The sequence below is a fragment of the Heloderma suspectum genome, chromosome 17 (assembly GCF_057233095.1).
Source record: "Heloderma suspectum isolate Gila_16-S chromosome 17, 16-S_ref, whole genome shotgun sequence".
Lineage (NCBI taxonomy): Eukaryota > Metazoa > Chordata > Lepidosauria > Squamata > Helodermatidae > Heloderma > Heloderma suspectum.
In genome coordinates this window covers 10,547,599-10,806,972 of record NC_139474.1, presented here as the reverse complement: position 1 = coordinate 10,806,972, position 259,374 = coordinate 10,547,599, and the positions used below count along the sequence as shown (strand labels likewise).

The following is a 259,374-nucleotide window of genomic DNA, read 5'->3' as shown; positions in this document are numbered from 1 at the left end:
GTGCATCGCGTTCCGTTGACACAATCTGTGCAGGAACTCCAGCCCTGCTCCCCAGCAAGACATGCTTTATTTCTGCCTCTCTCTCAACACTTCCTACCATCTGTGCTCAAAGAACTGCGACAGCACAGAATCCTTCAGGACATCTTGAATGTGTGATCAAAGGCATATGGCCCATAAAATTGCTCCAGGCAACCTGCGTAGTGGCACACAGAACTGAGATTCTTAGAACTGTGTCCTCTTTTAACATGTGAAAATGTGAGGTGGTAGAGTCCTGAGATGGTAGCAGGGACTGTACCACTTCAGACTGTAGAAGGATGTGTGTGCAATTTTTGAATCCTCCACCAAGTTTTTTGTGTTTTTTTAAAAACCAGCTCCCTGCAACTAAATAATTAGCATACCAAGGAGGCAGATTCTTGTTCAGCCTTTTCTTTCATCCTCAAGTTTTCTACTTGAAGGGAGTTTGGTGTTTTTTGTGTGTTTTTTTACACAGGGAAGAGCACTGAAAATATGAAAACATACACCCCTGCAGTCTGAAATAGTACTGTCCATTCTCCTATGCCAGACTTCCATCACCTCATTGATGCATAGACCAGATTAGAATGAGGTAGGAATGAAATGGTAGAATGGACTGTACTATTTCAGACTGTAGGTGGGGTATGTTAGTCATTTTTTCAGTGCTCCCTTTTGTAAAAACAAAACCTCCCTGCACATAGAAAACTACCTTCTAAGCAAACATGTATAGGATTGTGCTGAAGGTTTGCATTCATGGCTTATTACCTTAGCCTCCTTTATTACCCTTCCCTCCCACATACACTGTTGAAACTTAGGGCAACGCAGGGGTGGAATTCTGGGTGGGTCCAGTCACTTAGTTATTTTCAAGAGTACTCCCACCCTACATAGTTATTATTGCATGGGAGGATTATAGTTTTTAACTTTTTACTTGTGTTAGATTAACAGAAAACAATAGATTTTTTTTTAAAAATACATCTCATTAGGATACCCCATCTGCAAAATGGGTACATTTTTCTAGCCTAAAGAGAGGCTAGGAAAAAAATCACCTCTTTTTTACAAATGCTTAATTCCTTGATGATATGCTACATATATGCACGCTATATGTTTTGTGACTTGACGCGTAGTCTGAAAATGAGATCATGCGGCTAAATTATTTATTGGCTTTGCACATATTTTCTTGTTCTTGTTTTCTGTTCATGGCCCTTTGTACTAGACTGGATTATGGTTGATAGATAACAGTGGCCTTATATCATTCCATGGGCAAAGGTTGTCTGTAGGAGATTTTTTGTTTATTTCTGTTTGTTTGGGTGGATGTTACCTATAAAAATGTACATTTATGGTGCCATGTAACAGCCTTCTCCAGATGTTTGGACCACAACTCTCACCACCCCCGACTATTGGCCATGCTGATGGGAAATGTAGTCCAAAACATCTGGAAGGCACCATGTTTGGGAAAGCTGCCATATAATAGTAGTTATTACAATAATACTTTGCCTGCCTACAACCTCACCCCAAGCAACATATAATTCCACCGCACATTATTGCAAAATTATCCAGTTATTATAATAAGCAAGCCGATATTAACATTTTCGTCCAACATGGATGTGAGCCTTCCTTAAGGCTTCATGACAATTTTGCAACTCAATGCTGCCATGTACTGATTAGCACTGGAAATGCAAGTCTTAAACAACACCCACACCGGAAGGTACCTGCTAAACCAGCTTTCCCTGGCATGCTACTCTCCAGATATTTTGGACTACAACTCCCAGCATTCCTGACCATTGGCCACGCTGGCTGGAGCTGATGGGAGCTGAACTCCAAAAGATCTGTAGGGCACCAGGTCGAGGAAGGCTGCAGCATACTTTTCACTATTCTGCAGCAATTCACTCTCAATTAATAATATCCCTACGTTTTTGTAACACCTCGGGAGGGGGGGAGTGTGGCCTCCAGACTTTGTTGGACTGCAACTCCCATCGCCGATGGTGAGGGATGATGGGAGCGGAAGTCCAAAAGATCTGGGGACCCATCCCTGTCTAACAGGGAATCTGAGGCCACTTCTATTCAGCAGGTTTGAGTGAGAAATGACATCTGCGGAATATCCCTCTTCTACACCCCTATGCAGGGCCCTGCCTTCTTTTTCACCTGGCCACCAGGGCTGAGATCAGGTCTTCCGAAAGGCTTTGTCCCAAGCTGTTCCGGCTCCAGGCTTCTGAGGGCCCTTGGGCGAGCACTGCCAATGGGCCCCCTCCCGCAGAGGGTCCCCCTGCTCACCACCACGGTCACCAGCGGCTTTTGCTCTTGCTCTTCCTCCTCTTCCTCATCACCGCTCCCGCTTTGCGTGCTTGGCAGGCCGAGAGCCAGGGAGCAAGCGGGCCGCGGCATCTCCGCTCCTCCTCCTCCCCGCCACCGTTGCCTGGGCTGGAGTGAGAGGCAGGTAAAGAAGCTGGATGCCATGGGGAAGAGGAGGCACAAGTCCAGGGGACTCTTGCCATTGGGCCCCTGCTGGGGGGTGGGCCCTCGGCAGCTGCCCGACCAGGCCTGCCTCGACAGCTCTTGGCCAAGTGGCAACGAGAACCCTGGTCTCCTGAATCCTGGTCCAACACTCTAACCACCACACCGCACCGTCTCTCATTTGTATATGTAGAGTGCAGTAGATGACCTACTCAGCCCCATAAGTCACCGTTCAGCATCTGGGTCCAGTTGGTGGCCCTCAGGGTTCTATTAAAACCAAGTCGATCAGCCTTCCGCCAACCTGGGGTGCCCTCCAGAGGTCTTGGGACTACAGCTCCCATCGGCCAACATGGCCAACAGCCCGGGATTGTGGGAGTCGTAGTCCAAAACATCTGGAGTGTCCAGGAAAGCTGATCCCAGTTCGTCCTTTTGTTTTTGCTGCAAGGGACTAACCCGGTGACCCCTCAGGAAGCCAGAAGAGATGAGCAGGATAAAACGCAATGAAGCCTGCAATACACACCAGCCTCCCTCAGCCTGGTGCCCTCCAGATATTTTGGAGGACAGCTCCCGTCATCTCTGACCACTGGCCATGCTGGCTGAGGTCGATGGGAGCTGGAGTCCAGCAACGTAGGGAGGGACCCAGGTTCGGGGAGGCTGCTAGTCACACTAATGTGGGAGTAAGACCCATTGCCCTCTACGGGGCTTCCTTCTCAGTAGGCATGGCTGTCATCGTAGGGCGATAAGGAGCCACAGTGTACAAAACACGTAAGACCGGTGGCAATGAGCATGAGCCGATCCGTCGGACGTGTTGCCAAAGGCTTGGGAGAACAGGGCAGTTTGGAGCTTGCCACCTCAAGGCCGGCACAAACATGTGGCATTCTTGGGCATCTGGGAGGGCCCCAGGCCTGTGATGGCTGCTGATGCCCATTTCGGTGGAGCTGTGAATCCACATTCTGGATTTCAATCAGCGCCAGCCAGAATTCCAAAGGAGCTATCCAAGGTGCTGAGCCCCACCACCAAAATAGCTGCAGCGCCTTGGAGAGCCGCTTTGGCGTTCTGGCTGGTTCGGACTGAAACCTAGAATGGATGTCGAAATCGGAGCCACCGGCCGCCACTGGTTGAAACGTGTTCTGTACTATCCGTGATGACCGATTCACACACACACACGAACCGTCCGCCATGCATACGAAGTGACACGGGGCAATAGGGGAACCCTTTCCTCCAAATCCCCGAACCGGCCCCCGGGCGCGCAGGCCAGATCCCCCGACGCCGCAGCGAAGCGGGGAGGGACGACACACGTGGGAAGCGGCCCCTTCGGCGCCTGGTCGCGGCGCCCCGAAGTGAGCGGGAGACGCGGCGGCGGGGGAGCGGGGCGCCCGCTCGGGGCCGCGGCGGGGGGCTCCCTGCGCCGGGGCGGAGGCCGTCTGTGGCGCCCGGCTCGGGCCTCCCCGAGCGGGGGCGCCCAGCGCCGAGAAGGCGGCCGAGCGTCCTGCGGGCTCCTTTCCAGCCGCTCGGAGAGGGCGGAGCCGGCGCCGAGCGCGCGGCGGAGAGGCGAGCCGCCGGTCCGGGGAGGTGCGCGCCAGGCAGGCACGGCGGCCGCCCCCATGCCCCAGCCCGGCCACGGGCGGAGCCGCCACGGCTCCAGCCGCGGGGCCGCGGCGCCGCCCGCCCGCCCCTGACATGCGGCCGGGGCGCCTGCTGGCGGCGCCACGCGTGGACCATGCCCGGCGCGGGGGAAGACGGCGACGGGGCGCAGCAGCCGGGGGCGGGGGAGCTGCCCACGCTCACCCCTGCGGGGGGGCCCCCCCGCGAGGAGGTAAGGCCGGGCCCGCCCGGGGGGCCGGGGGGCGGCGAGGCCGCGAGCCGACCTCGCCTTCGCGCTGCGCCCTGGGCGCGCCGCGTGGAGACGTGCCCCCTCCACGCTCCTGAGAAAGCGGGGGGCGGGGTGGGTCGGGGCTCGGGGGGCTCGGGGGGCGGGCGCCCCTCTCCCCCGCCTCACCCCCACCCGCTCTCCGTTGGCGAGCGAGGCGGGGGAGCGGGGAAGGAGGAGGGGAGGCACCGCTGATTTTGCTGCAGGGAACACGTGCCGCTTTGTGCATTATTAATAGCTCGACGAGGGTTAAAAATAAACCTGGATCTTTGGGGGGGAGGGGGAGATGAGGAGAGGAAGAGAATGGGGCTTCTTCTGCCCCCCCCTTAGGGCCCGTTTTCTAACCCCACCCCCACACGGCAGTATCAGCTTTGTGTTTTGGAGTTAATTGTACGCGCCGCGGAGGTGCGTAAAATATGGGATTCCCGGGTTGGGAAGCCGGGGGGGGGGGAGATCTGCGGGGGGGCGCTTTTGTGGATCCGCAGGAAAAGTGTGCGCGCGGTGTGTGCTTTGCGACCGGCGCGAGGCCGGGGGGGCGGTCAGGGGGCATCCGCGCGAAGTTCTGCATTGCACCAATACCAGGAGAACGTCCTTCTCTCTCTCCGCCTTGCCGCTTTTGCGACTCCTGATGGAGGGGCTTTGGCGAGGCTGCTGGTGGCGGTGGAGGGATGGTCTTCGAAGAAAGGGGAGGCGAAGTGGTGGCGGGGGAGACAAAGCCAGCAGGCCGGCGAGGACAGGGAGAAGGCGGGGGGAGAGGGGGGAGACAATTCTACCACTGGCTGGCATTGTCTCCTTTTCTCCCCCCCCCGCCCCGCCTGCCCGCTTCACCAAGTCTGGCAGGTGGAATTTTTAAAAAGAGGCTGTGTTTTGGAGTCGATGACTGCACACCAGCTCACCATTTCTTTTCCCTGCAGGAAAAGCGGTATTAGGTTTGTCTGGGGGAGGACAGAGAAGCCGAACAGAGGACAATTTCCCCCTTATCTACCTGGTGGCGGAGAAGATGTATCTACAGGGGACAAATGCGCCCCGGGCGCTCCCTCCCTCCCATCTCTGCACATCATCCAAAGGGAGGGAGGTGGGGATCGAAATGGGCTAGCCACCCATTTTTGGTGGGGCTTACGAAGGATTTAACTTCGTAAGGATTAACCATTCATTCATTCACACACACACACACACACACTGCCCCCCACCCCACCCCCTGCACATCAGTGGGTCCTGTCCAGGGCAGGTGCTGGCCAGTTCTCCTCCCTGTGCCCAGGGTTGTGTTTGTTGGTGCCAACAGAATACAAGGCAAAGAAACATCTCCCTAGATTAGCCCAATGGTTCCCTTCCATCTGCTATCCCAGAGGAGGAGACCAGGCGTTTGTTCTGCCTGGGAGGAAACCCTTCAGTGGGTTGAGTTTTCTCTCTGCACCGGTGGGTTAGGCTGTGCCATCGCCTAGTCTTCCCTGTGCCTAGAAATTTGATGTTGACATCCTTTAAATTTAAAGTACCTTAAAAAAAATAATTGAAATCTTTCCTTGGGGCTGGCTCCTGATGAGATTGGGCTGTCAAAATAAGAACATAGAAAACTGCCTTATACTGAGTTAGACCCTCAGTCTATCTAGCCCAGTATCATCAACACGGATTGGCAGCAGTTCACCAGGGTTTCACACAGGATTCCTTCTTAGCCCTACCTGAAGATGCCGGGGATCAAACCGGGAACCTTCTGCAGGCAAAGCAGGGACTCTACCACTGAGCTACAGTTGCTTCCCCCAAATGTTAACCTTGCATGTCGTCATTTCAAGCATCTTCCTAATATTCTTCCCATGATGCCTTGCTGATTTCCCATAGTTCCCTATGCCCTGTACCCACAAACCCACATACACATCCTATCTCCTCTTCTCCCTCTGCTGGCCAGGAGAAGTAGCACACATGAGTCCCATGTTGTGTCTGGTCCCATCTCCTTGTTTTTCCCGTCTCCTAAGGTTGAACAGGAAGGTTTGACAAGGGAATGCCAGCCATTTTATCAACCTCTTTGGAGGGTGAGGGAGATGCAGGACCCTGTTCTGGGCTCGCTTCCCTTGTGGGATTCGTTGGCCAATGCCAAGTGGATTGTTGGTTTTGCTGCTTTTGTTTTCATTTGGCCATTCTCGTTTATACAGTCGGCAGAATCAAGTGGCAAAGCTATTCCTTGTGTACTACATCAGGCTGCAGTGAGGGGCAGGGAAGTGCTGTGTGGTTAAATGCACTTCCGTTAAACCAACCACAATCCATTAAAGCAGCCACAACCCTACATCTAGAAATCTAGCGTGTCAGGGAGAAGAGCTAAACTGAATACCTTCCACTGGTACTCTAGCTTTCTATGTGCAGGGAATTGGTGGTTTTTTTTTAAGTCATCCTATTTCTTGAGAGGCTGCCAAAGATGCTGTTCCTTTCTGGCACGGTGCAGGGAGTGAAACGGCCGGTGCAGAGGGACAGAGGAGGGTCAGTGGCAAGAAGGGGGGATCCTGAATTCTGCAAGCCAGCCTCCTGCTGTGTTGGACTACAACTCCCATAATCCCAGCCAGCATGCTGGTTGGGGGTGATGGGGTTGGTAGTCCAACACAGGGAGGGTGGGGTGGATTAGGGAAGGGTGGCTTGCAGAATTCAGACACACTCCTGGGTCAATTTTATTTCTGTGTTGTCAATTCTAGGAGTGGGGTTGCCGTTTCTGGGGTGGGGGAATAGCTGGACCCTGGACCAATCCACAGCTCAAAGGAGATGATTATTTGGAATAAAGGGGCAACAAAGTAGGATTTGAATCCCTTGCCTGGTATAGGAAAGGAAGGGGGGAAATTTGAGGGTTGGTTTTGGCAGGGTGGGTCGAGAGTCCAGTTTCCTCAAAGAGATGTAAAACTGACCTCTAAGCTAAATTATCCATCTGCCTTGGCAACCCTGCCTTGAGCACCCTAAGGCCGGGGAGGGGAACCTCTTTCAGCCTGAGGGCCGAATTCCATTTCCAAGAAGCTCTTGGGGGCCTCATTCCAGTGGTGGGTGGGGCAGAAGGCAAAGGGGCAGGGCCAAAACTGCCAGCCTATTTTGCCTTAAAGCTCTTCCTGTCAGTAACTCAGCCCTAGGACAGGCATTTCAACCTTTTAGAATAGGGAAGAAACTGCACAAAAGCCAGGAACCGTTGGCATCTGGGGGGAGAGGACAGGGCCACTGGGAATCACGGAGGGCTGGATTGGGACCCAGGGGGCGCATTTGTCCCCCTGGCCTGAGACATTCCCCTCCCTTGTCCAGGGACAAGCTGCGTTTGAGGCATTTTTAAATACCGCTTCAACTTATTTGGGGAGGTTTCCAGTCCCAGTCAGGGAGAGGGGCCTAATGGTTAGAGCAAATGGGTCTGGAAACCAGAGCTCCTGTCTCCCCAAAAGGAAGGGGAGATATAACTTAGAAATCTGGAGTGGGGTGGGTCTCAGGGGCCATCTTTCTTTCTCCTCCTAGCTCATCCCCAGTGCTTGGAGGAGAGTGGGAAATAGCAGTTGGAGCATTCTCCACCCCAAACTCATCAAGCATTTTCCTTTCCTTCTTCTGTTTTATAACCCCCCACCCCCTGCAATGAATGGATTGCAAATGGATGGATGGGCTGCTCTATTCCACCCCTTCTTGCTCCTTGTGGGATTCTCCTAAAAGCCATTTGCTCTTGGCAGCTTTCCCAGGGACTTTTGCCCAACCTTTCTAGCTGGAGATAGGGAAATGGAGGCAGAGGAGTGGGCAGAGGCGGTCCAAGGTGGGGAAAGCGGCACATCCCCACCCTGGCTGCTTCCCACAACAGCCGGCCCAGCACAAGCCTCATTGAAATGATCTCGGACCATCTGTTCACCACGAGGGCGGCTGGGCCTGGACTGGAACACTGACGTAAGAACATCAGAAGAGCCCTGCTGGATCAGGCCCAGGGTCCACCTAGTCCAGCGTTCTGTTCACACAGTGGCCAGCCGGCTATCAACCGGGAACCCACAAGCAGGGCATGAGTGCAGCAGCACCCTCTCACCCCAGTTTCCCAACCTCAGGCAGTGTGGCTGCATGCAGGGCCGCCAAGAGTTTCTACTCTAGAGTAAGGTGGCAGGCCTGCAGTGGCGGCTGTGGCTAAATAGAAACTCCAGGTTAACGTACCTCTGATGCGGGGGTTACAGACCGGGATGGGAGGTCTGTTGCCTTCGTGCCCTACTTGGAGGCTTCCTGAGAGCTTCTAGCTGACCACTGTTGGAAACAGGATGGTAGGCTAGGAGGGCCCATTTGATCTGATCCAGCAGCAGGAGAACTTCCTCTTACATTCTTAATTGATCGCTTCTTCATGTTGACTAAGCAGCCGAAATTCAAGTCGTGTGATCTGAAAGCTATTTAGGGCGCAATCCTATGCGTGTTTGGCAGAAAAAAGTCCTGAAGCTCCTACATGCTGGCTAGAGAATGAGAGCTGTAGCACTTCTGTCTCAACATGCACAGGGTTGCGACCCTAATGTATTATATATATCGTGCCAAGTGTTTGTCAGTTGTCACGGTAGTGCTGTTGCACTTACTAGCCAGGACACCGGAAGGCAGGAGGTGCTGCACTTTTTAAGCCAGCCTTCCCCGAGGTTTTGGAGTATGGCTCCCATAATCCCTGACCACTGGCCATGCCGGCTGGGGCTGACGGGAGCTGCAGTTCAAAACATCCTGAGGGCGCCAGGTCGGGAACAGCTGTCTTAAGCAATCGTTTAGAATCCCGCTTGTGTGGTTTCTCCTAATGTCTTTGTCAGCAAAGACTTGGGATGTCCCACCTATATGGTTTCTCCTAATGCCTTTGTAAGCAAGAGGACTAGAAACTTAGGATGCCCCACCCCTGTGGTTTGTTGTAATGTCTTTATAAGCAAGAGGACTGGAGACTTGGGATGTCCCACCTATATGGTTTCTCCTAATGCCTTTGTAAGCAAGAGGACTAGAAACTTGGGATGTCCCACCCCTGTGGTTTCTTGCAATGTCTTTATAAGCAAGAGGACTGGAGACTTGGGATGTCCTGCCTGTGTGGTTTCTCCTAATGTCTTGGTAAGCAAGAGGACTAGAAACTTGGGGTATGTGGGCATGTGTTTGATGAACACTGAAAATCCAGGGAAGGGGGTCTGCAGTGTTCCTGACGGACCTTAACCTGTCGTCTTCCTTCCTCCCTCCCTCCCGTGCGGCAAGCAGCAGCGCCCCCTCAAGCAGTCGCTGAGCAGCTCCCTGTGCCGCGAGTCCCACTGGAAGTGCTTGGCGCTGACGCTGCTGATGCTCGGCTGCTTCGGGGTCGTGGGCTGGTGCCGCCTCTCGAGGGTGACCCGCCTGAGCTATGACGGGCCCTACCAGGGCGCCTCCCTGGTCTACCACGACAGCCCCTGCTCCAACGGCTACATCTACATCCCGCTGGCTTTCCTGGGGATGCTCTACGTGGTCTACCTGGCGGAATGCTGGCACCGCTTCGCCAAGGGGCAGGCGCAGCACCGGGTGGGCACCGCCAGCGTCTACGAGAAGGTGCAGCGCATGCAGCAGGCCACGCCCTGCATCTGGTGGAAGGCCATCAGCTACCACTACGTCCGCCGCACCCGCCAGGTCACCCGCTACCGCAACGGCGACGCCTACACCACCACCCAGGTCTACCACGAGCGGGTCAACACCCACGTGGCCGAGGCGGAGTTCGACTACTCGGGCCACGGGGTGAAGGACGTCTCCAAGGAGCTGCTGGGCCTCTCGGACTACCCCGTCACCCGGCTGCGCTCCACCAAGTGCTTCAGCTTCGCCACTGGGGAGGCGGAGGCGGCCTACCTCACCCAGCGGGCCCGCTTCTTCGGCGAGAACGAGGGCCTGGACGACTACATGGAGGCCCGCGAGGGGATGCACCTCAAGAACGTGGACTTCACGGAGCACATGCTGGTCTTCCCCGACCCCGGGCGCCCGCCCTGGTACGCCCGCCGGGGGGTCTTCTGGCTGGCCTCCTTCCTCCTGCTCTCTTGGCCGCTGCGGGTGCTGGCTGAGTACCGCACGGCCAACGTCCACTACCACGTGGAGAAGCTCTTCGGGGCGGACGAGGGGCCCAGCCCGCTGGACGCTGCTGGGGGCTGCGGGCGCCGCGTCTCCCGGGTCAACACGGTCGACATGACCGAGCTGGAGTGGCACATCCGGTCCAACCAGCAGCTGGTGCCCAGCTACTCGGAGGCGATGCTGATGGACGCCACCGTGGTGGCCGGCGCCGCCTACCTCCGCAGCTGCCAGCGCTGCCGCCGGACCGTCAGCAGCAACTCGCTGCCCTCCCGGGGCACCCGGGCCCTCTACGCCCGCCTGCCCTTCAGCTGCAGCCGCTTCTCGCTGGGGGCCGCGCGGCGGTGCGGGGGCGTCCTTCGCAGCCTGAGTGGCGGCCACGTGGGCAGCAGCCTCGAGACGGAGCCGCTGGAGAGCCCCCCCTGCTACCAGGATGCATTGTACTTCCCCGTGCTCATCGTCCACGGCGGAGAGGGCTGCCACCGGAACGGGCCCCGGCCGGGCCCTGCCGGGAGGGCCTCAGACACCCCGCTATGATCCGAGGGCAGGGAGGGTGGTTGAAGCTCCGCCCCTCGGGAGGGAAGCGGCCGGCGAGCGTGCCCCAGCCGCGTTCCCATTAACCCCCGGCCACCCCCGTTAACCAGGCTTTAGGTACCTTCGGCCAACTTCCTGCCCGTCTCCAAAATTAGCCTCGAGGAAAAGGGAAGCCCCACCCCACCCCCACTTTGAGGGGTGTGCGCAGATGGAGCCAGGCGTCAAACGTCGGCTTCCTTCTTTCGTGCAACTGCTTGCTCCCAAAACACCCAGGTTTTCAAAAGAATGTGAGCAAGTACTCATGAGAACGGAAGGAGAAAAATGGGGAGGGCATCTGGATTGGGGTTGGACAGTTTGCGGGACCGAGGAATCGTCTGAGTGGGGGAGGGGTAAGGAGCAACCTGGGGACCAAAGGCCACGTTCTTGAGCGCTGAGAGCCCTGACAGCTTTCCTGCTTCTCAGGTTTCCACTCCGCACTGCTCAACCCTCCGCAGTCATGAGGGCTAGAATCCCACTCGGAATGTTGGATTCTGCACCAGATGCTGGAGCTTGGGCTTGCATTGTGGTTGTGGGAGACTTGCCCCTTTCAGGCCCATTGGTGCTTTGCGGAGGGGGGCTCCGCCCCTGAAGTTTGTGAGGGGACAGATGGGTTCGCATATTTTTAACAGAATAAGGATCTGACCTTCATGACAGGCAGAGATAATAAGAATAATTTTAAAAACTGAGGCCATTCCCACCCCGGATTTCTGTCTGCCCTAAAATTTATTATTTATGTATTTGTTACATTGATATCCCACCTTTTTTCCTCCAAGGAGCCCAAGGCAGCTTAGTCCTTTCCATTTTGTCCTTGCAACAACCCTGTGAGGTAGGCTAGGCTGAGAGTCAGCGACTGGCCCAAAGCCACCCAGCGAGCTTCATGCCAGAGTGGGGCCTTGAACCTGGGCCTCCCGAGTCCTAGTCCAACACTCTCACCATCAGACCACACAGCTTCTCCTGGCCACCTTGGCTTGCAGACTCATAGAGGAAACTTCCATATTTAGGAGCAGTATGCCTCTGAACGCCAGGTGCTGGAGATAGGCCATAGCGGAGGGCTGTTCTCTTTCACGTCCCGCTAGTGGACTTCCCTGGTTGGCCCCTGCAAGAAAGGGGATGCTGGCCTGGCTGGACCTTTCAACTGCATATCCAGCAAAGAACGCAGGACTGGCGTGGGCCAAAAGCTATTAGGGAAGGTGGAACTGGATAGCATCAAGAATACTGGAACAAGACCAGGTCTTGGGGCCAGCCCTACCCTTAGGCGGAGTGAGCCAGCTGCTTCAGGCGGCAGATGCTGTGGGGTGGCCATGGCAGCAGCCTCTCCCCATTCCCTGCTGAGCACCCCGGCAGGGCCCACCCTCCTGATTTGCCGCCTCGTGGCGATGCGCGCTTCTCGCTGTCTCGCCCAGTTGACTGTGATCAGAGCCGTTGGGAAAGGCCCCTGGGCCCTGCAGCGCTGTGGGCATCGCAGCTCTGCCGCTCTGCACACGCGTTGCGTGCCGCTGCACGGCAGCATCCGTTTGAGCAGGTGCCGGTGTTGAAGGGCAGAGCTCTGCTGGCCCGGTTACCTGCCCTGCGCCCCCCTCGGTTAGCCTGAAGACAGAGTCTGGTCCCAGGACGTGGTCCGCAGACACCTGAGGCAGCCGCCTTGCTGAAGCTGAGCAGGCCTGGGCCTGGTCAGTGCTTGGAGGGGGGACCCCCTGGGAACCACGTGGAGCCGCCCTGCGTTCCACAGTGGAAGAAAGGTGGGGTATAAATGTAATAATGTGATAAAATAAAAAGCCTGCCGCCCTCGGGTGTGGTGGAGGACACTGTCCTGTTGCCAGCGTTGAAGGAAGAGTCAACAGCCAGACCTGTTGGCTTCTCTGCATGGGATGGCAGGGGAGCAAGGGCGCACCTTGATTTCAGGCATCGTCTCCTTCATTTTGGGCCGGCTCTACCAGGTCTTGGTGGCACAGTTGTCCTCTCTAGTTAAGGGCCATTGGCAGAGCTGGGATGAATCCAGCCTGGTCTTGACAGGTTTCTGCTATGCTGAGATCCCTTGGGATTGGGGGTGGGCTGCAGTCGGGCCCTGGAGACACATTCCCCTTCGTGCCTGATGCCGGCGGCCGTGTAGGCCGGGAGACCAACTGATTTAAGCTGGCTTGATAGTCCTTCTCTTCCCAGGGCACCATGGGAGTTGTGGTATTCTGGACAGGGCTTAGGGACACTCAGTGCTTGGCGCTCCTGCCAAACCGCAGCCTCTGGGTCACAGCCACAGCACTGGAAGGGGCATCAAAGCAGTATAAGCCTGTAGTGTAAACACGCCATGAGAGGATCCGTTTGCATTCCTGCCCCTCCGACGGGCCAGATTCTGACAGTTGCCCTGGCCTGCCGTTACTAAGGTCTTTGGTGGACTGGCGATCCGTCTCCACCCGGGTCCCTCCAGATGTCTCCCGCGGGTGGGGCATCTCCCACTTTCAACGGGAAGGGTGGGGCTTCTCCACACACCAGCCACCGCCTTCTCTTTAGACTGCACCATGCACTGGCTACCATCCCTCCCACCTGGTGGAAAACACATGGGCGCAAAGAAACCGGAACTGATGGGGCAAATGTGGGGTTGCATCCAGGTCCCATTCATTTTCATGGTATACTCTAAGTAGGACCAACCCTGGATACAACCCTTTGTTATTCGCCGCTCCGCCATCCCATTATGGTTGGGCGGAGGGGGGCATGTTCCAAGTGGGCCTTGTATCTCCATGCTGTCCAACTTCAGTGTGGTTTTGGATCCAGATCCTGTTTTCTTTCTGCTTCCTGGGGAAGGAGGGAAAATATCAGAATGCCAAACCTGCTCTCCTTGCATCCCACTTTCTCTCCCGATCCACTCAGGCACAATCGGGAAGAGACTGTGTGACATGAACGTGGAGAAGGAAAAATGGAATGAACAGAGGGGCGTGGGTGGTGACGTTGGGAGCGGACCTGTTGATGTTGAAATGAAATGAAATAATTCCAAGTCCCCTGCTCATGGGGCAATAAAAATCTTTTGAGGTGTGTGCGGGTGCCGCTGTTTGTGTCCTTGCAGAGCGGGTGGTTGTGGGAAGGTGGCGAACAAAGATGCAGTCAAAAGTGTGAGATCCAGTGTTTTACAGAGAGCAACAGAGAAGTCAAAGGCCCGAGCAGAGGTCTCCCCCGAGCCATTTCATGCCAAGGATTAAACCTGGATGGAGCTCGCCACGTTTACAGGCCGCAGATACTTTCCCAGCCCTGATCCGCTGATCAGAAACTCTATGCGCACAAAGCTTACCAATGCTCAACCAGGAAGGGTGCAATCCTATCTGTCAAGTTCATCCTGCCCTTCTACAAATCTATGGTGTGACCACACTTAGAATACTGTGCGCAGTTCTGGTCACTGTGCCTAAAAAAAAGATACTGTAGAGCTGGAAAAAGGGCAGAAAGGGCAACTAAAATTGTCGTGCACTGGGGTGATTGGCATACGCTTCAGCCTAGCAAGCTGCTTTATACCAAGTCAGACTGTCGGTCCATCTAGTTTAGTGTTGTCCTCAGCCTTCCTTGAACCTGCACCTCCCAGATGTTATGGACTACAGTGCCCATCAGCCTCATGGGGCAGCCTCAGCCAGCATGGTTGGAGATGATGGTTCCTGTAGTCTGCAACATCTGAAGGGCGCTGGGTCAGGAAAGGCTGGTCTATGCTGACTGGCGAAGGCAGGGTTTCGGACAGGGTTCATTCCCAGACTTACCTGGAGATACCGGGAACTGAACCATCAGCATTCAAAGCAGGGGCTCTACCACTGAACTCCACAAAATCTTTCAACTTCCACAATCTTTTATAAATGAGAAAACATCAGGGAAAACCATGAATTAGAGGAATGTAAATTCAAAATTTTGCAAGCCGCTTTTGAGTTAGAATTCTTCCAGTACATACACCAGAAAAGAATACCCTTAAATATATCTGGATTGCGTATCCTTCACCAAACCATCAGAACCATCGGCCACATCTATCTCTTTTTCAGTCTCTCTCCATCCTGATCTTTACGAAGCATAGGTTTGTTTTATTTAGTCTTCGCCTTTTTAGGTTTGTTCATATTCATGGTTTATTTCTCTGTGCTGTAGTTTTAGTTGTTGGTTGTTGTTTTATTTTTTATTGTTTTTACTGCTTTGTTTTGCTGCTTTGGGCAGTTTGGAGTAGGGGAACAGAATACCTACCTACCTACCTACCTACTTACAGAGTTAGATAGGCAAGAATAGACAGATCTCTGCACCTAAGGAGCTTACATTGTGACATAGACAATGAGTCCTGGCGTTCACCTTTTGCAATGAGACCTCCAAAAATTATGAGGCAAAACATGGGAGGTTGGGTAAGACTAGGGCCGTTGGTCATACTCGCTGGGGACACACACATCTGGAAAGCTGCTCTAGAAGCTGGTAGAAAGAATATCTGATTAGCACGAAGGACTTTCCTGTCCAATAGAGATGGGCTGGCAAGACTCCCTTACCCCCAATTCCCATTTATTGATCCTTGCTCATTTTTAAATGATGGATGAAGAACAGATGCAGAGCTACAGAACTGCGCAGGACTGTGGCTGTGCGGGCACGCAGTCGCGTTATGTCCACGTCCTGGTTCTGTAGCAGCCCCTGCGGCAGCCAAAGGAGATGCTGCCATGGCATTCAGCAGATGGAGTCAATTGTCTGGAAGTAAGTCGCTTCTCCTCAGGTGGTGGCTGCAAGGCAGGCCGCTGTCCAATCCACACATCCATGCACGCCTTGGAGCATCCACGTTCTTCCAGCGTCACCATGGAGACGGTTGCAGAGTGACAGGGAGGCTGAGGCAGTTGGCAGAGCCAGAGGAGGGTGTCTTCCTGCCCTCCCCATCAACCTGCCCTCTTTTCATGCCCCCCGCCCGCATTTATTTCCCACCATGCGGATCGGGTTCTCTTTTCCCCGCTCCCTGTTTGAAGCAACTGCATCTTGGCATTCCATTGACTCAAGGGGGGCCAAGCTGGTTTCGGAGGCGGGGTGAACACTCGGACCGGTGATGCGCAAAAGCGGTAGATGAACATCCAGGGCTGTTTAGCTTAGAAAAGAGGCGAAGGAGGGTAGACGTGATCGAGGTGTAGAAAATGATGCATAGTGTGGGGAAAGTGGATAGAGAGGCATTTTTCTCCCACTCTCATAATACCAAGACCCAAAGGGGACACCCCATGAAGCTGATTGGTGGGAGATTCAGGGCAATTAAAAGGAAGGACTTCTTCACATGGCACAAACTGTGGAACTCACTTCCACAAGACATAATGACGGCCACCAATTTGGATGATTTTAAAAGGGGATTGGCCAAATTCATGGAGGAAAAGGCCATCAATGGCTACTGGTCCTGATGGCTCTATGCTACCCCCAGTATCAGAGGCAGTGTGCCTATGTGCTGGGGGTGCTGGGGCACATGGGCCGGAGGGTGCTGTTGCACTCCTGTCCTGCTTGTGGGCTTCCCGTGGGCAGCTGGTTGGGTAATACTGGGACTCGTAGGACTATTTTTCTGTAGGATTGTACCCTAAATGCAGCGCAACCCACGCCGTTATTGTCTGCTTATATTCGATTGCCAACCATTACAGGAAGCAGAGCTGTGCTCTCTTGGGAGGCCCGGAGACAGACCAACTATCACTGCCTCCAGTAAGTGGCTCTCAAAACAAATGTGTTGTCAAAGGTACCAACCTTTAAAAAAAAAAATTAACGAACACAGCGTGTTTTGGAATGAAGAGCTTTTGTGTCGGAGGCAATCTTCCAAACCCAAATTCTAAGAGCGGGCAGAGGCAGCTTCCCAAGATGGTGACTGTCCCCCTTCCACCAGATCATAGAATCATAGAATAGTAGGGTTGGAAGGGGCCTACAAGGCCATCGAGTCCAACCCCCTGCTCAATGCAGGAATCCAAGTCAGAGCATCCCTGACAAATGGCTGTCCAGCCTCGTCTTGAAGGCCTCCAGTGTGGGAGAGCCCACCACCTCCCCAGGTAATTGGTTCCATTGCCGTATTGCTCTGACACTCAGGAAGTTTTTCCTGATGTTCAGTCGGAATCTGGCTTCCTGTAACTTGAGCCCATTATTCCGTGTCCTGCACTCTGGGATGATCAAGAAGAGATCCTGGCCTTCTTCTCTGTGACAACCTTTCAAGTACTTGAAGAGCGCTATCATATCTCCCCTCAGTCTTCTCTTCTCAAGGCTAAACATGCCCAGTTCTTTCAGTCTCTCTTCATAGGGCTTTGTTTCCAGTCCCCTGATCATCTTTGTTGCCCTCCTTTGAACCCTCTCCAGCTTGTCTGCATCCTTCTTAAAGTGTGGTGCCCAGAACTGGACACAGTACTCCAGATGAGGCCTAACCAGTGCTGAGTAGAGGGGAACTAGTACTTCCCGGGATTTGGAAGCGATGCTCCTATGAATGCAGCCCAAAATAGCATTTGCCTTTTTTGCAGCCACATCACATTGTTGGCTCATATTCAGCTTGTGATCGATGACAATTCCAAGATCCTTCTCGCTCGTAGTGTGGTTGAGCCACGTATCCCCCATCTTGTAACTGTGCATTTGGTTTCTTTTTCCTAGGTGCAGAACTTGGCATTTGTCCCTATTAAATGCCATTCTGTTGTTTTCTGCCCAGCACTCCAGTCTATCCAGATCACTTTGAATTTTGTTTCTGTCTTCCAAAGTATTAGCTATCCCTTCCAATTTTGTGTCATCTGCAAATTTGATCAGCATTCCCTGCACCTCCTCCTCCAAGTCATTAATAAAAATATTGAAGAGCACTGGGCCCAGGACTGAGCCCTGCGGTACCCCACTCGTTACCTCTCCCCAGCTTGAGAAGGTCCCATTGATAAGCACTCTTTGAGTCCGATTCTGTAGCCAACTGTGGATCCACATGATCGTTGTTTCATCTAGCCCACTTCAAGCTAGTTTGCTCATCAGGATATCATGGGGCACTTTGTCGAAAGCTTTGCTGAAGTCGAGGTATATGATGTCTACAGCATTCCCACGGTCTACAAGGGAGGTGACTTGATCAAAAAATGAGATCAGATTTGTCTGGCAGGACTTGTTTTTGACAAATCCATGTTGGCTTCGAGTAATCACGGCATTGTTGTCAAGGTGCTCCCAGATGGATTGCTTTATGATCTGCTCCAGAATTTTCCCAGGGATTGATGTCAGACTGACTGGTCTGTAGTTCCCAGGTTCCTCCTTTTTTTTAATGGTTTTAAGCGACACATTGGCCCCAGAGAATCGAGAATACGAAATAACACCGTTTATTAAAACAGCACTGCGGTTTAGTAGGGCTGTAAATTCCAGAACAGAACTACTTCTTTGGTACAGCGCCATAAATAATACACAATGGCTTATACAGGGTAACATAAATAAAATCAAAAGGCAGGTCTCTGCCCCCAAAGAGCTTAGAATCTAAATTTCGACAGGTATGTACGTTTTGTTTCAGCGGAGGGATGATGAGTCAAAAGCTTCATGGACATGGTGGTTTCACCCCAATCTATCGGATGGCTGTAAGGTCCCTGGATTCACTGGTCCCCTATTCGGAGGGGAATGGCTGGTTGCTTTTCCTCCCTTTTCTCCAAAAGGTGATTGGTGCTCTAAGTGTCATCATGTCTATAATAATCTGACACTAAGAGGTTCAAAACAGGATCATCAAGCCTTTTAGGTACATCATCTCTTGCACATAATTTAAAAGGCGAACAATTGTACCATAATGGTAATCACGATCAATCTTGCCCTCCACTCCCTGATACAGTTCCCCCAGGCATCTAAATTTATCCCTGACTTTTCTTATCCTCCAAGCACCCCTATATATTTTCCCCGACCCCACCCCTGCTCTTAATCATTCTTATTAACGGCCACGTTGACACTGAAATGCCCCAAATCTATTCCCCACCACCACAACCCTGGCATTTCACCTTCCTGCCCCTCTGCCTGTCTCCATAACATTCCATCCTGGCCACCTTGCTAAACAGGGAGCCCGTCCATCTGCGTAGCTTACCAACCTGATGCGGTGTGATAAGAGTTTTCTAGAAACCACAGAGGCGCCTGGAGGAGTGAATAGTCAAGCAGGGCGTTTAGTTTTGCCCTGGATGTATTAGAGGAGTGAGGAACCTCAGACCCAGAGGTGAAATCTAGCTCTCCTGGTCCTCTGGAGTTCCCCAGATGACCCCCCTTCACCACCCCCAACCACTGATCGTGTGGTGGTTTCCCAGCTCTTGCACGTTTTTTTTCATCCCATGCTAAAAAGTTGAAATCCCTCCCCTAAGTCTTAGTTACTGGGCAACAAGAGCTTTAAGCTAAAACAGGTGGCCGCTTTTGGTCACGCCCCTTTTGCCTTAAGCCCCACCCACCACTGGAATGTGGCCCTCAAAAGCTTAGAATGCGGCCCTTGGGTTGAAAGAGGTTCTCCACTCCTGTTGTATTAGATGCTGCAAAAAAAAAGCAGTCTGGGCGAAGCAACCCAGCACATCCCAGAGCCTTGCTGGATTCTGGGGCTTGCACTAATCAAGTTGGGGTCCTTCTCGTGATACAAATAAACGTCTTTTTGAAAGCTGACCACAAGACTCCAGGACTGTTTCCTCCGAAGGATGGCAACCCACCCCACCCTGCTCAGGGAAAGGTAAGTGGAATGCAGAGAAAACCAGCAAAGAATCCGCTCCATTCCCTAAATTTCTGCCACACACCCTTTCTGCACCTGGCTTTCCTTAAACCTATTTCCCATCCCGTTCTCTAAGGTAACAGGGCTCATGAGGCCTGTCTCCTATATCTGTTGCTCACTCCCCACACCGCCCACTCCCCATCCAGTCAGTTTTGTTACAAAGAGGACCTCTCGGTGGCTCAGTCTTCCCAGCTCTTCACTGCTCCTTGGCTGGTCTCGTCATCACTGGTGTGTGCGGTGGGATCCCTCTGATCACTGGCTGTACTGCTGTCTTCCAGCGGGAAGGGGGTGCTGTTTAGGCTCTCACTTCTAGAAGAGCAGATAGAGTCTCTAAGCTGGGTCAATGGCTCCTTTTGCAGCCTAGCAAGGAACGGAGAGGGGAAGAACTAAAAAAGCGAGGTTGATGAAAAGAAGAAGAGAGCAAGCATCGTAGCTAGAGCTCCTATGATTATTGGAGAATACAGTGAATTTTTCTAATCTTTGAGATTGCTGCTTAGATATACGTAAAGGTGACCATAAAATTTTACTGCTGTTTTATTTGTTTGTTTCTTTGTTTGTTTATTTATTTATTTCTATTTATTACTACATTTATATCCTGCCTTTTTTCCTCTGGCAAAGCGCCCTTCCTCTCCATTTTATCCTCACAACAACAACCCTGTGAGGATAGATTAGGCCAAGAGTCAGTGACTGGCCCAAAGTCACCCAGTGAGCTTCATGGCCCAGTGGGGACCAGAACCTGGATCTCCTGAGTCCCAGTCCAACACTCTACCCAGTACATCACACTGGCTAGTAGAGGCAGCACTGCAGGCTGGGGAATGCTGGGAGTTGTAGGACTTATTTCTGTCTAAAATATGCATAGGATTGCACCCTAAAGCTTCTGGAGGAATTGCTGTGTTAGTCAGTTGCATCGTGGGACTCTGTATCTGACCTCCAGCCCATGAAAGCTTATGCCAAAATAAATGTGTTAGTCTCCAGGGAGCTACAAAACCCTTTGCTGTATGCTAGTTTTAAACACACACACACATGCAAGCCCCGTTTCTGCTCCCGTAGAAAAGAGGTACAATGATGGCGACAAGGAACTGTGAGTAGTTTCCCATGCCGAGACTTCCCTGCAAAAGAGAAATGGACCGCCGGGACCGGCACACCCTGAACCAACAGTGTTGAACCTCAGGGCTAGGGACCTGTGGTACCAATCTGACCCAAAACACTGTTTGCCAACCCTGGTTTTTTTTATAGAATAAAAAAGAAAAGAAAAAAAGAGGGCGCAATCCTATGGACGCTAGTCAGTGGCTGGACGGCCATAGGATACGTCAGTTGCCAGGAACTGACCTCGGATCCCGCGCCATGGTCGGTTCCCTGAGAACTGACCTTTCCCCCTTCCCACACTGCCTTGTAGGCAGCATGGAACAGCCCCGCACTCCACGCTCAGAAGAGGAGTGCGGAGCGGCAAAACTGGGGCATTCTTGGGGGTGTTCCAGGCTGGGGAAGGCGGAAATACCAGTATGAAACATCCAACGTGTCATCTGGCAGCCGCTTCCCCCACTCTGCCTTCCTGCAGCTAGACAGCCGAAATTTACTTAATCTAGTTTAAGTTAATTTACATTAATTTACGTTACATTCACTTAGGTTTGTATAGGTTAGGTGAGTTAGTTTTAGTTTTTCTTTAAAAAGAAAAAGAATCACTCCAAGCATGTGAAGCGTCATGTTTAAAGTCACAGCCCCATCATGACTACAGGAATAAAATGGGGCTCGCTTCTGCTGTCCTGACACCCTCATCACTTGCTGTTCCCTGAGTGGTCATTTGGGCCATCCCTGACTTTTGGGGGCCCTGGACTTCAGCGCTGGGTGAGAATTGCGCTTCTGTTTGTTTCAATAAGAGAAAATATGCACATTCCTTCATCGACAGGACAGAAAGAACTTGAGCTGCATCTGCCTTGGAAGGCCGGATGTTTTTGCCTCACCTCGAACCCTGTCCAGACGTCTCTCACCTGTGCTTGGCCGATGCCGCCCGGTCCCTCTGCCGGCGGTTTTTGAACCAGTTCCCCACCTGGGTGGGAGTGAGCCCTGTGGCTTGGGCAAGATGCCGCTTGCGGGAAGGGTTAGGGTACGGGTCCTGGAGGTACCATTCCCGTAGCAGGTTCCGTGTCCTTTCCTGGGAGGAATGGAGAAAGGGGGTTAGTGCAGAAAGAGGGGGAGCCTGAAAAGCAACCCCCCCACACACACCAAAGAAGCATATCCACCCTCTTGCCGGTTTTTAACAAGGCAAGGACAGCGATCCTGGCATCTCAGCTCTGGAACTCCCTTTCTTGTGAGGTGCATTTGGCCTCTTCTGTTTCTTTTTCACATTTGCTCTTCTTTATTGCAGGGTCTTTGTTCTGGCCTACAACACCCATCATCCCTCACCATCGACCAAGCTGGCTTGGGCTGATGGGAGTTGTAGGCCAAAAAATCTGGAGGGCCACAAATTGCCCACCTGTGTGGTATTGCTTCTAATGAAAACGAATATTATCGCCTCCCCACCCCTCTGATTTTATGGTTTCTCCTGTAAGTTTCACCAGTATGAAATGAAATTCACAACAGACAACTGCAGCCCCGATCTAATCCACTAAAACATCATCAGGAGAAGGCCAGAGTAAAGTAGTATGCTTTTAGGGCAATGATGGGGCCTGGCAGATCGCCGATGGCAACTTATTCCAGAGGTGTGGGGCCACTGCAGAAAAGGCCCTGTCTTGTCTACCCACCCAGGTACCTGCCCTCACAGGTGGACAAATGAGAAGGGCCTCTCTTGGTGATCTTAGCATGCAAGCGTGCTGAGATGGGTGAAGGTGTTCCTTCAAGTAACTTGTTAGCAGCTGCTCTTGCTCTTGCTCTTCCTCTTTCTCATCATTGCTACCGCTTGCTTGCTTGCTTGAGAGGCAGAGAGCCAGGGAGAGGGCAGGCCATGGCATCTCCTGTTCGTCCTTCTCACCACCACTGTTGCCTCAGCCAGAACAAGACGCAGGTGAACAAGCAGTTCTATTTCTTTATTTACAATATTTATATCCCGCTCCATATCCAAAACAGATTTCAGAGCGGTGAACACAAAAGATAAAACAGTAAAAGAATAGGAATATTAAAACACCACCCGTTAAAATCACGCTTAAGAAACAGCATGCTGCCGATAGAAACTGTGACTGGTCAATTAAGGCATGCCTCCTGGAAGAGAGCTGTTTTCAGGAGGCGCCGGAAATGACACAGTGTTGGCGCCTGACTGACCTCCAGGGGCAGGGAGTTCCAAAGAAAGGGGGCTGCCATGCTGAAGGCTCTTCTCCTGGTGGACTCCAATCGGGCCATAGGCCCATGTGGAACCACCAGGATGCCTCGGTGACTGGGCAGGCTGGTAAGGGAGAAGGTGCTCTCTCAGATATTCTGGTCCCAAGTTGTTTAGGGCTTTGTACACTAGTACTAAAACCTGAAACCTGGCCCGGTAGCGAATAGGCAGCCAGTGCGGTTCCCTCAGCAAAGGAGTTGCATGCTGGAAAGGGGCAGCTCCCGACAACAGCCGAGCTGCTGCGTTCTGCACTAACTCCAGCTTCCGGAGCAGCCTCAAGGGCAGCCCCACGTAGTGTGCATCGCAGCAATCCAGTCTTGAGGTTACTAGCGCCTGTACCACTGTTGCAATGGTGAAGAGGAGGAGCAACTCCAGGGGGCTCTTGTCACTGGAGTGTGGGCCCTCGGCAGGTGCCCGACCAGGCCTATCCCTGACGCCGTCCCTGCTGCTCACCTTGAAGCCGTCGGCTTTCTGTTCCCCCTCTTGAGCAGAATCCCTTGGCAGACCTGGTAGTTTCTTCCAGGCAGGCGAGCAGTCTGGTAGGTGCCCCAGAAACCTGTCTCTGGGCCGGAGCACACCAAAAGGTTCCAGGTGGTCGGCAGCGGCCCGGTAGCAAGAGGGCGCCAGCCAAGCAGCAGAGGGGAGCGGCCTGCTTAGCCAGTCCAAGTCATGGCAGTTGGCGTGGGAGCAGCTGGGGCCTTCAGGGTGCAGGAGGGCAAGAGGCGGCGGCAGAGACCACAAGAGACGGGCGAGGCGCTCGAACTCCCCGCTCTCCTGCAGGGCTCCACAGGCGCGGGCCACCTGGCTTGGGGAAAAGAGGGAGATGCTTGGTGGGGGCAAGGCCATTTGGGGCGGGCAAGGGTACAAGGAAGGGAATGCTCTAAAGGCAGGCCGGCGGGACGAGGAAGAACAAGGTGGCCGAACCAGGGACAGGGGAAACAACAGCCAAGCACCTGGAAGGTCGTGAGTGGAGGGGTGAGGAAGGGAGAAAAGTTTGGGAGAGAAGGGAAAATAGTACAAAATAATACAGAAGCAGATCATACAGTGGAGATCATATTACTGGCATTACAATAATAACGGGTGCGGAGTTGCAAACCTCTCTCCACCCCCCCCATCCCGTTTTCTTCCAGAAAGCCCTGGAGGGCTTTTCACATGTTGAATAACAATGACTTTATTATTTATTGAGGGTGCAATCCTACACATGTTTAGACAGAACAAAAGTCCTACAATTCCCAGCATTCCCCAGCCAGCATGGGAGTTGTAGGACTTTCTTAACGTGCATAGGATTGCACCTTAAGTTGTTAATGAAATGTAATACCACCTTTTCATTATAAAACTATCATATTTGGAGTCAAGAAAGACTTACACACCCACCCTGATTACATGTATTTATTTTGTTAAAACTATTGATCTTTCCACAGTACGTTCTACAGGTCAGCTGACATAATTATATTAAATGCAATTAAGATTTTTTAAAAATACTCACAATGTATCTAGGCCTTTGCTTTCGTTTAATTTTGGTAGCTGGTGTTTGTTCATGGATGTATGTTATTGTTTGGATGCCTTGTTTTATTATTTAATTAACTGTAATTTATTTACTGTAATTAACTTTAATTAACTGTAATTTATTATTACAGTTGTACGTTTTAGGTTGTTTACTTATTTGTAAACTTGTTTGTTTGTAAACTTTACTTGTTTACTTATTTATATGTCCTTCATCTTTGTACCACTGGATCATGGAGAAACCAAGAGAATTCCAGAAAAACGTCTATTTCTGCTTCATTGACTACGCTAAAGCCTTTGATTGTGTGGATCACAACAAACTGTGGCAAATTCTTAAAGAGATGGGAGTACCAGACCACCTTACCTGTCTCCTCAGAAACCTGTACGAGGGTCAAGAAGCAACAGTAAGAACCGGACATGGAGGAGTACGACAAAGCTGAATATTGTCGCCCTGCTTATTTAACTTATATGCCGAGTACATCATGAAAAACGCCGGGTGGATGAATCACAGGTCAGAATTAAGATTGCCGGGAGAATTATCAACAACCTCCGATATGCAGACGATACCACGCTAGTGGCAGAAAGCAAAGAGGATCTCAAGAGCCTCTTGTTGAGGGTGAAAGAGGAGAGTGCAAAAGCTGGTTTGAAACTCAACATTAAGAAAACTAAGATCATGGCATCTGGCCCCATCACTTCCTGGCATATGGAAGGGGAAGAAATGGAAGCAGTGACAGATTATTTTCTTGGGCTCCAAGATCACCGCAGACGGTGGACATAGGCAACAGGGGGCCTGTGCCGCTCCTCCTTCTCACCCCCACTGCTGTGGTCTGGGCCTGAGAGAGGCTGGTAAACAAGCAGGTTGGAATGGGGAAGCAACTCTGGGGGCTCTTGTCAGTGGGCCCCTGCTGGCCTGTGGGCCCTTGGCAGGTGCCCAGCAATACCTACTCTTGACGCCAGCCCTGCTTTGCATCCTAGGACAGCTGCCTGGGGCCCAGAAGGGCCAGCCTAGTGCCGACTCCTGCCCCTCCGTATCTGGCCGTTACATCTGCACGCCTCCATTTTGATTTCCCTAATGTCCTGGGGAAATCAAATAGTGTCAATGTCCTGACACTATGTCAGGCACAGAGGCATTGTGGGAAATTAAAATGGCAGCTCCTAGCTATGCTTGGAGTGCTGCTGGTAAGCCCGGGTGGTGGTGGGATCTATGTATAAAGCCCCCTTTGCCTATGTCCACCTCAAATCCGGAGCCGGTCCTGGGTGGAGTACTTCCCCGGAAGGAGCTCACTGGAAGCTTCTTGCCACCTTGTAATATTTGCACTTATTTACATATGTTCCAGGTGGTTCGGCGTGGAACTATGACCTGATTGGAGTCCACCCAGAGAAAGGCCTTCAGTGTGGTGGCCCCCTTTCTGTGGAACTCCCTGCCTCTGGAGGCCAGGCAGGCGGCAATACTGTGATGTTTGCAGCACCTCCAGAAAACAGCTTTATTCCAGAAAGCCTTCCTTGACTGACCAGCCACATTTGTTTTAATCAGTATTTTTTTAATAAGTTTGTTTATAATGGTGTTTTGTTTCTTGTCCCTTTTTATCATTTTATCTTTTATTGTTCATCACTCCAGAATCTGTTTAGAAGTGAAGCGTTATATAAATGCTGTAATGAAGTAAATAAGTAAGTAAATAAATAAATGTACAGATTGAGCAACTGGGCACACCTTGAATGCCTCAACAGCCAGCCAAAGCATGTTCCTTACGAGGTCTCTAGGATGGCGGCTGGCACCCCAGAAACCTGTTACCTTAAACAAGGGTGGGGAACCTCTTTCATCCCAAGAGCAGAACTGAATGTCAGAGAAGCAGATTTAAAGGGGCAGCCAATTGTTAGCTGTTCGGTTTGTTAAGATTGTATTTTTACTGCTAGAGGTGAGGAAAGGTGCTTGTGGGATTTTCTGCCTCATGTGCCCAAATAATGTGCCTGGCTTTGCGTCCTATGCACCTTGACTGCATGGTGTGAGGGGCACCATTTCCTGCTGTGCCTCAGGCAGAAAAATGGCTTGGGCCAGCCCTGAGCAGCAATGGACAACGTCAATAAAATTGTATCCCGCATTGTGACTGTAAACGCCTTGGGAGCGGAGACCTTTGCCCTCCAACCCCGGCTGTTACCGTTTGGGGGTATGAAACCCTTTGCTCTGAAAAGGCGTATGAAACCCTTTGTACATTGAGGGGCCTGTATAAATCTTAATTCACTCATTTATAACACAGATTGCTGGATTCTGTTTTCTCTGGGTGCAGAGAATTTGGGGTCCCGTGGGACAGGAGCACGTGGGGTTAGCCCTGGAAAAAGTTATGGCAGAAGCCTGGCCTGCTGAATTTCCGTCAGTCAAAGGCACAGGAGCGGGAATCATTTTAAAAGGTGACAACCCGAACAGTTCTCTATGTGAAGGGCCATCAGCCCTCTCTTTGAAGGCATCCTCTGTTTGAAGGCTGCCCGGTCCAGATCTGATGTAAAGATAAAGGACCCTAAGAAGAGAGCAGAGCGGGGCCTCAAAGTTGCCCTTCCACAGTGCCCAAGGACATAATCTTCCTCTTCCCTGTTCTGGTGAGATGTATTTCTATTTAAACTCTAGTCCTTGTTTCTAAATGTGGATCAATAGACACAGCGGCGCCCTCTTTTCTCCTCTCTTTGGCTTATGTGTTCCTCTTTTTTGGTGAAGGGTAAGACCCCCCTCCCCTGCTATCCACCAAAACCTGCCAAAGGGATTCCAGTGCTGCTGTAAGGTGAAGTTCTCTTCCACACTGAGCTTCGAGACATCCGAGCCTGGCCAGACATCATCTTCTAGCCGCAGGAAAATTCCAACAGCAGTAAGCTCTTGGTGTTTTTGGGAACTAACCCAACAGTGGAAAAATAGGCATGGGGACCATTTAGGCAGGGGGGCAGTGCGAGGGGAGACACATGCTCCTTGCCCTCTGGCTCCAGATCACAGGTAATTTATTCCGTAGCAGCAACAATATCTCTGGTTCTTAGGCAATACAAAAAAGTAAGCACAACAAATTCTCTTAAAATTCCTTCTTTCCTTCCCATTTTGCCATTCCAACAGCATTCCAACTTGCTATGACTCATACCCCTCCACAACCTCTTTGCTCCTCCACTTCCACTCTAGAGTTGCCAACTTGTAACCCAGCCCCTGTGCTTGTGCTATACCGGTGGCTCGATTTCCAGGAATGAGCCGGTGAGGGCGTTGAACTCTCTGTGCAGTGTAAAACATCAGCTTCCTGATAGCCACAGATGAAGCTCCATTTAAAGCTCAGGAGCAGGTCAGGATTTTTTTTTCTGGACAGTTGGCAACCCCCACCTTCCACTGAAATCTGAAATGGCACCTCTGTAAAATCTTTGTTTTAACGTTCAAGTGGTTCTGCTGATCTCAAAAACTTTAGTTTTTAGGGCTTTCTTGTTGGTTTGTTTTTTAAAGCAGCTATTCTAATACAAATGCTGTTTACCTTGTTATCCTCAGAATGTCTTTCTTGCAGTTACAGAGCCAGAGAAGAGTTGGGAACGTCAGGACGGAGAACCTGGAGGTGTGGACGCATCCTGAAAGGCCCCAGCACCCTGTGTGCGAGCAGCTGCTGGCTCCTAGCAGCTGCTTCCTTTCTGCATCTAGAGCTGCCTCTGAGATGCTGGGATGAAGCCTTGATACTTTGGTGTGCCGATTACTGGTTGATAATCACCCCATTCAAGAGGGTTTTAAACAGCTCAGGGAGGCAGTGTGCCGTGTGCTCCAGGCTCTGACTTCTTATGTGTCAAAGGGTGGGTAGGTTGTGTGTTGAAGGTTGCCAGCCACATAGGCTCTTTCTGGATCTGCCAACAAGAAGGAAAGAGGAGCCAGATGGGTGGGTGGGATTCGGAGACCTCAGTTCCCCGAAGTGAATCTAGGATCTCCTGCTGATTCCACTGGGCTCAGCCCTAGATTTTGACCCCGGTTTCCCCGGGAGTGGCCATGGTGTGGCTTAATCCATTGCTTAAACATCCGCATCTCTTTTGTGTGCACAGATATTTTCAGGCAAAATCTTCCTTGAAAGTTGAATCTGTTCCTCTGTGAATGGCCCTAGGTCTTAAGATCAGCTTCGGAGGGCCTGATCCTTGCCCCATTGTTGTTTACGGTCATGGTTGGCAGGCAAAAGAAACAGGGGCTTTTTGGTGGTGGCACATACCATCCCTGGGGAAATCCATTTGGCTCTTAATGGTGCACATCGCTATGTGTTTTTGTGTCTGGCTCCTTCTGGCGCGTCCCCTGGGTTTATCCTGATGTCGTTACAGTTCTCGTTCTCAGTTTTTATATTTGCCTTGGGTTCTGTTTGTACCACTTAAAAGTTTGGTTTTACCATCAGCCCCTTTGAAGAGGCTCATGTAGGGAAGCAGGATAGAAATCTATTAAATGACTGGGACCTGCAACACAGTGTTGCAGTGTGTCCTCCATTCCTGATCAGGGTTCCAGCCAGCCAGCGAAATGTGCCATCTGTTGGTATACTCCATTCCATTTTCCTCAGCCCAGTTTTCTGCTTTTCTTTTCTAACTGATACTCAACATTCCATGGCTACTGAACATGCTCAGTTCTCATTGGGCAGTTTGGTCGGGTTGGTGTGCGCGCGCGCATGCGTATGCGTGTAGGTTTCCATTTAGGCTTTCTTTGAATATATAAATAGCACTTCTGCAAATCTCAGAGTTTCCCTGAGCAGGCTGATATCCCTCCCTCTTGTTTCTCAGTGGCCCTATTTTGACTTCAATCCTCCCCATCTATTTGGAGTGAATAATAATAATAATAATGCTATATTATTAGTATATATATAGAGAGGGGGCCGCGGTGGCTTAGTGGTTAAGACGCTGAACTGCAGACTGGAAGGTCGGCAGGTCAGCAGTTCGAGACCCGAGGGCCGCGTGACGGAGTGAGCTCCCGTCTTCAGTCCCAGCTCCTGCCAACCTAGCAGTTCGAAAGCAAGAAATTGCAAGTAGATAAATAGGTACCGCCTCGGCGGGGAAGGTGACAGCGTTCCGCGCGCCTCGGTGTTCAGTCATGCCGGCCACATGGCCACGGAAGCGTCTTTGGACAGCGCTGGCTCTTCGGCTTAGAAACGGGGATGAGCACCGCACCCTAGAGTCGGACACGACTGGCTGGGGACACCTTTACCTTTTTATTAGTATATATTATTATAATATAATATAAATATACTGTATATAATATAATAATGATAGGAGCAGATATAGGGAACATCAGGGCCTACTCCACAGAAACCGCCTGCTGCCAGATTTTTTCCTCTAATTTTTTCTTCTTCCCTCCTCATCCCTTTTTCCTTGTGTGTCATGTCTTCCTTTTCTTTTCTTTTTTAAGGATGTACGCCTGTGGGCAGGGACTGTCTTGTCCACTGTTTGACTGTAGGTTGCTCCAGGAAGCTTTTTTGGCTGAGGAGTGAGCTGAAAATACTTTAAATGAATGAATAAGAACAGCAGCGGCAACAATCACTCAGTCAAGTAAGGAATCGGACTGACAATTTAGATTGAAGTCATCCGCCATGTGCATTCTCTTTCTCTCACTCTTGAAGGATCGAAGGAAGGGCAGTGCAAGACATATCGCCCCTCCGCCTAATGCGGCAATCGCACTCACAGCCCGTGTGCTTGGAGGGCAGCAAAATGCGGAGGGTTTATCCACCCTCTCAACGCTTCCTTACGCGTGAAGTGGGGATATTAAATGGCATTAAGGTGAAGGCAGGCAAAAGAGTTTAAGCGCAGTCACGGTGGGTTCTTCGCCCCCAGCGTGAGCCCGTCTTCGCAGCTTGCATTAGAGCTGTATCTTCCGGCAAGTGGAATGATGGATCCGCCGTCATTTTGGCCCATCTGCTCTGCAGGAGGATGGTACATATAATGCTTATCCATATATACATCCATTCCGTCCTGAAGCTTTCGAAAAACAAATCGCAAAACAGCTTGGAGCAATGCGGACTTCGTTCCAAGAGGGTGAACACAAAGCCCTCCACCCACTGGGTCAAAGGTGTTGCTCGGGGGGGGGGGGGGTTGCATTCCACCGGTGGGCGGGGCCAAGGCAAAAAGGGCGGGGCCAAAATTAGCATATATTTCAGCTCAGAGCTCTGGCTGCTGGCCACTATAAGCTTTAAGAGAGGTGTTTTAACCTTTTTGAATATGTGTGTGTGTGGGAGGGGGCTGCACAAAACCAGGAAACCAGCCAATGAGCAGTGGTTAGGGAAAATGGCACAAGCTGGGGAAGGGGGCATGGCGATCCAGTGCACTCTGGTGATCCAGGTTTAGTTCCTGGGCTTAAAGTTCTGCACTCTGGTTTTAAACATACTTTAACAGCCCTTTGTTGTTTCACTCTGGGTTTGACTGTTGCACTGGTCTTCTAAACCGTGGCTGTATTTAGTTTTGGGACTGGATTGTTCTATATGTATTTTTGAAAGAGGCAGTGTGGTGTAGTGGTTGGAGTGCTGGACCGGGAATCCAGAGACTCAGGTTCTAGTCCCCAGTCGGCCATGAAGCTCACTGGGTGGCTTTGGGCCATTCGCTGACTCTCTGCCTAACCTACCTCATCGGGTTGTTGTTGTGAGGATAAAACAGGGAGGAGGGGTAACATGTAAGCCCCCTTGGGTTCCCTGCAAGAGGAAAAAAGGCAGGATATAAATGTAATAAGGAATAAATATCATTTCCATTCTCTTCGTAGGCCGCCTTGGCAGGGCTTTTCCTTGAGAGGTGCCGCATACAGTTCTTAAGTAACTAAATAAAATGGCTTTGCTGCTTTGGGCAGCCTTTGGACTGAAAAGCAGTATGCAGACAGACCATCATTGTCATCTCCAGAGACCTCAAAGAGCAGGCTGAGAAAAGAATGCTTGAGATCCTAAAGAAGACTTCTCCAACCTGGTCCCCTCTAGATGGGTTGGACTACTGCGCTCATCATCCACAGCCAGCATGCTCAATAAGGCCGCTTCCTTTGAGCAAGGAAGTTGATCCCTGGGGCTAATTCGTTGGTGTGTTCAGTTCCTGCAGAGGAATCAAGCAAGGCTACAGAGAAAGGTTGCTGGGGGGGAGGCAGGGTTCTGCTCTGCCCCACCATTAGGCAAAGTGAGGCGGCTGCCTCGGGCAGCAGGCGCTGAGGGGCGGCGAGGTGCTGGAGGGCAGAGCAGAGTGTGCCACAGGGCCTGCCGCACATCCCCTATGCCGCCCTCTGGCACAGAGCGGGACGCTGTCCAGTTGCCAGTGCGGAAGCAAGCCTATTTATTTACGTCTCCTCTTCCCTCCCCATTTCTTTTTCCTTGTGCGTCGTGCCTTTTTAGACTAAGCCTGCAGGCAGGGACGGTTCTGCTTTGCTGATTATAGGTAAACTGTTCCAAGAGCCTTTTCGGCTGAGAAGAGGGATACAAAAATACTTCCAATCAATCAATCAATCAATCAATCAAACAAACAAACAAACAAAGAAGATTCAGCGGCCGGTCCGGCCGGCTCCTGTGTGTTGGACGGGGTGGGATGGGGCTGACAGCTCGTCCCTCTGCCTCTGGCCCAAAGGGTCTTGAATGTGGCCTGGGGGAGGGGGCCAAGGCAGGAAGAGGGGGTGATTTAAGCAGCCGAGGGCCGGTGGCAACAAAGCGGATTGGAGGCACCCAGGGCCAAGTGGCAGCTGTGTTAAACAGCCTTTCCCAGGATCAGATCAGCAAGCCGCTTCCACCCAAGTACGAATTGATGAGCCTTAAGGGATTAGGGTGACAACAGCCACACTTAGCATTCCTGCGCTGGGTGAAAGAACACCTGTTTGAACCCGACCCTTTCCTAAGCTGCCAGGGAGGCCCCTCCTTCCCAGGGGCCGGGGGCTCCAGAGCGGTGGAGAATTCGTAGGAGACGATGCAGGACCGCCTGCAACCCCCCCCCGCCCCGTCCCCATCCCCAGCCAGAGCCACAAAAATGTCTGCGAATCAGCATGACTTATTTCCTCAGAACACGTTTTTCCTTTCGTCACCTACAGTAACATCAATTTGAGGTTTGCATTCCATGCATCTGATGAAGCGGACTGGGTCCACGAATAAAGGCCAGAATAAAATGTTTAGTCTGTAAGGTGCCACAAGACTCTTTGTTATCCATGAACAGTGTGGTATTAGAGTGGCAAGAGTGCAGGACTGGGACAAGGGAGAGCCGGGTTCGAGTCCCCACTCAACCATGAAGCTCACTGGGTGACTTTGGGCTAATCACTGACTCCGCCTGACCTACCTCACAGGGTTGTTGTGAGGATAAAATGGAGAGGAATTGGAGGACCATATAAGCCTTGGGTTCCTTGGAAGAGGAAGAAAGGCAGGATATAAATGTAATAAAGGAATGAATAAATAAATAAGTTCTCCAAGCCACTCTGCCCCTTCCATGCAAGGGTCTTTTCAGTGTGATGAACTTACCTGATATCAAAGGCAATCCTTCTTTCACTACACAACAGATCGTTGTTATGGGCCTCTCCCTCCGTTGCCTGCTTATTGCGGATTGTTTCTTGTCAAAAGTTTTGTGTTTGCTTTCCAGTGTATCCACACAAGGGCTAATAGCAGTTTTTTTTTAAAGCAAAGCTCCCCCACCCCACCCCACCCCAAAGAAAACCCCATGTGTGTGCATTAGAGGGGAACCCGCGTTAAACTGAGTGAGCATTCCACTATAGTTTTTCATATTTACGTTCATTTTATATGTTTATATTTTATGGCAGCCTTCCCTAACCCAGTGCTCTCCAGAGGTTTTGGACTACAACCCCCATCACTCTCAGCCAACATCGGCCAAGCTGTCTGGGAATGATGGGAGGTTGTAGTCCAGTGGCCTTGTAGGCCCCTTCCAACCCTACTATTCTATGATTCTATGAACTCCTCTGGAGCACATCAGGTTGGAGGTTTTATTTTATTTTTTTCTGGACACTGACCAGAGAACCTATTGTAAATGGGCAGCATATGAATGCTGTTAATAAGGCAAACAAATTAAATAAAGCCTTGAAAAGGTGGGGGGGGGGTAGGAAAGGGATGTGTCTGGGGTTTTTTCCTAGGCCGTCAACCCGTATCAGACACCTCTATAGTTTGGTGCTCTTTTAGGCACAGATTGCTCCTGTAATTCTATGTTAGCTTTTGTATCACACCTATTCTGCAGTTCCTTGCAAGATGGGATGCTTCCGTGCCTTGCCCCAATCAGGGAAAATTTACTTGCCTTGCAGAAATTCCATTCATTTGCCTCAAAGTGCTTTGGATGTTTCCTCACGGCATCTGAATTCACGTCAAAACTTGGCTTTAGACAGAATTTGGTGGCAGCCGTTGAACGGCAATCAAGGTTTGCATTGACGTGCTGCTTTCACTCCTAGGCCCTGCAGCCACCGTTCTTGTTGCAGTTTCCCCTTGTATTTCCCACACACTCTCACACAATTTGCTAAAAAAAAGGGGGGGGGGAAGAAAAATTGAAGTAACTATCTCATAACGTGGCTCTGTTTGTCCTGGCTTCAGGAGAACCTCATGCTGTCATGTTCTAAATTGTCCCGTACAGATTCCACGTATTTTCAATACAGAACTGGCTGCTGCGTGGCTCATATTCTGTACTGTACTCGATGCTGTCCAGGCTAATGGCCCAAACAATAAATCAGAACTTGAACAGGACAGTCCAAGCGCTCCACCCAAACTTTTATCTCAATTCAACCTCGGACGGCCGTATTCGAGCCACGTCACCCATCCGGCAGCTGTACGTCACTGCAGAGGTCGCGTGCTGAACCCCAGAGGTGTTTCCATGTTAGTGTCGGGTGATGTGAGATGTGAAATCGACCTCCTCCCGACGCATACTTCTTCTTTTTTTTGACACTGAAAAGACTTTTAAAGAGTGTGCCCCGGTAAACGGATTTGCAAGGGAGGTGATGGTGAGCTGGAGGAACTGTTTTTCTGTGGACACCTGAGCTGCTGAGAAAGCGGCTTGAGCTAATTGGGTTCCCAGCTGGCACTAGATAATTGCGGGGAAGGAATTGTGGGTCGATCCGCAAAGGGGAACAGGCTGCTTCGACAGGATTGAGGGAGGGAGGGAGGGAGGCAGAAGCTGGGGTCTGGGCATGCTCCAGTGGGCTACAAATCATGCAGTGTCTCACCATCACCTTCCACACTCCACCCATGAAAAATAGAGACACAATGCTTGTAACGTTATTATCCTCATAGCAAGCATAATTTTATGAGTCTCTCCCCTTCCTCAGTTCCACATTACTAAAGAGTAAAGCCTGCTGTCTGCTGCATTCTTTTGCTCGGCATTCCCCTTTCCTCCCTTTGTAGACACTTACATGTATGCATTTATTTATTTACAATAATTTTAAGCAGGCTGTAAGGATAATACCCATTACTGCCAAATCATTTGACCGATATTCATTCCAACCTCATCATGATTATGTTTTACATACCGCTTACCATATATTAAAAATATCTCTAAGCAATTTTTACCGGTTGTACACATTTTTGCAAGCAATTTCCCCCTGATTAAGGCATTTTTATATGTCATTTTGACTAATACACACATTTGCGGGCAAACTTCCCCCTAATATATGCATCTTTCGAGTGAAGACCTGCACCACAAAATTTGCAGAAATTCGAATTTTAAAGGCTAGCGGTGTTTTGGTTTGTATATTCATTTGAAAGGATGAAATTAGGTACATTCTCATGAAAATGTGAGCTGAACTAATTTCTGCCTTATCCCTGGATGCTGTAATATGAACACTTGCATCCTGTCACTTGGATAAATTAAGCAAATTGAGAAGACCCAGGTTTATTTATTTATTATTACATTGATCTCCCGCCTTTTTTCCTCTTGTAAGGAACCCAAAGAGGCTTGGGTGGTCCTCCTGAAATCCAATCTATCCTCTCAACAACCCTGTGAGGTAGGCTAGGGTTTTTTCTGTCTAAACATGTGTAGGATCGCGCCGTTAGTGCTTTTTTTAGGTCTCTGCACTGCTGCTGGCTTTTATTCTGGCATTACTTCGGTTTTATTCGGTATTAAGCTTAAATTTTTTATAGAACGTTTTAACTACTTCATCGTATTTTACGCTTTTCAAGTTTTGTTTTGTGAACCGCCGAGAGAGCTTTGGCTGAAGGGCAGTAGAGAAAGGTTATAAATAAATTGCCCAGAGCAAACAAGGGAAATACCGGACCGCCCTCTGTCCTGAACTGTGCCACGGCATAATTCTGGGGAGCTCATCACCGTAAAGAAGGCTCTTTTCAAGGCCCAGCATCAGAGGTAGGTATGGTTGGGCACCTACCGAGGGCCCAGTTCCCAGCAGGGGCCCACTAAACAGAGCCTCCGGATTTACTCCTCCCATTCACCTGCTTGTTCACCACCCGCTCCCTCTGGCCCAGACAATGGCAGTGGTGAGAAGGAGGCGCAGGAGATGCCACGGCCGACTTCTCACTGGCTCTCTGCCCGCCAAGCAAGCAAAGTGGGGGTAGCGATGAGGAAGAGGATGGAGAGCAAGAGCGGCTGATGGCCATGGTGGTGAGAAGGCGGACTCCCCGAGGGAGCGGCCCACTGAGGATGTCTTCCCCATGGGCCCGCACAAACCTGGAGCCTGCACTGCCCTTTCCCAGAACGGGGGCCTCTTTGGCCCTCCTCCTCCCGCAGGGCTCCAGCCTTGACCAGGCCCCCACTCCTTCGCGTCCATAGCGTGACGGTTAACCCTGCCTGGCTCCAAATGTGCGAAGTCTGCACCGCAGGCCGTCCGCAATGTATCCGTTAGCATTACCCTCCTATTTCCAGCCTCCTGTTACCTTTAATCGCCTTCCCTCGGTAACATCTTGCGTTGGGGTACGACAGGCATCGGAGACTGATTGACTTTGTCACTAAGCTGCCGGGATTGCCCACGGTTCGTGGCTTAGCCGCAGCCTGGGGCCATAAGCTGGATTGTACCTCGCCGGGACTACCTTGAAATAGATTGCTGTCGGGCTCCAGCCAGCCCCATAGCCTGGGTGCAAAATGGCCCATTGGTACGTGCGTGTGCATGGGGGGAGACAGGGAGACGAGCAGCAAGCCAGGTCTTCAGTCAGAGGAGACGGCCAAGGGATGCTTCTGCCACGCCCACCTTCTACGTTTAGCAGGGCCAGCCCAAGGCAGAGAATCGCAGAATAGTAGAATCGTAGGGTTGGAAGGGGTCTACAAGGCCATCAAGTCCAACCCCCAGGTTGATACAAGGCCATCGAGTCCAACCTCAGACACCTCGCTGCCTGAGCGAAGAACAAGATGGCGCCTGCTCTCATTACATGTACAAATGCCAGCTGGACTAGCGGAGGAGTCTTACTTCAATACTGGGGGTGGGACATCTTTCTCCACTGCATCTGAAGGCAGCTGGATAGCTTAGGGGGCACAGGGCAAGCCGTGGGGCCCACAGCTCTGCCCTCCGACACTTTCCTGCCGCCTCCCAGCCTCTGCTGCCTGAAGCGACTGCCTCCCTTTGCCTAATGGTGGGGCCGGCCCTGACGCTTAGGCCGCAGTTTCCAGAAGCAGTAGGTCACGACATGCACCGTGGGCCACATCAATGACCTTTGGCCATAATACGTTAGGGACACTCTGCCGCTGACCGCTGAATGTGGGAGTAAACCAACGGTAAACAAATAATTCTGGATAATTTCCCACCTTCTCGTAGGAAGCAACTAAGCTTTCCAGGGAAAACACACCCAAATAAAAAACCAGTTATGAAGGTAGGAAGCCAGCAAGGGGAGGGGGGGGAAGTATCCAGTGTATTGCACTGAGTGCTGCGTGGACGACTGTCTACCTGCTGGACGGAAGTTGTGGGCGTGCGCTCGGTGTAATGAGCTCCTGGCTCTCAGGGAACAAGCGCGTTCCCTTGAGGCAAGGCTGCCGACATGGAGGAGCTAAGAGAGGCTGAGAGATTGGTGGACGAGACCTTCAGGGACCTTTTAGCTGAGTCCCACTCCCAGGGTGACGACTCCTCTGCTGTCATGGGGAATACTGGTCCCTGTGGGACCCCATGTAGGCAGGGGTAATCCGGTCGGCACTGTTTACTTGTTTACTTGGACTTCCAAAGGGCTTTTGGCAAAGTCCCTCACCAAAGACTCCTGAGCAAACTGAGCAGTCATGGAACAAGAGGAGAGGTCCTCTTATGGATCAGAACCTGGTTAAAGAGCAGAAAGCAGAGAGGAGGAATAAACAGTAAATTCTCCCAATGGAGGGAAGTAAATAGTGGGGTCCCACAGGGATCTGTATTAGGACCGATGCTTTTCAATTTGTTCATAAATGATCTGGAATTAGGAGTGAGCAATGAAGTGGCCACGTTTGCCGATCCAGGGCCACCAAGGTGGATTTCTCTGAAATACTACCTGTTCCACACGCAGGGCCAACTTTTCAACCAGGCTCCCTAGGCGTGCCTTTGCTGGTGTGGTGGGTAGATTAGCACAGGGGTGTTGAACATGAGCCAAATCTGGCCCGCCTGGGGTCCCCCGCCCTGCTCGTTTGACTAGCCTAGTGGAGGCTGGTGGCTCAGATTTCGGTGGGGCTGTGAATCCATTCTGGGTTTCTGTCAGATCCAGCCAGAACTCTAAAGGAGCTCTCCAAAGTGCTGAACCCTATGCCCCAAACAGGTTCAGCACCTCAGAGAGCTCCTTTAGAGTCCTGGCTGGTTCTGACTGAAAACTAGAAGGGATTTACAGCCCCACCGAAACCAGAGACACCAGCCTCCACTGGATTATCCCGCTGAAGCCCTATTTGTAGAGGAGGATCTTCATGTTAGCAGGCCCCAGATCTGGTACAGGACAACTCAAACCTTCCGGAGCCTAAATCAAGACATTCCATCCCCTTGGGGCAGTCCAGTCTCTGAAGGATCCCCCGGGGAGAAGCTGACATAACCGGAGTTCATTCAGCGGGGCCACTCTGGGAGTTGTCTGTGTGCCTATTGAGCTGCCAGCCCAGTTCCTTGCTACTGAGGCAGTCCCCGGGAAGAGGAGCTGACATGCAGGCGCTCAGCGTGACAGTCCCTCGAGCCACGGCCCTCAAGGAGAGGCCCCAAACTGCAGGCAGCTGCATCGATCCAGATTAACAAAGCAGCTCTAGCTGTTTTCATCTCCACCCAAGACCAAATATTTTTGCAGTACAACAGGGGACAATAAATTGCTCCTGGGAAAACTCATTTTACCCCAGCTACTATGAGGATTGCAGCGAAGCTCAGGGTGAACCGGGAAATCTGAGCGGAATGGCGGATGATCTCGGCGTCCCTACTAACCCCGTGTCTCTGCGATGCTTCCCTGCCAGCCCTAGCCTCACTGCAGCACTGATGGTAGGCAGCTGGCAGGACTCACCTTGCACAATGAAACGTCCAGGAGCTAGTTGTGAGGCGACCGGCTGGTGTCACTTGCTGTGGAGGCTGGCGGCTCCGATGTTGGTAGGGGTGTGAATCCACTCTGCGTTTCGGCACCAGCCAGAATGCTAAGGGAGCTATCCAAGAGGGTGAACCTATTTTGGGGAGGGGATCAGGTTCAGCACTTTGGAGAGCCCCTTTAGAGTTCTGGCTGCTTCTGGCTGAAAGCCAGAATGCATTCCCAGCCCCACCGATATCGGAGCCACCAGCTGCCACTGGACTTAGTGAACTCTTCGGTGCGTGTATCAGCCCAAGCGGCCCGCAAATGTAATAGAGAAAGGCCCCTGCAACGCCAGTCGCTGGGAAGCTACAGCAGCAAGCGGGGCACGGTGTTGCCTTTAACCCCCCCTTCATGGTTTTTTTTGAAGGCATGCAGCTGGCCACTGCTGGGAGTGGGAGACTGGTCTTGATGAAGTTCTGGTCTAATCCAGCAGGGCACGGAGGCTCTGAAGGCAATTTAAGACCTGGTAGAGGAGACACACACCTGGTGCACCAAAATCAGTGTTCTTTGTAGCATGAGCCAGATGGTTGTGTAAACTGACCTCTGGAATCTTGAATGGGATCATAGAATCATAGGATAGTAGGGTTGGAAGGGGCCTACAAGACCATCAGGACCAACCCCCTGCTCAACTCAAGAATCCAAGTCAGAGCATCCCTGACAGGTGGCTGCCCAGCCTCATCTTGACTGCCTCCAGGGTGGATCAGCGTGCATCATCCCATGCTGCAACATTTTGTTGAAGTTCCTTCTTGTCTTCTGCACAGCACAAAATCCCATGGGAGATTCCTAGGCGGTCAAAGGAGCAGGGCTGGAAGGCTCGCTGCCTCCCCCTTGTGGTTGCAAACTGACTCTGCACAACAATGAATCCCAAGATAAGCCAAACATTAAGGTTTGGGTTGGTTTGTTTAAAGATAAATAAATCCATTTTTCCACCACATGCAGCCTTTGAGACAGCAATTGGCTTGATTTGAAAGCAATATAAAATGCCGCAGCAAACAAACAAAAGCATGGCCTAGAAAGCTTAGGCAAGCAGCTGCTAAAAATCAAACTAAGCAGAATAACCTTATTTTCTACCAAAGGCCCCCCAGGACAGTTTTAACCTGTTGCGCGATGGGTTAAGCTGGGGCCAGGCAAATGTGTCTGGGGAAGGGGGGGGGGTTCTGCATTAGGGAGGCCACCACGGAGAAATCCCTGTCTATGGTAATTGCTTGAATACCTTTCAAAGGCCCCCAGACACGTGGAAGGCCTGTAGGTCAGCCGCAGCAGAGCACACACTTTGCAGGCAGGAGATCCCAGGTTCAATTCCTGCCCGCTCATAAGAGCCACGCTGGATCAGACCAAGGGTCCATCTAGTTCAGCATTCCGTTCACACAGTTTGTCCAACCCCCTTTTAAAGCCATCCAAACTGCTGGCCATCACCACATCCCATGGAAGCGAATTCCATAGTTTCACTCTGCGCTGTGTGAAGATGTCCTTCCTTTGATCTGTCCTGAATCTCCCACCCATCAGCTTCATGGGATGACCACCACTGGGTTCTAGTATTATGAGAGGGGAGAAAAACGTCTCCCTCTCCACTTTCTCTACACCGGGCATAATTTTGTAGACCTCTGTCATATCTCCCTTTACCCTCCTTTATTCCAAGCTAAACAATCCCAGCTCTTGTAACGTTCCCTCATAGGGGAGTTGCTCCAGTTCTTGGTCATTTTAGTTGCCCTTTTCTGTGTGTTTTCAGGTCTCTGAAGAGGGGGAATGCCCCTGCTACTCTAGATGGGCCAATGGCCTCACTTGATATAGGGTAGCTTCCTATGTTCCTATTTAAACCAGCCCTTTATTCAAAACCATGAGGACCAGCGTCTTACTTTATTTTTAGGGGAATTGTTGTTTGTTTGTTATTTGATTTACATTCACCCTTCCTCACAAACCCTGGAGAACAACCTGTGTAAAAACAATATGGTGCACAAATATCATTCAGATCGTAATTCTAAAACCACTAAACACAATGAAACCATCATAGAATAGTAGGGTTGGAAGGGGCCTACAAGGCCATCGAGTCCAACCCCCCAATACAAACACCAGGAAAAAAACACAGAGCACTTGCCCATAAGACTTGCAAAAGGTTTGCACAAAGAAATATGTCTTTCAGAGGCACGTACATGATAGCAGCGTCGAGGGACAGCTGAATCCTTAACGAAAGGGAGTTTAAAGGCTGGGGTGTCACCACCACTGAGAGGGCTCCGACACATGTGGTAGCCCCATGGGTGGGCCACATTCCTCAAGGAAAGCCTCCCCAGCTGATTTTAAACCTTGGCTGGTACTGGAGAAGGTGCTCTTTCCCATACCTGTGTCCTGAGCCATTTAGGGCCACAGTTCAATGGCAGAGCACATGCTTTGCCTGCAAAAGGCATAAGACAGCTTCCTACCTTCCAGTTTAAATCTGCCCTTTTTTCAGAACCGTAAGGACCAGTGTCTTACTCTAGTTGTAGGGGAAGGACTGCAGCTCAACGGCAATCCCAGCTTCATTCCATGGCATCTCTAGGGAGGGCTGGTGGGGCAGAAAACCTGGGCCTGAAGCCCTGGAGAGCTGTTGCCACTGTCTGTAGAGACGCTACTGAGCTAGGGACACGGGAACATCGGAAGCTGCCTTATATCAAATCAGGTTGTCGACACCAACTGGCAGCAAGGGCTCTCCACGTTTTTAGGCAGGAGTTCTTTTCCTGTCCTACCTGCAGTAGCTGGGACGGAATCTGCGACCTTCTGCATGCAAAGCAGGAGCTCTACCCCTGAACTATGGCCCAGGTGGACCAATGTTTTCATTTGATGCAAGGCTGTTTCCTATTATCCCAGCAGATGTGCAACTTCAGACAGGAGAGGGTGGTCCTTAGATACCTGGTTGGTGGTCCTTCTTAGATACCCTGATCCTGTTTGGTGGATCTTGGCAGGGCTGGTGGAGTGAGGCAGTCACTTCAGACCCTGGGTATCTTGGGGTCTTACTTAAAAAAAAAAGTAGATCTGACAAGCCTGAAGACTTCCCAGTCCCTGATCTAACCATTCTCCCCTCTCCACCACTGACCTTTCTACATTCAGTGTTTCCACTCACTCAGCATCCCACAACTCACCCAGCTGTTTTCCCAACCCCCCCACCCCCGCCAGTCAGTCCCGTGGGGATTTAGCAATCTCTTTGCATCTGTCTCGCCTCCCGTAAAGCCCGGGATGTCCAAAGCATGTCCTGTCCATCAGGAGACAGCCCATCTCTTTCGGTGAACCCGTCTCCCACAGGTGACGTAACTCAGATTTCTCAGACGGGTGCACATCTGGGCATGAATCACTTTGGGAATTGGATGGTTCTGAAGTTGATTAGGACAGGGGGAGATGGGTTTGATGAGAAGGATTTTTTTCTCTCCCTTTCTGCTGATTTCTACAGGAACAACTGATTATATATATATACACACACACACACACACACATGGGGCGGGGGCAGGGGCAGGGGGGTGCAGCAACAAAAGCCAGACTTGGTTTCCACAGCCCTGATCGCCACCCCCTCCGCCCGCAACATTGCTCTTGTGGAAAGTTGGAACTCAGATCTATTTACAGTCCAGATTGCTTCCAGATGTAGCCCTAACCTGTGTCAGCAAAATAGGGAAAAGAAAAGAGGGAGAAGGAGAGAGAGAGAGAGAGTTGAAAACTCGGTTGGTCTGGAAAGTGGAGCATAACAATGGAGAGAAAATGAAAACATGTGCCAGAGCAAAGGAGAAAGACAAAGCGGAATGAGATGGGGAGTCGGAGGATACGATCTGGAAAGCGTGGCAGGGTGCAAAGCTTCGGTTGAGGAAACCAGAGATTTGGAGACAGGAGGGCAAGCTGTGATTTTTGTTTCAATTAGGGGAGTCTTGGGTTCAAAAAGCTGTTCAGGAGGAATGCCGGTACTTGAGGTGGGCAGACCCAAATGGCATCGCTCCTCCCATGAATTCACACAAGGCGCTTCCTGGCCGGAAGGCCTCCTGCGCAACCCACCGTGGAAACACATGTGAGATGCGCAGGAGCGCAGTGCTGCACGACCCCTGAACAAAGAGGTTCCGTTGAGAGGTAACAGTTGACAGACCTCTCCTCCACAGATGTGGCTGGTGCTTTATGGACGTGCGCGTGGGTACATGACCGGGGGGGCGGGAAACCACCTAAGTTAGCGGCTTCCACCACTTCTCAGCCATAGCTCAGTGGTCGGGCGCATGCCCAGGTTCAGTCCCGTCAGGCACAGGGACGGGGAGGCTGTGGCTTTCCAGATGTTGTTGGAGTCCAACTCCCATTAGCCCCAACTGATGGGCAGGGATGATGGGAGTTGGGATCCAACAACATCTGGAGCGCTGCAGGTTCCTCACCCTTGCCTTGGCATCTCCAGTTAATAGGATGATGGGAAAGCCTCAATGTGACCCCCTCCACCCACCTACCCACCCACCCCACACAAAAAAGACCTGGACTGGAAATCTTTGACTCTCCTATATGATTCTTTTTTTACTGAAAGCAGCGAATGGACCCAGCTTCGCACGGGTTGGAACAGGCCTCGGTTTGATACAGTGAAGTCTTCCATCAAATTTATGCAGCTGTCAGTGTTGGATGCATTGTGCCTGCTGCCTCTGAGTGAAGCCACGCCCACCGCCATGGTGCACCCCTATTGCCCTTTAAGGGAGGGGTCTGTCCACTTCATTCCCCTGGGGGGGGCTGCCCCACAGCAGCGGGGAGGGGGCAGGCATAGAACTCTGTCCCTTGGCCAACTAATCTCCCCTGGCTTCGAACAGTAAGGACTGCAAAGCTATGTGCTAGGTAGGGAAGTTGCCACTTACTGGCTGAAGTTGTTACTGCAGGCTTCAACATATGGACACATTTCAATTAATTTAAATTAAGTCATGCTTTTTAGATATTTATTTATTTATTGCATTTATACCCCGCCTTTTTTCCTCTTGCAAGGAACCCAAGGCGGCTTACATTATCCTCCTCTCCATTTTATCCTCACAACAACAACCCTGTGAGGTGGGTTGGGCTGAGAGTCTGTGACTGGCCCAAAGTCACCCAGTGAGCTTCCATGGCCGAGTGGGGACTAGAACCCGGATCTCCCAGCTCCTAGTCCAACACTCTTGCCACTACACCACACTGGCTCCTATTTCCCATCATCCTATTCACCACACTAGATACCAAATAATCTCCGGAGCTGCACACCCTTAGGTCCCTTTAGTACGCATGCCAAGTTTCAAGCATCGAGGTTTCACGGTCTCGGTGCTATGGCGCAGATGCACAGACGGACGCACACACTCTTTTGTTATTATAGATGGGATTTGATCTCCATGTATGGGTCAAAGGATGCTAAACATCCTGCAGAGAGGACCACACATTCCAGAGCCCTGTGCCTATATGTGTTTGTGTGCAGTCCGATGTCTTCCTGACATGTTTATTCTCTCCGTATCCACAATCTGTGAGCCCTTCGAATTGTGCCCTTTCTCTGAGCCTCCCCAAAAGCTCGGTCATCCATCCTATTTAAGAGCCATGTTGCCTGCCAGCACGCATTGTGGTGAGGAGTTCAACAGCCCCGGGGCAGTTGGCTGCGAAAGATGCGCAACGCACGACAGACGCGGAGGTCAGTTTGCGACTCTGTCTGCTTAGCCGAGGGATGCAGAGGAGACTGAGAGTTCGATTGCAGCCTCTTTTCCTCAGTCCAAAAAAGCAACCGGCAATGGAGCCAAGGAAGCAGGGGGGAGCCTCAGATCCAGGGGAAGAGAGAAAATTCTGTGCTAGCCACCTCAAACGTTGCAATCAGTCAAGGCATGGTTTCTGGGAGTGGAATTAATGATGCAAACGTTTGCATGGGTTGATTTATAGTTTCCATGCCCTCTTTTTCTTTTATTGCGGCTTCATCGTAGAGTTGGAAGGGATCTAAGAGGTCAGCTAGTCCAGCCCCCTGCAAATTGCAGGACTGGCAAATGGCTGCCCAGTCTCTACTTAAATCAGAGGTGGAGAACCTCAGCTCCGGGGACACAATTTGGGCCTCCAGGGGTCCCAGTGAGCCCTTTGGGGGTCTCCTAATAGCTGGCCCCACACCCTTTCCCTGAACCAGCGATTGTCTGATGGTTTCCCAGCAACTGTGCAGTTTTTCCCCACATTCTAAAAGGCTGAACTGCCTCTGCTATAGCTTAGTCCCTGGACAGCAAGAGCTTGAAGCTAAAGTAGGCTGGGGTTTTGGCCACGCCCCTTTGGCCTTCCCCACTGCTGGAGCGCGGCCCCCCAAAGCTTCTCCAAAATGGAATTTGGCCCTTGGACTGAAAGAGGTTCTGCACCCCTGACTTAAATGATAGCATGACGTCGAAGCCGCGGAGTCTGCCTGGCGCTGCCATCTTCAGATCAATGGCTACTAGTCCTGATGCCTATATGCTAGCTCCAGCGTCAGAGGCAGCGAGCCTATGTATACCAGTTGCTGGAGAACATGGGCCGGAGGGTGCTGTTGCACTCCTGTCCTGCTTGTGGGTTTCCTGTGGGCAGCTGGGCAGCCGCTGTCTGAACAGAATGCTGGACTAGATGGACCCTTGGCCTGCTCCAGCAGGGCTTTCCTACAAAATAAAATACAACACAATACAATATATCTCACTATAGTGGGGAAGGCTGTGATCCGGCAACCTGTGTGCCTGCTCAGTCAGCTGCTGACGGGCAACTTCAAGGCCTCCGCTGCGCTCCCTTTTGATGCTCTTCATCTTTAATCTGGGCTTGGACAGCTGTTTAAAGAGAAGATGCCTCTGAACGCAGGACTGTCCTCTGTAGAGTAGGACACCTGGCCACCCTTGGTTACACCTAGGAATGTCCCTCAGGCTTCTGGGACAAAGAGGCGTGCGGTGGTTGACTCCCCGCTCCCATCTCTGAAAATATAAAACCCAGCTGTTCCCTGGATCTGCCTCCAGAATTCGCTTACGGGCCCTTAGCCAGCCAGAAGCAGCTGGAACAGCAGAGCCGCCGCCGGCCAGCTGGGGGCGCCGCTTTTCCCCTCCCGAAAAACCAGCAGGAGCATCCACAGCACTGCCTTTTCTGTGGTCTTCCCTCCTGGCACCCCACAGTCTGACCCTTTGGCGTTTCAGCTGCCGCCACTGCCGCCAAACCCTCCCTCCACCAAAAAAGGAGAAAAGAAACCCCCCCAGGTGGGGCGGGGGGTTGGGGGAGGGAGGGATACACATCCGCCAACTATTTCCTGACACAGCTAAAAGACTTTTCTTTCTTTCTTTCTTTCTTTCTTTCTTTCGTTCGTTCGTTCGTTCGTTCGTTTCTTTTTCATTGTCAGCGGCTCCAGGGTCTGGCTCGGACGCTTAGGCCGTCCAAAGCCCCCCATGGGACTTGCAAACGCTGGGGAGAGATATTGGGCGTGGGGAGGGAGGCGATCAGCAGGAACTGGGCGAGAGGAAGCCCCATGCCCCCTCGCCCAGCCTGCCCGCCGCTCGCTCCCTCCTCTTCTTTACGATCTCTTCCCCTCTCAAGGGAGCATTCGGAGGCTACGAGCAAAACCGAGTTATGCTTGGCCTCCTCTCTGACTGCGCTTCTGCTCTTGGCTGGTTTTTGTCTTCTAATATGCTTTCCTACGTTTGCAGAATGCTTTCCTAGGCATCTTTCTTAAAAGGGTGTTGTGCTTTGAAATGCACAGCGATGCTCTTCGTGCCGTTGATTTATACTGCTGTCCGTTCCCTCGTCCCCCGCCTCGTTATTTTATGAGCCGTGTATTTCTTTTTTTGTGGGAAGGCAGCAGATAAATTAAAGTCTAATCTAATTGTAAATCACAAGTCATCTTGGGGCCTTCTCAAATAAAACCTGCCAATTGCCCGCTTCCCCCCCCACACACACACTTCATCTGTACACTAAAATCACATTATGTTAGGCCAAGAATGGGGAATGTGTGGTCCTCCAAATGTTGTCGGACTCCAATTCCCAAACTGGCCAATGGTGAGGGATGATGGGAATTGTAGTTCATCAACATCTGGGGCACCACAGGAGCCCCGCATCAGGCAAGCCTCTATTATGTTCTGAAAAGCCGGCAAAGCCCCAAACAAGACCATTTTGCATCGGAAGGATATTTTGGAAACTTGCTACGCCTGTTTAACCAGTGGTGAACCGCGAGCAGAAGGCCTGCTTTCCAGCCACCCTTTGATTCTCTGGAAAGAAAAAGGGAGATCTTTTCTTGCAGCTGCATGGACCCTCGTCTTGCTTTTGCCTCTTTGGTCAAAGGGGTGTGGCAGGTTTCTACATCATTCCAAAACCCTGCACAATCCCTTTAACCATAGGCGATAATGCTATAAAACAAATACAGAGAACTTCATTGCTATTGAGCAGATTAAATCACACACACACACACACACACACATAAATGTGTTGGCTCTGTGAGAAGCGAGGCCTCTTGCAAACAGCTTTCAACCACCCTCTTTAAAAAACAAAAACAAAACCCACTATTGTCTGCCTCTGGGTTAAACTGGAGAGATGGGCCCAGCGAAGATCTTTTACGATGGACTCAACTCCCGAATCTCTCGGTGCCTGTGGAGTGGGTTGAGAGTCGGAAGAAGTCAGTAGCAACAGCAACATTCTTTATTTTTGGTCAGGATGGCGTGTGGTCAGTCAGCCTTCCTGACCTGGGCCCCGCCAGATGTGTTGGACTATGACTCCCATCATTCACAGCCAGTATGGCCACTGGGGGACTATGGGAATTCTGGCCCAATACATCCAGAGGACATCAGGCTGGGCTGCAGGTCAGGCTGCTTTTTAAAATGGCCATACTGGGTTCTTTGCACCGACAGGTCCCTCTTCCTCTTCCCCTTCAAACAGGGTGTCTGGGTGTCCTACTTTAGAGAGGACAGTCCTCTGTCTGAAGGGCTGCCTGGTCCAACTCTGGTTGCAAGCGAAAAAACCGCAAGAAGGGAGAGCGGAGCAGGGGCCTTGAAGCTGCCCATCCACAGGTAGCAACGCCCGTCGCCTGGACTGAGCAGGCATGTACAGAGGTCACCTGGACGCAGCCTTCCCTGCTCCGCTGAGATGGATTGCGTTTCTGTTTAACTATAGTAACTATTTCCAAAGTTGCATTTCTGCACATCGAGAAGCATACGCACGTGTCTTTACTGTACAGATAAATGAGCATATGTGCGTTTTATGCAAATGGGTGTCCCATCTGTCCTCCATTTTGGCGATGCGCACATGGGCCCCTGGCCTTCGAAGCCCCCTGCCCCTGTTCTCCCACTCTTATCTCCTGATTCATTCCTGCCTCTGAACTTGGCTCCTCTGGTATCTTCAGCCGTCCAAAGGACTCCGTATCTATTTTGTGTGTCTGAAATATGTATACATGGCCTGCTTTCGCTCCCCCGAAACACTGCATCCTTTCCGCCTTACTGCCCTTTCCCCTCATGCCTGGAAACTGCCTTCCAGGGGGGGTCTGTGTGACGCCAATCTCTCCCTTCTTTCAAATCCTCCTGCAACCCCCCACCAACTGCTCCGCAATGCCTTTGGCACAGCCCCACAGTACCAGGGCCGGCATCGCGGGTAGGCCTGGTCGGGCAGCTTCCAAGGGCCCACACCCCAGCAAGACCCCACTGACAAGAGCCCCCTGGAGTTGCTCCTCATCTTCCCCGTGGCAAGCTGCTGGTTCCCCTGCCTCTTGCTCTGGGCCAGGCAACGCTGGTGCTGAGGAGGGGGAGCAGGAGATGCCGCGGCCTGCTTGCCCCCTGGCTCTTGGCCTGCCGAGCAAACAAGCCGGAGCCAGGACGAGAGAGAGGAGGAGGAGCGAGAGGAGCTGGTGACCGTGGCGGGGAGAAGGTAGATTCACTGAGGGAGGGGCCCCACTGAAGGAACATAGCCCCGGGGCCCTCAAAAACCTGGAGCCAGCACTGACCCGCACCCCACTGCAACTCAGCATAAATACTGCCGACTGAAACAAATCCGTATCATTCCTCCACTGTTGGGTATGGTTCTCTTTTCCTTCCCTCTCGGCTGTCGAATGTTCACCTGTAAGGTCTTTGGGGCAGGGACCTGTCCTCATGTGCCTCGCAAAGGATGCGCCGATGGCGGTGCAACCTCAGACGTCACTAATCTAACGGAGACGTTTGATGCCTGCTTCCTGGCTGGAGCAAGATTTTGCTGGTCGGAAGGGTTAAAAGAATGGCTGCCGAGAGCCCCCGTGCAAGACTGTGTCCAGATTCCAGGCATTCCGCGGCTCAACCTCCTTGACCCCTCTCAGTTCCTTGCCTGGTATGCTCTCAAGTGCCAGTCCATACCACCACCCCCATTCCCTTTCACTGAGGCATCTTTGCAGAATAGCAAGTCTTTCTTCCCCTCCCCGGGACTTTTCCTTCTTTAACGGCCTCCCGAACTTGAGGTCAGTCCAGACCTTTGACTCATGTTTGACTTGTTCGCGGGTGGGGATCTTACTGTCTTCACCAGAACACAGGGCCCTTCTGTGGTCTCCCCACAAAAAAGATCCATCTGTCTATGGAGCTCTCCTGTAGAATTCCCCCTCCTTCCCGAGGGACACAAAGGAGCCCTGCAGAAATTTCCGGTGTGTCAGTAAATGAGCCGTTTGGGTGACCTGCTGAGTCACTAGGGACTGGGTCCTTGAGCTGTCCTCCAGCTGGGTTTTTGTCTGCAAGGGTGTCATCGGTGCACTGCAGGCCATGACTTCTGGGAAGTGCTCCTTAATCATGACTCATGATCCCGTAGAGGGATCCCAAGTGGAGATAGTCCCATGTGGGAATCATCGGTCGGGTGAGGCACGACGTGAGCCTGTTTCGTCGGAAGTAACACTTCATTAGCCCCCGTGGGACGTCACGAAGGCCTGGGCAGGCGTTCATGTTCCCCAGAAGACCACACCCCTTCCACTGCCCCCCCTCCCCCCAACCACAATCATTTGGTGGTTTCCCAGCTTTTCTGCAGCCCCCCCCCCCATTTTAAAAGGTTGAAATGCCTGTCCTAAGGCTGAATTCCTGGCATTAATGTTGATCTTCCATAAGCATGTCAGTTATAGACACATAATTATAATTAGTGGATTCTTTTGTTTCGTTAGTGCTCTTGATTTATTGTTATGTATGTTCTTCTTCTTGTTGCCAGTGTTTTGTTAACTTTATTTCGAAATAAAATGAACATTTCATGAAAAGAAGAGCTTGAAGCTACAATATGCTGACACTGGGGGGGGGGGCTCTGCTCCTTTCACCTTTGGCTCTGCCCACTGCTGGAATATGCACCCCTCCCCTGCCCCTGCTTCTCCAAAATGGAATTTGGCCTTTGCCTGAAAGAGGTTCTGCCCCCCGGGGCTAAATGTTTAGTAATTTTATTTTTTTTTAAAGCATGGAGGTGGAGAGAAAAAGATGATTTCAGGACATGATGGGAACTCCCCCCACACACACACACTCACACAATCTTTGCGTATCGCCTCAAAAATTCACAGAAATGGCTCAGCCAACTGACCACATTTTTTACACTCCGGCTGTATCCTGCCTAGCAGCAACTCTCTACAGTTTCAGACAGCTGTCTCCCTCTGCCCTGCACGGAGATGACCAGGATCGAACCTGGGACATCCCGCATGCAAAATATATGCTCTGCCACTGAGCTACAGACCTTCTCCTAAAACAAAAGTAAGCCTCCAGTCCTCATGGGTCTGAAGAAAGGGCTGATTGAATAGGAACATGGGAAACGGACCTCCAGTGGAGGCTGTGAGCTTATTTTATTTTTATTTATTTGTTTAAAACATCTGTATCCCGCCCTGTATCATTAAGATCTCAGGGCAGCCTACAGATAAAATCAATTTAAACAGTAGAAAACAATAAATAATTTAAACAGCTAAAACCATTTTAAACCATTAAACAAGCTAATCGGTGCTGAACCTATTTGGGGGGTTTGGTTCAGCAGCTTGGAGAGCTCCTTTGGTGGTCTAACTGGTTCTGATTGAAACCCGGAGTGGATTCACAGGCCCACTGATATCAGAGCCTCCCGCCTCCACTGCAGACCTCTGCTGAGTCAGACCCTGGTCCATCTCACTCAGCATCGTCTACAGCTCTGGGCTCACTGACTGGCAGCAGTTCGCTGGGGAGTCAGAGAGGGGCCCTGCCTAGTCGTCCCTTGAGATGCCCAGGGTCGAACCTGGGGCCTGAGGCCTGCAGAGCATTTGTTCTGCCACTGAGCTGCAGCCAATCCGGGCTGTGCAACCCCCAAAATGGGAAATTCTGTGCAAGGAACAGCTGAATTCTGTGCCCTGAATCACTCGTGCTAATCAGCCCTATTTGCCTCCTGTCGGCAATATCTACACTTTTGCACAATTCATCCTCACTCTTTGACTAGCTCCATGGGGCATGCAATTTTGCCAGGAATTGCCCAAACGCCTTCGAGGATAACTTCGCAGCCAGGAGGGCTAGAAATCTGATGGGAAAGGGGGAAAAGAGCAGAGATTCTCAGGAGAACCGAATTCTCCAGCCAATGCCACATTCTGCGCCTGGCAGAATCCCAGCAGCCCTGCTTACACCAGATCTCCTCTGTCAATCTGTTGCCTCTTTCACTCAGTTTTGGAACGGTCTCTTTGGGCAGCAGAGCAGTTGCTGAGATTTGGCGCTGTTTGGCCAACAACCTGGGCACAAGAGGGTCGGTGCAGCAAGAATACAGGTCAACCCAGTTCCAACTGGACCGATGGTCATGCGCTGAGGCTGCAACAGACCACAGTGCAAGCTTGCAAACCGACAGGAATTTGGGGCAGTTTCCAAATGGGAAGGAAGGGTTTTGAAAGCATCCGTCCAGCTAAAACGTTTGTGGCTCCTAGATGACCTCGGTAAAGGAAGTGTTGGTTTCTCTAGCATCCAATTTGGCAACTGGCACTCAGTACGGCCAGGCAGCTGCTCCAGTTGGCGCTAAGCATCAGGGTCACCGCCCTCTTTTTTTATGGCAGGGCTCCCCCCCCACGACTGTGTCATGAGCAGCTGCACGACTGACCCACATTTCACAGGCAGAATTTTTCTCATCATCCTCATCGCCATGCTGGGACAGCTGCACCAGTTGAATTTCTGCCTGTTGTGCGGCTTTAAACAATGCAGGTGCCCTGACATAGAAAACAGGGGTGCACAACCCTTCCGCTTGAGGGCCAAATCCCAATCTGGAGAAGATCTTGAGGGCTGTGTTCCAGTGGTGGGCGGGGCAAAAGGAAAAAGAGGCGGGGCAAAAAACAACAACATGCCAGCCAATTTAACATCAAGCTGTTACTGCCAGTAACTAAGCCTTAGGAGAAGCATTGTGACCTTTTAGAACTGGGGGAAAACTGTACAAAAGTTGGGAAATTGCCAAATTATTGGTGGTCGGGGGCAAGGGGCATGGCTATCTCGGTGACCCTGGAGGGAGCTGTGAACCATGGACAGGGAAGCTGGCTTGCCAATTTTCTCCGACTGGCCCTGTTCCTCTGCCTTTCAAAGCAGAGTGACGTGCAGAAATTTAGCAAGTTAAACAAGTCATAGATTGAATTCAATGTTATCACGTCCACCTTGCTCTTAAAGGTGCAGCAGTGGGGCCAGGGAAAAAAGTTGGCAACCCCCAATACCAGCCCTCAATACCCCAATCTGACGTTCTGGAATTTTTCATTGTCATTGTTCATTGCTCGACTTTCTGATTGCAGAGTGTTGACCTTCTGATATGCGGCATTGCTGTTTCCTTGACGCTCTCCTAGCGCACAAGTCGAATGCCCCTTTAATGAAGGAACAGCAGCGCCACTGAACAGAAGACGCTAATTGAACGTAATGCGCTCCTGGTTCAATTGTTTTCCTGCAATTAGTGGGATCTGGTGTAATAAATAGTATGACGCTTTCAGCAGACGGGGGCCGCGTTGCCAGGTTGTGTATGTGGAAGATGGTGTGTGTAGTACGTACGAGAAATCATGCGAACATGTCTCATTTGTGAACATGAAAGTGGGCAGGAGAGCTTGTTCTCTGAAAAATGCTTGCAAATCCCTGAACTTGCATTCATGCTAGAAAAAACATGCACTTTTAAAAGTGCGTATTTTTACACTTTACTTTATGGAGGGTAAGTGCGCGTTTCTGGTGTGCTTTTTAAAAAATGTGCATTTCCCCCATTTTAAATGTGCACTTTTCCTTTTGAACAGAAAGAAAAGACTGCAAGCGAATGCGGGAAACAAGACGAACTGCGCTTCAAGCTAGTGTTCAGAGAATGTGGATGAATGCGAAAATCGCTTGTTCGCCCATCCTATGTGTGTGTCTTTGTAATTATGTAGGACATTATTTTCTGTGGACCGTGTGGTTCCTTTGAAGCTGCTATTCCTGGTTGACTTGGGACAGCCCCTGGTGCTAGCACTTCAAAGGCATTATATCGCTATTCTGTCTTACCCTTAATGTATTTTAGGAAGTAATGTATTTAGGAAGAAACGGTGACAAAACACGAGAGAGTTACCAAGGGAAGACCACTGCGTCCGAGGCCCCCCCCCCCCCAGTTCTGTGCCCAAGGCCAGGCAACTGCAGGATCAAAGCCTCATTTGGAAATCGCTAATGTATGCAAAACATTTGAAAAGCTGTCACTTCCAGCTACAGCTGTGTGGGCTAATGGTTTTTAGTGATGGCTGTTGAGAATAATTCTGGCAATTTTTTTATTTGTGTCTTTATTTTTTAAACTGATAAAGTGCCCTTCATCCACGAGGGACCCCAGGGTGATATACACAATACTTTAAAAAAAGAGAAACAAATCCAATATAAATACCATTCAGTTCAAATTTAAAAAGAGGAGGGGTGAAGGAACCGTGGAAACCTTCAACCAGCAAATGAAACAAAAAATGCAACAATCAATTACATCAAAGAGAAATACATTTAAATTTTTTAAGTGTTAGAAATTCTAAGATGTTGAAACACCCAGGCAAAAAGGGATGTTTTAATTTGATTTAATTCTCCTTCTTCTCCTTCCCTAGCTAGGAGAGCTCGGTGGGCTCTAAAGAAGAAAGTATTTAGAAAGCCATCAGTTCAAATCCCCTCTCTTACAGTGTGTCAAGGGTAGGCCTGGTGGGGCACCTGCCAAGGGCCCACAGCCCAGCAGGGGCCCACTGAGAAGAGCCCCCTGGACTTGCTCCTTCTCTTCACATTGCAGCCTGCTTGTTCCCCTGCCTCTCGCTCTGGCCCAGACACCGGCGGTGGTGAGGAGAAGCAGCAGGAGATTCCGTGGCCTCCTTGCTCCCTGGCTGTCTGCCTGCCAAGCAAGCAAGCAGGAGCCATGATAGGAGAGAGAGGAGGGGGAGTGAGAGCAGCTGGTGATAACAGCTGGGAGAAGGTGGACTCACTGAGGGAAGGGACCCAGGGAGGGAGTCTTGCCCAAGGGCCTTCAAAACCTGGAGCCAGCTCTGAATCCTATGCCCACGCACGTGGGAGTAAGTCCCACTGACCCAAGTGAGGCTGCCTTGAGTAGATGTGCAGAAGATTGCACTGTGAGCTCCGTTTGTGCCTGCCTCTGATACAGACAGTGACATCTCTGTTCAAGCAGTCACAGCTCAATGACAATGCTTCCTCCTGCTTGAAAGGCCAGGGACTCGGAAGACGGTGGTATGGTCCAGTGGTCACAGCGTTCAGCTGCCAACAAATGCAGAAGGAGTGGCCTGTGGTTGGTTTGCCTTCCTGCCGCTCCCCCCACGAGTGACTCGGGACAGACTCCAGAAATTAATTCCTTCAGATGTTTCCACCCTGCTGTTCTTACAATGGATGTATTAAAAGCAATCGCACCCAATTCTTTTAAAAGTAAGCAAAGAAACAAGCAAAGGAAACAATACAATGGGTAAAAGCGTTCAACAGAAGAGATGGAGAAACAGAGGAGTTAAAACAACAACAAGAACCACCCCCAAATCAAATCAAACATACAAGCAGGGCATTGGCCTCCTGGAATTAGGAAGCTGACGAAGCTCATAATTAGTTGGCTCATTGGTTCAAACTCATGCGTTCATAATGCTGATGTAAGACCCTAGGAAGATCCCTGCTGGATCAGACCAAGGTCCACCTAGTCCAGCATTCTGTTCACACGGTGGCCGATCAGCTGCCCATGGAAAACCCACAAGCAGGACAGGAGTGCAGCAGCACCCTCCCGCCCATGTTCCCCAGCAACTGGTGTCCATAGGCAGACTGCCTCTAATGCTGGAGGTAGCATACAGCCATCAGGACTAGTAGCCATTGGTAGCCTTCTCCTACGTGAATTTGTCCAATCCCCTTTTAAAGCCATCCAAAGGGGTGGCCATCACTACATCTTTTGGAAGTGAATCCCATAGTTTAACTATGTGCCGTGTGAAGAAGTCCTTCCTTTCATCTCTCTCCTGAGTCTTCCACTGATCAGTGGGGTGGCCCCTTTGGGTTTTAGTATTATGAGACAAGCTCACCTCTCTATGTCCCCCGAACCCTGCACAGACCTTCCCAGTCCCAGAAACTCCCCTGGGGTGCCACTCAAACCAAAGCTGCCATCCCCAATGGGGAATAAGAACACAAGAACCTAAGAAGAGCCCTGCTGGACCAAGGGTCCATCTAGTACAGCATTCTGTTCACACAGTGGCCGACCAGCTGTCAACCCACAAGCAGGGCATTCCCCAGCAGCTGGTGTACATAGGCAGACTGCCTCTGAGACTGGAGGTAGCACAGAGCCATCAGGACTAGTAGCCACAGATAGCCTTCTCCCCCATGAATTTGTCTGACCACTTTTAAAGCCATCCAATGTGGTGGCCATCACTACATCTTGTGGAAGTGAGTTCCACAGGTTAACTATGTGCTGTGTGCTACACCTTTGTAGTGATTCTAGACTGATGTATTCCAAATTCTCTATTAAGTTTGGAACTGATCATGAGCTTTGGAGCATGCAAGCACTATACAGATTCTCCCACCACCTAAAGTTTTGGTCGCCACTTAGACCCCCTCTCGAAAACGTAGTTGAAGCAGTTTCCTTAGGTGCTTTGCTTGTTGCTGCCGCCACAGCCCCAAGTCCACGAGGCAGAAGAGGAGGACACTGCAGTGCGCATCTTCATGCCTGCAATCAGTGACGGCAAGTAAACATCACATGACATCATCACGCAGGCAGGCCATGTGAAAACAACCCATCAGAAGGGGGCCATGTAACGTGGTGACACATGATGACCACTCCCAAAACACACCTCCATACTGTGCATGCACAAAACCCATCTACAGATAATGAGATTTCCTATGAAAGCAGAACTCTCGTCTGAGCGTACATGGGTGAACTCATCAGCTTAGGCTGATATACCAGCTATGCCCTTATCTGGACAGAGATAGCCTAGCTACACTTATCCATGCTCTGATAACCTCACGTCTGGAGTACTACAATGCGTTATATGTGGGGCTGCCTTTGATAACGGTCCAGAAACTTCAGCTAGTCCAAAATAGGGCAGCAAGATTGTTAACAAGGACTGGCCAACAAGATCACATTACACTGGTACTTTTCCAGCTGCACTGGCTGCCAGTCCATTTCCGGGCCCGATTCAAAGTGGTGGTATTAACATTCAAATACTTTAACGGCTTGGGACCAGATTATCTGACGGATCGCCTCCTCCCATATGTGCCTGCCCGGACCCTAAGATCATCCTCAGCGCTCCTTCTCCAGGAGCCCCTGCCATAGGAAGTGAGGCGGGTGGCTACCAGGAAGAGGGCCTTTTCTGCTGGGGCACCCCGGCTGTGGAATGAGCTCCTGAGAGAGGTTCTCCTGGTACCTACGTTGTACTCCTTCCAGCACCAGGTGAAGACCTTTTTATTCTCCCAGTACTTTAGCATTTTAGCTTCCTAGTTTAGCTTTGGTGTTTTAAATCTGTATTTTAAATCTTTGCATTGCTACTAGGGTTTATTCTGGTTGTACTGTTATATGTGGTTTTAAGCTTTCTTATGTTATATTGTTTTATATTGCTTTGTGGTTTTAATTTTTGTGAACCACCCAGAGAGCTCTGGCTATTGGGCAGTATAGAAACAAACAAACAAACAATACTCTCTGAGGAAATAACAAATTCACTCGGGGTATGTTGGCCCACCGGTAGTTGGAATGTAAAATCAACAAAACGTTTTGAGGAATTGTTGAAATCCTCAGTACGTCCAGGGAGGGCTGGGAAAATCCCTGTCTGAAACCCTGGATTGCCGCTGCCCACCAGTGTAGACAATAATAGGTTAGATGAACTAATAGTCTAACAGTATAAGGCAGCTTCCTAGGTTCCTTTTATCTGGAAAAGCCATTTAGGGTTTCAAGAGTGATGCCACAGGAAGATTTCCCTGTGGCTCAATAGAAGGAGGAGGTGTTGGTCATGGTGGTGACCTTGGTTTGATAGGCCTTGAGCACGTCGCCTGGAGTTTCAATGACAACAGAGTTGGACCAACTCTGTGTGTGTGTGTGCGTGGTTCTGTTTAGGCCTTGTCTAAAACCCACCCTTTCGATTGCCTGGCAGTGATCACACCAGGAATCGTTCCCATTTCTCATCCGAGGCTTGGATCCCTGTGTATGGATTGCCTGGGCTGGATTACGCCAGGAATCCCAAGCCCCTGCAACCCTTGTCCTGGATTTACGCCAGGAATCTTGATTCCCTTCCCGTGTTCAGAGCCACGGAGATGGCAACAGGGGAGCCAAGTTGTGAGGAACTCGGTCACGGCTGCGGTGATGAGCTTTTGACTCTTCTGGAATTACAAAGGGCCTACAGCTAATGACCATCAGCTATAAGTTTTCTGAAGGGTGTAACCATTAAGCTTTGGCCGTGGGGTTTCCCACTATAAAGACATCTCACTGATTTGGCCGTCCTGTATCAGATTGCCAAAGTGTGTGTGCCTGAAGGATCGTGATCACGACAGGTGATGGTTGTACATTCAGATCCCCTTGGTATAGTTAAGTCCTTTTGCCTTGGAAAGGCTTCTTGGAGTTTGTATTTCCAGAACAGGGTTCAGGCTTGTGAGATCTACTTTGACTTTGACAGCTGAAATGGAGAATGATCTGAACATACAACCGGCTGGTCTTACAAGTTTCAGCTGGCCTACTTTTCCCACTAGGCTACGGCCATCCAGCCGAAACCCCTCCTAGAAAAAACGGCCGCTGCGCAAGCTGCCACAAGGCTTTCGCACAAGCCATGGTACAAGCTGTTGCACAAGGTGTTGTGCAAGGCGTTGCGCGAGCTGCTCCACAGACCGTTGTGCAAGGTGTTCTGCAAAGTGTTGCACAAGGTAATGGCACAGGATGGTTTCATTACACTGGATGTTGTTCTGGGTTGTATCCAGCATTGTACTAGTGGAAAAATGACAAGAGCGGGTGGTGTTCTGCTATCAGAACGAGCTCAACCAGTGCAAGCGACACCTGGTTTGATCAAACCGTAATGAGTCGTGCAACACCTTGTGCAACAACACCTTGTGCAACAACGCCTTGTGCAACAACACCTTGTACAGTAGCTCATAAAACAGCTTGTGCAAGCAGAATCAAAGTATTAATTTCATTTATTATATTTGTATGCTGCCCCATAACCGAAGCTCTCTGGGCAGTTCACAAAAATTAAAACCATTAAAATACATCGTACAAAGTTCAAAACAATTTACATACAAACGTATAAACAGATAGCACGCATATATATATATATATATATATATAAAATATATATATATATAAATGATTTTTTAACCATCAACCAAAGACAATCCAGGACCTGATTAAAAACTCAGCGTATGGCCGTATGCTACCAAATGCCTGCGAGATGAGGACAGTTTTAACCTGGCACTAGAAAGATAACAGTACTTTTCCAGCTGCACTGGCTGCCAGTCCATTTCCGGGCCCGATTCAAAGTGCTGGTGTTAACATTCAAAGCCCTTAACGGCTTGGAGCCAGGTTACCTCCTCCCATATGTGCTTGCCCGGACCTTAAGATCATCGTCAGCGGCCCTTCTCTGTGAGCCCCTGCCAAAAGAAGTGAGGCGGGTGGCTACTAGGAGGAGGGCTTTCTCTGCTGTGGCACCCCGGCTCTGGAATGAGCTCCCTAGTGAGGTTTGCCTGGCACCTACATTGTATTCCTTTCGGCGCCAGGTGAAGACCTTTTTATTTTCCCAGGCATTTCAGCATTTTAGCTTTCTAAATTTTTAGCTTTGCTTTTTAAATCTGTATTTTAAACTCCTGCACTGTTGCTAGGTTTTATTGTGGTTGTATTGTTATGTTGTGGTTTTAATGTTCTATATATTTTAAATTGTTTTATTGTGTGTTGTTTGGTTTTAATTTTTGTGAACCGCCCAGAGAGCTTCAGCTATTGGGCAGTATAGAAATGAAATAAATAAATAAAATAAATAAATAAACAATGTTGGTGTTGGGTGGGCCTCGCTGGGGAGATCATTCCAGAATTGGGGGGCCACCACCGAGAAGGCCCTTTCCCTTGTTGCCACCCTCTGAGCCTCCCTTGGAGGAGGCACCTGGAGGAGGGCCTTAGATGCTGAACGTAACATATGGGTCAGTTCATGGCAGGAGAGGCACTCCATCAGATATTGCGGTCCTGAGCCATGTAAGGCTTTATAGGTCAAAACCTGCACCTTGAATCGTATTGAATTTGAATTGGATTTGACACTGGGCTGTAGATCAGTCGTAGACTACTTGCTTTGCATGCAGGAGGTCCCAGGTTTGATCCCCGGGATCTCCAGGTAGGGCTGGAAAGACTCCTGCCGAAAACTCTGGAGAGCCGCTGCTGCCAGTCAGTGTCGACAATACTGGGCTGGATGGACCAAGGGTCTGACTGAATGTAAGGCAGCTTCTGATTTCAGTACAGTTGCACAAGGATAAACACAAGGTTTCGGCAAGCAGGAGAAGCTTTGTGCTAGCAGAGGGACAATGCAGCCCATAATTTCTAGGGCACCCTTCGCTGACCTGGTGACCTCCAGAATGTTTTGGATTTCAACACCCATCATTCCCGACTGTTGGCCATGCTAGCCTCGGGGTGATGGGAACTGGGCTCCAAAACATCTGGGGTGCATCAATTCGGGGTGAGCTGTTCTAAGGACTCCAGGTTCTAACTAAGCCAACAGGTGATTTGAACCTATATTTCTTGCCTCTTATGATTGTCACTTTTTCCCTACTGGCCTACAAAAGCTGCTGCCAAATCAAGCAAGGAGACAAACAAGCAAAACTGCCCAGAAGGTCATTCACTGCCCAGATAAGTGGGGGGTTTAACCCCACAGGAATGTGAAATCACAACTGTGGGATCCTACAGCCAGGAGCCACCCTACAATTACTGCTAAGAGAGGAGACTCCAGAACTCTGTTCTAGGTAGCCCCACTCCAAGAAGCTTTTCCAGGGCAGACAAAAACAACGAAACAGAATGGAACTGGCAGCTTCCTGGTATGCTGGCTTCTGATCTACTTCAACAAGGGCTTTTCTCCCACGAGAGGACGGACACGAGCAGGCATGTCTCTGCAGCGTCCACAGCCGGGGTGCGGAACCTCTTCCAGTCCAAGGGCCAAATTCCATCCAGGAGATGCTTTCGGGGGCTGCATTCCAGTGGTGGGCGGAGACAAAGGCAAAAAGGGGAAGGCTGAAAATACCAAACATACCAGCACATTGTAGCTGAAAGCTGTTACTGCCAGCAACGGAGCCTTAGGGAGAGGCATTTCAGGATGGAGAAGAAACTGCACCAAAACCAGGGAAACCAGCAAACAATTAGTGCTTGGCGGAAAGGGGGTGGTGCCTTCTGGTGGACCCCCTGGTCTACAGCCACTTTCTGCCCTATACCACCTGTGAAGATGGCACCCCTGGAAGAGGCGTTCTGATTCAAAATGGCCTTTCCCAGGAAAAAGCCAGAAAATCATTTTTTAAAAAACTATCAGAATGGAATATCTTGAGTATATCAACTTCCTCCAAGGGACTCCAGGCAGCATCCTGGGTTCTCTTCTCCGAACTCATTTTATCCTCACAACAACCTTGTGAGGTGGGCTAGACAGACATGGTGACTGGCCCAAGGTTACCCAATGAGCTACTTGGCTCTGCGCGGGATTTGAACTAGGGCCTCCCCACTTCTAATCAGACTACATTTTAGGTTGGCCACGGGCTCTGCTTAACAGTCCTCTGAAGGGCTGTCTGTTTAAAGGCTTCCTCTGTTTAAAGAGATGCCAGCTTCAAGTTCAAGTCAAAGATTTAAAAAACCTCTAAGAAGGGAGAACAGAGCAGCAGCTTTGCAAGTTGCCCACCACACCTAGCAAGGTGGATGCAGTCTGAGCAAGGCTCACAGGCCGCCTGGCCACAGTCTTCCCCACTCTAGTGAGATGCGTTGTGTGTCGACTGACATTTTAGTAATTCTTTCTAAACGGGCACCTATACATCAGCACATGCAGTTTTCATGCAAGTCTGCGTCCTCCGTTGTCGACCTTTCGTGCGATGCGTTTCCTCTTCCTTGGCGACGCATGACTTCACGACGGCTGGGTTTCCCTCTCGCCTGACATGCTACCAAGAACAGCGTGTGTGCCAAAGGAAGGAGGAAATGAAATGCACCCTTTTCTACACCTTGCTAGGACTTAGGACCCCCCCCCCCCAAGTTGGGGGAAAGGAGAAAGTTACCCGCTGCAACACAAACAGATGTAGGAATGTTTAGTGTTCAATCTGACCAGCGGTGCACTTTGGCCATATTAGGATCTGGACATAATGGTCTTAAGGTGCAATCCTATGCATGTTTAGACAGAAAATTCCTACAACTCGGACTTCTTTCTGTCTAAACATGCATAGGATTGCACCCTTATTGGAGTGGGTAGTGGTGGAGGAGGGTCTGTAGATGGTAACAGGTATTCCTTCACTTACTTCAAAATGTGGTGAGCCAGCCTTGCCGCTGCGGTTGGGGGTTGGGGCCCCCTCCTGCGGAGCAGGCCCCTGGCTTTCTGCCCCAGAGCCCTACTTTGATGGCACCACTGGATCTGATGCCAGGTGAGGCTGCAGCCGCTACAAAGGCTAACAACAATGACACAAAACTAGAGACCTTTCGCCCTTCAGTAGGAATCACGCTTCAAGCAGTAGGGGAAGGAGCACCCTTAACCGCAGTGCCAGCGAAACACTGGACTACAGTGGAGCGAAGGGAACATCATGCATCCATCACGACGCTGATGTTCCAGTGGAGAGAACAAACAGGCTGTTCTTACAGATCCGTCACCGGATGAGCACTGCAACCACCAAGTCCGACTGCTTTTCTTTCTCTCCTGCATCTCTGGACTCCTAATGGGGTGGGAGGGTTGCTGAGCCCAGCTCTTTCAACAAGAGATTTCATTATACCACTCGGAGGCTCGCTCGGGACAGGATTCGCACTGGGGGCTTTCTAGATTACCTGCCTGTTCACCACCCACGAAGGGGTTCGAAACTCTTCCAGCCAAGGACCAAATTAAGTTTTGGAGGCGCTCTGGGGGGCCGCATCCCAGTGGTGGGCAGAGCCAAAGGCGAAAGGGGTGGGGCCAGAAATACCCCCAAAATGCCAGCATATTGTAGCAAAAAGCGCTTACTGCCAGGAATTCGTTCTTAGGAGGGGCTTTTCGGCCTGGGTGGGGAAACGATGCAAAGGCTGGGAACTCACCAAAGCTCCATTGATTCAGGGAAAGGGATGTGTGGCCATCTGGGGAACCCCAGCGTTAGAGGGGGGGGTTGTCACAGGGGCTGCAAAAAGGCTGCTGTTAATTAACAGCAGCAGCCAGCCCTGGCAAAAGCTTCCCCGCCGCTCCGCCACCCCACCCCTAACCACATCACGCCATTCATTCATTCATTCATTCATTCATTTAAAAACATTTGTATCCCACCCTGTATCATTAAGATCTCAGGGCGGCGTTCAGATAAAATCAATTTAAGCAGTATAAAACAATAAATAATTTAAACAGCTAAAAACACATTAAACCATTAAACAAGCTAATACCAGTTAAAATCTAAAACAGTTAAAACAGTGTGCTACTTTAGGGAACGCATTTAGCCCTCAAAACCTTTGGTAAAAAGCCGTGGTTTTACTTGGCACCAAAATGAAACCAATGTCTGCGTCAGCCAGGTCTCCGAGGGGAGGGCATTCCACAACCAGGGTGCCACAGCAGAGAAGGCCCTCTCCCACATCCCACCACAGTGTATGTCTCACACTGGTGGGATGCAGAGGAGGGCCCCTCCAACAGATCTCAGTCCTCGGGCAGGCATATAGAGGGAGAGGTGCTTCCTCATATGTCCAGGTCCCAAGCTGCTTAAGGCTTTAAGTCATCACCAAAACCTCTTTACCCTTCCCCTTCCAACATTACGCCTCCCACCCCTTTCCTTTTTCCACCACTGCATCGCGACCCCCCACTCCTTACCGTGTCGCACCCCCTCTTACGTTTGGCCGGAGGAAGGAGGAAGAAGGTTTGGAGGAAGAAGCTGGCACAGCCAGGGGTGGCTCAAGACATTTTGCTGCCTGAAGTGAAGGACAAAATGGCGCCCCTTCCCCTTCCATGTACAGAAGCCAACTGGACTGGCAGATGGATCTTCTTTCAACATTGCTGATGGGGCAGCATCCTTCACTGCACCTGAAGGCAGCAGGGTAATTTTGGAAGCACACAGCAGGCCACGTGGCACACAGGTCTTTCCTCCAACACCTTGCTGCTGCCTCCCACCATCTGCCGCCTAAGGCAACAGCTTCATTCTGCCTAATGACAGGGCCGGCTCTTCAGAAAGCCAAACTGCCTGGATCTGAGGAAGGGCCCCTACTACCTGGGATTACTTAGTGCAGGGGTGTTGCCCTAAGCAATCCAGTCCACCTGGGGGTCCCAGTACTGGGAATCTGAGGTTCCACAGGAGGCCATGCCCATTTCCCTGGCCCCACCCCCTTTGACCGACCACTGATTATGTGGTGGTTTCCCAGCTTTTGCACAGGTTTTCCCCTACCCAAAATCAGATCAGGCCGATCAGAGCGAAGACGGAATGGAGGCCTTTCTCATATAAAGAACAAATGGCCGGCAAAAGTAAGAGAGGCTTTTGTCACGTAAAGAAGCATCGTGTCCGGCAGAAGTAAAGTCTTCTATTTGCATCACAGCCTCCGACTGAAATGAGAGCGCTGCTCCCCCCAGTAGCAGGCTGGGCGAACAGTTATATGACTCGCTTCAGTCAGAGTTGGAGTTCAGCCTTCCTGCCAGCACGTGGCATACCCCGGACAGCTGGCACCGTGGATGTCTGTCCCTTTTCAAACTCTTGCTCCCATCAACACCAGGCTGCTGTCGTTTTAATTTCCCACAATTCTGTGATATAGCATCACTCGGCACCAGTCCCTGGCCTCTGAGGGCCAGTCCCTGGCCTCTGTGTCCCAGGAGGGCCGCCTATGCTGACCCCACCTGCCTGCCCATTGGGGCAGCTGTTCGGCACTCTGGGGCGTTGTGGGCAATTAAAATGGCCACCCTTGGAATGCTGTTGCAACTGCCAGGTAAGCCTGAGGGGGCCATCGAGAGGAGAGAGCACTACTAAAAGGCCCTGGAGCAAGCAAAAAGATGTCCAGCTCGAGTTAAAAACACAGAAGGGCCTGCGCCAGGTGATTCTCAGCAGGGAGTGCATTTCACAATCGGGGTGCCACGACAGAAAAGGCCCTTTCTCCAGTCACCTGGCCAGTGCCATTTTCAGGTTTTTGAGGACCCTTGCGCAAGACACCCTCAATGGCCCCCTCTCACAGGGAGTCGACCTTCTCACTGCCATTTTCACCAGCTGCTTTTGCTCCTCCTCCTCTTCCTCCTCACGGCTCCCCCTTGCTAGCTTGGCAGGCAGACAGCCAGGGAGCAGTAGGCCATGGCATCTGCTATGCCTCCTCCTCACCATGTCCATTGTCGGGGCCAGAGCAAGAGTCAGGGGAACAAGCAGGTTTCGTGAAGAGGTGCCGCCAGTCCAGGGGGCCCTCGTTAGTGGGCCCCTGCTGGGGTGTGGGCCCTTGGCAGGTGCCCCACCATGCCTACGCTTGATACCAGCCCAAATTTTGCACCTTAGGTTTGGTATCTGAGATAGATAGATAGATAGATAGATAGATACAAACACACACATATATGAGATACAACACACTCCGTCTGTTGCGTTCTGTCTCTGCGTCAATCTGCAAATGAATATTAAATTAAAAGCACACACATGAAAAATAGCATTTAAATGCTTCAACACCCATGTCTGCATGTATTCTATCCTTGACCCTCAGAAGGCGACAATGAGGGAGAGGGCCTTCTCGGTGGTAGCTCCCCATCAGTGGAACAAGCTCCCCGATGAGGCCCGCCTGGCACCAACATTGTTATCTTTTTGGCGCGAGGTTAAGACCTATCTCTTTTCCCAGGCATTTGGCAACACATGATGAGTTTTAATCAGTCCTGGATGTGCCATTAGTCATGACTGCCTGTTCAAAGTTGTTTTTAGTTATATGTTGTTTGTGCATATTGTCTGTGTGCTTATATACATGCACACCGAGAAATCAGCAAAGGTTTCTGACAGGGCCATAGCCAGGTTTGAGGGAGTCAGTGCTGGCTCCAAGCTTTTTAGGGCCCTTGGGCAAGATACCCTTCACGGTCCCCCTGCCTCAGCGCGTCTGCTTTCTCCCTGCCACTGCCATGCTGCTCTTGCCCCTCTTCCTCATCCTTCCTCCCACTTGTTTGCTCGACAGGCAGAGAGCCAGTGAGCACGTCAGCAGAGGCTTCCTCCTTCTCACCACCTCTGTTGTCTGGGCCGGAGCGAGAGGCAGGTGAACGAGCAGTGGGGAGGACTCCAGGGGGCTCTTGTCAGTGGGGCCCCGCTGAGGTGTGGGCCCGTGGCAGGTGCCTGACCATGCCAACCCCCAACGCCCTGCACCTGACCGCCAGTCTTGCTTCAGAAGTTGGGGTGGGGGACTTGGAGAAGAGCCTCCGAGGACGACCTCAACATCTGGGCAAGTTCACCCAGTTTGTTTTTGTTGCAGGCACCAAATGTCTTGGATCTTTTCTCCAGAGAACTACAGCTGGGGCTCGTGCTTCCATAGAGTGGCCAGAGTACAAGGCTCGGAGCTGGAAAGAGAGAGGGGTGCTGGTGGCTTATGTTTGGAAGCCTTTGAAGTGTTTCTGGGCATCAGAAGGGCGCATTGGCAGGGGGGTTTCTTGCACAATCGCTACAGCATGCGGCACTGCGTTGGACGAGGAGGATGTGGGAAGGGATGATGGATATGGGACTGACCCAGGTTGCACAGCACCCTAATGGGAAAAATTGGGTTTTTCTTCCCCATGTTGTTCTTCTTTTCCTTTCTGTTCCCAGGGCTGGGATCCAGGAGAGAATCCCTTCGTTGCAATCTCCTTCCGAGAAGCTCACATGTACTGTTCTTGGCCGGGCCTTGGGAGACGTCACGGCCACTCCGGGCCACGCAGGCCCTGCGCTGGCGCCAACCCAGGGGTCTGTAAATCTGCCCTGCTGCTGTCAGAGGCTGTGTGAGTGGGGAAGGAGAGAGAAAGACATCAACCATAAATCAGATGACAAAGAAAACATCTGTTAGTGGCCAGAAACATGAAGAGTGGCGACTGCAAAGCAATAAGGGTTCCCTGGTCAGGCAGGGGCCAGGCCCTCCCATGAGTCTACAGATGCAAAAAAGAGAGAGAGAGAGAGAGAGAGAGAGAGAACACCTTTGTTCTCACAGTACAGAATTACGCCTGGCCTTCTTCCTCCCTGCCAATCCGACCCCCACAAAAAGGTCTGTCTGCTGCGTGTGAAACCAATCTCTGTTCATAAGAATACATAAAAGGAGTCTTGAATAAAAAGCTTTCACTGGCCTGGTGCCTTCTGGAGGTTTTGCACTACAACTCCCACCAGCCCCAAGCATTGGCCAAGCTGGCTGGGGCAGAGGGGAGTTGTAGTCCAACAGTTCAGGGGGGGCAGGTTGGTGGAAGACCAGTTGAACAGAAGGTTGGCTGACTCGTAGTGGAACTGCTTTGATTTCTTACATGGAGAAGCTGCAATTTCAAAACACATGCACAAATATTTGCTCTCTGGATAGGCAGATTCAGGGACAGATGGATCATTCTGTTTCCAGTCCATCTCAGTGTCTCATGTGTTCATTCACAACTCCATTGCGTTCTGTCTCTGTGTCAATCTGCAAATTAATATTAAGTTAAAAACACACAGTGAAAAATGGCATTTAAATACTTCAACACCCATGTTTGCATATATTCTATCCTGAACCTGACAACGAGGGAGAGGGCCTTCTCAGTAGTGTCCCCTCATGAGTGGAACAAGCTCCCTGATGGAGCTTGCCCGGCACTAACATTGTTATCTTTTCAGTGCCAGCCTGAGACCCATCTCTTTTCCCAGGCATTTGGCAGCACATAATGAGTTTTAATCAGTCCTGGATGTGTCTCTAGTTACGACTGGCCGACTGACTGTTCAAAGTTGTTTTTAGTTATATGTTGTTTGTGTATATTGTCTGTGCGCTTTTATGCAAATGGCTTTTCAGCTTTATATATTGTATTTTACTGTTTTAACTTCTGTAAACTACCCAGAGAGCTTTGGCTATGGGGCGGTATAGAAATGTAAATAATAATAATATTAATAATAATAATAATAATACATGCACACATTTTGGAAGGTGTTTGGTGCATTTTTTGAGCTGAGAACCGTTTAGAGCCTGGGTGGGGTGGGTGGGGGGTTATATGAAGCTTCTAACCTAGCAATCTGAAACAAATCATTATAAGCAAATGCGTTATGTTGATGAAAACACACACACAAAGAAAACTAAGTAAAAAAGAAAGAAAATTAAAGAAAACCAGCAGTGGCGAGTGTGTGTTTGTGTACATACTGTATATATTTATCACAATGTAATTTAAGCAAAAGCCCAGAGAAAATATATACATGGTGATTTGAATTTGCATAACACATTCAGGTAGCAGAATACAGAATTTCTTGTTGCAGAAATGTGGGAGCAGAAAGCTAGATTTATTGTCTTTTATTTAAAGCATACACAAGTCCTGGCTTCATCCATCCCCAGCGCTGCTTGTTTCTTTCTGCTCCCTTTCACATCCATGTGGTGGTTCCAGATGTTCCTTGCAAGGAAGCCATGTCAAGTCATGTCAGGAATCTTGTCTCTAACCAACTCCAGATGGCTCTTTCCAAATTAAGCCTCAAATCACTGTCATTAAACAGCCCGAGGCTAGCCTGTGGGGGCTCCTGACTGAGGGTCTCCCCAGAGTTGCGCGCCTGCCAGAGAGGTCTGGTGCAATTCTCCCAATTACTTATCCAGAAGAGCAAACCGTTTCAAGACAAAGAACTTGGAGGGTTTAATGTGAGCCCTCAGAACCTCTTTTTGTTGCCTGGGGTGATGTGTGTGTGTGTGGGGGGGCAGCGCAGCAAGTGTGAAGAGTATCTCTGGGTGCACACAGAGTGACTGGCTTAGGTGTGCAATCAGAACGAGACCACAAGCATGGTTGGTGAGGGATTGCAAGCATACAGGGCCGAAGAAACTTTGAGGTAAGTGGTTGGAATGTTATGGGTAGGACTCTGGGGCAGGCGTCAAGAGCCCTGTGCAGCAGGAGGGCCCCCAAATGCAGCAGAGCTGGATTACTACGTTTTGAAGTAAGTTAAGTGCTACACAGGGGGTGGGTTCAGACATCACACTAACCCACCCTGTGAATAAGCCACAGTAGGTTGGTTGTTCGTGGAACTTAGTGGGAACATCTTTCTTGTCTCCCCCTACCTGCTCCAATTGCTACCCCTTTTTATTCCCCGGCTTTTCTATTTTTCAGTGCCTCAAAAATGCACAAATGGGGTCATAATTTTTGTATTATTATTATTATTATTATTTTGTCAGTCCTTCGCAGGTGCGCAGGTGCACACTTATGGCTGTCTGATGTGTGTAGTCTTGCCTGGTCGATTTCCTTGTAAGTTTCAGCTGTCAAAGGGAGCTGCAAAATGGAGTTAGTAACATACAAGGAAACTGATAAGATGAGGTTGCATATAGGCTAATTTGTGCACAGTTGCGAAGGACCGGGGGAGAAATAATAGCAAGAGAAAGGAGGAACCCAGTAGTGCAATTCAGAAGCACGGAAAATGGGGGTGGGGAGGGGGAGCCAAAGGAGTAAGTGCACTGAAAGGGTGGGGGGACAATATGTCTCCCTTGGCAATGTGATCTCCTTGGCTTAAGTGTTGAACTTCTCAGTGTCCTCCATCTTTTCAACACTTCCCCGAGTATCCAGCTACTCCAGAAAAGGGAGATATTAACTCCTTCCCCTCCCTTTTCACAGCTCCTTACTGCTATGGTTACTGTGCTTTCAGCTGATGTGCAGAAATCTCCCTGACAGTAAACGAAGCGGAAATTTGCGCACCTTCAGTGATGCGAAAAATAAGCCACTCTGCGGAAAACGCACCAGGTTCAGATGACATGACAACCAACTATTGCTGGCTGTCCATGGTGGGTTATTGTGTGGTGTGAACCGTCACTGCCATCAAAAGGGATGTGTGTTCATTCTAGAGTTTAAATTGGGACAGGGAACCTGTGACCCTCCAGAAGTTGTTGGACTACAGCTCCCAGCATCCCTGGCCATAAGGAGTGCCTCCAACAACACCAGGGACACCACTTAATGAGATCAGCCTCGGTAGGCCTTCTGTCTGTCCTATCACCCAGGGCAGCTAGGCTGGTGAGGACTAGGGAGAGGGCCTTTTCTGTGGTGGCCCCCACTCTGTGGAATTCCCTCCCTAGTGGCTTCCGCCAGGCCCCCTCTTTTTGATAAGCTTCCGCTGGGCTTTAAAAACCTGGGTGTTCAGACAGGCATTTGGGGTGGGTTAGGGTTTTTTAGAGCAGTGTTGTTTTGTTATGTTGTTTTGTTCAGTTGATTATGTAAATTCGTTGTATTTCGTGTTCTTAGTACGTATTGTACGCTGCCTAGAGTGGCTGGGTAGCCAGCCAGATGCGTGGCTAATAAATCTAATAAATAAATAAATAAATAATAGGAGGACCACCAGTTGCCCACTGCTGATTTACATGATGCACATTTGTATGGTTTTTCCGATCCCGCACACAGCCCTGCCGTGATTTCATCCTGCAATTTTGCTTTCTGGTTTTGCAAAATTTGTTGTTCTGTTCAGAGGGCTAAAGGGCCATCTATGAACAGATTCTATGCGCAGCCCTGCGGCTTCAGCCTCTGCGAATATTACTCAGTAGTTTCTGCATCCCTGATTATTTATTTAGAGCACAACCCTATGCATGTTTAGACAGAAAAAGGCCCACAGCTCCCAGCATGCCCCAGCCAGCATGGCTTTTCTTTCCCCATTTTTCTGTCTAAACACACATAGGACTGCGCCTTTCCTTATTTATTTAGCACCATCGGTGTCCCTGGTGTTTACAAAAGAGGGTAGGTGGTTCTGGATCCACTACACCACTTTTCCACACTCTCCATTTTATCCTCACAGCAACCCTGCAAGGTAGATCAAACAGAGAGATTGGTCCAAGATCATCCCCGTGAGCCTCACAGCTGAGTGGAAATGTTCTTGCACTTTTAAATTAGATTCTTGTGATGTGGGGATTAACAGATGGACAGCAAAGTGGGCTCCAAGAGCCCTTACAGCTGCAAAGAGACTCATCCTTCAAGTTTGGAAGGATAAACACCTACCACTTATCACTCAGTTGACTGAAGATCTAACTGCTCTTGCTGGATTTGAATTAGATCTTACAGTTGTCACTTCCATCTGGATGCTTGGACTGCTTATATTAATGTATATATTTGAAACAGAAGTGTCAAAGCTCCTTTTCTTTTTATTAATGGTGTTGTGAACGGTTATTGTGAATGGGTATGCTTTTGTCATGTTCTTTCTTTCTTTCTTTCTTTCTTTCCGTTGCTGTTTTAGTTTTGCTTTTCCCCCTTTCTCCTTTTTGTTTCTGTTATAATTGCAAATTAAACTTTTTCTTTTTAAATGGTGGAGATGTTACCTTGGGTCTCTCCCCGATCCTAGTCTGGCAGTCTGACCGCTACACCATGCTGCCTCTCCTCAGCCCCCACACTACTTCTTCTTCTTCTTCTTCTTCTCCTCCTTTAACGAGCTCTGGAAGCAGCTTTCAGTTTCTTCTAACAGAGCAGATGGAGAAACGGTTAAGCACTGTGTTAGGGAGGGGAAAAACGCCTGCATTCCTCCCTCCCAAGGTCTGCTCTTGCCAAGCGGGAAATGTTACATCCAAGCTCTTGGAACACAACACTAACCAAGAGCAAAAGGAGAGGGGGAGAGAGAGAGATGGGCCAAACACATTTCAAATCTCCAGTTGTCAGCTTCCTCTCTTGCAGCGGATTTAAGGGTTGCCAGCTTTCTATTTCAACCATTCTAGCACCCTGGACAAAGTGCCCCTGAGCATATGCAGAGTACACATGCCCTGAAGAGAACTGCATTATTATTTTTTAAAGGCAGGACATTTCTGACCCTTTTCCAGTCCCAAGACCTCCTGCAGTTTAAGATGGTTGTGATGGGGGGTTTTGAGTAGTCTCGCAAATTGCCTGAAATTGCCTACATTCCAATGCTTCTGTATTGATTTATACTTCATCCTGGGTTAACCATGGAAGCACACACTGCAGTCTTCCCCACCTAACGCCTTCCAGATGCAGTAGAGTAGAACTCCCGTCACCCAGCCAGCATAGTGGCTATACTGGCTGGGGATGATTGGAACTGTAGTCCAACACACCTTGTATGTGTGTCTCATACATTTTGAGAGACACCATATTGAGACGTTTGTTTAACAGGAGCACAGAATAGAACTATCTGAAGAAAAGAAATACATCCCATTTCAATGAGGATTCTTTCTTCGTGAGGAGGAGGAGGTCGGGAGAGGGGTTTCCCCCCGCTATTTGCTGAGCTACCTGGGCTATATGGAGAGAAGGTACAAATAACAGGAAAAATCTTTGACACTGGCACAGTTTTATGGTCAGTCCTTCCTTCCCACCCCACCCTTAATTTTAGTTAGCGGTAATAAACATCAGTGCAAGACCAAAGAGCCTTTGGAAACTGTTATAACTGAAAGAGTGGCTTTATATCAGGGTTGTTGAACCCCTATAGGCTAAATCTGGCTTGCCTGGGGTCCAAATTTGGCTCTCCAAGTTTCCCCAGATGGCCATACCCCTTCCCCAGACCACGCCCCTTCCCCAGACCACGCCCCTTCCCCCCAACCACCAATCACTTGGCAGTTTCCTGGCTTTTGTGCAGTTTTCCACCATTCTAAAAGGTTGAAATGCCTCTCCTAAGGCTGAGTTCCTGGCAGGAAGAGCTTTAAGTTAAAATACATTGGTATTTTTGCCTCCACCCCTTTTGCCTTCAGCCCTGCTCACTCCTGGAATGTGGCCCCCAACAGCTTCCCTGAAATTAAATTTGGCCCTTGGGTGGAAAGGGGTTCAACATCTCTGCTTTATATTTCGGAATGGGGGAATGAGCAACGTTTGAGCCCACCGTGGTTCTCCGTTCTTCATGCTGATGCTCGTCTCACCTCGTTCTTGCTCCTGAATGCAAGGAACTTTTTTTTCCCAAACAGGAAAAGCGCACATTTTCAAACATGAAAAATGCATACTTTTCCAAGCATGCACGCCTAACTTGCACTCCCCAACCCCAAAGCCTACGGTGTGAAAATGTGATCTGGGGGGGATTGCGCATTTTTTCAAGTGTGCACTTGCATGGGTGTGCACTTTCAAACATGAACGCAAACTCAGGAAACTGAGAAAATTTCCAGAGAATTATGCTCCTCCTTGCTGTTTGTGTTCAGGGTTGCAAACGGGCATGCTTGCACGATTTGCGAACAGGAACGAAATCCTTGTACATCCCTATTTGTCTTGTTGCAAGATCGGGTGATGGACAGGAGAGGGTTACTGGAGCTGAAGACTGTGCTAACTGCCCAAGCAAAGTTTCCAAGACCCTTCCTTCTCTTGTGGAACTTGGCAGATTGCTCACAATAGCTGGACTTCTGAAAGGCTAAAAAAAAAAAGGAGACTTGCTCCCCTCCAACCCCATCTAAGTATGATGTGATTGAGGTGTCTGATCATGAAGAGAGATTGTAGGCTGAAGGCATAGATGAAGAGGCACACAGAGGAAAGCTTCAGGTTGGACAATCTTAGGGTGTGGGCTGAGGTGGAAGCAGTAGATTTTGGCTTCCGTTGGAGCACTTTTAAGCTGTGCCCATGCTTCTCAACCTGTACATTTGTTAGGGATGTATGTATGAGACATCTGTTTCAGTTCAATTTTGATCAAGATTTACCCAGTTCACACCTTCTGGACCAAACACGGACTCAGACACAATCTGCAGTCAAAGTCTGTACATTTCCAAGCTTGCAATACGATTCACGCGTGCTCCCCAAATTGTGTCGGACAGCATGCACACATTTGGAAAATGTGCATGAAAAAATGCATCCTTTTGAAAAATGCGCACAAGTACGCAGTGGTCAATGGGAGAAGGAAGGGTTCATTCCAAAGATGCGCACAACTGATGCATACAGTTGGAAAAATACGTTCAAAAATATGCATGGATTTTCACACGAAAAAAACTAAGCTTGCAATCTGATACGGACTCGAGCCGGAATGAGCTTTGAGATGGAATTCGGAAAACTCTGGTGAGCTCAAGTTTGGCTGATTCGCACATCCCCAATATCTGTAAATGAATGCAAATATTACAAAATGCCAAGAGCCTCCAGAGACCCCCTTTCCGGGGGGAACCAAACATGGGTGAGCATTGCATCCCCCTGCCCATGGGAAGGAGGGCCAGCATCAAGGGTCAGCATGGTTGGGCAGCTGCAGAGGGCCCACCCGCCAGCAGGGGCCCACTGACAACAGCCCCCTGGAGCTGCCCCTCCTCTTCCCCATGGCAGCCTGCTTGTTCGCCTGCCTCTCTCTCTGGCCCAGACAACGGAGGTGGCGAGAAGGGGGAGCAGGAGATGCCTCTGCCCATTTGCTCCCAGGCTCTTGGCCTGACAAGCAAACAGAGCAGGAATAGCCATGAAGAAGAGGATAAAGAGCAAGAGCAGCTGGCAACAATGGTGGTGAGGTGGTCAACTGACTGAGGGAGGAGGCCTGTTGCGGGTGCCTTGCCCAAAGGCCCTCCGAAACCTGGAGCCAGCACTGCCTGGATGTTCTCTCCACTCGGAGAAGTGGAGCGAGCATTAGAACATGATTTTGCAGTGGAGCGTGCATGTCAAAGGGCGGTTTTGTTTGGTTTGGTTTGTCTTCTCTTTCTGCACACGTGGGGGATTGTTTTAATGGACAGCAGCTGCACACATTCGCTCAAGCTCTGATTTTTTTTTGTTTGGTTACAATCTCTGTGATCTGGACAAAGGCACTCTTTAAGGCTGCAATCTGAACCCATGCCTACTTGGGAGTAAGCCCCATAGTGCCATCTGTTGGGCCTCCTCCTGCATCTGTGACTCACTGTCTATTTGAAAGTTTCCTTTATTTGATGGGCTGTCCAGTCCACGTCCAATTCAAAGAGGAAGAACCCTAAGAAAGGAGACCCACAGGGGCCTTGAAGTTATCCTTCCACAGTTAATGGCAGACTGAACAAACAGACAGTGCACCTGGTCTGGTCACCACCTTCCCTGCTATGTTGAGATGTAGTGTATTTCCATGTAAATTATGGTAATCATCTCTAAATTAGCACATGCAAATGTTATGCAGATGTACACCCTCTTTTTTGGTTATGCATTTTTCATCTTTTCAGCAGTGTGTATGTGGCCACCTTAGCTCAGTCCCTGCTCTGCCAGCCTGCCACTTTCCTATATGCAATGCCTGGTCACCTATGGCAACCAGGCAAGTGCTTAAACATGAGGCTGAATAAGCATACTCTCTATAAGCAGTGATCCTGCTTTCAAACAGCCTTCAATTCTCTGGAAGGGGGAGGCGAAAAGCGCCTTTCATCGGCTGAATAAGTTCCCGCAAGTCAAGTTTTGCAAACTAGGGATTTCTTTGCCCTTTCGAAATGGAAAGAAAAATCCAGGCTCCCCCTGCCCCCATATGAGTGGAAGTCTACATTTATGCTTGCAAAGTCATCATTTCTCAGGTCTCCCGCTGCTAATTGATTCAGGCCGTCCGTGTGGCAGAAGGTGGATCTCAGCCATGTCTGCATGTCTGCGCCCAGAACGAGACTGGGAACCGTGCCACTGGAATGCTGGCTCTCCCGCCTGGGTTTCCCTACCGTCACCCCCTGCCCGCCTGAGAGAGAGCTGGCATGCAATGTGCAAAGAAGCCAAAGGCAGCTCTCCATGTGCATCCCCCCGCCCCCTCCCCTGGCGAGCTCAGGATTTAACGTGAGCCCTAGGCCCAGAACCTAATTTCTATGGCAAGATCCAGCCTTGGAATTCACCATGTAGTGGTGAATTTTGCAGTCCAGGCACTCACTGTGCTAGTTGCCGTAGCCCCGCCCCCAAGGAGAATCCCAAAATGCAGGCAGCTGTGTTGGTCCATATCAACAAACCAGTTCTAGGAGTTTTCATCTCCACCAGGAGCCTTTTTCTCCTTCTCTCATTTTACTAGAATCCGGGGTCATCCCATGAAGTGGATTGGTGGGAGATTGAGGACAGATCAAGGGAAGGGCTTCTTCACACAGCGCAGAGTTAAACGCTGGGATTCGCTACAAGACGTAGTGATGGACACCAATTTGGATGCCTTTGAAAAGGGGTTAGACAAATTCATGGAGGAGAAGGCTATCAAAGGCTACCGGTCCTGATGACTATATGCTACCTCCAGGATCAGAGGCAGTCTGCTTATGTACACCAGTTGCTGGGGAACGTGACAGGGAGGGTGCCGTTGCACTCCTGTCCTGCTTCTGGGTTTCCCATTGGGGCAGCTGGTCAGCCACTGTGTGAACAGAATGCTGGACTAGGTGGACCTTGGTCTGATCCAGCAGGGCTCTTCGTATGTTCTTATGTAGCAGGTCTTTTGTAAAGCAAGCAGGTCTTAACTGCCCATTCTGGACCACCTCAAAATGCTTTGCATGACAGCCAGGAACAATATACTGTTACTGGGAAAATTCATTTCTTCCCAGCTACTGTGAGGTTTGCAGCTAAGCTCAAAAGGAACAGGGAAGTCAGAGGGGGGTGGCAGATGACTTCAGCAAAAAGGTAAAGGTGTCCCCAATCACCTTCAGCAACTGTACTAATAAAAAAGTACTGGCGCTGCATCCCTCTGAGCCCTGGCTCCACAACACCACTGCTTGGAACATGCAAAAAGGGCCAAACAAGATAATTCCTTAGAGCATGTGCAGAGAGCCTGTCCTTCACCACCACATTAATTCCAGATTGTAACGGAACGGGTGGAATGACAGAGCTCAGCTTTGTAGAGTAGGTTGTGGGTAAGGATGGCCCCCGGTGTTTACTTTCATTTCTCTAATTTTTCCAACCTTAAGTTTGGTTCGTCCCGAGTTTTGAAAACTCCTATGCATCGTCGTGCACTCTTCTCCTAATATAAGCATTTTTGTATTCAGTCTCGCCTCATGTATACTTCTTCTCTGTTTTGCAAACAATTTTCCTAATGTGATGCATTTGGAACGTTATTTTCATGAATATATGCATTTTTGTGGGTACGTCTCCCTAAAACACATAGTTTTGTATGCATATTTGGATGGGAGGACTCCACTGCAAAATTCAGAGAAGGGCAAATTTTGAAGGATAACTGAGTTTTGGTTCGCACATTGGTTTGAAAGTGCGAAAATAGGTAAGTTCACATTAAAATGCCAACTGAACAAATTTCTCCTCCAGCCCTAGGCTCTGGACTGGTGGTATATCACCTCTGTTTGTGGAGGTTCCACCACTGTCATGGCTAGGAGCCAGCAGCAGCCTGATTCTCCACGGATTTGTCTAACCCTTGAAAAAGAAGAAAATTCAAATAAATAAATTATTATTTATTTAGAGTATTTTTATCCCTCTCTTCAGCCAAAAAATCTCCCAGAGCAGCTTGCATATAATCAGTAAAACAAGACAGTTCCAGCTTACAAGCTTACAATCTAAAAAGACACAGCACGCAAGGAAAAAGGAATGGGGAAGGAGGGGTGGGGGGGGGCTTCCAGCAGGTCTGGTGGAATGGCCCCGCTTCCCACTCATCTCCCTCAGTACAGCCTGCTGGGATGGCTGCTGGTGGTGGCTGTTGAGGGAGGAGGAGCCTTCATGAAGGTGCTCTTCAGCAAGTCTGGAGGAAAAGCCCTGTTTCCAACTCTCAAAAAGCCCCATCAACGACGTCTCTTGGGGCAGTGAATTCCATAAGTGTCATCACTTGTGTTTGTACCCATTTATCAGATCGGAAGAAAAATAGCGTTCATTACACAATTGCATTTTGGTGTGTCCTTCTTTTCCTGGATTATGGCACATACAGCACAAAAAAATTGCTTGAGAGGTCATCCTATCAGGGGTGGCAAGAGACAGAGAGAGAAAAGGGGGTGGCACTGCGGCAGAGAGAGAGAAAAAGGGTGGCAGAGAGAGAGAGAGAGCACGAAGAGGCAGAGAGAAAAAATGGGGTGGCAGAGAGAGGGGGTGAGAGAGAGAGAGAGAAGGGGTGCCCCCCACTTTTGGCTCTGGCCCTGCTCACCACTGGTACACAGACTCTGACAGAATGTCCCCCAAGGAATGTATTATTTATCTATTTATCATATTTATATACTGCTTAGTATAATAAAATCTCTAAGGAATGTGGCCCTTGACAAGAAAGACATTCCCTACCCTGGTGTTGGACAAGAAACTCCGCATAAGGCAGCATCCTCTGTTCCTGCACTGCCCTTCTCTGCCCACACCTATCTTCCCTTCCTGCTTGCCATCGGAGCAAATCCCAAGCCCGGCTGTCAACAGCGAGAGGGGCCATTTGCAACACCTTCCTTGGCAAACCCATGTTGCATACCCCCATACTGACATCCTCCGGGGAAGAGCGTTTCACACCGTGCCATCCTGTTCTGTTGCCCAACCACCCCGTTACAGAAAGTTCCGTTTATGCCCTCCATGTTCTGTGCTGAAAATCTGCGGTTGCTTCTACTGCAACGACTTCTTTTCCTCTTGGCTGTCTGGAAGGCAGGGGTGCCCAGTCATGATATCCTCACCTAAGAAACAGCTGAGTCACATATGTTCTCATTTAGCTGTGAGCAAACAGTTCAGGATACAAGGCCCTGCCAGCATGAATTCTCCATGTATTGCATTACTGATTTCCTGAAATTTAGGTCTGGAAGGCACCCTTATAAGGACATGTGGGCCACCGTCTCCGTCATTCAGTAGAAACCATTTACACAAAGCATCCGTTGCAGATATGTATCTAACCTACTTCTGTTCAAAAATGGGGAACATGCAATGACCCCCTTGGCTTAATTTGTTCCATCACCACTGCAATGGATAGCATTAGAACATGGATGCTGACACGGTCTTTCTTCCATTTTACGTCCATCCAGTCTTAGTCTTGCCCTCAGTAAACACAAGAACCAGGTCACTGACATTTTGCTTAGCACAAAGGCTCCCAAAATGTAGTCTTTGGGCTACTGGTGGTCCCCAAACTCATGATAGCGCTCCTCAAGTACTTGAAAGGTTGTTACAGAGAGAAAGGCCAGGATCTCTTCTCGATCATCCCAGAGTGCAGGACATGGAATAATGGGCTCAAGTTACAGGAAGCCAGATTCCGGCTGAACATCAGGGAAAACTTCCTGTTAGCGCAATACGACAATGGAACCAATTCCCTAGGGAGGTGGTGGGCTCTCCCACACTGGAAGCGTTCAAGAGGAGGCTGGACAGCCATCTGTCAGGGATACTCTGACTTGGATTCCTGCATTGAGCAGGGGGTTGGACTCGATGGCCTTGTAGGCCCTTTCCAACCCTACTATTCTATGGTTATATGATTCTATCTGTTCTTGGCCCTGCACTTGTTTTATTTTTTTAATAGCGACAGGGGACATTTTAACCAGGACTGACTTACTGGAGAAGTTGAAAGTTGAAAGAAGTTGAAAGAAGTTGCCTGGCATAGGGCAAGTGATTTTCATAATATGGCACTGGTACAGTCTAGTCAGCGGAGGCTGGTAGTTCTGATTTCGGTGGGGCTGTGATTCCCTTCTGGGTTTTAGTCAGAACCAGCCAGAACTCTAAAGGAGCTCTCCAATGTGCTGAACTCTATCCCCAAAATGGGTTCTGCATCTTGGATAGCTTCTTTACAGTTCTGGCTGGTTCTGACTAAAGCCCAGGATGGATTCACAGCCCCACTGAAATCGGAGCCACCAGGCTCCACTGTATGTAGTCTTATTTTTCCCTAAACAAAATGCGCCTGCCAACTTCACAAAACTTTGCTCCCAAAACCAGGCGCATTCACTGCATCAGAAAAGCAAGACTACCGTTACTGAAATTTAAGTTATGCCTGTGCTTTTATCTGTAGAGCAAAATAATAAGGTTTATGAAAAGGTCTGCCAAGCCCCCCCCGCCCGCAATTTTGAAGTGGTTTGCAGGGGAAAAGGTCTGAAAACTGCTGGGCTTTAGAAGGAATACAGCAAATAAACTACTAATTTATGGGGTGGGTGGAGATTCGGAATTTTAAACAGAGTTGAATTGGTTTGGTAAAAATCAAAGTGAGGTCCAAGTGCAATTTGCTTCAGAGAGTCAAAATGTGGGCTTTATGTTTCCCAATTGATTTTGGAATACAGGAGGCTGCTTTAGACAAAATTAGATCTATTTTGTCCACACAGCCCAATATTGTCTCTTCCAGGAATGTCAAACCTCAGGCCTATGGGGCAAATATGACCCTCCGGGTTCCCCAGACGGTCATGCCATTTCCTTGGCCTCACCCCTTTCCCCTGACTGCCAATCATTTGGTGGTTTCCCAGCTTTCATGCAGTTTTTCCCCATTCTAAAAGGTTGGAATGCCTCTCCTAAGGCTTCATTGCTGGCAGGAAGAGTTTTGTGCTAAAATATGTTGGCATTCTGGCCTCACACACTTTTGCCTCTGGCCCCACCCACCACTGGAATGCAGCCCCCGACAGCCTCTCCAAAATGCGGCCCTCGGGCTGAATGAGGTTCTGCACCTGTGGTTTGCTCTGACCGGCAACCCCTTCCCAGGAACTCAAAGGCACTGGAATCTTTTAACTGGGACTATCAGGGATTGAACCTGGAACCTTATGCGTGCAACGCATCATGTGCTTTGCCCCTGAGCTAGGAGCTCTGTTTAAATTGATGTAAAAAAGGTAAAGGTAAAGGTGTCCCCAACCAGTTGTGTCTGACTCTAGGGTGTGGTGCTCATCTCCATTTCTAAGCCAGCGCTGTCCGAAGACGCTTCCGTGGTCATGTGGCCGGCATGACTGAACACCGAGGTGCGCGGAACGCTGTTACCTTTCCCGCCGAGGCGGTACCTATTTATCTACTTGCAATTTCTTCCTTTCGAACTGCCTCCACCCAAATGCCAAACAGGGCCAAACGTTGAACTTTCACAGATCTTTTACCACACTTCATGGCTGTTGTCATCTTAGCAGCGGCCCCAAGTGTATTCTGATTCCGTATCCGGTGGGAGCAGGGCTGCGATCCACAGCCTGGCCTCTTGCGCTTGGGCCTAACAGCCTGGCATCGCTGCTGATGCCAGCAATGCACTGAGAGACCCATTGTCCAGAAGCGTCTTTTGCCGGTGCAGCTCCAGTCAAGCACTGAAGTCTTTTTGTGCGAGATTTCGTCACCTCCTTTGTTCTCCTCTTGAGATGTCCGAGGGTTGTTTTTCATGTCCTCAGCCCTGTGGACTGAGCGATGTCTCCTCTAGATACGTCTGCCATTGCGGCTCTTTACCTCTAGGTAAAGAGCCCTTGTCCTCCACAGCCAGGCGGTGCGGCGAGGAGTGGGGAGAGGACCAAGTGCATGATGGGAGGTGGGGTCACGTCAAGCGGGGGAGGGGGGCATTCATTCTGTCAGAATCATTTGCATGCGTTGCTACTCCTAAAATAAAGACTGGGCAAAGCTCAGTAATCTCACTCCTTGGATCTGCCTGGTGGCTTTATGTCATCCACCAAGGAAACTCTGCCACTGAACACTAGGGGAGACAATGGGACTGGTCACCTGGATGAGTGCAAAACGTGCAGCCCAACCCAAGGTGTTCGTGGCGTGTCCCCCCAAGCCGCCCCACAAAACATGCTTACCAGACATGATCTTGCCACTGGATGAACTGCGTAAAGTGGAAAAATTGACTATGAATGGAGATAAAATACAAATTTTATTTCAAATAAAATAATTTTATTACAAATAAAATACACAGATGGAGGTGGGACTGGGGTCAGTGCCGGCCTTAGGTTTTTTGGGCCCTTGGGCAAGACACCTTCAGTGGGCCCCTCCCTCAGTGAGTCTCCCTTCTCACCGCCATGGTCGCCAGCTACTCTGCTCCTTCTCCTCTTTCTCCTCATTGCTCCCACTTGCTTGCGTGACAGGCAGAGAGCCAGGGAGCAAGCAGGCAGGGGCACCCAATTACTCTGAATGAGTTCAAATCTCCAGGGCCAGATTAACTGCATCCTAGAGTAATAAAGGAACTGGCAGAAGAACTCTCAGAACCGCTGTCTATTCTCTTTGAGAAATCATGGAGGAAGGGGAAGTGCAAGATGACTGGAGGAGGGCTAATGTTGTCCCTATCTTCCAAAAGGGCAAAAAGGAGGAACCTGGGAACTACAGACCAGTCAGTCTGACATCAATCCCTGGGAAAATTCTGGAGCAGATTATCAAGCAATCCATCTGTAAGCACCTTGAAAAGAAGGCAGTGATTACTCGAAGCCCACATGGATTTATTTGTCAAGAACAAATCCTGCCAGACGAATCTGATCTCATTTTTTGATCAAGTAACCTCCCTCGTGGACTGCAGGAATGCTGTGGACATAATATACCTCGACTTCAGCAAAGCTTTCGACAAAGTGCCCCGTGATATCCTGAGGGGCAAACTAGCTCAAAGTGGGCTAGATGAAACAATGATCCACAGTTGGCTACAGAATCGGACTCAAAGAGTGCTTTTCAATGGGTTCTTCTCAAACTGGGGAGAGGTCACGAGCGGGGTACCACAGGGCTCAGTCCTGGGCCCAGTGCTCTTCAACATTTTTGTGAATGACTTGGAGGAGGAGGTGCAGGGAATGCTGATCACATTTGCAGATGACACAAAATTGGGTGGGACAGCTAATACCTTGGAAGACAGAAACAAAATTCAAAGTGATCTTGATAGACTGGATCGCTGGGCAGAAAACAACAGAATGATCTTTAATAGGGATAAATGCCAAGTTCTGTACCTAGGAAAAAGAAACCAAATACACAGTTACAAGTTGGGGGATACATGGCTCAACAACACTACAAGCGAGAAGGATCGTGGAATTGTTGTTGATCACAAGCTGAATATGAGCCAACAATGTGATGTGGCTGCAAAAAAGGCAAATGCTATTTTGGGCGGCATTAACAGAAGCATAGCTTCCAAATCCTGAGAAGTACTAGTTCCCCTCTACTCAACACTGGTTAGGCCTCATCTGGAGTACTGTGTCCAGTTCTGGGCGCCATACTTTAAGAAGGATGCAGACAAACTGGAGAGGGTTCCGAGGAGGGCAACAAAGACGATCAGGGGACTGGAAGCAAAGCCCTATGAAGAGAAACTGAAAGAACTGGGCATGTTTAGCCTTGAGAAGAGAAGACTGAGGGGAGATAGGATAGCGCTGTTCAAGGACTTGAAAGGGTGTCACAGAGGGGAAGGCCAGGATCTCTTCTTGATCATCCCAGAGCGCAGGACACGGAATAATGGGCTCAAGTTACAGGAAGCCAGATTCCGGCTGAACATCAGGAGAAACGTCCTGACTGTCAGAGCAATACGAGAATGGAACCAATGACCTAGGGAGGTAGTGGGCTCTCGCACACTGGAGACATTCAAGACGAGGCTGGACAGCCACCTGCCAGGGATGCTTTGACCTGGATTCCTGCATTGAGCAGGGGGTTGGACTCGATGGTCTTGTAGGCCCCTTCCAACCCTACTCTTCTATGATTCTATGATCTCCTCCTCCTCCTCCTCCTCATCACTGCTCTGGTCTGAGCCTGGACGAGAAACAGGTGACCCAGCAGGTTTCAAGGGTGAAGAGGAGAAGCAGTTCTAGGGGACTCCTGCCAGTGGGCCCCTTCCGGGGACTGGGCCCTCAACCAGTGCCCAACCATGTCTACCTGTAATGCCACCCTGGGTGGGGGGCTTATAAATTGGATGGGATGGGATGGCCTGCATAAAGTGAAACATTTCCTTTTCTGTTCCAGGAATAAGAAACTGATGAAACCGCCCCTTTTGCTCTGGACACCCCCTTTTTGATCTGTACCCCCCCCTTTTGCTCTGAACATACCTTTTCTCATGCGGCGACTGATAGGATTCCCAATACCCAATGCGACCCCGTCACAAAAAAAGGTGTGCACCTCTGTACTGTATTTCTACTTAAGTTGTCATTATTTCTAAATGTGCATGTATACATATAAATTAACGCTTGCAAATTTTACGCAAATCTCTGCCCTCTTTTTTTTGTCGATGCATTTCCTTTTTTCGTTTCTTTTTTTGCCAATGACTACATGGCTACCTTGCTTTCTTAGCTTCTCTGTCCCCTGTCCCCCAGCCTCCACTTCCCTCTCCTTTCTCTGTTGTTTTCCCTGTGTCAAATTTTAAATTGGAAGCTCCTTGGGGGCAGAGGCTCTTGTCCCCTTTGCTCTGTAAATGATATTGATGGCCATACATAGATAGATAGATAGATAGATCGATCGATAGATAGATAGATAGAAAGATAGATAGATCGATAGATAGATAGATCCATCAGGCTCCACAATATTATTACAGCTAACCATACAGCAAAGAGCCTTGGGTTTCATATTAATTTTTAGTGTATGATAATAAATTGAACTGGGGAGGCAAGAAGAATTATTGCCTAGAATATAGTAGTGCTGCTATTCCTGTTTAGGAATTTTAAACATTTCTTCCACCATGTTTAAGAGGGCTGCCTCTTAAAAATAATCAGTACTGGCTCCCAAAACCCTGAAATATTCCCTATCCACTCCTCTAAGCCTGATTAATGGTGTGTATTTATTTGTCTACGCTTTTGTGGTTTTCTCTCTCTCTGATGGAGAGAGAAGGATAAAAACATTCTATAGAAAGGTCTACCCAGCTTTGCAAAATTTTTTTAAAAATCTTGGTCTGGGAAAGCGAGCCAGAACTTTGACTCTCTTTCTAAGAATACATCCAGCCATGATTTGCGAGCTGTCTCCAGATTTGATTTGGGAGTTATGCCTCAGGGACACCATTGTTTGGACTTATATAGACATTCAAGCTACGGTCACACACACAAATCTTTTCTACTTACAAAAAGGTAGTACACCTAATTCTGGCTAGTTTGCACGTGTTCTGTTCTAAATGTGTGCCTAAGGCATTCTAGGTTAAATTGTAAACAACATCCAAATGTCTTATGCTCTATGATAGAGAGCAGGGGTGGGCAACCTCGGGCCATAGGGCCAAATCTGGCTCTCCAGCGATCCCAATTTGGCCCCCTAGGGTTTCCCATTGGCTCCACCCCCTTTCCCTTGACCACCGATTGTTTGATGTTTCCTGCCTTTTGTGCAGTTTTCCCCCTTTCTACAAGGCTGAAATTCTTCTCCTAAGGCTTAGTTACAGGCAATGAGAGCTTTAAGCTAAAATACGTTGGTATTTCTGGTATCTGATGAAATGGACAGTGTCCATAAAAGCTTATGCCCCAATACATTTATTGGTTTTTTAAGGTGCCACAAGACTATCTCTTGCTTCTCCTAATCTGTAGCAGCAGGAATATGGGCTTGAATCCCAGGTTGGTTTTCAAACCCTTATCAAGTTTTGACATCCTGCCCACCGACACACACACAATCATGAGTACTAGAAACATGCTACTATTTAAAATCTAAAAAAGAAAAAAGAAGGGAAGCAGAGAAATGGTGACCACTTCATAGAAGATTATGCTTTTTGTAGACCAACATGGGACTACCGCCCAAGTACAAAATATGCCCTAATCACATTGCTGTATAAATTGCCACTTGACCCTGTAAAATGCATGCAAGAAGCCACCCTGGGCCTGTTGAAGTTGATTTGAAAGGGAAGAGGTGCACTTTCAAAACCCTTCTAGGGAAGCCATGCTAGATACAAGGCTGCACAGTACAGCATAATCCTGACTGACTCCTGAAATCCAGGTCTGTGGCCTGACACCCACCCTTCCTTCATCTTGCCACTCTTGTCAACGTGCTTTGCAGTGCCTCTCCCAGCCCCCGGAGGAAATGGTGACTCCCTCTTCTACCACCCCACCACCAGTTCCTGCTGGGATATGACAAGGACCTTGCCTCTAATTTTCCTGCCCCACCTCTAATCACCAGTTTCCAGACATTCAGTGACGGATCTACAGAGCAAAGAGAGGAAAGGCTTCCACCAGGACATGAGCAGGCAGAAAATAGCTTACTCAATAAGGTCATCGGTTTCCTCCCTGTCCGGAATTAATCTTCCTCACCTAGCCAGATACAAAGAAAGGTGGCTTCGTGCTGTTATCGATGCATCAGTTACTCCACAATGCCAGGAATTCCCTCCCAGAACACATTTGGGACACTGCCGCTCCCTCTTCCTTTAAATCCCTCCTCAAAGCACACCTTTTCCCATGAGCCATTGGCACAATCCCTGAGTCCTCATCCTGTATGGAAATAAAGGCGCATGCGCATCATCGTTCCTTCTATTTCTGATGTTCTGGTTGCACGTGCCAATGCTTATGAAGCTGAAAGGGCACCACCTACGCCCAACAGGGAGGTGTCAATGGGCTTGGGGGGGATCCCGAGGTTTGCAGAAGCACAAAAAGTCTTTATGGAGGGAAAACAACTCAAATGAGGACTGGGTACGTGCAGCGCTAACTCTTGGGGGTAGGGGAGAGAAATTAAACTGGGAGGAAAGCAAAGGAAAGAGAATGGGATGGAGCGTCCTGGCTAAACAGGAGCACACCACACGGCAATGTCGATCCGTTTTTCTCTGCGGCTCGCAGTGCAAGCAGCGTTGTCGAGTTCTCCCACATCTCTGCTGGACTTGGCTGAGTCACGTTTTCCTGTATGCCTTTCTAAGGAGTGAAAAAGGTAGCATGTGTTGGTGTGTGAATGCAGTGTGGGTGGGGAAGCGGACGGAAATGAGGCCATGTTCCACAAGCGGATGAAGAGCATTTCCTTTCCCAGCTGCCTGGGTCATCAGCCCCCAATCCTGCCACCCTCTGTCCCTGCTCCTGAGTCAAACGCCCAGTGGAAAAGAGAGCGTAAATAGTTCTTCCAGGTCCGGTCTCCTTGACCCGCCTTCCGCTCCAAATATAGGTCAATAAAGGGGTAGGAGGATGACAAGTTGTGCTTGCTTGCCTGTAACAGAAACCTCAGCTGAATACTGAGTGGCAACCGCTCGGTGTGAGATCTGTGTGTCATCACAAATGTAAAAACCACACATATAATAAAGGCCTAGGAGACTCATACGTTCCAGTATGCCAGTCAATACGTTATTTTGCTAAAAATGGGCTAGCTGTCTGTGAGCCCTGCCATGGGCCAGCAGAGCTGCCGTGATGTCACAGAATGTTTGCAGTTCACAGCCAACTGCTAAGTGGCAGTGTGGCAGAGACAACGGTCAATTATGGGGCATTGCTGCTACTACAAGGGAAGGAGAAGGGACCATGGATCGGTGGTAGAGCACATGCTTTTGCATGCATATCCCACATGTCCAGTTAAAAGGATCCGGCAATCAGAATGCCCTCTCTGCTTGAGATCCCAGTGGGCTGCTCGTGGTTAGACTTGGGACCAGGCCATCTGAAAGGCCACCTTCTCCCCTATGAGCCTGCCTGGGTTTTAAGATCTTCTGGGGAGGCACTCTTCTCTCTGTTCCACCACCATTGGAGACACGTTTGGTGGAGACCCAAGGGAGGGCCTTCTTGGTGGTTGCTCCCGTGCTCTGGAATTCCCTGCAGAGATGGGCTAGGTAGCTCCCACACTGTTGTCCTTCTGCCAGCAGGCAGACATTTTTTATTCAGGCAGGTCTTTGGCATGTAAGTTGGTCTGCTGCTGAAGGGGGTCTTATGGGTTGAGTGCTTTTTATTTCCTCCATTGTTCTTTTCATTGTGCTTTAAAATAATTTGTTTTTATGTTACATTTTAATTAAAGTCTTTGTTTTAATCTTGATTTTATTATCAGCCACCTTGGGTGTCATTTCTTGGTAGAATATAAACCAAACAACGAACAAGCAAATAATAGACAATTGTGGGCTAAAAAGACAAACAGCCTGACATGGTCAAAAGCAGGTTCCTATGAAGGGCAGTTTGGATGGAAAACAAAACCCAACCCTTTGCTTTGATGAGCTTGCTCTGTACATAAAACTACTGTCTGACCCAGAATTTAGGCTTCAGGTAATCTGTTTCCTTAAAGACAAAACCTCACACATTTCTAGTCCCTATGCCTGCTGAAAAATCTCCAAATTCTGCAAGTGCCTAAAGCAAGATATAGCATGCAAAACTATGACAATGTACATCAATATATTTAATGGCTATAATTCCTTTGCACTGAAGTTTGGGTTTCTTCTGGCTGGAGAGGAGAGGGGGCTTCGTGGCGGGGGGATACCCAGCCCTTTATGGGATTGTGATGGTTTGTTTTTCATATGCCTTTTGAAAGCTGAATGAATGAAAATACCTGACCTAGTTTCTTTGCCTTGATATTTGGCTGTATGTGAAGGTTTGAGGCTATTGTATCATTTGATGGAACATTTGATTCAGAAAGAGGTGGGCGAAGAATATTAAATGGAGGAAATATAACACCTTCCTAAATCTTGCTCTGTATTTTTAAGTCATACCCAATTTTTTTCGTGATGTCAAGGCAGTAGGTAGTATCCCGCCAAGAAAAGGACCTGGAGGAGGAAGGCAGATTTCTTGCTGGTTTCCAAGACTGGTCCCGGACTTCTTGTCACTGCTGATGTGTTTGCCAGTGAAGCCCAATTTTCCTCTGCTTTCGATTTTGCTCTTCACCTACACAAGCAGCTGCATTGGTCTCCAGTTTGGAGCGGTGTCTTTTTCATTGGCTAGGGGGCTGAGCTGAGCATGGGGAAGAAGGGAATGGAAAAGAAAAGGAAACGATGAGAATCTCTTGGCCGCAAAAAGCTACAGCATGGGGAGGGGGGACAGATGTGAAAAGGGGATGGGAAGACAGGCAGAATAAACCGCATTAACACAAGACCTACAGAGAGACAGAATAAAGATCAGGAAAGAGTGAGAATAAAGTGCAAGGTGGGAGATGGGTAGAGACGAAAGAGAAGATTCGAGCTGGTGTATGTGAGGGAAGCGGGGGGAATACAGTGCAGTAGTGGGAGGAGGATGAAGATGCATTTGGATCTGCCTTGTCCTAACGGAGGTTCCCAGATAGGGACTTGGAGTTTTTGCAAAAGGCCTGGTTGGTCAAGGGATCTCGTTTGACAGCGCTGGAGGGAGGGCAAGGCAACGATGGCTGAATCTGAGCAGAGGGAAAGGGAGAGGCCTCGAGATGGGGTCAGAGGAGGACAAAGGAAAACAAAGGAAGGGGGAAGAAGGGAGGGAGAGAATGAAAGGATCGTATAGGATTTGTCCATTGTAATCATAACTTTATATAGAACATGGCAAGAGACCAAGAGCTGCGTGCTGTTTCTGAATACAACACGTCGTGCATTGTACTTATTATACAGAAACGTAAGAGGAACTCTGCTGGGACCAGACCGATGGTCTGCTCAGTCCGGCATTGGGACTCCAGCAGTGGCTGTTTTGATGCCTCTCAGAAACTCAGAAGAAGGGCTGAAAGCAGGGGTGCAAAACCTCCTCGGGTGCCCCTCTGGCCCTCTTGGGCTCCCCAGAGGGCCATGCCCCCACCTCCTGCCCCCCCTTTCCCCTAACCACCGATTATTTGGGGATTACTCGGCTTTCATGCCATTTCTTTCTAAAAGGTGTGTAATGCCTCTTCCAAGTTTTTGTGGCTGGTAGTAAAAGCTTTAAGCTAAAATATGTGGGTGTTTTAGGTCCCACCCCTTTTGTCTTTGGCCCCGCCCACCACTGGAATGCGGCCCCTGAGAGATTCTCTGAAATGGAATTCAGTCCCCGGGCTGAAAGACGTTCTGCACCCCTGGCCTAAAGGCTAACAACCGTTCCTTGTTCCCTGTCCTCAGCATCTGCCATTTAAAGGCAGACGTCCTCTGAACAGGGAAGTCCTATTTAGCTGTCATGGTCAGTAGCCTTTGATAGACCTCTCCTCCTCCATTAATTTGCCCATTTTTAAAAGAGGGGCATTTCAGTTCATTCATTCATTCATTCATTCTTATATTTCTATACTGCCTTTCTTAAGCCAAGAAGGGGTTTTCGAAACGTATCAGAAAATACAAACCCCAATCAAATAAAAACATTTAAAACAACCTTGAAAAGCCATAACAACCATAAGAAACATTTTAAAAGCCCTTCCTGAATGCAGAAAAAGTGGGGACCAGTCATAACTCCAAAGGGAGTGCGCGTTCCCTTTGATATAAAGAGTTTCGGAGCAATGCAGGAGAAAGCCCTTTCCCGTTTGTCCAACAAGCGGGCCTCTGTAAGCGAGGGTGTTTTCAAAAGGGTCTCTCCTGCTGATGTTAATAACTAAGTAGATTCATATTCAGATAGGCAGTCCCTCAGATAGCCTAAGCTGTTTAGAGCTTTAAATCATGGCTGGACAACTTGTGACCCTCCAGATGTTCTGGCCTACAACTCCCATCAGTCCTAGCCAGTATAGCTAATAGTGAGGGATTATGGGAGTTGTAGGCCAAAACATCTGGAGAGCCATAAAATGCCTACCTCTGCTTTAAAGGTTAAAACCAACTGCTTGAATTGAGCCCAGAAAACAATTGGCAACCAGTGCAGATCTTTCCATATTAAGGTGACGTGATCAGGATACCATGGATTAGCAGCCCAGCTTGCCGCAGTTTACACCAATGGAAGCTTCTGAATGGTCTTCAAGGGCACATTGCAGTAGTCTAACTGTGATGTAACCAAGGCATGGATAACTGTTGCCAGATCCGTTGTCACCTTACATTAATAACACATTGTGTGAAGAAGTATTTTCTTTTCTCTGTCCCAAACCTACTGCCAGTCTATTAATTTGGATGACCCAAGTTTTATTATGTATGCATGTATGTATGTATTATATTCCTATACCACTGAATAGCTGAAGTTTTAGTATTATGAGAAAGGGAGAAAAACTATCTCGATCCATTCTCTCTGCATCAGGGGTGGGGAACGTTTATCAGTGGAAGGGCCAAATTCTCATCTGAGAAAGGTCGGGGCGGGGTGGGGGGCTACAGTCCATCTGCAGGTGGGGCCAAATGCAAAGTGGGTGTGGCCGAGGGCAGAGTGGGCAGAGACAGAACGTTATGCTTATCCATTTTAAGCCCACTGAGAGGTAAACTGGACAAGGCTCTGCATGTCTTCTCAGAAGTAAGCAGGAGCGACATGTCTACCCACAAGTAAGCAGGACGAGCCTCTGCAGAAAGCAGGACTGAATCACTCAACAGTTTCCTCTCCAGGCCCTGCACCCTTGCCCAGCACGGAAAAGCTCTTCTCTCCGATCAGCAGCTGATCCAAGATTAGAGCTGATCCTTGCTGGGCGAGGGTGCAGGGCCTGGCGAAGAAGCTGACAGGCCATTCATGATCTACAGCATTACCAGTATTCTAAACTTCTGCAAAGCCCTCCGCTGTAAGTCAGCAATGACACCGCAAAGTAAGAAAGAGGACTTTGCATTAGGGAAAGAAAGAAAGAAAATTTACTGCCACAAGCTGAGGAAAGTATAATTGTAGGGCCCAGCAGCCAAGCCATAAGAAAGATTTCTCTTTGGAATCTCGCCTGATTTTCTCCTCTTTCAAAAGCGCTGTGCTTTCCAAGGCCTTAACCCCTGGTATGGCTTGCTCTGCTGAGCCATGCTCAGCTTGGCCTGTCTCCCGGCTTCCCCAAAGAAGGCCCAAGGGACTGTGGGAAAGCGGGACAGCTTGTTCCCAGAAGATCCCTCTCAGCCTGGGAAAGGTAGGGAGGGTGTCGTGAAATGGCAACTCTCACTTGGCCCCCAGAGAGAGAAAGAGAGACTTAGTTCGTACTAGATAAGCCATCGTCATCGAAAATGACAACATCATCTGGGAAGAACAAGTGTCATGACTGCAATGCCGATTTCCCCAAATGGCCTGTCAGGGAGGCCACTGACATGTCACCAAAACAGAGGAAATGCATCATTAATAAAAGAGGGCACAGATTTGCATACGATTTCCATGTGCCAATTGATATAGTTTAGATAGAAATACAATCCACATCTTCCAAGTGGTGACCAGGTGGTCTGTGTGCCTGTCTGCTTGGTCTTTTGCCCAGGTGTTGCTAACTGAGCCCCCTTTTCTTGGTGGAAAGACAGGGTATAAATTGAACAAACAAATAAAGAAACTGTGGCTAGGCCTCTTCTCTCTCTTGCTAGGGTTCATTAGCTTTAAACAAGGCTTTGGGAAGCCTTTCAAATCAAGGATGCCTTCAAATAATCGAGGACTGTCCTCTGCAATGCAGGCCATGAGGCCACTTCACCTGTCATTTGGCCATAGGGATTATCCTGTCTCAGTCCTCCTAGTGGGGGCAGCCTGGCCCTACCGTTAGGCAATGTGAGGCAGTGTCCTCAGGCAGCTAATTATGGGTATCTCGGAAGGGAATTATTATTGTTATTACACCGTCTATGTAGATATGCACAGTTATGGAAATTGTTATTTAATGTATTATTATTATTATTATTATTATTATTATTATTATTTACTCCCAGGGAAAGGCACTTGTGAGATTTTGTGCCTCAGGTGCCAAAATAACATTAGTATTTAAAATGCTTTTACCCCACCCTTCCTCTAAAAGGAGCACAGAGGGTCTTGCAATATTAATAAAACAAATGCCAGTAAAACAACCCTAAAACCCTACTATCACAATAAAACAATTTAAAACACAACAATATAATAATCTAACCTAAAAACACAAAACCAACATGTGGGGGGCCAGCCTTGCCAGCCTTTTGTACTATGGAGATTGGCTTTGGGGCAGGTGGACTGTTTGTGTTCCGCCTCAGGCACCAAAATGTCTTGGCCTCCTGTCATGTTACTTGAAGACCCATACCATAAACCCTCCAGCTGTACCTATTTAACAGGCATGAGCAATTTTTCTAATTTGGACCAAACATCTGTAACCTGAGGGACATACGTCCACACACTATAAAACAGGGCTGGCCAGAAAGTAGATCTCCAGATGTTTTGAACTTCAACTCCCAGCATTCCCTGAATGCTGGCCATGCTGGCAGGGGCTTCTGGGAATTCAAGTCCAAAACATCTGGAGACCTACCTCTGCTATTAACTCAAACTGGTTTAAGATTCATTGCTCCCGCCCCCACCTCCCAATCTCCTCGAACAAGGTACCATGAAAAGAGACTGGTTTCCGTCGAAGATCAAGGGATGACTTCTAAGCTTTCACACAAAGATCTGTTCCCAGAGTTATTTGGGGACAGGAAGCCATTACAGTTGAACCAGATTAAGAACTGTTTACATTGGCAGCATTGATGTGCAACCACTGTGCTTGCTTGCCAATTTATATACGTTTCACTAGCAAATGGCTGTTGCAGGCTTCAGAACAGGTATCTCAGTCCTATGCATGGCTACTCAGAAGAGAGTTTCATTGAGTTTAATAGAACTGACTTGCAGGTAAGTGTACATAGGATTAGGGCCCTGCAGTGCTATTCAATGGCTGTTCTCAGAAATAAGTCCTGCTGCATTCAGTGGGGCTTCCTTCCAAACAGAAATGTGCAGGATTGCACTGTGAGCTTTTCTATACAAGGCATTTATTGTGTGCTCATGATTGCTCACTCATGGTAGTTTGCAGGTCTTTTACATTATGTCATCATCCTTCAGGGCTTCTCCCATTCTTTGCAACCATTTTAGGGTGTTTTTTTTCCCCTAATGAGAAAAGTCTGGTATTTCTGTGAATGTCGGCATGAAACCCTGGTGTAGTTGCACAATTCTACTACACCAACAGCACCACCTAGCAGTTGTGTAATGGAACACATATAGAAAGGCAGAGAAAGAAAAAACATGGGTGGGGGGAAACACGCACAAAGGAGCCAATCTTTATCCCACAAAGAATCCAGAAGTAGACATCTTGCTAAAGCGGCGGGCTAAACGCCTCATGTAGAAAAGCCCCGTGAGTCTGCTAACTTCACTCACATACATTAAACAGACAGGCAGGCAGACGTTGGTCTTTACTTCTTCAGAGTTTAGGCCTGATAGTTTTTTCTTATCCTAGATCGATTCCTGCAATTGATTTTATTTATTGTGTGGGTGATTTGAATTGTGAATGAACACGCCATTCACTCACTGCCTGCAGATAGCTGTTATCTTAAAGCAACTCAAATTTTGGGCGGGGGTGATCTCAGCTGAAGGGAATCTACAAGAGAACCTGGCATTGTCCCTTAAAAAGCGGGGGGGGGGAGCGCTGTGTCAGAATTTTGTGACTCGAGGTTGGGTCTAGCCCACGGCCAAGCCGTTATTTCTCAATTTAGCCCCCCTTTCCCTTCCTAGGAAGAATGAGAAAAAAAACACAAAAAACAAACCCAGACCTAGTTCTTGTTCATCAAACAACTGCCAGCTTGCGTCTCTATGTGCATCAGCAAAATTTGAGGGGGGGCGGGGGAGTTGCTATAAAAAAATCCATTTTCTCAGTCCAGCCAATCAGCACGAGCCAAAAAAAAGCTGTTATAAGGAGCAGCGCTTGGACAAGCTTACTATACAGCAATTCAATAAAGAAGGAGCAGAGATTAATATATGCACATATATGACATATATACACACATTCACACATTCTCTCAAACGCAGAAAGTTCCCAAGGATTATTAGACAGAGGGAAAGAGAAAGCTGCCACTGGAGTTGTATTAGTTTCTTGTCTTTTTGTTTGTTTGTTTCTTCTCTTGCTTCCACCGTTTTTTCATCCAAACTCCTTTACTGAAAGGGAAGCAAACTTTTTTTAAACATATATATTTCTTCTAAGAATTTGGGACAAAAGAAAAAGGGGAAAGCCTCAACTCCATCCGGTTGCACAGACATTCAGAAGACTGTGCCGTTTTACAGCGTGCCTGTGGAAAAGAAGACAAAAGTCAGGCGGAGAAAAGACTTGGCAGCACCGAAGGGGGGAAGAAAAAAAATATTCTGGAAAGTGAAGTTTGCTAACTAAAATAGAAAGCGAACAATCAAAGAAGCAACTTCACGCTCGGGTGTGCGAGGTGATTGGAGACTCTGCATTTTCATGCCTATAAAATCCCCAAAGCTGTGAACATTCTTTGCTTAGGTGCTGTGAACCCCAGATAAAAAGAGCCGTCAATTATCTGTATTGATAGTTTGCTTCCTTTGTGTATATCGCCTGATTTGCTACTTTTGGTAATCTCAGGGGCTTCTCCCCAAAAATCACTACTTTAAAAAAAAATTGTTGCCCGTATTTTTCCAAGGCTGATTTCAAAAAACTATTTCATTCCCAATGTTCCTTCTTTGGCTTGCCACTTGCTGCAGCCTGGTCCTGGCAGCGGATGAACGAGCTCGTTTTGGCAGGTATCGAGAAGAAATAATTTATCCCGAGAGACTGAATGTCACTTTCCATCCTGCGGGTCAGGACAAGGATGGCACCTTTGATAACAGCCTGGGCAGTGATGGAAGCCCTGACGAGTGGCTCTCCTACCGCTTCCGAGTGTTTGGTGAAGAGCTGGTCCTAAATTTGGAGAAAGACCCCAGCTTCTTCACAGAGGGCTTGACTGTGCAATATTTGGGCAGCTCCGGGCAAGCGGTGGACAGCCTGGCTGAGCGAGGGACTTATTTCACTGGAACAGTGAACTCTGACCCGGAATCGATTGTGGCCGTCAACTACGATGGGGCATCTTTACTGGGGGTGCTGCAGTACCGTGGCGCTGAGTACCATGTGCAGCCCCTGGAAGGGGGAGCCCCAAACGCGGCGGGAGCAGCTGGTGCCCACGTGGTGAGAAAGAAGATGCTGGAAAAAGCGGACGGACCAATGTGCGGTGTTGGATCCCAGACGCCAGAGAGCATGATGCTATCCCCAGGAAGTGAAACCTTGGCCAAGATGGAAGAGTCTCCCAGGAGAGCAAAGGTAAGAGTGACTGCTTACTGGCTTCAGAAGAGTGTTTTGTGTGGGATACAGCTGGCAAACCCCCTCATCTGTAATGCTTCCCACTTGCCACTCAGTTCTATGTTGGCCTTGGTCCCATCCTGAGTGAAAATGCTCTTAGTACCTCTTTCAGATTTTCGGGTCTCTCGTTCGCTCTTGGGAAGTCCTCAGAGAGACTGTCCTCAGTTACCTTCTGCCAGCTGGTGGGATGGGACCCGATTTGTCTTGTTTCTCCTGCGAGCGAGAAGTAGTGTCTGCTCCAGAGTTTTTTGTTGGGGGGGGGGGGGCTCCTGGGCAAGATGCCGTCAATGGGCTCCCTCCATGAGAGAGCCCACCTCCTTGTCACCCTCATGGCCATCAGGGTAGGACTTGGGGGCAGAAGTTTGGGGGCCCCACTCAGTGGAATGAGCAGGAGCCCTCCCCCAAAAGCAGAAACAGGGCTGATGTACCACATTTTGAAGTGAAGTAATACACATTGCCATCTAAAGAAAAGGGAGAGGGTGTCCTTGTAAGACCACTGACCAGAAGAAGCATTGGAGGCTTTTTCTCCTTGCACACTCGGAGAGGGCAGATGTGAACAGGCAGCAAGGAGAGGGAGCAGGCCAGGGGTCTGGGGGTGGAGGTCAGCAGTAGGCCCATGCTGGGGTGTGGACTCAACAGATGTCCAGTGGTGGACATCTGCTGAACCTGACACGGCGGGCCATGGCTAGAAATGGCTCTGGCTTCACCTGATAACACTGAAGAATCATCACTATTAGAGACATTCACTCCTGGCAGGATCACAGAGTAGCTGATAATGCCAAGAACAGCTGATAAAGACAACAGATATTTGCAATGGTTATTAATACTTAGCAGTTCCTATATGCAGGGATGAGTGCAACTCTGCCCCTCCCCCCCAGACAAATTAAACTTCTGTGCCCGGGTAACTCAAGAGCCCTTACAGAGAATCCCTTTGCCTGCTGGCCACCCTGCTAAAGCCCTTCTCCTTGCTAGCTTTCTACATGCAGAGAGTTTGGGAGAACACAATAATAATGCTACTGGGTATTTACAGAGCACACTGCAGACTCTCAGCCACCACATGGCCTCACTGCTCCAGCTGCTGTGTGCTTTTTCGGGAATGAGTATCAGCCCTCTGCATCTCCTTTACCCGCACTGTCCAGGCTGCCTTACTCTCCTCTAACCCATCCTCACAATCCACTTAGCCTCTGACCCCCTCTCTAGTACTCTACCCATGCCTTTTTCCATCCGTTTTAAATTCTAAGCATTCTGGGGCACCGTCTCAGGGCCCGATCCATGCAGCGCCCAGCACAGTGTTTTAGTTCTATCTCATTGTTAAGTAGTGACAATAACAGGTTTGCGTCATGTGGGTTTGCATTCCTTCTGGTCCCGTTTCTTAAATGCACATTCACTGCTATATTCGAATCCATCCTCCCACTCGGGAGCAGGGGGCTGGGATGCGGCGTCTGTTCCCTCCTGATTGTTCCTGGGGGCAAGTCTGAGAGATAATAACGGAAGAGACAGTCTGAACCAGGGAAAGCCCAACCCCGGGGCCACGATTCCACGCCCTCCCTCACCACCCACGATCCTTCCCCAGCTGCTCTTTGCCCCAGCTGCGAGATGTCATCAGCTGGGTTGGGAAAGCAACAGGAGCACTCTTGGCAAAACTACAGGGGAACGTAAATTGCCCTGCTGAGGCAAGCCACCACTCAGCTCAGCCAGAAAGCCCTGGTCTCTCCGGTTTGGCTGCCATCTTGGAACAGGGGTCATAGTGAGAAGGGAAGTGACGCGGCCTTTGGAAAGCCGGCAGGCGGAGAGAGGTACAGCGGCGGAGTGTGAAGGAGGATAGAAACAGCTCCTGTCCATTACAGAACACTGTAAAAAGAGGGAATTTTGGTAGGCGGTGCACGCCACGCAGGGTGAGAACAGTCCCACCTGGTGACATCCCACCTCATGCGGTGCCACCTGGTGAGCAGGAGCCCTCAGGGTCAAAGCGCACAGGTCCGACGTGCCCTCTGGTGGGCTTTCTCCTCTGGCCATGGGCCGACCTGGCTGGCCATGGTGACAGCGCTCCAAGGAGCAATAGCCTGCTAGGTTGAGCCCCCATTTAAATTTCCCACAATGCCCCAGAATGACGCCATGTCAAGGGCCTTGTGGGAGATTTCAGTGATGGCTAAACCCAGCTGCTTGGAGTGCCAGGCTGGGGATGGGGTGGGGGATTAAAGGTGAACCCAGAGGAGGCATTGGAGGCGGGCCCTCCCATGGCACTGGTCCCCTGGCAGATGCTCTGCTAGGCTGCCTGACAAGTCCTGTCGGTTCACACTGTCCCGGGAGGTGCTGGAAATGCAGTTGTATGGCAGTGGGGGTGGGCTGCACCAGCAGAGGCTGCCGACAGGATTTCTCCTGCACCGCTCCGATGGGTCACATTTCCCCTCACAAAATAATAGTGGTGTCCCAGAGTCCTTTTCCGTGGCACAGAGGGCCTGGGGTCAGAGGCAGGCTGTGGCTGGCAGAAAACAAACCTAGTCCGCCAGAATGTGTCCTCCAGGCTAGAAATGGATCTCGGCCTGGGACTAGTGAGGAAGATGGTGCCTGATGTGCTGCAGGCCAGACTTCTAGTAGTTATACCAGGCCTGGCTGATCAAGAGGTCTCAAACCGCCAGCCAGTTACAGATGTTGTTTCCCCACCTTTCCCTTCTGTGCCTGAGGCCCTTCCCCAGCCTGCTGCCCCCCAGATGTTTTGGACTACAACACCTAGGATTCCTGACCATTAGCCATGCTGGCCGAGGCTGATGGGAATTGACATCCAAACCACCTGGGGGGCACCCGATTGGAGAAGGCTGTCCTAAGCACATACAGACCTCAGGCATCTGACTTGGGTAGTTGCATCCTAGCCGCAGGCCCCCAAATCCACATATTTGAGGCCCATAGTCCTCAACTTCCCAGGTGAGGCGAGTCTTCCTTGGTGCAACCAGCTCCTGTGGCTCCCCTCATGCTGAGCTTTGGGCCCAGAAGGCCAGGTGCAGCTATAACCACCTCTCAGCAGGCACGAAAACCGCCGCCTCCTGTATCTTGCAAGACAGCAGTCATACAATGACAGACGGTAGAGCAAGTTGAACCTGCCTCGCTGCCCTGGGGTTGGATGTTGCTTGGAGTTGCACCGGCTCAGCCCATTCAACGCCATTGTCCCGCCTGTGCACACCTCTTAGGTGGAAATCTACCTAGCAACTGGGATGTACAGGATGCTTACAGGAGGGCTTGCTTTCAGGGGGGGGGGAAGGTGGGGGAGGCATCAAAAACTCCAGAAGAAATGGTGGTGCCGTTATGGTGGGACTTCGGGGCACAAGGTGAAGGCCCAATTCAGCAGAATGAACCGGGGTTGGGGGGGGGGGAAACCAGCAGTAGCCAGGGTCACCCCATTTTGAAGTAAGTAATGTATCATACATTAGCATCTAAAGGTGGGGAGATAGAAAGAGGGAACTCTCCCATATGACCATTAAATCTGGAGCGTAACATAGCCTAACAAAGTAATTATTATATATCCTATAGTTTGGACCAGCGGTGTTGGTAGGATAGGTTAGCACGATAACTGCATTTAAAAAGCTACTAGCTCTGAAAGCCAAATGAAACCTCCAAGGATAGGGGCAGTATACCGCTGAATGCCAGATGCTGGAGACAGACAGTAGGGGCGGGCTGGTGTCTTCATGTCCTGCTTCTGTACTTCTTGAGGCCACACTGGCTGTCCCCTGTTGGAAACAAGATGCCAGGCTAGATGGGCATTAGAGCTCTTCTTTTGGAGCCTTTTAAGCTGAGCAAAACTTTGCTTGCTTCTGCTTTTCGACTTGCCACAGAAATTGTGCAGTAAACTTGAGGACATCTCCTCCTCCTCCTCAGAGCAAACACCTCAGGGACTTTGAGGGAAGTCAAAAGAACACTAATAAACCTAGCACAAGGTCTTGGGCAGGACGGGGTGGCTGTGTAGCTCACATGTTTCTAGAACAGAAGTCCTGGGCAATTCAAAAGACGGCCTGCAGCTTTTTCTGCCAACACAAACAGCTCATTTAGATATACTACCTGAATCATCGACATCCCATCCCGACTCTTAATTAGTATTCCTTAAATGTAGCTCTACAGAGCAACATAAGCAAAACTCAGGTCCCTGCCCCAAAGAGCTTACAGTCTTTTCTGAAGGAGCTGGATTACCAAATTGGCATTTGAGCCAAGACTCGTGGTGCTCAGTCCCTCTGCTCTGATTTCAGGAAGATCAAAGGGGGGTGTCTTTTGTAATAGCTCCCTGATCTATCGATTTTAGAAGGCTACGGGGAGGCATGATTTGGCTAAACCTGAGGGAAGTCTGGGGATGGCATTTGTGGATTCATTAAGGATATCCCTTATCTTTTCCCCCTTCCTGTAATTTGAGCATTGGGTGACACGCTCCAGCCCTAGAATATACGATGGAAGAAGAGTGTCCCCAAGGCATGTGCAGAATGCTCTTTCCCCTTTCCACTGAGTAAGCAAGCACACATTTAGACTTCGGGGAAGAGGGCCTCTAAATCAAAGGTTCCTGGCTTGAGTTAAGGTGGCCACTCATGCACCACACACACAAAAGCAAAGAACATAAGATGATGTGGATTTGCATAAAAATGGCATAAGGCATCTGCTACTCTCCCTCCTCAGAGTTCTCTTTAAACCAGACTTTGATGGGACAGCCCTTCAAATATAGCAGTCTTCCCCCAGCCTGGGGACCTCTAGATGTTTTGGGGTACAGCTCCCAGCATTCTTGACCACTGGGCATGCTGGGTGGGGCTGATGGGAGTTGAAGTCCAACACATCCAGAGGGCACCGGGTTGGGGGAAGCTGGAAATAGAGGAGGTCTTCAGATAGAGTATCGTTCTTAGTAAAGCAGGGCACAGCTGGCCACCGGACATTGCACTGGTTTTGACAACCTCTTCCTAGGAGGCGTCAGAGCCAAGCAGATTTTGTTCCCGTGGCCTTTTGCCTCCGACTCTTTACGCACACATAGCGTGAGCAAGCTCTGACCTCACCGTGTTGTGGGGATGTCTCAGCGTCACACAGGATTGAAGAGGTCCTACTAAGCCCTGCTTCGCACAAATCAGACACCGATGTCTGCTCTCCTGCTGCACTGAAGGATTCAGTGCTCCAGGCTTAATGCCAGCAGCAAGAACCGCCCCCCAAACTGCTGCCACCCCCCACCCCGCTCCATTCTCAAGAATTCTGTCCGGCGTTCAGCCAAAGAGCTCAGCTTGTTAACCCTCCCGCCGCTCAAAGACATCAGGCGTTCAGGCACAAATGCCGTTAACTTGCAGCCTACCCAGGTCAAATGCACCCTGACAGATTAATCAACTAAATTCTTGTTGATTAATCCATCAGCATAGAACCTTCAAGCCTCAACATCAGCATCATCGAAGCACTTCAATGAACTCTAGTTAAAGCAACCTTCCCCGGTGTGGCATCCTCCAGATGTGCAGGATGACACTGGGAGTTGTGGTCCCACACATCTGGAGGATGCCATGCTGGGGAAAGCCGACTTAAAGAAATATGATCTATTATTAACATTTATATGCTGCCTTATCTGCTAAAAAGCCCTCAAGGCGACTTGCAACAATGTAAAACAATAAAGCCTTTAAACACTAAAAACAAAAACATTAAAACTGTAAACAAAAAACATCAAAACCTTAATAACTACATATTTTAAAGGTACAATGAAGAGATGCATCTTCATACATGCATCCTACCAAAAAAGGGTCTTAATTTTATACAACTGTTATTTTTCTCCTCCAAATCCTTTCGGTATAGTATCAGCAGTTTCACTTGTCACACCATCCCGTGCACGGTGTTGTTTCAACTGATGGGCTTAGATTGGCTTTCCCCAACCTGGTGCTCTCTGGCAGTTTTGTACTACAACTGCTATCACCCCCAGCCAGAAGGCTTCCCACCCAGACCTCCAGTATATGCTGCCGTTGGTGCCTGTCGGTCCATGGTGGAGTGGGTCGGAATGAAGCAGTCCCCTAATCTCCCCTTCTCTCTTCTCTCCCTTGCAGCGGTTTGCTTCCATCCCACGCTACGTGGAGACACTGGTGGTGGCTGACGAGGAGATGGTGCGTTTCCATGGTGGAGGCCTCAAGCCTTACCTGCTCACCATCATGGCCGCCGCCGCCAAGTTCTTCCGCCACCCCAGCCTGAAGAACCCTGTCAACTTGGTCGTGACCAGGCTGGTGGTGATTGGAGAGGGCGAAGATGGGCTGCGAGTGTCCTCCAATGCTGCCGAGACGCTGCGGAACTTCTGCACATGGCAGAAAGGCCTCAACAAGCCCAGTGACAAGGATCCTGAGCATTTTGACACGGCCATTCTCTTCACCCGGCAGGTGAGTTGCTAGTTTGTTCCCACAGCCAGGTGCTTCTTTTATTTATATCCTGCCTTTTTTCCTCTTGCAAGGAATCCAAGGTGGCGTACACAGTCGTCCTCACAACAACCCTGTAAGGTAGATTAGCCTGAGAGTCAGTGGCTGGCCCAAAGTCACCCAGTGAGCTTCATGGCTGGGTGGGGACTAGAACTAGGATCGCCCGAGTCCCAGTCCAACACTGGGACCGTGACATCTCACCAGCTCTTAAAAATACATTGTGTCGATCGAAACGCTGAATTCTGCAACCCGCTCACATCATGCAGATCAGACGTGTTGCCACTGCGTTATGCGCTCCATCAGAAGTTCCAGGTGCTGACTTGAGTTTGGCTTCCTTTGGAAGGGACAGTGCCGGAGACTTAAGAAGTATTTGCAACAACAGCTTGAAAGCCAGTGTGGTGTTGTGGTTAGAACAGCCTTACCCAAACTGGTACCCGCCAGATGTTTTGGATGACCGCTCCTGTGAGCCCTAGCCAACACAGTCAATGGTCAGGCATAATAGGAGTGGTCGTCCAAAACATCCAGAGAGCTCCAGGTTGGGGAAGACTGGCTGAGGACAATAAATGTGAGATGCTCAAAAGCCAAACGTTCTCAGGACGCGGAGTTCTGTTTCCATGAATGATTTACATGCTTATGTGATGGCGTTGTGGGACTGTGCCACACCTCCTCGTCTGCAAAAGTCCCTTGCTTGACTTCACGGATGTTTCGCCCAAACAAATGGCTCCCATGGGCAAGCCAATTCCACCTTGAACAGCTAGAACTCCAGGGAAAAGGCAGTCCCTTGCCACACACTATGCGATGGCAGCCTTCACAGTATAGGCTTCTCTCTTGCTGGCAGGATCTCTGCGGGCGCTCAAGCTGCGGCACTCTTGGCATGGCGGACGTTGGCACCGTCTGTGACCCAGCCCGCAGCTGCTCCATTGTGGAAGACGACGGGCTCCAGTCGGCCTTCACCGCGGCACATGAACTTGGTAAGCGGGGACTGGGACGCCACTAGCCCTGGGAACGTTCTGCCTGGTCCATCCCTGCCCCAAAGGCTGCTGGTCAGTCCCTAAGAAAGATGGAGGCACGCAGCACAATCCTATGCATGTCTACTCTGAAGTAAGCCCTATGGAATTCAATGGGGACCTACTCCCAGATAAATGCGTATAGGATTGCAGCCTTAAGCTGTGTATCTGCATTTCAAACTTTTAATTCTTCGCAGGGGTTCTAAGGATCATTAATGGAGAGTTCCCAGCACCCTAACTAAACTACAATTCTCAAAATTAATTGGGGAGAATAAGAAGTCCATTCAACTGGTATAAAAACCAATATAAAGTCTTATTCTTATTTTCCCCAATTAATTCTGAGAATTGTAGTTTAGATATAGATAGATACACACACTCACACTTATGGAGCCAGGACTGCAAGATGTCTGTTAAAATCAGAAACATAGGAAGCTGACTTACAATGAGTCAGGCCAATTGGTCCATCTTGCCCAGTATTGTCAACACTGACTGGCAGTGGCTCTCCAGGGTTTCAGGCAGGATTCTTTCCCAGCCCTACCTAGAGATGCTGGGGATCAAACCTGGGACCTACCGCAAGCAAAGCAGGGACTCTACCACTGAGTTACAGCCCCTCCCCAATTAAAGAGGAAGAATCTGAAGCAAATTCTGTAGCAAGTCTGGTGCATTTATGCAGAGCTGCAAGTGTCCCCCCGCCCCCACGCTTATTCAGCTTTAATCTTTGTCCAATTGTTTAGCAGGCTGTGGGAAGACAGATAAGAATGAGGACTAGAATCTTGATTCTGAAAAAAGAAAAGAAAAATGAAGACTGAGATTCCTAAACTACACATTAGATAATAGATTCTGTTCTTGCACGGCAAACTTATAAATAACGGATAAGCTGCAAGAAGGTTCCACAAGAAGGGACTTAGCAGGAATGACAGCTGACCCTATATCTCTCTTCTGTCATTTCCCATGCATAGGTCATGTCTTCAATATGCTTCATGATGATGACAAACACTGCAAAGAGCTGAACCGCCACACCACCTCCCGCCATATGATGGCCTCCGTCATGTCCCCTGTGGACCCCGATGAGATGTGGTCACCGTGCAGCAGCCGCTTCATCACCGATTTCCTAGACAACGGTCACGGTAAGACTTTGCCTTTGCACTTGTGCGTCCCTCATCCGTTCAGCTGGATCGTCTTCTCCGCAGTGGTCGAGCTCCCCTCCGCACCACCCTGGCCTCACCTCGTGGCAAGCAGCATGGGACGGCGGGGCTGCGATGATCGCGATGCTTTGCATTTCAGTCGCTGGGAGTCACAAGAGCAACCCTAGCTGTGCGAATGAGCACTGGGCCATAGAGGATAGCCTAGGGACATGCGGAGATCCTTTTGCTGCGTCAAACCAAAAGTCCATGTTGTCGGGCACAGTGCTGGCTCTAGGTTTTTGCGGGCCTTGGGCAAGACACCCTTCATGGGCCCCTCCCTCAGGGGGTCCAACTTCTCGCTGCCACGGTCACCAGCTGCTCTTGCAGCTGGTGACCTCCTCTTTCTCATCGTTGTTCCCAGTTGCTTGCTTGACAGGCAGAGAGCCAGTCTTTGCAATGGCATCTCCTGCTCCTCCTTCTCCCCAGCACCACAGTCAGGGCCAGAGCGAGAGGCAGGGGAACAAGCAGGTTGAAAGGGGGAAGAGGAGCAGCAAGGCCAGGGGGCTCTTGTCAGTGGGCCCCTGTTGAGGTGTGGGCCCTCGGCAGGTGCCCGACCAGGCCCACCCTGGTCTGGCATCCTCTTTTCCACAGTGGCCAACTAGATGCCTTCTCAAGCAGAAAGTAAGTAAAGTTGGACAGATCCATCTGTTGCCCACCCATGACAGTTTCGTGTTCATTCCTCAGTCTGTTCCGCCCTGTTTCCGCATTGATCTGCAATTTGTTTTCCACCCTGCACCCAAAAATCCTATTTAAAATTCAGTACATATTTTTGAATGTGCTTTCTGACTAAAATATGCCTATCTAAACACATCTGATCCTAAAATCCACATCTGTATATATTAGTATCCCTAACATGAAAATTGCTATTTCCCAGTGTTGCTCCCCAGCAACTTCAGAGGCATACTGCCTTTGATCCTGGAGGTTACATATATCCTAATGATAATAATACAAACAACAACAAGAAAGGGACAATCACACAATGCACCTCAATGCAGTTTAGAGTTGTTCAGTTAACCCTAACAGACCAAGGATGAAAACAAGAAGCTAATGGTTTAGGAGCAGGTATAAATGACAGCTAACAAATATGCCTAGACAATTTACACTAGAGCAGGAAGCAAAAAGGTGATCTTTTAAGAAGAGTGAACTCTGCAGAACCAAAATCAACAATTGGGCAATACCATTATTAGGGTTCACCAACATTCCACAATGCAAGCTTTCAAGTTCTCAAGAACTCTTCATCAGGCTAGAACTCTTCCTCTTTCTGTTTTTTATTTGCAAAACCAGCAGCTTCTCCCCAGGAGCAAGGCCTAGACTCAACTAACCCTTTGCTTCCCCCTTCCTTCCCTCTCCTGGCAGGTCTTTGCCTCCTAGACAAGCCACATGAGCCTCTGAGCTTGCCAGCCGTCTTCCCCGGCAGCAATTACGATGTGGACCAGCAGTGCCAGCTGAGCTTTGGGTCAGACTCACGCCACTGCCCCAACATGCACCCGCCATGCTCCTCACTGTGGTGCACAGGCCGGATCAATGGGCAATTTATGTGCCAAACCAAATATTTCCCCTGGGCCGACGGCACGCCTTGCGGTGAAGGCAAGAGCTGCATGAGTGGACAGTGCATCAGCAAAGTGGAACTGAAGGCGTACAATGTAAGTAGCCCTTCTAGCAGCTGTTAGGGCAGGGGGGATGAACCTCTTTCAGCCGGAGGGCCAAATTCCATTTCGGAGGAGCGGGGGGGGGGTGCATACCATCAGCGGGTGGGTCCTAAGGCAAACAGGGCAGGTCCCCAAATAGCAAGATATTTTAGCTTGAAGCTCTAACTAGCAGCAGCTAAGCCCTAGGAGAGGCATTTCAACTGCTTACAATGGGGAAAAAAACTGCAAAAGCTGGGAACCCCCAAACCATCAGCTACCTTACAGGGTTGCTGTAAGGACTGCTATGTTTGTGATGTGTTCTGAAATCTGAAAGCAGTACATGAAAACACAAAGTATTCTTTTCTGACGCAAAGCATTTTCCCCCTCTCTTCTTTCCTTTCTACCTGCTTGCAGATCCCAACCCACGGGGGCTGGGGGCGCTGGGGTCTGTGGGGCGAATGTTCACGCACCTGTGGAGGAGGAGTGCAATACTCTACCCGCGAGTGCGACAAGCCCGTCCCACGCAACGGAGGCAAGTACTGCGAGGGGAAACGCACTCAATACCGCTCCTGCAATACCCAGGATTGTCCGAATGGAAATGGTAAGGTTCTGCTCATTCTTATATAGCTTTCTGCACTACCCACCTTTCTACCGAATAGGCAGCCATTCCACAATTCAGGGCAAGAAGGTGAACAAAAACTATGTATTTGAACAGTTTTTACTATAAAATTATACACTGTATAATTTTATAGTAAAAACGGCTCAAATATATAGTTTTTGTTCACCTTCTCACCCTGAATGGTAGAATAGCAATTCAGGGCAAGAAGGTGAACAAAAACTATGTATTTGAACAGTTTTTACTATAAAATTATACACTGTATAATTTTATAGTAAAAACTGCTCAAATATATAGTTTTTGTTCACCTTCTCACCCTGAATGGTAGAATGGCATTCCGCCAAATAGCGGAATGGCAGACCATAAGCTTTAGAAATGTCCCAAGTAAGAATACCCCCAGTTTAAAATCTTCTAAAGCACAAGGCTGGATGGAGACACAGGCAGCGATGGCAGGAAAGTGTTATATCTTCCGGCTTCTGATTGGAGTAGCAAGGAGATAGACGCTGGCACGGAGCCAATGAAAAGCTGCGATGGTGGCTGGCCAGCTGCTCACACCAAGTCTCTGAGCAAACTGTGATTAGGTTTTTCATCCACCATCTGGAACACATGCTTTATTTGATATTGGAGAGAAAATATTACAACTGAACAACTAGCGAAATATTCCATGAACACCAGTGGCCCATTTTACATCCCCCATCCAAGTTACACCTGGGGGGGGGGGCAGCATGTATCTCCTTATCATCTTGCCTTAGTTATGGAACTTGACCCTGTGTGAGAGCCAGCATGGTGTAGTGGTTAGCGTTGGACTAGGATTGGGGAGACCCAGGTTCAAATCCCCATGAACCTCACTGGGTGACCTTGAGCTGATTCTCAGCCTAAGCTACCTCACAGGGTTGTTGTGAGGATAAAAGGTAGAGGAGGAGGATCGTAGAAGCAGCTGTATATTTGGGGCAAATGGGGTAGCGACCCTGCCTCTCCCCCATCCACTTGTGGCTCAGAGATCCCCCCTCCCCAATCCAAACAGACAAATAAATATGTGGGAATTTCCTTCCAGCCTCGACCTACCGTGAACAGCAGTGTGCTGTCTACAACCACCGAACAGAGATGTTCAAGGACTACCCTGCCCCCATGGACTGGGTGCCCCGCTACAGCGGTGTGGCGGAGCGTGACCAATGCAAGTTGACCTGCCAGTCCTATGCCCTGGGCTACTACTATGTCCTGGAACCAAGGGTAAGTGTTACCACGGCAACGGGGCCTACTGTCCCTCAGAAGACTGTGGGGTGATTTTACAGGACAGGCTTTAAAAACAAACAAACAAACAGTGGACGGCTGTTTGAAAGGGAGGTGGGAATTGTGGGAGAAAATGTGCGGGGCAGGGAATAGAAAAGGAAGGAATTTTAAAAAGTGAGGGGGAAGATGAGAGCAGAGGCAGAAAGAGATTTTCCCAGAAACCCCTGGGGCAGCACACTGACTGTTGCTCTGGTCCAGGTGGCTGATGGAACACCCTGCTCCCCCGAATCCACCTCGGTCTGCGTGCAGGGACGCTGCATTCACGCCGGCTGCGACCGTGTCATCGGCTCCAAGAAGAAGTTTGATAAATGCATGGTGTGCGACGGGGACAGCTCTGGCTGCACCAAGACCTACGGCTCCTTCACCAAGCCCCGGTGAGTGATGTTTTCACTTGTGGCACGAAAGTGCAGGGAAAGGCATCTTCGCTTCCCTCACACCGCCTGCAGGACTTCTAGGGAGTTATCGGTCTTGTTAGCAGGGGCGCTTCTAGGCACATAAAATGCTTTAGGGCCCAATTTTTCCATTGGCATCAGTGGAAGATTTTTTCCCCCTAAGCTTTATTATCATGTGGACAGTGCACATGGAGGGAGGGTTAATTCTTTCCTCCCCAACGAAGACCTCCCTTGAAATTTCCCCCTGCATGCCCACAGGAAATCCAATTTATGGTCCCAGATAAAAATGAGGTACAGGGGTGTGTATATGTGTTTTATACACACATAGGGTAAAATCCAACATAAGTCCTACTTAGAGTAGACCCATTGGGTCTACTCTAAGTAGGACTTATCATAGAATAGTAGGATTGGAAGGGGCCTATAATACCATCGAGTCCAACCCCCTGCACAATGCAAGAATCCAAGTCAGAGCATCCCTGACACATGGCTGTCCAGGCTCGTCTTGAATGCCTGCAGTGCCGGAGAGTCCGCCACCTCCCCAGGTAATTGGTTCCATTGTCACATTGTTCTAACAGTCAGTTTTTCCTGATGTTCAGCCGGAACCTGGCTTCCTGTAACTTGAGCCCATTGTTCCACGTCCTGCACTCTGGGATGATGGAGAAGAGATCCTGGCCTTCCTCTCTGTGACAACCTTTCAAGTCCTTGAACAGCGCTATCCTATCTCCCCTCAGTCTGCTCTTCTCAAGGCTAAACATGCCCAATTATTTCAGTCTCTCCTCACAGGGCTTTGTTTTCAGTCCCCTGATCATCTTTGTTGCCCTCCTCTGAACCCTCTCCAGTTTGTCTGCATCCTCCTTAAAGTGTTGTGCCCAGAACTCGACACAGTAGTCCAGATTAGGCCTAACCAATGCTGAGGAGAGGGGAACTAGTACTTCCCAGGATTTGGAAGCTATGCTTCTAAGAATGCAGCCCAAAAGAGCATTTGCCTTTTTTGCAGCCACATCACATTGTCTCACACACACACACACACACTTCATGTTTACATAATTACAACTCTTATGGATGATGAGTGAGACGCTTTTTAAAGCACTTTCCCTGTTCCATGAGGTTCTGTCCAGCAAGCTATATAGGAGCAGTCCTATATACTGCTTATTTATATAACTGCTGGCACTACAGCTGCAGGTTACGCGTGCAGTTGTTACCCCAGGCAGGCCTGCGCCAGCTAGCCTAGAATACCTGTGCACTTAAAACAGAGCAGGGTGCAGAACCACCAGCCCAGGGGCCAAAACTGGCCATTTTGAGGTCCAAATCTGGCCCTCCGGGGCTCCTCAAAAGGCCCCACCCCTTCCCCAGCCCCTTTTTCCCAACCCCCAATCATCAGGGGTTTCCCAGCTTTTGTGCAGTTTTTGCCCTGTTCTAAAAGGTTGAAATGCCGAAGGTTTAGATACTGGCAGCAAGAACTGTAAGCTAACACACACCCATATTTTGGGCCACACTCCTTTTGCCTTTGGCCCCGCCCACCACTAGAATGTGGCCCCCGAGAGCATCTCTGAAGTGGAATTTGGCCCATGGGCTGAAAGAGGTTCTGCATCCCTGCCTTAGAAGAAGCCATTACGCGCAGCTGATTTTGCAGATTAGCTGATGCCCCCACAGATTCAACTTTTGGTGCTGAGAATGATCCCCCAAGCCACAGACATAGACTTGGGAACACTTGTAAGGCCTTTGCCAGTCTCCATCCCACCTCACCCCTGATGTGTCTTGTCCTTCCAATCAACAGGTACGGATACAACGATGTGGTCACCATCCCTGCAGGAGCCACGAACATCCTGATCCGTCAGAACAGCGGCTCAGCGTCTGCCAGCGACGGCATCTACTTAGCCCTGCGCCGGCGGGATGGTTCTTACGCCCTCAATGGCAACTACATCCTGGTGCCCTCCGACCAAGACGTCCACCTGCAGGGTGGCGTGACCCTACGCTACAATGGGGCCACTAAGGCCATGGAGATGATCACAGGCCGTGGGCCGCTGAAGGAGCCGCTCACCTTGCAGGCCTTGGTGGTGACCGACCAGAAAACCCCACGCCTCAAGTACACCTTCTTTGTCCCCAAGCCCCCGAAGCGGTTGTCGAATCAATGGCTGAAGCAAAAAGCCCACATCTTAGAGGTTCTAAGGAACCGACGAGGCCATAAATAGACCCTGAAGTGAGGTAGTTTGGGACAGGCCTCAAAAGCTGTCCTTGCTTCTCCAACCCACAAAGTAGTGCCTGCGTGGGGAGGGGGGGCTCAGAGGCACTTTTACGTACTCCGCCTTTCTGAAGATGACAAAAGTGCACCGCCCCCACCACCCCTGCAAGGGCCCTTAAACGGGAAGAATTGCTAACAAGTGGGAGCCATATTGGCTCCTGCTTGACAGCTGCTGGCACCTCAAGGTCGCTTCGCAGCTTGTCATGGACTGCTTTCTGGCCTGCTTGGCATGGCCTGGACATTTGGTGATGCAGGACAAAGACCAGGGGAAGCCGGGAGGGGTGCAGGGAAGGGAAAGGCCTAAAACCTGCATTGCTGACACGGCTGGCCTTGGCGTTGATTTGTCAGGCCGACCCGTTTCCTCACTGGGGAGAAGCGAGAAGTTATGGGGTGATAAACCAGGCTCCACAAAGGAATCCAGAGGGGAGAAGGATGGGAAGAAAAGCACCTTGTCATTCCAGGATTAGGGAATACCCGCAACAGGGTGAAGGAAACAGGAAGACAGAAGAGAGCTGGCATCGATTCTGGAAGAATTACATCTGGGTTAGCTGAGGCCTTCATTGAGCCTGTTATTATTCATTGTGGCTGCACCCTCTTGATTCCTGGCCACTTCTGTACTGTATTTATTATTGGTTTTTATTTATTCGTCGTTCTGGGTACGTCGAGTATTAGTTGTGGGGAGGGTTTTATCTTTTGTAAAACTACACACACACACACACACACACACACACAGAACAAAGCCCGCAGCCATGTGTCCTTAGCCAGAAACTTGGCAAGTTTACGCCACACGTTTTCTGGGCCAGCCAGAAAATGTGCTTGAATCAGTGGTGTCTACCTCAGCCTCTTAGCGCCTCCTTCTTCCCCGCCTCTTCACACAAGCAACTCTTTCCTCAGCCCCCTCGGTTCTCCTGCTTTGACCACCCTTTGCCAGGACAGCCAAGCCTCTCTGTTTTCGGCAGGGTTGTTTTTCTTGTGGCAATGACTCGGCACCAGAGAAATTACAGGCCTCGGCTTCGGGGGGAATCCGTTCCATCCCAAAGCGGTCAGGCTGAGGGCCTCCGTCTCTCCCTGCTGGCCTCTCTTCATACTGCCGGGGCGAGGTGGAGGAAGGGGCCAGGTCTTCATGCCAATGCCCCCGCTGCGGCCTGCGCAGCCCCGCTTGACCCCAAAAGTGTGCATGGAGGCCATGGTGAAGAATTTCCCCCCTTGGCCCAGAAAATGTTGCATCTCTGGGTTGGTTCCCAATGGATTTACAAGCTGAGAGGGGAACGCCTAACATTCCGGGTTAGAAGGCACTCTCCGCAGAGCAGGAGATTAAAGGGAAGCTTTCCTCAGCCTGAAGCATGAGGACAGACAGTTAACAAGGCAGGTGGGAGGAAGATGGAGACGGACCACCAGACTCCTACATCCAGTTCTAAAATGATAGAAGTGATGAGTGGTTGGAGCAGTGAGATAGGAGCCCTGGCTGAAGTGCAGGCTTCGCTCCCCCTCTCCTCTTCCCCCAAGGAGCAGAAAGGTACACGTGCCGAGACAAGGAAGGGAGTGAAGACGTGCCAAACGCCACCCTTTACAATATGCCACCCTAGTCAACCCCTTAGGATTGTTAAATGTTAAAACGAGAGTCCCTACTGAGAAAACAGGGAAGAAGCAGGCTGCCCAGGCTCCCTTCCTGACTTCTGGGGGCCAGAGCAGGAAAACTTGGTGCAGAAGCAGCCTTCCAGTGCTACGCCTGGCTTGATTTTCTTGTGGCTGTGAATTATGCCCAGACTGGGCTGATACACCTAAAACCTCCCCCTGGAGGGGGCGAATTTATTTAAAACCTCTGTAGAACCAGAGGGAACCCCTCCCCAAGCCACCAGTTTGACCCAGGGATGGTCTTTTCCCCACAATACCTACACCGGCCAAGAGACTGACGCTGGAGGTTAATAATTTAATTAAATTATAATTTAAAGAATTGCAGCAAAATGGCTTACAGGCCCCGAGGCAAGTCCCCTGGGCAGAGAGGGAAGGTTTTTATATCAATTTTGTATAAGCGACATGTTTAATATTAATAATTATTGTTGGGCAGCTGGGGTGATTATTTTGTTTTTAAAATAATAAAGTTTGGCCAGTTTATTTAATGCTATTTATAAACCTGCTCTTGGTTTGTGTGGTTCTTTCGGTGGACGCCGTTTGATTCTGGCATTTGGTACTTCCGCAGAGGCTCGGGAGAAAGGGCACAACAGATCTTGGCCTCTTTGCAGGTTCAGGTGGGAGGCTGTAGGCCAGGTTAGCACTGCTGGCCCCGTGGGCCTTGCTGCTTGCCTGCCATGCAGGTTCGCCCAGCTGTAGGGGCAAATCAGCCAACTGCCTGTGGTGCAAACCTACCTGAGGTGCTTCCCCTCTGCTACACAAGCTTCGGAATCACATACAGTTCGAGCAGGAAGGAGATCATCCAACACCCTGCTCAATGGAGGAATCTTGCGATCCACAGCATCCCTGATGGCCATCCAGACTTGGCTTAAATATTCCCAACGAAGGAGAGGAAGTGTGTTCCACTTTCACACAGGGCATACCATTTGGAAGTTTCTCCTAATATTTAGACAAAGTCAGCCTCCCTGCAATTCCCACCCAATTCTAATCCAGCCCTTGGGAGCCACAGAGCAACTTCTTGAGGGGGTGGGAGCGAGCAAGAGAAACTCTTGCTTTTCTAGTAGGCACACCAAGGCAATGGGGCAAATTGTCGGCCAAGCGAGATCTCCCCCGTTCCCAGGGGGCAGAAGCAATGGCAATGACCGGGCAGAGGGGACTGATGGTGCTTTATCCAACTGGGCATGCAAAGAAAACTGAGACACCCAGAACTCAGGGACACCCAGCGAAACTGGCAGGAGATTCAGGACAGACCAAAGGAAGTACTTTTTTCACACAGCTCTTACACCGAATTGGCTGCCAGAGGATCCAAGGGTGGCCCCTGGCTTAGATGGCTTTAAAACGGGGTGAGACCGATTCACGAAGGGAGAGGTCTCAGCATCTATTAAGACTTGAGTGGAGCCTCCATGTTCAGAAGCAGTATACCACCAAATAGCAGCTGCTGAGAGGCAATGGCAAGGGAGAGCATGCCTCATGTGAGCTCCCCCCCCTTCACATTTTCATGCTTTAGCCTATGGGGGAAATGTGCATTTTCGGCTGGTGTTTTTTTTTTTTTTTTTTTGACATATTTCTCTACAACTAAATTTGCGTAAAAATCTGGAAAGTAAAGTTCGCTGCGGAAGCTATGGGGCAGATTCACAGAAATCCAAACTCATCTGATTCCATTGCAGATTTCTCTGACATCCCTGCCCAGCCCAACCTTGGGTTCCTTGCAAGAGGAGAAAAGGCAGGATATAAATATGTTATTATTAAGAATAATAATAGGGCTATCTTTTGTGTCATTCACTCTCTAAAGCAGGGCCTGCTTGTGGGATTGCAACTCCCATCCTATCTTACCTGTGGCTATGCTGGCTAGGGCTGATGGGAGTTGGAGTCTCACAACAGCTGAGAGCCCACATGTTCCCCACCTCTTCTCTGGAATTACTTAACATTTGCAGAGAGCGCTCCCCCCGCTTCACAACCAGCTTGCAAGATGTTACAGCAGCTCCCACTGAAAAGAGCACTCAAGCAGACAGTGACTTGTCCAAGACCACATAAGAAAGCACACATCAGCAGGAATTTCATCCAGCCTCTGCTCCTCAGTGGCCACTGAGTATTCTTAAGCATCAGATGGAGGCTGGCTTCTTGCTCCACAGTGGGCCTGGCTGGAAGGTAACCTGCTGACCAGATGCCACCCCGAAGCAATTTTATCTGTGCCTGGAAGGCTCTTAAGAAAATGGTCAAGAAGTGGTGAAAAGCTGGAGCCCAGTTCCATGTGCCAGGAGAGAAAAGGGAAAGAGAGGGGGAAAAGCCTTTGGGGGTGTGTGCGTGGGGGGGAGAGTGGGGAGGGGAATATTTTATACTAGACGTTACATCCTCCTTCACATTTTTGTAGATAAAGCCTTAGCAATGCCTTCAAATCTGTAGCAACTTTTTTGGTACCATTTGATTCACAGCCTGTCTACGAGGGGGTCAGGTCGTGTGGCATAGGGGCCCATTCTCACTGTCTTGAGAAGAGACTGCCTTCCAGGGTTAGATCCCGGTTGGAGGGGTGTCCTGAGCAAAGTGCTGTCTGGTGGACACCCCTCCTCTGTCAGTGGGCCTCCAATGAGCTTACCTGGAGGGGTCCAGGCACCCTTTAAAATTTCCCACAATGCCCCAGTGATTCTAGGCCAGGGGTATCCTGGGAAATTCACAGGCTGGCTGCTTAAGAGTGCTGGGCCAGATGTTTTTTTATGGAAGGCTCAGGGGTAGGCATCAGCGGTGGGCCTTGCCAAGGCCCTCACAGTTGTCCAAAGATGACTGGTCTCCACCTCCACAGAAAAGTGGATGTTCATTCCTGTCATCTCGTCCTCAAGGCATATCCTCACAACTCCTGCCCGACAGCTGTTTTCATTACCATACTAGTGCGGCCTACTCAAACCACGAAAACGAGGTTCTGGGCCGCATCCGTTGCAGAGAGAACGATCCCAGGGGTCAGGGCAAGAGGAAGGACCACCACCGCATCTCCTCCATGTTTTCCTCCTGCCTCCTCAGATCTCCTTTCCAGACATTCACCCTCCTCCGGGGCTTTCTCTGACTCATCACGGCGCTGAAAGGCTCCCGGGCCCAGCTCCAAGTCCCCAAACCTCCCAAGGCTGTGGAGCTGCAGATCAGATTCCAGAGACCGCAACACAGGCTACAATTTCCATTCCTGGTCCTGGAAAGGGGTGGTGGTGCAGAAATGGGGGAAAGGGGGATGAAACTTTCAGCATGCCTGGCTGCCATTTTAAACTGAGATATATGGGTGTGCGTTCCTGCGTGTGTGACCGTGCACGTGGCAACAGTCATAAATACAAAAGCAGCACCTTCAAACGCAATTCAATGAGGGGTGGGGGAAAAGATTTATATATAAAATTTCTTGCAAAACACAAATCACAAATACACATAGAGATGTCCTGTTCTGTTAATACCACTTAAGACTGTGACAGGGTTGGCATTTCCCCCCAAAACATACCTTTCCTGAATGAGCGTCTGTAGACTACCCCAAATTCGGGTCCATCCCTCGAAATGAAAGTTCTGGCTGCCATGTTAGCCCCAGGGTCCCATTCACTGGTGCCACTGAGCACTGGACACTGCATTTGTCAAATGGCAACCATGCACATGTGAACGAACTCACCATATCAATAGCCCGGGCAAAGTCTCCACCCCCCCACAGATGCACCATACTGGCAGCTTCGCCTATCCACCACTGCATAAAAGGACCCTGTTTCCCTCGCCAAAAATACTTGTGTGTGTTCACAGTCAAGTTAAACCAGGATTGCCTCCAGAGAAGCTGCGTGCTTGTGCTATGGCAAGGGTGGGCAGACTTCAGAATTGCGCGATCTTACTTCGTTGTATGTTGCTGTTTTGCTAGAATCCCGGAGGGCCTGCTGTCCGAGTTGGCTGCAAAACAGCGGCTCAGGAGGGCAGACGGAATTAAGGAACGGGGTGCCTCTGAAAACATGTGCTGCCCGAGAATCTCTTCCCAGCATCAGAATTGAGCTCGCAGACTTTCCACAAAAAACTCCACTCCTGGCTCACAATAATCCCCTCCTGGTTTTCCCCCTGGACTTGCTTCCTTTCAGCAGCTACATTTTGGGGGTTTGTTGCCACTGCAAATCACCCAGCACAGAAGATCCCAACCTATCTTCTGCCCAACCCTGCTCTCTTAGAGAATGGAATTCAAAACATGCGAAATAAGCAGCAGGGTGGCAAGCTGTGTGTGAGTCCACTGTCGCAAGTATTTAATTTTGAACTTTAAAGCAAATTTCTAGACCTTAAAACTGTAGAGTTCGGGATGGGAGGGTTTGGGGCAATGCCTGCTGAAGTCTCATGCATATTATTGATCTAGTTTCAGGTTCAGGATCATGGGTGGCCGCTTGCCCCCTCACTGGGAGTTGCAGGATAGTATGGAAAGTAAATGTATCTATGCAAATTTGCCTACTTCTATGCAGGAAAGAGAATGCACTACATTCATTTTGAAGCCATTCTCAGAACTGCCCCGCTGGCTTTGCTTTCGAGTCGCTGCATAATTTTGACTAGGCTGGTGGTGATGGAGGGACTGGAAACGCAAATCTGCGAACAGGGAACATATACAGTGTTGCTGTTTTTAAGTGTAAGAAAAAGGAAGATGTAGTCTAAACTTTGGAAGCTTGATAAGTGCGCCAGGTAGCGAGAAAAGCAGCAAGCAGCAACTGGACTCCCTGCTAAGGGCTCAGTCCTTCGGAGGCTGACACCAATCCAATGCAGGGCAACTAGAGCATGGAGGTGACCCTTGTCTCCATGCTCCGGCTGCCCTGCATGTTCAGCTAGATGCCCAATTTCGTGCATCTAGCCAAGGACTTTACAGCAGGGAAGGGGAGGCGGTGCAGTACATAGGAAGCCTCGTAAAGCGACTTCCACGGTCTCCTCCCCCACCCTTTCTGCCCCCTCTGTGCTCCATTTCCGAGGGCAGCAAAGTAGCTGGCGCGGTGAGAACCACGCTGGCTACGAGGGGGCGGGGAGCGCAGTTTCTGGGAACCGAGCTTGGAGCCAGGGCTCCAACCTTGGTTCCAAGAAACCGAAAAATTCTATGGCCCTCTAGACAGTGTCTAGTGGCCATAGGATTGCTTCCTAAGATGCCTTTTCTGTGTGTGTTTTTTAAATCAGAAATCTGCATCAATGAGGACCAGAGCCTTCCTTTCACAAACAAAAATAAAACACCATGAATGGCAAAAATTAAAAGCAAAGAATCTCCTGAAGATGCTGGATTCCTCACATACTGGCAGCCTCTTGGATGCATCCAAAGCCACGGTCTGTGTGGTCTGCACTGAGTGGAGTTGTCTGAGCACCTTCTTTGTTTCAAAGACAGCATGTGGCATCTGGCCAGTGCATGAAGCATCACATGCAATTAGCCTTAAGAAGCGGAGAACCACTGGAACAGTTGACTTATTCCACTTCCAGTGCTACTTTGCAGCATGAACACTGTTCACAGGGCACAGAGGCTATCAGTTGCTCACACACACTCTTACTCTTTCACAATTCTGCATTTGGGGCTGTCTAGACTTTTGCTTGATGGAAGAAAATTGTCACAATTAAATTCCAGAGACATTCTTCCCCCTCCTCCCCACACCTTCCATTCATTTTGCAGCAAAGCTCATAGTTCAAAACCTGTTTGCCAAGTTGGAGTGACACCACTGGTTTAAACAAAACAAAAAAGTATGGATAGTGGGGTGGGAAGTCTTATGGCACAGACCAAAGCAGAAGGTATTAACACACACCAACAGGGGCCCAGCTAAAGTAAAAATGGGAAGGGTGTATTGTAGCCTTCTCCAACCTGGTGTCCTCCAGATGTGTCAAGACACATCTGATATAGTGCTAGACACCTGGAAGCATCAAAACCCAGGGTGCAGAAAAATGAATGAGAAGGCATCCATCGCAGGAAGAAAAGGGGTACACAGCTCAAGCTCAATTGCTGGCTTATAGACCAGGTTGAGAATGGTTATTCATGAAGAAGGAATTTGTTCTTCCAAAATGTAACCATTTCTCAGGGCACCTGGAGGTCTCCTTTCCCAATAGTAAGGGTGCAGCCCAAGGAAAGATATCTCACATTGATTAATCGTATGACTTCAGGTTGAAGGCAGAGTAACCTAGAAGTGCGGGGGGAAGGGAGAAGTCGTGGTGGACCAATTGCTGCTTCCAAAGCTTGTGCTGGCCAAGGCAAAAAGTGTGCCCAGGAAAGGGCTGAAGGGAAAATCATTAAGCCAGCTCCAGGACTGGCTCGTTTTCTCTCCCTTGTTGAGTGTGTGTGTGTGGCCTGGTTCGCACGTTAACACTAACCTATGGTATGGGTTGTTGAATCCTGGGTTGTCTGATGTGTGAACACAATTGTAATAACCCAATCAGGGCCTGTTAGCCATGAACAAGCCAGAAAAAGAACCCATGGTTTGTTGTGAAGTCTTGGTTGTTTAACACTATGGGTTGTCGTTACATGAGAACCCAGGCCCGTGGACTGTTTGTGGGTTGGTCCTCCAGGCTACAGAGGCAGCAGGTAAGAGCAGTAATAAAACCCCAGCTGCTCTACATGATAGTACGACAGTGCTGCAAAAGCATTTGGGATACAGGGAGGGAGCGGTCAAAGGACGAAGAGGGAAACAAACAATCCAGGGTGTAAGAGGACAAACCATGGTTTGTTTGATCAATTGCCAGATAAACCCCAGGTTGGGCAATAAACCATGAGTTAAATAAACCATGGGTTAAATAAACCATGGGTTAGCAGTGTTGCAGTAACAGGACCCATCTCGAACACACCCTTTTCTCCACCGCTACCACTAGAACACTGATGGCAGAGGAGGGAAAGTGGGGGGGGGCAGGGCCTTACCATTTATTTACTTGCTACATTTGTAGTACATTTCACCACCCCGCCCAAGGAGCTCAAGGCAGTGAACGTGGTCCCTCATCTCCATTTTATCCTCAAAACGACCCTGTGAGGTAGGTTAGGTTGAAAGAAAGTGAATGGCCCAATGTCATCCAGTGAGCTTCCTAGTTGAGTGGGGTTTGAACCTGGGTCTCCATTGTCCTGGTCCAACACTCTAACCACTACACCACACTGTATGTATGCAGGCCTCCTCAGTGAGGAGGCCTCTAGGGGCAGACCTCTGTCTCCATGTGTAGGGAGGGATATCTTAGCAGGGCCCATTGGGCTGTGCCCTTAATATATCAATTAAATTTCCACATGGACAGAAACAACTGTTCTGAAGCAAGAGGCACATTTTCTTTTAGATTATTAACGTCTTGTATAGCAACAGGCATCTTCTCAGAAGAGGCATTTCTTCCTACGTGAGAGGAGGGAGAATGCCTCTTTTATCAAGCTTGCCGGCTGCTGTTTTTATAAGTGCTTCTCTTTAAAATGATATAATAAAGCCCGCTGCCCGATCAATCAGGGGCACACTTTTAGTCCATTAAAACGTTTTTAATCAAATAACCTAACTGCTCAATTAACTCAATGCTGCAGCCCTAGTTGGAACACATTGTGCGTGACATGCGAAATCTATGAAGGTCTGAACAACCTGGGATCAGGGTCTTCAGGAGGCCGCCTGCTTCCATGTGAACTTCCCTGCCCAGGACCACCATCAGCTCAGAGCACCTCCAAGTTCTGTGCTGCAGCGGTTAGCCACAAAGAGCAGGGCCTGTTTGGCAGTGGCTCCTTGCCTCCCTCCCCGGTCCTTTCACCAAGTGCAAGGCAACACAGCAAAGGCGTTTTCATTCCTGCTGGCTTCTGAGAGTATCTGGTTTTAATGCCCTTGCTGATGACCTATTTCCCTTGTTGGGTCTCATTTGTTTTTGGGTTTTTTTTTATTACTGTGGATGAATCGTATTAAATAAATTAAACAACACACATGCATGGGAGGTGGGGTGGGGTGAATGCTGATAATACACCAGATAGAAGGAGCAGCTGATACTATGGGTACCAGATTCCACATAGGACTTGCCTCCTGTGCTTCTACAGGTGCGATCCTATGCGTGTTTAGACAGAAAAGAAGTCCTCCAGCTCCCAGCATTCCCCAGCCAGCTGGGGAATGCTGGGAGTTGGAGGACTTCTTTTCCGTCTAAGCATGCATAGGATTGTGCCCTGAGAGTTTCATAGGGTAGAATTTCAAGGGCTATACTGCCCTGCCTCCACCGCTGAAATACTATGTCAGGAGAAGCTGCCCTGACCCCTAAATCTCTCCCTCATCTTCAGTTCAGATGCTCCATCCTCAAATAACGCTGCAAACCTAACCTAAAACCTAAATTTTCAAGGGCTGTGAACCACACTGGGGATCATCCCCAGAGGGTAAACCGGAGTCCCTGCAGAGGAAGAGATACATAAAACAACATGAAGCCTTCCTGTTACCAGGCCAAACGTCCATGGCAGAATCCACCCGAGACAGACAGGAAAACCTAAATACGCAGCAGTCCCACCTCCACCACGGCCATCATTTGTTCTGACTCAGTTTCCAACACAACAGGAAAAAAAATACAAGGGAGGGTTTGGAGTACTGACACGAGAAAGGACAACACTCGCGGCAAACCAGAAGCAGACATTCAGGCAGTGGGTGCTGCATAGAGAAGGGTACCATAGCCTGCTCTTCACCAACTCCCCAACCTCTGCCTGGGGACAAGGGAAATAACTATTGTGCCCACTAAAACCCCCAGAATGGGAGACTACAAATCATTGGCAGATTTGTAGCGATTTAGTAAATTGTAGTGGTTTGCCGACGGCAGATCACGAGCTGCTTACCAGAAACCTCCCCCTTGGCTTGACGCAGAAGCAGTGGATCCGAGGCTGAAGCGGGCTGAAAACAGAATTATCCCCTCCCACCACACCTCTTGTTTTCGGGTAAGCAACCAGGTAAATGAGCAGGGTGATAGTCTCTAGCAGGTAGAGGGCCACACGGCTCCCTAGAGAAAGGGAGCGACCCACCAACGTTGAACGAGAAGAGGCTACAAACTCCTTGGAATTCCTTGTTCTTGTGGGCTTGGGTACAGGGAGACTTATCTCTTTGGATAACCCAATCAAGATTCAGAAGTTCAATGAGGCCTTTGCAGGCAAGTCCCACCTGATGCAGAGTTAGGCCTAGAGGATTAGGGAGGGGGCCTCTATCTCTCCCCACTTTTCCTTGCAGGCCCAGTACTCGCTGGCTAAGGTCCCGGGATGGATTTCGGCACGGGGCTTGCCACGAGCAACCCCACAATTCCGAGAGGTGTGGAGGTGGGCCAGGAGTTCAAAAGACGGGGGCCTCCCACTCACCTCCACCTTGCAGGAAGGAGAAGAGATGAGAGCGAGCACTTTCTCCAACAGGAGCACCGAGATTCACACACTTATGGGACCCCGGCTCCCCTCCAGGATTCAAGGAAAACGTCACAATCTGGCACCCCCTCCTCCTTAGCAGGCTGCAGCAGATGAAACAGAACGGAACCTTTTGCTCCCACCGAGAGTGAGCGAGACAGCAAGAGTGAGCACACCCATGGGCAGAACGAGGAGGGAGACTTTCCCCTGGGGGTGGGAGGCAGCACAAGGAAGTCACACGTCGTAGTTGGGCAAGTAGCTGTAGGAAGGCCCACTGGCCAACGGGGAGCTGCAGTTGCAAGGAAAGAACCAGCAGATCACGAAACCTGGGAGGAAACAGGGCGGGGAAAGAGCAAAAGATCCGAGATTGCTGTGTGCAGCTCTTGGCAGGGGGAAGGCGCCCATCTCGCTCTCTCCTGCCGCCACCCTTGCCTGGCGTACCTCGGCCGAACACCTCCCGCAAAAGGGCGATCTTGGGCTTCCGCGTGTGCAACACCTGCCGGTGCGCCTCCTTCAGGAGCCGGTTGCGCAGCTGCTCGATTGGGGTCTCGTCCGTGATGATGGAGACCAGCTGGGAGACGAGACGCGCACAAAGCACTGAGGGGGATGCGAGAGAGACACAGAGGCGTGCCTGCCCACCGTTTGCCCCACAGACAACAACGCAGCCCAATTCCCATCGTGTCACCATCCCTGGCAAGTCAGCTGCTCAGGTTTATTTAGGTCCTCAGCATGTCCCTGCTAAAATCAGGGGCCTTGCCGATCAGCCCCCTACCTCCCCCACCCCCGAATGACACCCTAGAGGAGAAGCATGGCCATGAGGGACACCAAGCGGAAGGGGAGGGCCCACACCTCAGTGGGAAAAAACATGTCGCTTTGCATGCAGAAGGCTCCCAAGTGAGATCCCCAGCATCTTCAGCCCAAAACTGGATCTCGAGTAGGAGGGATGGGAAAGCCCCTTCCTGGGCTGGAGGCATTTAAGCAGGAGCTGGACGGCCGTCTGTTGGGGAGGCTGTAGTTGCACCCTGCAGCACAGGTCCTGCATTGAACAAGGGGTGGGACTCGATGACCTCCAAGGTCCTTCGCAACTAAGAACATAAGAAGAGCCCTGCTGGATCAGACCAAGGGTCCACCTAGTCCAACGTTCTGTTCACACAGTGGCCAACCAGCTGCCCACAGGAAACCCACTAGCAGGACAGGAGTGCAACAGCGCCCTCCCACCCATGTTCCCCAGCAACTGGTGTATATAGGCAGACTGCCTCTGATACTGCAGGTAGCATATAGCCATCAGGAGTAGTAGCCATAGATAGCCTTCTCCTCCAGTCCCCTTTTAATGACAGAATCCCAAGATGAGCAAAAACCTTAAGGTTTGGTTTTGTTCATTTAAAAATAAATAAATCCATCTTTCTACCACACACAGCCTTTGAGACAGCAATTGGCTTGATTTGAAAGCAATATAAAATGGCACAGCAAACAAACAAAAGCATGGCCTAGAAAGCTTAGGCAAGCAGCTGCTAAAAATCAAACTAAGCAGAATAACCTTAGTTACTAGCAAAGGCCCCACAGGACAGTTTTAACCTGTTGCATGATGGGTTAAGCTGGGGCCAGGCAAATGTGTCTAGGGAAGTTGGGAGGGTGTGTGTTCTGCATTAGGGAGGCCACCACGGAGAAATCCCTGTCTATGGTAATTGCTTGAATACCTTTCAAAGGCCCCCAGACAAGTAGAAGGGCTGTAGCTCAGTAGCAGAGCACCTACGTTGCATGCAGAAGATCCCCGGTTCAGTCCCCGGCATCTTGTAAGAGCCATGCTGGATCAGACCAAGGGTCCATCTAGTCCAGCATTCTGTTCACACAGTGGCCAACCAGCTGCCCACAGGAAACCCACCAGCAGGACATGAGTGCAACAGCACCCTCCCGTCCATGTTCCCCAGCAAATGGTGTACATAGTCAGATTGCCTCTGGTACTGGAGGAAGCATAAAATCATCAGGACTAGTAGCCATCGATAGCCTTCTCCTCCATGAATTTGTCCAATCCCTTTTTAAAGTCATCCCAATGGTGGCCATCACTACATCTTGTGGAAGTGAATTCCATAGTTTAACTACTCTGTGTGAAGAGGCACTCTTTGACTCTGCCTCAGTCCTTGATTTAGTCGAAGGCCCTTCCCTAAATGGGTTGGTGGGCGGGAGGACTCAATGGTAGAGCACACTGCTTGGCATGCAGAAGGCTCCAATTCCAAATCTCTGGCCTTTCTGGCCCAGGAGCAACCCCCTGCTTTAGACCCTGGAGAGCTGGTGCCAGTCAGAATGGATAGATGGGACTTTGCACAAGGCAGCTGCATCTGCTGATTGTACTGGCTAGTGCCAGTGACATCATGGATATTATTTCTCTTATGAAGCTACGAACATAGGAAGCTGCCTTAAAATGTGTCAGACCATTGGTCCATTCAGCCCAGTGCCATCAACGCTAATAGCGGCTCTCCGGGGTTCCAACGAATTTCCCCCCACTCCACCTGGAGATGCCAGGGACCAAACCCACGACCTTCAGTAGGCTGGTGGTCTACCACTGAGCTACCGCTCTTCTGGCTTTGTGCCCGGGCAGTTTTGGAACTATCTGGATTATGGTTTCACTTTTATATGAGAAGTGCTGACAACCCAATTAAAGAATTTTTGGTGATTGACAAAATCTCCCCCCCCCTTAAAAATAGGGGTGGGGAACCAGAACTCCCATCAGCTATGACTATGCTTGCTGGGGCTGAAGGGAGCTGAAGTCCGAGAATGTCTGGAGGGCCACATGCACCCAAGCCTAAAACTAACCTGATCATAAAATATGACTGTGACGAAGAGCCCAAAGAGGATGGATTCCACCAGCAAGATGATGCGGTGAGCACTAGAGGAAGGAGAGGGGAAAGTGCAGTCAGTTTGCTAGCCAAGATAACCAGCCCACCTCATTTTGTGTGTGTCGGGGGTTTTTTACACAGGGTTGGCCTGTTTACATAGGTACCGGCCAGTCCATCCATGCAGGGGGCCAAGACGGCTGGAGGGGCTCATCATGCCATGCTTCCCCAGTTGCAAGGGGGGGAACTGGGAACATCTTTTTTCCTGAGAAACTGGGCTGAATATGGCCCACTCTTTCTCTTCCTAACTCCCTAAGCAGAAAAATGTGAAGCTCTGACACACAAACACACACAGGCATGAAAAATCAAGACAGAGTGACCTGGAACATTACAGAGGGGCCAGTTGCCAAAGTCACACACACACTGTCCTAACACTCTGAATTATTTGTTTTGACACCACCACACACGCACACAAAAGGAACGAGGCTGTGTCCAGCTCCTTCCATGCAGTAAGTCAAAGGTGTCGACCGACGGAGTCTGACCCTACATAGGGGGAGACGGGCAGGGAGGCTCTGGGATGGACAAAGGAGTAACTCCCAAACCACGACTGCTCCCACTTCCCAGAGAGTGTGGTTCAGCTGTTTCACAAAAGCCGGCTTGGTGCATCCACTCATCCCCTCCCCTGGGCCTGGAGCCAACATTCCCGTGTTCCAGTTGTTCTTGGCAGGAACTGTGTGACATGGCAATTCCTTTCCTTTCTAACTCTGCAAAGCCCGAGAAATTCACAGGGCCTCTGCAACCCCCGTTTATGCCTGGCTTTATGAGTGCGTTTTTTTAATTCCCTGGTGGGAGGAAGAAGCGGGCACTCACATTTGGATGCGGTTGCCGGAAACGCCGCCATCAGCAACTTCTGCTTTCCCTGCCGAGCTCTTGTCTGCGGGCCAAAGCCAGGTGGTCAAGACCAGCCCCATGGCGTAAAGGCTAGCCAAGCCTGTGGCCAGGAGAATTAGGTCAGTGAAGGCCAGGAAACCGGGGGGGGGGGGAGAGGAGAGGAGAGAAACTATGAAAAAAGTGCGTCAGTCCAGCTGTATATTTTCATCATCCCTCAGGGCTTGTGATAAATTCCCAAGCATGGTCAGGATGCTACTGAAGGCTCATGTTTGTAAAACAAATGGCTCCTGTACAACCTTCAGATGCCTTAGAAGCCCAGCTTTCAGTAAGTTTCTAGCCCTCATGGTCACAAACACCAACTTGAGGGGTTAAGCCAAAACCTTTACAGAAAGTTTTGAGAAGGGAGAAAGGTGGCATTATTGAATTGGCAAGGGAGGCCTAGGCCTAGGTGGGGAGACTGCACATTGGCAGGGGGAGGGGTGGGGGTGAAACCGGCAAAGGGCTCACCAGCATCTTAACAGGGCCATTTCCACTTTGCACAGAGCACTCAAGAAGGTATAAAGCAGTGTGAGAAACTGCTTCACTTGTGCACAGTCGACCCCTCCCATGTTAAGACTGGCAGAGGGTGCTTTCCCAAGGAGCTTAAAGGGTGCAAAACAAAATGGTGGTTTCAGGGAGCAGTAAGTCTCTAGTGCAGGGATACAGAACTTCAAATCTGGCTTTCCAGGGTTCCCTAAATGGACACTTACCCTTCTCCTTTTCCCCCAACCACCAACGGTTTGATAGCTTCCCTGCTTTTGTGCATTTCCCCAACCCCCATTCTAAAAAGGTGAGATGGCTCTTGGGCACGAAGAGTTTCCAGCTAAAATATGCCCATATTTTTGGCCCTGCCCCTTGGCCTTCAGCTCTGTCCACCCCCAGAACGCACCCCCACCCCGGACATCTTTTCTGAAATGGAAATTGGGCCCCAAGCTGAAAGCGGTCCTGCGCCGGAGTAACAAAGGCATTAAAGAGTGAAGCAGGCAGGCAGCAAGCGGAGTGGGATGCTTGCGGTGGAATCCTCATACCCACTGCATGTCCTGCAGGCAGCCGGGGCCAGGAGGGCACACACCCCTGGCGAACAAGGCCTCACATCTCTTCAAGACAAAGGAACTGGGGAGAAACCTAAAAGGATTCCAGGGTTCGCAGGCCTGTCCTGCATGCCTGGGACAAGAGCGGCCCCCAGTGGGGAACGGCAGCAACTGCTGCATCAGTTTCAGAGAACAGAGGCGGCATCTTATGGGTTGTGCTGGATCAATTGTGGTTGGTGTAGAACTGTGCAATCTCCAGAGATCCACACCACGCTTCAGGGAAGAATGTGTGCAGCTCAACCAGCTACACAAGCTCACAGACTGTTTACTGTGGATAACAAACACCAGATCCACAGAGGCCAGCAGTGCAGTGAAGACAGGGTTTGCAGGGATGCAGCCCCAGCACTTTTTGATTAGCAGGGACTCTGATGTCATCTGCCACCCCCCCCCCCCGCAAGAATTCCCCACTCTCTCTGAATGCAGCTGCAATCCTCATAGTGGCTGGCTGGGGAAAGGAATTTTCTCGGCAGCAATATATAGTTGTGAGCTTTCTCTGTTGTCATGCAAAGTATTCTATGGTGGCTTGGTCGCAAAACACCTGTTCCTCTTGGAGATGAAAACAGCCAGAACCGCTCTGTCGATATGGATCAATGCAGCTGCCTGCACTTTTGGACTCTCTTGGTGGCGTGGCTATCCAGTCATGATGAGTGCCTGCACTTCAGAATTTACCACTGGCAGGGGTCAACTGGATGATGGGCCACTAAGCGAGGCGCTGAATTGTGATGGCTACCCACAGTGCCCCACTCCATCCCTTCCCAGGAACTCCTCCTCCAAACCACAACTGTGTAACTTTTTCAGCGTACCCGTATAGAAGAGAAACTGGATGAAGTATTTCTGGTTGAGCTCCCCAACACAGTTGTTGATCCTATGAAGAGAGGGTGAGTTGCAAAGAAAACCACAGCAGATCATACGTAAAGAAGAAGGGATTGCTTTCTCCAGTTGTCAGAGGGGGCAGGAAGCCGAATTCCAATGTCTAATTCATTACATTTCTATACCACCCAGTAGCCAATAGCCAAAATTCACAAACATTACAATCCAAAAATACAACATAATAAAAATATAAAATATTTAAATTACAAAATGTAGAAACAATTTAAGACAAAAAAACAGTGACAATTAAGATAAAGGAGCTGATAAAACAACTGACGTTAAGATCCCCATCGTATGCTGTCAAATGCCTCGGGAGTAAAGTCTCAACTTGGTGCCAAGAAAGATGGCAGTGTTGGCATCAGGCAGGCCTTACGGGGGAGATTATGGCACAACTGCGTGTGCGGGGGGGCTACCACCAAGAAGGACCTCTCCATTTGGTCCATTGTTTTGTGGAATGGCCTGGGAAACTCCCTCCCCTTGCCAGAAACCAAATGGTTGCAAGGCACCACCTACCCCCACCACCCCAGCCCAAGGCCAGTTTCCCTCATCCTCCCATGGCCCAGGACAGCAGGATCCTCACCAGGGGCAATGGTGATCCATGCGGCGCACGCAGCGGTGGCAGACACGGCAGTGGTGCGCCCGTGGCGGGCGGTAGGTCTCGCAGCGGTTACACACTGTCCAGTCCTCATTATTCTAGGGAGGCAAAGGACGAGAGGATGATGGAGGGGCCAAAGGAACTGCAGCACCCCCACCCACTCAGGTCGCGAAGCATCTTCGCACCTGGGCCTAGTGCTTGCCAAGGCAGTAGACCTTGGTCAGGACTGTACCACCGAGGCTTGCATGGCTGAATGCTCCTCACAGGGCTGGCACCAGGTTTGAAGGGGCTCTGAGCTAATCTCAGGGAGAGGGTGGGTCCTTTGTCAAAGGGCCCTGGAAGCAGCAGTGGCAGTGCTCCTAGTAGTACGGGGAGGCCAAGAACACAGAAAGCTGCCTTATACTGACCACTTTGCAAGATGCAAGGGTGATTAATAAGCCACGGTGGCTTGTTCATCACCCCCGTATGTGCCAGTTACAAGCCACCTGATTTACCCAATTACCCTCACTAGGTGTGGCTTGTCATGACGTCTGAACCTGGCGAGGGTGGATAGCTTGGGTGGTTAATAAACCACCAGAACTCATGGCCTGTTCTAGGGTTGTTGGGTGGTTTATTAACCACCCCAGCCAACCACCAGGTTTGGACATCATGACAAGCTGCACTGTGACAAGAGTATTTAGGTAAATTGGGCAGCACATGACCAGCATGTGCGGGGGTGGTTAGCAAGCCACTGTGGTTAGCAAACTACCCTCGTGTCAGGCAGACCGGCCCACGACATCAGCCCCTTGGTTCTTCTAGCCCAGCATTGTCGACACTGACTGGTAGCGGCTCTCCAGGGTTTCAGGTAGGATTTTACTCCTGCGATCGAACCTGGGACCTGCTGCGTGCAAAACAGGGGCTCTACCAATGAGCTACAGCCCCCTCCTTGATGGTCTAGCTGCCATCATCATATTAAGATTTCTAGACGCCTTGCTCGGGAAAAGACTCAAGGAGTCTTACAACTTTTTCCCACAATTCCCCCAGAGCAATCATACATCAGGTGCATTGTGGGAAATTAAAATGTCTGTGAGACCCAGTCTCCCAGCATCACTCAGAGTGCCTGGCAAGGACAAAAATTAGAGGCGCCCCCAGGGCAGGTGTCCGCACTGGCCCTGCCAGGGTGCGCCCCCCCTCCCAGCAGCTGCCCAAGGACACCAGGTGCCAGCCATGGTTTCTCCCACCCCCTCCCCTGGACGATTTCCCTGCATATGGACAACTAAGATATTAGGGAGGGCAAAACTAGAACTGTTGTCCCTCATGCACTGGATTTTTTCACATACGGAACATTCCATCCCAGGAGCCCCGCTCCCCTCTGCAGTCTGAGGTAGGACCCCCAAGGCACAGGCTGGTCGCCTCAGAGAGGACTAGGCCTATTCATGAAAGTGTGTGGAGAGGGGCGGGGGAAGGTGGAGTCAATTTCCAGCAGCAGCTGTAACTTTAAACCCATTGTTAAGAAGAAGGAAAAAAACCGCAGCATCCTAACACTGTGAAATGTATTTCTTTCCCTTGAGACTGCAGAGGGAAGCCTGAAAAATAGTGCTTATCTGAACCTACTGCAGTACTTCAAGACAGCAGAGCTGCCACGATCGCATCGCCTGAGGCAGCCTTCCCATACCTGGGGCCCTCCAGATATGTTGGACTACAACTCCCACCATCCCCAGCCCACACAGCCCAGTTGGGGACAGCTGGCTTAGGGGGTCAGGTGGGCTGTATGCAGAAGAGATGGGGGGGAAAAGCCACCCGGGCGCCAGGGTTCAAGCCCCACTGAGGTACCTCCAGGTTCCCCAGCAATGAGCCATGCTGAGGGCTGCTTTGACTCAGTGGTGGACAGGCAGTGCTTGGCGGGCATACACAGGGTCCAATCCCCACCAACTCCACTCAAACCAGTCTCCCTCACCCTGGTGCCCTCCAAATGGCCTGCAATCCTCACTGTTCCAAGCCAGGTTAGGGAAGGCTGACATACTTTTAACGGGTGACCACAGAAACATGGCCGATAAAATAAAAAGAAAATAACAAAAGATCTTTCTCCTGGGCGTTTGGAGAGCTGCTGCCGGTCAGAGGAGACAGCACTGAGCTTGATGGTGGCGGGGCTATGTGGCAGGCAGCTTTATGCTCCCCCTGGGAGACAGAATCCTTGCAGGTTGGCAACTCACCCGGCTGTTCTTGTGCGACGCACCGCTGCTGCTGCTGCTGCTCTGCAGGTCAGAGAAGTCAATGGCAGTGTCGGGAAGTGGGACCATGCCTGAAAGACAGCCGGGGGCCGAGACCGTCAGTCCTATTTAAACGGGGGCAAAGACTGGTACAGTTTTGCTGCACTTATCTGTAGAGGATCCTTTGCTTTGCAGCCACTCCAACAGGGAGTAAAAATGGGATTAAGGCGCATCCTTTGTTCACATTAAGACACCTCCTGCACGTACTCTGGCTATTTGGTTCATGTTCTTCCCTGGGTGGCCCAGATAATTTATTTAAGGCTAGCGGTTTGACCTGGCTTCGCACAGGCAGGAATAGCCCTTAGTGTGATTATAGTAAAGCCTTTGAGCAAACTTACGCAGCTGTCAAGGTTGGACACGTTGTGACTGGCCCCTGCCATGCCCAATAGCACCCGCAGGCACAGCCCCTGCTATGGTGCACCCCTATAGCCCTGAGGGAAGGGTCTGTCCGCTCCATTGTCCAGGGTGGGGGCGTCTCCCCACAGCACAGGGGAGGGGACAACAGGAGGTGACCCTGATGGTCCCTCTGCCACACGGCATCTTAAAAAAAAATGGTAGCACTTCCTTTAAGAGCTATCATAGTTAAGAACGGAACCTCCAGGTTCAGAGGGAGCATACCCCTGAGTATTAGATGCTTGGTACAAACCACTGGGAATGTCTTTCCCCGTCATGTCCTGCTCTTGGGCTTTCCTAGAGCACTTGACTGGCCACTCTTGGAGGCACTGGACCATAAGGGCCTTTGGCTTGGCTGGAAGCGCTGAGGACAACCAAGGCTTCCTGCCCCCCTCCTTTCAAAGTATATCATGAACTAAACAAAACTCCAACAAATGGGAACAGAACAAACTTCCCTAACCATGATGCAGGCACATTACTCAACCGAGATGTTCTATGTCTTAGTGACGCAGCGAAGGCACATTTGCTCAATAAATATTTTGATTTTGCATTTGGGAAGCGGGGGGGGGGGGGAGAAAATGACATACAGAAAGCAGGCTGGTTAATTTAAATTAAACGCCTTCTGTCCCAAATGCCACTGGCAGAGATGATCGACGGCCTCCCTCTGCTAGAGATAAACACTCCTGAAGATCCACAGGCGAGAGAGGCACTTTCCAGGGTAAGATGACACCTCCAAGAAAGCCGAGGTGACAAACTTCAGCTGGAGCCCAGCAAGCGGCTGTGGAAAAACAACACCCGGCAAGGATGAGTGAGGCATCTCTGCTTCCTGCAGCTGCTCTGCCTGGGTGTGCTAAAAAGCAGCCCTAAGAGGTCAGCCTTGCTTGGCAGCGGGCAGTCCATGCTACGGAGCACAAGGATGCAACTCCTAGCCCAGTCAATATAGCGCAGTAGATAAGGGAGGGTTGCTGAAGAGCTGGGGGCTGTGAGTTCAAGTCCCTTCCCTGGCTTGTACTTCTTTGTCCTCCAAAGCCCCTTGGAACTGGGGCCTCAAATATAAGTTCTAAAAAGCATTTGGGGAGGGGCCATGGCTCAGTGGTAGAGCCCCTGCTTTGCATGCAGAAGGTCCCCGATTCAATCCCCAGCAGCATCTCCAGGTAGGGCAAGGAAAGAATCCCGCCTGAAACCCTGGAGAGCCGCTGCTGCCAGTCAGTGTTGACAGCACTGGGCCTAGCTGGACCAAGGCTCTGACACAGCTTCCTATGTCCCCAACACATCATTGAGAAAGACCCCTGAGAATTGCAGCTTTCATTGGTAGAAGAGCACAGGCCAGTAGCTGATCGGTTTGTGGGAGGGCCAGAGGAGCAGCAAGAGCTAAAGGCTGGAAGCAGCTTGGTGGGCCTCTTGGGAGTTCTGGTGTGGGGCAGCAGGCTTGCTGTTTGCCGGAGTGCTATGCTGTCCAGCTCCGCCTATGCTCCGCTTGTCAATCTGTCTACCAGCCAAAACAGAACACCATGAAAAACCCCCGTGGTCCCCCTCCAAAGGAAACCAAACCCACATAGTGCTGCCCCTGGAACATCTGGCCAATCAGAGATCTTCCCAGTGTTGGGGAGTGGCTGTGGCTCAGTAGCAGAGCACAGGCTTCATATGCAGAAGGTCCCAGGTTCGATCCCCAGCATCTCCAGGCAGGGCTGGAGAAACTCCTGCCTGAAACCTTGGAGAGCCGCTGCTGCCAGTCAGTGTCAACAATACCGGGCTAGATGGACCAAGGCCGGATGGGCAACCTCCACAGGGCAAATTAGGCCCACGGGCCAGAGGTTGCCCTCCCCTGTCTTAGACAGACCCTTATGCAGGCTGCAGTGAAAAACGCAAACTCGATGTTAGGCGTAATTAGGAACGGAACTGAGAATAAAACTGCCAAGATCATACTGCCCTTATACAAATCTATGGTGTGACCACATTTGGAATACTGTGAACAGTTCTGGCCACTGCACCACAAAAAGGGCATTTTAGCATTGGAAAAAGTGCAGAAAAGGGCAACTACAATTATCAAGGGGCTGGAGCAACTCCCCTATGAGGAAGGGCTATGTCTAGGACTGTTAAACTTAGAAAAAAGGCAAGTAATGGGGGGAGACATGACAGAGGCATACAAAAGTATGTATGGTATGGAGAAAGTGGATAGGGAGACATTTTTCTCCCTCTCTCATAATACTAGAACCCAAAGGGATCATCCCATAAAGCTAACTGGTGGGAGATTCAGGACAGATAAAAGGAAGGGCTTGTTCACAGAGCACAAGTTAAACTATGGAACTCACTTCCACAAGATGCAGTGACAGCCACCAATTTGGATGGCTTTAAAAGGGGGTTAAACCAATTCATGGAGGAGAAGGCTATCAGTGGCTACCAGTCCTAGTGGCTATACACTATCTCCAGTGTCAGAGGCAGTGTGCCTACATACACCAGATGCTGGGGAACATGGGCGGGAGGGTGCTGTTGCACTCACGTCCTGCTTGTGGTTTCCCAAAGCTGGCTGGCCACAGACTGAACAGAATGCTGGACTAGATGGACCCTTGGTGTGATCCACGCTGGCTCTTCTTACGCTCTTATGACTTGGCCGTAAGCCCTGTTGGACACAGTGGGACATGCTTCTAGGTATACAAGGACATGATTGTGCTCCAGCTCTTTCAATGTCATCCCAGTCTGTGGCAATTGTCACCCCATCTTGTGGCAGCAAGTTCCATAAGGTAACCATGTATCGGTTAGAGAGAGAGAGCGCAAGACGTTCCTTTTGCACGGGAGGCAATGACACAGACGTCCCCTTGGAGGTCTCCAAGCAAGGCATGAAGGAGGCTTACCTGGGTCAGCAAAGACAGCCCGTGTGTGGCAGGCCAGGAGCATCATGACAATGAAGTTGAATGCCACGGCGTGGAACGGACACCAGAGGCTGTGACAAAGAGAAGAGATGAGATCATCAGCATCTTGTCAGCTTTCTTTCCCCGCTCCCCCCCCCCCCACTTCCCCATGTGTTTTCCCAGGAGACTAACTCAGTGAAATTCGAGAGCTTATTCTATCCCTGCACCATCATGATCATCCTTAAAACTCTTATTATCCGGTTGCACATGGCGCATTCTGAAAGTTAAGCAGGGATCATCTGACTAATGTGGCAAGCTTTGGATTTCTTCATGGAAGGAAGGGGGAATATTAGTTTCATTACGGCTGGGATCCAAAGGCCCTCTGTAGGGGCATCCAAAGACTGGATGCACCCTATGGGATTTCAGATATTTTCCAATTGTGTTTTCACTTCTCCTCACTTGTAAAATGTGGCATTGGGGGTGAAGTGGGAAGGAAGATGGTGTTTGAGAAACAGAAATCCAAAGCCCAGTGCATGGAACTAGCCACATATTTCTCCCTTCCCGTACTGTTAACTGCCTGCAGCAGGTATTCTGTGGCATACTGCCTCTGAACTTGGAGGCTCAATATAACCATCATGAGTCGTAGCTATTAACAGACTTCCCCTAAGACCATGAATCTAGATCGTGTAGTGCTCTGGAAATACATGTATTGAAGGGCAGGATGTACATCCAGGGGTGGGGGGGAATAAAAACACAATCCTATGTCTACTCAGAAGTAAGCCCCACTGAGGTCAGTTAAGCATACACACGATTCCAGCCTAAATCTCCTTTTGAGAGCCACTGTGGTGCGGTGGTTAGCGTGTTGGACTGGGACTCTGGGGACTAGAACCCGGATCTCCCATCAGCCATGAAGCTCACTCACTGGGTGACTTTGGGCCAGTCGCTGACTCTCAGTCCGACTGACCTCACAGGTTTGTTATGAGGATAAAATGGAAAGGAGGGGGGCCACGTACTCTGCCTTGGGTTCCTTGCAAGAGGGAAAAAGGCTATAAATGTAAAAATAATAAACAAAGCACACTAAACTAGGGGCCATTGTCACTGCAGCAGCGAATTCTATAACTGTCCTTAGCAGTTACTATAAGCCAGTCCAAACAAGTAATGCTCTGTTCTCCCCATACCACAGCAGGCCTCTGCCCCATTAGACCATACTCTGATCCCTCTTTTTTACTCCCTGCGCACCACACCTGCCTTCAAGATTTTCTTCCATGGCTTCCCAGCCATAACACTAGGGTTCTCCTATCTTCTTTAGAAAACTTGTTATGTAAGGCTGAGTGCCTCTGAACACGTAAAGAGTTCCATACCCAGCCCCCAGCCCCCCCAGGGGAAAAGAATCCTTTCCCCACTGTCATCCCCCACTGCCCCAGGCAAAAACGGCCTATAGCAAAATGCCCCACACATGTGCATACTTTTCTGCTTCAAACGAAAAGCGACTCTTTCTAAATAAACCACAGGGCATAGTATCTCTAAGCATGTGCTGAATTCCATGCCCCATCTGAGGAAAAAGGCTTTCCAAAAAGGACTTAAGCACATGGCCTCTGAGCACATGCAGAATTTTTAAGAAACGCCCATCAGGGTACAGTACCCACGAGCCCATGCAGAGTTCGATGCTGCCTTCCAAGGTGAAAAGAAAGCTTTCCAAGGAGAACATAAGGGCAAAGTGCCCACGACCATGTACCCACTTTCCAAAACGGAAAGGTTTCCAAAACAGATCTAAGTACCAAAGAGTATGTACAGAGCTCATTTTCTCCCAATCCAAGGGCAAAGAAATCTTTCAGAAAAAATACAGGGCCTGGAGTGGAAACTGCCCCTGAGCGTGTGCAGAGAGCCTTTTTCTCCCGGGGAAAGATGTCATTCCAAAAAACAACCCCATTCCAAAACAACCCCATGGGCACTGTGCCCATGAGCGTGTACAGAGAGCCTTTCCCCCTAGGAGCAAAAAGTCGTTTCAACCTCTCTCCAAAAAACCCCCCATCGCAAGGGGACAGTGCCCCTGAGTGCGTGCAGAGGGTCTTTCCTGCGCGGCTGGAGCACCCTACCTGCCCCGGAAGCCCGGCTGGAGCAGGACATGCTCCAGGATGACATAATCGGCGTAGCCCACGCTGAGGTAGGTGAGCAGCAGGCAAAGCGCCCCGCACGGGTCCGCCTGGCACCGCCCCTTCCCGCAGCACCGGCACCGACCCCCAGCCGCCACCGCCGCACCCATGGCAACCCCCGGCAGCCGCTTCCGGCCCCCCCGCCAGCCAATCGCAGCACGGGAGAGCGGGAGGGGACGCGGAAGCCGAGGGCGCCGCCGCTGCGGTTCCTCGGTCTCTTGTTACCATGGAGACGGGGCCTACCGCCCGCCTCAGGCCTCCTCGTGCGTTACGGGCACGGCGCCCCCTCAACAGTTTTGGGGTGTCCGTGACAAAATCTGATAATGAAAATAACAATAATAATGACAATTACAATCAAGTTTTGGGGTGTCCATGATGGAGGCACTGAAGGCCAAGTTACCTTTGAGTCAAAAAAAATATAATGATAATGATGACGAGAATTTCATTCCATAATGTTTTGTGCAATTGCGTGATTTCAAAAAATTAATCCCCCAAAAAAGTTTTTAAAAACTAAACTAGAGCATAATTCTAATTGCTGCTTTTTAGAATTTATTTATTTATTTATTTCTATACAGCCCAATATCCAGAGCTCTCTGGGCGGTTCACAAAAATTAAAACCACAAAGCACAGCATAAAACAATGTAACATATGAAAGCTTAAAACCACGTATAACAGTACAACCAGAAAAAACCTAGCAGCAATGCAGAGATTTAAAATACAGATTTAAAACACCAAAGCTAAAAGACTAGGAAGCTAAATGCTAAAATACTGGGAGAATAAAAAGGTCTTCACCTGGCAGCAGAAGAAGTACAACGTAGGTACCAGGTGAACCTTTCTAGGGAGCTCATGCCACAGCCGGGGTGCCACAGCAGAAAAGGCCCTTTTCTTGGTAGCCACCCGCCTCACTTCCTTTGGCAGGGGCTCCTGGAGAAGGATCGCTGAGGGTGATCTTAGGGTCTGGGAGGAGGCGATCCTTCAGATAATCTGGCCCCAAGCCGTTAAGGTCTTTGAATGTTAATATCAGCACTTTGAATCGGGCCTGGAAATGGACTGGTAGCCAGTGCAGCCGGAAAAGTACAAATGTGATTTTGTTGGCCAGTCCCTGTTAACAATCTTGCTGCCCTATTTTGGACTAGCTGAAGTTTCTGGACCGTTATCAAAGGCAGCCCCATGTATAACACATTGCAGTAATCCAGACATGAGGTTATCAGAGCATGGATAACTGTAGCTAGGCTATCTCTGTTCAAATAAGGGCGTAGCTGGTATATCAGCCTAAGCTGATAAAAAGTGCTCGGTGCCACTGAGTTCACCTGTGCCTCAAGGGATAGTTCTGGGTCCAAGAGTACCCCCAGACTATGAACCTGAACCTTTAGGGCGGTCCAACCCCCTCCAGAACAGGTTGAACATCACCTAGCCGGGCAGAGGAACCACCCACTAACAGTACCTCCGCCTTGTCTGGACTGAGTCTCAGTTTATTGGCCCTCATCCAGTCCATTACCGTGCCCAGGCACTGATTCAGAACAGTGAATGATGAAGATTTTATAACAGAATTGTGAAGATCTTTGTGCTAGTGAAATAACAATAACTGAAGGCTTCAAGCTGTTTGATAACATATCTCTTCTGCTAAGAGATACTTTCACTGTTTATTATTCTTTCAGTGCCATCGGTGTGAATGGGGGTTTACAGAGTAACAATTAGGTCTCTGCCCCACGGAGCTTATAATCTAAAATTTGCCATGGGGAAGGCAACAGGGGGAGTGGGGAAAGATGGAGGGGAGGATAAACAGGAAAAATACGTGTCCAGTTCAGCTACACATGTGTGTGGCATTGGGGGGGGGAAAGCGTTAAAGTGCAAACCCCAATTGAGTTCAATGGGGCTTATTGAGACAGTGTGTTTTAAAGAAGAATTTTGAAAAAAATAAAACACACTGTCTCATTATTCCCAGGTAAGTGTGTATAGCACTGCAGCCTTAAACTGCTAAATCTTTATCTTGTTTGCCTTTCCTTTGTTCTGTTAAACAGGCCAGAATTGTTCTAATTTACCAGACTGGGGAACAAAGGCCCAGTCCTATCCTTGTTTTGTTGTTTATTCCGTCAGTCGCTTCCGACTCTTCGTGACTTCATGGACCAGCCCACGCCAGAGCTTCCTGTCGGCCGTCGCCACCCCCAGCTCCCCCAAGGTCGAGTCCATCACCTCCAGAATATCATCCCTCCACCTTGTCCTTGGTCGGCCCCTCTTCCTTTTGCCTTCCACTGTCCGTAGCATCAGCATCTTCTCCAGGGTGTCCTGTCTTCTCATTATGTGGCCAAAGTACTTCAGTTTTGCCTTGTTTATTCAGAAGGAAAAGAGACATAAGGAGGGAGAGCAGAGCAGGGGCCTTGAAATTCCCCATCAACAACACCTGGAGCAGGACTAAGTAGGCACACCGGTCACCTGATCATGGTTGTCCCCGATATGGTACAATGTATTGTGTTTCTATTCAAATTTCTACATTTTCTTCTATACGTATGTATTAGCACATGCCACATTTTGTACTCTTTTGCGGGGAGAGGGAGCAGTGCCTATCTGGTCACCCCAGCAGTCTTGCTCTCTTCCTCCATGTGATTGTTATTGCATTGACTGAGTGCCCAGTTCTAGAGAGTCTTGCTTATGCTAGGTATCAACTTTTTCAGGTAAGGAAGATTCCTTCAGGAGCAGGTTCCTTAGAGTGACTTTCCCCAACAAGATGTCTTCTGGATGTGTTGGGCTGTAACTCCCATGGCTGGTGGGGGTTGCTGGGACTTGTAGTCCAACACTAGACCCCCAGTTGGGGAAGGCTGCCTTAGAGAAGGGGTGGGGAGAAAGTAGATCTCCAGCCATTTTGGACCTCAACTCCCAGCATTCCTGCCCCTTGGCCATGCTGGCAGGGGCTTCTGGGAGTCGAAGTCCCAAACGTCTGGAGATCTACCTTCTTCAGATTGGTGGCCATCACTACATCTTGTGGAAGTGAATTCCATAGTTTGTGTGAAGAAGTCCTTCCCTTTATCTGTCCTGAATCTCCCACCAATCAGCTTCATGGGATGACCCCACTGGGTTCAGTATTATGAGAGAGGGAGAAAAATGTCTCCCTGTCCACATTCTCCACACCAGGCATAATTATGTATACTTCTACCATGTCTTCCCTTCTTGCCTTTTTTCTAAGCTAAACAAGCCTGGATGTTGCAGCCTTTCCTCATAGGGGAGTTGCTCCAGCCCTTTGATGATTTCCCTCTTTTCTGCACTTTTTCCAACTCTACAATATCATTTTCGAGGTGCAGTGACCAGAACTGTACACAGTATCATAAGTTTGGTCATACCATAGTTTTGTATAAGGAGAGTACGATCTTGGCAGTTTTATTTTCAATTATGCTTAATAGCGGTTTGCCGAAGTACCAAAATATCTTTAAGAAATTAACAACAACAAAAAACAGAAGCAGAAGAGACCCCAAAACAGGATAAGGGGGACTCGGCATGCCCAATGTGTGCAGAGTACTGCCTGACTGTTGGAGGCTGGGAAATGGAAATGTGGGGAGAGGATGATTGGAGTGGAGGGATTGGAACCCTGAACAGGGAATGCTCTGGACTGCAGCTTTTTGTTGCAGCTCCTGAAAACTTTCAAGCAGCGGCTCTTGTTTTGGTCATGAGATCTCAGTGCCTGGGCCTTGGTCTGCCAATAAGGGCCTATGTGTCTCTCATAAAGACAAGGGGTGTTGAGGCTTGGCCGCCGCTCCTCACCAGAGGTAAACCTGTTCCACAGGATATGTACAGGGAGTGTTTCTCCATATATTTGCTCCTATCCCACTTCCTCCCATGGGAGAAGTGAGGGCGGGCAGGGCTCTGGGCGTTTGTCGAGCCCTGAAGTTCTGTCTGGATAAATCAGAGAGATGTAGGCATTCGTATAACCCAGCCTTCCCCACCATGGTGCCCTCCAGACGTGTTGGACTGCAATGGAGTTGCAGTCCAACAAATTGAGCTGGGAATTGTGGATGTTACTGTCTAGCACATCTGGGCATTGGCCACACTGGCTGGGAACAGTGGGAGTCCAATGCATCTGGAGGGCACCAGGTTGAGGAGGACAGATGTAAGCCTACCTCAGGGAAGGCCTGGGCCCCAAATCCACCATTTTCAGATAGTCTGCTAGTACTATACATGTAACCTTAGGATATTTATAACTTAGGTCAACCTAGTGTTCCCCAACTTGGTGCTCTCCAGCTGTGTTGGACTGTACCTCCCATCATTCCCAGCCAGCATGTTGGCTGGGGATTATGGGGGTCATATAGATAATCCCTATCTATAGAGGGCAGCAGGTCCGGAAAGAGGGATGACCCTTCATGCATAAATGCCCTGGGGCAGCTTTCTCTAACTGCATCACTGAAAAAGCATCACCTGGGCATTCCTGCCCGCTACGGGTTAAAGTGCAAGGACTGGGCTGCACTCTTATCCTGAGAGTAAGCCCTGTTCAACAGAGTGGGATTTACTTCTGAGTAAACATGCACAAGATGGGGGAGCTGGTTTTCTCTGAAACGAGAGAGGGGCTGGTAAGGAGAACCAGGCCCTGTGGTAGCCACAGCCCTTCAGCACAGAAGCTCTGCTGGCTAGTTCCAGCTAGGGCAGCAGGCCGTGGTCAACTCCGCGGGGAGAGGCTGTGTGCCACTCTGTACACGCGCAGGGATGCTCACAACGTTCGGACTCCACGCGTTCCAAGAAGGCTCAGCCTCTGCCTGCAAACGGAATATCCCGCGACTTCCATCCTTTAAAAAAAAAAATGCTGCAGAAAATCAACCCAGCCCCGTTGCGGCCTTTTTCACTCCTTCCCACCTGCACAAAGCCAGATATGGGGCACTTTAAGGGAGAGAGTAGCAGGCCCTGCCCTGTTGTCCGACGTCACAAGTCCTTCCCTTCTTCCCCCAGCCCTCCATCCCTTTCCACAGCTTCCCCACCCCGTAATTGCATTTTCACCTTCTGAAGATGGCGGCGATCGTGCTTGGTAGCCTGGGGTGGGGTTGAGAGCAGGCGCTCCGGCGAGGAGGGCTCCAAGCGTTCAGGTACCTGCGGGAGATCCAGAGAGGGGCGTATGCGCACCCCTGGGTGCTCAGGTGGGGTGCTCCCTAGAAGGAAGGGTGGGTCCTAGAAGCCCCCCCCCGCCAGCTAGAGCAGAGAGGACACCTGGATCAATGGTACTGGGAGGTGGAAAGAGTCACCCTTGCGCTGGTTGTTTACCAGGAAGGGATGACTACAACCTGCTCTTTAAATGAGTATTGGAAAGAGGATCTGGGATGGCGTGGACGGGGCTGGATTTGTTCCTCCGCCTGCCTCAGCTGAGTTCTTAGATAGATTTATCCCTGATGCCCACTTAACAGCAGGCGGGAATTTTTGCTTTGATGCAACATGGATGTGTGCGTGCGTGTGTTTATATATTTCTCCACGGGGGCTTTGAGATGAGCGAGCAAGGTGGCGCCAGCATGGGGCAAAGCTTCGTTCCCCAACCTCCAGATGTGTTGGACTACCATTCGCAGCTGGGAATTGTAGTCCAACATATCTGGAGGGCACCAGATTGTGGGGAGCTGGAGTACAGATTAGTGATGGGGAATGGTACAGAGTAGATCCTTCCAGGATGTGTGCAGGTGAAGGCAGAGCAAGCGAGGCTAGAGTTCTTCTTGCTTGAACCAGCTGGGATTCAAAATGAAGTGGGCAAGTTTTAGAGCTGCAAAGGACTCTTCCTCCCGTTGGATTTCGAACAACAGGGGGTAGGGAAGGAAGGAGGGAAATAAGGGCAGGGGGGAATGAAACAGAGTGCTAAGAGATTTGTGTGCCTAGCTTATTCCACTCCTGGACAATTTGGCCCCTCAGCCAGTTTTGTAAGACAGAAGGAAGATCGAGTGATTTGTTGTGTGATTTATTTTGACATTTTAAGGATGATGCGTGACTTATTCTGCTTCGTGTAATATGGAGTCAATGCAGGGAATTGAAGAGCCGCTGTAAACCTGTACTCAGCCAACATTCTGGCTTCTGAGAGTTGCATATCTGCTTTGAAGTATTTCTTTGAGAGCATGAGGTCTAGAACCTTACTCTTAAAAAAAAAAATCCCTTTTTTCTTGGGAAGTCGGATGTTGCACATGAAACTGTGTTATGGGCATGCACGGAATGATGACATTTCCAGAGCTCTACAGGTAACTGTTTAACCTTAGCTAGGAAAGGAGGTGTGCAACCTTCAACTCCAGTTGTTCTGGAAATACGTGTATGATAGTCCAATTTATTTAGAGTGCCTTTTTCTGGCCAACAAGTGAGATATACATATTTTTAACACATAAAAAGGTTGGCCTGGGACTGAGGAAAACTGACCTCAAACACCCATCCCCCCCCCATACCAGATGATTTTGGACTAGCCATTTTTTCTCTCACCCTAATCCTCCTTGCAGGGTTCTGGAGAAAATAAAACAGAGTCAGGAGATGAATGCCATGTGCCCTTATCTCCTTATGGGAAGACCGAACAGGATTAAATACAATTAATAATATTAATTGATTGCACGTGTGCCCCATTTACTAACAGCAATTGAAAGCGGCTGATGCTTTAGGTTTCTGTATGCGGGGAATTTACTCTGCTGTCTGGCCCCATGGCTGAGGGTTTAGGAAACACTGGTGCTTGCCAGCTCTTTTGTCCTACGGTGGAGTCACCTAGTATGGTTCTTGTAGTGGAGAAAGGAAAACCTGGCACGTGGTTCCTGATTGGTGTTGTTATAATAATAATAATAATAATAATAATAATTCACAATTCTAATCAATAGGGTTGTTAATCCATGAAAAACTTCTGAGGTTGAATAATCCTTTGAATTCACCCCTGCCAACAAGTTCCAAGTTCAGCTTAGACTTGTATTTATTTTTAAAATTTTATAAACTGCTGTTCATTCACAAAGGATCCCCAGGGTGGTGTATGTAACTTTTGTGGTGTTATTTACAAGGCTGCTAGTCCACAGTTTAGCACTGCATACCACCATCAGACATTTGCAGCAAACCAGGAGCCTGAAAGGAGGGAGGGGAAACATTTTTGCCTTGAGGACTAGAAGTGCGTGCGTGTTTTAACCAAGAACAAAACAAAACCCAAAACCATGATTCTCAGTATTCTAGCATTAGGGAGGCTGTAAGATCCAATTTATAGAAGCGTCCCTAAATGCTTGTTTAGCCAGATATGTGTCTAATTACAGGCTTATTATCATTCCTTTTAATAGTGAACTTGGGTGGTAGCGTGCCTATTGGTTTGAAAGCGAAACCAGGCCAGCCAAAAATTAGAAGCATTGCTGTGTACTTGGAGGACTGCCTAAGTATGCAGAAGAATATAAGTTTGTAAATAAAAAGGGGTGAAAACATACACACAGACACAGCCCTGTGAGCCTCTAGGACTTGTGGATTGTTGAGGACTTTACATAGAGAAAATGTTTGGTAACTTATCTCATTGACTCTGGAGATAATCATAAGGGTCACATTGAATGCCAAAGACAGGAACTGCAGTCTTTCGTGCCACGATTGTTACTTTTTTGATTGGGGGGCCTGAATTTCTCCACAGCAGGTCTCCCAACCTGGTGCCCTCCAGACGTTTTGGACAGGAAGTCCGATCCTCCCTGAACATTGGCCATGCTGGCTGGGGCTGATGGGAGTTGCAGTTCAAAACTTCTGGAGGCACCCAGCTTGGAGAAGGCTGGGCTACAGAAATCTGGAGAGATTTGTTTTATTTGTACGTTTAAATCTGTATCCTGCCTTTCTACCAGAGGGTGGGCTAACAGCAATATAGCCCAGATATGATGAGATGCAATCTAAACATAAAATAACGTTTGGCAGGCAAAACATCAATAAAACAGCCAGTTAAAGCCAGTTGAACCAGATTTCTAGGTCAATCTATGGGCCAGAAACCGACCATTGGTTAAGTCAACAGCTCTAACAGAACTTTGGGTTGTCAGTTGAGACCCATGCATTCCACTTCCTCCTTGCGGGGAGTTACTGGAAAGACTGTTAGCTTTTGAAGGAGTATGGTGTGGGTCAAAAGGGGTATGATGTGGGATAAGAAACGAGGAGTGTTGGTGGCTCGGGCCAAACGTCCTGCTACTCCAGTGCCCTATGTGTCACAGTGGCCAAAGGCACACCTCTGGAAAGCCCACAGGTAGGGCTTGTGGCAGGGCTGTAGAACCTCGGACCTGGATCTCAGCCCGGCCTTCCAGGGGTCCCACTCCTGCCCTCTGGGGTTGCCCAGGTAGATGGCCAAGCCACCTTTCCCCTGCCCCATATACTCAGGTAGACAAGACTTGCATATAATCAGTTAGACAAGACAGTCCCTGCCTGCCTGCAGGTTTACAATCTACAACAACACAATATGCAAGGAAAAAGGAATGGGGGGGGGGGAATCTTTCGGCAAGGATGGTGGAATGGCCACGTTTCCCCCTCTCATCTCCCTCAATGCAACTTGCTGGAATTCTAAAATGTTGTTATAGGAACACAGGAAGCGGCCTTATAGTGAATCAGGCAATCTGTCCACCTAGTCCAGTGCTGTTGACGCTGACATGCCTCTGCTAAGGATTAGTAACCGGCTGTAATCCTACAACTCCCAGCATTCCCCACTGTCTAAATATGCATAGGATCGCACCCTTATGTGCTGGTATCTTTTGGTATTTTGGTCCTGGCTCTTTTGCCCTCGGCCCTTCCGCCTTTTGCCTTCAGCCCCACCCACCCCTGGGACACAGCCCCTGAGAACTTCTCAGAAATGGAGTTTGGCCCTTCAGTGCCCCTGGTGCGTGGGCCATAGCTGCCTCCCGCTGTTGTTCCCCTGTGACTGGCATTCAGAGGTGTCCTCTTCTCCCTTTCTAGGTGCGCATGCAGGAAGAAAGTCCCACGCCCCAGCGCCATGCTCCGAAGACTTCTGGATCGCCCCTGCACCTTGGCCCTCCTCATCGGCTTCCAGTTTGCCTTCATGGCTTATTTCTCCTTTGGGGGCTTCCGGAACCTGGCCTCCATCTTTGGCCATGATGCCAACCCGTCTTTCGACTACTCCCGGACCCACGACGTCTACACCAACCTCAGCCTCTTGCCTCAACAGCCCCGCCACGGGAGCTCCATGAGCTCGCTCCCCTACTGCCCGGAGCGGTCGCCTTTCCTCCGTGAGTCTGAGCTGCGTGCACAGGGGCGTGTCTTCATGTTTGTGGGCCTTTGGTCACACTGTCTAGTTTGGAGGTAAAAAAACAAGAGGGGGGCGGTGGTGGTGAGTGCAGGTTTGTAAAGTTGAAGGGCTCGGGAGCTTCCCCGGTGGGGCCAGAACAGGACGAAACAGGGTAGTTTGGATTTTTTTTAAAAAAACACTTTGGGGTTTATTTCTTTGATTTGATTGATTGAGGGCACTGTCCTGCTGGGATTCCCGTCAGCCTCCTATGCAGAGTGGGAGGAGCACGGAGGCAGTCTTCGCCTCCGTATTTCCCCTGCTCTGTATTTCTAGCTGAGACATCAGGGAGCGGGAGAGGAGGACGCTGCAGATAGCGCGTATCCTTGTTTCCCCAGTCCCCTCCCCTCCCCTCCCCGCTCATTGGAACACCCCCTTTCTGTCCTCGCTGAGGTTGCCTTAGCGACCTTGGAGAGGCATCCAGCACAGTTGTTTCCACACCTGCTGTGACGGGGACTCCTGAGCCTGCAGTCAGAGTGCTGTCTCTGACCTCGGATCCAGGGATCCAGGAATCCAAAGTATCTTATGGCCTCCCAGACTCTGCCTAGAGGCTATAGGTTTGCTTTCTGATTGATTGATTTGTTCCCCACCTGTCTACCAAGAAAATGGCATTCAGTGTGGCTAGAGTGTTGGACTGGGACTCCGGAAACCCAGGTTCTAGTCCCCACTCGGCCGTGAAGCTCACTGGGTGACTTCGGGCCAGTCACTGACCCACCTCACAGGGTTGTTATTAGGATAAAAATGGAGAGGAGGAGGATCATGTAACCTGCCTTGGGCTCCTAGGAGGAAAGGCAGGATATAAATGTTACATTTAAATAATAGATAGTTTAAAAAAAAAAACCCTGAACTTGATTAAAACAATAATAAAACGAATACATTAAAAACACAAGGCCACAGAGGAAATCATTCCCATTAATGCTTGGTATTGCCAGAGCAGGCTTCAGAAGCAACGTGGCTGTGCGGTGAGATTACTAAGTCTCGTGCTCCAGACAAGCCTGGCAGTCTCCTTGTGCTTGGACTTGGGTAAATGTTTAATTAATATAATGCACTGTACATCCTAAGAGCCAAGGTGCCCTTTGGAGGGTGGCTGAAGAGTTACTTTCCCTTTCAAGTAGGAGTGCGCAGCTCTTCCTTTTTCCGTGAAACCCGCATGTTCCCTATTGCTGCGTAAGCGGCACCATCCTATGCATGTCTGCTCAGTAGTACATTTCACTGAGTTCAGCGGGACTGGCTCCCAGCTGTGCCCATCTTGCCTGGAGCATCAGCCTTCCCCAATCTCCAGCCTTATCTGTCTGGGGGATGTTGAGAACTGTAGTCCGTTACATCTGGAGGTTCCCATGTGGGGAAGGCTGGTGTGTGTGTGTGTGTGTGTGTGTGTGTGTGTAGCAGGGCTGGGCCACCTGTTGCTTTCCAGATGCTTCGGCCTACAGTGCCCATCAGCCCTAACCAGCATACCCAGTGGAATGTCTCCCCACCTTCCCACACAAACTAGAATGAGCACCCCCAAAGCAGCCCGCAAGAACTGGGCCATAATTCATGTCCAAATGCCTGGGGAAATAAGTGCGTCTTTTCCTGGTGCCAAAAAGATGACAGCGTCATCTAATATTAGTACTGATTTCCTGGATTCTCTTGGTTGACTACTTCTCTTTGGTGGGATTCCAGCAGTTCCAGGTGGCTTTGGCACAAGGACAAGGAAGCTTTTGCTCCTAACAGCATGTTATCCTTGTCTTTGCGCACATGTCTCTTTCACTCCCTGTTTTCCTGGAAATTCTGGTTAAAGCCTCAAGTGGAATCGAGTTCCTGGCATGCACAATATGTCAGCACCCTTGGCATGACAGGAGAAAGCTTCGCTTCGCTCCCTGCCTCTGGGTTGAGAGACATTTAGTGGGAATGGCTTCCCTCATTTCATGCTTCTCTTTCTTTTTATGTCTCATGAGAACTAGAAACTTAGGTGCATTCTTTGGGAGATGAACGAGGGCCCATAGCAAGAGTCCTGGGCACGCAGGAGCGGCATTGCCTGCCTTTCTGATCCTTGTTGTTTTCCTCTCCTCGCCCTACCGGCCAATCTCAGTCGGCCCCCTGACGGTGAGCTTCAGCCAAGTGCCAACTCTGGAGCAGATCCAAGAGAAGAACCCAGCAGTGGGCCTCGGGGGCCGGTACCGCCCTTCCGCCTGCGAGCCCCGCTCCCGGACAGCTGTCATCATTCCGCACCGCAACCGGGAGACACATCTCCGCCACTTGCTGTACTACCTACATCCCTTCCTCCAGCGCCAGCAGCTGCAGTATGGAATCTATGTCGTACATCAGGTGCGTTGTTTGTTTATGGGGTGGTGAAGGTGCAGCGCAGCCCAGGACAGTCTGGCCCCTGAATCCGAGAAGGCAGTCCTGGCAAGGCGGGGTGGTGGTGAAGAAAGGCTGCAAGAGAAACCCAGCAGCGTTGGGTAGAGGATAAGGAAGGTGGCATCTCCCGTGCCAGCTCTTGGTTTTTGAAGGCCCTTGGGCAAGACTCCCTCCATGGGCCCCCTCCCTCAGTGCATCTGCCTTCTCTCCGCCATTGTCACCAGCCGCTATTGCTCTTCCTCATCTTCATCATGGCTACCGCTTGCTTGCCAGGCAGAGAGCGAGTGAGCAAGCAGGCCGGGGCATCTCCTGCTCCTCCCTCTCGCCACCTCCCTCGTCTGGGCCAGAGCGAGAGGCAGGTTGCAAGAACAAGCAGGCTGCCATGGTGAAGAGGAGGAGCAACTCCGGGGGGCTCTTGTCTGGGGGTCCCTGTTGGGGTGGGGGCCCTTGGCAGGTGCCACTTCATGCCTACCCTTGACACCGGCCCTGAGTATAGCCCTGGCATTCAGGGGCAACGGTAGCCCTTTTCTCTCTCCTTCCCCCGAGCTGCATTTTCAGGCAGCCTAGTCAGTGGTGTCAGTTGCAAAAATCTCTCACTGCTATTGTTGGTCTTTTAGTCCTGCTGTTCTGCCTTTTGGCAATGCCATCTTAAGCCATGGCGTTTTCTATACTGCAGGGGTGGGGAACCTGGAGGGTCACACATTCCCCCTCCCAACCACTACACAAGTTCCCATTATGAAGCCCTGGTGGGAAGCCAGGAAAAACATCTTTGATATAACCAAGGCCGCTGGGGTGATAATCTGGGGTGATAATCTGGGGTGATAATCTGGGGTGATAATCTGGGGTGATAATCTGGGGTGATAATCTGGGGTGATAATCTGGGGTGATAATCTGGGGTGATAATCTGGGGTGATAATCTGGGGTGATAATCTGGGGTGATAATCTGGGGTGATAATCTGGGGTGATAATCTGGGGTGATAATCTGGGGTGATAATCTGGGATGGCACCTTCCCGGTGCTTAAGAGCTGGTAATTGTAAAGGAGCTGGTGTGCAGCATGGCCAGCACCCCCTTTGCGCGAGCCTCGCACCCTGCTGCCATTTCCCACCCTCTCCCACCCTGCTCCTCTGTAGGCCGGGAATGGCACTTTCAACCGAGCCAAGCTGCTGAACGTGGGCGTGAAGGAGGCCATGAAGGACGAGGAGTGGAACTGCCTCTTCCTCCATGACGTGGACCTCATCCCCGAGAATGACCACAACCTCTATGTCTGCGACTCCTGGAGCCCCAAGCACGTCTCTGTCGCCATGAACAAGTTCGGCTACAGGTGAGGGAGTGGCGGGGGCAGAGGTTCGGGGAAGAACTTCTCAGATGATGCGACCCTGGGGAGGTGGGGATGGTTGTTCACATCATGTTAACCCTCGTGGAGTTGGAGGGCCAAGCGCCCTCGACTGCCCCTCCCCCCAATTTAGCCTGTTAGTGGCAGCTGCCTGCTGAAGGTGTCTGGGAGCTGCCATTGCAATGTCCCACAATGCCCTCATGCACCAGTCTAGAGCATTGTGGGAAATCAGAATGGAGGCTCACAGACCCAACTGACCTATGTGGTGGGAAGGTGTTGGTACTGATGGGCCGTGGCTGGGGGCTTGCGGTCCCAGTCAGCTGCCTCAGGATGCCCAGTGCAGACTGCGGGCCTGAGCCTTTTCCTGAGGGAACATATATACTGGACTCCTCTGTGCTGGAATGCCGGAGAAGGGAGTCACTGCCCTCCTAGAAGCAGCTGCTCCAGGTGGATGGAGCGGAGAGGGGCTTGGCTTATCTTGCGCTTTCAGAGAGGAGGAGGAGGGACAGTGGCTAACCCTCACCAGGGTTCGCAAGCCCTGCTTTGTGTTAAAACCGTAGTACGTTGTGGTTATCCTTACACAATCCACGTGCCCAGTGCTTGACAGAAAATGAGAGGAACAGGTCCCTGCCTCCACAGGTCTTTTCAGGGGTGGGGAACCTGTAGCCCTCCCAGATGCTGCTGGACTCCAGCTCCCATCATTCCTGACCACGGTGGCTGGGGCTGATGGGAGTTGTAGTCCAAAAATCAGGAGGGTGGCAGGCCCCCCAGCCTTGGTTAACAATCTAGCACAGCCTCCCTGGACCCTCCAGATGTTTTGGACTACAACTCCTGGCATCCTTGACCATATGCTGGCTGGGGTGATGGGAGTTGGAGTCCAACACATATGGAGGTGGTGTGGCTTGACCCTGGGGCCTTCTGCATGCAGAGCGCGGGCTCTGCCCCCTTCCTAGCATAGAAAGCTGCTCCCTTGGTTCATCTAGCCCACGGATAGGCAACCTGGTACCCTCCAGATGTGTTGGACTACAGCTGTCAACAGCCCCAACCAGTGTCATGGTCATGGATTATGGGAGGTGTAGTCCGCAACGTCTGGAGGGCACCATGTTGCCTCCCCAAGCCTGGTCTGACTGGTAGCAGCTACCCAGTGTTCCAGGTAGAGAAAGTTCTTTCCTCGTTTTTCTCCCTGAAATCCGTTTTAACCGGAGTTGCTGGGGATCGACTGTGGGGCCCTCCATGTGCACAGCAGCTGCTCTTCCACTGAGCTGGGGCCCCTCCAAGCAACAGTGTTCCTCATTCACAGCAGTAATTTGTGAACCCGTTGGGACTCCCTACCCTCCTGTCCTCCTCCTTTTTTTTTTTTTTAAACTTAGCAGGGCTTCTAAGCCTTTAACTGCATGCACAACAGGCTGACATCCACAAGGTGCAGCAGCAAGGAAGCTTTTCCCTCCTGAATCGTCTCCTTGCTCATATATCCCCAACTGCAACGAACCCTAAGAATGAGCGAACCACCGTTACGCACATGAATCCGCTCCACGGAGCTCTGGGGAGCCCAGTGCGACTCCAAACCCATAATGACTTTGCCCTCCTCTCCACCTCCAGCCTCCCATACTCACAGTACTTTGGCGGCGTGTCGGCACTTACCCCAGACCAGTATCTGAAGATCAATGGCTTCCCCAACGAGTACTGGGGCTGGGGAGGCGAAGACGACGACATTGCCACCAGGCAAGTGCTCCCGCTCCCCCTTGGCTTTCCCCCCGCCCGCCCGCCCGCCCGCCATTTTGCTTTGCCTCTTTCTTACGTCTGGCTGAAGCTTCTGTATCGCTGCCCGTTCTCCCACTTGCTGGGAGAGTTTGCAGTTGCTGTCTTGGTGCCTGCCTGGGTAGGATCAGCGGAAGTTGGCGGCGCCACTTTCAGGGTGTGTGTGGGCCCATTCCGGGTTTCAGACAGAACCAGCCAGAGCTCTAAAGGAGCTCTCCAAGATGCTAAACCCCATCCCCAAAATAGATTCAGCGCCTCGGAGAGCTCCTTTAGAGTTCTGGCTGGACTGAAACCTGGAATAGATTTACAGGCCCGCTGAAAGCGGAGCCACCAGCCTTCACTGGGTGAGATCCGTAGCTAGCCGGGAGGCTTCAGAAGCCTCCAGCCCTTCTGGAAACCTTTCCCAGCTCTCTGAGTGCGGCAGGCGTTGCCCTCACCAACCTTCTCCTGCCTGGTACCCTCCAGATGCTTTGGACTTTGACTCCCATCAGCCCCAGCCAGTATGCCCAATAATTGGGAATGCTAGGAGCTGTAGTCCGAAACATCAAGAAGGCACCATGTTGGGGAAGGCTGGCCTTGTTGTTGTTGTTCAGTCGTGTCTGACTCTTCGTGACCCCATGGACCACAGCACGCCAGGCCTTCCTGTCCTGCGCTGTCTCCCAGAGCATGGCCTACGCACTTCCAAATGCATCTCTGCACACTTAAAGCAAGTTTGTAGTCCTTAAAAAAAGAAGCTACAGCTCAGGTTCTTTAAGAGGCTGAATTCTGGGCGAGATACCACTCTTCCTGCTTTGTCTGTGGTTGTGTGGACGTACGGTATAGGTACAGCTGTGATTTTAGTCTGAAAATGGGCTGAAGAGTACCTTCAACTGGTAATTATGGCGCTCTGTGGTGCGATTGCTTTCCACATCTCATTTTGTTGCTTATCTGCTATGTAAGGCTCAGGGTTCCTCAGAACCCTGACTTCCTGCCCACCCATTGCCAGCAGCCAAATGTCTCACCTTTATTCCATTCCCCCACTTCTTCTGTGTAACACTTCTTCCATTCCCCGCTTCCTGCCCTGCAACTGGAGTTGTGCTTGCTTTCGTGTTGCCTTCATCATCATCTGTTTTTTCTTTCTCTCTTTCTCTCTCCGTTCCACCTTGTGCTCTCTTGGATTTTGCATGCTCATTTACCCCTCACGCAGGGTGGCTGCTAGGCTGCAGCATCCAGGTAAGGCGGGGGGGAAACACTGCAGCAAGCCTGCTGATGATGTGCCCCAATCAGTAATCCCATTAGCCATCGCATAGGCTAAAAAGTTTAAACTTGCCTTGGTTTGAAATTCTGTGATGCCACGGAATGTTCACAAATGTCACTGAGAGGGTGGGGAGAAGGGTCTGCCATGGGGTGCTGATGACCAGTGCAGCAGCAGCAAGGGAAGCTGAAAAGGAAAAGCAAAGCCACCCAGGAGGTATTCCAAGATTTTAAATGGGAAGGCAAGGTGTAAATGTCCAAAGGTTTTGGTGGGAAAGGGCGTGAGACTTGAATTTCGCATATTGGTTCCAAATAATAATTGTTTGGGATTTTGGAGCTGTTAAAAAATAGCCAGTGGGAGACAAAAGAAAATGGCCTTGCTCTGAGACAAGGTAGACTTTTGAATCTGAGCACCTAAACTTAGCTGATGTGGTTTTTTTAATGCGATTGTGTGATGGATGCGAAGAACTGGGGAAGATCTTGCTTTCCTATACAACAGAGTTAAAGCGTCTGCAAGGTGGCTGGATGGCTGGTTCACCACCATGGTGGGGTAAAGAGGCAGCCAATCATTTGGATTCTGACTGCTGCCCTCCTGCTGCGTGAAAGCCTTCCCCAATCTGGTGCCTTCCAGATGAGTTCGACTGCAACTCAGGTGACCAAAGGGCAGAAGCAGCTTCTGCATGAGGAAAGGTTACGAGGTCTGGGAGGTTTAGCTTAGAAAGGAGGCGAGTCAGGGGAGTGATGATAGAGGTGTGCAAAATGTTGCATAGTGTGGAGAAAGTGGATCGGGAGACATTTTTCTCCCTCTCAATACTAGAACCCAAAGGGGTCCTCCCATGAAGCTGAATGGTGGGAGATTCAGGACAGATAAAAGGAAGGGCTTCTTCACATGGAGCATAGTCAAATTATGGAATTCGGTGCCACAGGACGTAGCGACAGCCACCAATTTGGATGGCTTTAAAAGGGGGCAGGGGTAGACACATTCCTGGAGGAGAAGACTATCAGTGGCTACTAATCCTGAGTGCTCTATGCTCCCTCCAGTATCAGAGGCAGTATGGCTATACACCAGCTGCTGGGGAACATGGGCAGGAGGGTGCTGTTGCGCTCTTGTCCTGCTTGCGGGTTTCCCATGGGCAGCTGGTTAGCCACTGTGTGAACAGAATGCTGGACTAGATGGACCTTGGTCTGATCCAGGATGGCTCCTCTTACGTTCCTATCATCCCCTATCACTGTGTTGTGGGAGACTTGTTCCAGCCACTATGCCACACTTAGGATAGCACTGAGGATCTGCCCAGAGAACTGTGTTGTTGTTGTATAGACTCTGCAGAAAAATTGGGAGAAAATTCAGCCAAGGGGAGGTTCCCCTACTCCAAACCCACCCTCTGGTCCATTCTCATTGTCTCCAACCTTCGCCTTTGTAGCCCTCCAGAAGCCAGACACCATGTCCTCCAGTCACTCAGTGTCCCCAATATTCGGATTCTGCCTAATGCCAGCATGCTGAATGGCAGTTGTCCCCAACCTGGCAACTTCCTGATGAATCTGGTTCCCATCATCCCCAGCCAGTTGTAGTCCAACCCATCTGGAGGGTACCCAGTTGCGGAAGACGGCTCTATTGCGGTAGCGTTATTGATATGATGTCCTCAATGTACATGGCACTTTATAGAATAATGCAAGCTAACCATGATGAGGCCAGCCCTCAGGGCTTTACAAGCTCAAGGTTTGCCAGTGCGGAACAATGACAAAAGGGAGGGGAGGGGAGGAAAAGAAAGAGGATGTGGGTAACGAGGGGTGAATAAAATTGCTGTTTACTCCTGATGGACCGTTTGCCTCCCTGAAATTGTGTCTCGTTAAGAAATTTGGCTAGGATTGTGCATTCGTCGTCCTGGCAACTGTTCCGCCTCCCTCTTTGGGGAAAGCAGTTTCATTCTTAACCTTGAGTGAAGACAAAAGAGAAGTGGAGAGAAGCCCAAGTGCAAAGGGAGGAGGAGGAGGCAGCAACTTTGGCTGTGAGGGTGTTACCCTCTTGACCAGTTCTGGAAATGCTGCTTTAAATACCACTGAGTGATGCAAAGTGCCGGTCGCCTGATAGACTAGGAGTCTCTGACCCCACAGCAAGGGCAAAGTCTGTCCTTATCCCTGGAGGAGATGGCTGTCCTGGTTAGGACCCAGGCAGGCTGCCTCTAGAGCTGCCTGACTCAATTTGTGATTTGCGTTCTTGTTTCTGCATCTCCTAGGGTGCGCCTGGCCGGTATGAAGATCTTGCGGCCTCCTGTCTCCGTCGGCCACTACAAGATGGTGAGGCACAAGGGCGACAAAGGCAACGAGGAGAATCCACATAGGTGCGCTGCTGCCTCCATTGTGGCTGGATCAAAGGAGGAGGGGTGCCACGCCACACCCGGGGAGGGGGGGACTCGTGCATCTAATGCAGTGCACACCTGGCAAGCTGGTGCCGGCCTTCGCCACACCATCAAACATTGCTTCTGCGCTACAGCCCCTGTCACTGTTTGGTCATCTAAACTTGGGGAAATTCTAAACACCAAAGCTGTACATTTTCTTGTCTCTCTTTCATCTGAACAGAGATAAAGGTGCTAGATTTCTGGCAGAAATGGGCTAAATCTTTAGCTTTGCACAGGCGTTATAGAAATATAAAAATTTACATTTCCGTGCCCTTGTCAGCAAATATCTTCTGTTAACATGGGAAATACTCAAAAAGAAGTAGAATGAAGTTGCCTTATTTGTTGTTAAGTCGTGTCCGACTCTTTGTGACCCCATGGATCATAGCACGCCAGGCCTTCCTGTCCTCCGCTCTCTCCCGCAAGCTGTTACCTTTGTCCATCTAGCCCAAGGGTGGGCAATTTGTGGCCCTCCAAATGTTTTTGCCTACAGCATCTATGCTCCCTCACCATTGGCTATGCTCGCCAAGGCGGATGGGAGTTGTAGGTCAAAACATCCATATGGCCACATGTCGCCCCCGTGTTCTAGGGGTGAAGGGTAACAGCTTCCTCCACACGTGTGAGGTTGTCTCCTGCTGCCTGTCTCACTCAAGGTCACGTGAAGCAGCTGGTGCAGAAAGTGGTCTCCCTGAGATTGTGCCTGGACCAGGCTTCCCCAACCTGGTGCCCTCCAGAGGTGCTGGCTGGCCAGGGGACGCTGGGAGTTAATAGTGCAAACACATCTGGAGAACCCCAGGTTGGGGCCGGCCAGCCGGGCTGGGAGTGCATAGGCTGGGGAGATGGAGCATCCTGCCTGTCGCCTGCCTGCCTCCCAGCCTTCTCGCTCTCTTCCTCCTGTAGGTTTGATCTGCTGATCCGGACGCACCGGGCCTGGACTCAGGACGGCATGAACTCTCTCACGTACACACTCCTCTCCAAGGAACTGCTGCCCCTTTACACTAACGTCACAGCCGACATCGGCACCAATCCGAGAGCCACCAAGGGCAGGAAGGGCTCCATGCCCAGCCTCGGAGGGAGGAACTACCCGAGTGGCAGCAACCATGACTTCCGGCAGGAGATGTTGCGCAAGACGCCCTTCGCCAAACTCTCCCAGGCCATGGGTTGGGGGGACGTGCCCTTTGGAACCATCCAAGCTCTGCTGGACTCCGGGAAGAAGGAACAGCTGCCCTCGAAATCGGAGAAACCAAAAATGAGCCCCATTGCTGCCAGGAAGGAGGCGAATGGATCCCCCAGCCCGACCGCCATCGGACCCGCACTCCGTGGAATGCCTGCTCAGCTTGCGTCCAACCCGGAGGTTCCCAAGCAAGCAGCAGAGGCTGCTGGAAAAGAGGAACAGCTCCTCAGAACTGGGCAGGCCAGTGCGGACCCTGGCAGAACCTTGGCTGAAGGCATGGCCTCCGATGCAACGCTTCAGAAGCAGGCAAGCAATCACACCGGGCCAGAGACGGATGACTAAAGAGGATGGGGCTACGCTGATGGGCCCCAGCGCCCAAAGCGACAGCCAGGCCTCCGTGTCTGTAACCAGTCGTAGGAGTTGCACTACTGCCGTGGCCGAGGAACCCGTGGGATGCCCTCCTTGCAGTTGCAAGCCTGGTGGGCAGGCTTGGTCATTGGCCTGCTGTGAACCCTGGCTGGAGCACAGAGAGCCCTGGGTTTGGGGGGGATGGCAAGGGGAGGATGAAACAGTCGTTCAGTTTCATTGGGAATACGCTCCACATTTCCTTCCCTCCCCTTCCCAGCTGCCCCCAGGCTCCTCTCCTGCAGCCGTAGGTCAGAGGTTCTGCGTACTTAGGCGGAAGAGCAGCCCTCGCTGCTGCGTCGGGGCCATCCCCCACTACTGGGCACACGCGGGTCTAGATATACACTCCTAAGGGTAATCATGTTGACTTGACGTTTTTGTGTTGGGGGGCAGTGGCCCGAGCTAGAGAAAAGCCAGCTGTGTGTGAATGGATGGGGCGTGGGGGGACACTACCTGCCCTCCTTCAGTGGAGGCAGGCTCCAGGTCGTTCCTCAGGGGCCCTGCCCTCATGACTTGCGCTGTCCCAACTTGGAAGCTGCTTCTGCAGCTTTCGGGACTGCTCCCTGCTTCCTCTCAGCTCCACTTGGAAGTGTGTGTGTGGGGCGGTCTGAACCTACCCCTGCGGGCTGGTGCTGCTAGGTAACATCGTAAATGCCAGGAGAATGAGCATTTTCTTGCTTAGCCAATCTGGCTCATCTCTCTTTTTCCTTTTTAAATACATTGGCCTGGGCCTTCGTTGACAGCAGGCTCTGTTATTTACTTCTTCCATTCCCCTCACCACCACCACCCCAAAAAACCCTTCTTGCAAGTTGGTTGGTTATGCTTGAGAGAAGGGGGCTTCATGTGGAGCTTCCTGGGAAGAAGAAAATGCCTGGCTTCTTCCCTTGGCCTACGTGATCAAAGTGTCGAGCAGCAAACTTGCTGCAACTGTGACAGTGCTTTAGCCAAGAGCCTTGGGGTTCCGGGCTGGTGTCGGCTGTGCCACTATCCCAAACTTTTTCAACCAGGCCCAGCTAGATGCCAGATGTGTATTTATTTTTGGGAGCCAAGCAAAAAATTGTTGCCAAGGATTTAGCTGCATTCTCTGGCTGAATCGGGGCTGACCGTGTCCTCCGTTTTGCTCTGGAGCAATAATTTCCTCCCAAAACATCGGTCACTTTATGCTGCAATCTCATTCTATCCCTATCACCAAATATTCCAGGGACTTTAGCCACACTTCTGGCTGGAAACAGGCCTCCAGGGACAGATCCGAGGAGAGCGGGGAGCTGCTTGTGCCAGCGGAACGAGGTTTATCACTACTTTCTTTAGCTGCTGGATGAAGTGTTTTTGTAGATCTCTCCCCTACACCCTTAAAACACACAGAGCTGGAAAGCAAGGGGTTGTAAACACCATGTGAGCATATGCTGTAGTTCTATTCCTTTACACAGACCCCTTCCAGCACCCCTTTTTGCCCCACTCTCCTTTTCTCTCAGGGCTGGTCCCAGCCTGCAATCTATCCCCCTTCCCCCAAACCCCAATTTCTTTCTCACCTTACGTGTGCGTCACACAATCGCTAGCTATTGCCAATGGTATGTAGTAATTTATTCTATTTATGGAGTCCTCTCTTGCAGTAGATGCCGCTGCCACTGCCTTGACCTCTTGCCCTGATCCCCCCATTTTTGATAAACTGATTTTTAAAAAATAAAAATCCATGGATTAAAGAATGAGCTGTCCTTTTTGGTTAGCGCTGTCGGCTCCCCCCCTCTATGATTTCCACTCATCCAACAGGCCAGGCAGGAAGTCAACAGGCTTGGCTTTTGTTTTGGTAGAGTGGTAGGATGGGCATCACCTGTTGAATTTCTTTCTGCACATTAAAAGGACCACTGCTCTAAGTTGTCTGCAGGAGTGAGGTGCAGATATTCTGCATCTCAAGGGTCTTATCACAAACCTTCCATTTTACAGCAAACCCTACTTACCTTAAAGTCTCTACCATTAGGTCCTTCCTGCACAGTTGCCATGTTAGCACTGTGCTTCATAGAGGCTTGTGGGATGTGTTCCAGAGAAGACACGGGCTAGGCCTGGCTGGAGAATGGGCTGTAGGGAGCAGACCGAATATGGTCATGCATCATTCTAAGAATTTGGAATGCCGCTCCCAAGGCTTGCTTAGCAGTGGAAAAAGCTTCGAGTGAAACTATACCGCCATTTTTGGCCACACCCCTTTTGCCTCCAGCCCCGCCCACCACTGGCATGCGGCCCCCAAGAGCCTCTCTGTGATGGCATTCAGGCCCCTGGCTGAAAAGGTGGTACTGCACCCCTGCAGTGAAATGTAGATAAGGCAGGCAACTGTTATCTGGAAAATGCTGCTGTCGGCATTTGTCTTGCAAGATAGTCTGAGAGAGACAGTGAAACTGTGGTCTGGCATTCCGAGGCTAAGCAGGCCTGAGCCTTGGGCCTGAGCCTTGGGCCCATGCGCGCGCCTCCTTTCCTCTCCTTGCACAACGGGAGGAAGCAGGCAGCTGCCATTCTGCAGTTTGATGGCTGGCTTGACTGAGAAAACCGTGGGTTTGAACAAACCACCGTCCCTCCTGTTTGGCCATAATGGGAAACTCTGGTTTGTGCCAGACTGCTCACCTCTGCTCGGCAAACGGGGTCGGGGGAGAGAGGGAGTTAGAAAAGGGGGTTGGGGAGGGTTGGCAGAGGGGTGGGAAGACGCATGCTACCCCTGGCGTGCAGCCCCGGGCAGATTATCCCGGAGGCAAAAGGTTCTTGAGGGGAAACGGTGCTCCCCTGCCCACTCACACCCCTGTGCTAAACCCTTGATTAGTTTTATGCCTGGAGCGGACCCGAGTCCTCAACCCTCGTGTCCTCCTTCGTCCGGTCACGGCACAGGCCAGTCAAAAAGTAATCCCAGTCAACCCCAGCAGTAGGGCTCGTGGAGTTTTTTATTAGCCATCGATGCAGCAGTGAGCTGTGCACAGGCATTAATAGGGGACAGGAAACAGACAGCAGGGACCCCCCCTCCCCTCGGGATACGGCAGGGCCGAAGCGGCCTGCAGAGTGCATCAGACCCTGTGTCTTGGGACAGGGGAGGAACACCAGGGCAATATCCGGAATGCTGCTGCTGCTGGGGAAGGGGGAAGGACAGAGGTCAGCCCCTGCCCAGGTTAACCTCTTTGCAAGCGTGACAGCACACATTCATGTGCCAATCATTGTTCGGAAAGCTTGATCCAGCTGGTGCTTGCTGGATGGCACAGAGAGACAAGTACCTGTCCTCATGAAGGCAGATGAGCGGGAGGAGGAGGAGATGCCCTGTTCCAGGACAGGGTGGGGCTTTTTGCCTTCCCCTGCTCCTGTTCTAAGAAACAGCAAGAGAAAGCAGACTTTTCAGACCCAGGTCGGCCCGAGGCAACTGGCCCTCCTCTTGAAGACCAACCGGTCCAGGTCTCGCCATTTTTTAAAAGTCCTTGAATCCCCCCGATTCTGGGAAGCTAGCAGGGTGGGAACTGAGCCATCATCAGCCGGAGGAGAGGAACGATTGGGCACAGGGATCTCAAATAGCGGAGAAGAGGAGCCCTCCCTCAGGAGACGTGGCCGAGAAGCTTGGCCACTGCGGTCCGGCCGCTGGAGATGCAGTCGTTGACCGAGACGCCCTCGTAGGAGGCCCCAACCAGGCTCAAAGGCAGCTTCTGCTGCTCTAGGTAAGCGGCTGCGCTCTCTGAGAGAGACAGAGAGAGAGAGACAGAGAGAGAGAGAAGGTGCAGGAAACCAGTTGGTAAATCTTGTGGGCCAACGGGAGGCAGGCACAAATTGATGCTTCTTCACCCAATGGATACTGGTGGGCTACCTGTTTTGGTACAGGTAGCCCACCAGTAGAAATGTAACATGTTCCTACATGTTTTGGCCTACAACTCCCACGATCCCACACCATTGGCCATGCTGGCTGTGGCTGATGGGAGTTAGGAGTGGGCTCCTTGCTGCCCTCTACCTGTTTTGTCCTACAGCCTCTGTGATCCCTCAGCACTGGCCAAGCTGGCTACGGCTGATGGGAGTTGTGGAGCCTGGACTAACCTCCCAGATGTGAGGCTGCCCTAGACCGCTCCACCTAACCTGGATTCATCTCCTACAACCGGCCGGCAGCGGCTCTCCAAGGCTTCTCTGCTGCCTGAAATCCTTTTATGATGCCACAGATCCAACCTGAAACCTTCTGCACACACAGGAGCTCTACCCTCACGCTACGTCTTCTCCCCACCTTCCCAAATAGTTTGTGGTGGAGGGAAGGGGACCAGGAAGCACCTTACCCAACCTACCTATGTGTTTCCAGTGGCCAAGGGTGTACTGAGGGATGCATGCCTGCAGAGACGGAAAGGAGAAAAGGATCAGCCACTCCTAAAATCTTTCAGCCCGCTCAACATGAGCATTAAAAACTGGCATTCAAAGCCAAGTGGCAAAGGCTGGAATGCCTTGTATTCTATTTGTATGCATGTGAATTTCTCCCAGCCCTTCTAAGGCAGAAAGCAGGCGTCCCCAACCTGGTGCCCGCCAGATGCTTTGGACTACAACTCCCAGCATTCATAACTATTGGCCGTGCTGGCTGGGGCTGATGGGAGCCGAAGTCCCAAACATCTGGAAGTTGGGGAGGGCTGGAATAAGGCCATGAGACAACAGTTAAAATGCACAACGTCATAACGAAACAGGGCTCAACACAAAGCACAACAAGAGACAGACTTGGCAGACATCCATGTTTTTTAAACCATCAACTATTTTAAATTGCAATACTTTTAGGCATCGTCTGGGATGCCGTAGTCGCAAACCTGGCATTGAGCCGCTTAATGCTCCCTTCCAACTCTATGAACTAGCTGGCAAGGCAAAACCCTGGTAGAATAAAAATGTCTTCTCTTGCCCATGGAGCAGGTCATCAGAGAGGGGCCTTGAGCCTCGAGGGGCAGAGAGCCCCACAATATGGGTGCAGCAACCGAGGAGGCCCTATCGCTTGTCCCCACGTTCTTTCTGTCTGGGTGACGGGATCAGCAGCAGTCCACTCCGACACCGTGGTTCCGAAGACAACGGTCAAAGCACCCTGGGCAACAGCAGCTACCAAGATCTCCAGCCACTTCCTCGAACGTGACGGGAACCGCGTGTCTGGCTAGAAAGACAGAGAACTAAACGAGATGAGAAGACCTCTCCCTCTCCGGCCTGCAGCTCAAGAGAACGTACCTTCTGTACCTTGACAATGGCGCGAGATGGCTCGGCCGATACCCCAAGGTGTGTTTTGACAGCCGCCTGGGCTCGGCTCAGCAAGGCAGCGTGGGAGACTGTGTCTGGGTCACCAAAACCTGACGTGAACCACGCGCCACCCAGCATCACCTGAAAAGAAGGGGGAAAACACAGGAAGCTGCCTTTCTCCCAGGTCATATTGGTCTACTGAGCCCAAGGCTGGCCCGCAGGGGGTCCCAAACCAGATGGCCAGGCCCCCTTCCCCTGGCCGCATCTCCTTTCCAACAACTGATCTCTTGGAGTGGTTTCCCGGGTTTTGCACATTCCCCCCGCCCCCCAATACTAAAAGGCTTGAAACGCCTCTCCTGGGGCTTAGTTACAGGCAGGAAGTGCTTTATGTTAAAATATGCTGCTAGTTTGGGTATTTTGCCCACCACAGCAGTGCAGCCCCTGCGAGCTTCTCCAAAACAGAAATCAGCCCTCAGGTTGAAAGAGGTTCGATACCCCTGATGTAGCTCAGTATCGTCCACCCTGACTGGTGGTGGTTCTCCAGGGCCTTGGGCAGAGACGGGTCTTTCCCATGACCTGCTCCAGGGCCAGCCCTACCATGAGGCAGAGTGAGGCAGCTGCCTCAGGCAGAGATTTCAAAGGACAGCAAACTGTTAGCTATTTGGTTTGGAAATATTGCATTTTTACTGCTAGAGCCAAGGAAAGGCGCTTGTGGGATTTTCTGCCCAAATAACATGCCTGGCTTTGCATCCAGGCACCTTGACCCGGGCGGGCGGGGACGTCATTGGCTGTGGCCCTGACCTGCTCCCTGATCTTTTTTTAAATGGGAGATGCTGGAGATTGAATGCAGGACCTTCTTCAAGCAAAGCTTGCTTCTTTCTAGAGTACCTTTTAAGGCAAAGCCCTCACAACACGGCATACATTAAAAAACCCACACACGATACAATATCGTATTTCAGTAAAAGTAACCGCTCAAAACAGTGGTCGAAAACAATTCACGGGCCAGAAACACACCATTGTAAAGGAACAATTTGGTTTGAAGCCAGCAGCACTACAACTCAGGGATGGCGAACCTCTGGTCCATGGTAGATCAATATCCAATCACTGATGAGAGGTAAGAGCGTAGTTTCCCGCTCACTGCTAGAGAAAGGGTGTCTTTTCTGTGCATGGAGAGGTACAGAGCTGCTCTCTGAAGAGAGAAAGGAACCCCTATGATATCAGGGGGCAGGGCTTCGGGAGAAGGGGCCCACCCCAGACATAATCTATGTGTGCGTGCGTGTGAACGGGAACCAAATCCAGTTCTGGGGGCCAGAATAGTTCCCGACCTCTGCTATAAACCTACAAGAAAAAGCCACCCCAAATACATGGGTTTTTAAGCCCCACTTAAATTTCTGAACAGATGGGGCCATATGCAAATCACTTAGCCATAAACGTGGGGCCACTGCTGAGAAGACCCTGTCTCTTGTGCCTGCCAACCTGATCAGTGTTACTGGCAGGCCTGCAAGAAGGGCCTCCGTAGCAGATCTCTGTGCCTGGGCAAGCTCACAAGGGTGAAGAGGGATCTTCAAAATAACCTGAACCCAAGCTGCTTCTGGCTTTAAAACAGGGGTGTTCATTCACCTTCTTTCAGCCTGAGGGCCAAATTCCATTTCAGAGAAGCTCTTGGGGGCAGCATTTCCATGATGGGTGGCTCCAAAGGCAAAAAAGGCGGAGCAAAACACTGCAGACACAGTGTGTGGGGAAGGGAATGCTCCCAACGTTTTTGTGACTAGCCACGCACCCCAACAGCAGCCATTTTGTGGTTGTGCCCACGCCACTGTCTGAAAATTCCAAGTGCACTCACAGGCTCTACATTAAGCTATCTTTAGTACACAGACTTACAGCAGAGAGGAAAAAAAGTCAGGACACTTTCCTCCCATGCCCTGCCACCACCACCACTCCAGTTCTTACCGTCAGGCGAGTGCCAGTTCCGCTGGATCCATCCTGTTCAGGAAAGGCAACCGAGTCGTAAACAATGCCTAGCAAGGAACTGTCCTCAAAGGAAGGTACCAAATGCCCGAACCCCTGGAGGAAGGAGAGGACAGGAATATGCATCATACCATGCGCGTTTTGAGGGATTTTATTTCTGTCTTGCTCTACCCTAAAGATTTGGGGAGGAAGAACCATATAAAGCATGACAGCCAAAAATTCAACAGGTAAAGCCTTGCCCCTCCCAATTACTACCTCTCTGTAAACATGATCCTCTCCCCCCCTCCCCCCCCCAACTCAACTGATACCCTTGACAGGGGAGAATCTCTCTCGATTTCCTGGCAGCTCTGTGTTTTGGGGAGGTGGCCTCCAGAGGCCTTCTTACCATGACGGGGAGGTCCATGCGTTCATACTGCAGGTTCACCACCCCCACAGAAACAGCCTGGATGGCTAGCAGCTCTTGGGCAAGTGGTTCAGCCCATCTGGGGAGCAACGCAGCAAGAGCTGGAAGCAGAGGTGAGAAAAGGCAAGTGAGGATGTCATCCTGGAGGGGAATCTGGGGCTCTGCAGGACGATGTTCGTCTCAGGGCCTCCCCTGGTCTTGTTCCTAGTGTCTACAACTGGGATCTGCAACAAACTGTTGCAGTGCAGCATGCTTCCCTTAAGGGTGCCCACCAGCCAGTCAGCTATGCCCTTTCCCAAAACACTCCATTGCATTCCTCCTCTGGCGCAGTTTCCTTCCCCCAACCCCAACAAGCTCTCAGTATCCTGTGCCCATGACGTGCATGCTCAGTCCTCATCTGGCTGTTCTGGGGTGTATTTCCTCCTCCTCAGGGTTCTTCTATCTAAAGATGGTTGGTACTTCCGCAAACTCTGGGGTCACCCTGAGCCGACTGATACCTCCCCTGAAACCTGCGTGGAAGGTGCAGCTTTGGCCACCTAGAGTTCGGCACTCGGAGAACTGAGTTTGCTCTTTGTACACAGGCTACACAGTTGGGAAGATTGTAGGTAATCACATCCAACCCTAGAAGAGCCCCACTTAAAGCAGCATTTCCTCCACACCCCGAAACAGAGGAGTCAGCCCTCCTACCTTTGGCCGGCACAGCGCTGATGACGTGCTCTGCCTCCACGCTGCCGCCCTCGAGTGCGATCTAAAGCGAGAAAAGCACTATCAGCGTTAACTTTGCTCCTGCCAAGGCTGTGACCCCTTCACTCTGGTTTGGTGGCTTTCCTGGCTTCTGTGCCGCTTCTTCCCCATTCTAAAAGGTTGAAACGCCTCTCCTAAGGCTGCGTCCCTGGCAGGAAGAGCTTCAAGCTCAAACTGGCCCAACCCCCTTTGCCTCTGGCCCCGCCCAGAACCAGTATGTGGCCCCCGAGCGCTTCTCTCAGACAGAATGCGGCCCTCAGGCTGAAAGAGGTTCCACACCCGGCACAGAAGCATCTGAAGGTCTCGGCAGAGACACATCTCAGGAGCCACCGTGCTGGCTCAGATGTAAGGTTTGTCCAGCCCCAGTGTGGCCCACTTCTCGCTGGCATGTATGTGTTTATGTTCCCCCTCTGCTGTACCATGTCAGAGCGCTCAAGTCACTGAATGTTTTGCCGTGCAAAATATTCCCCGCACATAGAAATTTAGCATGGTGCCAGCCTAGCCCCCCCAGATAGGCTAGAGCCTATTTGCAGAGTTTACCTACCTACCTACCTACCTACCTACCTACCTATCTATCTAGGACCATTCATCCCTGCCAGTCCCCACCTGGAATCTGAGACAGTGCAGCCCACTTCTGTAGGATAGATGCCATGGACCAGACATCTCTTAAGCTCTCTCCAACGAGACATTCAACCCCCCACAAATTCCCAGCTCCGACTTGCACAGAGAATCTGCTTCCATCTCTGAAAAGCTCTGCAGACCCACTGGTTTTTGTCTTCCTGTGGTGGAGGAGTGGGAAACTTGTGACCTTCCAAATATTTTGGCCTACAATTCCCATTGGCCCCAGCCAGCATAGCCCATGCTAAGGAATCATGGGAGTTGTAGGCCGAAACATTTGGAGGGATGCAAGGTATTTGTTTATTTTTATTTACAGCATTTATATACCACTCCACGTCTAAACAGATTCTGGAGCAGTGAACAATAAAGATAAAATGAGAAGAGAAATAAAACACCATGATTAAAAAATATTTTTAAAAACAGTGCCGATAAAAAAACTGACTGGTCAGTCAAGGAAGGCTTCCTGGAATAAAGATGTTTTCAGGAGACGCTGGAAACAGCACCGTGTTGGCGCTTGCCTGACCTCCAGAGACGGAGTTCCAGAGAAAGGGGGCCACCACCATGAAGGCTCTTCCCTGCGTAGACGCCAATCAGGCCACAGAACCTGTTGCAGAACCACCTGTTGCCCACCCCTGCCCCAAATCCGCCCCGCCTGCCTTTCTCAATTTCTCAGGCCTTCTCCGTTCTCACCCGCCAGAAACCAGACGCCGTTCTCTCCAGCTGCCTCACAGGGGTGTCGCAGTGGATTGCCACCCCACGCTGCTTCAAGAAGTCCCCCAAGGCTTCGGGGAGGGACTGCATGCCATTGCGCAGAGACCACTGGCTCCAGCGCTCTTCCCGGGCCCTTCGGATCAGCGGAGAGTCCACAGCGACGCTTTTCCCTAGCAGAAAAGGCAGTTGAGAGGCAGAGGACCTTTCCTCCTTTTTCTAACCATGGGTGTGCATTCTTTCCTCCCCACCTCAGGAATGCTTGGTAGGGTGCTGCCTTTTGGGGGCAGGGGTCCTGCTAGAAAACAACAGCGGTGCAGCAGGCAGACACCCAACAGGTGACACTCCTTGCCTCTCTAACACAAGTAGCATCTTTTTAATGTGGATTTTGGATTGGGGGAGTATTATTGTATGTCATCTTGAGAGCTTTAAGGTTAGGGTGGTTAATTACATTTTAGAAATAAGCCTTAGAAAAAGGCGAAGCAGTCTAAAAATTCTGCAGTTTGCTCCATTTGAATAATTCATAGAGATAATAGGATTAGGTTATTCTCAGTGTACCATTCAGATGTGGGGGCGGGAGAAGGAGCACACTACCCTGCCTACTGCTTGCTGGGGAACATGGGAAATGGCCTAGTCCTCACTTGGGGCAGGGGTGTAAACCTCTGTCTGGGTTGTGCCACTTCAGGTTGAGAACCCTATGATGGAAAATTCCTTCATACCCAAAAAATAATAATAATTTCTGTGTATAGAAATCTAGCATGACAGGAAGAAATGACCCTGATATTCTAGATTTCTATGTGCAGGGAGTTTTTCTTGTCTTTTTTTAACCTTTGCATTAAACTTTGTACTTAACATGCATCCAAACTTGCCAAAAGTACAATGTGTTGGATCCAGACTTAAGTCATGCTTACAGCAGATCCACTGAAATCAGTAGGACCTAAGCAAGTCATGAGTAAGTCCCATCAATTTCAATGTTCCTCCCTAGGGAACTCCGCCATGCCCCCTCTGTAATGAGCTTCCGCCACGCATTAAAAACGTGGTTGTTCAGGCAGGCATTTGGGGTGGGTTAGGGTATTTTTAGAAATATGATGTTTTTAACGTAGAATTTTATTGTTTTAAACTGTTTCAATTATTGTACATCGCCCAGAGTGGCTGGGTGACCAGCCAGATGGGTGATGAATGAATGAATGAATGAATGAATAAATAAATAAATAAAATAAAATGAGTCTACTCTATGAATGAGTAAGTCTGGATCCAACTCACTATATTAAACGCATGTCAAGGTGTTAAAACGTCAATACTATTCCAGAAAGCTGCAAGCCTTGATTAGTTTTCTGTATACCCTAATCAGTCATGTGATCCCCCCCTTTCTCCGGTATGTCTGATGAACATCAGCTTCTCCGGCTCTGCAATATACCACATTTCCACCCCACCCCCCCGCACCCATCCCCAAAAATTGCAACAGGATTTAATTTCCAGTACCTAAAAAGAGAACAGATTTCTAGCCCTTAAGGCTAAGTTTGGAAGGATGCAGGTGACCTTAATTGTTGGGAGCTTGTTCTACAGAAGAGCACTCCAGATCAGTGGAGCGTGTCCACCTTTAGTCTAAGGTGGTAGAGTCCAGACACGGACTGAGGTGGTAGAGTCCAGACACAGACTGACCACCTCAAGAAGAACGCGGTTGAACTCTCCTCCCGCCTTGCCTGCCACTTTCCTTTAAGGCCTCACCTCCACCCAGGGCCATGCCCAAGATGACAGAACGGTGCGTCCGCTCAGCCTGGAACAGCGCCGGGAAACAGGAGCGGACACTCAGCGCTCGGCAGTCTCCGGCAAACACCCCTCGGCACAGGCTGTCGATGACCATGTCAGCCAGCTGAGGAGAAGAACAACAAGGCAGTCAAGGCAACAAAATGGGAGCTCCCCATACCCACCCCGATGGGTTGCCATTTTTTTATGTGTACAGTAACTCTGCTCCTTTGTGGACCTTTTATTCCAGGAATGGCTTATCCTGACAGTGCAGGGTGGGGTGGGAAGAGCAGCGTAGACCTTCCTTCTCGCAGGCTCTGTGTGGAGTCGATAAGGGCAGACAACTGCCGTCCCGCCCTCCGCTTGCTTCTCCTTCCCCCCCAGCGCCCAGCGAAATAATGCCAGCAAAATATAAACTCCCCTGCTTTGAAGATGAACCCTTCCCTTGCCTCCCTCCCCAAATTAGGGCCTATGACGTTTCTCCTTTTGGCCTATGCCCTCTTAGCCCCCACCCAGCACGGAGAAAAGGAAGCCGCCAAAACCCTTCTGAGCTTGCCAAAGCAATATTCAGCCACTGAAATTTCTGCCTTCCAGACTGCTCTTAAAGGCACAGGGGCAGACTGAGGCAAAAAAGCTGTCAAGCTGAGGCAGAAGACGGCAACACTTTTAAAATGGTCTCTTCTCCTTGTTTGCCTTCTCCTGCCATGGGGGCGTGGGGGGAGGATGTATTTATTTATCACATTTCTATCCAGCCTTTTCCTCGAAAGGAGCCTGAGGCAGTGTACATGGACCTCCTCCTGTCCATATTATCCTCACAACGACCCTGTGAGGCAGCTTAGACTGAGAGAGTCAGGGACTGGCCCAAAGTCACCCAGTGAGCTTTATGGCTGAGTGGGGAGTGGAACCCGGGTCTCCTGAGCCCCAGTCCAATACTCTAACCACTAGACCACACTGCCTCTCCCACTGCTAACGGCTTCCCCCCAGGCCCCCCCCCACTCTCTAGCCCTACTTCTATGCCTTTAAAAGTAGCCTGGCATGTAGAAATGCAGCAGGTGAAGATTTTCCTGGCAAGAAGATCAGAAATGTTTCGGCTGCATCATCTCTGCGCGGCAGGCAGAGGCACAGTGCCGGGGCAGTGGGGAGGGGGGATGTGCCAACCTTGTCTCTCAGAAGAAGGCAATGGGGTTGTTGCTTTTTTGCAGGGGCGGGTGTTATGGTCTTTTAGACAGGCCAGGCACGGAACATGGGGCGAGTACCTCTTGGCCAAAGCGTCGCCTCACGAAGGCGTGGACGGTCTCATCCGTTTCGGAGCCACGAGGGGCCGTTAGCTCTCTCAATCCGCTCCAAACCAGAGGACGGCTGAAAGGAGACACGGTCCGGACAATGCCTCTGGAAATCACCAAGAAAACAGAACAGAGAAACATCATTTTCTAGTACTAATTAAGAAGAATGGGTTTACTCACCATTCAGTGGGATTTTTGAAAAATTAACGTACCCAATACCGGAAGGGAGTTTATGCAGCATCCCACCAATGTACAGGTAGCGGTTCTTGGATGCCGGGTGGTCACCAGGGACTGGAAGCACGTCTCCTTCAAGTCCAAGTTCAGAGACCTAGAGAAGAATCATGACCCTGTTACACTTAACTATGATGCAAAATTATTCATTTATTACATTTCTGTCCTGCCTTTTTGTTCTCTCCCAAGCAACCTAAGGCAGCTTACGTAGTCCTCTGCCTCCTCACAACAACACAAACAACAGCTTTTGTTTCATGTCACTTGGACACCACAATGCCTCTTTAATAAGGGTTTGTCTAAGTTGGCTAATTACTGGAGGTGTAACGCAGCTAATGCTTCTTTTAGGGTGCAATCCTATGCATGTTTAGACAGAAGGAAGTCCTACAACCCACAGCCAGCATGCTGGGGAATGCTGGGAGTCCTAGGACTTCCTTCTGTCTACACATGCATAGGATTGCGCCCTTAAGCACATGTTTGGGCAATGCCCAGTAGTTGTCCATTTGGGGGAGGAGCTCATTATAGGGATAAATTTTGTATTGGGACCCTCCTTAATATTTACTGATGTACATGCACTTTTGAATTATCGACCTGCTGCCTGTAAGTTAACACATGGTCAGTGCAAATGGATTCCCTGTGCACTTTTGATAGCTAAAAAACTGATATTACAACATTGGAAGGATAAAAATCTCACCTCCTCTAATGCAATGGATTGAGGACCTTACAATGCTTTCAGCATTTGAACGGGTGGTATATAGATGCCACCTGCAAATGGACATTTATTTGGATATTTGGTCTGCTTTTGTTGAAGTTTATGTATAGTTCTTAGACAGCTGTATTTTCATACACACACACGCGCGCGCACACACACACACACACACACACACACTATATGTATGCATTGAAACTGATATATTCAAATCTATGTAGCTGCATTTTTTCTTTGTTTTTTCTCTTTCTTTTGTTGAAATTTTAGAATAAGAAGTAAGTAAAAAACAAAATGAAACCCTGTGATGCAGGTTAGACTTAGTGACTGGCCCAAAGTTACTCAGTAAGCTTCATGGTAAAGCAGGGACTAGAACTCGGATCTCCCAAGTCCCCGTCCAACAGTCTAACCACTACAACACACTGGCAACAAATTGACAGTGCCTTAATTTTAAAACAACTGTTTATTACAGTAATAGATGGTTTATAGGGGTGCTTTTGTTGTTTGTTTTTCCCCCAGCAACATGGATTCAAACCAATGCAACCTGCTGAACTGAAGTAGATGCAGAATATTTGAATGGGAGGATACAACAGAAAAGTGAGAAACAACATACAATGGTTTGCAGACTGCTGGGTTTGGATCTGGGCAGCCAACACTACCCCAGGAGTCACACACATGCAGCTAAGTGGGGCAGGCAGGAAAAAAGCAAGTCACTAGTAGCAGAAAGCAAGCTGTCGGCAGCTACAGCTAAGTTGCGGGAGAGGTAAAGAAGCATGGGGTAAACAGACAGAGCGGATATGAAGTAAATCACTGTTTTCCAGTGTAAGGCAAGCTAATTCTGCTTGAGAACGGGGAGTGGCTGGTTTCACATGGAACTCACCAGACTTATGATAACTAGTATTCATCTCTAGTCAAGAGTCTATATTTTTTCCCATAGTCAATATCGCCTGTTGCTTCATCAATGACGTAGTCCCATAGCTGGGTGGATCTCGCCAATCACGTCTTGATTCCCGCTCCACACGCCCCCTCTTCCTCCTTCCCAACGTACCATAAGAAGGGTGTTCTTTCCCACATCCCCAGCAGGCCGGACCCCCCTGGGCCCATGTTCAAAAACTGCCCCGTCCTCCGTGCGCGTGGAATGGATCCATCCACCCAGGCGGTTGCTGCTTTCTAAAAGGATTATCTGGATGGAGGAGAGAGAGAGAGAGAGAGAGACCAAATGGGATCTGTTCAGCCCCATCTTCATCAGGATTGCTGTCATCATATTTCTTTCTATTTCCAGTCTTCATGTGGTGAGTGCCGATCATTATGCAAGCAAAACAGCCCCACCCATGTGCAAGAGGGAAGTATCACCAGGCTTCAGGGAATCCCAAGGTTTGGAGAAGAAGATCTTTAGAAAAAAACCTCTAAAGGGTATGTGTGTGGGAATCTAAACATGCTTCATGGCCGTGGAATGCTACTGAGAGACACTGAGGAGGAAGAACAGAACATGGGGGTGGGAGGGGATCATAATGGAGTATCCTGAACACGACCAGTTCATGCTGCAATGTTTTGTTGCAGTCCCTTGTGTCTTGTTTAATCAAACTGCTGCTTAAAAAAAATTGGGTCTTAATGACAGTTACGTTACTCCAAAGGGCACACAGTTTGATGGGCAAGCAACTAAGGTTGAGAAGAATGCAAAGATTTCAAGGCCGACACATTGGTTCGAGTTGCCACGGCCTGGACTATTTGGTGTTGTTCCAATGAAATACGTATTGCTTTCGATCGATAGGTGTTTGTCATCTTGCGATGGCTTTGGTCACACACACACCCCAACCAAAGCATGGCCAGGTTTGGAGGTCAGGGCAGCCCTGTTTTGCTTTGCCCTTGCCCTTTTGTGAGCAAGAGCAGTCCACAGATGGGCGAACTCTCACCTTGGGTGCCTGGGGACTTCTGGCCAGGTAATAGCAGGCTGCAAGACCGCTCACCCCTCCACCAAGGACAGCCACTGTCCGCTGCATCAGAAATCTTGAAATAACAATAATGATAATGATATTGCATCCTTCTTCTACGGAGATCAGGAAGGTATATATCAAGAGTGCAGAACCTCACACACGGGGGCCAATTCTGGCCCTTCAGGGTCCCCCAGAAGGCCACGCCCCTTGTCCTGGCCCCACCCCCTTTCTCCCAATGACCAATCATTTAGTGGTTTCCTGGCTTTTGTGCAGGAATTCTAAAAGGCTGAAATGCCTCTCCTAAGGCTTTGTTGCTGGCAGTAAAAGCTTTAAGCTAAAACAGGCTGGTATTTTGGGGGGGGGGGTTGGCTGCACCCCTTTTGCGGTTGGCCATGCCCACCAGGGAAGTGCGGGCCCAAGAGCTTCTCTGAAATGAAATTTGGTCCTCAGGCTGAAAGAGGTTCTGCACCCCTGGTATACATAGTCCATCCTTTTACTCTAACGATAACCCTGTGAGGTAGGTTAAGCCAGGAGATAGCAACCAACACCAAGACATGCGGTGAGCTCTGTGGCCAAAGGAGGATTTGAACCTGGGGTCTCGCCACTCTTAGTCCAACACCTAACTGGCTCTGGGGGTGGGCGGGGGGTGAAGAGGCAGCAGAGACCACAACCTGCTCCTCTCACTGACTTTCTCTGCCTGGGAAGGTCAACTAACCTCCCCCGCCCCTCATTTCACCCCAACGCACATCGACTTTAGTTGAGCATTTCCACCCCGCCACTCTGAATCGCCATCCTCTGCTACGATTTCCCCACCCCATACAAAAGACTGCACCCAAGTTGTACTCCAAATGCGTCCAGGTTAGCCTCCGTTTCATGGCTGCCATGGCTAAGACAGGTAGCAACGCATTCCTTCTGCCGTCGCAGCACAGGCAGGAAGACTTGGGGGTAGGAGGGGAAAAGAAACACAGCTGGTGAAGCAATCTCATAAGGAGCCCGCAAAAGCAGTAAATGCTCAACTAGCCTACGTCAAGCGAGTTCAAGAGATTGCACAAAGCCTCCTGCCCCCAAATACCCCCACCAACAGCAATCCCTGTAGCCTCCCTCCCCCCACTTCAAAGGGAGGCTACTATTTTGTACCCAATCCTCTTATCCCACACAACACCTTCCTGGTGCAATCCACAGACCCCTCTGCCCCACACGCAACCTGCCCCTTATCCAGACAATAGCCAACCTCATCCCTCTGTGCCCCCCCAAACCTGCACAGCCCTTCCCAGGCCCAGAAATGCCTCTGGGGTGCCACCAAAACCAAAGCTGCCCCCCTCCAACGGTGAAAACGAACCTAAGAAGAGTCCTGCTGGATCAGACCAAGGGTCCATCTAGCCCAGCATTCCGGCCACACAGTGGCCAGCTAGCTGTCTGTGGGAAACTCACAAGCACAACAAGAGCGCGACAGCACCCTCCCGCCCCAAGTTCCCCAGCAGCTGGCGTGCAGAGGCACACTGCCTCTGATGCTGGAGGCAGCACACGGCCGTGAGGGCTAGTGGCCATCGATAGCCTTCCCCTCCAGGAATTTGCCCAATCCCGTTTTAACGCCATCCAAAGCGGTGGCCATCCCGACGCCGTGCGGATGTCAGCTCCGCGGTGTAACTACATGCGCTGCGTGAAGACGCCCTTCCTCTGATCCATCCCGAATCCCCCCCAGTCAGCTTCATGGGACGACCCCTTTGGGCTCCGGCATTATGCGAGCGGGAGGAAAACGTCTCCCTCTCCCCTGTCTCCACACCAGGCATAGTCTTGCACCCCTCTACCGTGTCTCCCTGACTTGCCTTTTTATGAGTTTAACAGTCCCAGACACAACCTGTCCCTGTTACCTCGCCAAGCTAAGCTTAATGCACGCTAACCTCGCAAGGGTGCCTCCTTTGCTCGCTTCGCAATCACCCCTGCGTCCTTTGGGCTGCCCCCGCCACCCCATGGCCCCACATCTCCTCTCTCACGCGTTCTGGCCGCATTCACACGAACACGCCCCAGCGCAAAGCACGCGCGCCCCTCGCCGCCCACTCCCGGCCCTGCAGCGCCGCGCCCACCCCGTCTCCGATGCCCCGCATCGAGCCTGTCTCTTCCTGCACAGCTGAGCTTAGGACTCCTCCCTCTCCACCTGGGATTGGCTCATAAGGTTAATGACGTATGGTCCAAGGGGCTGGCCGAGTCGCCTCCAATCAAGCGCCGCGCGGGCGGGGGGCGGAGCCAAAAGGACGGTGAAGGCGGGGCGAGCGGAACGTTGGGCAAGCATACGGCGTGAGACTTCTTGCGCCTAGCATAGTGGGCGGGGCCTCGTAGTAGCTCCACCCAGCGCAGCTCCCTCTGTCTTTTTCAAAAGTCACGTACAGACTTCAGGATTACAAAGCTCAGTGCTTCATTTTGAAAGCAAATCCGTGAAAGCGAGCCCTGCTTTCAAAGGCCTCCTCCTCCAGACAGAACTCCTGTGCCTTCCACAATCACGTGGCAGGGAGAAATTCAACAGGTTGAGATTCAACAGGGTAAGGTGAAGAACACAGCGCACGGTTAAACTGTGGAACTCGCTGCCGCAAGAGGGAGTGATGGCCACCAGTTTGGATGGCTTTAAAAGGGGGTTAGGCAAATTCCTGGAAGGCTATCAGTGGCTACTAGTCCTGATGATTTTGTGCTCCCTCCGGTACCACAGGCAATCTGACTATGTACACCATTTGCTGGGGAACATGGGTGAGAGGGTGCCGTTGCACTCCTGTCCTGCTGGTGGGTTTCCTGTGGGCAGCTGGCTGGCCACTGTGTGAGCAGAATGCTGGACTAGGTGGACCCTCGGTCTGATCCAGCGTGGCTGTCACGTTCTTATGTTGTACACACTCACTTTCTCTCTGCCCTGGAGAACTGCACCCAACTGCATTGCTGCCTGTCACAGCACGTGTGTGCTTTTAGAAATTAACATAGAAGGCTCCTATACTGTAGAAAAATAGAGCCAGTGCATTGGCTAAGAGATGGAGCAAAGAATCAGGCTGTTGCCAGTCTGGATCCCAACTCTGCCATGAACGCTTCAAGTGGCCTTAGACAAGCCACTCACTCTCTGCCTCACCCCTTCCATCTGCAACATGGGGGGATAATCACACCCATTTACCTAACAGGGTTGTTGTAAGGGTTGGAACTAGCTAATGCCCATGAAGCGCTTCAAACACTTGAGAAGCACGGTACAAATGTTATGTATTAACACATATGCATCTCCTTTCCTTTCTCTCCTGCATTATATAAGAAGCTGTATTTTAGCTCAGGCAGATAATACATCTGACACACACCACAGAGAGGGTTACTTTTTATAAACACACCAGAGAGTTTGAGCAGAGTCAGAGAAGAAACTCAGAGGGATACGCACACCCCAAGACTGGAGCTTCCTTCATCCCAAGTGAGCTAAGGCACTAATTGGGCCCTGGCAAGATTAAGCCCAGCAACAAACAGCAACCCATTTCTCAAAGCAGAGTTGCGCAGGAGTCAGCCATCCTTCATTCTGCTAGCAAAAAGACACCAAGGCTTTTGTCTTCTAGCTAGGATTGGCAGCAGAAATCAAGACAAAAGTGTGTTGCACTACAATTCCCATCATGAGCATGCTGTTTGGGGGATGGAAATCGCCCTCCAGATGTGTCAGAAGACACCAAGTTAGGGAGGGAAGATCTTCCCATATTTTCCTGCCCATGCCCTGAGATAGTCACCTGAGGCCCTGCTCTGAGCACCCCGACACTGAGCTTTGGTGAGTGGCTACTTCTGAGCAGGCCTTTCCTACAGTGGCTCCCCAGTCCCTAGAGAGGTCTGCCTGGCGCCAACTTTATTAACCTTTCAACACCAGGCAAAGACCTTTTTATTCTCCCAGCCTTTTAAAAAGTATTTTTAAACTGCTGCTTGCCGGATTTGTAATGCTGAATGCTGCATTTTAAGTCTGTTTTTCGGCACTCCGTTATTTCTCTCTTCTAAATGCCAAATGTTGTGTTGCTGCTTTTAAAACAATGTTTTTTAACATGCTTTATCGTTGGTGTAATTGTCTTGGCTTTAATTAAGTTCATCACCAAGAGCTTTGGCGATAGGAAGACTCATAAACTGAATATGCACAGAGACATGTATAGGTATGCATATGCACACACAATTGATGGAATTTGCTGTCGTAAGTGGGGACGGCCTTGTAGGCAGTGTATTTCTGCCTGCCAGCAGGTGGGGAACAAGCAGCAGCAAAGGCCTCCTGCCTTACTTCGGGGCTTCCTTGAAAGCACTTGGCTGGCCACTTGGGCGACACGATGTTGGGGCTCGATTGTTTTCTTCCAGCAGGACTCTGCTTGTGCTCCTACCAAGTCAGTCCCTTGGCCCAGCTAATTCAATATTGTCTACACCAGGGGTGGATCACTTGAGGCCCTCTAGTTTTGGCCTACAACTCCCATCAACCCTAGGCAGCATAGCCAATGGTGAGGAATTATGGGAGTTGTGGGCCAAAATACCTGGAAGGCCACATATTGCTCACCCCTGGCTAAATAGGCTTTGGTTCTTATTTCATGGGTAATTCTCCTCCCACCAGGGCTGGCCCAAGGTATATTGCGGCCGGAGGCAAAGAACAAGACGGTGCCCCTCCCATTATACTCTTTCTTCAATACTGACAATGGAACCGCCTCCTCCGCTGCACCTGAAGGCAGCCGGTTAGCTTAGGGGGCACCGGGCAGGGTGCTTGGCACTCAGCTCTTTCCTTCAAGACCTTGCTGCTGCCTCCCAGCATCTGCCACATGAGGTGACCACCTCACTCTACCTAATGGTAGGGCCGGCCCTGCTTCCCAGCCCCCTCTGCACGTGCTTGGATGCACGCTGCTCCAAGGGCCAGAATATTGTAGTGTATTTCTCCCGCAGAGAGTTGTTACTTATGAAAAAAGCCTTTCAAAAGTACCAAAAGCGTTCCCCTTTTGTGAGCACCCCACCCCACCAAGACCCCACTCCCCCAACAAGAAGCAAGACAAAAAGGTGTTTTTTAGTAAATTTATTCACACAAAAAGTTTCAACCGCTTCATTTTTCTCTCATCATCTATGTACAAACCCATCATTATGTACAAAGTCACACAGTCGTTAAAATCAGTAGTGGTTGCCACAGTCTCTGACCAAGGGGTGAGCACACATTATTTCCCCTGAGGGCTGGGAGGGGGACAGACGAACAGACAAGGGAGGCCCCCCCACTTCTCCTCACACATGCATCCCCCTCTCACACTCCCACACTCACACACACTCTCTCTGGCCTCACCCTGCACCCCCAATCCTTCCATGGGGCAAGCATTTCTCCCCCATCCTGCCTTAAGACCTGGTGAACTTTAAAAAAAAAACACAGATGAAAAAAGAAAACCTGGGTATGTATGTAGCAGGTGGACGACCCAGGTCACTCTCAGAAACAAACCCCACACAGTGTCGTTTGTTTTATCCTTTTTTTGTCACTGTCTTTTTTCAGATTTATTTTAAAAGACCCGAGCACCAGTCTCTGAGGTAAGAGGGCAGCAGGCCAAAGTGTGGGGCTCAATACTTTTACTGTTTCTTCCAGTACATGTCGTCCAGCTCGTAGAAAAGGACGTAGCCCTCGCTTGATGGGACCTGGTTCTCGCTGATGGGAGAGACCCTGTCAAAGAGAGAACGGGAAGGGGGAGGAAGAAAACATCAGAACAGACAGATTTGCCCGCTCACCTATGGTGTGAGCAATTTCTTCCAGGCACATAAGCAGGTCCTTTCTTGTCCACGGCACACTACCATGTTGAATATTTTTCAGGCTTGGTAGGAAGCATTTTGTTTGCCCGGTCCCACTGAAGGTACACACTTATTTGCATTCAATTTTGATAACACTCATGGCTGCTTTTCTATATTAAAATCCGGAAACAACACAGGACACATCTATTGAGAAAATCTCAATCAAAACTGGGACAGAACTAACGTGACCACAGATTCAAAAGCAGCATCAAGATATTAACTTTAAAAAAGATCCCATGCAGCCACCATTAAAACCCGATAGCCTGCCGAACACAGGTAGGTCTTCAATGCCCACTTGAACACCAGAAGGGGAGAGACCTGGCAGGGCCTTCCCACGTTTTAGGGGCCACAACAGAAGAGGCCTCACCTTGTGTGCTCACCTGTCGTACCTCTTACAGCAAGGGGACACAGGACAGGTTCATAGAGCCCAGAGACCAGGCTGGTTCATAGAGGAAAAGGTGGTCAGCGTATGTTGGCTCTAGGCTATTAAGGGCTGTATGAGGTTAATCCCCAGTTTTTGAGCTGAGCCTAGAAGTCAACCAAAGAAGATGATGCAGGATCACAGTGTGTGATCTGATGGTTGAGCACCAATTAAGACCTCTGTGGCTGCATTTGGAACCAATGGAAGTTTTTGGATAGTAAACTTGCCAGAGCGGATGCTTCTGTGTCACAGAAGCAGCCTTTCCCAGCCAGATGCCCTCCAGATGTGTTGGACTACAACTCTCAGCAAGCCATGTTGGCCAAGGGGGGCTGGGAGTTGTAGTCAAACACATTTGGAGGGCACCAGGCTGGGGAGTGCTGCAACTGCAGGCCAACACATGGCAAAGTGGCAAGGCAAAGGAGAAAAAATAAAACAGGTTCTGGGGTGTGGGTGAAGAGATTAACCTACAAATAGGTAATATCTTTCTCTCCCCCACCAGTTCATTGGAAGCAGGATAGTATATGAAATAAGCAAAGTTGTTACGCCTGTTTACCCCTCACCTCCAGTTCCCTTCCCTGCCTAAGTTGCCTCCTCTCTTGTGTTTAATTATTGTGTTTAATTAAATATTGTATTTAATTTTTAAAAAGTAGGCCCTTTGGGGCAGGGACCCATCCTCTTCTACCCTGTAAAGTGCAATTCCTGTAGATAATGTTGGAATAATAATAATAATAGTGTTTGTGTGCAGAAGGATGCAAAAGCCACAGGATGTAGCATTGCTCATAGAACCTATCTTCCGAAGGGCGCAATCTTATGTGTGTTTAGAGAAAAAAGTCCTATAACTCCCAGCACTCCCCAGCCAGCCAGGCTGGCTGGGGAATGCTGGCTGGGAGTTGTAGGACTTTTTTCTGTCTAAACACGCACAGGACCACGCCCTAAGATGATCAAGGTTTCATTTCCCCACCCCAAAGTAAGTTGCTGCCCCTTATGGTTGTGAAGATATGCTCAGTGCGAGAGCTGCCTCTCAGAATCTCACTGCAGGAACCGTGATGGCCAAATCAGATTTCTGGGGGCCAAAATTAGCGCTGAATTAGCAGAAGAGGAATCAGTTATGCAAAAGAGGAAAAGTGACAGAATAGAAGCATCCAGCGTTAAGAAAAACCAGGGGCTTTGGCTTGTGTCTGTGCACATTGCAGAACTTTGCTGCTGATGCCACAGAATGTGGGTTACCCAGGCAAATGATGCCTATATAGTTTTTAGTGCAACCAGCTCTGAGCGCGGGCAGGGCCAACCGGTTTGCAGTTTGTTGTGAGGCTGGATTAACCGTGTTCACAGCAGCATGGCCTGTTTGGACACTCCACCCACCACCAAGGAGGGCAGGTGCTAGAAACAGGCATTGTAAGCTACTTAGCCAGGACACTGACCTTGCAGGCTCTGGGCAAACAATATTAGCATCCTGCCACCGGCGCACAGCAGAGGCCGCGTAGCCTAAAAAAGCTTCTGCATTCCACTCAGGACGCAGCTTTGGGTCTTTAACAAGAGCCGGCCGATGTGCATCACAACCAACACAGGAGTGCAGAATGACCGGATGCCTGGGTCAGATTTCCTGACCATTTCAGCTTAATTTAAAACCAAATCGTCCTTATGATTTCAAAACAAGGTATGGTTGAAAGTCTGTGTGAAATCTCAAAAGTGTGGCTGAGGAAGGCTTCCAGTGGCCAGAGGGCTGGGTTCTGGTGCCCAGGGTATTTCCCTGCCCATGACCAGCAAGTGTCCGAATGATCAGGAGTAGATAATTATGCATTAACTTGTATGGGTTACGGAGTTTGGATTGCTTGGCCACAGAGAACAAGTATTTGTTGTTGTTCAGTCGTGTCCGACTCTTCGTGACCCCATGGACCATAGCACGCCAGGCCTTCCTGTCCTGCGCACTCTCCCAGAGCGTGCTCAAGTCGTGAAGGCGGGCTAAAATTTCAGCTTCTCCAAGCTAGGAGCCAAGTGTAAAAAACCCCCTATGCCTGAACACTTAAAAGTCAAACTGTCACCCAGTTAAAGACAACCTAATGATTTGTTCAAATCTATGAAATCTGCATAAATTTGCATTTGAATAAAAACTAGCAGCAAAAAGAGAGAGCGCTGTTTCTTTGTTAGAGGATGAGCACACATTTCACAGCCACAGCAGACACAGCCTTAGAAGAGGCTTTCCCACCTGGGTGAGAGAGGAAAAGGAAGGCCTCTTCCAAGATGGCATTTGCTATCTGCAGTTCTTGCAAGTACTTGTACAAAAAATACACTTTAAAAAGCCTGTTTTCCGATTAATCAGGGGCACCTTGTTAGTTGGTTACGTCTAACTGATCAGATATTACATTAAAGGGGAAGGGAGACTGGAAACCCCTACGTCAGGAGTGGGCAACCTTTACTCCTCAGCCTAGTTACATATGGCCTCCTGCAGGCGATCAGTTCAGACCTCTGGCAAAAAAGGAGCAATCTGTCTCGTCCTCAACAACGCGCTGGGCAGGGAGGAAGGGGGAGCAGGAGAGAGAGACAAGGGGTGGCAGAGGGAGAACAAAGGCTTTGGGCTCTGCCTCCACCCACAGCCAGCAGGCTACTCTTGACAGTTTACCTCCAAGGGAGTACTTGGTAATTACACAGAATGACACTGTTACACAGAATGACACCTAACATCAAATTCCTGCAAGCTTTGTCTCTGTTGCAGAGACCCAGCTGTTTCTGCTGATTTCATAATAGCGATCCCTGGAACATGAGCTGCTGGAGCTGCGGAGTTCAGCCTGAAATCCTTCAGCGCCACCCCCAGCGCGATTTCTAGGTGGAATCCCAGAGTGTTCTCTTCAGTACAGATTTAGAAGTACCTTGTGAACTGGGGCCAGCACCAGATGTAGCTGGACTAACCCCCCACCTCCGGCCTGCCACACACACAGAGCTCCGCCTTGCACCCAAGTGTCCTTGTGCTATTGCCGGAGCTGTGCGTGTGCAGCAATTACGTAATTTAAATTACTTGTGAGTGCAGGATTTTAATGGGGTTTTATATCTATCTATCTCTATCTATCATACTGGATTGGATCCAGACTAAGTTAATTCAGCCTAGGTCCCACCAAGATGAACAAGGCAAGTCTGTTGTGACTTCGGAAGTCCAATCGATTTCAATGGGAACCAAGTTCAACTTAGCTAGACTCGATCCAGCCAATGGGAGCCAGTGTGGTGTAGTGGTTAGAGTGTTGGACTGGGACTCAGGAGATCTGGGTTCTCGTTCCCACTTGGCCATGAAGCTCACCAGATGACTCTGGGCCAGTCACTGACTCTCAGCCTAACCTACCTCACAGGGTTGGTGGAGGATCATATAAGCCGCCTTGGATTCCTTGCAAGAGGAAAAAAGGCAGGATATAAATGTAATAAATAAATAAATATTTGAGGTGTACATATTTGAGGTGTACACAGCCCCAGTGCCAGCAAATCAGGGCTCTATCTTTATTTTGTAACTAGTATACATTTTGCAGATTGGGGAAATGTGTATAATTCATTCTGGAACTGCTAGTTTTGGTCAGGGGCCCTGAAACTCCAGCCACTAGAAAACTTTAGTTTGTCAGGCACTGAACAGGGGGTTGGACTCGATGGTCTTATAGGCCCCTTCCAACCCTACTATTCTATGATTCTAACCACATGCTTCAAAGCTCATCTTCTCTGTTTCAGGGAAAGCAACTTGCTTTCCTCCTCATTAAATGGGACCTGAAAATTCCCAGGATGTTGAAGTTTGCACCTAATACCAGATTCTGTCCTCTCGTAGAATCATGGTACACATACAAATAGACCAGGCAGCTACCTTTAAAGCTCCTGGTTTTTTGTTGTTTTGTTTGGCTTCCCCAGGCATTTTAAAACACTGATGTTGTTTTCCCTCTCTACTGGCTGTCTTTATTGTTTGATGGTGATGCTGCCAATTGTAACATTCTTGCATGCCGTTTTATTTTAATTGTATTTTAAGGACATTTTTGTGACATTGCCCTGAAACATTTCAAACTGAAAGACAAGATATACATCTCAAGGAAGACTCATGGCAAGCCTTGCTTACCGGGAGTCGTTGTAAACCCGCCAGCCAGACTGATCCTTGCAGAAGGCTGTGTAGTGGCCATAGTGGACGCTGCCGGAGTGATTGCAGAGGGCGTAGAGGTTGTACACAGGGGTGCCTGCGAAAGTGCAAGACAGAGAGAGGACCACATTTTAAAAATATAACTACTTGTTTCTTTCTTTTTTTACTGTTGTACTCAAAAACTGTTTAAAAATTATTCTGATCATCAGAAAGTGGGGGCAATATATCATTTACAAATATTACGTGGTGTTCTTGTTTTTGTTAGCAGCCTTGAGTGCCTTGTTTTGTAAATAAGGCAGGATAAGATTTAAAAAATAAAACATGACAATAAAAGGCTCAGACCTCCCCTTCCATACAATACAATACAAAACAGAAACAACAAACAACACAAATCAATAAAACAAGCTGTAATGCTACAGTTAGCAGCAGCAGCAAACAATAAAGGCAGCCAGCCAGCAGAGAGATGAAACAGGCACTGCGAGGAAGGCACAGCACGGGCTGCTCCACACCCAGCATACAACTCACCGGCCTTTTCGCTGGCAAACTCCCTCAGGTTGAGCTGCTGGAGGGGGAAATCCACGTACACGGAACATTTCTTAATGGAGTAGCGGGTGGTGGAGAACCGATTCAAGTCTGGGACAGTAGGAGTTAAAGAAAGGCTAGCTGGATGTGGAACTGCACACAAAGACTGTTAATGGGAGAGCTCCTGGTGGACACCAGAAGCCCAAATCTCAGGTTTGGAGTCCACAAGACCCCAGGACCCCAAAGTACTTCAAGCAGCCTACAAGGAGAGAAGGCAGACGCAAGGTGCGAAGGCAAACTAACCCTCCCGTTCTGTAATTTGACTGGCAAGTGAGCCAAACACCAGTTTAGTTGTCATGCTTGCCTGCTGTTTAAGACCCATTGTCACATTTGTCAACTTTATTGAAAAATAAAATTCAAGTATGCAGAACTGCTTTGGGGGATTGGGCAGTGGGGGGCAGCTTCTTTGTGACATCACAGGCACCACCCAGCGGGCACCCTCCAGAGCCGGCTTCCGTTGCAAAAAGTCTCAGGGCTGTTTTCCTCCCCTTGCCCCCAAGATTAATCTGGAGAAGAAAAGTAAGGCACGTATTGAATGCAGTAACTGTGCTTAAAAATTTAGCCCTGCCGCTCCAAGGTTAGGTTCGTCTTCACCCCTAAATTCAGCAGGAATAGAAAGAAGCTGGCTGCGATTTGGTCTTGGGACCAGGGTACCTGTTTTCCCATATGTCAATGCAACATGACCGGATGTTTCAACCACAAATGGGAACCCAAGTTAAAATGCCCTGGGCTGGATTTACATCAGGAAGCCTTACACCAGTGGAGGCTATCCCAGAAAAGCTAACAACAACAACTACCATGATGTATTTATAAACCCCTTTTTCTAAAGTGCTTTGCATAACTCTGCAGAACAGCCCTGCGAAGTTGGCCAGTGTTACGATTTACGCTTTTGGCGGTTTCACGTTGACGTGCATGTGGAGCACCCGACACATCCTCCCACAAGGCCAATCGCCGGCAGCCACAGCCCCGACCAGCTCCGATGTGGTCCCAGTTTCTTGTCCCAAACAGAAGTCATAGAATCATAGAATCACAGAATAGCAGGGTTGGAGGGAGCCTACAAGGCCATCGAGTCCAACCCCCTGCTCAATGCGGAAAGTCCGGAAAGGATACGTAGCACGAGGATACGGGGAAAGCGCTGGATGGTCAGCTTCTTGGTGCTTCGGGTCCTCTGCCGGCATTTGTCACACACCTGCTCCGAGAGAGAGAGAAAGAAAGGATGAGGTTGGCTCAGCTTAAGCAATTCTGAAGAAACAATGGCTGAGACTTCCTTTTCCTTCTCCCTACTGCCACTCACCACCTCTAGCTCATGCATCCCCTTCTCATCCACCTCTTACCCATAATATCCTCAATTCAACAAGAGCCCAAATTCTGCAGTCAGAATAAGCTGATACAAATGGAGACTGATTCTCTAGCCTCTTGCAGCTTCCTCCAAATTCAGGGCTGAAGATTGTTTGGCACAAGGGTGCTGGGGGGCAGCAGCGGAGGAGTCCTGGCCACAGCTCACCTGGGCCTACAAAGTCTGGCAGAGACTTACCGGCGCATTCTCAGAATCCAGCTCTTCTTCTTTGGTGAAGAGGCTGAAGCAGTCGAGCAGAGAGACCTTCCCACCAGTGAAACCTTTCTGCGAAAGCAGAGCAAGGATTTTATGGAAGAGATCTTTCCCCCTATTTCCTCATCACGCTCATACTCAAGGCAGCTTACAGAAGTTAGCATGTACATGTTATTTCCTTATTACATTTATATCCCACTTTTCCCTGCAAAGAGCACAAAGCAGTGTTCATTTTTCTTCCGCCCCATTTTATCCTCATGACCCTGTGAAGCAGGTCAGGTGAGATATCTGTGAGAGATAGCGACTGGCCCAAAGTCCGCCCACTGAGCTTCCTGACTGGATGGGGATTTGAACCCGGGTCTCCCCAGTCTTTGTCCGACACTCTAACCCAGTCTTCCCCAACCTGGTGCCCTGAGCATGGCTCAGGATAGTGAGACTTGTAGTCTAACACATCTGGAGGGCACCAGGTTGGGGAAGGCTGGTCTAAGAACTGTTCTACGGGGATGCAAATCTCCACCTCTGCTAGTTCCCCCTCGCCTCACTTCCATGTCACTCAGCCTCCCAATCTCTGCCCTCCTTCCCCTTGCTCAAAAGGCTCATGGCCAATCTCCCCACCCCCCCACCCCTGCCATTATTCCTCATGGCTTCTGTGACACCCTGTTTTGGCATGGGCTCGTAGCTCGGGGATGGAGCATATGCTTTGCATGCAGGTGGATAGATCACCCCTGTAAATAAGCCCATGCAAGGTACTAGCCAGCTGGCAGAGAAGGGACGGGAAGCTGCTCCCCTCTTCCGCCAGCCTGCTACATTTCTGTGATGGCCACACAGGATGGGGATTTCCCTGCTCTTGGAGTCCATTTTGCTTCTATGCTGGGAGTGGCGGAGCGCTCCATGCCGCCTCTGCCTGCCTGCAATTCCTTGTCGCCAACGGCTGCCAGGTGAGTGCTTAAGATCAGCCTCACCCCAGCCTGGCCCCCTCCGGATGTGCTGGATTACAGCTCCCACACAACCCCCAGCCTGCATGCCCATTGGCCCTGCTGGCTGGGGATGATGTGATTTGTAGTCTGACACAGTTGGAGATGGGCCAGGTTGGGGGAGGCTGGCTTAAACATAAGGCTGAAATAGATACTTTTTATGTGTATGGTCATTGGTTGTAACCCAAAATAAGATGCGTTGGGAGAACGTTTCCATCATTTCTAAACAGATACGGGCAAACCAATCTGCCCTACTGACCTTTAGCAGCAGCCCAGGAAAAAGTCAGCTACTGTCATGAGACTCTCCCCTCATTATCACTGGCCAGAAAGAAAATCAATTTTCTGCAATTCTGACTGGCTTGTTCCCCCCAGTCTCCAATAATAGACCAACATATAGAGTGTGAGACCCGGTTCGCACATCATGGCAGCAATTCCTGGGTAGTTTAATTGAGGAATTGCGGGGACGAGCGGACTGCATGAGCTGCATGCTTGTCCTTTCCGCTTTTAGTTAACAACCCCGAGACACCCCATTCCTGGGTTGTCTGTGATGTGTGAACCCAGTAACTCTGCATTGTTTATGGGTTAAACAACCTGGAGGTAACCCAACAACAAATTATGGGAAATTGTTTGGTTAACTCTGGGTTGTTTAACCCATAAACAACCCCGTGTTTCTGGGTTTGCCTGGAACAAAACACCCCAGGAATGGGGTGTTCCTGAGTTAATTAAAAGTGGAAAGGATGAGGGTGCAACTCACGCAATTCCTCTTGTCCCCACAATTCCTGGGCTAAACAACTCAGGAATTGCCACTGTGACAGGCAAACCAGGTCTCTGTGGTGTGTGTGGAACTCTCCCCAATTTTCCATTTGGAAGGCTGCAGATCCAACTTTCATTTAAAAAAAGGATCCCTGGTAGCAAATACTGAGAATAACTGCTAGAGTCACTACCAGCCAAAGCAGATGGATGAGATCAGCTCCCCTACAACCTGGTGCCCTCCAGATATTTTGGACTACAACTCCCATCAGCCCCAGCCAGCATGGCCAATACTCAGGAATGCTGGAAGTCGTATTCCAAAACAGCTGGAGGGCCCCAGGTTGGGAAAAGCTACAAGCTTTGCTAGATGGACCAATGGTCTGAGTCGTCAAGAGGAGGCTTCATAAACCACCACGAGACTCTTGCACCGAAGCCCGTCATGACACCATTTAAGCCCACCTTTGGGATAGGCAGGGATAAGTCGCAGAAAACTTCAAATGTGGTTGACCGATAGCCGCACGCTTGACACTTGAGGCAGCTCTTCAACTGGCCGACAAAGAGATCTGGCAGAGAGAGAGAAAGTGTGAGAGACCAGGGGCATGCTGTTGCTTTTGTTAGTGTTTAGGTCAGCCTGCAAGCAGAGTTTGACTTCTGCATCTGGGACTTGTGCATGCTGCTATAACCTGAACTCGGGGAACTCTGGTCTGTTCTAACTGAAGTTACTTAACAAACCAGGATCAAGTCGTGATTTCAGACCATGGCTTATTTAAGCTAACTTTGGTTAGAACAAACCACAGTTGCCAGAGTTTGAACGTATCACAGAGCCACAGTTTGTTCCTAAGTGAAAATGGAAGCTTTCACTCTCCTTCTCCTGTGTGCAGTGAAGGAGAGAGGAGGGGGAGTGGGTGGACTAAACCATGATTTAGGTGACTGTCTGAACCAGGCCAATGTGTAGCAGAGATTTTATAGTGCATTTCATGGATTTTTACAAAATGTATTAAGGAGCTGAATATTTCTTTTAAGACTTTGCACCCTAGCAGGTAGTAGCTTTTGTTTATTTGAACCGCAAGTTACTTCGCACTTCCTTCAAACTCGCCCCAAAGTAGTTACCTATGTTAAGGTTTGGGCAATATGAATTCAAGTGATCCATCAGTTAAAAAGCCTTGAAATGCAATTTAAAATCTGACAGCTGCAGTTATTTACTTTTATAGCTCTTGCGAGCTGAAGGCAGTCTCAAGACTGGACGCGCCAAGAAAGAAAGCTACGCGGAATCCAGGGGTGTGCTGTTTGCCACGACACCTTTAGGCATTCCTGGTGCCCCGGGTCAAACAGCGGGTCTCGCCGGAAGGAAGGGCTGCTCACCTACTATCTTGCTGTCTTCTCTTTCCAGATAGCGCTTCCACATCTGATTGGCTTGTTCGTCATCACTGGGGAAAGAAAAGAAAAGGAACCCAAGAAGAGAACTTTAGGAGGCGCCAGGCTGGGCAGAGAGGGCAAGGTGGTGGCCAGCCACTGGGGCAGAGAGCAGGAGGCGGCAGGAGGAGGAGGAAGAGGCGGCGACATCTGACTGCAAAATGGACTTGGTTTTCGGCACCATCACTGTACGTGCTGCTTTGCGGAATAATCAAGGCCAAACAGGCCCCTGCCCTCAGAAGTTCAAATTAAGGGAGAGAAGGAAAGGGGACCGATGAGCATGTTGAGCACTCAGTGGCAGCCAGGCCCAGAGACAGCTTGCAGATGAGCACTGGCATGGCAGCTAAGAGACTGAGCTGGGAACCAGAAAGCCCCTGGTTTGAATCTCACCGCAGCGACATCCTTGCTAGATGGTTTTGGCAAGCCACTCTTAGGCTCAGCCTCCCCACCCCACCCCCAATCTGCAGTGCAGGGGATGACCATACTAGTCTACCTTACAGGGTTCTTGTTATGACTAGCCACAGAATGTCTGTGAAGTGCTTTGAACACCCGAGTGCTGCGCGAATGCTAGATCTTATTAGCCAGCAACCACAGACGAGACAATGTCTAGCAGCTCCCCAGCACACAAATGTTCTGTGAGTGAGGCAACTCCTGCATCCAAGCTCAGAGTTGAGAAATGGAGATGCAAACTTGTCCTCAAGCCAAGAAGCCGTCACAATGCCCACAGTGAGGACTAGAAACCCAGCCTCCAGCATTTAACTACTCAGATACGTTCTGAATGCTGTACCAGTTTAGCTACGCTGGGAGGCAAGGCCCAAGAGTTCGCCACACCATTGGCTCAGGAAGCTCAAAAGCCCCCTGCATCGCACTGGGCTGGTGGCCCAGGAAGACGAGCATCTCGGAAATACAAGCCCAGCTTCTCTCCATTTGGAGGCGGCGTTGGGGGAGGGGCCATAGCGCACTGACAAGGCCCGTGCTTTGCATCCTGCTATTCCAGATCCAGCATCTCCAGTTAAAAGGACCCTGCAGAGAGCAGGGCTGGAAAACATCAGGGACCCCAGAGAACCGCTGCCAGGCGAAGAAGCAGAATACTGGGCCATATGGACTAGCAACCTGATTCTGTAGAAGCTGCTTGAACGTTTCCGGGAGGAACCACAGCTCAGGGGCAGGGGACCTGCTCAGCGGGCAGAAGCCACAGGTCCGATCCCTGCTCTTGACAGTTTAAAAGGATTTCAGGTGCCGGGGCTCGACTGGAGGCATCCATGTACCATTGGCTGAGATGCACATGCAGAAGGCTGGTACTGCACTCGTGTCCTACTTACGGGTTCCCCATAGGCGGCTGGCAGTGGAGGCTGTTGGCTGCGATGGAAACCTCTCTGGGTTTCAGTCAGAACTCTAAAGGAGTTCTGCTTCACACTGTGGAGAGCTCCTTTAGAGTTCTGACTGAAACCCGGAGTGGCTTCACCGCCCCACTGACATCGGAGCCAACAGCCTCCGTTGCCAGCTGGTTGACCATTTTGTGGACAGAATGCTGGACGAGATACGCTTTTGCTGTGGCTCAACAGGGCTCTGCTTATGTTCCTAGATGGACCAATGGTGTGAAATGGTATAAAGCTGCTTCTTCTGCCCAGATGCGAAGGCTTCTGTCCACACGGGCTGTGCTCACCTCAAGGCATCGGAGTCCTCCAGCACCGAGGGCCGCTTGGCGTCGGAGAGGATGCTGGGAGTCTTGCGCCCTTTCCGATTGATCTCCACATGCAACCGGTCCATGAGAAACTTCAAGAACTCCTGAGCGTCCTGCTGGCTAGAAAGGAAGAAGAGAAAACGCATCGACTGCCTTACATTCTCAAGACGTTAAGAGGCAAAAAGAACCACCCATCCCAACCGTATTGCTTTAACCCAGAGGGGCCGATCAACGTTCGTGGCTGTAGAACACACGGTGCAGTTTCTGACATGCCGCAGAGTTTTAAGAGCCAATTTCTAGCCTTCACAGCAGGGGAGGAAAAAAACAACGAAGGATGTGTTGGCTTTTATAAAGATATTACCGAACCAAGCTGAATGCTCCCATCAATGTCTAATTCAGGAACCTACAGCCGTCACAGCAAGATGACATGAACATCATAAACTGCAGGCACAGTGCAAGCTTTAAGCAGGCTCGATTGAGAATAGAACGTCAGGTGGATCAAGCGGCATAAGATTTCAGCCACAGTCCGCAGGTGGCACTCTTGGAGTGTGCAGCCCTAACTGGCGGTATTGCAGTCTTCTCCATCCTGGGGCCCTGCAGGTACATTGGCCTACAGCTCCTGGCCATGCTGGCTGCGGATTGTGGGAGTTGTAGGCCAACGCACCTGGAGGGCCCCAGGATGGGGAAGGCTCCTTTACCGTTTTGCCTGCTGTCCCTCGTGCCTTGCAACATCCAGACCAGACTACTGCAATGTGCTCTACCTGGGGCTGCCTTCAAATGAGCGTTGGAGAACAGTACTGGCTCAGAACATGGTAGGAAGTGGAACGTGCCACATGGAACAAATCCACTCTGATTTTGTGTCAACACTGCAGACTCCCAGTGGGCTTCTGGGTCCAACTCAAAAGGGCCGGCTTTGACCTTTCACGAGGCCCTGAACGATCTAGCCGATGTAAGGACCACCTCCTGCCGTACGAGCCTCCGGGCCTCCCCTTCTGCAGAGTTTAAAGGGCTGGGCCCACATCAAGGTCAGGGCCTTTTTAGTGGTGGCCCCTATAATGTGGAGCTCACATCTCCCAAGGGCGACGTAGCTAGCACTGTCATTAGTGGAGTTTCGATGGCAGATTGTCAGGGTTGCCTCTAAGCATATAGAGTGTCAGAGTAGCTCAGATTCTGAGGAAGAGCTGCAACATGTGGGGGAGGAACTTTCCTAGGCTTCAGAGGCACAGCTGCACGGAGAAACCCCCCCCCCCCACATCCCTGGGAGTGACAGCGAACAGGGGGAGGCGAGGGAAGAACAACCTGAACTTTTAGACGCAAGACGCAGGCACAAGCGGGAAGTCGCAGGGGCTGAACTTTGGCGCTCTGCCCGATTGGCGTCAACAGCTGCGCCAGAAGTGTCACAGGAGAGGGGGAGATCTCCCCCTCCCACCCCTTAAATTAAGAGAGCTTGCTGCCTTTTTCCCAAAGGAGATCAACTTTCGTAGTTTCCCTTTGAACTCCCTGAAGGCGGTTTCTTTTGTAGTCTATGAGTCTCTAGAAATTTGCATCTGTATGCCTCGTTAGGGTAAATGGAATTAAAGTCTTGGAAATGCAGCCTCTGGTCTGAGTGATGATTTGGCTCTTGGAGTTCTCAGCAGGGCAAAAAGGGAATCCTGACACAGATTAAGGCATGGTTATTTCAGAGGGTGCGAGGGACTGCAAAGAATTCATGGTCCTGTGGCAAGCTTCCCCGACCTGGTGCCCTCTGGATGTGTTGGACTGCACCTCCCATCATTCCCAGCCATGCTGGGAATGATGGGAGGTGCAGTCCAATACATCCAGAGGGCACCAGGTTGGGGAAGGATGGCTGGGAATGATGGGAGGCACAGTCCAACCCATCCGGAGGGCACCAGGTTGGGGAAAGCCACTCTATGGCTTCACTGTACTTTTCTGTTGCTGTTGCCTTCCTGATGATGTCATTTTATTGTATTTTACATATTTGTGTTTGTTTTTTAAATTGAAGTAAGTTGCCTTGTAGATCATAAGATGGAGAGGTGGGGTATAACATCCCCTACAATGCACAACGTTCCTCATGTCTGCCGTCCATTCTTTAGACATTCCCCACATCACTCTAGACCTACAGCCTTATTATTAATATTTAGCATTTATACTAAGACATGAGCATGCATGGCACTTTAGGGTTACAGAAGCATCCTAGGCAGGTCCCTGCTCCCAAGGAGCTTACAATCTAACACAATGGATGCTCCACTTGACCTTTGTACCACGGACACCCACATTTCAAATACACACCCGAACTCAGAGAGTTCGTGCTTTGTTCGTGCTTTGTTTTGAACCCAGGCTTTGATTTGGCTTAGGGGGGAATTTGGCCAAAGGTACTTTGTGCATGAATGGACAAGCAGGGTGCCAGGAAGTGAGGCAAGGATAAGGAAGGCTAGGAGGACAGGGGAATCCCAGCTTCTCTCACCTGTATCCCGTAAAGGATGGCACGTATTTCTGAAAGACGGCTTTGAAGCGGCTGGGGTTGGCGGCCTCCGTGGAATCGGGGTGCCATAATGTGGCGATGACATCTGCAAAGGCTGGAGGATGAAGAGTCCCAAAACAGGGGGGGAAGCACAAAGACACCTCCAGTTAGTCTTGTTTTACGGGCATTTGCAGGGGTGCTGAGGCCTCTGGCAGTGATGGCTGAGGGATGCTGGGAGTTGTAGTCCAACTCATCTGGAGAGTACCAGGTTGGGGCAGGCTGCCCCAGGGATATACCAGAACTAGGGATGTCGCAGAAATCCACAACAGAATCGAATGAATTCGGGTTTCTACAAATCCAACCCACGGATTCCACAGCACTCCGGCTTTTCCCCAGTCGCACAGATTCCACGGACTGTTTTTTTTTTTTTACTTTCTGGAATTTTATGCAAATTTAGCCATAGAAAAATACTTAGAAAAATTTCCCCCATTGCCTAAAGCATGAAAATGCGCATTTTGGGAGTATTTGCACATTGGGGCGATTTGCAAAGTTGCGCGACTGTGAATTTGCGTAAGTTTGGGAAATGGGAAAAAATCTGATTCTGTCAACAAGCAGACGATAGAATGAAAGGCACCTGACAATCCAAGAAACACAGATAGAATGGATTTTACAAAATCTGTATATTCCTAACCAGAACCAACGCCTGAATTTTCAGTTCTCAAAAAGACAAAAGAATATCAGTGCAGCTTGCTTTTTTTTCTTTCTTACACAGATATAACAGGGTGGGGGCGGGGGGAATGGTGCTTGTAGTATTATATACAAGTCCAAGAGCTCCCACCTTTTATTCTTTCGGCCAATGAGTACAAAGGCCCAGGGACGATCAACACACATTTGACATGCCCCATTATTACAAAACCGGTCCAAGCATTTACACTACTCATGTTATGTTTGCAGAGTTTTGCATGCACAGCTGATACCAGTCCCTCTGCCCCAAGTGTGACCTGAACGGTCCTCTCCCCCCACACAAAACTGCCTGCTAAGGCCCTGGGCAGTTCACTTGGCAAAATTCAAGGCGCTTTACAAGCATGATAAATAATTTCTGTGCTTAAGGCCGGAGAATGCAGACAATGAACACCTCTCACAGGTGAGAGAGGGACAGGACAGCGCAGGACTGGCTGCTCTAATAATGTAACCCTTTGTCATCCGAGGCCAAGCGATTTATATAATCGTGGTCAACTGGGCTTGGATTAAGGCCTTCCAGAGACCAATTTAGATCCCTGACTCATTGCAAGGCTCCTGTTGGCTGAAGTGAGTCCAGACAGCAATCTGGTTATATAACCGCCTCTATCTACAGAAAAAAAAAAAAGGAACACCCGGGAAAGGCCCGCCCTCATCACCTCCTTCACCTTCAGTCAGCTCCTGTTGGGTCCGCAGCGTACTGGGTTGCTCCTGCCGGAATTCCCGACGGAGGCAGTAGTCCCGCAGGGGTTTGGTGCTGCTCAGACACTGCAGCACGGCGTTCATGAAACACTGGCAGGGGGGGAAAGGAGACAGAATGGGGTGTCACGGTGGCTGGCATGAGTCCCATGGCTCAGGAGGGAGCCATCTTGCTGAAGCCAAGCTGGACTGGATCAGGGCCAGCGCTGGAAGGGAAGGGAAGGCTGCCCGGGAACCCGACGTACCCCACCCACAGCTCCAAATGCAGGCACGAATTCCCAGCCAGCTCCCCCAGCTAAAACGCCTTGCTCTACACTTTTCTCCTCCTGGTACGGGGCAGAACTGCGCTGCCAACGTAGGAAGGAGAAAGGACACACAGCATGGTTGCTCAGAAACTGTGACCAAATGATGCCAGGATTGACCCAGTAATTAGGGTAGCATGTCCCACGGGTGCTAAACATTCACAAATTGCTCTCCTTTCCTTTGCCCCACAAAAACTCAGCCTGGAATCAAGTGTTGCGGGGGCAGGGAGAAGAGCTGGCAGTGCACTACCGCTGCCGAAATCCTGCCACCTTGGGATGACGCCCGAGCACACAGGTGGGCATCTTCATGGATCAAGGCAGGTGCATTCCCACCACCCGGAACCCAGTGGGGGCCAAACCCCAGCCCCGCTGAAAACGCTCCTGCTACCAAAACGGCTGCCAAATTTGCTGCTGCAGCATCCAGGGCAAAAAATGCATCAATTCTGCACAGGAACGAGATGAGCAGGGAGTGGGCACCTCATTTGCAAGCAGAATTGCGCTCCCCTGGTGGCCTTGTTTCCTTGTAAAATCACTGCTTCACTTTCTGCCGCTGCAAGAAATTCAGCAGGGGACAACGGGGGCAGGGAGCTGCAAAAAATGGCCGGGTCTGCATGTTGCCCATATAGCAGGGAGAAAGGGAGGTGAGACCATCGTTCCAATGGTTCTCCTGAAGAGCAGGATGCTGGTGGGCACATCTCCATCTGGCACATTGCTCAAAGAATAATAGGCACACTCTCCAGCAGCCTTCCCCAACGCCTGCTGCCCGCCAAATATGTTGGAGTACACCTCCCAGCATCCCCCCCCCCCCCACAGCATGACAGGCTCATCCATTGGAGAACAAGAGAAGAGAATCTGGGTTTCTTGTTCAGCCATGGAGCGCACATGGCTGGGATTCAATTGGCGTCAGCTTTCCACATCTCACAAGGAGAACGTTCCAGGTGGGTCACCATGTCAGCCTGTTCCATCCCAAAACAAAACAGAGGGGAAGAAAGGGAGCCTCACAGCCGCTTAAACACTAGCAGACTGAATGCGGCAGAAGCTTTCATGGCTAGCAGGGGAGAAATGAACAACAGGCTGCTTTGTGAATTGTAAGGACTGAAGAGCAGCCCTGCAGGATCAGGCCAAGGGTCCATCTAGTCCAGCATTCTGTTCCCACAGTGGCCAACCAGCTGCCCAGGGACATGCATGCAGTACCACCCTCCTGCTCATGTCCCCCAGCAGTTGGTGCTGAGAGGCCTCTGATCCTGAAGGTAATATACAGCCATCGTGACTAGTAGCCATTGACAGCCTTGTCCTCCAGACCGCGTCACATATCCTGAGGACTGAGAGCTGAGAATAGGCCATGTTGACTCAGTCGACACACAAGGCCTTGTGTTTTGCTGGGGGCGGAACCAAGGTCATTAAGCCCGTTTCCCCCAAAGGCGGCCAGGGGTGCTGACCGCCCCACGCCTCTGCTCGACACACCCTCTCTCTTCCTCATATCCAGCATGCCTGGCACTGCATTTCTGTATGCCACCTGGCACATGCCCACACTGCAGCGCCGTAAGCCAACGGGTGGCCAGGCCTGGGTCAACAGTGGCCAGCGTAAGACGCTAACACAGTGGGGCGGCCAGTGCAAGCTGGATCTTTGGGAGGATACTGGAGTCGGCACTGGTTTCCTGCGCTTGGCGTAGCACAAGGGCAGGACACACACACAGCCCCGCCTGCCCTGGTGCCCGAGGGCACTCGAGAACTTCCGGCACTCTGAGGCAGGGGTGAGCAAAGCATGCCCCGCGGACCACATGCAGCCCCCCCGGCCTTCCTTATGGCACCCCCTGCCGCTGCTGCGCTTGCCGCAGAAATCCAGTGGTGCAGCAGCCGAAAGGGGCCGATCTTCCCTTGCTTTAACACAGGGGCAGGAAACTTGTGGCTCTCCTGGTGCCTTGGGCTACAGCTCCCATCAGCCCAAGCCCACTGAGCCAATGGCAAGGGATGATGGGAGTTGACAGCCAAAACGTTTGGAGGAACACAACCTGCCCGCCTTAACATAAACAAGCTAGGGTTTGCTGCCACGATTTGGGAGCATGGCAGCAGGAAAGGCGGGGAAAACCCAGCCCTTTTTTGCTGGACTGCCACTGACATTCAGCAGCAGGTTTGGCAGTGCAGGTGCACAGCCCCTGGTGGGATCCAGGACTGGGGTGGGTGGGAATTGGCCCCCAGAGCCCCAGAGGTTGCTCTAAAGAGACACAGTTTCTGCTGCTCTTTCTGGGAGCTGAGACAGCTACAAAACACAACACCCTCCTGCAAAGGTGGCTTCCCAACGCCGTCTACTTTGAGCCGTCTTTTGAAAACAAGACAAAAACAGCACGCTGCCAGTGCTCTTAGGAAACCTTTGTGGAAATGGCCTCGCAGGCAAAAGGTCTCTCTACCTGAGGCAGGGAGAGAAGTGCGCGTTGCCGGCTTCTTACCGTGTTGCCAAGGTTGCGGAGCCCGATGTGCCCGGAGCCCAGCAGGAGGGTGTGATGTGTCTGGAGGAAACAAAAATGAGGAGGAGGAGGAAGGGATGATTTGCTTGTTGTGACAGCTTGAATAATAGCTTTCGCCTGTCTTGTGTCTCCACATGAGGACAGATATGCTCACATTTAAGTACACACACAGAACAGCCCAACCCACACGCCGTGTAGTTATCTTTACCACACTGCTGGAGTTTCTGCCCCACCAGCAGGGATGGCTTGACAGCCTAGTGGTCGTTCTGATGCCATTTCTGCCACAGCTGGCATTCAGACATTCTGAAATAAATACATCTCTGTTCTGACCATGGAAGAGTTCCAGCTCTCCACCCAGCCATCTCAGCATCTACTGAAAGCTTTGAGTGTTTATTGCGGTAAAAGCCTCAAGGTTTGCAGTAGGTACTGATTATATTGTAATATTATAGGTATTATATTTTCTCAGCCAACAGCCCATGTTCAGAAAAGAGAAGCCACACCTCCCAAACTTATTTCACCCCCGGGATAGTTTAAATCCCAGTCCTTCCTTTACCCCTGGAGCAGGCAACCTGCAGTCCTCTCCGGTTGTATGTGGGCTCAAACTCCCATCAGCCCCAGCCAATGGACAGGGATGCTGGGAACTAGAGCTCAGCAATGTCTGGCTCCCCACCTCTGCATCCACTTGGCCTTCAACTGGTGGGAAGGAAGAGGAGGAGGAGCTCAGAGAAGCCTGGCCACAAAAGAAGCTGCTGCTCAGAAAAGGGAAGTTTAGCTCCTGCCGCTTATCTCACAAGCCCAGCTGCTCTGAGAAAAGCTCTCTCCTTTGCACAGGTAAAAAAGGAGCTCCACAGTCCCCCTTTGCAGCTAGGCATGCCAGAAAGAAGCAGATATGCAGACGATAAGGGACATGGACAATCACAAAACATTAAAAGTGGGCCCCTCACTGCTGGTCAGGGTTAAAAGTTTTCCACGGGGGAAAATATCTCCAATATTTTCAGACCACAGGGTCTGAAAATATTGGAGAGCACTGGTCAGGGCTAGCACAAGACAGCTTGCTGCCAGAAGCAAGGACAAGATGGCACCCCAGAAGTTGACTGGCCTGGCAGTTGCATCCCACTTCATCACTCGCAATGGGGCGATGTTCTCCACTGCACCAAAGAGCCTCAGGTTAGCTCAGGAGGTACAGGGCAGGCCACGGGACACACAGAACGTTGCCCCCCAACACTGGGAAAGAAGTGAGGGAATTCAGGAGGAGTGGCTGGGAGGAGGGCGGCTGCTGCCTCCGCCAACGTCCGCTGCCTGCCTGAGGCAGCCGCCTCACTCTGATCACCCATCATGCTGTAATCTACCATGAAATCGAAGCAGCCTCCTCAGTGCCCATACCAGGGGCATCTGAACGGCGCCTCGTCCCAGGCGGCCCGAAGTCCTGTCCACGCCCCCACGCCCCCACCCAGCAAGCGGCAGGGGCCCTCCAGCGGGCGGCGGAGCCCAAATGGCAATCTGGCCAGCTACCTCGCTGGTCACAAGCAGCAGCCCCATCACGGCCGTGTGCACCGCCGACTCGGAGATGTCCACCGCTCGGCCACGGAGCTCGCGCTTGGTGGCTAAGGTGCGTTGCAGCTTCTGGGGCAACTCCACAAGGGTGGCCCCTGGAAGCCCTGGCATGGCTCCCCGTCCGCACCGAGAGAGCAGTAGAGACAAGGTGCGCACTCCACCACGCGCAGCGCCAAATGGAAAAGGACGGCCAGGCCCTCCCCTCTGCCTCTATAAGCCATCAGCTCATTAGCTGATCCAATTCCCCCTGGCTATTCTTGGCTCTTCTGGAGGCTCATCTCGGTGGGATTAATTAGCAGGGAAAGCTACCTTGGGGAGCAGTGGCTGTTTGTGGAACCATGGAGCCAGAAAGAACAAAAACAAAAATAAACCAAAACAAACACAGAGCAGAGGGCGGCCAGGGCTACCATCTCCCCAGGAGACCTACGGCACCCCTGAAGCAGGGAAGGGCCAGGAAAAGCCCCCTGACGCTCCCGGTTGCTGCCCACCACGCAGCTGTGGGCAGCAACTGCAGCATGACTTCGCTGGGGGCCAGTGGGAGCATTCCTCCCTCCCCACACTGCTAGCCATGCCTACAAGCCACGCCAAGCAGGGCAAGCTGAACTGTGACATGACCATGCCTAAGCTTGGATCAGAAATTTCCCCTTCCTGAGGGAATTAATTAATGGTTACACCTTTGGCAGGCACCAGGCACACCAGCACCTGAAATGACAGTGCCGCTTGGGAAGCAGTGAGGGGTGCGCAGGGAACCAGAGTCAGGGCACCCCCTGACAGCAAGGGCCCAAAGACAGGCTAACACTAAGTAAAGGCTGGCTGGGTGGGGAACAGGATGGAGAGAAAACCTGGCACATATGAGAGTTAGTCACCCCCCGCCAAAAAAACCACAGTCCCTGTACTCGTGGAAGAACGGATTTGGGGAAGACATCTGCTATCTACGTATGTTGCTCCGTGCATTTGTTTCTATGGAAACAATGTCATTTTGGTTAGGCTACCTCCAAAAATGTCTCCTCTCCTTCCCGCCGCCACCTCCCCCAATCTGCCCTGTGCTTCCAAGCATCAGAGGAACTCATGCGGTGTCTCAAGCAGCTGTCTGATGGCTCCGAAAGCGGCCGGTTCAACCATACAGCCAGTGGAGGCTTGGAAACGCGATCGCGCTGGGGCTGCTTCTGGTGGCAAATCACCTCCATTAGGCTCCACCGTGCAACCGTAACACAGGTCCCCAAACCTGTTGGGTCAGTGGGACCATTTGGAATTTTGAGGGTGTCTCGGGCACTCTCAAAAAATGGCTGCCACGGGGGGCTTGCCCATTCCTAAAATGGCTGCCATGGGAAGGGGGGGGGCCATGGCCACTCACTAAACACTCATTTCCCAGAAGGAAACTGGTAAGACCGAAAGAAAAGTAACTTTTCCAAGAAAGTAAGTATAAGGCAAGGGTGGGGTTGAAGATCCAGGGCAGAAAATCAATCTTGTGAGCCCAAAGAAAGATGGTGCTGGCGGGCAGCACTTTGCTTTGCAGCATGCCAGTGGCCCAGTTAAAAAAAAGATGCAAAACAAAGAAATCTTTAGAAATGACATAAAAATCAGGAGGGACAGGGAGTCTGGCGGGTGCAAAGAGAGGCGCCCACGGGTGACACCATGTAGAAGAACCCACCATTGGAGAGAGAGGCAGCGAGCGTGCGAGTGAGCGATAGCACGGGGACTGGCCAGCAGAACGGCACGAAGGGCCGCAGTGCTTTCCGGCAGCAGCCACGGTGCAGCTGGTGCGTGGTGCCCATCAGCCCCAAGGCAGGCCAGAGCACCACTGCTGCCTTGAGGAACCTGATCCACCCCAGCCACCCGCCAGCACTGCAGAGAATTGATATGGAAGATCAGAGAGGGGCTTCCCAGGGGGCAAGCAGAAACAAGCAGTTGTGGCAGGTTTTTGCACATGTGTGTTAAACAAGTTTTTTTATATATAAAAGTTAAAAACACACACCAAACACCAGCAAGCCAGGCAGCACAGTGAGAAGCAGCTCCACGATGATGCCAGGGATGTCCTTTGTACATTGAGCTAAGGCTGGAGAAATGCAGCCCTCGATGCCCATCCCCATTTGGATCTACGACCCAGATGGGAAGATGCACTAGCCACTCAACAGGGCAATGTCCTGTTTGCCTGGCGGTGGCCGCCACCCAAACAGCCACACGGAATGAGGAACAGGAAGTGCATGTTGAAATGGCCCATGGCCTCCCCTTGTGCCATGCCTAGAGCTGAGCTGCCCTAGAGCCACCACCTGAAGTCATCTGCATCAGGGGTGTGCAACCCATGACCTGGGGGTCACATGTGGGGTCACATGTGGGGTCACATGTGGGGTCACATGTGGGGTCACATGTGGGGTCACATGTGGGGTCACATGTGGGGCCCCATGGGTGCCCTGGCCCCACCCCCACAGCCACCAAATCCCCTCTCCCTGCCAATTTCCCCATCGCCTGCACTCTCCGCTCTGTTTCCCAGAGATCCTCATACAGATCTTTCTTTGCCCACCCCTACTAGCAGCAAGAAAGAGCAATCAGGATCGAGATCGCTGGGACGGGCCTGTGTGTCTTTGAGCGGCTGCGGGTATGAGTGCCTGCGCGTGCCTGCGGCTCCGAACCCCCAAGCCAGCATCACACGTGACCCTTGGAGCTGAAAAGGTTGTGCACCCCTGATGGCAAGGAGCAGGGGGTCCAACAGAAGGCTGGCAAAGCAACTCTGCTTCAGGCAACAAGCAGGCCAGGACTGGCCCCAGAGGAGACACGCTGGAAGGGAAGCATCCTCCCAGAGAGGAAGACCTCTGGGAGTTTTGCCCTACAACTCCCATCAGCCCTAGCCAATATTGCCAATGGTGAGGGATGATGAGAGTTGTGGGCAAAAACTTCTGGAGAGTCACAAGTGGCCCATCCCTGCCATAGACAGCCCCCTCCTTTTGTCTGATCCCAAGATTTGGTAATCAGGAGCATATTGACTCTGAACATGGAGGTGCCATTTAGCCTTCATGGCTAACAGCCGATAGACAAAGTCCTCCGTGAAAGTGTCTGATCTCCCTTTAAAGCAGGGGCAGTGAACCTTAAGCCCACAGGCCAAATCCAGCCCTCCAAGGTGCACTGGATTAGCCACACCCCATCGATGATAGATTGTGTGAAGAAATATTAGGGCTTTTCAGGAGGTCTGTCCCGAATCTACTGGCAATTTTTTCTCTGGGTAAAACCTGAATTCTAGTGTTAAGAGAGAAAATGATTTCTTCTGTACACCATGCATAATATCATAAACCCTGAAGTCCTCCCTTCCTGAGACAGAGATACAGAACCTCCAATTGGCAGAGCTTCTGCATCTGGCCACAGAGCCTCCACACATTCCCCCAGGGTGCAGGGCTTGGCCTCCAAGCCCTGCCCGTGAAGGAATCCCTGCTGTTATCTCCGATCTCAGATTGGCGATAACAGCGGTGATGTGGGCAGCAGGGACTCAGCCGCACTGGGAAGAACAACTACTCTTCCCAGCACCAGCAGAGCGCACACCACACCCATGGGACAGCACGCACTGTGCGAACCCATGCAGCTACGCCTCCCAACACCAGCCTAGCCCCTTTCTCTGTGCTCAGAGGGGCCTAAAACCCCGTGCCTCTCCCAGCACGGAGAAAGGCAGAACGGGCAGGGAGATGACATCAGTGGGTGTGGCCATGTACACTGATGGCATCTGGACCATGGAGGGTCCTGGTGCGGAAGCAATTTGGGGGGCCCTCCACCCAGTTAGCATTCTGCCCTTCTGCCCCAAGAGGCATCTTGGGTCATTAAGGCCCGCCTCGTCAGCCCCTTACAGCAGTCGCCTTCTCTTCCAGCCTGCTTGGAACAGGGGCCTTGCTCTGGGGCGGGCTTGTTGATCCCGGGATGTCTTGGGAGCATGCATATTCCGTGGCCTGCAGATCCATGGCACGAGTCCTCAGGCAGCCCTCCGTGCGGACGGACAGCACCGTGGGGGATGGCCTCCCATCCAGCCCGGTGGTCACATTGACTCTCCGGAGGGAAGAGCTCCTCTTGAGGACCAGGGCGCCCAGGCCCAGCTTGTGGCTGCACAAGGGGCTGCGGTCCTGGAGGGCCAGCCGGTTCAGCACCGCGCTCAGCTGCTCCTCTCCACGGCTGCCACTCTGGCTCAAGTCGCCGATACTGATCGACTTGGAGCGGAGTAGGTTGCCCCTCCGGCGCTCCGAGTCCGGCCCACCGAGGAGGACCCCAGCTGGCATGGTGAAGGAGGTGCTGCCGGAGATGGTGATGGCTGGGGAACAGCAGGGCACTTTGAGCGCGTGGTCCGCCTTGACGGGGCCCCGGCGGGAGGCCGAGGCTCGCGTGTCGGCACGCTTTGAGGCCCTGCCTCGGTCCAGGTCCAGCTTCTTGCCCCTGTCATCGAGAGGGCTTGGCCTGGGAGGTAAAGGCCGGAGTTTGGAAGCAGCGGAGAGTCCATTGGAGGCAGCGGAGGACGAGGCGGAAGAGGAGCAGCCGCGGTGCTCTTGGCTCGGGGGCCGATGTCCGTTTGGGAGCCTGTTGGTGGCTTTCGGCTGAGAGGTGATGACCGCCTGCTCTCTCGCCCGGCTCATGCGGTGCTCAGAAGCTTGGGGCATTGTGGAGAGAAGGGAAAAGAAAGCCCTGAGGATAAAGGCAGAAGAGAGGGAGACCGTCACACAGGTTGAAGACGCTAGCTCAGAGTGCCCAGCACACAGCCTCTTGTGCAATTCCAATTTAAGAGAGGCGTGCAAGTTTCTAGTCCTTGAATGGCTGGCATTTAACAGAATCCAGCAAATTGGTGAAGCTGCGCAAGGCTCACCCCATCACAGGTCAGTACGTACCTCTCACAAGCCGAGAGACTCTTGCCCCCCGGCCAGCCCCTGGCTCACACCTCACAGAGGTGGCTGACCACACGAGGGGCCCCCTCAGCTATTGCTCTGCAAAACAAAAACACAAAGTCGGACCTGTAAAGGACTCCTGCTTTCATTCAGAGACGTTCCCCTTATCCGGATTCCCAGAGAAAGCACGTGGTTTTGTGCCAATGGAACAGGAGGTACTTTCCTGCTGCTTCACTGTTTCTCAGGGGAAACTAAGACTGCATCTTAGTTTAATTCCTTATTCACAGAGCTGTGTGTAGTCCGTAAATGCTATGCAGGGTACAGTCCAGACTCTGGGTTCCTGAGAAACTCAGCTTTATTCCTAAAAATCAAGTTTTATGTTCCTCATCAGTCCAAGGGAGCAGATCTAGACATGTACAGATTTTTTAAACCTTAAAAACTACAAGCCAAGGGGACTTGGTGGGTGAGTACTTCTCATGTGGCGGGGGCTTGACACTGTGGAACAGGACACGACTGCGAGAATGGCACAGGACTATACAGGAATGATGACAAGCAGAAGTTGCTAGCTGACTGCGTTTACTCCTGTACACCGCACCCATCACCCGCAACAAATTGCACCAAGGCTGGTTCTGCTCCAGCTCCAGGCTCTGACAGATTTCCTATATATTTCATTAGCATTTGCACAGCATCATCAGCATACACAGTGCCTTATAGCTGCCTAGTTATGGCTACTAGTCCTGATGGATATATGCTACCAGTACCAAAGACAATCCAGTTGCTGGAGAACATGGGTGGGAGGGTGCTGTTACACTCAAGTCCTGCTTGTGGGTTTCCCGTGAGTACCTGGCTGGCCACTGTGTGAACAGAATGTTGGACTAGATGGACCCTTGGTCTGATCCAGCAGGGCTCTTCTCATGTTCTTATGTCTTGCATCTAAGTACTCGCCTAGTGGTGAGACTTTTCATTCAGGCGAGTGAGCGGACTGGACTGTGTCCCTTCTCTGCAACTGGCATAGAAACGCAATGGGCCACTGCAGAAGGGATGGAGGATTGCACCCTTAGCCCCTATTAATAATAAATCTATTAGCCTTTCTCTTAACCAACTCCCGCTGCCACACCTGTCTCAGGGCAGTCAAGCAAAGAAGCACTGTGTGGTCTGTAGCACTGAGACCCATCTGAAGGTTAGTTGAGACCCACTGGTGGGTCCCAACCCTCAATTGGAGAAGCACTGATTTAGTTTATTTATGTCTCAGTATTATGTTTTTAGGTTTTGTGGTTGCAAAATGCTCTGGGGATATTTTATATTTAAAGCGGCACAGAGATTAATAATATAACGTGATGGCCAACATCTGGTCTCATGAATACATTCAATCATGTGGACTAGAAACTTGTTCAGTTTTTTTAAAAATCTGTTTCCTTCTTGTCAGAAGGGCTGCCGAGATACCCAAGCAGAGGAAGTTGAAGCTCAAGAAGGTCCTTCCAAGTGATATAGTCAAAAACATCTATTTTCCACAAACTGTGAAAGTCAAATTCTGAAGGCCTGCTGAACAGAACTATGGGAACCACATAGAGATTATGCAGACATGAAGAATGCAAGAATTTCCATGCTGGGCTCAACCGAAAAGCCTATCTTCTCCAACACTCTAGTTCCAGCAATGGATGTCTCTTCAAAGCAGAAGACCATGAAGAGATCAGTCCCTGTTTGCCCAGAGCATCCAACAACCACAGATACACTGCCTTGCCACACAGAGGTTCCATTTTTAGACATCATGGCCAATAACTGTCAGCAGATCTATCCTCCATGAATTAAAAAAAGTTACCCTGTAATAGTGGCTGGTGAACACACAAACATCACACAACATCCACAGGAGTTACAACCATTTAGGAAATTCTCTGCCACAAGATGTAGCAAGGGCTATAAAAGGGGTTTGGGCAAATTTGTGGAGGATCAGAGGTCTATCAATAACCTTTAGCCATGACAAGTAAATAGAACTATGTTCAACGGCAGTAAGTGCATCAGTCTGAATACTTATTGCTGCGGGGGAGGGGGGGTCTGCTTCTTCATGCCCCTGCCTGTGGGCTTCCCCGAGCCTCTGGCTGGCCACTGCAGAAAGCAGGGTGGCGGGTGAGATAGGCATTTGATCTGATCTCACAGCATAATTGTAAGGAAGAATCAGGCCAGGGTTGCGCCACTTGTGGCTCCCAAATGTTGCAGCTAGTTAAACTGTGGAATTTACTACCACAAGGTGTAGCGATGGCCACCAACTCAGATGGCTTTAATGGGGGAGTAGACAAATTCATGGAGGAGAAGGCTACCAATGGCTACTAGTCCTGATGGCTACATGCTACCTCCAATATCGGAGGCAGCATGCTGTGCAGACCAGTTGCTGGGGAACATAAGTGGAAGGGTGCTGTTGCACTCATGTCCTGCTTGTAGGCTTCCCACTGCAGCACCTGGTTGGCCACTATATGTACAGAACACAGGGCTAGGGAGGCCTTTGGTCTGATTCGGCAGGGCTCTTCATCTGTTCTCAACTCTCATCTGCAAAAGCCAGCAGAGCCAATGGTGAGGGCTGATGGGAGTTGCAGTCCAACAACATTTTGAGGGCCTCACGTTGCCCACCCCTGAATTAGATAAATGTACAGTGAACTGGTCTATCGGCAGCTATTAACAACAATACTGGTCTGATTTAGCAGGTCGGTTCTTATACAAAGAGCTGTCCACGCTGGAACAGAAACCCAAGCATGCTGGGCACTGGCAGTGAGATCCATTATGTTTTTTACTAGAACCCTGAGGCCCACTAAGAGTCAGGTGCAAAACTGGGAGGCTGTGGGAGGGCAGGGCAGTGAAGTCAGTTACCTACTGCATCCATGAGCCATGCACTGTATACACAAATACAAAGCAGAGTTACATAGGTTAGGGATTCAAACGCAAAACTCCCAAAGCAGGCAGTAGACGGTGGAATCCTCGGTAGCACGCTGTGACAAGTTTGCACAGCACTTTGAGGATAAAGTCGCTCAGATTCGTCATGAATTGGACACCACCATTAATGCAGTTCCATTGGTAGAGGCGTTCAGAGCACCGTCTGGTCCAGTTTTATTGGATGAGTTTCAGTTACTGAGGCCTGAGGATGCGGACAAGGTGCTTGGCCAAGTCCGATCGACCACTTGTGTGCTTGACCCTTGCCCTTCATGGCTTATTAAATCAAACAAGGAGGGGTTGCCTGGCTGGGTCCAGGAGGTTGTAAATTCCTCCTTGAGAGAGGGAGTGGTGCCTGCCGCTTTAAAAGAGGCAGTAATTAGACCACTCCTGAAAAAGCCTAACCTGGACCCAGAGGATGTTAACAATTATACGCCAGTGGCCAACATCCCCTTCCTGGGCAAAGTGCTTGAGCGGGTGGTTGTAGGACAGCTCCAGGCACTGTTGAATGAAATGGATTATCTAGATCCATTTCAATCGGGCTTCAGGCCTGGTTTGGAACGGAAACTGCCTTGGTCGCCCTGTGGGATGACCTCTGCCAGGAGAGGGACAGGGGGAGTGCGACCCTGTTGATTCTCCTGGACCTCTCAGCGGCTTTCGATACCATCAACCATGGTATCCTTCTGGATAGGTTGTCTGGGTTAGGAGTTGGAGACACTGCACTACAGTGGTTCCGCTCCTACTTGGATGGCCGATTCCAGAAGGTGGTGCTGGGGGATTATTGCTCTGTGCCATGGCAATTGTGCCATGGCGTTCCACAGGGCTCTATTTTATCCCCCATGCTGTTTAACATCTACATGAAACCGCTGGGGGAGGTTATCCGGAGGTGTGGACTGAGGTGCCATCAATATGCGGATGACACCCAGCTCTACCTCTCTTTCTCATCAAAACCAGGTGAGGCAGTGGCTGTTCTGAACCAGTGCCTGGGCACGGTAATGGACTGGATGAGGGCTAATAAACTGAAACTCAATCCAGACAAGACGGAGGTACTGTTAGTGGGTGGTTCGTCTGCCCAGCTAGGTGATATTCAACCTGTTCTGGAGGGGGTTGCACTCCCCCTAAAGGATCAGGTTCATAGTTTGGGGGTGCTCTTTGATCCAGAACTGTCACTTGAGGTACAGGTGAACTCAGTGGCACGGAGCACTTTTTATCAGCTTAGGCTGGTATACCAACTACGCCCTTATCTGGACAGAGATAGCCTAGCTACAGTTATCCATGCTCTGATAACTTCTCGTCTGGATTACTGCAATGCGTTATACGTGGGGCTGCCTTTGAAAACGGTCCGGAAACTTCAGCTGGTCCAAAATAGGGCAGCAAGATTGTTAACAGGGACTGGCCTGCGAGCTCATATTACGCCAGTACTTTTCCAGCTGCACTGGCTGCCAGTCCATTTCCGGGCCCGATTCAAAGTGCTGGTGTTAACATTCAAAGCCCTTAATGGCTTGGGGCCAGGTTACCTGAAGGATCGCCTCCTCCCATATGTGCCTGCCCGGACCTTAAGATCATAATCAGCGGCCCTTCTCCGTGAGCCCCTGCCAAAGGAAGTGAGGCGGGTGGCTACTAGGAGGAGGGCTTTTTCTGCTGTGGCACCCCGGCTCTGGAATGAGCTCCCTAATGAGGTTCGCCTGGCGCCTACATTGTATTCCTTCCGGCGCCAGGTGAAGACCTTTTTATTTTCCCAGGCATTTTAGCTTTCTAAATTTTTATCTTTGCTGTTTTAAATCTGTATTTTAAACTCCTGCACTGCTGCTAGGTTTTATTGTGGTTGTATTGTTATATTGTGGTTTTAATGTTCTATATATTTTAAATTGTTTTATTGTGTGTTGTTTGGTTTTAATTTTTGTGAACCGCCCAGAGAGCTTCGGCTATTGGGTGGTATAGAAATGAAATAAATAAATAAATAAATAAAGTAGAGTTGCACAAAGACCTAGTCAAAGGCAACCAATCCATACTGTCCCATTTTACAGGTGAGGAACACCAAGGCTAAGAAGATAATTGGTTAACACACAGCCAGCCATGGCAGAGATATTTTTTTAAAAATCAATTCTACTTGCTATTAAACTATTTCGAGTCAGAAACTCTTGCCAATCTAGACAAATCACTCAGAGGTCCAATCTACCTTCTCCTTGGCTCTGGGGCCTAAACAGCCACACAGAAGAACAGGCTAGGACACACAGATCCCTGGCACGCATTAGAAGCTGGTACCCCACTCAGAATCCAGCTTCCTGAAGAATCTCTCCTTTTTTCAGAGAATGCAAGTTTCTAGCCCTCATGAGTGGCAAAGACAGACTTGAAAGCAAATGGGGAAGAGAACTCTCAGAGAATTGACCAGGTGCTCCATCTCTCACAGTTCAATTTGGCATGTAAATAAAGCTTAATATAGGATAGACACAGTAGCAATAGATCCCAGAGAGATATCTTGTTTTTCATTTTATCCGTAATTAAGAGCCGATAGAATAAAGGGGCGGGAGGTGGGGTTAAGAGTGCCAGTGATAGTTATACATGAAGGTATTGGAGGACCAGCAATAAAGGTAATGCTAGGATTCTTGTGTATGTAAGATTTCTTTTTTCTTTTATTCCCCTCAAGTCCTACATAGCCACCTTTGGTCTTCTGTCGCTTCCCTTGTTGCCAAGGCCTGTGATGTCTCTGCCTCCATTCCTCCCCACTTTCATCTGTCTCCCTGTATCTATTTTAGATTGTAAGCCCCTTGGGACAGGGCCTTGTCAAACTTGTGCTTTGTAAAGTGTCACATACGTAGATAATGATATATAAATAAATAATAATTCTAGGATGCTGACAAAAGTCTGTGCCAAGGAAGTCAAATCCTGCACCAAGAAAAGCGAAACGCTGCAACTTTGGAGAAACTGTGCAAATACAAATACATCCACATATTCTTAGTTCCTCTAACTTCTTCTGCTTTCTCTTATCCAGGACAACTTCTGGCTCTCCAGATAATTTAGGCCTACAACTCCCATCAGCCCTAGCCAGTATAGCCAATGGTGAAGGATCATGGGAGTTGTAGGCCAAAACATCTGGAGGGCCAACACATTCTCAGCCCTGCTCTAATTCTTTGAAAATGCCCCCAAGTCAGTAAATGACAAGCCTATTTGTAAATTTAACAATATATTATTAAACAGTATAGTTACAGTCAAACCACAGATCTCTTTTCCTTCAAAAATCCATCTGATTCTAAGGTCGTGGAAGATCTCATACTTAATAGGTCACACATACCTTTATGTGTAATTTTTAAAGCCTATGATAGATATATAGCTAGAAAGGAGCCTTCCTCATACTTCCAGTTCCCACGCTATAGACCCACATACCTCATGGGGGGGAGGTCTCCTGTTGCCAAGACCCCACCCCAACTCCTACACAGTATCGTCGAACCTCATCTGTCGACTAGAGCCCCCTTCCTTCGAAAAGAGAGTCCCATCAGAAGCCCACCTACCCCTCACCCCACCCCCCAAAACGGAAGAACCGGGGGAGGGGAATCTCCCCCCGCCCTAGTTAAGACTCACCCACATATTATTATGCATAGAGATTACATAATAATGTAAAGCAGGAGTCCCTTTTCCTTGCCCCCCTCCCCTCGTGTCACACATATAGAGATGTCTGGGGGTTGCCTGTGAAGCCCAAGGGGCACCAAGTGCTCCCTATATAGGCCTCTAATACTCCCCCCCCAATATACATCAATAGCCAGCCCACCACTAAAAAAAGAAAGAAAAATGAACCTCCAGCGCTTCTTTTACAGCTCCATTAGAAGCCCCGCCTTCCTAAGCGTCCCCTGCTGCCCACCCCAGCCCCAAGGAACAACCCGCCCCTCGCCCCGGTGCCGTAACACACCCGGTCCCGCAAAGGAGTTCAGGTGTGTGGGCCTCACCTTCTGCGCGACGCCATGGCAACAACAACTCCTGCAGCACCGGCCGCCATCTTTGTTCCTCCCCCTCCCTCCGCGGGCTCCCCGGAGGAGGAGGCTTCACGCCGCCTCACCGCGCACGCGCCGGCGCCCTTTCCGGAGCGCGCGCGCTCCGGCGGCCGGGCGACGAGCTCGCGCGTGCGCAAGTTCAGCCTTCCTCCGCTTTCCCCCCCTTTTCTTAGCGTCATAGGTAGCGCTCCCCTTCCGTCGCCATGGAAACAGAAAAGCGTCCCCGGGAATTTAAAGGCGCAGTAGCATAAAAAAAAAAATGGGGCTGGTTCGTTTGCAGCCTGATCCTGTCTGGGCACGTGTGCAACTTAGCAGAGCTTCTTCTCCACGCTTCGTTCGATGGGACTTATTCGAAAGGGAATATGCATAGGATTGCTGCCCTGCAACCCGACCCTATGCATGCTTACTCTAGAGTAATTCTCACTTAAATGGGTTACCTATATCCCCAAGTGTATGCAACTCAGTCGTATGGTGTATTCACTCCTCCATCGGCCAGAGAACGAAAGGCCGCAGGGAGGCGGAACCCGCTGCCTCCCAGAAAGACCATCAGCAAGGGGAAATCGGACCGGGCTCCATACAGCAGCCGGAGGAGGGCCAGCTGCAGGGAGCCACGTTTGCCCTTCCCTGCCAGCCAGAACACCCACAAGGCCCTGGTGCCTGAGTTTTGCTGCCCCCGGTCCCTCCCTCCCACTCCCTTTTCCCGTTGTATCGTGTCTTTTAGATTGTACGCCTGAAGACAGGGACTGTGTCAGTGCTCATCTTTGTAAGCCGCTCCAGGAGACTTTAGGGACTGAAAAGGAGAGTAAAAATACTGCATATAAATGAATACATGTTAGTCCCACTTTGTTCAATCCGACCACCGGAGGCTGGTGGCTCCAATTTTGATGGGGCTGTGCGAATCCATTCTGGCTTTCAGCCAGAAGTCTGAAGCTATCCAAAGTGCCGCACCTATTTTGGGGGTAGGGTTCAGCACCTTGGAGAGCTCCTGTAGAGTTTTGGCCAGTTCTGACTGAAACCCAGAATGGATGCACAGCCCCGCCGAAATCAGAGCCACCGGCCTCCACTGAATGGGTCTTACTCACAAGTAACTCACAGCTGTATCCAAACCTGCCTTCTGTGGGGAGTTATCCCAGGTTCACCACACTGATCCTGTGAGGTAGGTTAGTCAGAGGTAAGCAAGGCACCCGGGGTCACCCTGTGAACTTCGCTGCTGAGGAAGGGTTTGCTGCCGGGCCTGCTCCAATGCTCTGTCCCTCATGGGTGCCTATAATGCAGACTGAGGGTGGCCGCTTTGGGGCTCTTCCCTTCTACTGCTGCATGGGGCTTCATGGCCACTTCTTTCCTCCATCAAGGACGAAATTGGCCTCTGCAGGTGGTAAACTGACCCCCTGTATCAGCTTGCTGAAAGCCGGCTGTCTTGGCGTTTGCATTCCCCTGTATTCCTTGCTTGCTTCATATCAGCTTACCAGGAAGAGAACAGGGTGATGGTCACAGGACCACTTGAGGCAGCGCAGCCTGGGAATGTACCGCTCCCCAGATGTTGCCGGACACCAACTTCCATCAGCCCCAGCACGCACGGCCCATAATCAGGCACAGCTGACCAACACTCGCTGCCTTAAGTGCCATTTTTTCATAGAAAGTCAAGGTATAAATTGAATAAATACATGGACAATAGCTGGAGGGCTACAGGTTCCCTCACCTCCGCATTAGCTGGCAGCTACTTCCAAATCTGCTCTTAACGCCTAAACAAATATTAACAGCAAGGACTGCCACTGGAGGAAAAGTACATTAACTTGCATAGAATTAGACCGGGTCCCATCCAGACCTAGAGAGGAACATTCTAGAAAGCCAGTGCAGTGTAGCAGGTAAGAGACTGAGCTACAAATCAGAACTCGCTGGGTCAATCCTCTGCTCTGTTCGGAACTGACTAGGCTTTTGTGCAGTTTTCTTCCCCCATTCTAAAAGGCTGACGTGCCTCTCCTGAGGCTTCACTGCTGGCAGTAAGAGCTGTAAGCGACAATATGTTGATATGTTTTGTATTTTGGGACCCATCCTTTTTGCCTTTGGGCTGCCCACCATTGGAATGTGGCCACTGAGAGCGTCTCAAAAACTGCATTCACCCCTCAGACTGGAAGAGGTTCTCCAATGCTGGCATACACCCACAAGAACCTTCCTGAGCCCTGCTCTCAGGCCTCCCACTAAAGTCTATCAGGTTGGTGGTCACAAAGAACAGGGACTTTTCAGTAGTGGCCTCACACTTGGGGAACTCCCTCCCCCCTAAGAACGCTGCCTGGCCTCCTCTCTTGTGGCCTTTTAAGCAGTTCCTAAAGACTTTGTTACCGTGCCATGGTTTGAGCCAATTTGATTACTACCCCCTAAATATGATTTTGTCTGATGCTCTTATTATACGTTCAATTGTTTGGGGGTTCTTTTTTATTCTAAGCTGCCTCGTGAAGGCTTGCCCTGAAAAGGCAGGGTAGAAATAAGGAAATAAAAATAAAATAGAATGCCCTGTTGCTAACTGCTCATTTATGGTAGGAAATTGCACTGAAATTGGTGGAAAAGGGGGAAGGCTTTTTAACTGTGGCTGCATCCAAGGAAAGAAATGAGCTCATCAGAACAGCCCTGCTGGATCAGACCACCTAGTCCAGTCTTTGGCACACAGAGGTAGACTACCTCTGAACAGGGAGGTTCTGTTCCAAAATATCCTAAAGGTGGAATTCTATGCATGTTTAGACCAAAAAAGTCTTATAACACCCAGGATCTCCAGCCAGCTATGAGGGCTGGGGCATGCTGGAAATTGTAGGACTTTTTTCTGTCTAAATATCCATAGGATTGCACTTAAGAGCTCTTCTGGATCAGACCATAGGCCCATGTAGTCTAGCATCTGGTTGTGGTCAACCTGACAGCTACGGAAAGCCCACCAGCTTGAAGGCAAACAGACCCCTCTCATTGTTCCTCCCCAGCAACAGGGAATTTAGAGCAGCGATACACAGACTTCAGGCTTGCAGGATCTACTTGGGATTTTTTCCCAACGAGAACCCAGAGATCCACAAACCAGTGCCCACGGCAAAACAGTGGTGGGCTTGGGGGAGTGGGCAGAAGTATGCAGAATTCAGGAATGGGGTGCCTCTGAGCGCCTGACCAGCCCAGAAATTTGATTTTGTATTAGAAAATGAGTTTTTGTATCCATTGATTGCTTGCATTAATTTCTAAGCAATGTACAGAGCACCAGATTACCTTCCTGGGAACACCTGTTGGAAAAGGAGTGTTTTTAAGTAGGTGACAAAAACCTAGAAGGCTTGGTGCCTGCCTAATTTGTAGTGGTGGGGAGTTCCAGAGAGCCCTTTTGCACAAATATCCACTTCTGTTTAATGCCCTATGCCCCCAGGTTTCGTCATTTCAGCAGCCTAATTTGCTGTTACTGCTATAAACTATTTTGTTGATTGTTAAAACAATGGGGAGTCCAAAACCCTTGACAATTGATTCCAAGCCACCCCAAGGTCTACTGGTAGATTCCAATCAACCTTCTGCCACCTTTACTTTACAACAGGGCCGTACTGAAAGCGCCCAGGCCCCTTCCAAAGAGCCAAGCTGCGAGAGAGCAACCCCTAGGAAAGAGCAGGTTTGGGGAGGGAGGATGATGTTTTTATTGGCAAGTCACCTTCACAGACAGACTGGCAGCCTGCAGGCCTGAAGCTACACACAGAAGCACAAGACAAGTCACTGGCACAGGTCGGGGGCTGCTGGCATCAGTGGGAGAGGCCTAGGACGGCGGCTTGAGGCCTAGCTTCCATGTCTGGGCCTCCCAGGCCTCATTTTTCCTTGTGCTCGATCAGGCCCTTCGAAATCAGGTCCGGGATCTCCACAGCCAGCCAGGGTCCCAGCTGTAAGACAAAGAGAACCACCAGGAAGCTATCGGGGCTGTTTCCGTCCCTGCCCTCCGAATCCCAACCCAGAGATGGGAACACCAACAGGGTCAACAAGAAGGTTGCTTCTGAGGGTGGCATCTTCTCCATCAGACAGCCCCTTATCAACAGCAACTTCTGCCTCCCCCACTGCTGGAGAGAAAGAGCCTGCAACCCGGACTCCATCACCCACAGTGATGGAGTTCAATGCTGTATTTTCTGGTTTTAATTTTTGTGAACTGCCCAGAGAGCTTCGGCTATTGGGCAGTATAGAGATGTAATAATAATGTTTTTTTAAAAAAAACAGCCCAGGGCCAAAAAGAGGGTGCCTCAGTTCTCACCAGCACCTAATTATATTGTACTTTTGTGTGCATTTTTTAATTGTGAGCCAATTTTGGCTGAAAAGGTAGGGTGTGTGTGTGTGTGTGTGTGTGTACACACACAAAAGAAAGAAAGAAAGAAAGAAAGCTCGCTCACAAGGGCTGCCATTTGAGGGAGGCATATTCACCATCCTCATGTGATTACTAAAACAAAGTATGCACTACTGAAAACACACACACCATATTCCTCTATTCATATCTGTCTCCCCTCTCCTTCGCCGGCTGATTGTAACCCCCTTGGGGCAGACACACGTATATTCCCTCATTCGCTATAGAAGCGGATAGAACTAGCCTATATATCAGGGGTGGAGAACCTGTGGCTGTCCAGATGTTTTGGCCTACAATGCCCATCAGTCCCAGCCACCATAGCCAATGGTGAAGCATAATGAGAGCTGAAGGCCAAAACATCTTTGGGCCACAAATTGCTCACCCCAAGGTATACAGTCACTCAAACGACTATGTGGGCTCTAGTCTACAAAAGCTCATGTATGGTTTACTAAACCTATTAGAAAGCATTCCTATGTCCCTAGGCAAGTGTCCTAGGCACCATCGAAAGGCTGGGAAAATTCCTTCCGAAGTCGGAAACAGCACTCCGACCTCAGAAGTGGGAGTCAGAGATCCGCCCCCTGCCTCCGCCTCTCGCAGCTGGTATGGATAGAACCGTGCCAGCTGCCTCTCCGAGGTTGGAAATCAACCTCAGAGAGGGGGAAGAGGGGGCGTTCTGATGGACAGGCAGGGGAGGAGACCTGAGAGCCAGGCAAAGATCACCTCCGCCACCTCTCCCACCAGCAAGGCACAGAATCTCGGCTTCCAAGTAGTAAGGGGGCCCTCCACAGGACTGCACCCTTAGTCTGAAAGAAGCCTCAAGGCCACTTTCTGCTGCTTTCACACTTCTATAGTTACTGTGATGCATAAACAAAATTTTGACATTTGCAACAAATGCAATTTATCCACTCAAGCTTACTGCAAGGGTACCCAGGAGCAGGCCTTTTGACCTTCCTAAATCTCACTCCCTTTCTCCAGCACCCGGAAGGATGCACCCCACTCCCCCAAACTCACACTCACTCCAAGCCATGCCAGCAACTCACCCCCAAGGCCATGAGGTGAGCCAGGCCGAATTTGGGGACGTTCCTGGCCCAGAGGGGCTTGAAATGGTCTGTTAGACAGATTTTACCACCCCTGCAATGGGAGAAAGAGAGAGAGAGCGTGCCATCCAGATGGGATGCTAATGTAAAACAAGGAAAACTGGCCACAACATGCAAGGAGGCTAAATCAGGGGGGCAAATCTTAGGCCTGGAGGTCAAAGGCAGCCCTTCTGGGGGTCAAAGGCAGCCCTTCTGGGGGTCAAAGGCAGCCCTTCTGGGGGTCAAAGGCAGCCCTTCTGGGGGTCAAAGGCAGCCCTTCTGGGGGTCAAAGGCAGCCCTTCTGGGGGTCAAAGGCAGCCCTTCTGGGGGTCAAAGGCAGCCCTTCTGGGGGTCAAAGGCAGCCCCTTGCAGCTCTCCAGATGCCCACATCCCCTTCCCTAAGCCCCACCCCTTCTCCCAACTACCAAGAGGTTGGTGGTTTCCTGGCTTTTGTGCAGTTTCTCCCTATTCCCAGAGGTTGAAATGCCTCTCCTACGGCTTCGTTACTGGCCATAAGAGGTTAAGCAAAAATGTGCTGTTAATTTTGGTATTTTGGCCCTATCCCTCTAGCCTCGCCCCCTTTTGTCTTTGGCTCCACCCACCCCTAGAATGCAGCCCTCATAGAGCTTCTCTAAAATGGAATTTGGCCTTCGGTCTGAAAGAGGTTCAACACCTCAGGGCTACGTTTTAGGGGAGGACATCGCCTGACCTGTACATTTTAGCTGTTTTTCCATCCAGTTCTGGAATGGCGATCTCCGGCGCAGTGGATGGATACGTGACTGGGATCTGCAAATGGAAGCCTACTCATGAGTAACAGGAGCATAAAACATAAAAATACAGCTCACCATATGGAAAATAACCCTCACCAGATCCCACAGACCTCTGAGCACTCATCCTTGACTTCCAGTCCTCCAAGACCATAGAATTGGAGCCAGAAAGGTCTGCATTTCCTCCTGTATGTGGATGTCTAGGGTACTAAGCAGACTCCATTTAAGTAAGGAAGAAGGGATAATGTATTCTCCCTGCAGCATTCTATAAAATTAAGGAGGGGCTCCAGAAATCTGCTTGGCTCTGACCACGCAGCTGCAAAAATGCAGAATATGGCCTCTAGTGTGGAACAAGCAGAACTGTGGCAATTACCTCGACTTGGGTTTGTTTGTTTTGTAAAAGATACTCAGCCCACATTGATTAGAGAGAGAGCTGAAAAGATGTTGCTTGTTCCTGCTAGCTAGGTATGCCCAGGGAAGTGCTATTCCTAACCCATGCACATTTTGAAAAGAAAAGCCTCTCCAGCCCTCGTTTCTTCAGGGGATGAACGAACTGGAAATACGCTGGCAGTATCTACTGTGAGATTAGAAAACAGGCAGAGTTTGGATAAGTTCTTCCCAGGGATTACAAGGTAGTGCTTTTACGTCTAGAAACTTTTACGTCTAGAAATTAATAGTTGCAACAAATGACAGAAAACCAATCTTGGTTAGTACACTGAGAGTTAAACCATAATTCCCCAGTTCAGACAGAAATGGGAAAGTAGGGTTTAATGAACATCGGCTTCTATTCCGGCATGCAAGAGAAGGGGAGCACAGAGTGTGTGGGCCTCACACAGGTTCTCCACATAATAAACCATGATTTATTAAACATGCCATCCTTCCCAACAGCCACCAAGAGAAGTTAGGAGAGCATGAATAGTACCATGGGTACACGTGCTTGCCTGCATCAGTGCATGCGCTGCAATGCCATCAAAGTGCAACATTCAGCTTCCTGAGAATCCCAGCTTTCTTTTAAACAACACCCAAGTTGCTAGTCCTCAAGGTAGTGAATGTGATTGCAAATGGCCAGGACTGTGAGGGGGGGTGGGGGGTAGGGAGCGCTTCCATTATCTACATAACCCCCTGCCCTGTTTCTCTGCGACCAACAAAATCAGGAGTGCGCAAAAAATAAATAAATACACGTAACATTGGCTTAATTTGTGCAGGTTGCAGAATCAAGCAATTCTTGGCCCAGAATTTCAGTTCTTCTTAGTCCAGATGCTAAACATTGCCCTGTCTGTGGTTCTGTTCTGTAGCAGATTCCACACAGACAGAGACGAGAGAGAACAAAAGTGGGGTGCAGGAAAGCCCCCCAAGGGAACACAGAAGGAGGACTCACATCGAACTCAACAGCAAACTCATATTTCAGGAGATTGTGGATGTACCAGCACTTCCCGAACCACCTGGCAAGAGAATAAAGAAAGAACAGATAATACAGAGTTATGGGTAGCTCTGTTTAAAAGCAAAATAAAACATCATTGTTATAATACTTAGCATTCGTATAGAGCTTTCAAGCATTCAAAGCATTTCAGGTGCATTATCTGGCTGTAATCTTTGACAATAACCCTGCAAAGTAAGCCAGTCTCATACCTCCCCTATCAAGGGTTCCACCCTTAAGGGCAACATAAAACTAAGTTTAAATAAATATATATTACAGATAGGAGGCTGAAGCCAAGAGTGAGCAGCTTGCTTAAGGCCCCTGGCAAATTCATGGCAGAGACATGCTTCAACCCAGGGACATCCCAATTCATAGAACAGTCTATTCTCCTCTGTGTTTCACCAGTGTCACGTACACATATAGCTACAGCCATCTTACGCTTACTTTTTCAAAAAAGGTTGCCAACCGCTCTGGGGACTCTGGGATATTGTGCAAAAAGCTTTGAAACAAATGGGGGTGGGGGAGAACCCTCAGCTTGGCTATAAACATGAACAGATAAAGCTGCCTTACACAGAGACAGACTATCAGTTCATCCAGCCAGGTGCCATCCGCGCCAGAAGCGTTGAACCTCTTTTAGCCTGAGGGCCAAATTCCATTTCAGAGAAGCCCTCAGGAACCAGCAGTGGGCGGGGCTGAAGACAAAAGGGGCGAGCCCCCCAAATCCTAGCCTATTTAGCGTAAAGCTCTTCCTGTCAGTAACTACGCCTTAGGAGAGGCATTTCCACTGATGGCAGGTTGGTTCCCAAAACCTCAAGCAGGGACCCCTTGCAACCTAAGCTCCATTAACTGGAGATGCCAGTGATTGAACTTGGGACTGTCTTCAGGCAAAGCATGTGCTCATCCAGTAAGCTCCGGGCTCTCCAAATCTGTCTCCCCCTCTCTCTCACCTGGTGCCTTCCTTGTTGGATTCTAGCCTGAACCAATCGTTATCAGCATTCTTGTTGTTTTCCACATACTAGGGGGAAAGAAAGAAAAATACGCAGCAACGTAAGGCGTGTGCCAAGATGCTCCTACACAGCCATTTTTGGAAAATCCAACAGAGGAGATTCACAGATGATTCCAACAGTCAAAGAACAGGGCTTTCTCCAAGACTTTGGAATGCCCTCCCGACTGGCACCGATTTCTTTTTGGCGCTGACTTCAGACATGCCTTTTCGCCCAGGCATTTTCACATTTTAGAATTTTAACTTTTAAAAATCGTAAATTTAATTTTTTTAAATGTTAACTGATCGTTGTGTTCTTGCTTGGCTTGCTGGTTGAAGAGCTGTTGCTGTGGTTTGCCTTTTAATTTGTAATTGTATGGTTTTAGGATTTATTATTACTACTACTAATACTACATCTATATCCCACCTTTTTTCCTCCTGGAAGGAACCCAAGATTGCCTACATGGGCCTCCTCCTCTCCATCGTTATCCTCACAACAACCTTGGCTAGGCTGAGAGTCAACAACTGGTCCAAAGTTACCCAGTGAGCTTCATGGCCTAGTGGGGACATGAACCCGCACCTTCCGAGTCCCAGTCGAGCACCCTCACCATGATACCACGCTAGCTCTCTTTTGGACTTGGTTCGTTTGTTGCTGTTTTAAACGCTGTGTGCACTGTCCTGGAATCCCTTGTGGATGAAGGACGGTTTATAACGTTTGAAAATAAATAACGTAAATAAAATACTTTAGCCCACAACAGTCACAGAGGAAAAGAGCAAACTTCTAGAAGACAGAAATAGGAATGGGGAGGGGGAGGAAGGAGAGAGAAAGAGAGAGAGAAACATGAACTCCAGCATAACCCCATCCTAAATCTCAAACCCAGCCAATATTTACCCAGAAATAAGTGCCACCAAGCACAACGGGATTTGCTTCTTAGGGTGGCAACTTGAGCTGGTCTCAAGTCCTCCTGAGAGAACTGGAGGCTCTATGAATACTGGAATGAACAAACTGTCACAAAGTCAATGGCCAACTATCCCCAGTCAAGGAGGCATCAAAAAAGGGATTTGAAGGCATCCCCAGTTGAATCAGGTTCTTATCATGTTAACTTCAACCACAGCTCTTCAGATCAGAGCAACAGATCAGTGGGTGAGGCAGCATTTGTGTCCCTCTCCCTCACAACACCATGACCTAAAACAGGGAAGGGAGAAAGTAGATCTCCAGAGGTTTTGAGCTTCAACTCCCAGAATTCCTGACCACTGGCAATACTAGCAGGGTTTTCTGGGGGTCAAAATCCCAAACATCTGGAGATCTACCTTCTGCCCATCCCTGCCCTAAAATACTGAAAAGCAGTCCTCCGTCAGCGAGAAATGCTGACAGCCCGCTTACACAAGAGAGCACCACTGCGGTGTAGTGGTTACAGCAGCCAGCCTGGTGCCCTCCAGATGGTGAATGGGGATGATACGGGATGGAGTCCCAATCTAAAGGAGGACACCAGTTTGGGGAAGGCAAGCCTAAACACCATAGGACTACAATAGGAAAGTTCACAATATAACTCCTTTTGGATGGAGACTGGGGTGGGATGGCTATTTGCAAGGGCCGCGGTGGCTTAGTGGTTAAGACGCTGAACTGCAGACTGGAAGGTCGGCAGGTCAGCAGTTCAAGACCCCAGTGCTGCCTGACGGAGTGAGCTCCCGTCTTCAGTCCCAGCTTCTGCCAACCTAGCAGTTCGAAAGCAAGAAATTGCAAGTAGATAAATAGGTACCGCCTCGGCGGGAAAGGTAACAGCGTTCTGTGCGCCTTGGTGTTCAATCATGCTGGCCACATGACCACGGAAGTGTCTTCGGACAGCGCTGGCTCTTCAGCTTAGAAACGGGGATGAGCACCGCACCCTAGAGTCGGACACGACTGGTTGGGGACACCTTTACCTTTTTTTTTTACTTAAACAATGCAAGCTAAATTAACTAATATGGATACTCAAATACAACCCGCTGTGAATGTGAAGCGTCTGACCGGAAGTTTCTGCCTAGGAAAGCTAACTCCACAATCAGTTAGGCCAACCAAAATGCACAGAAATGTGCAAGCTTTTGAGTTCTCCAGAACTCTTCAGCGGGCTTTTTTTTTTTTTTTTTAAGCCACAATCAGTGACTCTTTCAGGCACCTCAGGCCTCTGATGCTACCGGAGCAGCTGCTGTTTCTCTGGAACTGGAGAAATTGCCACAGTTTGGATCGGGGGAGGCAACCTGGTGCTCTTCAGATGTTTTGCACTGCAACTCCCATCAGCCCCAGCTAGCATGGCCAATGGTCAGGGATTCTGGGAGCTGTAGCCCAAGACATCTGGAGGGCACCAAACTACCTATCCCTGATCAAGACTCTAGGAGCATAAGGGTGGGAATAACAAAAAGGCTGACTCAAATTGACCCTCCGGAGCCACCGTAAGCAAGCAGAGCCAATCGGAAAGCCACGTCAGCCCCGGGAGTTCAGGTTTCCATTCCCTGACGGGATGCAGCACGGACCTTAATGAGCGCCTGGTATTCCTCCTTCAGCCGCTGAATCCACAGCTCCCGGTCCCGCGGCCCCGCGTTAGTCTTCAAGAGCGGTAGCTCAGCCACTACCCGGCGGGTTGCCTCGTCTGCCATCTTTGTTGAGGGAGAAAGGGAGGGACTAGCCGGAAGTGGCTTCACCTCGCGGGAGCAAAGTGGGAAACGGCCGCCATCATTGTTAAGGGAGCAGGCGATTGGCAGGAAATAGATAAAGTAGTGCTGCCGGCATTATTGTTAAGGGCGGAAATTAAAGGTGGGTTGGGAAGAATAGAAGAAGAGTGTTAGAGATACGGAGCCGCCCTGTTGGTTGGTGGTGGAAGTGATGTATTGTTTAGCCTAATAGGACGCCATGATTGCTGAGGGCGAAGTTTATGGGGAAAGGGCACAGCGTTTGCCTTGGAAATGCTTTCGCAGGCTAGAAGTGCTGAGATAACAGATGGGCCCCTTTGCCCAAATGAGATTAAGAAAAAGCTGGTTCTTTGCATTAAGAAGGGTTTTGTTGTTGTTCAGTCATTCAGTCGTGTCTGACTCTTCGTGACCCCATGGACCATAGCACGCCAGGCCTTCCTGTCCTGCGCTCTCTCCCGGAGTGTGCTCAAGTCCATGTTCATTGCATCGGTGATGCTATCTAGCCATCTCATCCTCTGCCGCCCCCTTCTCCTTTTGCCTTCAGTCTTTCCCAGCATCAGGGTCTTTTCCAGAGAGTTTTCTCTTTGCATTAGGTGGCCAAAATATTTGAGCTTCAGCTTCAGGATCTGTCCTTCCAATGAGCAGTCAGGGTTGATTTCCTTTAGGATGGACTGATTTGACCTCCTTGCAGTCCAGGGGACTCGTAAGAGTCTTCTCCAGCACCACAGTTCGAAAGCATCAATTCTGCGGCGCTCTGCCTTCCTTACAGTCCAGCTCTCACAGCCATACATTGCTACTGGGAAAACCATAGCTTTGATTAGACGGACCTTTGTCGGCAAGGTGATGTCTCTGCTTCTTACTATGCTGTCTAGGTTTGCCATAGCTTTCCTCCCAAGGAGCAAGCGTCCTTTAATTTCATGGCTACAGTCACCGTCTGCGGTGATCTTGGAGCCCAAGAAAGTAAAATCTGTCACTGCTTCCATTTCTTCCCCTTCTATATGCCAGGAAGTGATGGGGCCAGATGCCATGATCTTCGTTTTTTTAATGTTGAGTTTCAAACCAGCTTTTGCACTCTCCTCTTTCACCCTCAACAAGAGGCTCTTTAGATCCTCTTCGCTTTCTGCCATTAGGGTGGTATCGTCTGCATATCGGAGGTTGTTGATAATTCTCCCGGCAATCTTAATTCCGACCTGTGATTCATCCAACCCGGCATTTCTCATGATGTACTCTGCATATAAGTTAAATAAGCAGGGTGACAATATGTAGCCTTGTCGTACTCCTTTCCCAATTTTGAACCACTTGTTCCATGTCTGGTTCTTACTGTTGCTTCTTGACCCTCGTACAGGTTTCTCAGGAGACAGGTAACGTGGTCTGGTACTCCCATCACTTTAAGAATTTGCCACAGTTTGTTGTGATCCACACAATCAAAGGCTTTAGTGTAGTCAATGAAGCAGAAATAGACATTTTTCTGGAATTCTCTTGCTTTCTCCATGATCCAGCGAAAGTTGGCGATTTGATCTCTAGCTCCTCTGCCTCTTCGAAACCCAGCTTGTACTTCTGGTAGTTCTCGGTTCGCATACTGCTGAAGCCTAGCTTGTAGGATTTTGAGCATCACCTTGCTGGCATGTGAAATGAGCGCAATTGTGCGGTAGTTTGAACACTCTTTGGCGTTGCCCTTCTTTGGAATTGGAATGTAAACTGACCTTTTCCAGTCTTGCGGCCACTGTTGAGTGTTCCAGATTTGTTGGCATATTGAATGCAGCACTTTAACAGCATCATCTTTTAGGATTTTAAATAACTCAGCTGGAATACTGTCATCTCCACTAGCTTTGTTGTTACTAATGCTTCCTAAGGCCTGCTTGACTTCACTCTCTAGGATGTGCAGCTCAAGTTCAGTGACCGCACTATCATGGAGGCAACAAGGCAGTGATCCATGAAGGGGAAGAAGGGTTTAGTCCTAGGCCTTTCACAGTTGTGTGACAGGCAGAAATTCAACAGGTAAAGCACCGTCTAATAATGGGAAAAGCTGTGTTTGCTAGACAGTGGTGGCTGGGATGCATTGAAAGGCACAGCAGGTGAAGCCAGGGGTCACAACAGTAACTTCAAGAGGCATATAAAAATAAAGACAGCCATGCTGGTCCATGAGAAAAGAAATCCAAAATCCAGAGCTTTATCAGAACCAACCCAAACCCCACCAAAATGTGCAAGTTTTCAAGCTCTGCAGAACTTTTCTTCAGGCTAAGTGAGACAAACAGCAGTTGATGGGGGGGAAGAAACAGAAAATTCCAAGATTGCAGATTTTTGTGGAATTTTGGTTCTTCCTAATAAAGGCATTGTCCAACTGTAGATTCAAGAGGTTTTATTGTGGTTGTATTGTTATATTGTGGTTTTAATGTTCTATATATTTTAAATTGTTTCATTGTGTGCTGTTTGGTTTTAATTTTTGTGAACCGCCCAGAGAGCTTCGGCTATTGGATGGTATAGAAATGAAATGAAATGAAATAAATAAACTTCATGATCATGAGTGCAAATTGCAGGGGGGGGTTCTGATCCACACAACACAGAAAATTGTCTTCCATTTGGTCGGGGAAATGGGAGAGCTAGTAGACATCCGCAGTCTGAGACTATGCCAATTCCAGGTTTCGGAGGGCCCTTGGGCAAGACACCCCAGTGAGCCCCCTCCCTCAGGGAGTCCGCCTTCTCCCTGCCATGGTCACCAGCTGTTCTTGCTCCTCCTCTTTCTCAGCATGGCTCCCACTTGCTTGCTTGAGAGGCAGAGAGCCAGGGAACGAGGGGGCCATGACATCTCCTGCTCCTCCTCCTCCCCACCACCGTTGTCTGGGCCAGAGCGAGAGGCAGGTGAACAAGCAGCTTGCAGGGGTTAACAGGAGGAGGAGGAACTCCAGGGGCTCTCATCAGTGGACCCTGCTGAGGTGCGGGCCCTGGGCAGGTGTCCCACCATGCTGATCCTTGACGGCGGCCCTGGTTTGAGAATGGTAGGGTCCCTGTTTCACATCCAGTGAAATGTTAGAGGCTGTGTAATGCAATGTACACATTGAGCAATATTTGCTGTTCTGTACCTACGGGTTCCTTGGTTCTTTAAATATTCATGGGAACAGAGTTGCTCAGAACTTAATAAAAGCCAAATCTGAGCCCCGGAAACCTGATCTTCAAGCCTTAGACACACACTGAATTGTGTGTTGATAGGGAGCAACACAGCTGCCTGCATTTGGGGCCTCTTTGTGGGGACTATCACGATGAGCGCCCACCCTTTGACACCTACTGCTACATCACCACTTCTCCAACCTTCACTCCCCAGGAGAAGCCAACCCCTAGCCCTAACTCTAAGCCAAAGCCTACAAGAAAAGGCTTCCTGCTCTTTACTCTTTAACAGCCAGGTCCAGCGCTCCCAGAAGGGCCTTGCCAGTTGCTCAGTGCTGGAGTAATTTGTGTGTGTGTGTGTGTGGGGGGGGGGGGGTGTCCATGGTTCTGAAGTCAGCCCAAGTCCCACCTATGATCTTGCTGCTTGTCCCATACTGTGCCTCTTCTCCTGAGCCGTTGCCCGGAGCAGAAGACAGAAGCCCAGACGGCATGTGACATTTAATACTCCTGATGTAGTGTTTGCAAGAGAGCATGATGGTTTGAGAAGGCAATTGATCACGTCATTAGGAATTTGGGGGGGGGGGTAGTAAGCCTGGTAGAAAAAGAATGTCCCTCCCTCCCTCCCTCCCTCCCTCTCACACACACTCACGTACACACACAGAGCCATCCCTGTTCATTGCATGGCAGAGATGGATTTCCTGCACAAGGCCAAGTTGCCGCATCTTTTCTTATTTTTATTGAGCAGCCTCAGAAAAGCTTCACCAAATGAGCATCTGCCCGATAGACAACTGCTCATGGGTTGGCAGGCAAAACAACCACCACAAGTGCTTCTCACCTTGCTCAAGGAACGGTGGGAACTCAGGACATGCTCAGAGGCCTGTTTGCGCCCGTGTTTTCAAAGCATGCCCCCAGGGATTCCCAATAAACACTGGTGGCTTTTCAAGGTTTCTTCCATCAGCCAGTGCAGAGCAACTTTCTTGAAGGACAGCATGTCCACCGCTACCGATGTCCCACTGCAAGGCAGTCTACTTCAGAAGGTTGTTGGGGACATTTCTTGGGGTATTCTCAGTTCATGGAGGGTGTCGATGCAAGGTCCAATTGGACCTGGCTGTGTCCCTTAGAAAGCTCCCAGGATCCTCTGCTCACGGGAGGCCCTAGCATCCCATCTCCTACAACTTGGAGGTCCTTTGGCTAAGCTGGGATGGGAAGTGTACTGCTCTACTGCAAGCATATATCTATAGATAGATAAATAGAATATTATAGCAACTGGAATGGTTTGTTTGTTGGGGAGTCGGGGGAGTTGTGCAAATCCCTATGGGCTGAATCTTGTATTTTTATTTTATTAAATATATATCCCTTTCTTAAAAAAAAAAAATGGCAGTCAAGCTGGCTAGCAATAATAAAAGTCAACTAAAAACAGACATCTTGCAAGCTCTGTCCTAAATCTTTGGGAGGAATTACTGAAGCCTTGTGCTGCCATCTGCTGGGACAATATATGTTGCAACGGCTAGGGCATGCTGGGAATTGTAGGACTTTGTTCTGTCTAAACATGCATGGGATTGTGCCCTAAATGTGTTGTGTTTTTAGTTTCCCCCCTACCCATTCCCTGCTGCTGGTTTTTACGCTGCTTTGATTCCGTCGTCAACGATTAAAGCTTTTATATTAGGTATTATCACATTTCATTTGAGGGTTTAATTTTTGTGAAACTCCCAGAGAGCCTTGGCTATTGGGCGAAGTGAAAATGAAGCAGGTACATAAAGAACGCTATCTCACTTCTGAATGTGTGCGCGTATGGGTGGGTGGGTGACACAGCTAGCCAGACATCCAAATTGGGATCCCAAGTTTTCCTGGGTCAGACCAAGCTCCATTTAGGAGCTTGCTAAGAGCATCGCTATACCAGCCTAAAATCCTGCATTTAAAACGGAGCTTTCTGCTTCCGTTCTAAATGCAGGATCACAACAGACTCACTTTACATGCGTTTCTTCCCCCCCTTTCCCCCTCCTTCTCCCCATATCTGAGTCTTCTATATCTTTCATTGATCTCTCTGCTCTTCTTGTGGCTTTTCCTTTTTACATGGCGAGAACTCAAGTGGAACACAAGCAGGGAAATTCGATAGCTCATTATCGCCGATCGATTTAAAAAACGGAATAAAAGTCATTTAGTGCAGGAAATGCCCTGGAGGTTCACGCCAGCATCTAAAGGGCTGAAAACTTCTGTGAGTGAGCAATCTCAATAGCAGGATAAAAGTTCCATGTGAGGAAGCCCTAAAACTAGGCATCCTCCTCCTCCTAGACCAGGGTTTCCAACACAAAAAAATATATACTGGGAAAGAGTAAACTGCGAGAGCTCCAAAGAGCAGCAAAATGGAGCAATACACTTGGAAATACCATGATATATAACAGAAGTGGGAATCTCTTTCAGCCAGAGGACTGCATTCGGTTTTGGAGAAGCTCTCAGAGGCCACATTCCAGTGGTGGGAGGAGACAAAAGGGAAAGGGCGGGGCCAAAATGCCAGCATATTTGAGTTGAGGGTTCTTACTACCATGAACCAAGCCTTAGGAGAGGCCTTTCAATTTGTTAGAAGGGGGGGCGCAGGGGGAGAAACGGCAAAAGCAGGAAAACCACCAAATGCTTGGGGGAAAGGGTGTGTGGGCAGGAGCAGGAACCTCGGAAGGCAGATTAGGTCTCCAGGTGGGCCAGAGTTGTCCCGCGGGCCTGAAGTTCCCACCCTCTGGTACATACGGTGTTGGCACTGCCCATTTGAAAGCGGGGGATGCGTTCTGGGGTCCCAGTTTGGTTCCTGCGCAAGTGCCCACTTCAGTCGCGGTGTAAGCAGAGCATCGACGTGAAATCTCCGGATTTCAAGATGCAGAATTTGGACGGCACAGCATCCAGAGCGCAGCTATGCTGGTACCCAAATCAAAACACACAAACACATGCAGTTAGAGGAGAAAGTCTGCTTTGCCTTTATTGAGACCGGAGTGAGATCCGGGCGGTCTCCGCGAGTTACAAAGACGTGCCAGTTCCTCGTGTTTTACTCTCAGCGGAAGGGCCCGAGAGATCCTTGAGGCCGAGCCTGCTCCTTACTGGACACTTGTCCTGACAGAGTCAGCCAAGCTATTGAAGAATTTGGTCACAGTTTCTACCACTTGATCAGTTATGGGCTTCACATGCTCTTGGAGCTTTTGAATGCTTGCCCTGGAATAAAAAAGAAAGACACGGGTGGGAGCACTGGGCTAAAGTTCCATCTGATTCCTCATTCCGTTTCCCGTGTCAGCCAAAGGGAAGCTCCTGGGAAGCCCAGAAGCAAACAGGCTTCTGCTATTGGTGGGCCTCAGTGGATGCTATTCCAAGGTTGACTGCATCTGAACATTCAGGTTGCGGGGCTCGGGCAAGGTGCTTTCGGCATGGCCACTCCCTCCTTGTCACTGTGGCCGCTGCCTGGGTTGCTTGCCTGATCTACACCACTATGCCAGAGCAGGGGCAGGCAACCATTTTGGGCCGTGGGTGCATTTGGCCGTTTGAGAAGCTGTGCCCGGCACCACCACAAAATGGCTGCCATGGGAGGCATGGAAAGGACAAGTCCCCTTCCCAACCAGAACACAGCTGCAGGCCATCTGGGCCCACTGAGGTCTGGTCTACTCACGAGTATGCCTTTACTCAAGAGGAGTCCTTATTCCTCAGGTGGGCACTTCTGCATTGGCATCCAGCCAAGTCTCCCTGGGGCTAACTACTTTGTGAGTGGGGGAGGGTCAATGTCTGTCTCCCCTGAAGGCCTGAGATCCCCCACCCCCGATCTGGCCCAAGGTCATCCCTTCGAGATGTTCATCTCGGGGGGCGGGGTCCAGGTCATCCTCCGAAACTGTGCCGCTTTTCACTCTTCGTGGTTGGAGTGGGCTGGTGACTGGTAACACCAGCATGGAGGAGGAGCTGGAGGGGGAAGAGGGGGAGAGCCCAGTTGCTCCAGGGACTAGCAGTGAACCCACAACTTGTGAACCCACATTGGCCCTTGACCAATGCCCAAAGCTGCTGACCCCCGGCTCCAGCACTGCCTTCCCGGGGTCGCTCTGAAGCAGACGTTGCTGCCCACCTCACGCATCCATGCAGTTCCATGTCCTCTCCTTTTGTGACATGTTTCCTCTTTTGGAGAGGGGAGCAGAGTGCTGAATAGTCACTCAGCCCACAGCCCTCCTGGGATTCGAAAAGCAACTCTTACTGTGCCTGAGTCCTCAGTTCCACGAACTTCTCACGGTGAAACAGGTCCTGGGGAATGTACCGATTCACAGTCTGAGTGAACTTTTGGTACGCCTGCTCAAAACCAGGGACCTGGGCCTCGCCTTGGCCTTCTTCCGCTTGCTGCTTCACGACAGCACCTGCAAGGATGTGGCGGGACATGTGAGCAGAGACTGCCGCCGAGGGAGGACACATTTTCATCCATTTTCAGCATCCATGAGACACTGCCCCAAATTCTCAGGATGGCTCGCCATTTAACAGAGGGGAGGGTGACTCCCATGATCCCTCATCATTGGCTATGCTAGGAAGGCCTGATGGGAGTTGTCAGCTGAAACACCTGGAGGGGGACAAGTTGCCCACCCCTGATTGAAACACACACCCCACTTTAGAGCGTTCCGAGCTGGGCCTGGGTGCCACAAGGACAATCTTTTTGAAATATACCTGCACCTGTGTTAAGTTCTTTGTCAGAGACCCTCCTCTGGGTGCTCCCCCACATCTGACATCAGGTGGGTGGCTTTTTAAGTGGCCTTCTGAGATAACTGCAGTGTTGCACCTCAGCCCTGCGGAGTGCCTACTTTGCGTGCTTACTCTCAGCCCTGCGGAGTGCCTACTCTGCGTGCTTACTCTCAGCCCTGCGGAGTGCCTACTCTGCGTGCTTACTCTCAGCCCTGCGGAGTGCCTACTCTGCGTGCTTACTCTCAGCCCTGCGGAGTGCCTACTCTGCGTGCTTACTCTCAGCCCTGCGGAGTGCCTACTCTGCGTGCTTATTCTCAGCCCTGCGCAGTGCCTACTCTGCGTGCTTACTCTCAGCCCTGCGGAGTGCCTACTCTGCGTGCTTACTCTCAGCCCTGCGGAGTGCCTACTCTGCGTGCTTACTCTCAGCCCTGCGGAGTGCCTACTCTGTGTGCTTACTCTCAGCCCTGCGGAGTGCCTACTCTGTGTGCTTACTCTCAGCCCTGCGGAGTGCCTACTCTGTGTGCTTACTCTCAGCCCTGCGGAGTGCCTACTCTGTGTGCTTACTCTCAGCCCTGCGGAGTGCCTACTCTGTGTGCTTACTCTCAGCCCTGCGGAGTGCCTACTCTGTGTGCTTACTCTCAGCCCTGCGGAGTGCCTACTCTGTGTGCTTACTCTCAGCCCTGCGGAGTGCCTACTCTGTGTGCTTACTCTCAGCCCTGCGGAGTGCCTACTCTGTGTGCTTACTCTCAGCCCTGCGGAGTGCCTACTCTGTGTGCTTATTCTCAGCCCTGCGGAGTGCCTACTCTGTGTGCTTACTCTCAGCCCTGCGGAGTGCCTACTCTGTGTGCTTACTCTCAGCCCTGCGGAGTGCCTACTCTGTGTGCTTACTCTCAGCCCTGCGGAGTGCCTACTCAATTCTAACAGGTTGAACTGCCTCCCCTAATGCTTCGTTACTGACAGCACGAGCTTTAACCCAAGGCTAACCTAAGGATGTACAGATCTTGTAAAATCTGTTCTGTCTGCATTTTGCTGATTGCCACGAGCCTTTCATGCCATTGTCCACTCATTTACAGTCCCCCCCCGATTTCCTGAATGTGTGCTAATTTGCACTTGTCAAAATGTGCAAATCCCCCTCCAAAATGTGCAAATCCCCCTCCAAAATGTGCAAATCCACCCTCCAAAATGCGAATTTCTATATTTTAGCCAATAGGGGAAATGCACCATTTTGGCCGATGCTTTTTAATGTTATGTATTTTGCTACAACTAAATCTTCATAAAATTCCAGAAAGTTAAAAAAAGAAGAAGAAAGGACCACTAGTCCGTGGCATCCATGCGACTCGGGAAAAGCTGGTGTCCTGCGGAATCTGTGGGTTGGATTCATAGAAATCTGAACTCATTTGATCCCACTGTGGATTTCACCCACATCCCTACTTTAACCCATGGTTTCTTGCTCTACCCAGGGTTTGTCTGGCAGATGATTGGACACACTGTGGTTTGTTTGCTCAAACCCTGGGTTGTTTGTTTCCCTCCTCCTTCGCCTGCTCCCTCCCTGTATCCCAAATAGGGATGGTGCGAGCGTCCGTGGGGGGGGGGAGTTCAATGCACCCCCCCTCACCCACCCTCCCAGACCCCGCTCGTGGAACTGCGGCGCTCACGGACCCGCTTGTCAAGCACCCTGCAACTATTCCATTCACACCCATGACGTTGCATAAATGGGCCCTTAATGACGGCCAAGTATGCAACGTTACCTACCCAGAAGCATGAGAGCAGCCATTGTTGCTCACACCAGTGGCTTGCTAGGGAGGATGGGTGGCTTTGCGGCTTCATCGGGTATTTGCCAGGCCATGATGAAGCTCACACTGTGCCGTCAGTGGGGCGGGTAGCAGCAGAGACTCAACGAGTGCCTGACAAAGCTGGCCGTCAGTGAGTTCGTCCATTCCTAATTCCAATTGCCTTTGTGGCACTGTGGTACTGGCATGGAGAGTTGTGTTCTACCACTCTCGAACGCTGCCTCTCTAGCCTGGTGAAACAACCTATGGTTGTGGGTTCACACATAACAACAACCCATGGTTTAAATGACCCAACCACAAGCCATGGCTTCTCTTTCTGGTATGTTTTTGGTTAACAAAGCATGGTTCGTTAGCGTGGCTGGGTTCACACAACACGGCAACTCAGAAATCAACAATCCATACCAGGGGTTAGCGTCATGTGCAAACCCAGCCATGGGAGCTCATGCAAAGAAAGCTACCATTCCACTGGAAATTAATAGTACCTCAGCCAGGTTGTGGAAAGACTAAACAAATACATCAGCGGCACGAAGTTCAACTTGCCAGGTGGGAAGAATTCAACTTACAGCACAAGTCTTTGCGTGTTCACTTAGAAGCAAGTCCCGCTGTAGTGAATGGCGTTCTGTCCAATTTAAGCATGGTTAGGATTATACTCTATGGGGCATTTTTGTACTGGCATTGAAAATTCAGTTGGGGGATTTTTTGGCCTTGGCTTCCATCCAGGGGCAAGGGGAGGGGTTGTGACGCTGGAAGTCTGGACTCATTGATTTTTTTCAAAGATAATTAGCCTATGTTTACAGAGCAAATATTGATCAATCCCTACATTTTTTCATTCAAAGTAACTTCAGTGTTCAGGGGGGTGGTCTGGGGGATAAATCCTCGGTGGTGGGAGGCAGTCCCTCCCCCTCCCAAAATTCTGCCATTGGTTCCCAGCCTTCCTGGAGCACAGTGCTTACTCGGAAGTAGCTACCACTGAATTCAGTGAGACGTACTCCCTAGGAAGTGTGCTCAGGATTCTCCATCTTAGCGACAAAAAGGAATTGTCAGCCACTCACAGTACCTTCCAGGCAGCAAACGCTGACCAAGAGGATTGCCAGGGCAAACACTTTCATCTTGGCACGATCTGGACACTCCTTCACGTTCTGGAGAAAGCAGAGGGCGGGAGAGCTTCTGAAAAAGGAGGAAAGAAAGCAAAACCACCAGGCCTTCATTACACAGCACGTATACCTCTGAGCTCTACTGCCTGCCAGTCATCATGGGGACGCGAAACTATTGTATCCCAACCTTTTTGATCAACAGAAAGAAGGGGTTGTTGGGGTGCCCGTGCCAGAGAAAGCTGTATAGCAGAACGTGGGGGAGAAGAAGGGCTTAATCGTCTGGTCTGACACTAAGAGGGATCCCTTCCCATCTATGTTTAGCCTTCCCATAAATACAATGTGCAGTGCACTCCCATGTGTGTCTGCTCAGACCTAATCCTCGTAAAGCTCTATGGGACACAGATAAGTGGCAAAGAAACTATCTAAGTGAATTTTCTTTCAAATGTACATTGGTGGTGTATCAGTTTAGTATACTAAGCAACAATAATCGTCATCCTGTATTCTAATTTCTTCCAGTTCAACTCCCCTGAGTGCCATTACTTCTGTAACCAAAATGGCATCACCCACACACAAGAGGAAGATATCAGTAGGTTTGAGGGAACCCTGAGGTTTTCAAAGAACAAAATATCTTTGTAGGGGCGAGACCCTAAGGCAGGGAGGGAAGCCAAAAACAGCTCAGTGAAGACTGAGTATTCTCAACGGGGATGACATGCTGGCTGAGAGTTGTGCGGGGGAGATGGAAAACTGTGGGGAGGGGAGAATGCAGTGGAATATCCTGAACAGGAGGACTCTATACTGCAAAATTTTGTTGCAGTACTATTATTATTATTATTATCATTAATAATGATGATGATGATGATTATAATAATAATAATAATAATATAGCCGGGGATAAATTATCTGTTTCAAAACACTCAGCACTTTCTTTTCAACTTTTCTACTTATCCTTGTTCTCCAATCCCGCGCCTTCCTTCTGCCCAGACTTAACAGGCTGAAATTCAACTGGCGTAGTTGGCCCAACTTGGCAACGTAGGAGCATGGCTTTGGCATCTGTCGCTATTTGCTGATGCCTGATCTCAGCCCTGGCACACGCAAAATAAGTCTAGGCAGTCAGAGCGCATTTCCACCTGACCATGGAGAGAAGAGCACTCATACATCAGGGATTCTTCCGGAGAAGGGCTTCTGGATGTGTGGGTGGTATTTCTAGACAGGTTCGAGCCCCAACATACTCTGTTTTCTATAAACTAAGCTCTGTAATGCAGTGATGGGGAACGCTGCACCAGTTGGATTTCTGCCTGTCATACAGCTGGTAAAGCCGCAGCATTTCTGTCAGGATAAAAAGCTTTGCAAACCTATTGCCTTCCTCTGTCCCATTTTTTTTTTTAAATAAGCTATTTTATTCTTACCTGAGGAATCAGTTCAAAGGAGCCAGTCGGGGTAGAAATGAGCTTTGGTTGGAGGCTGCAGGTTCTCTTTTATACCTCACTGGAAGTCTGGCCTCTTTCACCCGAGCTGATCTTCCTGTGGATTGGTATTTTCATCCTCCCACCCCATCCCACCATCTCATTCTCTCTCTCTCTCTCTGGATCTTACCACACTTGTTGTCTAATCGTTAACGGAGATAATTCCTACGTAAACAGGTCTGGGGGTCTAAGGGTCACGTCCCCCTGCCAAACATACACACACACACAAACACTAGTGATCGCTTTTAGCATGAACAAGAAAGCCTTAGCCACGTCAGGTTTGTGTGGCCTGCAAGGTTTGCCGTGATGAATCTTTGGTGGGGCCACATCTGGTATACCATGTTACATGGCCGACATCAAGGCTTGGCACGGTCAGGCATCTGCTGAGGGCCCATACCAAAGCAGGGGCCCACTGGCAAGAGCCCCTGGCCTTGCTCCTCCTCTTCACCATTGCAACCTGCTCGTTCAACTTGCCACAGCCCATGGGACCAACATTTCGGGTAGCCGCTTACGACTCGCCCCAAGAGAGGTCACAAATATGCATAACATTTGCACATGCCAATTTATAGGCTTCGCTTCGCTGCAAATTTAGAAATCATTATTAGAATTTCAAAAGAAATACAACAAATCTCACGTTAGTGTGAAGACAGAGACCTGGTGACCTGGGTGCCTACCTGTTCAGCCTACTGTCCTGTCGCAAACTGTGGATGATGGGCAACAGTTCTTATGGTTCTTTGAGCTGGAATTACACAGGACAGCCCTTGAAATAGAGGACTGTCCTCTGAAAAAGGGGACACACGGCCACCCTACGGCAATGCTGCTTGCCGCAACATATTCCAATATTTTCTTGGATTTTTTTACTTAACTGTGTAAACAAACATAATTTCTTATTTTTGAAAACATGTTATAAGCAGGGACCGGCCAGCCAGGCACAGATATGGTTACAGATGCTCATTTTATTATTTTTCCTTTAAATACATGTTATCCTTTTCTATGACGAAATGGAGGTGGCCCCAAGCCAATAGGGCCACTGAAGCAAACTCCATTTTATTCCTGGAGTCGTGATGGCACTGCGATTTCAGTGAATTTTAAATGGGAAATTGCACATGGTCTTTTTTGGATCGGTGTAGCGAACAGTTCTAGGGTGTTTGGGTTTTTTGCTTTAACATATGTAGTTAATGTAGAAGGAGTTGTAAAGCTTAAAATACCAAAATTGCCAGCATACTTTAGCTTGAAGCTCTTCCTGCCCGGAACTCAGACTTGGGAGAGCTGTTTCGTCCTCTTAGAAACGGGGGGAACTCCTGTAAAAGGTGGGAAATCACCAAATGATTGGGAGTCAAGGGGAATGGGGCATGGCCAGGAAAAGGGGGTGTGGCCATCTGGGGAACCCTGAAGCAGTAGATTGGGACCCCAGGCAGGCCATATTGGGTCCATGGGCCCAAGGTCCCCCAATTCTAGTATATACGTTGTTGGCATTACCCATTAGAAAGGAGGAGGGATGGGCAACTCCAGGGTCCCAATTTAGTTCCTGTGCAACTGCCCACTTTAAGCATGGGGGATGTAAGTGGAGATCTATAGTCTCTGGATTTCAGCTTGCAGAATCTGGATGGCAGAGAGTCTAAAATGCAGCTCCGCTGATACCCAAAGCAAACCACACAGACACACACGGTTAGAGAAGAAGGGCTGCTTCGCCTTTATTGAGACCAGAACAAGATCCAGACAGTCTCCTTGTGTTACAAGACGGTGCCAGAGTTGCCCTCATTTCACTCTCTGCAGAAGGGCCCGAGAGATCTTGGAGGTAGAGTCTCCGCTTCTTACGGGGCAGATTTCTTGCCCAGTTCTGCCAAGCTAGCAAGGAATTGGTTGAAACTCTCCTTCAGGTGGTCAGTAGCAGAAGACATAGTCTCATGTAACTGTTGAAAGTGTGTCCTGATATTAAAAAAGAAAAAATGGGTGGATCATCAGGCCAAAGCTTCCATCTGATTCATGTGTTTGTCATTGCAGCCAAAGGGAAACTCCCTAAAAGCCCACAAGTGAACAGCCTTCTCTTCTAGGTTGTCCTCAGCGGCGGCTATTCCAAGTTTGACTGTGTCTGAACATGGAGGATGGATTCCTAATTCTTAACATAAAAAAGCCCTGTGAGATCAGACCAAAGGTCCATCTAGCCCTGCATCCAGTTTCCAACTGTGGTCAGCCAGAAGCCATTGGGCAAGCTGCAGTCAGGATTTGAAAACAACTACCACCACCCCAGTTCTTTGTCCCCAGAAACAGGGACATTTATTTAGAATAATAAATGACCAAAATAATTTCCTGCCCTCTAAGCATTTGGTCACACTCTCAGAAGCAGCCTATCCCCAATCCGGTCACAGTTCAGACTACAGTCCCCATCATCCCCAGCCAAAGAATATTGCCACCGAACATGGGGAGGTCTTTAAAAACCAACAAAATCCTGTTCCACCCTCTAACCGTTTTGTTGCACTCTCAGAAACAGCCTGTCCCCATCTGGCCACTTTCTAGATATGCTGGGCTACAGTCCCCATCATCCCCAGCCAAAAGGGGCAGGCAGGCTGGGCATGATGGGCACTGTAGCCCAATACATCTGGATGGTGGAATTTTGGGACTCTTCAATTTGGGGCAGGGGAGGTGTGTTTCCCAGGGATGGAGGGTCTACAAAGGTGCGGGCAGGGGGCTATACAAAAGTGGAGAGGGGGTGCCGCTCTCAGCTCAATAACAAGCAAAGTCACCCACCCCGCTACATCTTCTCCTTTTCTTTCTCCTATGTAGTGAATAGTTCCTATTTGGATCTGAAGGGAAAGGGTGATGGATCTGGTTTTGGTGGGGCAGAGACTCCATTCTGGGTTTTACTTACAACCAGCCAGGAGTCTAAGGGAGCTATCCAAGGTGCTAGACCCTTTTGGGGGCTAGGCTCCAGCACCTTGGATAGCTCCTTTAGCTGCCTGGCTGGTTGTAAGTAAAGCCCAGAATGGAATCTTTGCCCCACCGAAATCGGATCCACCAGCCAGCTCTGCTTCCCACACTTGGGAATACGTCATGACCCCCAGCCTTTGGACCTTCCAGTGTGCAGCAGAGGATTCTAATGGGCACGAGGCCCGGGCTACTTCCCTGGGAGCAGGCAGGCAGTGTTTCCTCTTTGGGGGTGGGGGGAGAGTTTAAACAGCCATGCTACCCACAGCCCTCCTGTGGTTCAAAGAGCAGCTCTTACTGTGCCTGGGTCCTCACTTCGGTGAGCCTCTCCGGGGAAATGTACTCATTCAAGGTCTGAGACAACTTCTGGAATACCTCAAAACCAGGGACCTCGGCCTGATCCTGTCCTTCTGCTTGCCGCTTCACGAGAGCACCTGCAAGGATGTGGGCAGACTCATGAGTCGAGGCCGCCATCCGCCAATGAAGGAGACATTTCCATCCATTTTCAGCATCCGTAAGATGCAACCCCAAATTCTCAGGATGGTTTAACATTTAAAACAGGGGAGGGTGACTGCCACGATCTCTCACAATTGGCCATGCCAGCAGGGCCTGATGGGAGTCATAAGCCAAAACATGTGGAGGGCCACAAGTTGCCCACCTCTGATTTAACCCCCCCCCCGCCCCTTTAGAGCGTTCAGAGGTGGACCTGGGCACCAGAAGGGCAAACCTTTTGAAATACACCTGCCACTCTTTTCCCTGGGTGCCCCCAATATCTGGAGTCATGTGGGTGGCAACCGGGGAGAAGGGCCTTCTTCGGTGTGGCACCCCAGTTATGGAACTGGAAGATTTTACTTATGTCTTTTTGGGGCCTGGCTGATAATAATAATAATAATAATAATAATAATAACAACAACAACAACTGCAACTATTATTATTATTATTATTATTATTATTATTACATTTCGACACCCCCACCCCACCCCAGCCAAAGTTCTCTGGGCGGTTTACACAGATTAAAACCCATTAGAGATACAGTATACAAAGTTTAAAAACCCATCTACACAAAAACACACACATAGTTTACACAACCTATATCTACAAACAATTTTAAGCAATCAACAATAAGACAAGTCCAGGACCTGACTGAAACTCATCATATGCTGCCAAATGCCTGAGAAAAGAGAAAGGTCTTAACCTGGCACCGAAAAGATAACAATGTTGGTGCCAGGCGGGCCTCGTCGAGGAGAATGTGAGGCCGCCACCGAGAAGGGCTCTCCCTCCTTGCCTCCTTCTGAGCTTCTCTAAGAAATGTCACTTTGCCCCAGGCCTATTAAATAATCCGTTGGGCTGTTTTAACTAACCTCCTGACACAGCAGGGGTGTTGGACCTCAGGTGCAAGGAACAAACCAGGCCTTCTTGGGATCCCAATTCAGCCCTCTGATTCCCTGGATTTTCACTCCCTCTTCCCCACAGCCACCAATCATCTGGTGGTTTCTTAGCTTTTGCACCCCCCCCCCATTTTAAACGGTTGAAATGCCTCCCTTAAGGCTTAGATACTGGCAACTGGCATTCTAAATGGAAACATGCTGATATTTTTGCCCCACTCCTTTCACCTCAGCCCCACCCACCACTGGAATGTGGCTCCCAAGAGCATCTCCAAAACTGAATCTGGCCCAGAGGCTGAAAAACATTCAACACCGCTGTGATTTAGGTTTGTAAATGCTGACCTGGGTGCATGATGGAAATACGATTTTTAAAAATCAATTGGTAACCCATTTTTAAAGCCATTTCATCGAGGGACTACTATCCCAGCTTGTGGTAGGGGGTTCCACAAGTTAGATATGTGAAGAAGTACTTTTCTCAAGGTGCGGGGGACTGAACATAAATACCAATTCAAGTTAACCAAAACAGGACAAGTATTTATCAGTCTGTCCATTTTGTTATTTACATTAACTTCAGTGTGGGTATCTGGGGGATGAATCCTCAGCGGTGGTAGGAAGGCTTTCTCCCCAACCCCCATTATTTTCCCATTGGTTCCCAACCTTCCATTTCCTAGATCACAATGTTTACTTGGAAGTAGCTTCAACTGAATTCAGTGAGACTTAACTGGGGCTGTTGACAACATGCTAACCCACATTCAGTGGTTGAGTGTGGGTTGTTGTTGAACCATGGATTGTTTGTTGAACTGTGGGTTAGCATGTTGTCTGAACCCAGCCAGGGTGGCTTGTTAACCACACAGTGTGGCTGGTTAACCACCCTGAACAACACAACAACAAACCATGGGTTCTCAAGGTGGCTTGTTTGAGAAAAATAAGCCACACTGCGTGATTAACAAGCCATCCTGCCTGGGTTCAGACAACACACTAACCCATGGTTCAACAAATAACCCACAGTTCAACAACTACCCATGCTCAACTACTGAGTGTGGGTTAATGTGCTGTCTCAACAGCCCCACTTCCAAGTAAGTGTGTTTAGGATTCCTCAATTTTGTGACAAAAAGGAATTGCCACTCTTCATACCTTCCAAGCAGTAAACACAGACCAACAAGATTGCCAGGGCAAACACTTTCATCTTGGCACGATCTGGACTCTCCTTCACCTTCTGGAGAAAAGAGAAGATGAGGGGAGGTTCTGAACAAGGAGGAAAGAAACCAGGACCACCAATCCTTTGTTACATAGCATGTGTTACTCTGCTGCTCTACCTGCAAGTCATCATGAGAACTAGAAAGGATTGTATTCCTCCCATTTTGATCAATAGAAAGCTGTGATTCTTGAAGTAACTTCTCTCAGAATATTCTGAAGAGGACTGCTTCAGTCTGCAATATTTTGTTGCAGGAACCAGTTGTAATGAATAGCAACAATTATAACATCGTCGGGGTAAATCCTCTATTTCAAACAAAGTCAGCACTGTCTTTTTGACTTTTCTACTTAACACCCTTCTACTCCAACCTTGCCACCTCCCCCGCCCAGCCTTGACAACAAGCTGAAATGCAACTGGTGTAGTTGGCCTAGCTTGGCGATGCAACAGCATGGCTTAATTTGTGCATTGGCATTTGTTGCCATTTGCCCATGCCTGATCTCAGCCCTGGCACACCCAAAATAAGACTAGGTGAAAATGCCCCTGGGAAGAGTGCATTTCCACCTGACCATGGAGAGAAGAGTGGCCATGCATCAGGGATTCCTCAGGCGACGCGCTTCTGGATGCAAGGGCAGTATTTCTAGATAGATTTGAGCCCCGGCACAATCTGTTTTCTACAAGCTAAGCTCTGTATTGCAGCGATGGGGAATGCTGTATCGGTGGATTTCTGCCTGTCATACAGCCGAGAAAGCCATCAGAGTTTCTGTCTGGGGGAACTGAAAAATGTGGCAACTCCCATGCCTTCCTCTCTCCCTTTTCAACAACAACAATAACAACAACAACAATAAATACTTTTGTTTCCTGCTTACCTGAGGAATCAATTAAAAAGAGCTAGTCAGGGTAGAAATGTGTTCTGGTCGGAGCCTACAGGTCCTTATATACCACACTGGAAGCCCAGTCTCTTTCACCTGATCTGATCTTCCTTCTGATTGGCGTTATGTCCCTCCCCATCCGATGACATCTGCCAAGTCTCTTTGGAGCTGAGTGCGTATGTTGTCTAATCAATAGCAAAAGCAATTTCCATGTAAACTGGTTTGGGGGTCTAAGGGTCAAACTGAGTGGCAGCTCCCTCCCTCCCTCCCTCCCTCCCTCCCTCCCTCCCTCCCACACACACATTTCATGATAACATTTAGTATGGACGAGAAAACCACTGTCACACCACAGTGGCACGGGCTGCAAGCTGCGCCTTTGTGAAACGCCATTTTATAAACCTTTGGCATTGCCGCATCCGGAAAACGGTGTACGTTTTTGGGCACCCCATCTCCAAATGTGAAAAGAAAGGATGTGGTGGGAGACTTGGGAAACGGCAAGGAACAGAGGATCAGGGGGCTGGGGAGAAGGCCAGAGTGCCCAAAGCTTTTTAGTTTGGGGGCAGGGGAGAGGATCTGGGAGGGGGATACAAAGGAGCAGAGGTGTCTGTCAAATCTCTTTGAGCCCCAGAGCAGAATTCAATTTGGAGAACTTCTAGTGGTGGGCGGGGCCAAAAGCAAAAGAGGTGTGGCTGAAGGCAAAAGGGGTGTGGCCAAAATACCAGCCTATTTTAGCTTAAAGCTCGTACTGCCCATAATTAAGCCTTAGCAGAAGCATTTCAGCATTCTAGAATGGGGCAGGAGGGAAACTATGCCAAAGTTGGGAAACCACCAAACAATCGGGTGGTCAGGGGGTGGAGGGGGAAGACTGTCTGACCATCTGGCAAACCCCAGATGGCCAGACTGGGATCTGAGGGAGATTAGGTTTGGCCCACAGCCCTGAGGTTCAACACTCCTGTGAAGGCACACGAACAGAGAGATCCTTTTCTGTCGCTCTTCTCCTACTAGAACCGGAGACGTTTGAGGAGGAGGCTTGGCAGTCATGCACCACTTCTGAGAAAAGCACTTCCTTATAGAGCTCAGTTGTGGGACTCCTTGCCACAAGGTGGGGTCATAGACTTCAATTTATATGGTTTAAAAAATGGATTATGGATTGATCTATTGATCATATTTCTATCCTGCACCCAGATCAGCAGTTCCAAACCTACTGCGGAAGCAGGGCCGGCCCAAGATATTTTGTGGCCTGAGGCAAAGAACAAGATGGCGCCCTCCCCCGTTCCATCTACAAAAGCCAACTGGACTCTTGTCGTCGACACTGACAATGGAACCGCCTCCTCCGCTGCACCTGAAGGCAGCCGCTTAGCTTAGGAGGCACTGGGCAGGATGCTTGGCACTCAGCCCTCTCCTCCAACTCCTTGCTGCCGCCTCCCAGCATCTGCCACCTGGGATGACCACCTCACTCTGCCTCAAGGTAGGGCCGGCCCTGAGCAGAAGGCTGATTAAAATAGCCTGACGGATGGATTTAAAAGCCTGGGAAGCATTACAAGTTTTCCTGACCCCAAAAAAACATACAAGTAACGGCTAAGAAAGCCTCCCTCTTCCACAGCTGGGGTGCCCCAGCCGAGAAGGCTTTCTCACCGATTGCCACCCGTCTGAATTCAGCTGTCAGGAGCCCCGAGAGGGGGGCCTCCAATAAAGAACTTAACACACAGGCAGGTATATTTCGAAAAGATCCCCTTTCGGGTGCCCACGTCGAGCATTGGACACTTTAAAGTGGTGGTAGGCTATCTGGTGCTTTCCAGATGTTTTGGACTGCAGGTCCCCTAAGCCCGAGCCAACATGGCCAATGGGTAGGATTATGGGAGTTGTAGGCCCAAACACGCCAGGTTGTCGATCCCTGCTCTAAAGGGTGATGTAAATCCTTCTTATTCTTTTGTCTGCTGAATACATCTATGCCTGTCGCATGATCAGCAAACCCTACAGAAGCCCCGCCAAGAAAAAAAGGTGGCAACATTACATCAACGCCCCTAAAACCGTCCTGAGGTTGCCAACTGCTTTTTTATTTTCTCACTAGCCCTGATAGTAACACAGATGTAGTTTTTCTCCCCATCCATTTATCTCCATGTCGTTTTGGTCAGGTTGCTGTTAAAAGCACATGAGCAGCGCAAGGCGGAAAAGTTGGCAATGCTAGCTTCCCCTGCTGCTGAGATGGAGCCAGCTCTGCTAATAGTTCTTTAGCATGCATGTTTCTGATTATATTCCCACACTAGAAAGCGGCCACTTTCTCGCCAGCCTTCCGTCCTGACTCTTCCCACCTATTGAAAAGGTTGCCAAGTGATGCGGGGAAAGGGCCTCGGCCTGCTTTTGTGCATTTAAAATAAGCTGGCTCTGCAGAAATCAGGAGGTGATACTTTTTTACCCGTATGGGTGTCAGCATCATCAGTTGCCCAGGTTCGGAGGTTCAACTGATGCAAGAAGCACAGAAGCAGGCATTTGTTAAAAAAAAAAAGAGTTGGCAATCCTAGCATCAGAAACCCAAGCTGCTTCTGTTGATATCCCTAAAGGACTCGCCAGCTCACAGGCTGGGACAGGTATATTAGCAGCGAGGTGAAGGACAGTGTTTTGGCCTGATCTTATCACTGGACATTAACCTCCAACATGTCAGGTTGACTAATGTGTTGCTGAGTGGGGAAATGGAGTCAGCAGAAAATGTTTTTCTAGAAGTCCAAGGAGCAAAGAGGACCTTAAGACACTCTCTAGGGCTGGTCAGTGGGTCAAACAAACAACAACCCCCTCCCCACGCAAAGGAACAAATCCGCACATACCCATTTCAGCCCTTTGGATTCTTTCCCTTTCACCTTACCAAGGATGTGTAAGGACACCATCGCTTTGCGTGGAGCTGGTGGCGCCGTCAGGGTCAGACTCTGGAGAGAGGACCAAAGCTCCCTCCAGCAGCACGAGCAGGAGGGAGGGGCTACACAGCAGGGATGGCGCACCACATTCTGAAGTCAGTGAAATCATAACCTCCCAAGGCAACTTACAACAATGAAATAGACAAATACAGTTTCAGAGAGACGACAATCAGAATAAATGCTCACATACAAATCAGAGTTAACAAGATTTTCTGAGCCTGCCTAAAAGCTTGCAATGTCAGGGCCTGGCAGACTCTTAGTGGCAACCAGAGGTATGGGGCCACTGCCATCTGAACAGCCCTGGCCCCCGCCCATTAAGGCTGCACACTTATCTGGGAGAAAGTCCCATTGACGTCTCTTGGGCTTACTTCTGAGTAGGAATGCCTAGGATCGCCCCGTCTGTCCAAAGTCTACATTTATCCCAATGCACCATTGCTTAGAGCTGCAAAGAGAGATTTTACAGAGAGACAGGCTGAGCAACCTGCGGTTCTCAGAGCTGGCTAAGATTTAGGGTGCTGATCAGACGTTGCTCTTGAATTGGTGCCACCTGTGAGCTTGCTTCTGCACCTTTCTGTCATATTTGTCAAGTTGGGTTTCAGCAACAGGTTTTTACAACAGAACCTGTCCAAAGTTGCCCTCTGCTCCCCACTTGAAGGGTGTGTGCAATACATGAAACTGAAGGTGTACCAGTTTGTGAGACAAGAAACAAACAAACACAAATACCTGTCCACACAGAGATGTGATAACTGTTAAATACATATCAGGATTGCAACTGTCCCCACCAAGGAGGGCTCTTGTGTTTTGAACAGCTGTTAGTAAGGCAGAAATACAACAGGTGCTGTTTTCCCTAGCATGGAGATGCAGGTATTTATTTGTTTCATTTATATCCCAAGGAGCCCAAGGTGGTGTTGACTATCTGCCTCCTCTCCCTTCTTATCCTCACAACAACCCTGACTGGCCCAAAGTCACCCCAGTGAGCTTCAAGACGAGTGGGGACAATACCGCACTGGCTCTCTAAGGTATGGAAAAGCCTCACATACAACTTACGTATGCGCATTTATATATGTACAGATGCACGTGTAGAATTGACGCTGCAAGGCAAGTTACTGCCTTCCTACCTCTTCCCCCCGCCCCCCTCACACAGGCTCTGTGCCTTTAACATCTGTGAGACAGGCAGACACTCAACAGATGCTGCTTTCTTCATTCTTGCATCACCATGCCAGAGAAAGCTGCACCTCTTGCATTTCTGCCTGGCCAATGGGTGCGAAAACACAGGACTAGGCCTGTAAAGCTGGCCACATATGCATGCCCCCTGCCAAAAAGAAGGTAAAGGTGTCCCCAACCAGCCGTGTCCGACTCTAGGGTGTGGTGCTCATCTCCATTTCTAAGCTGAAGAGCCAGCGCTGTCCGAAGACGCTTCCGTGGTCATGTGGCCGGCATGACTGAACACCGAGGTGTACGGAACGCTGTTACCTTTCCCGCCGAGGCGGTACCTATTTATCTACTTGCAATTTCTTGCTTTCGAACTGCTAGGTTGGCAGGAGCTGGGACTGAAGACGGGAGCTCACTCCGTCACGCGGCCCTCGGGTCTCGAACTGCTGTCCTGCCGACCTTCCAGTCTGCAGTTCAGCATCTTAACCACTAAGCCACCGCGGGCCCCCCCCCCAAAAAAAGAGGACCCAGTTTTTCATATAATTTGTACATACTAATTTATATAGGCTTAGGTGCAATGTAGGAATGATCACTATCATTTAAAGAGAAATGAACATTCTCTTCTCATATGGAAACAGAAAATCTGGGATCTTGAACTAATGGAGAAACGTACTAAATACCTTCAGGTACAAAGAGGCCAAGAAGAAACTGACACTTTTTATGGAATACGGTAACCAGTTATTGAATTCACTAATGCTGAGAAGAATCCAAGCCAACCTCTTTTAAGACCCACAGATCTCTGTGGTGGGATCTATTAGGGTGATGAGTGATAACTTTATCGGGTCATCTTGCTTGTCCCAAATAGAGTCCCAAGTGATCAGAAAGACTGAAAAGAAATTGACTTACATGTGCTGGACTTAAATTTGTTACTGTTCATTGTTACTTTGAAAAATGCAATAAAAAGAACAAAAAAAAGTAAATAAAAAAGAGAAATGCAATACATCTCCCCAGAGTAGGGAAGACTGTAACCAGGTGACCTGTGGGTCTCCCTGCTCAGTCGACTATCTAGTTGCTAACTGCTGACTGGCAACATCTGAGGCCATCTACCAAGTGCCTCCTCTGAGGGAGGTTCGAGGATGGCAACAAGGGAGAGGGCCTTCTTGGTGGTGGCTTCCCAATTGTGACACACCCTCCCCAGTGAGGTGCCAACATTGTCATCTTTTCAGCACCAGGTGAAGACTTTCCTTGACTCCCAGAATTTGATGGCATATGCTGGGGCTTTTTCAAGTGAGTTTGTTTATCAAGCCCTAATAGTTGTGTTGTTAATTGTTTTTAATGGTTTCAAATTGTTTTAAATGTTGGGATGTTAAAGGTTTTATATTGTGAATTGCCCAGTGAGCTTTGGCTGTTGGGTGGTATAGAAATGGAAGGAAGGAATTTCGAGGCCTTTGCTGCTGTCCCTTTTTAGGGTTCAGCAGAATGAGCAAGGGAGGGACCCCCACCCCACCCCAAGCACTGATGTAGCACAGTTTGAAGGAAGTGGCCCTTGTAAGACACTTCCCCAACCTCATGCCTTCCAGATCTGTTGAACTACAACTTCCAGCATCCCCCAGCCAATGATGCTAGGAGGTGTAGTTCAGCACATCTGGAAGACACCAGTAGCTTTTCTACACGAGGCTGTTAATCGGCTGTATTGACTTTCAGTTTCATTCCAGAATTGAGATCAGAGCACTAGACACTCTGCTCCTGCTTTTCTGCTATGTAACCTCTAGGTGGCACTGTGGTACAGCAGCCGATCACAAAGACAAAAGAGGAAATCACATTTCCTTTCACTTTCACAATTAAAAGCCACAATGCTGGTTAAACACAGAAGTGAAACTGAAGGGTCACGACATCGCCTAAAGAACCCATAAACAATTGTGAGTGGGGAATGATGAGTGCAAGATAAATGCCTCGGCTAGAAAAGCCCCAAGTAGGGAAAGGCTGTTGTAAGTCTAAAAATACCAAACTGCACCATTGCCTCCAGGTGCCAAATGCTGTGAGTGTGTGTGCGCGCACACGTGTAATAATAAGGAATGGCTACTGCATTCCCATCCTTCTTGTGCGGCTTCCTGGAAGCAACTGGTTGGCCACTGTGAAAAGCTGAATCAGATGGACCTTTGGCTCGATCAGGCATGGCTCTTATCTTGCACTTCCTTCCAGATCTCCAAAAAGCCCCTCCACTGAGGTTTGGAGATGTGTACCTGTGCTCGTAAGGAAGTGATTCATTAACAGAGGAGTTTAAAGGCTAGTGATTGACTGATCAACTCAAATGTCTCTAATTATTGAATGGCCCATTGAAAACAGGACACAGCAGCTGAGCTCACACCCCTGATCCTCTACACACAGTTGCACGTTCGAGGGGTCGGGAAAAGCTGCAGTTATGCACACGCATACCCCCACGCAACCTCAGCATCACCCTCCATGTGCCTTACTGTATAACTGACATGCTCTTATCATCATAAACAGGAGGGTGACGTACCTGACTGAAGACTGGGCCGGGGAGGGGGCTGGGGGATGGAAGACAGAGGAAACAAATTGCCTTTTGTTTTGCCCTCCAGTTCTAAGGTTCTGGGAAATGGTCCATCACAAACTATTGAGTTGGCATCCTGCATTTGAGTGTACACAAATGTGGCATGGACTCTCAGCCTATCTCCCTTGTCATAACTGCACATCATGTTCCCCCGTGTTTGAAGAGTCACCGGGCGATCCAAGTCCAAAGGATTGGTTGCATAGCCACCCCCGCCCCCACACAGCATTTCTGGAAGAAGAAGAAGAAGAAGAAATAGAATACCATGCGCCCCTCCCACATCAGTCCTGCCCTCCAACCTGAAATACCTGGAAAGCAAATTTCTGGAAGGAGGCGGGGAATCAATCCGGTTATTTCTTAGTTCCAAGAATGAGATATTGAATAGAGCTGTGTGCAAATGACCTCCTGAAATTCTCCACCTTACCTATGGGCAGAGAAATTTGGGAGACGATTTCACCAAATTTCTCCAGGGGGAGGAGAAATTACCCCCAGTTTCTCCCAGGTAGGGCTCCCCATTGTCAGGGCTTGTAGCACAGCTTCTTTCTTTTTGGGTAAGGTTTTTTGGGGGGGGGTTATTGCTGCAAAAGCATCAGCTGTCATGGCAGGCTGGCCCCCAGTGTGCATCCACCACAGTGCAGGTGGGGGCACTGCTGTGTGTAGCACCAGGGATGAGGTGGAGTTAGTGCCCTGCCAAAACCTGTCCTCCAATCTCCTGAAAGTTTTCTTCCCCCCATGAAAGAGGCTTCCATTGTTCGGCCTCCTTCAGGATGTTTTATAACAGGATGCTTTTGCTCACTCGTTTCGCCCTGAGACTATTTTTCAGAAAAGTGCTTCATTATGAAGGAGGTGACATTTTGGTGAAAAGCTGGTAAACTGGTGGCCCCCCCAGTTTGAATATGCTGAATCCAAATGTTCTGTTTACCAAGATGAATTCTCACAGGAACACCTAGAAAATTTGAATTCAATTTTTTTAAAAAGTGCTGGTTCCAGTAAATCAACAGACCGGCCACAGCATTCTGGACCAGCAGAAGTTTCAGAACCGTTTTCAGAGGCAGCCCCACATGGAGCATGTTACAGCACTCCAAACCGGTTGTAACAAAGGCATGTGTGACCGTGGCCAGATCAGACCTCCCTAAGCACGGGCGCAGTTGGCACACTAGTCTCAGCTGTGCAAATGCACTCCTGGCCACCGCCAAGACTCCAGTGTCCGGGTTCAGGGCTGAAATAGCGAGCCTGTGGCTGCAGGAGGAGTGTAACCCCATCCAGCACAGGTTGAACCCCTTTTCCCTGATCTGCCTTTTGAGTGACCAGAAGCGCCCCTGTCTTGTCTGGATTAAGCTTCGATTTCCAGAGGTTAACACTTCCTCCATCCGATAAAGTGGATAGCGTCCACATAAGTCTTTGTCAGCATAAAGTTGTCACTCTTTACGGTGCCACAAGACTCTTTGTTATAAATAGGACTGACACTTTAAGGCACAATCCTATGCACGTTTAGCCGGGGGGGGGGGGAGCCGTACAGCTCCCAGCATCCCCCAGCCAGCACGGGTGGCTGGGGAATGCTGGGAGTTGTAGGGCCTTTTTCCTGCCTAAACATCCCAGGGATGGCGCCCAAAGTGTGGATCGCAGCCTTGCCAACTTGCGCGGTAGAATCCAACGCTAATCTTACTTATAGCGGACCCACTGAAATGAACGGGACTTCAGTTAGTCATGACTAACGCAAGCCCCATGCGTTCGCATGGGTCTACTTTAAGCAGGACTTACGTTGGCTCTTACCCTTGTTTCTACGGGCCGCTGCTACGTTCCGCGGGGGAGGACAGAGCTCGGTTGCAAACATGATCGAGACACCCAGTTCATCGAGCAACCTGGAACGCGAACGTCGGAAGGGGGCGCGACGCTTGTATCCAATCGCAGCGCAGCCTGAGAGGGGGAACCCGCGAAGGCGAGGCGAGCGTTCGGCCGGCCTTGCAAGAGAGGAAGCGGCGGGCAACATTGTCGCCCAATCAGGGCTCTGGCTTGTTTCCTCCCACGCTTGGGGGGGGGGGGTTGCCCGTTGCAAAGATGGCCACCGAAGGAACAGGTGGGGTGCTGCGGAGGCAAGTCGCTTCCTGAAAGAGGGCAGCGGGGGAGGGGGCGTGGAGGCGGGGGGGGAGGGGACAAGATGGCTGCCCCCATCAAGATCACAGAGTGGGGGGTTATTAGAGTCCGGGCGTGTGGCTGACATCCCCCCCTACCACCGCAAACGGCCTTGCCCGGGCGCTGCCTGGTGCTTTTGCAGGGGTATCAGCTTTCCCGAGCCTCCCCCCCGCCCCATATTTCTATGCACGCCCCCGATTTTGCTTCAGCGCTGCCTGGAGCAGTGCAGCATGCTGCGCTGACGGTTTCCACCCGCTGCTGAGAATCCACCCCCCCCCCCGAGGCGCTTGAAAACCACATCGCCTGCCTGGTGGATCATGCCCAGAGGAGGGTCGCTGCGGGGCCCAGAGGCCTCTCCACCTGCTGATCTTGACTCGCTCCTCTGCTTAATCGGGATTTCTCTCCCCGCTCCCAGTGTGAAGTGAGGGCCGGGAAAGGGGGGCAGGGGCGCATACGGGAAGACTTAAAAGAAAATCCATGAGCCGGCAGCTGAGCTGAGGGGGTGGATTAAAGGGGGCCATGGGGAATATGCTGTCCCCTGTGCCTGGCCTGCGGCGAGGGGCCCGTCGAGAGGAGCCGGTCGCCAACCCGGGCAGCTTCGATGAGCTCCACCGAAAATGCAAAGGTGAGGCCTCCCCGCTCGCGTCTCGTTGCTAGAGCAGCCCAGACAACAGTTCGTGAGGGTGCAATCCTATGCATGTTTGGACAGGAAAAAGTCTTGCAACTCCCAGCAATCCCCAGCCAGCGCTGTTGGCTGGAGCATGCTGGGAGTTGTAGGACTTCTTTTCCTGTCTAAACGTGTATAGGATTGTGCCTATAGAGAGGGAAGGGAGCAAAAGCGTCCCGCGATACCAGCTTCCCAAGTGAGTCCCCTGGCTACCACCACCAGCCCTCCGCTCACACACTCCGCTTGCCCCTCTGGCTTGGCAAATGCTGGCCCGACGGGAGCTGTAGCCCAACGCATTGGGAAGGCTACCACCGTAACGACGCCCGGGTCACACTTGTAACTGAAATGATCGCATGCTCTTCTTCTGTTTCCTCCTGCCTCTGCTTCCCTACCCTTTCTTGGTTTCCCTTGTGTTAGAGTGTAAACACTGCTGGGCAGGGACCTGTGGGCTGGTACCCTGCATGCTGATAGTGTTAGAGAAAGAATAAATAATTTGAAAAAGCAAGTGTCTAGTCCTCAGTTCGTGCTGAGGGAAGACTCAGCAGTATCCTCGTGCCTGCCCCTTCTGTTTTTGTTCCCTTCAATCCTTTGCTTTGTGTGCGAGAAAAGTTTTAATTTACTTACCCGGACCCTGAGACCATCAAGTGAAGTAAGGCCTTGTTGGTAGTGGCACCTCTGGCCATTTCTCCCCAGAAAGGCCCACTTGTCACCTATTCTGATGCCTTCAGGCAAATACCTTTTTATTCTCACAGGTCTTTTAAACCATATTGTGGCTAATGTTGTTTTAGGTCTGTGGGTTTTATTCCTCTGATTTCAGTGATTTGTTGTGACTAGTTCTTTTAACATGCTGTATTTATTATATTTTTATTGGGGGGGCTGTTTATATATTTGCTCTGTATTGTCAGCTGCCCCAATAATTTGTTATTTGGAGGTGAGGTTATAAATAGCTTTAAGGTGCAAACCTAGGCATGTTTAGACAGAGAAAAGTCCTACAACTCCCAGCATGCCCAGCCAGCAAGTGCTGGGAGTGGTAGGACTTTTTTCTGTCTAAACATGCCTAGGTTCGTGCCCTAAACAAATAAAATGTATTGATTGCAACATTTGGTTTTTGTGGTTGTTTAGCCCAAAGCAACTTAATTAAAATTTGATTTCTTAAAATTAAATTTTAAAAATATATCTCACATTTCACCTGCTACTTTTTTTTGTAAATGAGGGTAAACGTAAATGCTGCTTCTGGCTCTTTCTCTCACTCTCCATTTTAGAAGTCTTCCCCCAGCAAATGGAAGGAGTCAAGCTCATCATTAATAAATCCCTCAGTAGCCATTTTCAGGTGTGTAACTTTGCTGCTATTAATTGCTGTAGTTTTTTTTCTAGTCCTGTTATGTAAAGGGCAGAAATGGCCCTGCCCCTCTAAAGGGGGATGATGGGGCGGTGTGGGGATGATGGATGTGCTTTGTATCTAGAGGACCACATTTGGTAACAGATGGGTGTGTATGAGAGAGAGAGTGAGAGTGACAGTTACTGTGTGTGGGGGGGGGGATTTTGAGAGAGAGAGAGGGCTGGTAGCAGGTCTCAGAAAGATCTCTGCTTGAGACCTTGCTGCTACTTCAGAAGCTATATAACAGGGGTCTCCAACCTTTTTGGACCTGTGGGCACATCTGGGAATTGAGAAACTGCTGTGGGCACTGCCACAAAATGGCTGCCATGGTGTCACATAATGGCTGCTGCGGGGGCCTGGGCAGTGAAAAATGAGCTAAAGTGGTGGGAGAAGAGAAATAGTGAGTCTAGCATTTGGGAGTGGCGGGGGGGAAGCACAAAGTAGAGGGGAGAGAAAGAGCAAGGCTAGAAGCTGCTAGTGGGGGAGAAACAGTGATGTAAAGAGGTGGGGAGAGAAAAAGCAAAGCGAAAGGCTGGGGGTGCAGGAAATAGCAAGGCAAAGGAGTAGAGGGGAGAGAAAGAGCTAGAGGCTAGGAGGGGGAAGAAACAGCACGGTAAAGAGCGGGGAGAGAGAGCAAGGCTAGAGGCTAGAAACGGAAAGATGAAGGCTAGGGATGGGGAAGGGCGAGATATAGTGAGGCTAGGGGCTGGAAGTGGGGAGAGAGAGAGAGAGTGTAAAGGGGAAAGGTCTGTGTGGGCAAGGCCCGAAAGGAACTCTTTCCTTCTCTGCCTGCCCACCAGCAGCTGATCTGCAGCAGGTGCGGGAACAGGAAGGTCAACCCGAGGCCCTAATTTTTTCAAGGTTTTTCTTAAATTTTTTTTTTAAGGGGTGAGGGAGTAGAGAGGGCACTGCTGGATGTCCCAGCTGGGCACCATGGTACCTGCGGGCACCGTGTTGGGGACCCCTGCTATATAAGCTTGGCCAAATGATAAAAAACAGCATCCTTTCTTGGGAGGTCTGCTAGCTATATGGTTCAGCACCTGCTTGCATGAGGAGGGTCAGAAGTTCAATTCTTGGCATCCTTTGGTAAGACGCCTTAACTGAGACCCCCAGAGAGCCACTGCCAATCAGAAAAGAGTGCAGAACTAGGTGAACAAATAGTCTGACCTGACACTGGGCAACCTCCTATGTTCTATTTAAACCATCTACATCTTGCCTTTCCATCCATATTGCTCCCTAGGTGGGCCAACGCTGTTGACTCAGTGGGCTAGCACTGTTCCCTCTGTGCTTGTTTCTGCATCTTCGGTAATGCCCACTTGACCTGTATGTTTATAAATAAATTTATTACAAAGGCATCAGGGGTTGGCATCGGGGGGCCCTCCTGTCTTGAAGGCCTCCATGCCAACTCAGCCAGTGCGTCAATTTGGCCAGAACAAAGCCTTGAAGTACGCTGGAATTGGTGGTGGTAACTCTCTCCTGGCAGGTCCCAGAGCCCCCAAATTGGTAGGTTTGGATTCTTCCCTCATTGTCTGCCGCATCATTGTAGTCATTTCTCAAAAGGGAGAAAAATGTTTTCTCCTGCCCCACCCCAGCAAGGGGGAAGGCATCTGTTCCAGATCTTCTGCTCCAGTTGCTTAATGCTGCCACGCGTTTGTCTCTCTCCAGGTGACCCACACTATTCACATGAGCACAATTGGCCAGTCAAGCTACCACCTCAATGCAACATATGTGGGGGACCAGCAACTGAGCCCCACAGAGGTGAGTGCAGTGCATTTTTTCACTGCGGTGGGGTGGCAAAGAGGGAAATTAGGGGGTTGCCCCTTGATTCTAATTCTCAAGGCAGATGCATGTCTCTCTCTCTCTCTCTCTCTCTCTGTTCCCTTGCTGCCTGGGCTGTGCTTCAGTTCATTTGTTTATCCATTCTCCAACCTGCCTTGGACCCAGAAGGGATCCCCAAGGCGCCATGTTTAAAATAATAACAAGCATCCTGTGAAATTGAGGTGCCTTCCATCCTGAATGACACGTACCTTTACTCCCGAGTGGCACCACCCGGGTTTTGGTGATGGAATTATTGGCTGACAATCAACCATACGTTACCTATACGGTGACCCTGTTTGCTGTGGCAGCTGAGAAGCTACAATTCAGTTTCATCAAAAATGTCAGCAGCTCTAATTTATAAACCTAGGATGCCTAAAATTCCCTCTCTGAGAGCATGGACTGTGGCAGCATGGTGTGATCATTGGAGGCAACCCTGTACTCTGTTTAATATTATCTTTTGTTTTGCTATTGACTTTGTGTATTGCTATATACAATTGTATTTTATAGAATCTTATTTCCTTGTAATGGTGTTTAGCTGTGTATAACGGAGATTACAGGCAGGCCTCGTTTGTCCCCATCCCCCAAGACTCATTAGGTCTCTTTAACTCATTTTGACTCTTCCGGTCCCTATTTCACTGCATCTCACTACCACCACCCTAGCAAGGAATGGCGTTTTGTAATCTTTTTGCTACCTAGAGCTTTACAAAAAGCAGTGGGCTGTTTCTCTCCACCATCCTCCATTTCCCATTGTTGTTGTTCAGTCCCCACCCCTGCCAGAGGCAAAGAAATGGTTCCAAGATGGTCCCTGGCATGCCTGTTGCTCACAGGCTTTGTGGAATGGTGACGCCATCTTGGACAAGATGGCGGCACCTAAGCGCCTGGGTCTCTGGTGCGTGTCATCTTCCTCCCTCCTTCCCCAATGCAGGCCTTCCCGACGCTCATTGGGGATATTAACAATACCGGGAGCCTCAACGCTCAGGTGCTCCACCTACTGGCAGAGCGGATACGGACAAAGGCCATATTCCAGGTAATGCTGTACTCTGTGTGTGTGTGTGTGTGTGTGTGTGTGTGTGTAGACCAGGCTTCCCCAGCCTGTCGCCCTCCAGATGTTTTGGGCTACAACTCCCATTATCCCCAACCTTTGGCCGTGCTGGCTGGGGATGATAGGAGTTGCCATCCAAAATATCTGGAGGGCACCAGGTTGGGGAAGGGTATCGTTGGCTGTTTTTACAATTCGTTACCATTTCGCTCCACCTTTGGGCAGATCACTGTTCTCCTCAGAGCTCTTTCCAGCCTGAGAGGTAAGTCTCTGTGTGTGTCTCTGACTCTCCCTGGGGTCTGTCTGTCATGGTTCATGTGGAGTGCAAGGAAGAGGCTGTTTAATGTAGGCCTAACTTTCGCAGTGGTGATCAGCCTGGGTAAAATCCAATGTTAAGTTCTACTTAGAGAGAAGACCCATTGAAATGAATGGGACTTCAGTTAGTCATGACTAACTTGAGTCCCATTCATTTCAGTGGCTCTAGTATAAGGAGGACTTATGTTGGATTTAACCCCCCTGTCTTGGTTGTGCTGCTTACTGGAGCTCATATGATTGACTGTTCGTTTATTTATTTATTGCATTTATATCCTGCCTTTTTTCCTCTTACAAGGAACCTAAGGTGGCTTACATTATCCTCCTCCTCTCCATTTTATCCTCACAACAACAACCCTGTGAGGTAGGTTAGGCTGAGAGTCTGAGACTGGCCCAAAGTCACCCAGTGAGCTTCCATGGCCGAGTGGGGACTAGAACCCGGATCTCCCGGCTCCCAGTCCAACACTCTCGCCACTACACCACACTGTTTTTTTAAAAAAGAATTCCCTGCACCTAGAAGGCTAGAGCATCACTGATCTGTCGTGCTAGTTTTCTACATGAGGGCCTTTTTCTTTTCTCCATGGAGCCATTGGATCATAGTGTCTTCTTCCCACCCGCACATCCTGAAGTAATACAGCCTGGGCAAAAGTTGACCACCTCTCTGAGAACTAGGCGGTAACCCTATTTTAAGTAGTCCATATTCCTTTTTATCTATCTCTTCCAGACTCAGCAGTCCAAATTTGTGACTTGGCAGTTTGATACTGAATACCGCGGGGACGACTACACGGCCACCCTGACTCTGGGAAACCCTGATTTGATCAGCGAATCGAGTGAGTGAGTGCCTTGCCGTGTTCACAACCTTTTGCAGTTGTCATGGGTGTGTTTGCTTCCTGCCCCCTCTGTTTTCTTTCTCCTGGTTCTCCAGTCAGCTCCTGAGCTCCTTAGCGGCCATGTGCGTGTGTCTAGATGTGCCCCACCCGACTTCTCTAGGAACGTGAGTGTGCTTTGGAGACTGTTTACACTCGCCATATGAGAGGGAACAGCAATCTCAAACCCAGGGAAGGAGGAACCCACTGGCTGTATTTCCCTGCTAATTGCTTATCTCCCCTTCCTGGTTGCTAATCTTTTCAGGCAGTTGGGAGGGGGGGAGGGAAAATTAGCCGCTATGGGAAAAGATGATAGGAGGTAAACAGTGAATGAAAACAAGCAGCCAATGACTTCTCCTTTGCTCTGTGTGTGTGCTTGCGTGTGAGCGATATTTTTAATCCATCTAGCCTTTCTCTCTCTGATGGCAGTTCCTTGAAAATTATCAACTGGCAGAATCCTTAATGAGAAGTATAAAGCGTAGCCAGACTTCTTCTGTAGCTCAAGCATCATTCCTTGAAGGGGGCGGGGGGAATGAAGTCTTGTAAAAGACAGAGAACCCCAGTGGGAAGTAACTGAGCAACCTGTTGAGAGCCAGTGCATTGCAGGTTTGTGGCCTGGAACGGCCTGGAGACTTACAGACCTGCGTTTCCTCAAAGTACTACTAGGGTGTGTGTGTGTGGGGGGGGTAAGGAGTGGGGCGGGTAGTCATCACCACTAGGGAGGGAGGGAATTTCCCAGCCTTGCTCAATCTGGTGCCCGCCAGATGTGTTGGACTGAAGATGCAATCATATGCATGTTTAGACAAAAAAAAAAGTCCTTCAACTCCCAGCATGCCCCAGCCAGCATGGGGAATGCTGGGAATTGTAGGAGTTTCCATGACTAAACATGCACAGGATTGTGCTCTAACGTTCTCAGCTGGCTGGAAATGATAGGTGTTACGGTTCAACAAATATTGGAGGGCACCAGATTGAGCAAAGCTCCGTAGCTCTGTGTACCTTTGGAACCGCCGTTAGGTTTAATTTCTGTTGTCTCCTCCTGAGCTGATATATGTACCGTATATTTTAATTTTCATATCCTGATTTACAGTCTTATATATATATAAGACTAGATATTTTAATCCAATGTGTTATATATCCTGTTCTGGACATTTTAGTTGAGCATGCTGCATTTTGTATTTGGGCTGTTTTAAAGTATTTTGTCATTTCTTTCAGTCCATATCCTGTCCTTTATGTCCTGTTAGAATTGAACGATATTGGTGTTCCCCTGTTGTCTAAACAGGTCTGTGACTAAACTTTGAGGGATTGAACCCAGCAGCTGTCGCCTGGGTGGGACAGACTGCTGGAGTCCCCCCCCCATCGCTCTAGTGGCAATTCGTCCCAATTGTTTTACGCGCTGTACAGAGGCGCAACAAGCCATTGCTTCGGTGTGACACATAGACCCTTGAGGCCTTCCTGGCTGTTCTTCTAGCTCAAAGGTGGGCAACTTGTGGCCCTCCAAATGTTTGGGCCTACAACTCCCATCATCCCTCATCATTGGCTGTGCTGGCGAGGGCTGATGAGAGCTGCAGGCCCAAAACATGGAAGGCCACAAGCAGGCCGCTCCTGCTCTAGATGCCCAAACCCTGCACGTTCCTTGACCAGGTGAGGAGAGCTTGTAGACTTCTGAACGCCGTGTTTGTGACCGGACCCTTGCTACTGAGTAGCGTGGTGATGGTCGCTAGGCAGCCGCGTGCATCTCTTCTGAAGGGGACAGGGAAAGGGGAGGACCACTTCCGGTGCGACAGACACCAACCGGGCTTCCCTCTTTACAGTCATCGTCGTTGCGCACTTCCTGCAGAGCATGACTTCGCGGTTGGTCCTTGGGGGCGAGATGGTGTACCACCGACGGCCGGGGGAAGAGGGGGCCATTGTCACTCTCGCTGGAAAATACACAGGTCGGTTCCTTTTGCTGACTATTTGCAGTGTGCAACCTTAAGAGCGTCTCCAGACGTCATTCTCCACGTTCCATCCATGTTGCAGCAATAGGCAACCTGGCGCCCTCCAGATGTTTTGAATGACAACTCCCATCCTGCCTTATCATTGGTCATGCTGGCTGGGGATTATGGGAATTGTAGTCCAAAGCCTCTGGAAGCCACTGCATTGCATTTCCCCCTGATCTGTGTCATTTTTTCAAAGAGTGCCTTCTCAGTGGTTCCTGCTTTGGCACCGAATGACAGCATAAAGAGTTGATTCAAACACTGCAGGGAGGGGGGGGGCGTAGGGAAAATTGTTCAGCCCTCTTGAGACTATACCATTTGAGAATGCGGGGGTTAGGCAGAGAGGGCTGCATTTATGAATGCTTCTCTATGTCAGAAGTTGGCAGCAAGGGATGGAAAAGGTTGAGATAGCTAACTTCGTGTCTGCTCGCGCACACACTTGGATAGACAGGTAAATAATTCTGCTTCAGGCATATGAGGGGGAAAAATCTCTTTCCCCCGCTCTTAATACCAGAACTTGAACCCACTGAAATTAATCAGGAGTAGATTCAGCACAGACCAAATGGAAGTATTTGTTCACTCAGCTGGGAGTTCACGGCCATCGTTCGTGATGATAGCCACTGGCTTGGATGAAGAGAATACCCTGTAGTATTATAACTTTAAAGAGTTGGTGCCTGAGTTTGCTCATTTTCCTCTTCCCTCCTCATCTATTTTTCCTTTTGTGCTGGCAGCTTCTTCCACTATGATAAATTCTGGTGTATGGCACAACATGACCTAGGTTTTGTTTGGTTTTAAGCTGTCTATCTATTCCATGCTTCTCTATTAAAATGATAATCACCTTTCAATAAAAGCACAAAATGCAATATAAAAACCACAAAACACTATACGAAATAGCAAAAAGCACTACACTACACGAAAAGCACACTACACTAAATAGCAAAAAGCTGCAGGGTAAAACAGTGACACAATTCTCAGCTGAAATCAGCGTGTCACTCCTTTAAAAGCCAGCTTAAAAAGAAGTGTGTGCTCCCTTCTGAAGGAAGACAGAAAGAGATGGGATGAGAGGTGAAAGAAAGCAAGAAGGCAGGCAAAAAAGAAGGATATAGTTTCTTAGCCACATGGCCTCTCCCATCCCTACATGGCAGCTCTGTCTGAAAGCAACAATTTCAGTTCAGCTGGCAAACTCTAAAGCAGAGACAGAAAACATGTGGCCCTCCAGATGTTAAGAACATAAGACGAGCCCTACTGGATCAGACCAAGGTCCATCTAGTCTAGCATTCTGTTCACACAGTGGGCAACCAGCTGCCCCAATGGGAAACCCACAAGCAGGACATGAGTGCAGAAGCACCCTCCTGCCCATGTTCCCCAGGAACCGGTGTACATAGACACACTGCCTCTGATACTGGAGGTAGCATACAGTCATCAGGACTAGTAGTGATTGACAGCCTTGTCCAGGAATTTTTCCAATTCCCTTTTAAAGCCATCCAAGTTTGGAGGCCACCACTCCGTCTTGTGGCAGTGAGTTCCATAGTTTAACTACAGCGAATTCCATTGTTTAACTCTGCGCTATGTGAAGAAGTCCTTCCTTTTATCCATTCTGAATCTCCCCCCACTGTTGCTGGGCTGAAGCTCCCATCATCCCTCACCATTAGCTATGCTGGCTAAGGCTGATGGGAGTTGCAGTCCACCACCATTTGGAGGGCCACATGTTCCTCACCCCAGCTCTGAAGAGTTCCAGTGGAATATTGTAGCAGGGAAACTGAACGCTGGGTGGATAAGTGGCTGCCAGCCCCTACACCCCCCTTTGGTACTCTGAGGAAGGCTGGACTCCTGGGTAGCGGTTATGTCACAAAGGCACTGCTATGTCACAGGTCTTTGCCTACCTCTTCTCCCCTTACAAACCTGTTGGAGTTGATAATGCTGCGGTCTCAGTGTGCTTTTCTCCCTCCCTGCCATAGCTCTCAAATGGGTAGCCACGCTCAACCTCGGCTACGGTGGGGCCCACGCCAGCTACTACCATCGGGCGAATGATCAGGTGAGTCGAAAACGAGTCTTCTCCTCTTCTCTCTCCCCACCTGCTCTCTTGGTTATTTTGGCCCAAGGGCTTCATCGCCATTGACTTCCACTTTCTTCCCCTCCCAGATTCAGGTCGGGGTGGAATTTGAGGCTAACACACGGCTGCAGGACACGAGCTTTGCCTTTGGTTATCAGCTCACGCTGCCGCAGGCCAATGTGGTTTTCAGAGGTGAGTTTGAGCGAGCAGTTGGGATGCTTTATGAGGCCTCGGCATGCTAAGAAAATAAAATCGAGGCCTTTGATAGATCCTGTTTCCATTAAACCCTTTCCTTCTCTATTGTCTCTTGGACTCTCGTGGCAGGGAATGGCCTGGTTCACGCCCGACACCAAGCCAGGATTTGTTTTGCCTAATTGTGGCTTGTTTGAATGTTTCTGAACCCCCACTGGGCAACAACCCCCTATTTGAAACCATGATCTGAGGTTGGTTTATAAATCCTGGCTTGCTTTAACCCCCAGCTTATCGTTACGTCTGAACCCAGAATCCTGGCTTATTCCTGGCTTGTTTCTGTGCCCCGCCCAAGCCTCTTGCCAGTCCCCAGAGGGGAAGAGCAGCTAAAAAAGGAACCTCTCCTCGGGATAAACTGCTCTCATTTGCTTTCCCCCTCAAACTCTCAGCCCTCCTCCTTCTTCCTGGCAAGTCTCCTACCTGAGTGCAAGGCAGAGGTTGGGTCTGGCCTCCAAATTCCAAACCCCACAAAGCACAACAATATACCCATTTCACAGAAGGGAAGCTGGTGATGCTCAGAGAAACCCACGCAGGTAAAACACACACACCTTAAAAAAAAAAAGCATAAATGGACACCCAGAAAAAAGCAAACCACAAACACATACCCCCCCACACACACAAAAACAGGCCACAAACACACTCAAAGACCCCCCAATGCCCTTCCCCAAAACACGCAGGTATGGATACGCACCCCCACTACAAATAAAAATTTAAAAACCATAGGCAAGCCAAGTCCTTTACTGCTGCTAGAGTGTTTGGGATGCCATCTGGATACTAGCAGAAGAGGTGGGGGGAAATAAACCAGGAATTGGCTGAACAACAAGCGTGAATATTTTGCCTTGTGTAAAACTGGCAAGCTAATCCTGGCGTGGCATTCTGTGCAAAAGCAGCTGAAGAGAGGGGCTCTCTCATCTGTGATTGTGTTCTCCATTTTGGTCCCCAAACTCGGAAATTCTTAGCCTGCTCCATGGATGATGCCCGCAGGCAACAGGATTCCTCCTGTGCCTTTTTAGACAAGGAGAATTTCCAACATCTTCTCTCCCCTCTATACACACACACACACACACACACACACACACACCTCCCCCCCCTCCGCCCTCTCTCTCATTCTTTCCAGCGGTCTGGAGGTCCAAGGTCCTTCAGAAGAGAGTAGAAACACTATCCAGACTGTTGGGGGGAGAAAACTGACAAGATCTCAGCTGCTTGCTGAGAGGCGGTGGCTCGTAGGATTGTGGGGGAGGCTGCTTCTGCTTTATCTGCCCCCTTTTTCTTTTCTTTTTTTAAGGATTTCTGGACAGTAATTGGTGCGTGGGGGCTGTTCTGGAGAAGAAGCTCCCCCCTCTGCCTGTCACCCTGGCCTTGGGCGCCTTCCTCAATCACTGGAAGCACCGATTCCACTGCGGTTTCAGCATCATTGTGGGCTGAGAGAACCAAGCAGCCAGTCTCCGCTTGCGAGAGGGGCAGTTGGATTTCACTGGGTGAAACTGCTTGGGAGGAGGGGTCCGGCCGTCCGCGCGCAGATTTGTTCAACGTGTGGGTGCAGCGCGGCTATTTCCGCAGACTTGTGCGATGGGGGGGATGACAGCGAAGATACGGGGGCCTGCTGAGCCTTCCCTCTGAGAGTGTCCACGCTGCAATCCTGCCTTGAAGAGGTGTGCCAATTTATTTATTCTTTTGTCTTCGGGAAGACACTTGATAATGCAGGACGCTCCGTCCTCCCAAAACTTGTCTGCGGATTGCGTTCTCTGTGATTGTATACGGTGTCGACTCCGCGGCAGGGGCTGTGGGGCAGGGACAGGGCAGGATGCAATAGCCCCCGCTGATGGAGGGGCGGGGGCCTTTCTGCCCTAGTCCGCCAGGGTTTGGCACAGTCATTCCCTCAAGGAATTGATGCCGTCTCTGAGCTCTGAATTTCGCAAAGTCCAGCTACAATCAGTGGCCCCTGTGCCACTCCAGGGCTGTGATGAGGGTGCGGGTTGTGCCTTCCGTGTAATGATGACTTGGAATCCAATTAAAATAATCCTGGGGGCTTCTCCACCCCCCACCCCTGAAAGAATGCCTCATTTGCACTTATTTGGGCTGGGTGGGATCAGAGCTATGTTCCGTGAAGCTTAGGAAGCTGTCTTACCCTGAGTGGAAGCACTGGTCTGTCTAGCTCAGGGGTGGGCAGCAGTGTTTTGGCCTATCCCTCCCATCAGCCTGAGTCACCATACTCAGCGGTGAGGGAAGATGGGAGTTGTAGGCTGAAATACCTGGAGGGCTACAAATCCCCCTGCCCTTCTAGCTCAAGCCCTCCTAGCAGGCAGGTATCAGGGTGCCCTCCTAGCAGGCGGGCATCAGGGTGCAATGTTTAATAATTTTTTTAAAAGATGATTGCTTGTATTAACCAACTAAAGAAAGGTGGCTGCTACTAATCAGGTTTGTGAAACATTCATTCTTTTGAATAGATATGCAGCTGGCATGCATCGTCTCCCAAGGGGCATTCCTCCTCTTCGAAGCGGGAATGCCTCTTCTAAGGTGATGCCTGCTACAACACATGCATGTATTGTCTAGGATGGGTGGGGAGCCTTGGGCCCAGGGGCCAAAGTCAGCCCTCCCGGAGGACCAAAATGGCTCTCCAGGGTTCCCAGTTGGCCACGCCCTTTCCCCTGACCCCCAGTCATTTGGTCATTTCCCACTTTCGTGCAGTATTTTTCCCTATTCTAAAAGGTTGGAATGCCTCTCCTACTGGCAGGGAGCTTTCAGGTAAAATATGCTCAGAAGTTGTGTATTTTTGGTCCCGTCCCGCTACCGAAATGCAGCCCCTGAGAGCTTTTCAGAAATGGAATTCAGGCCCTTGGGCTCAAACAGGAATTGCATCCCTGACCTCTGAGCTTGATTTGGGTTCCTGAGCTCTCTTGGCTGGCTGTCCTCTCTTTGAAGACTGTTTGGGTTATTGGGAACAAGGACAAAGGAGCTCTCCTGCATTTGCAACGAGGCCGGTGGGCGGCGTGATATGTCCCCTTTTACAAATATAAATCTCGTTTTCTCACAGATCGTTGGAAAGGTGGTGTTTTTAGCTTTTCTTCTCCAGCGCTGCTGGGAGGGAGGGTCTGCTCCCCAACTGTCCATGGCCATTCCTGTTCCAGTAAATTGACCCCACTGTCTGTGGCACTCTTGGTGTCGTGGTCGGGCGGCTGGCATCTCAAGCATGTGCCACTTTAGGCAGGCCAGCTGCACAACACACCTCTGATTTGCAGTGCATAAAGTCACCCATTCTCTGCATTTTGCAGCGTGG

At 50.1% G+C, this 259,374-nt stretch overlaps 11 protein-coding genes and 1 long non-coding RNA gene across 46 annotated transcripts; 5 read left to right on the top strand and 7 right to left on the bottom strand.

Annotated features, from left to right (window-relative positions):
• Positions 1 to 4,183: 4,183 nt before the first annotated feature.
• TMEM151A (transmembrane protein 151A) lies at positions 4,184 to 10,953 on the top strand. Its single transcript, XM_084823509.1, has 2 exons — positions 4,184 to 4,279; positions 9,521 to 10,953. Exons 1-2 carry the CDS (start codon positions 4,184 to 4,186, stop codon positions 10,880 to 10,882), a joined length of 1,458 nt encoding a protein of 485 aa, XP_084679635.1. The 3' UTR covers positions 10,883 to 10,953.
• Positions 10,954 to 18,174: 7,221 nt separating this feature from the next.
• On the bottom strand, positions 18,175 to 23,745 carry LOC146334470 (homeobox protein SIX6-like). Its single transcript, XM_084823605.1, has 3 exons — positions 23,353 to 23,745; positions 21,578 to 21,741; positions 18,175 to 19,949 (listed from the first exon to the last, which is right to left on the bottom strand). Exons 1-3 carry the CDS (start codon positions 23,743 to 23,745, stop codon positions 19,769 to 19,771), a joined length of 738 nt encoding a protein of 245 aa, XP_084679731.1. The 3' UTR covers positions 18,175 to 19,768.
• Positions 23,746 to 93,530: 69,785 nt separating this feature from the next.
• Positions 93,531 to 111,825, top strand: ADAMTS4 (ADAM metallopeptidase with thrombospondin type 1 motif 4). Its single transcript, XM_084824809.1, has 9 exons — positions 93,531 to 94,899; positions 100,977 to 101,300; positions 102,175 to 102,307; positions 103,303 to 103,470; positions 104,884 to 105,170; positions 105,570 to 105,756; positions 106,826 to 107,001; positions 107,260 to 107,435; positions 109,231 to 111,825. Exons 1-9 carry the CDS (start codon positions 94,276 to 94,278, stop codon positions 109,643 to 109,645), a joined length of 2,490 nt encoding a protein of 829 aa, XP_084680935.1. The 5' UTR covers positions 93,531 to 94,275; the 3' UTR covers positions 109,646 to 111,825.
• Positions 111,826 to 118,758: 6,933 nt separating this feature from the next.
• Positions 118,759 to 139,822, bottom strand: LOC146334468 (palmitoyltransferase ZDHHC3-like). Of its 10 annotated transcripts, none has more exons than XR_014786255.1 (10): positions 134,539 to 134,758; positions 132,446 to 132,534; positions 129,144 to 129,232; positions 126,937 to 127,049; positions 126,290 to 126,351; positions 124,336 to 124,456; positions 123,446 to 123,518; positions 121,076 to 121,205; positions 119,434 to 120,960; positions 118,759 to 119,347 (listed from the first exon to the last, which is right to left on the bottom strand). XR_014786255.1 is itself a non-coding variant. In XM_084823774.1 (10 exons), the coding sequence occupies exons 2-10, from the start codon at positions 139,361 to 139,363 to the stop codon at positions 120,869 to 120,871; spliced, it is 840 nt and encodes a 279-aa protein (XP_084679900.1). In that variant the 5' UTR covers position 139,364; positions 139,573 to 139,822; the 3' UTR covers positions 118,761 to 120,868. The 10 variants fall into 10 exon arrangements, 7 of the variants coding, with proteins under 7 accessions (XP_084679895.1, XP_084679897.1, XP_084679900.1 ...); XM_084823774.1 differs by lacking the exon at positions 134,539 to 134,758 and adding exons at positions 139,293 to 139,364; positions 139,573 to 139,822 and having other exon boundaries at positions 118,761 to 120,960; XR_014786256.1 differs by adding an exon at positions 121,484 to 121,670 and having other exon boundaries at positions 118,762 to 120,960.
• B4GALT3 (beta-1,4-galactosyltransferase 3) lies at positions 139,563 to 154,414 on the top strand. The gene is made up of 7 exons (XM_084823767.1): positions 139,563 to 139,658; positions 143,467 to 143,756; positions 145,884 to 146,119; positions 147,284 to 147,474; positions 149,086 to 149,208; positions 152,712 to 152,816; positions 153,771 to 154,414. Exons 2-7 carry the CDS (start codon positions 143,504 to 143,506, stop codon positions 154,384 to 154,386), a joined length of 1,524 nt encoding a protein of 507 aa, XP_084679893.1. The 5' UTR covers positions 139,563 to 139,658; positions 143,467 to 143,503; the 3' UTR covers positions 154,387 to 154,414.
• A 2,938-nt stretch (positions 154,415 to 157,352) lies between these two features.
• On the bottom strand, positions 157,353 to 172,115 carry PPOX (protoporphyrinogen oxidase). Of its 22 annotated transcripts, none has more exons than XR_014786253.1 (14): positions 172,074 to 172,115; positions 169,969 to 170,062; positions 169,104 to 169,238; positions 167,334 to 167,449; positions 167,095 to 167,227; positions 165,821 to 165,965; positions 164,075 to 164,265; positions 162,710 to 162,770; positions 162,005 to 162,123; positions 161,602 to 161,715; positions 159,643 to 159,792; positions 159,329 to 159,571; positions 158,736 to 158,778; positions 157,353 to 158,143 (listed from the first exon to the last, which is right to left on the bottom strand). XR_014786253.1 is itself a non-coding variant. In XM_084823765.1 (14 exons), the coding sequence occupies exons 3-14, from the start codon at positions 170,053 to 170,055 to the stop codon at positions 158,007 to 158,009; spliced, it is 1,431 nt and encodes a 476-aa protein (XP_084679891.1). In that variant the 5' UTR covers positions 170,056 to 170,062; positions 170,822 to 170,927; positions 172,074 to 172,115; the 3' UTR covers positions 157,353 to 158,006. The 22 variants fall into 22 exon arrangements, 15 of the variants coding, with proteins under 15 accessions (XP_084679891.1, XP_084679884.1, XP_084679890.1 ...); XR_014786254.1 differs by having other exon boundaries at positions 159,652 to 159,792; XR_014786251.1 differs by lacking the exon at positions 172,074 to 172,115 and adding an exon at positions 170,833 to 171,058 and having other exon boundaries at positions 159,329 to 159,587.
• Positions 172,116 to 175,017: 2,902 nt separating this feature from the next.
• On the bottom strand, positions 175,018 to 207,246 carry USP21 (ubiquitin specific peptidase 21). Of its 2 annotated transcripts, XM_084823749.1 has the most exons (14): positions 207,175 to 207,246; positions 200,318 to 200,413; positions 199,295 to 200,117; positions 193,893 to 193,952; positions 191,113 to 191,236; positions 189,710 to 189,821; positions 187,228 to 187,365; positions 185,511 to 185,575; positions 184,608 to 184,711; positions 182,410 to 182,496; positions 181,986 to 182,064; positions 180,819 to 180,926; positions 180,276 to 180,390; positions 175,018 to 175,648 (listed from the first exon to the last, which is right to left on the bottom strand). In XM_084823749.1, exons 3-14 carry the CDS (start codon positions 200,090 to 200,092, stop codon positions 175,558 to 175,560), a joined length of 1,881 nt encoding a protein of 626 aa, XP_084679875.1. In that variant the 5' UTR covers positions 200,093 to 200,117; positions 200,318 to 200,413; positions 207,175 to 207,246; the 3' UTR covers positions 175,018 to 175,557. The 2 variants fall into 2 exon arrangements, with proteins under 2 accessions (XP_084679875.1, XP_084679874.1); XM_084823748.1 differs by lacking the exon at positions 200,318 to 200,413.
• A 3,605-nt stretch (positions 207,247 to 210,851) lies between these two features.
• Positions 210,852 to 218,441, bottom strand: UFC1 (ubiquitin-fold modifier conjugating enzyme 1). Its single transcript, XM_084823473.1, has 6 exons — positions 218,309 to 218,441; positions 215,763 to 215,830; positions 214,777 to 214,840; positions 213,341 to 213,417; positions 212,596 to 212,686; positions 210,852 to 211,106 (listed from the first exon to the last, which is right to left on the bottom strand). Exons 1-6 carry the CDS (start codon positions 218,429 to 218,431, stop codon positions 211,035 to 211,037), a joined length of 495 nt encoding a protein of 164 aa, XP_084679599.1. The 5' UTR covers positions 218,432 to 218,441; the 3' UTR covers positions 210,852 to 211,034.
• Positions 218,442 to 224,509: 6,068 nt separating this feature from the next.
• On the bottom strand, positions 224,510 to 230,704 carry LOC146334463 (apolipoprotein A-II-like). Of its 2 annotated transcripts, none has more exons than XM_084824493.1 (4): positions 230,546 to 230,704; positions 229,103 to 229,212; positions 225,783 to 225,939; positions 224,510 to 224,764 (listed from the first exon to the last, which is right to left on the bottom strand). In XM_084824493.1, the coding sequence occupies exons 2-4, from the start codon at positions 229,152 to 229,154 to the stop codon at positions 224,650 to 224,652; spliced, it is 324 nt and encodes a 107-aa protein (XP_084680619.1). In that variant the 5' UTR covers positions 229,155 to 229,212; positions 230,546 to 230,704; the 3' UTR covers positions 224,510 to 224,649. The 2 variants fall into 2 exon arrangements, with proteins under 2 accessions (XP_084680619.1, XP_084680620.1); XM_084824494.1 differs by having other exon boundaries at positions 229,103 to 229,184.
• Positions 230,705 to 232,266: 1,562 nt separating this feature from the next.
• Positions 232,267 to 237,016, bottom strand: LOC146334462 (apolipoprotein A-II-like). The gene is made up of 4 exons (XM_084824056.1): positions 236,974 to 237,016; positions 236,047 to 236,128; positions 233,826 to 233,961; positions 232,267 to 232,531 (listed from the first exon to the last, which is right to left on the bottom strand). The coding sequence occupies exons 2-4, from the start codon at positions 236,096 to 236,098 to the stop codon at positions 232,417 to 232,419; spliced, it is 303 nt and encodes a 100-aa protein (XP_084680182.1). The 5' UTR covers positions 236,099 to 236,128; positions 236,974 to 237,016; the 3' UTR covers positions 232,267 to 232,416.
• A 741-nt stretch (positions 237,017 to 237,757) lies between these two features.
• On the top strand, positions 237,758 to 241,992 carry LOC146334461 (uncharacterized). Its single transcript, XR_014786290.1, has 4 exons — positions 237,758 to 238,078; positions 238,162 to 238,444; positions 240,779 to 240,904; positions 241,724 to 241,992. It is a non-coding gene; the product is annotated as an uncharacterized LOC146334461 (long non-coding RNA).
• A 3,746-nt stretch (positions 241,993 to 245,738) lies between these two features.
• Positions 245,739 to 258,153, top strand: TOMM40L (translocase of outer mitochondrial membrane 40 like). 3 transcript variants are annotated; one of them, XM_084824053.1, is made up of 9 exons: positions 245,739 to 246,364; positions 247,669 to 247,736; positions 249,450 to 249,542; positions 250,528 to 250,629; positions 251,678 to 251,783; positions 253,631 to 253,753; positions 255,754 to 255,830; positions 255,938 to 256,040; positions 257,383 to 258,153. In XM_084824053.1, exons 1-9 carry the CDS (start codon positions 246,259 to 246,261, stop codon positions 257,520 to 257,522), a joined length of 918 nt encoding a protein of 305 aa, XP_084680179.1. In that variant the 5' UTR covers positions 245,739 to 246,258; the 3' UTR covers positions 257,523 to 258,153. The 3 variants fall into 3 exon arrangements, with proteins under 3 accessions (XP_084680179.1, XP_084680180.1, XP_084680181.1); XM_084824054.1 differs by lacking the exon at positions 257,383 to 258,153 and adding an exon at positions 256,173 to 256,318; XM_084824055.1 differs by lacking the exon at positions 245,739 to 246,364 and adding an exon at positions 246,524 to 246,602.
• The last annotated feature ends 1,221 nt before the right edge of the window (positions 258,154 to 259,374 follow it).

Excerpts from the sequence above, each read along its gene's own strand:
- TMEM151A (XM_084823509.1), top strand. The coding sequence starts at position 4,184 with ATGCCCGGCGCGGGGGAAGACGGCGACGGGGCGCAGCAGCCGGGGGCG. Across the intron at positions 4,280-9,520 it reads GGGGGCCCCCCCGCGAGGAG|CAGCGCCCCCTCAAGCAGTC; the intron begins GTAAGGCCGGGC and ends TGCGGCAAGCAG.
- LOC146334470 (XM_084823605.1), bottom strand. The coding sequence starts at position 23,745 with ATGGCCTTGCCCCCACCAAGCATCTCCCTCTTTTCCCCAAGCCAGGTG. Across the intron at positions 21,742-23,352 it reads AGAAAGCCGACGGCTTCAAG|GAAAGGACACGGAACCTGCT; the intron begins GTGAGCAGCAGG and ends CATTCCTCCCAG. Across the intron at positions 19,950-21,577 it reads GCGGCATCGGCCAAGCACAG|GCTGCAAAAGGAGCCATTGA; the intron begins GTGAGAGACGTC and ends GTTCCTTGCTAG.
- ADAMTS4 (XM_084824809.1), top strand. The coding sequence starts at position 94,276 with ATGTTCCTTCTTTGGCTTGCCACTTGCTGCAGCCTGGTCCTGGCAGCG. Across the intron at positions 103,471-104,883 it reads TTTCCTAGACAACGGTCACG|GTCTTTGCCTCCTAGACAAG; the intron begins GTAAGACTTTGC and ends CTCTCCTGGCAG. Across the intron at positions 107,436-109,230 it reads GGCTCCTTCACCAAGCCCCG|GTACGGATACAACGATGTGG; the intron begins GTGAGTGATGTT and ends TCCAATCAACAG.
- LOC146334468 (XM_084823768.1), bottom strand. The coding sequence starts at position 134,705 with ATGGGTGCGGCGGTGGCGGCTGGGGGTCGGTGCCGGTGCTGCGGGAAG. Across the intron at positions 127,050-129,143 it reads CGTCGCACAAGAACAGCCGG|AATAATGAGGACTGGACAGT; the intron begins GTGAGTTGCCAA and ends TTGCCTCCCTAG. Across the intron at positions 121,206-123,445 it reads CAGTCATATTTTATGATCAG|CTGGTCTCCATCATCACGGA; the intron begins GTTAGTTTTAGG and ends CTCGTCTCCCAG.
- B4GALT3 (XM_084823767.1), top strand. The coding sequence starts at position 143,504 with ATGCTCCGAAGACTTCTGGATCGCCCCTGCACCTTGGCCCTCCTCATC. Across the intron at positions 146,120-147,283 it reads GAATCTATGTCGTACATCAG|GCCGGGAATGGCACTTTCAA; the intron begins GTGCGTTGTTTG and ends GCTCCTCTGTAG. Across the intron at positions 149,209-152,711 it reads GACGACGACATTGCCACCAG|GGTGCGCCTGGCCGGTATGA; the intron begins GCAAGTGCTCCC and ends TGCATCTCCTAG.
- PPOX (XM_084823750.1), bottom strand. The coding sequence starts at position 170,975 with ATGAGATTGCTTCACCAGCTGTGTTTCTTTTCCCCTCCTACCCCCAAG. Across the intron at positions 167,450-169,103 it reads GAAAGAACACCCTTCTTATG|GTCTCTGAACTTGGACTTGA; the intron begins GTACGTTGGGAA and ends ATTCTTCTCTAG. Across the intron at positions 162,771-164,074 it reads CGGCGTCTGGTTTCTGGCGG|ATCGCACTCGAGGGCGGCAG; the intron begins GTGAGAACGGAG and ends TTCTCGCTTTAG.
- USP21 (XM_084823748.1), bottom strand. The coding sequence starts at position 207,224 with ATGGCGGCCGGTGCTGCAGGAGTTGTTGTTGCCATGGCGTCGCGCAGA. Across the intron at positions 185,576-187,227 it reads GAGGACTCCGATGCCTTGAG|TGATGACGAACAAGCCAATC; the intron begins GTGAGCACAGCC and ends TTCTTTCCCCAG. Across the intron at positions 180,927-181,985 it reads TCCCCGTATCCTCGTGCTAC|ACTTGAATCGGTTCTCCACC; the intron begins GTATCCTTTCCG and ends CTACTGTCCCAG.
- UFC1 (XM_084823473.1), bottom strand. The coding sequence starts at position 218,431 with ATGGCAGACGAGGCAACCCGCCGGGTAGTGGCTGAGCTACCGCTCTTG. Across the intron at positions 214,841-215,762 it reads TCCAACAAGGAAGGCACCAG|GTGGTTCGGGAAGTGCTGGT; the intron begins GTGAGAGAGAGG and ends TTCTCTTGCCAG. Across the intron at positions 213,418-214,776 it reads AGTTTGCTGTTGAGTTCGAT|ATCCCAGTCACGTATCCATC; the intron begins GTGAGTCCTCCT and ends TTCCATTTGCAG.
- LOC146334463 (XM_084824493.1), bottom strand. The coding sequence starts at position 229,154 with ATGAAAGTGTTTGCCCTGGCAATCCTCTTGGTCAGCGTTTGCTGCCTG. Across the intron at positions 225,940-229,102 it reads CAGCGTTTGCTGCCTGGAAG|GTGCTGTCGTGAAGCAGCAA; the intron begins GTACTGTGAGTG and ends ACATCCTTGCAG. Across the intron at positions 224,765-225,782 it reads GAACTGAGGACTCAGGCACA|GGCAAGCATTCAAAAGCTCC; the intron begins GTAAGAGTTGCT and ends TTTTTATTCCAG.
- LOC146334462 (XM_084824056.1), bottom strand. The coding sequence starts at position 236,098 with ATGAAAGTGTTTGCCCTGGCAATCTTGTTGGTCTGTGTTTACTGCTTG. Across the intron at positions 233,962-236,046 it reads CTGTGTTTACTGCTTGGAAG|GTGCTCTCGTGAAGCGGCAA; the intron begins GTATGAAGAGTG and ends ACATCCTTGCAG. Across the intron at positions 232,532-233,825 it reads GAAGTGAGGACCCAGGCACA|GACACACTTTCAACAGTTAC; the intron begins GTAAGAGCTGCT and ends TTTTAATATCAG.
- TOMM40L (XM_084824053.1), top strand. The coding sequence starts at position 246,259 with ATGGGGAATATGCTGTCCCCTGTGCCTGGCCTGCGGCGAGGGGCCCGT. Across the intron at positions 253,754-255,753 it reads TCTCGCTGGAAAATACACAG|CTCTCAAATGGGTAGCCACG; the intron begins GTCGGTTCCTTT and ends TCCCTGCCATAG. Across the intron at positions 255,831-255,937 it reads ACCATCGGGCGAATGATCAG|ATTCAGGTCGGGGTGGAATT; the intron begins GTGAGTCGAAAA and ends TTCCCCTCCCAG.